The 285,192-nt window shown below is 45.6% G+C and overlaps 4 protein-coding genes across 8 annotated transcripts; 3 read left to right on the forward strand and 1 right to left on the reverse strand.

Moving 5' to 3' along the window:
• The first annotated feature begins 6,420 nt into the window (after window positions 1–6,420).
• Window positions 6,421–18,824, forward strand: LOC122745579 (aflatoxin B1 aldehyde reductase member 4-like). The gene is made up of 7 exons (XM_043990941.1): window positions 6,421–6,763; window positions 12,654–12,841; window positions 13,671–13,775; window positions 14,239–14,335; window positions 14,775–14,874; window positions 16,284–16,413; window positions 18,396–18,824. Exons 1-7 carry the CDS (start codon window positions 6,433–6,435, stop codon window positions 18,555–18,557), a joined length of 1,113 nt encoding a protein of 370 aa, XP_043846876.1. The 5' UTR covers window positions 6,421–6,432; the 3' UTR covers window positions 18,558–18,824.
• A 1,338-nt stretch (window positions 18,825–20,162) lies between these two features.
• On the reverse strand, window positions 20,163–28,234 carry MRTO4 (MRT4 homolog, ribosome maturation factor). 2 transcript variants are annotated; one of them, XM_043990946.1, is made up of 8 exons: window positions 28,061–28,234; window positions 26,753–26,811; window positions 25,694–25,797; window positions 25,373–25,454; window positions 23,964–24,031; window positions 22,642–22,793; window positions 21,797–21,873; window positions 20,163–21,681 (listed from the first exon to the last, which is right to left on the reverse strand). In XM_043990946.1, the coding sequence occupies exons 1-8, from the start codon at window positions 28,086–28,088 to the stop codon at window positions 21,526–21,528; spliced, it is 726 nt and encodes a 241-aa protein (XP_043846881.1). In that variant the 5' UTR covers window positions 28,089–28,234; the 3' UTR covers window positions 20,163–21,525. The 2 variants fall into 2 exon arrangements, with proteins under 2 accessions (XP_043846881.1, XP_043846880.1); XM_043990945.1 differs by having other exon boundaries at window positions 20,163–21,684.
• A 41-nt stretch (window positions 28,235–28,275) lies between these two features.
• On the forward strand, window positions 28,276–62,191 carry EMC1 (ER membrane protein complex subunit 1). Of its 3 annotated transcripts, none has more exons than XM_043990942.1 (24): window positions 28,277–28,440; window positions 34,389–34,513; window positions 35,093–35,158; window positions 35,365–35,458; window positions 36,750–36,878; window positions 37,571–37,697; window positions 38,246–38,395; window positions 38,746–38,913; window positions 39,411–39,482; window positions 40,919–41,026; window positions 41,513–41,635; window positions 42,248–42,344; window positions 42,972–43,094; window positions 43,606–43,614; window positions 44,268–44,467; window positions 45,275–45,424; window positions 46,608–46,769; window positions 47,942–48,061; window positions 52,731–52,868; window positions 54,855–55,028; window positions 55,468–55,678; window positions 58,573–58,657; window positions 60,867–60,996; window positions 61,147–62,191. In XM_043990942.1, the coding sequence occupies exons 1-24, from the start codon at window positions 28,301–28,303 to the stop codon at window positions 61,324–61,326; spliced, it is 3,081 nt and encodes a 1,026-aa protein (XP_043846877.1). In that variant the 5' UTR covers window positions 28,277–28,300; the 3' UTR covers window positions 61,327–62,191. The 3 variants fall into 3 exon arrangements, with proteins under 3 accessions (XP_043846878.1, XP_043846877.1, XP_043846879.1); XM_043990944.1 differs by lacking the exon at window positions 28,277–28,440 and adding an exon at window positions 28,626–28,912; XM_043990943.1 differs by lacking the exon at window positions 43,606–43,614 and having other exon boundaries at window positions 28,276–28,440.
• Window positions 62,192–80,712: 18,521 nt separating this feature from the next.
• On the forward strand, window positions 80,713–226,156 carry UBR4 (ubiquitin protein ligase E3 component n-recognin 4). Of its 2 annotated transcripts, XM_043995493.1 has the most exons (108): window positions 80,713–80,894; window positions 89,016–89,113; window positions 90,071–90,174; window positions 90,398–90,527; window positions 90,791–90,930; window positions 91,289–91,391; window positions 91,550–91,691; window positions 91,832–91,956; window positions 94,158–94,282; window positions 94,807–94,866; window positions 94,961–95,151; window positions 102,427–102,526; window positions 102,646–102,783; window positions 103,495–103,612; window positions 103,974–104,036; window positions 104,537–104,724; window positions 105,747–105,906; window positions 106,019–106,104; window positions 110,098–110,267; window positions 112,330–112,612; window positions 115,623–115,755; window positions 116,719–116,798; window positions 117,209–117,337; window positions 118,387–118,569; window positions 118,681–118,803; window positions 118,898–119,127; window positions 120,953–121,077; window positions 123,118–123,215; window positions 124,376–124,533; window positions 125,450–125,659; window positions 126,360–126,461; window positions 126,749–126,849; window positions 127,109–127,307; window positions 127,882–128,070; window positions 129,294–129,357; window positions 130,643–130,834; window positions 131,402–131,472; window positions 131,559–131,706; window positions 133,034–133,264; window positions 133,744–133,914; window positions 134,565–134,747; window positions 136,473–136,631; window positions 137,501–137,653; window positions 138,187–138,414; window positions 138,985–139,142; window positions 139,832–140,003; window positions 140,229–140,430; window positions 141,527–141,690; window positions 142,587–142,803; window positions 144,087–144,303; window positions 144,990–145,022; window positions 146,310–146,373; window positions 146,785–146,919; window positions 147,292–147,466; window positions 149,751–149,891; window positions 150,664–150,785; window positions 151,515–151,626; window positions 152,038–152,168; window positions 152,273–152,450; window positions 152,906–153,010; window positions 154,629–154,766; window positions 156,108–156,282; window positions 156,817–156,913; window positions 158,329–158,436; window positions 158,792–158,908; window positions 159,904–160,113; window positions 161,571–161,720; window positions 163,093–163,320; window positions 164,709–164,787; window positions 165,078–165,341; window positions 166,417–166,585; window positions 169,208–169,352; window positions 170,178–170,263; window positions 171,033–171,120; window positions 171,488–171,681; window positions 173,225–173,464; window positions 174,161–174,299; window positions 178,425–178,550; window positions 178,684–178,812; window positions 180,219–180,562; window positions 181,954–182,044; window positions 182,596–182,680; window positions 182,830–182,957; window positions 184,538–184,667; window positions 185,305–185,462; window positions 186,483–186,592; window positions 186,901–187,042; window positions 187,985–188,066; window positions 188,290–188,463; window positions 189,090–189,211; window positions 191,095–191,292; window positions 192,024–192,104; window positions 194,436–194,523; window positions 195,756–195,883; window positions 197,953–198,060; window positions 198,986–199,105; window positions 199,965–200,155; window positions 200,408–200,581; window positions 201,130–201,229; window positions 203,929–204,147; window positions 205,595–205,708; window positions 206,433–206,575; window positions 208,463–208,588; window positions 209,607–209,801; window positions 212,479–212,703; window positions 217,919–218,009; window positions 219,077–219,239; window positions 225,757–226,156. In XM_043995493.1, exons 1-108 carry the CDS (start codon window positions 80,854–80,856, stop codon window positions 225,819–225,821), a joined length of 15,528 nt encoding a protein of 5,175 aa, XP_043851428.1. In that variant the 5' UTR covers window positions 80,713–80,853; the 3' UTR covers window positions 225,822–226,156. The 2 variants fall into 2 exon arrangements, with proteins under 2 accessions (XP_043851428.1, XP_043851429.1); XM_043995494.1 differs by lacking the exon at window positions 144,990–145,022.
• The last annotated feature ends 59,036 nt before the right edge of the window (window positions 226,157–285,192 follow it).

Here is a 285,192-nt window from a genome sequence, read left to right on the forward strand (position 1 = left end):
AATAAACGGGTTGAAGAAAAGCAAGAGAAACTTTATCATCATCATCATATTTCAAGAATCTGCTCCTATTGCCATAAACTGGGACATATTTTGCCGAAATGGCAGAAGTAGACAGCAAGATATTAATATGAGATGTGGAGATTTAGATATCGAAATCAAAAATGCTCTAATTCCTCAGAGAAATAATGTCAGTTCAAATGTTACATAAAGGTTTCCTTTTTATGCCATTGTATCTACATTTTGAAATTAATAGTATAAGTTTGTTTTCATAGAGATTTTCATTCTTTTAAGATTGTGGGTTTTTTTCCAACTGATTATTTGATCAAATTATATAAAGTATTTCCTTGGTAAATTGATTACTATGACAAGTGTAAATGAATTCTAGAAATACTATTTTTACAAAAAATAGTTTTTGGAATTATTATACATTATAATTCTAATTTTTTGTGATCATTATTATCCTCAAATTTAAATCCATATGAGACTTGGATTATGGGAATTTACCATTTAAGACATTAATTGCCTTCACTCATGAGAGGAATATATACAAGAGCAGGCACTGAACTCTCACAGAAGGGGAGACATGTATGAAGTCCAGGTACTGAAATGACTGATGGCTGGAAGTTTTCATCCCACCCATCTCATTCTACACCTGGCTTCTATTCCCCCTACAATATGCCTGATGCCATGGATGTCTCAATCCCATGCATTTGATTAAGCCTGATTCAGTTTCCTCCAATATGTTCGGTGGCATGGATGTATATCCCATCCACCTGTTTTAAGCCTGGCATACTGCATGGGTTGTATATATTGCTCAAGTGTGGGAATGCTCATATCCCATCTATTCTCTATTCTTTTATGGTAAACCCCATAATTATTGAGTCTCATAATGGCATGAGGATAATTAGGCAGATGATACAAAAAGTGATGAAATGAAGATTTAAAAAATTCTTGTCTTCTCAATTCATGTTTTAAGAACTTTCATTGTTTGATTTGATTACTGGCAAAGCTCTTTAAAGTTGTGTTAACCTCAATTTTGTAGGAAACTTTTCCTAGCTGATTACCAGCATCTACACATTTGAAACACCTGAAAAGACTTCCATTCCACGACTACACCCAGAGGACATCCCAAGAATCATCTGAGAAAAGGCTTTCAAAGACTTAATTATTTTTTTTACTGTTTCATCAAGGAACACCTATTCCTAGAAGAAACAAAGGGGGGAAATGTGATAAAATAATGGATTTAGCAGATACTCAAAGACCCACCTGGAGATTAATCTAAACTGATTGAATCAAGTGAGAATGATTGACTGCTGATGAGCCTACTTCAAATTTAACTAGATTGCAATCACACCTGGCTAGCCCTTAATGGATTTGGAGGATGCCAACCAATCAGCTTGAAGCAGTGTGTAAGGACCGCCTCTATTCCAGACCTATAAAAAGCTTCCACAATCAGCTTGCTGGAGAGTTCCTGATTAAAGCAGGCTCATGGAGGAGGACTTGAGGAAGAACCCAACCAGGCTGGAACTCTATTGGAGATAGGCCTTTTCTTAACTTTCTGAACTCTATGTTAATACCTGTATGCTTTAATAAATGTTTAATGCCCAAAGACTGGTGCTGAAGCTTCTAATTTAAGGCAATCACAAAATATAGATTTTAAACATCACAGTTCAAATCCTGCCTCAGACACTTAACACTTACTAGCTGTGACCCTAGGCAAGTCACTTAACCCCAATTGCCTCACACACACACACACACACACACACACACACACACACACACACACAAAGGTGCATAGCACCTTTAAAAAATTGATTGTGTATTGCCTATGTATAACCTATATCAAATTGCTTACTGTCTCAGGGAGGGGGTAAGGGCAGGGAGGAGAAAGTTTGGAACTCAAATTTTGAAAAAGGAATGTTAAAAAAAATGTTACATGGGACAGCTAGGTGGCACAGTGGATAGAGCACCGGTCCTAGAGTCAGGAGGACCTGAGTTCAAATCCGGCCTCAGACACTTAACACTTACTTGCTGTGTGACCCTGGGCAAGTCACTTGACCCCAATTGCCTCACCAAAAAAAAGAAAAAGAAAAAGAAAAAATCTTATGTGTAGTTGGGAGAAAATATATATTTTTTAATTGATCATGTGCTAGTGCATAAAAATCCTATAAACAAAAGGGAAACAGTAAATATAACTCTCACTGATAACAACACAATTAAAAGTGTAATCAATAATAGATACATAGAGAAAGAAATCAAACTTGGCCTAAAGAGATGAATAGGCAGTTTTCAGAAGAAGAAATCAAAGCATTCAATAATCATTAAAAAATGCTCTGGGGGCAGCTAGGTGACATAGTGGATAAAGCACTGGCCCTGGATTCAGGAGGACCTGAGTTCAAATCCAGCCTCAGACACTTGAAACTAACTACCTGTGTGACCTTGGGCAAGTCACTTAACCCTCATTACCCTGCCAAAAAAAAAAGACAAAAAATGCTCTGAATAACTAATAATTAAAGAAATGAAAATTAAACAACTTTGAGCGACCACCTCATGCCTTTCAGATTGGCTAACATGACAGAAAAGGAAAATGACAAATGCTGGAGAGGAAGTGGAAAAGTAGAGACACTAATGCACTGTTGGTGGAGCTGTGAACTGCTCCACCTATTCTGGAGAACAATGTGGAACTGTGCTCAAAGGACCATAAAACTGTGCATACTCTTTGACTCAGCAATATCACTACTAGGTCTGTATCCAAAAGAGATTAAAGAAAAAGGAAGAGGATCCATGTATAGAAAAATATTTATAGCAGCTCTTTTTTGTGGTGCCAAAGAACTGGAAATTGAGGGGCTGCTCATCATTTGGGGAATGGCCAAACAAGTTGTGCTATATGATTGTGGTGGAATACTCCTGTGCTATAAGAAATGATGAGCTAGATGCTCTCGGAAAAACCTGCAACTTACATGAATGGATGCAAAGTGAAATGAGCAGAACCAGCAGAAAATTTTACCCAATAACAGCAGTATTGTAAGATGATCAACTGTGAATGACAACTATTCTCAGCAACACAATAATCTAAGACAATTAAAGATGACTAATGATGAAAAATACTATCCAGGGGCAGCTAGGTGGTGCAGTGGATAAAGCACTGGCCCTGGATTCAGGAGGACCCGAGTTCAAATCCAGCCTCAGACACTTGACACTTACTAGCTTTGTGATCCTGGGCAAATCACTAAAGCCTCATTGCTCTGCAAAAAGAGAAGAAAAAGAAAAGAAAAATACTATCCAACTGGAGAGAAAGAAATTGATTCTGATTGCAGATTAAAGCATATTTTTTTCACTTTATTGTTCTTCCTTTCCCCTCCACATGACTAATGCAGAAATAGGTTTTTCATAGCTTCATATGAATAATGGATATTGTATTTCCTGCCTTCTCAATGAGTGGGCAAGGGGGTGGAGGGCGGGACACAATTTGTGACTGAAAATTTAAAAGTCAAAAATGTAATTGGAAAATTTTTAACAAAATAAAAATACAATACGACGTTAAAAAATCAGAAGGGAAAGAGTTAACTGAGGAAAATCTTTGTTGCAAACTTCCATAATTTAGGTGTGATATCCCAGATATATGGAGATTTAAGTCAGGCAGCTAAGCAACATGGGTTGATGCAATGAGGTGCTGTAGTGCTTCCCACATAGTAGGTGCTTAATACATTGATTTGATTTGCAAATATTAAAGTGTTATTTAAATGCTAGCCATTTTTGTTACAACTGAAGTATATAAGAACAAGAGCCATTTCCTGGTGTTCAGTCACTTTTCAGTTGTGTCTGTTTCTCTGTGACCCCATTTGGGGTTTGGGGGTTTTCTTGTCAGAGGTACTGGAGCTCTCCAGCTAATTTTTTAGATGAGGAAACTGAGGCAAACAGAGTTAAGTGACTTGCCCAGGGTCACACAGCTACTAAGTGTTTGAGGACAGATTTAAATTCGGGAAGATGAGTCTACCTGACTCCAGGCCCAACACTCTATCCACTTTGCCACCTAGATTCCCTAGGTGGTCATGGTCAAATGATTTGAATAGGCAGATTGAAAAATAAAGGAAAGCTATTAACTACCACATAAAAAATTACTAATAATCAGAAAAATGAAAACTAAACCCTGAAGTTTTCACCTCATACCCATCATATTGGGAGGACAAGAAGGACAATTGTTAGAGGGGCAGTGGAAAGACAGGCACACCAATATATTTTGAAACTCTGGAAAGCAGTTTGGAATTATGCCCTCAAAGTTACTCAACTGTGACTATCCCATACCAAAAAGAGATCAAAGACTGAAGGAAAGGACCCATATGTAAACAAATGTTTATAATGGAACTTTTTGTTTTAATAAAGGGGGTGGCCCTCAAATGGGGAACAGTTTAAATATATATATATATATATATATATATATATATATATACATACACACACATACATATATGAATGTAATGGAATATGTGCCCTAAGGAAAAAAAGGGGTAGATTTAGAGAAATCTGGGAATACTTGTATGACCTGATGTAAAGTAAAACAAAACTAGAAAAAATAATTTACACAATGCCTACAATGTTTTAAAGGAGAACAGCTTTGAAACACTTAAGAACTCTGCCCATTTCAATGCCCAGCCACTATTCCAGAGGATCAACTATGACAGAGCATGCTTCCCACCTTCTGACAGAGGTGATGGACTTCAGAGACATAGGTGGCATACACTTTCTGACAAGATCAATGTACGGATCTTTTGTTTTTTCCTTGACTATATTTATTTGTTGGGGGGGCGGTGCAGGGAAAATATTTAAATTTTTTTGGGGGGAGAAAGAGTTATGAGTGAAGGAGTAAGAGTGGTTCCCTTAATCATAAAGGGCAGGTAGGTGGTGCAGTGGATAGAGCACTGGCCCTGGAGTCAGGAGGACCTGAGATCAAATTCAGCTTCAGACACATGACACTTACTAGCTGTGTGACCCTGGGCAAGTCACTTAACCCCAATTGCCTCACACACACAAAAAAATGCTATTTTGGGGCAGCTATGTGGCACAGTGGATAAAGCACCTGCCCTGGATTCAGGAGTACCTGAGTTCAAATCTGGCCTCAGACACTTGACACTTACTAGCTGTGTCACCCTCGGCAAGTCACTTAACCCCCATTGCTCCGCAAAAATAAAAAATAATAATAATATAGAGAGAAACAGATAGAAATTGAGATACAGAAGAACAGAACAGTATTCAAATTACCCTAAGTTCATACTAGACTTAAAAAAATAAGTCTTACATAAAAATGAAATTTGTGGTTTCACATGTACTTCTTTTTTTTCTCTTCTTTTTATGCAGATATGATCATGTTTGTTGTTTGTCAAGTTCATAATATTTTAAAAAGATTTTATGGCATGGTTTTCTGGTAATTTTTTTTTTCAGTATATTTCAGTTCAATATTTTCTCTGCAAAAAAAAATCCAAGCCAAGTCAGGTAACCCCCGCCCAGATCTATATTATCTGATGTCTCTGGCATGTGGAAAATATCAGCATGTTCATTTTTTTCAGGGGGGAGAGGCAGGGCAAGGAGGGTTAAGTGACTTGCCCAGGGTCACTTAGCTAGCAAGTGTCAAGTGTCTGAGGCCGAATTTGAACTCAGGTACCCCTGAATCCGGGGCTGGTGCTTTATCCACTGCGCCACATACCTGCCCCCAGTATGTTCATATTTAAGTATTTTAAAATACATTTTTGATTGATACGAGGTATTGCTATATCAACTCTCTGATATATGTCCCACTGATTGTTATAGGCATTAACTCCCTGCTTGTCTGATGGAAGGGAGGGGGCAATGGGGGTGAGGGGACAAGAGGCCCAGGACTCCTGGGTCCCCAGAACTGCTCTCCCACCCCTGCCAGATTACTGGGTCCCTTCCCGAGGGATAAATGGTACCCCAGCTAGGAAGCTTCACTCCTTCCCTGCCCCTCCCTGCCCTGAAGGCTGTGACTCCAGGCGGGGACCGGGATAAACAAGACCTAGGTTGGAATCCTAGCTCAGGGCGACTCCGGGCAGATCCCTTTCTGGCCCTGAGCTTCAGTTTCCCCATCTGAAAAAGGAGATTGTTGGACCAGTGGCTTCCTTAAGGCTGTTTCCAGCTCCAGATGCCGGCCCCCGGAGAAGGTTCCGGGGGCGGGAGCGGGCGGTTGCATGCACCTGCCAGTCCCAGAACTTTCCGCTCTGACCACGCAGGTCCTAGGTGCATCCAAGCCTGGCTCCGGAGGAGGCAGGGCTTCCCCAGTCCCCTGTCGGCGCAGCGCACTTTGCAGACGGTCCCTGAGAGCGGCCAGCTCTGCCCTGGCCCCTCCTGGTCCGACCGCTGAGTGGCGTCAGAAAGGGGGCGGGGCCTCTGCACGCAGGCTGCGGCGTCGCCTCCCCTCAGATGCTGAGCGCCGCGACTCGCGCCGTGGCTCGCGCCGCTGCCCGCTGCGCCCGGTCCTCCCGCGGAGCCGCCCGCTCCCGCAACCCTCGTGCCACCGCCGCCACCGCCATGTCCCGCGCCGCCTCCTCGGCGGCCCGGGCCCTGCCGGCCTCCGTGCTGGGCACGATGGAGATAGGCCGGCGTATGGACGGGTCAGCCGGCGCGGCCGCCGTGCGTGCCTTCCTGGAGCGCGGCCACCGCGAGCTGGACACGGCCTTCATGTACAGCGACGGCCAGTCCGAGAGCATCGTGGGCAGCATGGGCCTGGGGCTGGGGGACGGCGGCAGCAGAGGTAAGCCGGCCCGCGGGGGGCCATGCCGCCTGCGAGCCCCGCCCCCCCAGGGTGCGATCTCGGGCGTGCGCCCTGCAACCCTTGACCTGAGCTGGGGGTCCCCGATCTGTGCAACCCCTTCCATCCGCGTGCAGCCTGAGGCAATGACCCCCGACGTCCCCACGGGGCAATCTAGGGCGAGCCCCCTGGAACCCCCGATGGGGCAGATTCTGAACCCACCACCCAGCGTAGCCCCGTCTTCGAGCTGAACAGCCCCCGGTCCCTCCGTCCCCCTACCCCCTGTCCCGGGACACCTGACCTCCAGTGGCTGTCCAGGCACCTTGTACTCCAAGAAGTTGCCTGCCCCTAACTGAGGAACCTTGGCAGACTGCCCTCGACATTGATCACTGAAGGCATCAGCTAGGTGAATCAGCGCCCCCTGCCCCAGAGCGTGTCCTCATTTCCCGCCTACTCCATGAGTTGAGGTTCCTGGGTATGGACGTGCACATGGGTTGTGTGGGATTGAGGGGGCCAGGGGCAGCGAGACGGAGGCCAAGGCTCTCCTTGTCCCTTTACATGCATGCTTAGTGCTGGAATTTGGACGTCAGGCCACTTGGGACTTTTCACTAAGGGGGGTAATCGTGTTCCTAGTTCTAGGTCACGGGCTTGCGATTGCTTCAGGCCTCCGCTGGGAGAGGGGAGAGGCTCAAGGAGGGTCTTCCCTGCCCTGGATAGGGTTTGGAGTGTCTGTCCTGGAGAGTTGGACTTACTGGGGCATCCTGTTCCTGCTGGTATCTTCCCCTTCACACTGCCCCTTCCACTCTCTTCCCAAACTGTCCCTCCAGTAGGTAGCATCCCTGGGCTGCTGCTTTCTCAGATTGTTAAGACGTCAGAGCTGGAAGAAACCTTAGAACCCGGACTGTTGCAGGGCTGAGAGGGGTCTCACAAAGAAAAGTGTCAGAGAACGTTAACAGCTGTGAGGGACCTTAGAAGTGATTTTACCTCATCCCCATGTAATAAAAAGAAAAAAATAAAGAGAAAAAAAATGCAGGCGCAGAGAATTACATTGACTTGTCTAAGGTCACACAGTAAACGAACGTACTGCAGATGGGACTGGAACCTAGGTCTCTCCTCATGCTGCCCAGTGTTCTTTCTTTCTTTCTTTTTTTTTTTTAGTGAGGCAATTGGGGTTAAGTGACTTGCCCAGGGTCACACAGCTAGTAAGTGTTAAGTGTCTGAGGCCGGATTTGAACTCAGGTCCTCCTGAATCCAGGGCCGGTGCTCTATCCACTGCGCCACCTAGCTGCCCCCCAGTGTTCTTTCTATCCCATTGTTGCTTTGGTCACTGTTTTGAATTGGACTTTTTCATCTCTGATTAATAACTAACATTTATATAGCACTTTAAGCTTTGGAGAGTGTTATCCATTTATTTATTGTCTTATGTGATCCCTTGGGAGGTCCTGCTGTTATCACCCTTGTTGTTTGTTCTTCCTTCTGAAGACGACCATGATATCCTGACATCCCCTTAATGTCATGACTTAGACGGAATTGGATTGAAGGAGGGCTGATTATCACCCTTATTATCAGATGAAGAACCAGGTTGAGTTTAGTGATTTGCCCAGGGTTGCAGGGTAAAGCTTCAGAATTTGAACTCAGGTTTTTCCATCTCAGAGGCCAGCATTCTGTCTCTCCACTTCACCATCTAAGCTTCCTTTAAGTTTAATGGCATGGTTTTGGATTCTGGAAATGTTTGTTTAAATACCATCTCTGGCACGTTCTATCTCAGCTCACCTCTCTGGGCATAGATAGGATCATTGACATAGAGATTGAATGGCTTTTAGTGGTTATCTGGTCCAACCCTCTCATTTTATAGATAAGAAACTGAAGCCCAGGGAGATTAAATGACCCTCTCAGAGTCTCACAGCTAGTGAATGTTGGGGGGGAGGGTTGAAGCTGGGTCTTCCTGACTCCCAGTCCCAGGACTCTAATTTATTCATTTTTAAAGTCTCTTCCAGCTCTAACCTGTGATCAGAGTTTCTTTCTGTCTTCTTTCATTGCCCTTTAAACCCCTCCCGCCTTCCACCCCCACTGCTTAGATTCCCTAGGTTGTGCCCAGAAGCAAAGTTCAGGGCAAGAGGCCATTGAATTCTTGGCTTGTGGTGGAGGAGGGAGGGGGAAGAGGATCATGTTCAGTAAAGGAAATCACTACATTCTTCCATCCTGGGCAGTTGAGTGGCGTCAGGTGTGAAAAGTTCATAATAAAAATGGAACCTCATTCCAATTTGGAATTCTTAGATCGGGGCTGGACTTGACATTTGAACTCTCTTACTGTCTTCCATTCCTCACCCTCTTCCTCCCAACCCCCCATTTAATTGGAATACTTAGGGGCCATCTCATCTTCTAGCTCCTTCCCTTTATGTATTAAAAAAACAGATCGGTAGTTCCTAAGTCTTACAGCTAGTAAGTAATATAGTTAGAATTAGAACTCAGGTTCTCTCAGTCAAAAAAGTAACTGACCTTATTGAATTGAGCAGGTTATATTGGGCCTCAATTTTATAATATTATAATATTATATTTATAATATTATAATATATGCTTTGTGTTGCTCTGACCAGGCTCATGTGAGGCTTGTGTTCTTTCTAAGACCTGGCATCCATCCCACTTCTCTCTAGACTCTCTTTTCTTTAGTTGCGGTTTGCTTGCTTTTCCCCAAACCTACACTCACTTTGTAATTCTAATTTTTGTAGGTTGAATGATATTTTCTCATTGATTTATTGGCATAACATCAGAAACGTTTTGTCATCATTTGTGATTCATATTAAATGATCAATTGTTATTATTACTTTTTGTGGGGGGATGGGGCAATGAGGGTTAAGTGACTTGCCCAAGGTCACACAGCTAGTAAGTGTCAAGTGTCTGAGGCAGGATTTGAACCGAGGTCCTTCTGAATCCAGGGCTGGTGCTCTATCCGCTGTGCCACGTAGCTGTCCCCCTACACTCACTTTGGCAGGTTGGGGTAATGTTCCCAGGGAGGGGGACACCTGACTACCATTCATTCTTTCAGGACGCTAGGGGTCTCTACTAGGAATAGGCTTACTACTTGCCAATCTAGTTCATGACTCACTGATGAAGGGCTTCCCATTTATATAAATATCAGTCAGAATTACACCATTGAATCTTGTTAGCAAATATTTGTTAAATGTCTACTATGTGCCAGGCATTATGCTAAGTGCTGGGGATACAAAAAAAGACAAAAGACAGACCCCCCCCCAGCCTCAAGGAGCTCACAGTATAAGGGGGAGACAATATGTAAACAGCTATGTACAAACAAGACATATGGGATAAATCGAAGATGATCAACGGTAGAAAGCCCTAGTGTTAAACATGAAACATTAACTAAATCACAAGGCAGAAGCAAGAATAGTTAACATTCATTCATTAGAAGGCCAAGACAGGAATAAATATATCGTTTACTCAGTAGAAGGCAGAAGTGGGAATAATTCTAACATTTACTCAATTATAACTGAATTAAGTAATTATAGCATTTACTCGATTCTAACATTTAATTATTGAATAATTGTAACATTTACTCAATAGAATGCGAAAGTACAAATAATTAAAATATAAGTCTATGCATAAACCTCGGTCACACTCCCCCCACCCCATACACTCTCTGTGAGGGAGAGGGGACATACAATAGAACCTAGCAGAAAGACACGTGGGTTTCTCTATTCAAGTTGGAAGTAGCTCAAAGCACTGGACAGCAGGCCTTAGAACAGTCAACTCTGTTCAGAACTGCTGTCTCTGCTGTCTGCTGGTCTGCTGGTCATCAGATTTCCTGCTGGGCCAAGCTACTTCTCTCTTAACTCTCAGGCTGCTGAAGTCGTGTCAGGTTCTTTTACACATTCCACTTTCTCTGACTGTCCCCCATGCTTGGAATGCTCTCCTTTATCTTTGCCTACTGCCTTCCCTGGCTTCCTTCAAGTCCCCCCCAAAACTTATCTTCTACAGGAAGCCTTCTCCAACTCCTTTTACTTCTAGTGCCTTCCTTCTGTTAATTTTTTACTGTTTAGACATTATATAACCTGTGTGTGTGTGTGTGTGTGTGTGTGTGTGTGTTGTTTCCCCAGTTCCCATTAGATTGTGAGCTCTTTGATGGCAGGGACTGTCTTTTGCCTCTTTTTGTATCTGTGGCTCAAGACAGTGCCAGGTCTGTGCTTTGTAAATGTTTATTGATTGACTTTAAGACACAGCCACTCTTGGCAGGGCGCTGAGAGTGCTAAGCTATTAATTTCAGTGATAGTAGCTCCCTTAGTTTAGAGAAATGTCAAGCTCCTTAGATCTTCTCTGAAGCTTTGCGTTTTTCCCTACAGAGCTATAGATAGCAATAAGCCTAACTAACCTCCCCCAAGACCAGTTCTTTAAATATCAGGGGAGGGGCAGCTAGGTTGGCACAGTGGATAAAGCACCGGCCCTGGAGTCAGGAGGACCTGAGTTCAAATCCAGCCTCAGACACTTGACACTTACTAGCTGTGTGACCCTGGGCAAGTCACTTAACCCTCATTGCCCTGCAGAGAGAGAGAAAGAGAGAGAAATAAATATCAGGGTATTCTTTCCCCCCCCCCCCCTCATTAGCCTTCAGGTAAAGCCATTCCTCCTCTATTTGTCACAGAGCAGAAGCAAAGCTTGATCTTTTCCCCTTAGTTTCTCCCTTTCAGACCACAGAGGGCAGTCAAAGGCAACACAGGTAATAGCTCTATATGGTTTGCACTTTAGGTGGTAGACAGCTCTCAAAACCTTTCTCGAGCCATCCAGCTCTCAGTGCAGCAGTGCCTCCTTTCCAATAAGCACAGTTCCCAACAAAATAGATGCAAAGCCCATGTCCCAGCTCAGCTCCTCTGAATCTTTGTATTTAGGGCCTGCTCATGGGTGGTGACCCATCTGTAACTTACGTGAAACTCCAAATACCTCTCTTTCTGTTAGGTATGAATAGAATTGTCCCGTATTCCCTAAACAGTTATTTGCTTAATCGTTTCTGAGTTGAATCCTTCCAAATTCTGAAAACAGTCTCATTTATCTGAGGTCTGTCTCAAACATTTCTTAATCTGGGGGCTAGTGTTTCTTATCAAGTTGGTTTATCAGAATTATTTACACCCATTTCATTTTTCTACTGCATTTGGCTAAGTGACCATTTATGAAAAGAGCAGTGTCTTACACTTGACTACCCCTTTCTCTTTTGTGCGTGTGGAGGGGGGCGGGGTGGAAGGTGTCACCTTGTGGTGATAAGAACCTCAGATTTGGAGCCAGAAGGTGTGGATGAAGCTCCTCAGCACCCTTTGTGATGTGCACATGCCACGTCACCTCTTGGAGGGATCACTTTTTTTGTCTGAAAAGTGGGTATAATGTGAGGATGCCCTGGAGGTGGTATGGGGTCCTGGCAAGAATCCAAGATTTAGGAAGTCACAGGAGCTGAGGATGGACAGTTTACATCTGGAAGGGCAACAACAGATCGTCCAGTTGAACTGCTTCATTTGACAGATGAGGAAACTGAAGCCTGGAGGTGGTAAGTGACTTGCCCAAGGTCACATAGGTAGTGAGTGGTCAAGCCAGGACTGGAAACCAAGGCCTCTGACTCCAAGTCCAACTTTTTTCCCCTGGTGCAAGTCCTGCACAAGGTCCTTCCTTTCTCTGAGCCTCAGTTTTCTCTTTTGTAATAATAGGGTCAGACTAGATGCCCTCTGAGCCCTTGTCCAGCTCCGACATTGTACAGAATGAGAAATGCAAGTGGCCAGCTGGGAAAGGTAGAAATGTGGCCTGTTCGGATCTGGGGCCGAGCAGGGCATGGACTGTGTTTGCTGAATCACATTGAACTGAATCTCAGCCACCTCCAACCACCTTCTTTCTCCCCAAGTGAAAATTGCTACCAAGGCTAATCCCTGGGATGGGAAGTCTCTCCGTGCAGACAGTATCCGCTCCCAGCTGGAGACCTCCCTGACGCGCCTGCAGTGCTCCCGAGTGGATCTCTTCTACCTGCACGCACCTGACCACAACACGCCAGTGGAGGAGACTCTGCGTGCCTGCAATGAGCTGTACCAGGAGGTAAGAGCAGAGGCTGGTAGAACTGGGAGGGCCCTTAGAACACAGTATGTCAAGGCTGGTAAGGGCTTCAGAACACAGGATTTCAGGGTTGGGAGGGCCCTTAGAGCACAGGATGTCAGGGCTGGGAGGGCCCTTAGAACACAGGCTGTCAGGGCTGGGAGGGCCCTTAGAACACAGGATTTCAGGGTTGGGAGGGCCCTTAGAGCACAGGATGTCAGAGCTGGGAGGGCCTTTAGAATACAGGATGTGAGATCTGGAGAGGCCTTAGAGCATCAATCAATCAATAATTCAAGATTATTTATTAACCACTTACTGCTAACCACCAGGCACTGTGCTAGAGCTGGAGATGAATGAAACAGTTGCTAGTCACAAAGACATTCTAATGACTTTCTCACAGGGGAGGCAAGTACAGGTCAAATAGAGGAAGGACTGCTTAGAGCAGCGGCCCAGCCCTGACCTGAGGTTCTCTCTCCCTTTCTCCCTCCCTCCTTCTCTCTCTCTCCCTCTCCCTCTCCCTCTCTCTTCCTCTCTCTTTCCCCTCTCCCTCTCTCTCCCTCTCCCTCTCCCTCTCCCTCTCCCTCTCCCTCTCCCTCTCCCTCTCCCTCTCCCTCTCCCTCTCTCTCCCTCTCCCTCTCCCTCTCTCTCCCTCTCCCTCTCCCTCTCCCTCTCTTTCTCCCTCTCCCTCTCCCTCTCCCTCTCCCTCTCCCTCTCCCTCTCCCTCTCCCTCTCCCTCTCCCTCTCCCTCTCCCTCTCCCTCTCCCTCTCCCTCTCCCTCTCCCTCTCCCTCTCTCTCTCTCTCTCTCTTTCCCCTCTCCCTCTCCCCCTGCAGGGTAAGTTTGTAGAGCTGGGCCTCTCTAACTATGCCTCCTGGGAAGTAGCTGAAATCTGCACCCTCTGCAAGAACAATGGCTGGATCCTGCCCACTGTGTACCAGGTAAGGAGCTGCCTGAGCCCAGGATGATGCAGGGACTCCTGGGGGCCCTTCTTGGCCACTGGGTTCACCCTGACCCCCGGGCAAGGAGCCTTTCTGCCATCCAGGCCTGACAGATTTTACAGGGGAGGAAACTCAGCACCAGAGGAGGGAGGGAGTGGCCCCCGGGTCACATGGCTAGTAAATGACCGAGCTGGACTCAGATCTAGGTCTCTGACCTCCAATGCTTTGTGGTAGAAAGAGCACTGGCTTTGGGGACAGATCAGGGTTCAAATCATGATCTGCCACGTTCTACCTAAGGACTTGTCTGGGCCTCAGTTTCCCCACCTGTAAAATGAAAGAGTTGGACTAGCCCTTCTGAGCCTGAGCCCCCAGCGTGCTTAGCCTGTGACTTCTGACCTGGGCTGGTTTGGGGGATCATCCCTTCCCTGAGCCCCCCCAGCTGAGCTCTCCTCCCTCCTCCCAGGGCATGTACAACGCCACCACCAGGCAAGTGGAGACAGAGCTCTTCCCCTGCCTGCATCACTTTGGACTGAGGTTCTATGCCTACAACCCTTTGGCTGGTATGAGGAAAAGGGGGAGGGGACCCCAGAATCCCTGGGATCAGATAATAGAGTGAGGACATGGAGTCAAGAGATCTGGGTTCAAATCTGGACTTTGATACTTGCTAGCTGTGTATCTAGGGGCAAATTAGAGCTTCTCTGGACAAATGGGGGAAATACTATTTATACTAACCACCTTCAGGGGTTATTTGGCAGAAGCCACTGTTTCAAACCCTGAGGGAGCTCCAGGGGCATGAGTCTGGGTATCTTGTGGGTGCAGCTTGGGAGTGGGATGGAGAGGTCTTCTGTGGTGCTGGTGGGAGTGCACAAGGGGCCTGGCTCGGTCCCCCTCACTCGAGGCCAAGTTGAAGGGGACGTTCCCCTTCACAGCCGTGACTTCTGGCTGCACTCTCAGCCCTTGGGGGGATCCCCAAGATCTGCCTGTCCTGTTTCTGCTCAGGTGGCCTATTGACTGGCAAGTACAAGTATGAAGACAAGGACAAAAAGCAGCCGGAAGGCCGATTCTTTGGTAACAGCTGGGCTGAGACCTACAGGAATCGGTGAGCAGGGGGTCGTGGGTATGCAGGAGGGCCTGGTATCTCTGAAACCCCAGGCTTTCCCCATCTGTGCGAATGGGTGTGAGCCCCTGGCCCAGCTCTCTGGGAAACCATCCCACGTTTTAGAGCTTGGAGGGACCTTCAGTTCAATCCAGTAAACATGGGAGTGCCCACTCCATGCCAAGCACCGTGCTAAGTGCTGGGGATGCAGAGAAAGGTAGACAACAGTGCTTGCCCTCAAGGAGCTCCCAGTCGAACAGGGGCGGGGGGGGGGGCCGGGGAGGGTGTTGGGGGCAACATGCAAAGAGGCTGTCTATAAGATAAATAGGAGATAACTGAATGAAGGAGTGCACCTTGGAGGGCATCGGCTCCAACACAGAGCCGAACAAGAGCTCCCCCTGAAACCATCCCTGACAGGTGTACCCGCAGCCCCCACTTGCAGACCTCAGACCCCTCTCTGAAGCCCAGGCAGCCCCTTCCCCTTTGGGGCCCCTCTCATTGTGAGGAAGGGGTTCCTGACATGGAGACAAAACTGCCCTGTTTGGACAGCTGCCCAGTGCCCCTGGTTCTGCCCCCTGGGGCCAAGCAGAACGAGCCTAAGTCCCCTCCCCATGCAGGACATGTGCTCTCAAGCCCCCCACTGTCCCCAGATTTAGTCCAATCAGCCCCAGGTCCTTGAAAGGCTGCCATGTCCTGGCGGGGCCTCCCCTTCCTCTGGACACTCTCAGTGTCCTTCCCGGAATGTGGTGACCACTCCTACAATGTGCCCTCTCTTGGGGTGTCACAGGGGATGGGATGGGTCATCATGGTCAAGTGACCCCAGAGGAGTGAAGTTCTGGGACAAGGGGTGCCCCAGGCCTGTGTCCTGTGCTCATGGATTGTTTCACTGGGAGGTAGACTGAGCATGCCTGGAGGTCACTGTGGCATCCTCCCTGGGAGATTTGCAGGGAGGTTTGACCTGTGGTCAGTCACACACTGAGTAGTGACTGGTAGAGTCAGGACTGTACTTTGGCCTAGGCTCAGTTAGGGTCCCTGTGATTGGGAGTCAGGCTGAGCCCCCCACACTGAGGCCAGCCTGGGGGCGCTGATCACTGAACCTCCCTGTCTGCCCATCTAACACAGCTTCTGTTCCTGATATAGTTTAGAAATGAGGCCTTTATCAGAAATACTGGCTATAAAAATTGTTTCCCAGATTTCTGCCTCCCTTCCAATTTTGGATGTGTTGCTTCTGTTTGTACAAAAACTTTTTAATTTAATGTAATAAAAATCATCCATTTTGCATTTCATAATATTCTTTATCTCTTGTTTGGTAATAAACTGTTCTCCTTTCCATAAATATGAGAGGTAAACTATTTCTTCCTCTCCTAATTTACCTATGATATCATTTTTTATGTCTAAATCTTCCAACACAGCTTCTGGAAGGAACATCACTTTCAAGCCATTGCTCTTGTGGAGAAAGCGCTGGCGGCATCCTATGGGGCCAACGCTCCCAGCATGACCTCCGCAGCCCTCAGGTGGATGTACCACCACTCCCAGCTGCAGGTAACGCCCCGGGGGCCCTGGATCCCATCTCTTCCACGCTTTGGCTTTTCTCTCACTGATATTTAATACAGCTAATGAACAAATCACAAAGAAACTATGGGAAAAAGATATTTCCTAAAAACTTCTGGGCAAACCAACCCAAGTGTCCCGACTGACTGAGAGTTTCCTTGCACCATGTAGACAGGGGGGTCTCTTTGAATTTTAACTTGGTTAAAAGGACCAAAGGCCAGGTGCCAGCTGGCAGTAGTGGGGGCCAGTCATTTGAGACTTAGCAAGCGCTTACTAAGTGCTTGGGATATAAAGAAAGGCAAAAGCCAGCCCCTGTGAGGAGGAGCTCACAGCCTGGGTGCCCCCACCCTGAGGGAGCTCCTGGCCTGGGCACCGCTGCTGTGCTTGAAGCCACCTGGCTCCTGTGGCTGTGATCAGGGCTGTCTCTCGTTGCCTGGGCTCCGCTGTCTTCACTCTGCATCCCTCCGTGGGCATCTTCCCATCCATCTTCATCTTTACCGCAGTAGCATGTTCCATCCCATTCATCTTGTCAGGTGTCACGGACGACCACCTGGCTTGTGTGTCTGGAGGAATCCAGCCTTGTGCAGTTACTTACTGTGTGACCTCCTCTCATCTGTGGGGGTAATGGTTCCTCCCAGGGCTCTTGTGGGATGTAGAGGGCCTGGCCCACCTGTGGAGATCCAGGTTGGGGAAGCCTTCATTCAGTCTGGTTGGACATATACAGTGCCTCAAGGTGAATAATGGCAAGAGTAACAAAGCTGGGAAGGTGTCTCCAGGCCCCATCTCTGGTCCTATGCCTGGCCCGCTTCTACTTACCTGGTGGTGGCCTGCACTTCAGAGGATCCTTAAACTGTGGCCTCTCTCAGCAGCCCTGGAGCACAAGTGGGAGCCTCTTCATGCTAAAGAGATGATGGTGGGAGGAGATATAAACCACTGGAGGGTGGGCAGCCAGGTGGTACAGCGGATAGAGCGCTGGACCTAGGCCTCAGACCTTTGTGACTCTGGGCAAATCACTTGGCCTCTGTTTGCCTTAATACACTGGAGAAGGAAGTGGCAAACCGCTCCAGTACATTTTTTGGGAGGAGAGAGTCAGGAAGACTCATCTCCCTGAGCGCAGATCTCCCCATAGACTCTCACTGGCTGTGTAACCTTGGGAAAGTCACTTCACCCTGTTTGCCTCAGTCTCCTCATCTGTAAAGTGGGCAGGAAGAGGAAATGGCAAACCACTCCCGCATCTTTGCCAAGAAAAGCATAGGTGGGGTCATGAAGAGTAGGAAACAGCTGAACAACATGACTTTCGGAGCACCTTACACATGTTACCTCACTTGATCTTCATAGCAATTCTGTGTACAGGTGAGGAAACCAAGGCAGATGGGTTAAATGACTTGTCCAGGGTCACATGGCTAGTAAGTGTCTGAAGCAAGATTGGAATTCAGGTCTCCCTGACTCCAAGTCTCATTTTCTTATCTGTTGGGACACCTACAAAAAAAGTAAGAAACCTTTCCTGGCCTCGTGAAATTATAGTGGGAGATCCAGGGGTATCTCACTAGAGCCAGCTCATACCACCACTGTTAAATTTTGAGTGATTGTTAGTGATCATAACTGTGAAGGATATTTCTCCGATAAAGACCTCATTTCTCAAGAATTTAGAGAACTGGGGCGGCTAGGTGGCGCAGTGGATAGAGCACCGGCCCTGGAGTCAGGAGGACCTGAGTTCAAATCCGGCCTCAGACACTTAACACTTACTAGCTGTGTGACCCTGGGCAAGTCACTTAACCCCAATTGCCTCACTTAAAAAAAAAAGTATGCTGTTAAGCACATTCCCCCTCCCCTCCCCAAGCTGGTTGTTAAACATTTACCAGCATAATCCTGAATCACCCCCACCCCCCAAAGCTGGTTGTTAAAATATTTACCAGCACCCACCTGTGCATGACCTACACACATAGCTGGCTCTCTCCCCCCTCTCTCAATAGGGTTCCCGTGGAGATGCTGTTATCCTGGGCATGTCCAGCCTGGAGCAGCTGCAGCAGAATATGGCAGCATCAGAGGAGGGCCCACTGGAGTCTGGGGTGGTGAAGGCCTTTGACCAGGCCTGGCATCTCGTCGCCCATGAATGTCCCAACTACTTCCGCTAGCTCCAGGCCTGGGGGTGGGGAGGCCCCCTTCTTGACACTGGCCGCCCCCGTGCTCTCAACCCCATCAGCCGCCCTTTGCCTTAAGCTGCTGCAGCTTCAGCTCTGTCTTTCAGATTGTCCCCAGTCTCTGAATCAATGGTTTTTCTAGCCTCCCTCCCAGGGGTGAGACCTCTGACCTCCTGCCCTGGTGGCTGTCCCTGTTGAGAAGGGTGAGGGCCGAGCCCAGCTCTGCTCTGTCCTGATGGAATAAAAGCTAGTATTGCAAGAGAGTGGCCTGGAGTGTCTTAGGCACTGGGCTCCTCTGGGGCCTGGGGTTGGTTGGGTCCTTGGTGGCAGAGCAGGGGTGGATCCTGGCTCCCTCCTGAAGAGCTGGCCTCTGGAGGGTGTTGGAATGGAAGCCTCCAAGTAGGGTGGGTGGCTTTGGCCAGATTGCCCAATCCGAGTCTGAACAAGGCTCTTCTACGAAGTACACCATACCCAGTCCACTTTGCTGTGTGATTTTAGTTTTACTGCCCCTGATCCTCAGTCTGCACCTCTGGTGTGTCCTGAGGCCAGAGTATCTAATCCTGCCTCTCCTGTATCCCTCTTCCCATGCTGAGTCAGCCCTCCCAGCTTCCCTAAAGTTTTCTCCCAGTTAAGCAGCCCCAGTGCCAGCCTTCCTGTGTTCCACGCTTCTGTCCCATGGACTGCCACTTGATGCTGCCCAGCATGGATCACCACCACCACCTCCTCTCTGCCAGGGAGAGCGGGTGCTACTTCCCTTTTCAAAATCAGGGGCTTGGGGAGGTTCTCCCTACGTGAGGAGAAAGGGAATTGTCCAGGGACAGTTGCAGGTGACAAAATCATATCGAAACAAACAGGAACCTTTTGAATGGAGTAGAATGTGCCTGAGATCTGGGTTCAAATTCTGACTCTTAAACCCACCATGTAATCACAGAAATGCTACAAAGCTCATCATTCACAAAGACATGAAGACTACTTGTACAACCTGGTGAGCTCGTGAGGTGTGCCTTACTTAAGGTGTGCACCTGAGGGAGGGGTGAGCTCCAGCTGTCCTGAGCCAGTCACTTGGTCCTTATCTGGAAGAGGAAGCTTGCTACCTATTCAGCTGGGACTGAGATAGCTCAAACAGAACACTTACGGGGCCATTTGTGCCAGGAAAAGCTTTTTAATGGTTTTACACACATATTCCTTTAAGTGGCAGAGAGGCCCAAAGGTACGTTTTTGGGGTCTCAAGTCACGCCCCGTGGATGAGTGAAGCAGAAGCAGCCTCCATCCCATGGCGGGTCCCATGGCCTGTTTGTATCCGCAGCACAGTGCCTGGGACACAGTGCTGACTGACATCTGTGCCATCCTCCCAGGATCAGGCCTCTTTCCAGTTACAGCCTTGAGTGCAGATACCAGCTTGGCACAACTTCCCATGTTAGCACCGTCCCAGCGGGAAGATCGCGCACATCTGTCCTACTGCAGAGAAGACTGAGGCTTGGAAAGGTGTCCCTTTGAGAGCCAGGACTGGGAAGCCAATTCTGACTCAGTCTCTGGGTGGATCCCACCCTGGTCACCTGAACGGGGCCTATCAACATGGGGTTAGGGTTCAGTGACTCCCTTCTAGGCTCGGGTGCTCAGGTCCTCCCTGCTGGAGGTTGGGCCTTTTATGAGTCAGGTCCAGTTTGTCCAAGCCAGCTGGCCAACAAACATACATTAAACCTCTCCTGTGGGCTGGGTACTGTGGGGATACAAAGGAGCTCCCAGTCTAATGGGAGATGTGGGAAAACAAAAAACAAGACTCAGCTGGGAGAAATGGAGAGTGGAGATGGAAGGCATCTAGGGACACTGAGAAAGTGTCCACTGACAGAAGGTGGGGTTTTAGCTGGAAAAAAAGGCCAATTTATCCCTACGCTGGGGTCCCTAGCCTCTGAAAGTATCTGGATAATTCTATTTTAATATAGTTAGTTTCCTTGGTGATGCTGAAAATTTAAACATTCAAAGAAGATTCTGACAAAGGGTGCATGGGCTTCATTGGCCACCGCCCAAGGAGGCCACGGCAGAAAAGGGGAACACCCCCCCTCATGATCCTTAGCTGGTGCTGTCAGCACTGGGACTAAGTGGCTGTGTAATGCTATGTAGCATGGAACAGAGAGAGGGAGGGACCTTGGATTTCCAAGTTCAGACACTTGGGTTCAAACCCTCCCTGTCTGAACCCAGGCAGGTCAAACCTTTTAGTCCATGAACTCCTCTATAAAATGGACACAATGCTCAGTGTGCCCACCCTCAGAGGGATGTCCTGAGAACACTCTGCAGGCCTTCAAAAAGCACCACACAAAGGTGTGTCAGTATTGTGGGAGGTGACTGAAAGCTGAGCTGCAGTCCTCACCTCCCTGGGGCTGATGGCCAAGCATGTGCGGCAAGCATGGGTCTTGTTGTCTACCTTATACTCAGTCTAATCCAGGACATGTTACATGGTTGATGTTGGCACGTCCTTGCCTGTGAAGGATCCTGCTAAGAGCACTTGGTTCCTCTGCCAGAGTCCTGGACAACCTGCCCCACTCGGTCCTCCCTAGCTCTGACCGCTTCATCGCAGCTGCAGCAGGATCTGCTTTCTCTAGGGGTTGCGTCCTTCTTCCCAAATCCCAACTTTGGCATTTCCTTATCATGTGTCTGGAGGCAGGCCGAGCAGGGGGGAAGCGAGTGGGGTTGGCAGAGAAGCACCAGGACAGAGACCCCCCCCCCCCACTAGCCCTCACAGCAAGGAGCCACATCCTTTCCTTTGCCCCCAGGTGCACCCACTACGCTGACAACGCTTTATTCTATATAAAAACACAGTCCCATGTGCCCTGCACCTCTCCCTCCTGAGAGTCCTGCAAGCCAGTCTCTCCTCCCTTAGAAAAGGGAGGCAGCCGCTCTGAGAGGCTGCACCGAGGTGACAGCCTGTGTCCTGCAGAGGGGCTCCTGCTCGGGCCGTCCCCGGTTAGTCGTCCTCCTCCGAGTCCTCCGATTCCTTGGAGGAGCTGTCACCAGATTCATCCTTCTCTGCGCTCTCTCCAACATGCTCGAACTTCCCGGACTCAGCCTGCCACAGGTACTTGATGGTAACTTTGAACTCTGCCATCTCGACCCCAAACAGCTTCTGGAGAGACAAAGTAGAGAGGTCAGGGCAGTGGAAGCGGGGAGGGAGAGGGGAGGCAGAGGGGCTAGACTCCAATCTCTCCTCCTGCTTCCTGAGCCTCCCCATTACTCACCAGGACTCGGGCCTGCTCAGGGGTCAGCACGTCACCCTCGCTACACACTTGGTAGTCGGAGGTCAGGGTCACCACACCTGTAGAGAGGGTCCTGGTGAAGCAGGCTCTCTGGGTCGATGGCCCAGCCTGCCCTACGGGTCCTAATGCTCCTCTTGAAGGCCAGAAGAGGCCTCAGAGGGCATGTCATGGAGTCCCCACTACACTGGCCCTAAGAAGCTGTGCTCTCCTAGTCTCAGAAGACCTCTGCTTATGGGCTCACCCTCACCCAGGGAGCCATTCCCAGCCAGGGACAGCGTGCTCGTCCTGACAGGCATGGGGGCTCTACTTCCACCCCCCACTCCTCGTTCTGTCCTTGGGAGCCAAGCTGAACCAGCAGAGGCCCCCCTGGACAGGACAGGCCTCCCAATGGCTGAAGATGGCTCCCAGGGTGGCATGGGCCCCAAGGGCTCTTCCCGTCCAAGAGCCGCCTCCGGGGCTGCCATGCTTTCTAGCCCCTTGTTCTCTGTGGCACACACAGCCAACGGGTCACGCAGGATGCCCGACAGTGGGGGCAAATGTCAGCTTCCTTCAGGAATTAATTTCTTCCTTTTTTCAGTTTTCCCGGATATCAACTGTTTTTACTTGATCGTCATTTCCCAATGTGTCCCTCCCCCTTTCTTCCCTGTCAGGCCACCCTTTGCGCCAAAGAACAGAAAGATGGGGGGAATCATTCAGCCAAACCAACCAACACGTTAACCACATCAGACAGCGGGGATCATCCACACTCATAGCCCACTGCCTTTGCACAGATGAGAGGGAGGGGTAGGCCACGTCTCCACCCCCTCCCCAACCCATGTGTCCTTTACCTTTCTTGAGGGCAGTGGGCAGGCCGAGCTGCCTCAGCTGAGGCTCCATCGAATGGGGGAACTGATCCAGGGGACCCGCATCCAGGCTGACGGTGAAGGTCGCTTTGTTCCCAGCCCGGGCATAATCCATTTCTGTATACTTACTGAACCACCTGGGGTAGGAGGAGTGGGAGGGGAGTCACTGGCCACTGCTCCCCTCATCTGAGCCAGGGCCTGCCCCTGTAGAACCCCCCCACCCCAAGCAGCCTCACAGGACTGAAGGTCCTGGAGAGTAGGGGCCGGCCCATTTGTTTGTCTTTGTAAAACATGTTGCACGAACCTGGAGCTCAAAGGGACTTCAACAGTCACCTGCCCAACCCACTTGTTTTAGATGAGGAAAACGGGCAGAGTCAGAGGTGGGATCTGAGCCCAGGATCTGGTATTGTACAAGGAATATTGGGTCTGAGTTGAAAGCCCACCTCTGAGGCATGGGATACCTTGGGCAAGTCATTCACCTCCTGGGCCTCGGTTTTCTCATCTGTAAAACGAGAGGGTTGGACTAGCAGGGATCCACATCTGTGACCTCATGGCCTTCTTATGTACACCAGCTACTTAATAAGTAGGTGAAGCAGCCTGCTGAATATTCTAGGACCTCTGGCTGGCTCAGTGGATACAGTGAGGGACTTGGAGTCCAGAAGCCCTGAGGTCAAATCTAGTCTCAGACACCTATGAGCCTCTATAAAACGGGAACAACAGCTCCCACCTCCTAGGGTGGTTGGAGGGTTACATGAGATACTAATTATAAAGCGCTTAGCACAGGGCACATAGGGCACATAAGAACTGCTTTATAAATGTTAGCTACTGCCGTGATTATTACTGTTGTTGTTATTCTTGGCAGGCCTGTGGTCAGAGGTGACAGGCACCATGCTGCTCAGGACCAGCCTTCTTGCTTAGTTTGGCCATCTGTGGGTGAAGAAGCCTGGGCTGGGACCACCCCATGACATCCTGATTTTTCAGCTCAGTCTTTCTGACCTCCACTCTATCAGAACCAAACTCTGTCTGCCCCAAAGAGGCTACTTTGGAAGGTGGTGGTCTTCTGCCTCTATATTACTGGCCCTGCACCCAGCAGGCATTTACTAAACACGAAGAACGATGGGGATCCTAGAAATCCTCCCATCACCGCCTGGTCCCTAGGACTCAGCTGTGAGTCCTCTGTGGCCTTCTGGCCAGAGACAGGAGTGGATCCTACCAGACATGATCCTTCAGGTGCCGTGCTGGCCTCTCACAATCACAAATCCTCCCCCCTCTGGCTCAGGCTCCTTCCCCAGACTCAAGCCACTCACTCATTCACTTCCTTCTTCGTTCTGTCGGTGAACAAGAGACCCACCTCACCCCTCAGCTTCTTGCTGACCTTTGGGAAACAGAAAACCTCGTTAGTCACAAAGAAAGGCCCCAGGGGAGTGGCAGAGGGGGATCCACTCCCTCCACAAACCCCCTCCACACCATTTCTGAAGGAGTTTTTCCAGCCATTGCTTGACCTTTTCTGGGGACAAGGAACTTGCTATATAGCAAGGCAATTCACATCACTGCTGGGCAGCTCTGGGATGTCCTGCACACTGAGCCGCCAGAATTGGATCCCAGTTATATCCCTACTGACGAGTTATTCTTGCATTTTCCTGGATTAACCACGGCATTTTTGGTACTTTCAGACACAAATGGATCATTAGCTCTTGGGTAGTCCTGTAAGAAGGTCCCACAGCTAACCGATTTAGTCTAAAGATTGGGTGGAGGGGACAAGATTAACCAGGGGGTGGTCCAGAGGTGAAAGGGGGGAGGGGGAGGGAAGGAAAATGCCAAGTGGAGAGATGAGGGCCACCCCCCCCCCCAGGATGGAGGACATGAAGCTGGGCAGGTGCTCTCCAGGGTCCTGCCCCAGCACAGCCTTCTTTTCCACAGGAGACACATTTCCCTGGTTTGTTCATGTTGGCAGTATCTGATCTACCCACAAAATCTGCAGTGATGTCACTCTCTAAAGAACTGGGGTCCTTCATCTGGCCTCTGTAAACTTGGGTTAAACAAAGACCACATTTTGATTGCTGTATTTCAATAGAATTAGTTTCCTTTGTAATCCCAGGTACTTATTTTATAGATTTAAAAGCCTCATTCTTGGATGGATGGGGTCCACGGGCCTCACCAAAGACACTGCCAAAGAACCCATGATGCATTAAAACAAGACAGGCCAGGGGCGGCTAGGTGGCGTAGTGGATAGAGCACCGGCCCTGGATTCAGGAGTACCTGAGTTCAAATCTGGCCTCAGACACTTGACACTTACTAGCTGTGTGACCCTGGGCAAGTCACTTAACCCCCACTGCCCCGCAAAAAACAAACAAAAAAAAACCACACACAAAAAACAAGACAGGCCTAGGGTGGGCAGGTCCCCTCCCCAACCGGTCCTACTTTTATTGTGTTGGGACATGAAACAGCTTTGGCAGAGGACAAAGGCGAACAATGGGGAAGGAGCGGGAGGAAAGTGCTCCATGGCTATCGAGGCTGGCACTGCAGGATGAGAGCTGGGCCTCCCACATGCTTAGCCCCAGGCCCCAGAAGCCCCAAGGGCTTGGAGAAGCCAGGACTCCCACTGTCCCAGTCACACAGGCTCTCAGCAGAAGTGCACGGACTGGCTAAAGGGGGCCCTACCTGAGCCCAGCAGAATGTGGTTAACCCCCTCCAAGGACCGAGAGCAGGAGCCCACCTGGTGCAGGTTGTCCTTGTACTCCTCAGCGGCACCTCGGCCCAAAGCCACCATCATAACCTTGTTCTTTCCAAAGAAAATCCTGAAGAGAAAGACAATGGGATCATCAGGGAGGCATCTCTTCTGGGCTTTCTTTTAACCTTCCAGGGAAGCAAGGTGGTAGGGGTCCAAGCACCAGGAAGCCTGAGTCCAAATGCTGGCTCTGACGCCTCCTCAGTGCATGTGTGAGCAGGTCCCTGCACCCCCCCCCCAGTTTTAAATGAAGATGAGGACAGTCCTCGATCTGCAACTCACCGCCCCAGCCCCCAGCCCCCTCCTCACCGGCTGTGTTTCCAGGCACTCCTGATATCCTTCAACTTGCTGTTCCTCATGTTTTCCACAGAGAAGATGAAAAGGTACTTGTACATGTCCACGCATTTTCGAAGCTGTGGGGAAATGCAAGGGACCCAAGGGTTAGTTAACAATCCCAACCCATTGCCTTTTTCCTGTAATATCTAATAATATGCATCACAGTTCTCTGTTCCTGTCTTAGCCCCTTTTAGACTACAGTCCCTGAGGGGAGAGGCTGGGTCTTATCGACAGCTTATAACCCAGTGCTGTGTATACCGCAGGTACATGATAAGCATTTGTTAAATTTATTGGTCAATGTTTTAGGAAAAAATAAGGCGGGGGGGGGGGGGGGGGCGGGCGGGGAGCTAGGTGACACAGTGGATAAAGCACCGGCCCTGGATTCAGGAGGACCTGAGTTCAAATCCGGCCTCAGATACTTGACACTTATTAGCTGTGTGACCTTGGGCAAGTCACTTAACCCCCATTTCCCCACCAAAAAACCCAAACAAAAAAGTAAGGCTGGGACTTCTTACTGACCCTGCTACCTAAAACTGAATCCTTACTTCTATGGAGGCTATCACCATCCTTTCAATTGTCTAGCTTTCCAACCTGAGTCACAGTACACCTTTCCCTCTCTCCCACTCCCTCGTTATAAATCACCTGCCAGGTCTTGTTGATTCTAGTTCTAGAAACATGGCATTGTCATCTCCCACCTCCATGCCTCTGCACCTAAAATTCATTCCCTCCTTAGTTCTTTCCTATAGAATCCTTAGTTTCTTTTAAGAGTTAACTCAGGCGCCACCTTCCACAGAAAGTCCTTTCCGGCCTTTTCCCTAGCGGTCAGTCGTCCCTCCCACCTCCCACAGAAATCCCCCCTCCCCTATGGAGCCATCCAGGTAGAATCTTTCCGTTAACAGGGCTTATAAGCACTCTAGCCCTTATGAAATACTTGCTTCCTCAAGCCTCAGCGGCCCTCTCTGCCACTTCTATCTTTTGGCTTAGTACCATTAGCTGGAGGAGTGGGCAATGATAACGACACGGGCCTCTTACCTCTTCTATCAGCTTCTGTTTGAGTTCTAGGCCCTTCTTGGTGGTCTTCGTTAAGGAGACTGGGACAGAGGAGAGAAGGAACGCTTAGTTTTGATGGGCTGGAAGAAGGGGCAGAGATGACAGCAACCAGAGCAGGTCAAGGCTCACTGTGACATCCCACAACACGGTTTGACTCAGCCCAAGACGGAGACTTCAATCTCCAAAGGACCAATGACCACGGACCCCTCACTGGTCTACCTTTCACGTGCCTGAACCCTTGCAGGGACTGGATTTAAAGACTCATGGCCCTGGGATGGGAAGCACAAAGAGAAGCCCACAAAAACTGGCCCTGGAAACCAGGAGCCCCAGGTGCAAGCCTCTGCTGCATCCCTGACCCGCGGCCTGCATGACCCTGGCTATGGGCAGTGACTAGCATCAGTAACTCTAAAATGGACCTGGAAAACCACAGAGGCAATTCCTTCATGTCCCAGGGGATGAGACTGAGCCCAGGAAGGAAAAGGTCCCCGGACTGGCTGGGATGGGATGGGAAGCCAGAGCCTGACTCCAAGGCCAGGGCGTATGCTTGGTACTGCTGGTACACAGTGGGTGATGAATAAATGCCTGCTGGCCTCCCTGTTCTGTAGGCCACTTTCCTAGGGGGGCTCGGGCCGGCACCAAGGGCAAAGATTTCTGGCACCAGGTTTGCATAGCACTTGACAAGCCAGCCACAGGATCTGTGTTAACAGATCTGAGGCATCCGGGGCTGGACGAAGGGCCTGAGTCAAACCCAACTTCAGACACTGCCTAGCCTCGTGGACCTGGGCAAAGCCCTTCGCCGCTGTTTGCCTAATTTTCCCCACCTGTAAAAGCGGGATAACAGTCGCACCCCCTTCCCGAGGGCCCGGCACCCAGTGGGCGCCCAAACTTGGACAAAACCCTAAACGTGGAGTGACAAGAACCAGGTCCGAGCACAGAGGGCGACGCTGATCTGTGATTATGGACAAAGGGCTGACCTGCTGACCCTACCTCCCCACCCCAGGCCCACCCCCCATCTTCATCTGTAAAGGCGGGATGAAAACTGCTGTTGGGAGGGGGGAGTCCTTGCCCCTCTCCGAGCCTCAGATTCCCCATCTGTAAGATGGGGCAATGACTCGCTCCGGGGAGCCTGCAAAGGGCACGAGATGCTCGGGGATGGGACGAGGGTCCCGGGCTTGCCAGCAGACGCCTGGAGGCTGCCTCGGCGGACCACCCCCTCCCATCGGCGGCTCCCCCCTCCCCCCCCCCACCCCCCCGGCTCCTCAGTCCCGGCCAGACGCCCTCAGGACTCACCCTTCTTGTCGCGTTTGGACTTAGGCATGATGCTCCCCACACGTGTAGCCTCCCGGCTGCGCCTTCTAGGACCCCGGCGTCGCGAGGGCTCTTGGGATGCGGACGGCCCACGTCGAGTGCCTGATTCCGGCTCCCGTCGCTTCTGCGCCCTCGCACGGCAGCGTGCTCGCCTGCCCCGCCTCCACGCCCAGTTCCGGCGCCGTCCCCCCCAGTGAGCCGGAAGGGCCGGAAGCGCTGTGCATGCCGGGCCGGCGGCGGTCCAAACCCACGGCCTGTTTCTCCATCATGGCGGCGGCGCTTGCCGCTCGGCTGGGCCTCTGGGCCGCGCTCCTGGCCCCGGCGTTGGCCGTGTACGAGGACCAAGTGGGCAAGTTTGACTGGTGCGTAGGTCGGGCGAGGGCACCTCTCTGGGCCTGGACGGGTCTTGCGGGGGGGGGGGGGGGAGGAACGCGGCTTGGCTTCCAGGCCTCATAGCCTCGGGGTCAAGAGTCACCATCCGGGCACTCAGAGGAGCGTGGGTCAAAGGTTATCACGGGGACCCTCTCCTTGCCGGTACTCTCCGGACCTGAGTCACGTCACCCGGGGATCAGAGGTCACTGACCTATAGCGACCTCTCATTCATCCCCACTGGTCCCGCATCTGGAGGCTCAGCCCCGCTGGGGACTGGGGACTGCTGCGCGTTTCTTGCTGGTGTCACGTTCGGGGCTGGGGAAGGGCAGGCTCCTGTGCCTAGCGAGGCACGAGATGAACCTGGAGCTGGAGCTAAGAGGGAGGCCCCATTTTACAGATGAGGAAACTGAGGCCCAGGGCAGCTAAAAGACTTGCCCCCAGCGTCACGGAGGAATAGCAGAGGTGGAATTTTAACTCGGGTCCCATGACTGTCGTAACAAAGATTTGTTTTGTTTGTTCCTTTGTTTTTGCGGGACAACGAGGGTTGAGTGACTTGCCCAGGGTCACACAGCTAGTAAGTGTCAAGTGTCTGAGGTCGGATTTGAACTCAGGTCCTCCTGAATCCAGGGCTAGTGCTTTATCCACTGCGCCACCTAGCTGCCCCCCCCCAACAAAAATTTACAGAAGTGAAGTTCCTCCCCACCCCTGCCTCTGACACCCCGCGTTCTAAGGCCCTTTTCACTAATGACATTAGAGATTCTTAGATCGCTTTTAGCCCTGATGTTTCTAGGTTCTAGCTTCCCTCATGATTTTGACTGTTCTGGGTTCCATCAGACATTCTGTTCTAAATCCCCCCTAACATTCACATTCGTGTTCTAAGGGCCCTCCCAGCTCTGACATCCTGGGTTCTAAGGAAGCTAGGAGTTTTAATGGACAGGTGAGGGGAAATGCATTCCATAAATGGGACTAGTTTGTGCAGAGGCACAAAGACAGGGAGTAGAGCGTCGGGTGGGAGGATTGGTGGACAGACCAGTTTGGTTGGACCCTGACTTTGTTCAGAGGAGCTCATTGGCCACAGCAGCTCCTGAATACCATCTACGGAGTGTTGCAGATAGTCAGCAAAATCACAGGTCGTTGAAGTATTTTAAAAGTTTTTATATTTTTATGCCATAGTAAGAAGAGATTATTCTCCCCTTGTTATAGGCAGAAAAAGTGAGGCCCATAGCAAAGGAGACAGAAGAGACCTCGGTCCTGCCTTTCACAGTCAAGGGAACTTTCTTAGTCTCGGCTTCCTTATCTGTAAAATGGGGATGATAATACCTATAGTACCAATTTATAGGATAACTGTGGGGATCAGATTAGATCATGAAAATAAATGAGATACAGTGCTTTGTAAACCTTAAGGTTACATGCAAATAGCTATTATTACCATTCATTTCATTGTAGATTCATGGAAAGCATCTTTAGGATATCTTTGGTAACAGATAGGATGACAGGATCACTTGTATCTTAAAGACTTTTCCCACATGATTGGAGTTTTCTTCCATTAGGTCTTGATGTTTCAAAAATTTTTTGTTCAGTGTAATTTGGAAATAAGAGTGTTTAGTATGACAACAGTTATTAATAATATCTTTAGATTTTCATGGATCAGTATTCTGTCTCAGTGTTTGTGGGCAATACTTCTGTCTGTAAGGATGCTTTACTTCCAGTATAGTTTCTTTGTCTAAGTCTTAATGATGTTTTGGGGCTAATATCTGTAGTATGAAGAATTTGTCATTTCTAAGTTTATAAAGGTTAGGGAACTTCTGGTAGATAAGTCTGGCCACCTCATTGTGTCTTTCTAGGTATCTAGTAGCTGCCACATTTTTGCAGTCTGTAATATGTGCAGTTTGTACCACTTCATTACATAATCTACATCAATATAAAAGTCTAGCCTCCGTAAGAGTGATCTTTCTGTGTTGTCTGGTGGCAGTTTCCTCATCATAATCTCTAAAATAAATCCTTCCATCCAACTCTATGAACAGATACGATGATTTTTGCTGCCCTCCCCCCCCCCTTTTTTTTGCATCCCCAGCACTTAGCACAGTGCCTCATCCTTTAATAAGCAAGAATTTCTGCTCTACTATTCTGGATCTTTTTATTTGTTGTTTTCTCTAATGAAATGTTATGGTCTTTAGAGTTTATATTATCTGTACTGATTAGAAATTGATGTAATCTCCCAATATCTTACCTAAGGTCTTCAATAGTTTTCTCGAGCTATATCCACCATAGTGGTTTTTGAGAGCTGACCTTAGGAGGGGTCTCTAGTTAGTTCCATCTTTCTTCCTTTGCTTCTTACTGTGGCAGCAGCTGCAGCAGACTCTATGTGTACAGGTCCTGAATTGTTTTTACATCTTGGACAAATATTGTGGAAGAATGCATTTATTCACAATGGTAATAGCAGACACCAGTATTTACTGAATTACTGGATTTTTTGGGGGGGGCACAGTTGGTCGGCTATTTTAGTGTCACGACAAAAAAGGGCTTAAAAATTCCATTCTGAGTTTGTCTATTTCCTTTTCAAAATCATTTGGGGTATCAACTTTTTTTTTTTGCCATCTTTTCATCATTAGGCAGAAGTTCTGGAGTTTGTGTTAAAGTATACATTTTCAGTGCCTTTATTTTTTCCCCCACTTCAGATTTAAGTACTTCTTCACTATCGACTCTTGTCTAATCTGGGTTTTTTATTGTGCACTCAGTGCAGCCTCTAAGACCGAGATGCAGCAAAGTGTGGATCGTTTCTCCACTGCTTTTGCTAATTTTGGCCTAACAGTTAACACCAAGAAAACACAGGTTCTCTAGCAGCCAGCACCAGACCTTCCACTTTGGAACAACAAATGGAGAAATATTGAATGCTGTGGACAAGTTCACTTACCTTGGCAGTATACTTTCCAGGGATGTATACATAGATGATGAGGTTGACACTCGCATTGCCAGAGCTACCTCAGTGTTGGGGAGACCCTGAAAGAAAGTGTGGGAGAGGAGAGGTATTAGACTGACTACCAAACTGAAGATCTACAGAGCTACTTTACTGACCTCATTGGTATATGCCTGTGAAACCTGGATGGTCTACCAGCTCCATGCCAGGGAACTGAATCATTTTCATCTGAATTGTGTTAGGAAGATTCAGAAGATTATCTGGCAAGATAAGGTACACTGAGGTCCTTTCTCCAGTTGAACTGCCAAGCATTCAGCCTCTACTGCAGAGAGTTCTACTCTAATGGTGGACCACAAATGCCAAACCCATGTTTGCCTAAAAGACTTTTATGGAGAATTCACACAAGGCAGGTGCTCACACGGAAGTCAGAAGAAGCAATACAAGGATACTCTCAAGGTCTCTCTGAAGAACTTTGGAATTGATTGTGAGACATGGGAGACACTGGCATAGGACCACCCAGCGCAGCAGGCAGTCATCAAAGAAGGTGCCGTACTCTATGAGCAAAGCAGAATTGCGGTAGCTCAAAAGAACCATGAGATATACAAATTTAGAGCCATCTCCACTCCAAATGTTCATATGGACTATTTGTGCCCAACCAGTGGTAGAGCCTTCTGAGCTAGTATTGGTCTGATCAACCAGTTGGACACCCTGTACCTTGACTCCAACATAATGACATCGTTTTGTTTTTCTTCAAGATATAGTATTGATACATAATAAGAGTATTCATATCTTGAGTCCATTTCATGCACACTTGTAGTTTGCCTACTTTGGTGGTCAGTATTGTATGCAGTAAAATGTTTCTAGCTACTGAGGTGTTGGATTTGTGCTTTTTTTTTTTTGGTGAGGCAGTTGGGGTTAAGTGACTTGCCCAGGGTCACACAGCTAGTAAGTGTCAAGTGACTAAGGCCAGATTTAAACTTGGGTCCTCCTGAATCCAGGGCCGGTGCTCTATCCACTGTGCCACCTAACTGCCCCTGCTTATTTTTCTTGTGTTTTGTAGAACCAGAACATGAAGGCAGGTAATAATAAAGCTGATTATCATGAGGGTTTCAAGTAGTGTCACCCTTTAGCCCTTTGTTGCCTTTTTATTGCTTAGATTCATAGGGTCATTTACATTTAGCTGACTTGGGGTGCTGACCCAATCAGTATTATCATTAAGGCTCAATTGGCCAACATTTCAGTGTTCGTGCTAGGCATTTACAGCTATATTTGTGGCACATGGTTGACATTCTCATCTTCAAAGGAAATACCAGCTGGCACCTAGTGTGGGATTCTATCTCATGAGAGACTTGGTCTCTCTATATGGTAATGGAATCCATAGGCACTAATGAGGGCATCCTATAGGAAATAGGGATGATCATTTGGATTTTGCTTTTTCAAGCCAGCTGTTCTGTGGGCTAGAAGGGAGGACAGTAATGGCTACAGTTCATTATTGATGACTTTATAAGGAGACTTCCTTTATTTTGCTTGACTGTTCTTATCTGTTACATAAAAGGGCTTCTACTTATAGGAAAGGGTATGGTAATAATAGAGTTAAACTTTTTCTTTTTAAGAAAATAACAACATTAAAACAGTAAAATCCAGAGAGGAAAACAATAAGAGATTTAGAAAGGGACATAAAATATTGCTCCCATGTTAAATTTAATATACTCTTTGGGGGCAGCTAGGTGGCGTTGTGGATAAAGCACCGGCCCTGGATTCAGGAGTACCTGAGTTCAAATCCGGCCTCAGACACTTGACACTTACTAGCTGTGTGACCATGGGCAAGTCACTTAACCCCAGTTGCCCAGCAAAAAAACAAACAAACAAAAAATTTAATATACTCTTTTAAAAAGTACCTAACAAGTTCACAGTTTACTTTTTTCTTTTTCGTATATTGAAATGTTTATGTGGGTAATTGGGTTTTTTGGTTTTTTTTTTAGTGAGGCAATTGGGGTTAAGTGACTTGCCCAGGGTCACACAGCTAGTAAGTGTTAAGTGTCTGAGGCCAGATTTGAACTCAGGTCCTCCTGACTCCAGGGCCGGTGCTCTGGCCACTGTGCCACCTAGCTGCCCCTATGTGGGTAATTGTTAACCTTGTAACAAAAAAGAAAAATATTTTAAAATGATACAATCCCTCTTGAGAGTCTTTGGGCCTTTGGGGAATTTTCCCCCCAGAATCCAGTGTTGAGAAGAGGAGATATATTAGATTGCAGGCTCATCAAGGGCAAAATTCTTAGCCAGCATTCCCAGTTTTGTGCATGGAATAGATGCATACCAGTTATGAGATGGTGGTAGCTTTTTCATAATGCTGTATTGGGCCATCAGTTTCTATGAAGTACTTTGTTGTTTTTTCTTCCTCATGATTTGTCCCTTTTGTTCTGATTTCTTATTTTACAACATGACTAATATGGACATATGTATAACATGATTGTGTGTGTGTATATATATAAAACCTATGTCTGATTGCTTGCCATCTTGGGGTGGGGAGGGAAGGGAGGAAAGGAGAAAAATTTGGAACTCAAAAATCTTATAAAAATGAATGTTGAAAACAATCTTTACGTGTAATTGGAAAATAAAGTAAAACTACCAAGAAAAAATTTTCTTTGTTCTTAAACATCCTAATTCTTTCTGCCTTATGTAGAAACAGGCCTCTTCAGTAACTAATGATTATATCCCTAGATTCAATGATGTTGCTTATAACACCTTGCATTTCTATTGTTCTGTTAACTTTTTGGAAAACAATATATGTAATCTTGGGGTTTTGGGGGTTTTTTGTTGTTTGTTTGTTTTGGTGAGGTAGTTGGGGTTAAGTGACTTGCCCAGGGTCACACAGCTAGTAAGTGTCAAGTGTCTGAGGCTGGATTTGAACTCGGGTCCTCCTGACTGCAGGGCCAGTGCTCTATCCACTGCACCACCTAGCTGCCCCAATATATGTAATCTTAACTGAGCTCTCGCTTTCCCCCATGTTCCTATACATAGGAGGCAACAGTATGTGGGAAAGCTCAAGTTTGCCTCCTTGGAATGTGCCCCTGGATCGAAGAAGATGGTTGTGGCTACAGAAGAGAACGTGATTGCAGCACTGAACTCCCGAACGGGCGCTATCTGTGAGTGACCTCACTTTGGCTTTAACCCCATGGGGTTGAACTGCCAATGCTTTGTGCCCTCTGGCCTCTGGGTACCCAGTGTTGGGGATACAGCTGCTTCGTCTTTTTCCCCCAGTCTTGACATGTTTGAATCAATCTTTAACATGGCCAGATAGCCAGCCTTTGGTGTTTGTTCCTGTGTGTGTGATGCCTTACTCTAAGTCCTGAATGCCTTTAAACTGAGATGCCATCCTTGTGTTGCATGCATCTGCATTAAAGGACTATTTTCTCCCTGAGCTTCCTATGCTACTTTGATTTATTTAGGTATTGGGTTTTCATGTTAATTCTGGAAGATGATCGACCACGGTGACTTTGCCCATGCTCCGGTCAGTTTAAGTCATATTGACATTCTCATTTTGCAAATGTGGAAACAGTGCTTATGACCTTAGCAGGCTCAGCTCTCATCCCAGTCCTATCCCTGGCTTCAGTGGGGACTACTCTCTAGAAAGTTCTCTGCCTCTATGCTTGTCATCCCTAATCTCTGTGTTCCCTATGTTCTGCCCCTGAGATCGAGCTTTGCTTTCCTTTCTTGCATTTTAGTGTGGCGCCATGTAGACAAGGGTACTCAAGAGGGAGCCGTTGATGCCATGCTTCTTCACGGGCAAGGTAAGCAGAAATGCTCTTTGTTTTCTACAGGGTATTGTCCCTTTGGCCCATATGTTTGTTTCCTCTTTGACATCAGTTCCAGTTTCTATAAGAGAAAGGACAGAATACCTCTGTGATGGTGTTTAGATTTTGTCAGTTAGAGAAGGCACCCTCAAGTCTTCAGGAGGCTGCAGGCAAAGGGATGATTTTGGTCTTTTCTTCTCCAGATGCACTGACCGTATCCAATGGGGGCCGGATCCTGCGTTCCTGGGAGACCAACATCGGGGGCTTGAACTGGGAGATGTCCTTGGATTCTGGCAGGTAGGGGAGATACTGTTTCATCTTGGTTGAGACAAAACTAGTTGCAAGTCACCAAATTACAGGTGTGATTGGACATTCCCATCACCCTCTTAGGTATTTATTTCCCCAGGAACTATAGAAATCAGTACACTGTACACTCAACTCTTGTTGCCTAATATTTGGGATTATAGAACTATACATTTCATTTATTGATTAAGAACTTATTGAGTACCTACTGCGTGCAGAGCTCTGTACTCAATCCTGTTTTGTTCTTGTATAATACTCAAATGGATCTTTAATAATAATAATAATAATAATAATAATAACTGAAATTTAAATAGCACTTTAAGCTTTACAAACTCTTATCTTCTACAACCCGATGGGGCAGGTTGTATAATTACTATCCTCCCTGCCTTATAAATGAGCAAGTGGGCTCTGAGAAGGTAAGGGACTTTTCCATGGTCACACAGCTAGGACATGTCAGGGTCGATCCTCACACCTGGCTCATCTCATTAGGGTGAAGTCCGCTACATTTTAGGATGTCAGGCTAAGAGACCATCTGAGTTTTTGTTAGTATTTGCTTATAGTATTACTGAAGATTTGGTTAGATTTTTGAGGCATTTGCATTCACTTTTCCTTCTCTTGGAAGGCAGGTTGATGTTCTTTTATTTTGTTTGCAAGGGGAAAATTGATAACCACAGAAGTTAAATTGTTTTCCAGGATTTTTTTTTAGTTGTTGATCTAGGATTGCTTGTAGCTCTTGGTTCTTGCTTTACTAGTCCAATGAAACATCTTTTTTTTTTTTAAATTTAAAAACATTTTTTTTTAGTGAGGCAATTGGGGTTAAGTGACTTTCCCAGGGTCACACAGCTAGTAAGTGTTAAGTGTCTGAGGCCGGATTTGAACTCAGGTACTCCTGACTCCAGGGCCGGTGCTCTATCCACTGTGCCACCTAGCTGCCCCCCAATGAACCATCTTAACGGATAGAGAGGTTGGGTTGTTAGAAGCTAGAAGCAGAGATGGTTAGAAAGACAGCACCAGTGCTGGTGACTGCAACGCTGGCTTGCCTTGTAGTGACCATCTTCTGTGGGTTTGAAGATGGGCTTGTCTTCCCTCCACTAGAGCCTCTTTCTGTAGTCTGGCTCTGGGAGTTGTGGGAGGAGGTGCCTTGGGGTTTGGACATTTTGGCACTTCTGTGTTCCTTCTTAGAGATTTGCCTAGAGAGAGGCAAGAAGAAATGGTTTGCCCTCAGTTGGCCTCCCTCAGACCTCGAGCCTCCAGATAGAGCCGCCCTATTCTCCCCTGTGTTCAGTTTTCAGATGGCTAGCTTGGTGGGCTTGCAAGATGTGGTGAAGTATGTGGCAGTGCTGAAGAGGACTACGCTCACTCTTCATTACCTTTCCAATGGACACCAGAAGTGGGCGGAACAGCTTCCGAAGAGGTGGGGACTCAAACTCTGACCTCCTGATGACTGTCACACTTGCTTCTTCATAATTCTCAAAGACCTTTTCATTTCCTATTTCCCTACCAAGGTTCCAAGAGCATTGATTCTTGGGCCATCTCTTGTTCAGGGCTTAATGCCTGAGCGTGTCTAAGTCTATGCCCCTGGGAGTTGGCTCAACCTGGAGGTCACCTTGCAAGGAGGGAAGCACATACCACATTTCTTCATGGGCAGTGAGAGTTGAGAGATAACTCATTTATGGTTGGGGTTTTTTTTTGTTTTTGTTTTTGTTTTTTGGTGAGGCAATTGGGGTCAAGTGACTTGCCCAGGGTCACACAGCTAATAAGTGTCAAGTGTCTGAGGTCGGATTTGAACTCATGTCCTCCTCAGTCCAGGGCCGGTGCTCTATCCACTGATCCATCTAGCTGCCCCCATGGTTGTTTTTGATAGATCTGGTTCCCAGCATGCTTAGTTCATCAAACCCAGGGTCTGTTTTATCATAAAATTGGAACAACTCACTTAATGGGTAGTCCAGTGTGGGTGCGGAGGAGGTCTGAGTGGATTCTCACAGATCTTGGCATTGAACAGAACAGCACAGGGGAGGTAGCCAGAGGATGGGTGGGATCCCTGGAGCTCATCTTGGTGGCTCTTCACTGAGCCCAGTGTCTCCTGCCCTTTCTCTCCTCTCTTAGTGAGAGCGTTCAGTATCAGATGATGTATTCATATGGCTCTGGAGTGTTGTGGGTCCTGGGGGTTGTTCCCAACAGTCACCTGAATATCGTGAGCTTTCATGTGGAAGATGGCGAGATGGTTCAACAGGTACGTCTTGGTACTAGGCATCAGGGGTGGTAGGGAAGGACTGGCAAAGCTGCCTACGTCCTGCAGGACCTGGGTAAGGGAGCGTGTTCTTCTTGAGCACTACAGGGTAATGATTTTATATCCAGCCAAGGAGGGACTTAAGAAGACTAGGGATTGTGGTGTGGATAGGCCTTCCTTTGAGAGAGGCCCTGTGCCCCAGGGAAGAAGGGATCTTTTCCTCCAGATGAGTTGGGCACATTAGTGTAGGCTTAATCCAGGTGAACCGTGTAGAGCACTTGCTTGAGGGAAATCTGACCTCAGCATTTAGAGGTCCCTGGGTTCACCTCCCAACTCTGACAGGTGCTGGTTCTGGACCCACAGACAAGACACTTAGCCTCTAAGACTGTAATTTGCAGAGCAGGTGCTCGTTTCCATTGGCAGAGTCTTTTCACCAGGAATTTCCTACACCCGTGAAAGCTAACTCCAAGTAGGATGTCTGTATCTTCATTGAGGATGTGGCCAGGATATTGGACTATGGTTTCATGGACCCGATTCTGTCTCGTCCTCAGGTCAGGGTTTCTGCGCCGTGGCTGAGGAGCTTAAGTGGGGCTTGTGCTGTGGTGGGCAAGGCTGTGCTGGTGTGCCCTGACCCAGGCACACGCTCCCTTTTCACTTTGGCCCTGGAGACAGAAGAGGAAATGAAAAGAACACCACTGCAGGTGAGTGAGGCCAGAATGCTCACCACCTTCTTTTAGTCCTCTGTCGCCTGGCCTTTGGGGTGGGGAGGGACAGAAGTTTTCTCTAGAGCTCATGGAGAGTTGAGTTACCAGTCTCACCAGGGCTGACCTGTCTGCTTCCTAAGCTTGGGGGCATCCAAGGAGTTTCACTGTCCATGAGTTGTGGGTGACGTGCCACCCCACCTCTCCTTGGGCAGCCTGATTTGGATTAGGCTGTCTAGCTCACCTGAGCTGCTCATCTGGCCCCTGTAAGGATGCAGGCAATGTAAGCCTCATAGAAAGAGACTGGGGCCTTGTCTGCTGCTGCTCTACTTCTCCTTCCTGTCTCCCAGGCCCTTGACCTTGAATTTGGCCAAGGTTTCCAGCCCTGGATCCTGCCCACCCAGCCCAGTCCCACGAGTGCCTCCAGGCCACAGTTCTTCTTACAGCTGGCCCCCAGCCATTTTGCTCTGCTGCAGTACCGCCCGGAAGGCCTGAGTCTGCTCCGAAGCTTCCCACAGGTAAGAAGCATCATTAACACTTCCTGGGAGTTCTGGAGGGCCAGCTCAAGGAACTATATGCTTTGGGGGCTCCTTTTTCCTGAGGCTCAAAGTCAACAGCGTGTCCCTGAGGTCAGCGTGAACTGACTTATGAGCTGTTAGCTGGGAGTAGAAGCCGGTTCTCCATTAGCATTCCTCTTGGAAGAGGGAAATACTTTAGAACCTTTTGGGTTCTGAAGAAACTAATTGCATGATTCTTGCTGATCCAGGGGGCCATGGAACTGGGAGAATAATCTTGAGAGCCAACCTCTCCAACACTGAGAGCTTTGCTTTGACCTTTCCCAGGTGCCGGGGCTGGGATTTGGGCTTCTAACTTTGGGTTGAGTTCCCCAAAGGTCCGAAGCCTTCTCTAACCTCAGGCCCATGTGTCTTTTCTTAAAGAGGTGCTATTCTCCTATAGTTAGTGGTTCATGGACAAATGATAGTCATTTAGGAATTGACCCTCTCCTATTTCCCAGACTGCTCTGGTGAGCTTTGGTACCAGTGGGGAGAAGACAGTGGCTGCCGTGATGACCTGCCGTACTGAAACTGTGAGTATGTGCATTGGGGAACAAGGGTGGTTTTCCTTCTGTGGGGGCAGAACACGAATAATCACCAGGATGATACTGATAATGAGATGTGACACGTCCTTAGCTCACAGAGAATAAGAATTCTCACATTGCTTGGGTACTTGAAGGTCTACAAAGAACTGTCCTTAGAACACCCTTGTGAGAGAGCTAACATAAGTATCCTTCCCCTCCCATCATGGAGTGGGGTGTAAGGAATTAATTGTGATTTGGGGTTTCTATGACCCCATCTTTGGCTAAAATTAGAAACTCCGGGACACACACCCATGTGTGATGACCTCGCGCCGGACACCCGCATGCCTATGTGGGCCTGGCCAAATGATACTGTAGGGAAGCCCCGCCATGAGGAGAAGCCTGAGGAGGGGCTGTGTGTGTGGACGGCCCTGTTTCCTTTGGGAGAGGGGTTTTCTGGGAGAGAGAAGGGAGGAGAGGTTTCACTTTTGCCTCAGTGTCCTCTCTCACACAGCCCCAAGCTAATTGGCTGGCAGCCCTGATTGACAGAACTAACAAGCAGCTCTACAGATGCAAGCCGGCCTCTTCCGGATGCTGAAGACCACCTGACTTGCCCTCATCAGGCTTCTCGTCATGGCGAGCTTCCCTACAGTATAAATTGGCCAGGGCCATGTAGGCGTTCGGGTGTCTGGTGTGAGGTCAGCGCGCATGGGTGCGCGCCAGGGTTTCTAATTTTAGCCAAAGATGGGGTCATAGAAACCCCAAATCACGATTAATTCCTTACAGGGGTCAGCCAGCCACAAGTAGGGCTCCAACTCAAACCTCTCCTGAATCCATCTGAGTTGTTTTCTCTACCATGGAGATTGCACCAGAACTTCCGCTGAGTTGTAGAGAACCTCAGGAACTGGGGCTTCTTTTTTTGTTTTGTTTTGTGGGGCAGTGGGGGTTAAGTGACTTGCCCAGGGTCACACAGAGGAACAGGAGCTTCTAAAGGATGAACATTCATCCCATCTTAAGCCATAGAGCTCTTGTTTCTCTGCTGGAATGAGTATTTGTCAGCTAAATGAAAGACAGGCTTAGGTTCATTGAGAATGGAAGGGGGAGCTAGCATTTATTAAGTACTTACTATATGCTGGCATTCTTCTAAGGGCTTTACAAATACTATCTCATTTGATCCTCCCAGCAGCCTTGGGGGCTAGGTGCTGTTATCATCCCCAGTTTTGTTTTTGCTTTTTACAGTTGAAGAAACTGAGGCAGACAGCTTAAGTGACTTGCCTGGTTGGGAGTGTTAGGGTTTGGTTGGGCTTTGTGGGTGGGAAAGATAGAAAAATACCGGGTCAGAGGAGAAATAGGCCTGGCCCTCAGCTTCATAATGAAGAAACTCAGGGGAGGAACATTCGTTTTTGTGACTGATAGGTGATTATTTTTCTTCTTTCCTCCTTTCCTAGCAAAAAGGTGGGAGTGTTGAAGAGGCACCAATGAAGAGCACTTCTGACAAGGCTAGCACACAGGGAAGGCGGGATGGGGCGGCTGGTTCGGAGCCATCAGGAGCTGCAGTAAGTTTGGCTTGTGAGGGAAGGCCCCAGGACTCCGGGGCCGTGTCTGCCTCCACACGAGGCTTTCCGCAGACCACAAATCAAGCCCCGTTGCCACACTTGCTGTAGAAGGAGGCGGTAACTTGGGCAGTGGGAATGTCTACGTGTTTCCCGTGCCCTCCCTTAAACATAAGTCTGTGACGGGGTTTGGCTCGCTGGTGAGGTGGGGGGTTGTTTGTCCCTGGGCTTTCACCCAAGGATACGTGACCCTGGTCAGCGCCCAGTGCCCAGGGCCTTGAGTAGGTGTCCTTTGTGGCCCTTTCACCGGCCCTGCTGCCTCTGGCTCCCTGGCTTAATTTCTCTTATCCTGTACAATACGGATTGATGAATAACCCCTGACTTGGCCTTTCTGCTGGGGGTTGCTCTTCCTTGGGTCCCCTGTGAGGTCCCCATTCCCATAAGCCTCTTTGGATCCCTGTCGTCATCCCGTGTCCTTTGTTTCCTCAGGAGGCCCTTGTCTGTGCCAACCAAACTTACACCATTAACCTGTACTTGGCGGAGACTGGAAGGCGGCTGCTTGACACCTCAATCACCTTCAGCCTGGAGCAGAATGGTACCCAGCCTGAGAGGGTGAGCGGAGTGCAGACCCTTCACTTAAGACCCCTGCTTCAGTGGGTATTTCTCTTCTGAGTGCCAGAGAAGGGAAAGGATATAGCCAACTCTGTGTTGGGTTAGGGATCTGTGGTCCTGGTTTCTAATCGTGGTTTGGCTTTTGACTTGTCACGTGAATTTAAGTGAGTCAGGTACACTGTGCCTTAGTTTCCCCATGTGTGAAATGGAGAAAGTAATCTCTCTTTAATGGACTCTATTGATAAGATAAATGAAATCATGCCTGTAAAAATACATTGAGTTTGGGGCAGCTAGGTGGCACGGTGGATAAAGCACCAGCCCTGGATTCAGGAGGACCTGAGTTCAAATCTGGCCTCAGACACTTGACACTTACTAACTGTGTGACCCTGGGCAAGTCACTTGACCCCAATTGCCTCACCAAAAAAAAAAAATACATTGAGTTTGAAGGAAAGTTCCTGAACCAGTGGAGGGAGACCCCTGTTATTGCTGCTGCTTATGGGAAGTAGCCTCCTCTTTTGGGCCCAAGCAACACTTCCTGTTTTTGGCTATTCTCTCTGAAATTTGAATGGGGCATTGTGCTGACAGCTGTTCTCTGCTTGCCCCTTTGCTCAGTTGTATATCCAGGTCTTCCTGAAGAAGGATGATTCGGTGGGCTACCGGGCTCTGGTGCAAACAGATGACCACTTACTGCTCTTTCTTCAGCAGCTGGGTGAGTAGGGCCCTCTCAGGACCTGATGTAATGATAGGGTGCCACCTAGCAGCCTTTGGGCCCAGCTGCCTTCGTTTTTATCTTGACATTGACAGAACCTTAGATTCTCTGGGCTGGTGGAGATTTCAGAGCCATGGAGTCTGATGCCTCTGTGGGTGGCATTCTCCTTTTGTGTCTGCTCGACGACCTCCTGTGACGGAGCCCAGTGGCCCTGGAGGGAACCCATTCTATTCCAGCATATCTCTAATCATGAGGAGGCTTTTCCTTGCACTGAGCCAAAATCTGCCCAAACCTAGAAACCTCTAATTTTGCCCTTGGGGACTGAGCACAGAACAAAGCTTGGCCCTCTTCCTCCTGATCACCCTTTACCTGTTTTCCTCTCGACTTTCTTTCCTCTGGGCTGACCGTCCCATTTGTTGGCCTGGGCCTTGGACTCCAGGAGAACTTGGGGAAGTCTAGAGGATCCGGTAGTTCCCTCAAGGTTACACAGCCCTGCCCCTTGGAGCTCCTTGCTAGACCATTCTTTCTGGACCACAGGCTACAGTGATTGTGGGCCCTGGAGCAGGGCTTTTCTTGGTGAATGAGAGGAGAGGAGGGTTCTTCTTATTGACTTGGATCTTTCGCCAGCTGGAAAGATGCTGCTCTGGAGCCGAGAGGAGTCACTGGCACAAGTAGTCAGCTTGGAGATGGTGGACCTGCCCCTGACCGGGGCCCAGGCCGAGCTGGAAGGAGAGTTCGGCAAGAAGGCAGGTGAGGAGTATGTTATCCTCCTGGCATGGGAGGACCTGGAAGAGAGGGTCTCGACTTTGCTCTGTTGGACTCTAAGGGAGTTGGTCATTTAGGCCAAGAAAGCCAGTTGCCCATTTGTGCATCGTCATTTTCCTAGATCCAGAGCTAGGTGTCTCATTGTTCTTGGCCAAGGAGGCTTGGCTGTGGCCATGCCTTTATATCTCTGTCTTCTGCCTCATTCACTGGAGGGGGAGGTGGTGGTGAGTGCATTTCAGCTGGACTCCAGTCCCGCTCCCCACAGAAGCCAATGCCAAGAGTCTAAGATGACCAGGGTGTTTAGCTCTTGCCTTCCTCTGAGGGCTCCAGGAGGCTCTGGACCTCTGGAGCCATCCCCCTCCCACCCCTTATAGTGCTTGGGGTCCAGACTGACCTTGACCCTGCTCCCCTTCCTGCCCCCTGCCCCCCCACCCCCCATTGTTGTACCTTAAGGGTTAATTCACCTTCCCTCTTTGTTTCCGCCTCCTGGATCCAGCCATTCAAGGTAAAGTCTGCTCTCAGCTGCTCTCTTGCCTTTTGCCTGCTCACATGGCTAGCTCTCTTTGGCAGCTTGTCCTCATCTGGGATTATTATTGGGGGACCCCAAACCCTGCCATTACAGAGTGGACAGAATAGCCTTACACTGCTTGCTGTGCTTGGGACTCGTCCCTTTGCCAACCACTTCTGTTTTCCCTGAGCTGAGAGGGAAGCACGAGCGCCAGCTGTGTAGATGGGGCTGTTGGGTGGGTCCTCCAGTCGAGTCTGAGGATGTGCTGAAGGCCAGTCTCAGTGATAACCGGGTAGTGAAGCCCTCTGGGAAAAAGTGGGAGCAATGGGTGAAGGGGGATGGAGGCAGGAAGAGGCAAGGCTTCATGGTGAGGAAAAGAATTCTGGCACAGCGAAAGTCTCCCACCGGTAGTGGTGAACTGAGAATGAAATGGGGGAGCTGTTAACCACGTGGCTCAGAGCCTGCCTGGCTGATCCTCTGTCCCTCAGCCTGCCCCTCTCCAAATTCCTGCCAGAGGCTGTTTGCATCAGACACTAGAGCTGCAGGTGGAGCTGGTAGCCTGGTGTGGGAATGACTTAAGCATCCCCAAACGGCCTCGCTGTTCTCCCATGGGCTGGGCCCCAGATTCATTACATTTTCCTTGACTCCAGATGGCCTTCTGGGAATGTTCTTGAAGCGCTTGTCCTCCCAGCTCATCCTGCTGCAGGCCTGGACAGCCCACCTCTGGAAAATGTTTTATGATGCCCGGAAGCCTCGAAGTCAGATCAAGAACGAGATCAATATTGACAACCTGGCTAGGGATGAGTTCAATCTCCAGAAGATGGTGGTGATGGTGACAGCCTCAGGCAAGGTGAGGAGAGCAGGGGCAGAGAGCTTCTCAGCAGTTTTATGTGCCCACTGAGTTTAGGGCACTGTGGTAGGAGTTGGGGAAAAATTTTTTTTTTTAATTAATAAAGTTTTTTATTTTTTTCCCATTACATGTAAAGATAGTTCTCAACTTTTGTTTATACAAGCTTTCCAATTTCAGATTTTTCTCCCTCCCTCCCCTCCCCCCCCTCCCCTAGACAGCAGGTAATCTGATAAAGGTTTTATATATATATATATATATACATACATACATACACACACACATAATAACATTAAACATATTTCTGAATTAGTCATGTTATAAGAGAAAAATCAGAGCAATGATGAAAAACCTCAAAATAGAAAAACGAGCACCAAAAACAAAAGAAATAGTATGGTTCATTCAGCATCTATACTCCACAGTTGTTTTTTTTTTCCTGGATTTGGAGATCCTCTTCTATCATGAGTTCCCTGGAGGAGTTGGGGAAAATTAAAAACAACTTGGGTAAAATAAGGTTCTTACCATCCTGAGGTGTAAAGTCAGGTCTGAGGGCCTATGAGACAAGCACAGATGGTAGCAACACACAATATCACACACTCTAGAGAGTTGTCCAGGGAAGTGCTCTGGGAGGTCCAAAGGGGAAGGCTCTGCCTGCCCTGGGGAAATCTGGGAAGGGTGCCTGGAAGAGGCAACATTTCAGTGAGGCTTTGCAGGAGGGACAGGAATTCAGTGGGGCAAGATGGAGAGGGAGGGAGCCTTCGGCTGGATTGTTGTACTCCTGTTAGCCAGGCGACTATGCTTTTCCTTCAGCTCTTCGGCATCGAGAGCAGCTCAGGCACCATCCTATGGAAGCAGTACTTGCCAAATATCAATCCTGACTCCTCCTTCAAGCTCATGGTGCAGAGAACCACAGCTCACTTTCCCCACCCTCCACAGTGCATTCTGCTTGTGAAGGACAAGGTGAAGCCGCTTCTCTGGGCTCCTGGGGGGGTGCGTCCCTTTCGGCCTTAGGCCTTTGTCATGAAGTGATTCAGGGGCAGAATCTCGGTTTGCTCTAGCTACATATTATAGTATTGGGACTATTTAAGGATATACCTAGGGAAGGGCTTGTGGCTTAATGGGTCTGGTGTCCAGGATCACGGGTGGGACCAGAGCTCCAGGGCTGCTTCATGGAGGTGAGAGGATTTGGCTAAGGCTCCTTAGCTAGTCAGTGACAGAATCAGGATTTGAACCCAAGCTCTCTGGCTTCAGGGCCAGCACTGTTTGTTCTGTCCCTGCTCCTTCCTATCATGTACCAGCTCTTTGACGTTATAAACTTTAACGTGCATTCTGAGCCTCTGGCTGGAATAATGCCATAGACTTTTAATTTTGTCAATATTGGGAACTTCTGGTATGGAAACTCCCTCCACAGATGCAAAGCAGCATCTTTCTGTCATTTGTTTGTCAAGTGGCTTGGGTCACTGAGGTTAAAGGAGGACATGACACACAGCTCTAGGTCAGAAACAAGGACTTCTTGATCCCAAGGCTGGCCCTTTCCTGACCACTCCACATTGCCATATAGTGTTGCTTTTTTAGGAGGAGGACTATAGCCTAGCAGAAAGAACACTGAGTTGGAGGTTAGAAGCCTTGGGGTCAAGTCTGGGCTCCAACATGTGACCTTGGATAAATTAGTTGGCCTCTCTGCATCTCTTTCCTTATTTGTAAAATGCAGATAATAAACCTCATAGAGTTGTGAAGAAAGTGCTTTGTAATTCTTAAAACCCAGTGGAATGATGAGGGTTTATTATGGGGGACAGACTTGCCTCTTTCCCAGGAGTATAAGCATGTGCTTTGTGGGCACAAACATGTATTCCCTCTGGGGGCTGATGGACCATTTTCTTTGCCTATTGGGCAACAGAACCTGAAGCTCTTGAGGGGCTGTCTTTCTGGTGCAAAATAGCTTCCTGTGGATGTGCCTCAGGGCCTCATGGGGAGCAGGAGTGGGCAGTGGAAGCTGCAGCTTCTGGAAAAGCTGTCCTGGGATCAGGGGTGGGGGAGTGGGGGGAAAAGGCTCAGAAATGGCTCCTGAGGAGCAGGCATGGACAGTGGAAGCTGCAGTTTCCCTCTTCAAGTAGATTCTGACAAATTTGGTGTCCTGTTTTAGCCAACAGGAAGCAGTTCTCTGTATGTCTTCAACCCCATTTTTGGGAAGTGGAGCCAGGTGGCTCCTCCCGTGCTGAAGCGGCCCGTCTTGCAAGCCTTGCTTCTGCCTATCATGGACCAAGACTACGCCAAGGCATTACTGCTGATCGATGATGAGTATAAGGTACCTTGTGGCCAGTCAAGGCCCCGGAGGCCTGGTCTCTGTGTTGGCCTGCACGCCCAGCTCATCCCAGGTTACATGATAGCTCGGTTTCTTTATTTATAAAATTAGACTGAGGGCTATTGCACCTTTCCTCAGAAATAGTTTTGTTGGTGTGATATTGTTACCCCTGTAACCTTATGTGTTATTCCTTTTTTTTATTATAAGTTTATTAAATATCAGTAAAATAGCCAAATAAAAATTCAAATACTGGAAACTCAGAATAACTTACAATTTGTTTTTTTAGTAATATTAACTTTATAACAAAATTACTACAAAATCACTTTCTTGCTTCTGCATCCCTTTTTTTTTTCTTTAATGTATTTATCTTTTTCTTTTTTTTTTCTTTTTGTGGGGCAGTGAGGGTTAAGCGACTTACCCAGGTTCCCACAGCTAGTAAGTATCAAGTCTTTGAGGCCAGATTTGAACTCAGGTCCTCCTGAATCCAGGGTAAGGCTTTATCCACTGTGCCACCTAGCTGCCCCCTCTTTAATGTATTTATCAACCCTCTTGCCCTCATTTTGTTGTTTTTTAAAATATTTTTTATCATTGTTTATACTATTTAATTAGCTGTAGTCGCCATCTGTGGCTGTTCGCATTGCATCACTTCATCTAAGTCTTTATACATTTCATTCTTTTTTTTTTTTTTTTTTGCAGGGGCAGTGAGGGTTGAGTGACTTGCCCAGGGTCACACAGCTAGGAAGTGTCAAGTGTCTGAGGCCAGATTTGAATTCAGGTCCTCCTGAAGGGCTGGTACTTGATCCACTGCACCACCTAGCTTCCCCCCTACATTTCATTCCCTTTTTTTTTTTTTTTTTTGGTGAGGCAATTGAGGTTAAGTGACTTGCCCAGGGTCACACAGCTAGTAAGTGTTAAGTGTCTGAGGCCGGATTTGAACTCAGGTACTCCTGACTCCAGGACCGATGCTCTATCCACTGAGCCACCTAGCTGCCCCCCTACATTTCATTCTTTGTTTGTTTTTTTGTTTTTTGTTTTTTTTCCTACATTTCATTCTTAATGAATAAAGGCATCCCTTATGGGAAGAGGAGAATGAACCCTAGGGAAATGAATGTAGAGATTGCTGACCTTTTCCCTTTCCTTATTGCTCTGACTTTCCCCTACTCTGTTCCACACAGGTCACAGCTTTCCCGGCCAGCCGTAATGTCCTGCGTCAGTTACAAGAGATGGCGCCTTCCATCTTCTTCTATCTTGTAGATTCGGAACGGGGCCGACTGTCTGGATTCAGGCTGCGCAAGGTAGGAAGGAGCCTGAGTCTTGTGCGATTTTATGTTTGTTTGTCAACAGTTTTGACAGGCTGAGATGGAAGCCAGGTTAACCCGTGATTTTTAAAGTCAAAGCACCATCAGCCTGGGCCAGAATTTAGAGTCTCTCTCAATAACTCCTTCCCTGTCATTCTTTAGAGTGGCACAATAATTATATATAGCTTTGCCACCTTTATCAAATTGCATTAAATCTTAGAATTGAGTTGTGAGAATATAGCCTGTTCCAGTGGCCATCAATCTTCCTAAAGAAAGCACTGTCTACAGATTTTTAGTGGGCTTGTACAAACATTTTGGGTTGAAAATTGGGAACTAAGAATTTAAAAAATAAAGCTCATCCCATATTTTTAAACTCGTAAAGACTTAAGCTCATCGATTTTTTTTTAATCATACAAGCATTTTATTCTTTTCCAGTTACTTGTAAAAATAATTTTTGACATTTGTTTTCATAAGATTTTTAATTCCAAATTTTTCTTCCACCCTCCTTTCCCTCTCCCCTCCCCAAGACATAAAACAACTTGATATAGGCTATATATGTACAATCACATTAAATACATTTCTGCATTAGTCATGTTGTGAAATAAGAATCAGAGCAAAAGGGAAAAACCTCGAAAAAGAAGAAAAAAATAACAAAAAAGTAGAAAAAGCATGGTTCAGTCTGCATTCAGAATCCACAGTTCTTTTTTTCTAGATGTGGAGAACATTTTCCATCATGAGTTCTTTGGAATTGTCTTGGGTCATTGTACTGCTGAGAAGAAGCTCACTGATTTTTAAAAATCCTTTTTTGAGCTCTTGTAATGAGGCATTTTATCATATTTTGTATTAAAATGGCTAATGTGACTTTAAAGAAGTAACTCCTTCCCTGCTGCCCAGGAAAGTAGTGGTCTATTGTGTTCTGCCTAGAACACTAGGAAGAGAACACTGTCTACCCACCATGAGGAGAGTGTAGGCTTTGAGGTGTCGTTTTATGCCCATTTAAAAAAATGATCATAAGCTTAACAGTTAGCATAATCAAAATAAAGATTATGACTCCAAATAATTACATAATTGTGATTTACTTGTTTTTATAAAAAAAGATCTGAACTTTAAAAAAATTAATGACAATAATAATTTATTTTTGCTGAACTTAAATTTAAAAGATTTGATTTCTAATATTTGCAGTTGTACTAATTGTGTGGGACTGTAGACAAGTCTCTTAACTTCCAAGCCTCAGTTTCCTTTTCTTTAAAACAGCGAATACTTGGACTACTTCTCTCAGTGGTCATTGTTGGAAAGTGCTTAGAAAACCTTAAAAGTATTACATAAGGGGCGTCTAGGTGGCGCAGTGGATAAAGCACCGGCCCTGGATTCAGGAGAGTTCAAATCCGGCCTCAGACACTTGACACTTACTAGCTGTGTGACCCTGGGCAAGTCACTTAATCCCCATTGCCCCGCAAAAAAAAAAAAAAAAGTATTACATAATTGCAATATTTTTATCATCCTTTGTGTTGCTTCCTTTTTTCTTTTCTCTGCGTAGAAAGTTCTTTTTAAACATAGCCAGTGTTGTTCTGTTGTTCTTCTAATGTTGCTTCCTCTGCATTACTTAATATATCTTTCCAAGTTTCTTTATATTCTTTGTCATTTTAAACAAAGTAGTAACATTCTCCTACATGGGTTTTTTCCTACAATGTACTCTACTATTTCCCCATCTGGGTGAATAGGTCATTACGGTGTGCTGCTCTTACAAAGTAACTACAAGAACTTCTGCCCAGCTAGAGAGAGGCTGGAGATCACTGGGTTATTTTATTTATTGGGTTATTTTTAGGAGTGGACTTAGACTTTTCCTGGTGCCCTGTATTCTTTATCCTGTTCTTTTTTTCAATTTTTACAAACGTATCAACCTCTTTAACAAATACAAATAGGGAGTAAATCTCAAAACTTTAAAATCCAAACAGGTTTTATGAGAAACCTAGTGTGATCAAATTCTAACAAAATAATTACAGTACTAAAAGCCCTCTGTCCAGTCTTTTCCTTGTTTTGCTGAACTTCTTTCGTTTCTTTTTTTCTTTTTTATAAGTTTTTGCACATTCACTTGTATTCCAATTTTTCATTTACTGCATTTTAATCAGTTGTTCCCTAATTATTGGCCGCCAGCTGCTTTGTCCTTCCTAGACCCTTTTGTGAATAGCTGTAGCAAACATTTGTGAGACTCCCAAGTAATGCCAGCTGAGGGGGGTAGTTTGTGGCTCTGAAACAACTAAGCTTACAGGTGTATGTGGAAAACAGACCCAAGGCCTTGGCCTCATTAGTGCAGGACTGGACTGAACTGAGCCAACAGCTGCTGCAGTAGAACTGTGAGAGCAGAAGTGTGTCTGATCCTTGTCTTTAAGCCCCACTGAGAATGGCACAGCCCTTCCGGGAGTACTTGACTACCTATTAATAGTGAGCAGGGCAGCTTAGGAACTGGCTTGCTGAAAAAAATGGGTAACTTTCATCCTGATGTGAAAAGCACAGTATTCTTTCTTCAGAGTGGGTAAAGAGAAGCCTGAGACCCTAGCGGATGAAATGTCAGCAGTGGATAAGACACTCGAGTGTTAGTGAAACGTAATGGAGGAATGGTAAATTGGATATAGGTGAGCTCAAATTTGGCACAGTAAGGCAGACATAGCCTGCCGGGAGTTCTGGGATGGACCCCTTCCTCCGATGCTATGTGACCCAGGTGGGTGACCTGACCTCTCTGAACTTCAGGGCCCCAAACCATACATGGGGCTCATAGTCACCCATCTCTGTCACTTCGGGTCACTGTGTGGAGCAGTTGAGCTCATAATGAAGATGAGATACTTTATCAACTTTAGAGTGTCGTATAATGATGTCATTGTTACTAATACTTTGGAATTTTGAGATTATTATACAGGACTGTAAAAGATGGCATGCTCTAGGAGAATGGGCACTCAGGTAAGAGACAGAAGACCTGGGTTCAATCCCAGCTCTGTTCTTTTTGACCTTTGGGCAAGTTGCTGAGCCTCTCTGGGCCTCACTTTCTTCATCTGTAAAGTGAGAGGGTTGGACAGGTGAAATGTCCACTTTCAGCCCTCTGGTCCTGTTTGTCCTGATTCACGTCCACCAGCACTTACTAGACGTCAGGCACTGGGCCAGGGACACAAGGCCAAGGCAAAACGACTACTTCCTGGCCTGGAGAAGTTCATGTTCTCTCTTAGTACCAGCAGCGGCAGCAGCAGCAACAGGTTCAGTGATCCAGGCTACGTGAATATTGGATTGAGGCAAGACAGAGAGTAGAGAACAAGTCAATAATCCATCTCCAATTCCTTCTTAGTGGTACACCATGTCCCACAAAGAGAGTTGGTGACATAGTGGACAGAGCACTGGGCCTGGAGTCAGGAGAAGCTGAGTGCAAATATTGCCTCAGACACTTACTAGCTGTGTGATCCTGGGCAAGTCCTTTGACCTTCATTTGCCTCAATTTCCTCAACTGTAAAATGGGGCTAGTAATAACACCTACCTCCTGGGGTTGTAGAAAGGGCCAAATGAGATCATATTCCTGAAGCACTTAGAACAGTGCCTGGCACATCATCGGTGCTATTATCAATGCTTATTCCATTCCCCTTTGATCATATCCCATGGTCTTGTCCCTCTTTTTGGTAGTGCTGTTCTCTTGGGATGTTTGGATGAGCTCTTTTGCCTTTCTAGGAAGATTCTGGAATAAAACAATCTAGGTTGTCATTATTATATGTTTATAGAACATGGACTTGCCTGACTTGGAGAGTCCTTTGAGCTTTGATTCTAAGACATGGCTTCTGTCTAATGCAAAGCTCCTTAAACTGTGGGTTGTGACCCCTTATGGGAACGCAGAATTGAATGTGGGCGTCAGGTCGCAAAAAATCTGGCAACAGTAGAAGGTGATGTATTCCTATTTTATATACCTCCATGCTCGGGGTCATGTAGAAGTTTCTTGGGCGAAAAGAGGTCATGAGCAGGAAAGGTCTAAATCAAGTTCTGAACTTTGTGTTCTGGCTCCCTTTGGCAGATGGACAGAGCCTATAGACCCCTTCTCAGAAGAATGTTTTGGAATGCATAAAATAAAATATCTAGGATTCAATAGGAAACCAATTATATTGAGATACTTATGTCATTTTTTTTCCCATCCAAGTTCACAAACCCCAGGTTAAGAACCCCTGGTCTAAAGGCACTTAGGGTCTGATAGTAAATGATGGTTTTCATTTGTGTGGGGTAGCAGATAAGAGTGCAAGACTTCAAGTCAGAGACCTGGGTTTGAATCTTGCCTCAAGCTCTTACAAGCTGGGTGATCTTCAATAAGTCAATCTCCCAGAGCCTCAGTTGCCTCATCTACAAAATGGGGATGACTTTACTACTTACCTGAACGGGTTGTTGTGTCAGAAGCAAACTTTAAAGCATTATATAAATGTGCTGTTAGGCTATTAAATGATGATTCAGTGAGAATTTTCTCTTATTTGGGGAATTCTTTGAATTGCTGCCTGCTTTTCCTAGCACAAACATCTACCATCATAAGCCATAGTGACTTCCACAGTGGCCTTTCTTCTGGCAACACTCTGTTTCTCAGAGGTACCGTGTCTATTCATGGGCCTTCTGGTTGCTAAAAACTAACTGTCCCTTGTTCCTGCCTCAGGATTTGACAACAGAGCTAAGCTGGGAGCTGACCATCCCACCAGAGGTACAGAGAATAGTGATGGTGAAGGGCAAGCGGACCAGCGAGCATGTGCACTCCCAGGGCCGAGTGATGGGCGACCGCAGTGTGCTCTACAAGGTATTCTTTTTTTTTTTTTTTTGGGTGATTTAATCATTTTTTTAACAAGGCCAGCAGGTTATTAATAAAAGGATGGTCATTTAGCCTTCTCTCTCAGACCAAGGACACCCATAGTTTTTATATCCTTGAAACAGTAGCTGGTCAATAGGGCCCAAGAATTAACTCTTGCACAGAAAGATTGTCTCCACTCAGATCACCCCTAGCCTTGGGCTATAAATTCAGAGAATATATCTCCTCTTCAGTGGGGGGAGGGGAGTGACCCCCAGACCTCCAGGGAGGAGCCCTCTGCTATCTAAACAAAAGGATTTGTCTCCACTCAAGTTTGAGTAGAACACAATGGGTTTCCCCATTCTAGATTAATTTCACAAGCTTCTCTTCTTGATGTTGCAGATGTTGCTTGGCCAGTACATCTCCATGCTTGTGCTCCAGTACTTTGACTAGTGGGGAGGACAGGAGGTCAGAGGCCCTTGTGCTATGTCCTCTGCACACATCAAAGCCATGCGATCTTGGATGCATGTTTCTGCACTTAAGTCCCCTTCTGATGCCCCCTTAAGGCGTTGGGGATAGCTCTCAGAATTTGGAGGCTATTTGGAGGCTATGCTGGTAGGACAGAAACCATGATAACTAACTACTGTCTGTGCAAGGACCAGCCTGGCTAAGTTCAGAGACACTCATAATCAGAGAGTTGGCCGCCAAGGGACTCTGTTTTTGTCTACACAACTCACAAAGATTCCCTATTAAGTACAGAAGGGTTGTGTTCTGTCTCAGTGTAAGGAAGGGAGTACCTATGAGATCTCTGAAGGCATGCTGTTGAGTTGGATGTGTAAAGAATTAATTGTTATTTGAGGTTTTTATGACTCCCATCTTTTGGCTAGAATTTTTTTTTCAGTGAGGCAATTAGGGTTAAGTGACTTGCCCAGGGTCACACAGCTAGTAAGTGTTAAGTGTCTGAGGCTGGATTTGAACTCAGGTACTCCCAACTCCAGGGCCAGTGTTCTATCCACTGTGCCACTTAGCTGCTACCTTTGGCTAGAATTAAAAAAAAAAAGCTCGGCGCACGCACTGGCCTCTGGGGCTCCGCAAATGGCATGGTGCTCCACCCACTGGTTGTAGCCATTGCCATGGTGCTGGCACCTCACGTCATCACCACTCGCTGATGCCTACATGGGCCTGGCAAAATTATAATGATTGGAAGCCTAGTGAGGGCAGTCATGTGACTGTCAGAGCAGCCAGCCAATTGGCTGGGGGCTGTGTGTGATTAGCCTGGGGTCTGCTGGGAAGGAGGGAGGAGATTCACTATTCTAGCTGGAAGCTGGAAGGTGACAGGACGCTGCTGTGTATTCTCAGCTGATTCCTCAGCGGTTGTGTTGTTGAGGTTGTATAATTTCCCTTTCCCCATTTTATTTCCTTTCCCATGATCCTATTGATTCTGTTTGTGTTTTTTTAAGTTCGTTCTTGTTAAATAAATCCTGCTCTGTTTTGAGGGAGGCTGTTGGTCTCCTTCCTTGCCCCAATATTGCAGCGAGCTGCTTAGCTAACACTCCCCAATTAAAAATTGGTCCCCACAGATGGCAGCTTCTAGATGATCAGAGATTGGAGAGAAGCAAGGATGCCTAGCACCGGGCACTAGGATTAAGACCAAGGGACTACAGCTATTTTCTTTGGTCATCTTTCAAAATGATAACTTGCTTCCATCTGCTGTCTATGATCGTTGAGGTTTATGGAAACCCAAGGGCACTGTGAAGGCCTAGTTGAGTGCTATCTTTGATTATCAAAAGTGATGAACAGCTTCAATAATTGTAGTGTTAGCTTTATCTTAGTGTGGTATTGGTGATCTGTGGAAACTATTTCGGAATCAGGACCCCTCATCCCCATCTGCCTTTTATAACAAAGGAATGGGAAGGGTCTTCAGCTTACTTCAGCATCAAGATTGTTGGTCCCATAATGATGTGACATAAGCCTTTTCTGTTCTCCCCTCTCATATAGAGCTTGAACCCCAATCTGCTGGCTGTGGTGACAGAGAGCACAGACTTGCACCATGAACGCACCTTTATTGGTATCTACCTCATCGATGGTGTCACAGGGCGCATCATCCATTCCTCAGTACAGAAGAAAGCCAAAGGACCTGTCCATCTTGTGCATTCAGAAAACTGGGTGGTGGTAAGGAATGACCTGCATGCTGGGCATTTCCCCATACTGCAGCTGAGCCTGGGGTTGGAGAGGGGACTCTTGGATCCAGGCTGTTGTGGAAGTGGGAGGCAGACCTTCCTGGCTTCAGGGATGAGTCAGTGCCCCTCTTTCCCTCTCAAAGTCCAGTGATTCACTTAGCTGATTGTTTTGTGGTTACCTTTAAATCAAGCTCCTTCCTAGTGAAGAACCTTTTCCTAGCTGTTGTGGAGGGCCTGGGTTAGCTGGGAGCACTTGTATTTCTAGCATTCTTGACAGTGGGGGCACTGTGTTTTTTTCCTGTCCCTCTGATCTCTATTTTTAGCAGGGCACCATATTTTTCAACCTTCTTTGACCAGTTGGATTAATCAGCAGCCTTGGAACAGACTAACATACCCCTCACATCACAAGCCGTTTCTTCCTTTTCCTGTAGTATCAATATTGGAACACCAAGGCACGCCGCAATGAGTTCACAGTGCTGGAGCTGTACGAAGGGACAGAGCAGTATAATGCCACGGCCTTCAGCTCCCTGGACCGCCCACAGCTGCCCCAGGTCCTCCAGCAATCATACATCTTCCCCTCATCCATCAGTGCCATGGAGGCCACAATCACAGAGCGTGGTATCACCAGTCGCCATCTACTCAGTGAGTGTCTTGGGAGGGCCCCTGGTGGAACTTGGTTTCCTTTTATGGGAATAAACAGAGGCCAGAATAAACTATCCATTGCCTGCAGAATTCAGTCTAGGCCAGAGGAGTGGGGAAGGAGTGAAAGGCAGCTGTAGTATAAAGGAAAGATTCCTGCATTTGGAGTCGGGGCCTAGATTGGAATTTTTGTTTTACTTTTTTCTCTCTACTCAGTCTTCACATTTGTAAAGTAGAGATAACACCACCTGCTTGTTTTCCCTCATAGGTAGGGCTTAAGGGAGATGGTAAAGTGTTTTTTTGTTTGTTTGTTTTTTGGTGAGGAAGTTGGGGTTAAGTGACTTGCCCAGGGTCACACAGCTAGTAAGTGTCAAGTGTCTGAGGTCGGATTTGAACTCAGGTACTCCTGAATCCAGGGCCGGTGCTCTATCCATTGCGCTGTCTAACTGCCCCCATAAAGGGTGTTTTTTAAACTTAAAAAATTAAAAAAAATTTACTTTTAACGTTCGTTTTTTTTTTTGGAGGAGGGGGCAGGGCAATGAGGGTTGAGTGACTTGCCCAGGGTCACACAGCTAGTAAGTGTCAAGTGTCTGAGGCTGGATTTGAACTTAGGTTCTCCTGAATCCAGGGCTGGTGCTTTATCCACTGCTCCACCTAGCGGCCCCAACGTTCATTTTTTTTTTTTTTAGTGAGGCAATTGGGGTTAAGTGACTTGCCCAGGGTCACACAGCCAGCAAGTGTTAAGTGTCTGAGGCTGGATTTGAATTCAGGTACTCCCGACTCCACGGCTGGTGCTCCATCCACTGCGCCATCCAGCTGCCCCTCCAACGTTCATTTTTAAAAATTTAGATTTTCAAATTCTTTCCCTCCAGCACCAACCCTCCCCCCACATTGTGAAGGCAAGCAATATATCAGTTATATATGTGAAGTCATGCAAAACATATTTCCCTATTACCTATGTTGCCCCAAACAAAACAAACAAAAATAAAGTAAGTGAAAAAAGTATGCTTCAACCTGCGCTCAAATTCCATCAGTTTTTTCTTTGAAGGTAGAGAGCATTTGTCATCTTGGGTCCTTTGGAATTGTCTTGGATCATTGTCTTGATCAGATTAGCTAAGTCATTGACAAACTGTCATCATACAGGATTGCTATTAGTGTGTACAGTGTTCTGGTTCTGCCCACTTTACTTTGCATCAGCTCATATAAGGTTTTTCTAAGACCATCCCTTTTATCTTTTCTTACAGCACAATAGTATGCTATCAAAATCACATACCTTAACTTGTTCAGCCATTCCCCATTTAATGAGCGTCTTTTCAGTTTCCAATTCTTTGCCACCACAAAAAGAGCTGCTATAAATATTTATGTATATTTCGTGTCCTTTTCCTTTTTCTGTGATCTCTCTGGGATATAGACCTAATAGTGGTATTGCTGAGTCAAAGGGTACTCACAGTTTTTATAGCCCTGTGAACAACATCATTCCCAGTTCTCCAAATTGATTGGAGCAGTTCACAACTGGCATACTACTTTGCAAATTATAAAGCATTATATATATGTTAATTGCAGTTATTAGGGAAGACTTTCTTGCATCAGAGAAAGAACCTAAGGCTAGCTTTGTGGCCCACAGAAGCTGGTCAGCTCTCTTCCTTTTCCCTTTCATTTAAAATGAAGTAGTGGGCAGCTTGGTGGCGCAGTGGATAGAGCACTGGCCCTGGAGTCAGGAGTACCTGAGTTCAAATCTGGCCTCAGACACTTAACACTTAACTGGCTGTGTGACCCTGGGCAAGTCACTTAACCCCAATCGCCTCACTTAATAAATAAATAAATAAAATGAAGTAGTTTGCCTCTGGAATCTTGAGTTTCCCTTCAGTTCACAGGATTGACTCCAGATGAAATCAACATTGGCTTAGCCCATCCTTGTGGGCTACTGAAAATAGGTAGAGCCTTTGACCTCAGCAAATAGGGTGATCACAAACCAAAGTCCAGAGAGTTCATACAAGTTTTTGAAGGGGTGTCACAGGACAAAAGGTTAGATTTATGCTGTCTAGCCACAGGGGGCAGAAGTAGAAGCAGGGGGTTGAAGTTGCAGAAAGGTAGATTTTTGCTTCGTTACAGAAATAGTTTTTTAAGAGAGCTGTCCAAAAGTGAAATGGGTTTCCTGTCAGTTAACCTTCAAGTGGAAGTTGAATGACCTTTTGTTTCCCAGTTTAATTTGCACCATATGTTCTCTGAGGTCCTTTCCAACCCTGAGATTATATAATTCTAGGGTTAGGGCCCAAAATGGTTTAAGCTGGGTCAGCATGCTAAATTTGGGACCTTGGGTTTGGAGAAAGGAATTGCCTGTTGTTTTATTCTGGACATATGAGAAGGAAGTGATGTTAATCACATCTCTTCAGCCGAAATCCTTACTTTTTCTGAGCCTTGTTCATGAGATGGATGCAGATGAAAGGTTTTGGGCTGTGCATGACCATTGGTACTTGTACTTGCTCATACCCTTTCAGGGACATGTGGGGTTCTACCTCTCTGGATTGTTGGTTGGTTGTTGTCCTTTGTTCTTGAATAGGATCAAGATGACATCATTATGTTAGTCAAGTTACAGTGTGTCCAACTGGCTGATCAGACCTGTATGAGCTTGGAATGCTCTACTACCAGTCGGGCACAAAGGAATCAGGCAGGGGAAGGGCAGAAGGTGACAGGAATCCAGGTGCTTTCTGGACTTTTCTCTTCAGCAGGACTTTTTTTCCTGCAGTTCACATTACTCCCTGTTCATTAGGATTTCTTCGTCCTTAAATGAGTTTCTCAGCAAACTGTGATGGATTCCCCTTGGGAAGCTCTGTAATTGGACCTACGCTTGAGCTGTCAACATACTCACTCGTTTCATTTGTGTATTTTCTCTTCAGTTGGGCTACCCTCAGGAGCAATACTGTCTCTCCCAAAAGCCCTGCTAGATCCTCGCCGTCCTGAGATCCCAACAGAACAAAGCAGGTGAGACCTAGAAGCCCAGGGGACCCTTTATTGAGAGCCCTGATTTGCAAGCAGACTTTAGTAGAAATCTCTTATACTTAGGCAGGTCACTGATGGTCACTGAAATTGGTCAGCAGTAAAACTGCACTTCCATGCTATTTCTGCTATATCTTTTCACATTCACCCCAGATTCTGCTCATCCAGGGAGAAGAGAAGCAGGAAATACTAAAACTAGGGTGTTTACAGGATTTTTTTTTTTTAAGGAAGGATGACTATAGGGAGAATGGAGATTCAAGATAGAGAAAAAATGGTATGCTGTGATTTTCAGGTGAAAAGATGGGGCTGGGGAGTATTTCAGAGGGAAAAAAGGTAAGGAGGATAGTAGTTCTATAACTCCCATTTCCATAAACAGATTTTTCAATAAAAGCTCTGAGGTAAGTAGTGATAGTATTATTCCCTGGTGACAGATGAGCAAACCATGGCCCAGAGAGATGAATTAACTTGTCCTGAATCTCACACACAGCTAAGAAGTATCAGTCATGATTTAAACATATGTTTTTCCTTCTGTAAATCTAGCATTCATTCTGTTTTATCATGCTGGCTACCCCAGGGTTACTTGTGTAAGATTTTCTTCACTTTAGATAACATAATATTATTCCTCTAGCCAGCTGCTGTTGATTTTTATTTATTTTTCTGCCCTGGCAGAACTGAATATTATTTCCCAGACTGCTCATTTCCCTCAGATCTGTGTAAACATTTTTTAAAAGCTTGCTTATTATCTGAAGCATCTCATTGCAATAGAAAGGATTTAGCATTAGGAGACATAGGTTCAAATTCTGGCTCACCTGTTTAGCTGTGTACTCTTGGGCAAGTCACACTAACACTCTCAGTGTCTCAGTTTCTTCATCTGTAAAATGGGAATAGAAAAGTGCCCCTTATTTCAAAGGGTTATTTGAAGAAAGTTTGGAATAAATCTCAGACATGTTCCTTAAAAATGAAATTGTATGTGGTTGGTGCTGTGGGTGCAATGATGAGACTTGATAGTCTAACAGCCTTGAGGATGAGGACCAGGTCTAATGGAGAGGGAGAATATGATGGCGGAAGAGAGACTTAGATACAAGTTTTCTGGGGAAAGTTTTTTGAGGAGTAAGAGTCAGCCTGGTACCATGGAAAAACTGCTGGATTTGGAGACAGAGCTCTGGTTTGGGGCCCCACCTCTGCCACTACTACCTGTGGGACCTTGGGCAAGTTCTTTAACTTCCCTGGGTCTGTTTTTCCATGTGTAAAATTAGGGGATTGGCCAACTGGCCTCTCAGGTCCTTTCCAGCTCTGAATCTGTGATTCTCTGTAGTTGGGAGTGGAGTGGGATGAGCATAAAGCTTCAGAGATGGCCCCTGAGTTGTTCCTTGATATAGAGAGGAAGAGGGAGTATGTTCTGTGTTTTGGGATGCTCTGTGCAAAAAAGTATAGAGGTGGAAAAAGGGATAAAAGGGTTGGCTACTTGGGCTTTTAAAAAAAAGGGCAGTTTGAGGGAGTAGTGTGAAATCAGGCTGAACAGCTAAGTTTCAGACCCATTGTTGAAGGCCATAAGTACCAGCATGGGTAAGGAGTTTGTATTTTGTCCTGTCGGCAATGGGGCAGCCAAAGGTTTCTGAGGAGAGGGTGGGGTTTGGTCAGACTCATACATAAAGAAGATTATTTTGGTGTAAGGTTGAATTGGAAAGGGAAAAGACCTGGAAATAGGGAGACCAGGGAGAAAGCTATTCTAGTATTTGAGAGTGGAAATGAGTATCCCCACTAGGGTAATAGCAGTGGGAGTGGAGGGGAAGGGGTTGGATGCAGGATCTTTTAGGAGAAGGAGGTGGAATCGACAGGCATTTGGTCACTGAATGGATGGAGGAGATCAGGGTTGGAAAAAGCAGCCTGAAGCTCTGAACCTGGCTGACGCACTCTCTGGTACAATCTTTGGTGCCATCAACAGAAGTGGCTGGGGTGGGGGTGGGAGGGGTGAGGCTGGGGGTGGATTTTAGACGGGAAGATGATGAGTTAAGCTTGAAGAAGAGGTGGGAAAGCCAGGGAGAGCCATCTGGAACAAGGTCTTCAGGGGAGAAAAAAAGGGTGGTGGTTACTCTTGAATGCTTAATGCAAACTAGCCCTAGACTTCATGGTCTTGGGAGAGTAATTTGGATTAGAAGGTTTTCAATGTTCTCCTGACGTTGATGCTTTGCAGGGAGGAGAATTTGATCCCATATTCTCCAGATGTACAGATCCACGCAGAGAGGTTCATTAATTACAATCAGACTATCTCCAGAATGAGAGGCATCTATACCGCTCCTTCTGGCTTGGAGTCCACCTGTCTGGTGAGTACAGCCTGTGTTTTAGGGCTGCTTTGGCAGCAGTTTATTTGCTCTCCATTTTGATTCTGACCCATGTTCCTGGCCCCACTGGGACTGTGAAGATGGAGTGATGCTTCTGCTCTTAACTCAGTTGGGTTCTCTTTGGTTCCCCAGGTTGTGGCATATGGACTAGACATTTACCAAACCCGTGTCTACCCATCCAAACAGTTCGATGTCTTGAAAGATGACTATGACTACGTGTTGATCAGCAGTGTCCTCTTTGGCTTGGTCTTTGCCACCATGATCACAAAGAGACTGGCCCAAGTGAAGCTTCTGAATCGTGCTTGGCGGTAAAGAAAGACATGTCGTGTCCTTAGAAAGAGCATTGAGGAGGGGTGTCATCGTCCAGGGAAATGTGTAGGAAGCTCAGCTCAGCCCAGCCAGGATTCTATCCAAGGAGGTGGTGGATTTCTGTGTCTTAGGAGACGTGACTTGGCATCTCACAGTGGACTTGAGACTTACTACCTGTGCTACTGAACAGCTGGAAAAATCTATGTGGATTTCCCTTCCAGCCCCACCCCCAACAGGCCCTAAACAGGGGTGTTTCCCTCACCCCCATTGTTTCCAAACCCTTTGGGGTTTTTTCTCTTCTTCATGGGATTGGGGTGAGTAGGTGAAGAGTGGGATTAGGGAAGGAATGCTCTAAGGATTAATTTGTTTTTGAGTCAGGCTGGCCAGCATGGTAGATAGAATACTGAATTTGTCAATTCACACCCACCCTCTGACACTTATTTGCTTTGTGACCATGGGTAAGTCACTTCACATTTCTGAGCCTCAGTTTCCTATCTGTAAAATGGGGATGATTATAATACCTCTAGTACCTACCTCACAGGGTTGTTGTGAGGCTCAAATAAGATAATATATGGAAAGTGCTTTGTAAACTTTAGACTACTATGTAAAATTCATTTTTTAATTATTACCAGCTTGACACTCCACTCCCCTCCCCCTCCAAGCTCTCTTGACTTTTTCCACCTTAAAAGTTGAACTGACATATTTTAACTTCAGTTTTAATACCAAACATTGGCACTGAAGGTGCACAGTGAGGGTAGCTTATAGACATTGTTGAGGAACAATTCTAAGTCTTGTCTTCCCTCCTAGCCGCCCAAATTGGGGAAACATCCACAGTATAAACTTAACAAAGTTCCTGATTTCTTTTTTTCTTTAATTTATTGTGGTTTAACCATACATTCTTTCTTTTGCAAAATCAAACAAAAGTAGATATCAGATATGTAGCAGCTCTTCCAAGCTGTATGCTAAGGGACACTTCTTGAAGCCTCTTGAACTATCTGGTACCTGTGATTTCAGAGAAGAAAGGACTCTTGCCCCTTTACAGCTCTCACAGATTTCTTCATCTCCCCCAGAGGATGTTTTAGTCAGCTGGATTACAATTGCTTGTATTTGACATTCTAGGACTTGGGTTTGAATGTTGGCTCTGCTGCTCATTAGCTCTGTAACCTTTGGCAAGTTATCTGCCCCTCTCTGGGCTGCAGTATTCTTAGCTACTAAGTGAGGGGGTGACCCTAAATGATCTCTAAAGGCCCTTCCAGTCCTCAATCCTGTTATCCTAAGTGAAGAATGATGCATGTGTAGAGATCCCATTATTTATTTTCAGTCCTGGCTATAAGATTAATTAGCACTTGGGATAGTAGGTAACTGATTAAGTTTCTCAGATTTTAACATTGTTTATACTGTTCCCATCTGTCTGGCTTCTGAAAAAAGGGGAAGCTGTCACATTATGGAAGCAGACTGATTTCCTGGACTCCTGTGTCCTCAGGCAGCTCACATTGCTGTCTAGGGAAAGGGTTCCAATAATTGTGCACTAGTACTATTGTGAATTTGGGTAGATTTACCTTTAGGCCAAATTTGCTAATACAGCCGTTTGGTGAAAGTGGTGGTACCCTGGACTGGTCTCTGAAATAAAAGTGATTGCTTGCCTAGCCCAGGTATGTGTCTTTCTTTGGTTGGTGAAGGTGTCTTCAATACAATGATACATCTTCCTCATTAACTTAGGAATGCATGTAACAGAAGAAAAGAGATTTCCCTTGAGGAAGTGAAAATCATTATTTAAAACATTTTTTTTGGTGAGGCAATTGGGGTTAAGTGACTTGCGCAAGGTCACACAGCTAGTAAGTGTCAAATGTCTGAGGCCAGATTTGAACTAAGGTCCTCCTGACTCCAGGGCCAGTGCTCTATCCATTGTGCCACCTAGCTGCCCCAGTGAAGACCATTATTAAGAAAAGATGCCAATTGAAACATTTTGAAGCACTGGGTTGGATTCTGTGCATGGAATGTTTAACTCATGTGATGAGAGAAGCAGATCTAACCATATCATTATGGTTTCTTAATAAAAAAAATTCATGTAAATGATTTTTAATGAATGGATTAACACTTGGAAGGAAAATGAGATTAATATGTATCCTCCTTGATCTAAGGTACATTATGTTCAAAGTGAGCTGGTGAGAAATGTGCAGAATTTACTCCTGTGCTGGCATGTGTTTCTTAGGGGAGGAGAAAGAAGAAACCAGGCTTGGGTGACATCTCAAGGAAGTTAGACTTTAGGTTCTTTTTCTAGTGCATTTCATGTGTGAGAAAATAATGGGATTTTGGCAGATGCCCCACCTGAAGATTGATTTGGAATTGATTGAATTGGGTGAGACTGAGAGACTGAGAACCTAAGTGGATTAAATCGAGACCACACCTGGCTGGCCCCTAGTGGAGTGTTCTTAGAGTCCCTGGATTACGACATCAACAGGAGACCACCCTCAACCAATCAGCTTGAAGGACCTCCCCTTCTGGGGAGGGAGACAGGAAGTAGGAAGGTGAGGCTGGCTCCCTGGATCACCCTCTTTTGTTCAGGCAGAAGAACTCTTAGATAGCTAGGTGAAAGCGGTTTTCCCTCTCTCTTTGCTAACCCCTAATATACTTTAATAAATGCTTAAAAGCCTAAACTGTTGCTGAATTTATCAGTAAATCTTAGCTAGTTTATACACACACACACACACACACTGGGGGGGGGCAGGTAAGGACACACATTAGATTTTTTTTTTTTTTGGTGAGGCAATTGGTTGGGGGTTAAGTGACTTGCCCAGGGTCACACAGCTAGTAAGTGTCAAGTATCTGAGGTCGGATTTGAACCCAGGTCCTTCTGAATCCAGGGCCGGTGCTCTATCCACTGCGCCACCTAGCTGCCCCCCACACATTAGATTTTAAACACCACATGTAATACTTAAATTGCTCCACAAGATCCTCTAATCCCAGTGATAGAGTTAACATTTTGAGGCACTCAGATCCAAAACCAATTATCTTGGAGCTGGACCATGTGATAAAATGAACCTTTATGAAAATCTATGATTTCTCCCAGTCTACCAAAATGGTAGCTCTACGATACTTGACCACAAGTCACTAGTCCTTTGATGTTCCAAGATGATGAACTAGTGGCTGTTTGCGACACACTTTCAGTCTCAATGCTCTCCACTCACTTCATAATGTGTTTATGTGGCTCATTCTCTGTCCCTGCCTGCAGACTTCACTATTAGTTCCTCAAATCATTTGTTGCTACGTTCTGATGTTAAAATGACAAAATTGGAAAAATAACTCATACCACAGAAGCAAATTTGGAAATGTTACCCACAGCACGAAGTTGAATATTCCCCATTTTTCTAGCACTTCTTTCCTATATACATGTGCGTTATTTCAAACGATCTGTTTACATTTATGTGCTTCTTAGGTTCCTTATAAAAAGCATTTACCTTTGGGACATTTTCCTTCATTTGCATTTTGTCAAGCCCTCTTCTAGGTCTTTTAAAGCCTTTTTGGTGTCTGAGTGCTAGTAGACAATCTGTTCTCTTTATATCACATTTAAAGGTCTTCTGACATCTGCCAGCATGACATAAATGGAGTTATTAGACCTATTCAGACACATTGTTCAGCAGTTTGGCCCTCGAAAGGTTATTTATCATCTGTGAGCCTCAGTTACCTCTTCAATAAAGTGGGAGGTGTTTATTGTATTACCCACCTCACAGGGTTGTTGTGAGGAAAAGCTGCGAATTGCAAGGCCCTATATAAATGTGAAAGACTGTGAAGTGTATTCATAACCATGTTTTCAAATGTGATGGTATTTTCCAAGTATTACTTAGTTCCTTTGCTAATATGAAAGTAAATGTCCTGTCCCGGATGACACATGGTAGATGTTAGTAAATCTTCATCTTGGTTCCTTTTGTCAGGATTGATAAGCCACCATTTGCAAGTTAGGACTTGATTTCATTTACTAAAATAATATGGAATAATGCCAATAAATGATCTTTTGGTTTTTTGGTTTTTTGTTTTTAAATTGTGGTAAAGCCACCCTGCCCTTGTGTTTTATCACTAAGATGTCAAATATTGTGCACTATTTTCTGTAATAAAAGTACGATGAAGTTGTGAAGATCTTATGAACCTCCTTTGGCCCTTCATTTACTTGTAAGGCTTTTATGTTTTCACTGATATCAGTCCCTCTTTTTTGAATTTCTGTGGCCAAACAATTTCATCTGGTTGTCAATCTTCTGGCAGTGAGCCCCTCAGAACTGAGCTACCCAAATTCTTAGATAATTCAGTCCCTGCTAGCTGGCTGGTGCACCTTTCTCATTTGATAGAGCCTGACCAAGCTTAAGATCTAGCTTAGACCTTGGTTATAAATGCCCTTTGTTGGATGCTGAAAGCACAAATTGAGCCCATTAATAATTTATTCTTATAATTGCCTTACAAGTACTTTGATAATAAATGGAAATGTTTTTAGAAACTAAAGCTAACACCGAATCTTTTCAAGCCCTTGCCTCAATATACTGATCTCCAAACCATTTCTGATTCAGCAGTGGCTAATGAGATCGTTTTCAATGCTTCCTGTAACAGGATGGCCCAAGCTGGGCTTTTCTTGGTTCTCTTCACTTATTGCCCAGTCCATTTAAGTTTAAAGTGAGTATTTTTACCCACTGGCTATCAGTCTAGTGAAGTCATTGCCCAGTCCTTGGATGTGTTCCTACAGGATGATATTTATGAACTATCAGAAGCTAGTGCTCCAGCTCAACTATAAATAAGATGTGGTAAGAAGACTCTCAGATGTCCTGCAGAATCTTTCCAGAAACATGTAGATGAACTTGGAGAAGTACAGTTACGGTGTACTTGGGGAGCACAGCCTTGGAACCAGAAGAGTTGGGTTTGAGTGCTGACTGCCACTTTTTTTGTTTGTTTTTGGCAGGGCAATGAGGGTTAAGTGACTTTCCCAGGGTCACACAGCTAGTAAGTATCAAGTGTCTGAGGCCGGATTTGAACTCAGGTCCTCCTGCATCCAGGGCCGGTGCTCTATCCACTGCACCACCTAGCTGCCCCCTGACTGTCACTTTTAAGCTCAGTCAATAAACATTTATTAAGCTCCCACTATCTTATCAGGCACTGAGTTGGATATCACGGAAAACAACTGAACAATAACAAAAGAGCTGAAGATATCAAGAGGTGAAAAGGTATAGAGGGAGAAGACAAGAGAGCTCAGGACACACCCACAGTTAGCAGGGACGTCCGTCCAAGAAGAATGATGACTAAGAAAAGCCCCTTAGATTTAGCAATTTGGGGCAGCTAGGTGGCCAAGTGGATAAAGCACTGGCCCTGGATTCAGGAAGACCTGAGTTCAAATCCGACCTCAGACACTTGACACTTACTAGCTGCTCTGTGACCTTGGGAAAGTCACTTAACCCTCACTGCCCCGAAAAACAAAAACAAACAGAAAAAGATTTAGCAATTAAAAGATCATTGATAATTACAGAGAGAGCAGCAGAATAGTATCAAGCCATGTCAACCTCATAGATGTGATGATGTAAAAACTTTACAAGTGGCACACTGTAAAACTTCACAAATGGTAAAAATCATTTGCAAATGATTTTCTGGTTCGTATGTCAGATTAGGTGTGAAGATAATGTCAAATCTCCAGGCATTAGTACAGTTTTCACCAAATTCTTTCCCCACCCCTGCTTCCCTTCTTTTTCTTCTTCCAGACCTAGTAGATGCCTTCCAGGGTACAAACTCTAACTCAGTAAGATATTCAGTAATTGAGATTTCTCCTTTGAGCTGAGACAAAACAAAAGGAAAACTCCATTTCTTTACTTGAGCAGCTTACTATTAGTAGCTCATATTGATAAAGTGGATCTATAAAGTAATTCTGGGGGGTCATGGATACTATATCTTAAAATACTAAGATATACTTACAACACACACACTTATGAAACATGTGCTTGGCTGGCCTAGCTACACTAACGGATGTCATTTTATAGATGTGGGTATCCCTGCCCACAATCTGACTGCAACCCGTCCACACCTACTTTATCTTGGGTGACTGCTTGAGACAGCTTGACTATCTCACCAAACTTTTCAAATTTGTTTATCTTCCACCTTTCCTTTCCTTCATGAGGAAGTACTACTCCTAATCTTTCACCATCCTCTGTATGCTTTTATGAGTTTACATTTTCCACTAGGGTTACTCTTGGTTGGGCAAGAATCATGGAGCTGGGAGGAACCTTTGTGTCACCTAGTGCAGCGCCCTCATTTCACAGATAGGAAAAATGAAGCACATAGAGATTAAAAGACTTCTCCAAGGTCACACAAGTAGGGAGTAACAGAGATAGGATTTAAACTCAGATCCTGTGGCTTAGTGCTCCTTCATTTACATAAGACTAAGATAGCTTTCAGTCTCTTTTCGTCTCATTGTGAAGCTTTGTGCTGGTTCAATTTAGGTATAAAACTACTGAGGAGCAGTATATAGTAGTAGATAATTGTTCTGAGAGCCAGAAAGATCTAGTTTTAAATTTTGCTTCTGACACATATTGGTTGTGGGATTCTAGGCAACCTCTCAGGGCGCTGAGTAACTCTCTAAGACCAAGATGCAGACTTGCACTGGTAGAGGGCACTTCCTGTGTCAATGAAATCACAGTCCCGCTCTTATCCTTTTAAAACTATGTTATCCTTTTTTCTTTTTGCGCTCGTGCATGCGTGTGTGAATCAACTAAACAGACTTGATTGGAGCTGTTTTTAACTGCATACCATATCTCTGTCAGTTTTATAATTCTTGTTTTGTGTTCATTTTGATCTTTGTTTCAACAAAATTCATGTTTTAACTATTCAGATAAGTCAGGAATGATTCTCACATCTGCCCAAGTAACTACAATGCCAATGTAAACACAAGGGAGAGATTCAAACAAAGTGCTAGAAGAGCTCCCAGGAGGGACCTTGGATTCCTGTGTCCAAGGAACCTTGCTATGCCATCTCTTGACAGTGGGTTGATTAGGCTTCAAAGGTAATACCCTAGCCTTATGGGGCACTCTACCAGTGGATCTACTTCTTCCAGCTAGAACTGCAGGATTCATTGGTGCCAATTTAACATGAGAACTAGCCCTATTCCTTCCTCCCACCAACAAAGACCAATTTCTTCTTCATTTATTGTCAAGATCTCACAGCTTTGAAGTTAGATCTCATTTGCTTTTTGTTTTGTTTTGTTTTGTTTTTGCGTGGCAATGGGGGTTAAGTGACTTGCCCAGGGTCACACAGCTAGTAAGTGTCAAGTGTCTGAGGCAGGATTTGAATTCAGGTACTCCTGAATCCAGGGCCGGTGCTTTATCCACTTCGACACCTCATTTGCTTTTTAAGCCAGCCAATTTATACTTTTAAAGAAAGTCTTAAATCAATGGCTTCCTTCCTTGGGGCAGGAAGGGAAGAAAGCTTTGAAATAATCTCTGACAACAGATAAAATTCTAGGATTAGCTTGATTGAATTTCTTTTCTAAACAGTTCTCTTCTTACAAAAGTTCAGAATTGAGAGCGCCATCTTCAGAGTTCTGACACACCTGGAGGGAAAACTGATGGCATTTTGAAATTTCTGGAAGTGGCTGATTCAGGAGGACTCTTTACTGTTCTACAAGCCTAGCACATACTCTGGGGCTACCATCCCCAAACTCCTACTAGCATGGGCAAGCTAAAGTCTCCAAGCAGTAGTTACTACTCCTCACTTGGTAACTTTAGGGGGTCAGGAGGTTTTCTCTAGTCTATATGACTTGAGCCCCCTCTGGTGTGCTGCCACCAATTACTCCCAGCTGATACGAATTAGCCATTCAGATTTCATTAGAAAAGGGTCTTTACTAAGGTGGTGTAGTAACACCAGTTGGTACAAAACATCCCTCTAAAGCAGGGGCACAGTTCCCTGAAAGGCAGATAGAACCGGGGGAAATGGGCTCAAGCTTAGAGCCCATGAGGTAGCAGAGGGGTGACAGTCTCGAAGTCCTTTACTTCTTTCAGGCCTGGTACGGTTTGCTCCTTGTACTGTTCTGAAATCACCTGTCTTAAGTGTGTCTAATTTGTTCTTGGCTCCTGATGCGGAAATTGCCATCTGCTGTTTCAGACAAGGCTAGAACTCTCAAGGGGAGTACAAATCTTCCAGACCGTAGGAAGTTTGCAAGGATTTCCTCTGGTCAAGAGGCATGGAGAGGAGATAAGGGCTCTTCTCCTTCCCATAAACATTTACCTGTCAGGGGTATGGCTTTCCCCAATGAACCCGGCAGGCATTGGAATCCAGAGTTCTGAATCTGTTTACTCTTTTATCCCAACCCACACTAGATGACTGAATCTCTTCAGCCAATCCCCAAACATTTCCTGTGTGGTGTCTTTTCATTCATCCAATGGCTGGAAAAAAGTCTTTTACTTCTTATCACTAACCTGAATTCTTCGATTTCCTTAAATTCATCCCATGACCTAGGCCTCCACTGAACCTCAGCCAGATACAGGGTCAGTTATACCCTGCAACTCACAATTAAGCATGTGTGCTCAATCCCTAATGGAAAACTGACATTCCTCTGACTATAACCTCCTATCATCTCATCTCATCCATCCTAAATCTGTTCTTTGTCTTACTACAAATATCAATCCCTCTACTGCTTAGTACTTTCTCATGTTGCCCCGGGTATGACTTTATTTTCCTACTTTTACAGTCATGATTACCACTCTATAATGTCATCTCCTCATGAATCTCTCACCTCCTTGTCCTAGCATTTGGCCCTTTTCAAATCTAGTCCTGGTATACTCCCACTATCCATCTCTTCCATTCTTACTCATATGCTGCTGAACAGAGATAGAGAAAGTGCTAAACCATAGTGACTAATGTTAACCTGGAAATTAAGGAAACAATCAATAAAGGAGAAATAATGTCTTTAATCAGGGGCAGAGGAACTATAGCTTGTTGTCATATCACAAAGCTCGGAAGCTAGGAAAACCCAAAGATGGGAACAGAGGACAGGGTTTTTATGGGGTAACAGAACAAAAGGGAACCAAAAAATTGCTCGAGTCAGTACAACCACTTAATGTAAATGAACCTTTAACAAGAACTGCTTCTAAGTATAGATGCTACTAACTCTAAATAGAAACTACTTAATATAGTCTTTCACATAATAATCATAAAGTCCAGGGAGTAAGGCGGGGAAACATTGGGAGGGGATAAATTGCTTGGGGGGAAGGTGGAGAAGGTCCATAAGTCTATCAAGAGCCAGGAATTGACAAAGATTGGTCAGCCCCAGGCAATTCATTTGTCTGGGAAAGTGGGTGGGGATCAGTCAGTTCTCAGTAAATTTGTAATTCTCACTAAGCAAATTATTTATTCATGTTATCCACTTTTAACTGGGCTCTCCTTGCTGCAAGGCAATCTCTATTCCTAATTGATCCCCAATCAAAGTATCACAAAAGTTATTCCAGACCTTTTTTTCTCCTCAAGTGTCCTATACCTCCCCTGGCCCTCACTCAACTGAGGACCTTGCTTCTCACTTGAGAAAACAGGAGGCTATTAACCTAGAGTCCCTTCTCAACTCCCTTGATTTCAAAACCCCTTGGCATCCACCCTTACTCTTTCTTAATTTCCCTCAGTCTCTAATAAAGTGGCCTTACTTCTCTAAAAGGCCAACCTCTCCACATAATGCCCTTGATCCCATCCCCTCCCATCTTTTCTAACAACTTTCTGGAGATGGAATGTCTTGTGCTAGGAACAGCAAGACTTCTGTCACTGGATTGTAGTGGCTGTGGAGGCAAGGAAGGGGTAATAAGACTGGAAAGGTTGGAAGGCATTAGGTTATGATGGGCTTTAAAAGCTAAACAGAGGAGTAATTCTGGAGATAATAGGGGGCAAATGGAGATTATTGACTTGTGTGTGTGTGTGTGTGTGAGAAAGAGAGAGAGAGACAGAGAGACAGAGACACAGACCTAGTCAGGCCTGTGCTTTAGGAAGATCACTTTGGTAGCTGAGTAGAGGCTGGATGGCAGGGAGACCAACCAGAATGCTGCTACAATATTCCAAGTGTGAAATGATGAGGTGGTGGCAGTGATACCTCCTCTTCAGAGGAAAGAAAGGGTTGTATGTAACAGATGTTGAGATGGTAGAATGGATGGGACTTAGCAACAGACTGGATATGAGGGGGGACAGCGTATGAATTTGAGGATTACATGCAGGTTGTGAGCCTGGATGACTGGAAGGTTGGTGGTACCCTTAACAGTAACAAAAAAATGATTTGCCTGAGATCACAGCTTTGGTCAGACCTGAAAGCCAAGTCTCATGTCATTAGTAATTCATCCAGAATGAGTCTCATCACTGGTTAACTATCCTACATTTATAAAACATCCATCTACATTAACATTACTTGATGTAAGCACAGAAAAACATCACTTGACAGACTCTTTCCATGATTAGGTGTCTAAAGTACATGAGAAGCAATGTCACATTGTAAGGGAAAATCAGTCCTCTTCTCAATAATTCTCAGGAACTCAGCAGTGAGGGGACAAAGGCTTTTATTTCCTTCCTGTGAGGAGGCACCCTAGTGTGTAACTAATGGGTGCCCAGAAAGGGAACTTGAGGGCCCTGTTTTATACCCTAGTCCCTAATTCGAATGGACCCTCCCCTTTTTCATCATTGGTCCGATTACTCAAGGGTTACAATCTACGAGCAAAAACTAGCTAATTGGACGCAGTATTCCCACCCCTCTTCCTTGCATGGGCATAACTCAGGAGTGGACCTTATACTTCCTTATATGGACACAACTCCAGAGTGGACCTTATTGAGACCAGGGCTCCTTGAACCAAGTGATTTTGTTAGCCTGAGGGTGAGGAGAGGATCTGAGACCTTTGTCCTACAAACGGGTCAGGAGGAGTATGATTGATTGTTATATCCTCATTGAATGGAGACAACTACCCATTTTCTCACAATGTGAACTCAGTGATTATACATGGACACCCACAATAAGCAAATAAGTATGAAACGGTAAAGGAAAAACTCCCACAATACATAGGCAGCAGGCTATAGCAACACAGATAAACATGACAAAAATAATTTAAAATAGAGAACAGTAAACTTGTAATGATTGGCCTCATTCCAAGGAATAGCCGGTAGGGTTATTGCAGTTGTTTTTACTTAAAACATCACCTGAATTAACATCTGGCTCAAATTTCTATAATTGGTAAATTCTTTTTATAGCATAGCTGGCCGTCCATCTCTCCTGATCACAAGGGAATCTGAATTGCTCCCCTCTGGGAAACAGGTGGTTGTGGTGAAATGTCATTGTAGGGCCCCCCAAGTTCTCTGGGGTTATTCTCTTACTAGACAAGTTGCCGGAGCTCTCATCTACTTATTATGAAGGGAGGGGCTTTCCATTGCTTTCCTATCTAGTCTGTTTTGTAAACACTAAGGATTCATAGAAGAGGTCACAATGAGATTCAGAAAGACTTGCTACCTTGTTAAAAGTTCTTGACCACCAACCTGAGCCCCATATTGTTTTTGTCAGAGCTCTTCTAAGGGAAGTCATGGCTTTTTTAAAAAGGCAATCTCAAAAGTTTCTTATTAGTTTTAGCATTCTCTTGACCCCTATGTCCAAACTCATCGAATACCTTCATAGCCATAGAACAATATGCTTCAAGTCACTAGATTTCCTGTTTCCAGAACTGCTTCTAGAGCTTCTGAATTAACTTCATGGAAGTCCAGACACTAGCAGAGACAAAATGGAGGAGGGGAAATGCAGGACAAGAAGGAATCCTTACTTCCTCTAGGGTTCCAAAAGCATTAAAATGTTACTTTGAATATTGCCAAGTCTCTATTTTGTTCCTTACTCCTTGCCCCCTTTCCAAAGCAACAAACTATCTTCAGGTGCTTAAAACTAGTCAAATTTGTGAATACAGTTGTAGCAGATAAGTGACTAATTATAAGGCTGGATTAAAGTTGCACTAGTTTGAGGTTCTGATACTGTAACGAGACTCTAGAATAATATCCTCAGTTTTTGGAACCTGGGCCTTTGCCTATAAGTCATTTCCAATTCTCCCTAATTGTCCTGCTTCTTAAAGCAGAGATGACTTAAATAGGAATAATGGTAAGTGATGTGGGAAGTCCTGAGTAAGTAATATAGATACTTCAATTCCTGTGGGAGTGAAGCTGTTTTTTATCACTCATCTGATTATGTTAAAATGAATCTTTATGTTGGTCAGTAAATATTAAGCACCTGCTATGTGCTAGTCACTTGGCAGTCACTAAGTGAGGCAGCTGGGCCTGGAGTCAGGAAGACCGGAATTTACATCCAGCCCCAGACACTTCCTAGTTGTGTGAACCTGGATAAGTCACTTCACTTGTTTCTCAGTTCCCTCAACTATAAAACAGCACCCACCTTGCAGGATCACGACGGTCGAATGATATTTGTAAAAAGGGGGGGGGGGGCAGCGGCGGCAGCTAGGTGGTGCAGTGGATAGAGCACGGCCCTGGAGTCAGGAGTACCTGAGTTCAAATCTGGCCTCGGACACTTAACACTTACTAGCTCTGTGACCCTGGGCAAGTCACTTAACCCCAATTGCCTCACTTAAAAAAAAAAAGAGCCTGGCACATAGAAATGTTGATTCCTCTCCCAGACACTCTGCTAAGTAAGCCCTGGGGATACAGAGAAAGGCAAGACAGTCCCTGCCCTCGATGAGCTCCCAATGTTAATGAATAGTATGAAACGGTGACCCATGACTGCTGTTGCATGTGCTGGGCAAACACTCCCTCCCATAGCTTGTTCTAGCCAGGAATCGTTGGAGCTAAGGAGGCTAAACTTTCTCTCTCAAGAGGAGTGCAAGTTCCTTGAGAGCTGGGATCCAATCCCTTTGTCCATCTCCAGCACTCAGCACAGTGCATGGAATAGAATAAACACTTCCTAAATGCTTTTGATTTATTCTTTCATTCATGTTAAGGAATCAGTTACAGTGCTCCAAAGTATGTCACTGTCTCAACACTAGGTGCCTTATGGGGAACAAATTTGGGTCCCGGGAGTTTCCTTTCTTGTATCTCAGCTTTTATCACTTCTCCCAGACTTTCATCTGCTATCTCCCCTTGTTGGCAGTCATCAGAGAAGAACTGAAGCAAAGAGGCTTCAACAAAACAAGGTTTACATAAGTTGTTGACATCCTGTCTGGCTGGAGTCTCAAACTTTGCTCTACTTCCATGTGACTGCAGGCGGTATCAAATTTAGCAATGGTCAAAACACAGGCCACTGGGCTGTTGTTGTTCCACACTGGAAATTAAATATAGTCTTGAAAAACATTTGCAAAGAAAGCTTAATTTATTATATTGATATTTAATATGGCTGATGCTAAATCATTAAAAATCAGTACATAAGTCAGAAGAGGCAATTAAACTGATATTTCAAATGGATATTATTTTAACCTAAATGAAAATAATATAGATTCTGTTGTTTTGTTCAGAATCAATTCCCATGTTCTGTTTACTTATAGCCATCGGTGTTGTTTGTAATAAAAACTTATTAAATGACTAAAATATTTTTGAAATATCTGTACTATTTACTTGGAAGTTTTATGTTTCTTTAAGAAGCCATTGGATAGAGCACTGGCCCTGAAGTCAGGAGGACCTGAGTTCAAATCCGGCCTCAGACACTTAACACTTACTAGCTGTGTGACCCTGGGCAAGTCATTTAACCCCAATTGCCTCACCAAAAAAAAAAAAAAGTCATTAGGAAACACATCCTCAGTTTTTAGAACTCTGGAGTCAGAGGACAGGGGTCCAAATTCCAACTCTGTCATTTACTCCCTGGGGGACCTTGGGTAATTACTGAATCCCTTTGGGTTTCATCTATAAAATGAGGGCTTTATGCTAAACATAGAGCCTTTGGCTCTATATTTATCAACCTATGATTCTGGGATACCTAAGGTTGTTCTGTTAGAAGTTTCCCTGAGGTGACAGCTCCCTTCAAAACCAACAATTCCAGTTTGTGCATGGGAGACCAAATATACCTAAATCATTCACAGAAAGGTTGAGTGAAATAAACTGTGAGACAGGTACTCCTCGGGCATATCCCCCATAAGAACATGCCTGCCCTCCAGCTGAACTCCTTCAACTGATTCTTTCATTTTTTGTGCACAAGCTGTATGGATGATCAAGATGTTCAGGTATCAAGTCCCAGTTTGGTGCTTGAAGTTTCCCATGAATACTCTGAATAAAGTGGAATTGAGTCCAATCAACGCTGCCACTCTAGAGTTAGATGCTGGGTTTGAAGACATCAAAGTCAAGGGAACCCTCTTGAAGCCAAAAATTTCCTTAGGAAATGTCAGGCTTACTTTGACATGGCCTAAAATGTGGATAGATGGTCCCTGTCTATCAGTCTGCCAAGACTTGTTCTTTCATAGGCTGGCAAGGTATTTCCCTGAAATGTGGCTTATAACCTGAGGATAATGGTCATTTGTTATATCCTGTCCAATACACCAGGGCATGCTGCATTTTCAGTTTTCACCATTATTCCTGCAAGAAAGGTGGAAGGAGCCCATAAGTAAATGATGATGACTTGAGGCGTACTGTTTTGGGATCTTTGGTGACTGTTGTCCTCGGTCATTTCCTAAAGGTGGCATTGCATATGGTGGCTTCTGTCAGAACAATTCTGTTTGCCTGATCTGGAGCAGACACTTAAGCCGGGTTCTCTGACTTGCCTTGCCTGTCAGTTATACCCAGCAGGACTGCCCATCCAGACAAGGCTTCAGTAGAGGAAAGTTCTGCTTTCTTGGCCATAGCTTGCTAGGAGTAGTTCTGAAGCAGACTGCTGTGATCTCTGGTTCCCTGAGTCTTTACTTTTCCAAATAGTTCTTTTCCAACAGGTTTTATGGAGTTTTTCTAGCTTTGAATATAGGTGAAGGTCTCTTATCGGTTTCTGTGGACCATAATCAAGAGGTCCTGGACCTAGTAGAAACTGGATTCTCTTGTGTTGGCTCCCACCTTTCAAATGAAGAGCAATTGCTGCTGGTCACAATTTACTAATTTCTCTCATCTAATTCACTGGCTTTCAAAACAGCTCAAGGTCTCTAGCATTTATGACTTCTTATGGCTTCAGTTCCATTTTCTGGAACTGCGTTTCCCTCTTCCTAGAGTTCCTATGTTTTGTTTTGTTTAATGCAAATTTCTTTAACTTTCCCCTCTCCTTCCCATACCCATTGAGAAAGGAAGAAAAACAAAACTCCTTAAAAATATGTATAATTAAGCAAAACGAATTCCCACTATTGCCCTCCCTCCCCCCATTGCCACAATTTGCACTCATGAACCCTTTCTCTGGAAGGTTTAGCATGTTTCATCACAAATTCTTTGGGACTGTGATCGGTTCCACTGTGTTGATAAGAATTCAGGGCAGCTAGATGGTGCAGTGGATAGAGCACCAGCCCTGGAGTTAGGAGTACCAGAGTTCAAATCCGGCCTCAGACACTTAACACTTACTAGTTCTGTGACCCTGGGCAAGTCACTTAACCCCTATTGCCTCACACACACACAAAAACAATCTAGTTAGATAAGAATTCTATCTCTCTTTTTTAATAGTCTTTTATTTTTTCCAATTACACGTAAAGATGGTTTTCGACATTCATTTTTGTAAGATTTTGAGTCCCAAATTTTTCTCCTTCCCTCCCCCTTCCCAAGACAGCAGGCAATCTGATATAGGTTATATATAACAATCATGCTGAACATATTTCTACATTAATCATGTTGTTAGAGAAGAATCAGAACAAAAGGGAAAACCCACAAGATAGAAGAAACAAAATACCAACAAAAAAAGGTGAAAATAATCTGCTTCCATCTGTATCCAGACTCCACAGTTCCTTTTCTGGATGTGGAGAGCATTTTTCATCATTAATCTTTTGGAATTGTCTTGAATCACTGTATTGCTGAGAAGAGCTGATAACTGATCACTGATGATAAGACTTCTCAAGCCTTTGAAATTTTTGTAATTACAATATTTACTTTATAATTATTGTATAAATTGTTCCCACTGTTATGATCACTTTGCTTTGCATCACTTCATACAAGACTTTCCAGGTTTTTTTTCTAAAACAATCCCCTTCATCATTTCTTTTTTTGTGGGGCAATGAGGGTTAAGTGACTTGCCCAGGGTCACACAGCTAGTAAGTGTCAAGTGTCTGGGGCTGGATTTGAACTCAGGTCCTCCTGAATCCAGGGCCACTGTGCCACCTAACTGCCCTCCTTCATCATTTCTTAAAGCACAATAGTATTCCATCAAAAAATAATTTATTAAAACTTGTTTAAACATTCTTCAATTCATAGGCACTCCCCCCATCAGTTTCTAATTCTTTGCTACCACAAAGAGAAAAGCTATATTTTTGCACATATGGGTCCTTTTCCTCTTTATTTGATTTCTTGGGGGTAAAGACCTATTAGCAGCATTCCCAAGTCGAAGGGTTTCTGTTGTTATTCAGTCTTGTCTAACTCTTTGTGCCCTCATTTGGGTTTTTCTTGGCAAAGATACTAGAGTGGTTTGTCATTTTCTTCTGCAGCTCATTTTACAGATGAGGAAACTGAAGCAAACAGGGTTGAGTGACTTGCCCAGGGTCACATAGCTAGTGTCTGAGGCCAGATTTGAACTGAGGAAGATGAGTCTTTTTAACTCTACTCTATCCATTGCTCAACCTAGGGTATACACAGTTGAACATAGTCCCCAGACTGTTTTCCAGAATGCTTAGACCATTTCATAGGGCCAACATCAGGGCTGTTTTCCCACAGCCCCTCCATTATTTGTCAGTTTTTTGGGTCAATCTTGCCATTCTGGTGAGTGTAAAGTGGTATCTGAGAGTTGTTTTAATTTGCATTTCTCTAATTATTAGTAATTTCAAGCATTTTTTAAATATGGCTACTGATAACTTGGATTTCTTTCTCTGAAACCTGCCTCTTCTTATATTCTTATGAGACCCTTATCAGAAAAATTGGCTGCAAAGATTTTTCCCAATTTCTCACTTTTCAACTAATTTCAGCTGCACTGGTTTTGTTAGTGGAAAAACTTTTTAATTTTCTGGAATCAAAATTGTCCATCCTGTTTTTGTTGGAGTTCTGGTCACTCAGGTATACAACCTTAAAGTTATCTGCAACTCTCCATTTTCCTTCATATTGCCAATTCTGCCTTCAAAATATATTGTGAATCTGTCCCCTCCTCTCCTCTCCTCCCATACAGACATCAATCACCGTAATTCAGGTTTTCATTATTTCTGGCTTGGACTACTGCAACAGCTTCTGGAATGGTCTTCCTGCCTCCAGCTTCTCTCCCTTCTAAATCACTCATTATATAATGGTCAAATGGATTTTACTAAAACACAGGTCTATGTCATCTTCTCGATGTAAAAGCTCCAGTGGTACCCTGCTGAACCAAGGATTAAAGAAAATTCTTGGGGCAGCTAGTTGGTGCAGTGGATAGAGCACCGGCCCTGGAGTCAGGAGGACCTGAGTTCAAATGTGGCCTCAGACACTTGACACTTACTAGCTGTGTGACCCTGGGCAAGTCACTTAACCCCAATTGCCTCACTTAAAAAAAAAAAAGAAAGAAAATTCTTGCCTGGCCTTTAAAACTCTTTACAATTGAGCTCCAAATCATTTAGCCTCCATACTTAATGTGCTCAAACTCTACCTTCCAGCCAAAGTGGCTTATGTGACATCCCCCCCCCCCATTCCAGTGCATTTTTGGACAAGCTCCTTCCACACATCTTTTAGAATCCCTAGCATCCTGTTGCTTGCCTTTTGTATCTCCAGAGCTTACTTAGCACAGTGCCTGGCACATAGCAGGCTTTGAATAAATGTTTATTGGCAGAATGACTAAAAGTTAGCTCAAGTACTACCCCTTATGCAAGGCTTTTCTTGATCACCTTAGTTGGTTACTAGCATCAGCTCTCAAGAAAACTCTGTATGTGTTTTATCTGTGTTCATGTTGGTTCCTCTAATAAAATATAAATCCCTTGGGGGCAGGGGCTGGTTTTGCTTTTTTGTAACTTTTGTAGCCCAGCACTTAGTATTTAATAAATGTTTGTTTAATTGAGCTGAACTGGTCCAACTTTTCCTTCGGGCTCTTCTTCCCCTAGTCTTCCTCTCCACAGGAAGCCTTTCATATTGGCCACAGCAGTCTGCAACACTTGGCAGTTCAGGATCATAAATTATTACCCTAAACTTGGCAGCAGCTTAAGCTTTGTGTCTTTAAGGCAACGCAAATCTTGCTCCCAAGTTTATCAGGCAGCAGAAGCAGATTTCAAGGAGAGAGGAAAAGGAGAGAGGGAATGCATACCTCTCTTGGCTTCCCACAATTCTGTCCAGGGGAATGCATGTAAACATGAAACTAATTGGAAGCTTTCGCTAAGAGCCCTTCCTGATTTCTCTAATGCTAGTGCATTCCTTCTGTTAATTACCCACAGTTCGCCCGATATACATAGAGTATAAAAATGTATTTATGTGTGTGTGTGCGCATACCTAGTAGGTGCTTAACAAATGCTTACTGACCGAATGATCCACAAACGGAACCTGGGTGGGAACTAGGGCGGACGGCTCCTAGTCAGGCCCTGCCTCTGCCGCCGAGGGCTCTAGTTCGTCCCTTGGCTCGGGTGCGGGGCCAGGACGGGAATGGAAGAAGGGAGGTCGCGGCCTGGCCCCGGCTCTGCCGCATGATCGCTGTGGGATCTCAGGCAAGTCCCTTCCCCTTTCTGGGCCTGTTATCTCCTTGGTTAAAAAAGGAACTCGTCCCCGGGGGCCTGACAGCCTCGGGGTTTTCTCCGTTCCATACTCACCTTGCCCGGACAAACTTCTCATAGCGACGGGGAGGACGAGACGGCCGGGTTACTCACACCAAACAACCTCCTAGTATCTACGGGTCGCCGGAGGCTCCGAGAGCGGCGCAGGCGTGGTAGGCAGAGCGGATTTCCCAAATAAAAAACCTCCGCCCCAGGGCGCCGTTCGGAGCGTTCTGCGCAGGCTCAGCCTCCTCCCGAGCCGTTCGCCAATCGTTGAGGTCCGGGAAGAGGCCTGTCTTTTCGTCCCTTGGGCGTCTTCGGCTCACTGCTCACGTCGGGTCGCGTCGCGCCGGCTGACGCGAAGACGCACGTCACTTCCGCCCCCTCCCGGGAGGCGGCGCTGGGCCGGTGGCAAGCCCCCGGAGGAGGCGCAGTGGTGAGAGGGAAGATGGCGACGAGCGGCGGGGAAGACGCTGTGGTGGCGGCGGCCGTGGTGGCGGCGGCGGGGACGGCGGCCATGGCGGCGGCGGGGGCGGCTCCTGCTGCCCCGGCGCCGGCCCCGGCGCCGACCCCGGCTCCGACCCCGACCCCGACCCCGGCCCCGACTCCTGCCCCTGCCCCTGCTCCGGCCCCAGCCCCGCCGGCCCCAGCCCCGGCTCCGGCTCCGGCCGCGGCTTCAGTCCCGTCCTCGGCCCCGGCCGCGGCTCCGGGTTGGGAGGTGGCAGTCCGGCCGCTGCTATCCGCCTCCTACTCCGCCTTCGAGATGAAGGAGCTGCCGCAGCTGGTGGCCTCAGTCATCGAGAGGTAGTACCGGGCGGGGACCGGGAGCCGGCCCGGCGGGGGGGAGGGGGGAGATTATGCTGCATCATTCTGGCCGCCGCCCCTCCGACCCCCTCCTCCCCCTTCTTCTCCCCTCCTCCCTTCACCCAGACCGGACCCGCCCTCCCCAGCCCGGGGACCTTGACCACCGAGCTCGTGCCTCAGTTTCCTTTCCAGAGTCACGTTTTGGAGTTCGAGGAGTGGTAACAGCGCTGGGTCCGGGGTCCGGAGGCCCGGGTTTGAATCCAGCCTCTGCCACTGACTCACTGTGTGACCTTGGTCAAGTCACTTCCGTGTCTGAGCCTGAGTTTCCTCCTCCACGAAAGGAGGGAGTTGGGTTAAAGGATACTGAGGTTCCTATTAGCTTTGACATTCTGTGAAAGATGCCTCCACTCCCCCCCCCCCAACCTTATACTTATGGTATCTTGAAGGTGTGGCAATGAAATTTGAGGAGGGAGGAGACTACCGGGGACCGAACACCAGCTGTGGAGTCAGGGGATCTGGATTCAAATTCTATCTGTGTCACTTAACTCTTTGTGTGACCTTGGACCAGACATTTGACCTCTCTAGACCTAAGCTCCTTATCCCTAAAATGAGGAGTAGGACTAGCCAGCCCCTAAGATCCCTTCCAACTCTTAAATCTATGGTCCTTAGATCTTAGGCTGCACCTTGGGATGAGGTCATAGGACTTGGTGTGAAGGCAAGTCAGAATTCCCTCCTCTTTGCCTTATTAGCTGTGTGACCTTGGGCAGTCATAACAGCTCACATTTGTACATTACCTTAAGGTTGTATGTCCTTTGAGATCATTAGAGCAGACATTACTACCCTCATTTAACAGATGAGGGAAGCAGATGCCCATGGGCTTCAGTGACTTGCTCAGGATCACCCCAGCTAGTAAGGATTGGAGTCAGAATTAAGTGACTGCATCATTGTGGACCTTGATTGCTGCCTCTGTAAAAGGAGGAGGGATTGAAGGTTTGGAAGATGGAGCAGCATGACAGCATTGAGTTTGACTGCTGTGAGTAGGATGGGTAGTTAGTGCAAAGAAGACTGAATTTGGAGTCCCTGGACTGAAGTCTGTTATTTTATGACCTTTGTGATACTGGGCAAGTTGTTTTGCCTTCAGGCTTTGTTTTCCTCATCTGTAACGGGGCCTTGCTGCTCTAAATCCTGTGCTCTTATGATGAGTTTGCATTCCTGGGACAACCCTTCCCCTCACCCAAGAATTGGGGCCTGAGGAGCTTGGGCTTTAAATCAAGACCTGACCAAATAATTTAATGGAAATGTAATCAGGGACATGTGCCTTTACATGGTCTAAGCCACAGCACAACACCCATTATTCTCTCTTTCCTTCCATAAACTTTGCATATCCCTGTCACAGTATTAGATTAAAGTCATCCAAATCCAGGGATCAGAAAGCTCCTGTACTCTGACCAAGAAGTTTGTCATTTGTTTTCCATGGTGAAGAGTTTTTTGTGTGTGAAAAACCATAATGTCTTCAAATCATTTTACAAGCAGTTTAGTTAGCATGTGCCAGAGGGTCTTGGAGAGGGGAGGGCCGGTGATGGAGGAATATCAGGCATGTGAGTTTCTCTGTAGCAATAGGGTACAGGGAGTTACAAACAGTAAGGCAGTTTAGGAAAACTGTGTTTTAGAACTACTCTGTGAGTACCTTATTTTAAAATCTGGGGCATATAGATTGCTTTCCATAGGGTGATAGTGTCAAAGCCAAAATTTTAAGCCAGGCCTCCCAACTCCAAGCCTACCCCAGTATTCATTACACTGCTGTCATCAGGAAAACCAGAATATTAGACTAGTTGTCCTCTGAAGTTTCTTTTCTAACTCTTTGACTTTCTTTAAATCTTGTTTTAACATGAGTATTTCCTATGGAGATACTACCACTATCAGGTTGTGGGAGCTGTTCATTTACAGAGGCATGCTATGCCAGAGTTCTGGCTTCTCATCTTGCCACCAGACCAGACTTTCATAAGTATAATGAAAGAAATCATCCTTTGAGTTGGTCTTTAATAAGAGATGACCTTAATTGCATTTCTCTAACCAAAACTTTATACCACTCTCTACATTTGCTGCTAACTGGGTCATTTTATCCTAGAACAAAGTAAAAAAAAATCAGAAAGTTTTACAAAAAGTCAGAAATAAGTAGTTGTTACTTCGGCAAATTGTTTTTTATGCCTGATTGGCATTTGTGATAAATTAAATCCTGCTTCACACTATACCCTGCAGATAATTTTTCCTATTTTATCAAGCTAAAAATATTCTAAAGATGAAGAATATCAAAGATCTTATCCTCAAATTAAATATTCAAAGAAACATTTAGATTAGTATTATTTTCCTTGAGTTTTACTCCAGTATGTTGCTTGAATTGCAGTTGCAGTCAATAACATTTGGCATTAGAATCATTGAATTTTACAGCTAGAAGGGGCCTTAGAGTGCCTTCATCCTATTCAACCCCCTTATTTGGTGAGAAAACTGAGGTTCACAGTGCTTCAATGATTTCCCCAAAGGCACAACGCTGTGGATCAGAGTCAGGACTTGAAATCTAGCTTCCACAGTCCCAGTCCAGGACTCTTTCCTACCCCTCTGCAAATTTGCTTTCAGGTTTTTGACTGACTTATGCAAGTCAGTTCATTTTTCTGGGCCTCAGTTTCTTCTGTAAAATGAGGAAGTTGGGCTAGATGTCTCAAGGGTCCCTACATGAGCTTAATTAGACAGTCTATCATCCTGTGAAAGCAGAATAACAGTTATTTGTTTACACACTGCCAAAACCCTGCAGCAGTAGACCTGTTAAATAAAAAAAATTAAACGATCTAACCTAATTCAGGGAATATGGGCAGCTAGGTGGTGCAGTGGATAGAGTACTGGGCCTGGAGTCAGGAAGACTCATGTTCATAACTTCAAATCTGACCTCAGATGTTTACTAGCTGTGTGACCTTGGACAAGTCCCTTAACCCTGTTTGCCTCAGTTTTCTCATCTGTCAAATGAGCTGAAAAAAGGAAATGGCAAACCACTCCAGCATCTTGGCCAAGAAAGCCCTAAATAGGGTCATGAAGTCAGACACAGATGAAACGACTGAACAGCAACAAATCTGGAGACTATAACAGAAGTCAAGTATAGCAGACCAGATAGTAGGCAAAATGATATGGTTTCTTCCTGCTTCATCCTCTGATCACTCGTGTAATTGAGATTTGACTATGCTCATACAACAGTAAGACAGCTCTTCACTGTTTGAAAAGTGGTTCTCAACTGATAGGCATTTACCCACAGGCCCTTATTGTAAAAGCTGACTCCCATTGAATTGTTGGGCAGAGCTAGGCAGCTGAGATTTGAATATGTGTGCACTAGGGTATCTACCTCAGAATATCAGGTAGCCTCTGGTGAGAGGATCACTTTTTCCTGAATTCTTCATTCTAATGCTGTTGTGCCCCAAGAACAGATACTTAGGACATCGTACTTAGACTTCTTAGCTCATTTAGCTAGTGCTTTATGGTTATATAAATTGCTAAGTGGCAGTAGAGTGGAGTGTTTCTGGAGTCAGAGGAGTTGGTTCTAATCCTGGAACTTTCATGTATTAACAGCGTGACCTTGGGGAAGTCTCTTCCCAAGACCTCAGTATCTTCATCTGAAAAATGAGGCTGTTGGACTGGATGGTCCCTAAGGACTGTTCCACTTAGAAATCTGTGATCACTATGGTCTAATAGTCACAGCAGGATTTGAACCCAGGCCCCTGTTCTAATTGGTGTATGTAAAATGGGCTGAATGTTTTACTCAAAGAGTGGATTGTTGTTTCCTATATTTATGTCCAGATTATTTTTGCTTTCCCAGTTTTATTTTGCCATGCTCTCCTTCTCTGGGTCTCTGACCTCTGATCCACTATTACTCTGGCCATGCTTTTCTTCCCTTTCCTCAGTGTCCTCTTTTCCTGTGGCTGTGTACTTTCTACTTTTTTTTTTTTTTTTGGCTGTCCTGGCTCTATCCTACCAGCTTTCAGCTACTGTTCTGGCATTCTGAAGCGCCTATTAAGTCAGTTCCTTATGACTCTCAGGGGTGATGACATATGAAATAAGAGGTTTCCAGGCATTGTGATCCACTCTTTGTTCACTTTTAGATGGTAGTTACTTTTCATTCTGATGAAGAGGTGGATGGACAATTACAAGGTCCAGACCCTGCTTATTGAGAATCCATTGAGAATTGGTAATTAGACACTTGCTGAAATGAAGGAAGAATAAATTAGCATATACATATTAGTGTTACATGCTCAAAAGTGTTAGAATGTAAAAATAATTAGAAATCTGGTTCTCTTTATTCCTTCCAACTTTTTGAAATTTGCATGTGAAATGCATGTCCTGAAGACTGCAAGCCATTTAAATACTATCACCTTTCCAAGCCAAGGAACAAATATATTGTAGCCAGAATTGCTTCAACTCAGCACTGACGATTTATGTGGGATTAATTACCTTAATTGATGAGGACTGTCTTCTTTTTAAAGAAAGTATCACTTAGTGGATTATTTTTTTAGTCTGCTGCAACTCACCCTTTAAGCATAGTTGTCTTTCTTAGAAGAACTCTCATCTTCACATATGGAATTTACCAACTTTTCCCTGAATCAGTGTTTCCTGTGTTGTCACTGAACTTCTTGGTTATAGACTTCCCCTTTATGTAATGTAAAGATACTTGTCAGATTGTCCCCCTGCCAGAGAGTTCTTAGACGTCCATTTCTTAAAAACAGACAAATTAGAGGCTATAGAGAGTCATGGACAGAATGCTGAGTTTGGAATGAGGCAGGCCTGGGTTTGAAATTGCCATTGACACTTGACTAGCTGTGTGACCATTTTCTTTATTCGAAGAATGGAGATAATAATACCTATAATTTTTCCACATTTCTTGTGAGGCTAAAATAGGATCATGTCTGTAGAGTGCTTTGGAAACCTTAAATCTCTTTATATAAATATCTGCTATTACTATACATTCAGCTTTTGTCTCTGGAAAAAGAAAAGCAAGGAGGAAGGCTACCATTCTATTAGGTTAATTGCTTTGCGTCATAACACGGTGGTTAACAAATAGAAACAGATCCCTCCCACTGAGAGATATTATTTAATTGTGTAGATAAATGACCTAAATCCTATTCCAGTCTTTATGACTTTAGGTAAGTCCTTATAGCTTCTCTGAGTATTGACTTTCCCCTTTCATTCCAAAGTAAACAAGATATCTGAAAAAGGCTTTAATTTCCTTAGTTAACATTTTTTTAAAATGCCACTCTGTGCATGGAAAAATATGAGATACCATGTCTTTGATAGCCAAGAAAGAGATGGGAAAGAATTTTTGTCATCCTTTGGCATTTATTGGCTAATGGGAGGAAGGTTGGATAGCTGCACTTTAAAAATTTTAGAGAGACCATGTAGAAAGAGAATATTGGCATTGGCAGAGATCAGAAATAGAAGGCATTAAGTGGCTTGAGAGATGAGAATTGGATTAGATTCCGTCTCTACCTTGTATCTCTGTGCCAAAAAGAGAAAGCCTGTCCCTAATCTTTATGATTGTATTCCATCATTTGGTTCTCATCACTCTGTGTAGCTTATTCAATTATAAGGTTTCATGTCTTTTCATGAAGATGGTTCTTGGCCTTGCAGTTTAGTAGGTTTGTTTGAGTTTTGAACTTGGATGATGCTGTCATGACAGGTTGGCAGAAATGGGTTTTCCACAGGACTGAACAAACACAGGGTTTACTTGGCAAATTAGGGAAGACATTCTTACACCATTGGGAGCCAGTCTTTATCTGCTTCTGTCCACTTTGCATGTCCTGTTTTCTGCCTTTCCCTTCCCTCCTTTTTTTGTTGTTACTTGGTCTGTTCGCCCACTCTGTTTCTCTGCACTGTTAAATACCTGTCATGCCCTTGGAGTGACCTTCTGTGCACTTACCTAACACACTTCCTCCTATAGAACCCTTTTAAACACTAATTTCTCATAGACCTTAGATTCCTCTCAAGATGGTGAGCGACTCAAGGCTGCTGCCAATACCCATCTTTGGTCCAAGTACATTCTAATCTTTTCTCTGTACTTGTGTTTTCTGCTGTCATCTTTCAGCTAACTAAGCTGTAGGGCTAGGTCAGTGTCTGAATTTGTGCCTTAGTCCACACCTGACACATTCTTCACATAAAATAAGCATTAAATAACAATGTAGCAACACTGATCAGGGCTAAATGAGTCCAAACCTTTCTTCAGCTTCTTGGAATAATCTTGTCCTCAGATTAGGTGTGGAAACTTGAACAGGCAACAGAATCTGCCTCTGAGTGTGAGCACTTTGCTCTGTAAAATTTCTGTTTATTTTGTTAGTGTTGCTACTCTGATCCTTCAAATCACAAAGGATAAATGGAAATAATTTTCAAAAGTTATAATAATGCTTTATGTGTTTGTAGTGCTTTTATATATACTATCTTATTTGGGTTTCTTAACTGAGGTAGACAGGGCAGGAATTAATTATTCCCATCTAATGATGAAAGGCTCAGAAATGCATAAAGATTGAAGAATGCATCTTAGGTGCTTGTTCTCTCTCTCACCTCCCCTCTCCTCACTCCTCCCTTCCTATCTTTAATGCGTTGGTACTAGTCTCATAATTGAAATGTAACTAGTAAAGGACAGAGTTGGAAGTAGAATGTCATATTATTCTGGGCTGTGAAGGCCTTAGAATGGTGAATAAGAAAGCTCCAAATTAGAAGAGAAGAAAAAGAGCAGCTGTGTGTTCAGTTTGGAGAAAACAAAGAGAACGAGCACAGTAGGTTGGTGTTTTGTTTTGTTTTTTTGGTCTGGCGGACCCTTTTGGCAGTCTGGTAAAACCTATGGACCCCTTCTCAGAATCAGTTTTAGTTACTTAAAGTCTTGGAATTACAAAGGAAACTATATTTTTGAAAAGCAACTCAAGTTTTCATACCCCAGGTTAAGAACCCTTTGAGATGAAGAGCTCTAAACTTTCCAAGCTCTAAAATCCTATGAGCTAGTAGTTATCTGAAACAGAATATGAGAGCTTCAAAGTTACCTTAGAGATCAATTAATTTAACCCTTTTATTTTAAAGATTAGGAAACCGAGGTTAGTAAAGTGACTTACCCAAGTTGGTGTCTGAGCCAGGATTCAAATCCAAATTTTCTGGCTCTACTGTATTTGGATTATGAAGAGAGGTCAACTGATGATACCTTGAAGCTTTGAATACTCTTCCCAGTTTCTCCTGGCTCAGGATTTTTGATGTTTCTGTTTGTTTGCTTTCTCTGCTTGAAATGAAGCCAGAAGGGAGGAAACACTCTAACATTTTGTAGCCTAGAGGCTAACACATGGTAGCCACTTCAGTCAATAATTGGTGCTTGACTGTCAGAGAAGGAACTAGTCCTTGACCAGTCTCTGGTTTTTTGTTTTGTTTTGTTTTTGTTTTTTTTAGTGAGGCAATTGGGGTTAAGTGACTTGCCCAGGGTCACACAGCTAGTAAGTGTTAAGTGTCTGAGGCCGGATTTGAACTCAGGTCCTCCTGACTCCAGGGCCGGTGCTTTATCCACTGCGCCACCTAGCTGCCCCTAGTCTCTGTTTTAGTATTCCAAAATAACACAGCTCTAAATGTCCTCTTAAGGGATGGCTCCCCTGAATTGGGACTCTGGGCATGATACTTTTGTCACCCTTTACATTGAGGTGCAATGTTAAGACATGGAGCTGACTGTCTGTGGTGAGGGTCCGGTTCTCTATTTACCTTTTTGAGGCTGGGGTGCTTCTGGCTTGAGAGAAGAAAAACTCTCAGGAAAGTTTAGTAGCTCCATTGAGGTACTGACTATTCAGTGCCTTCTGTAGTTCCTTGGATTCTGGTCTGTTTTCGTTTGGTCCTCATAGTTTAGCCAAGGGCCTAGTGCTCCTTTAAAGATTCCCCAGCTAAGGGATTAAGGGGGTGGGTGGGTCAGATTGCCATGAGGGTTTTCTACTTTGAATAGTGGAGAAAGACATGGCACACAGTAGATATTTCAGTTGAAACTGTTGATTAAATGAATGCTCACCATGTGCTATCAATGTAGTCAAGAGTCTGGATTGCCAACTAGCCATGTTGTCTTTGCAGTGAATTAGAAATCCTGCACCACGACAAGCAGTATGAGCCCTTCTACTCCTCCTTTGTCGCACTTTCCACACACTATATCACAACGGTCTGCAGCCTCAGTAAGTATCCAGCTGCTGTCACTCCCAGTTCTTGGCCTGTGAATGGAGGGATTGTTGTTGCTCCCTTTAGGTTTCACTTCATGAATTGGTTAATGAAGTGCCTGTGCTCCGGCACTCCCAAGCCATCTTCCCAGGACTTGAGACAGCAGCAAACTATGATGTGCACCACTTTCTACAAGTTCACTTTACCCTGGGCTGTCCAAGCAGAAGGAGAAAATGAGCGCCAGGTCCTCAGTTCATTCAAAGCCCTTTCTATTAGGTTTCACACACTGTTTATGACGGGAGTGTGTGTCTCAGTAGCCCGTGGCTTTGGGGCTAACAGCCAGTACACCAGAGCAGTAGCCCATCCTGGGACTGTGGTTTGACAGTGAATTTGACTTCTTGATGTGCTCTGAAACAGGAAATGACTTCCAGCCTCCAGTTTCTTACCTTTTTACCCAATTGATTATTAAATTTGTATTTATGTTTGCTGTATTTCAAGAATTTATCACTCCAGTCTCATAATTCTAATGTAGCTCCCTTAAAAAGCACCAGAGTACCTGAATTCTTTATTGACTTGTTTAGTTAGCAAGTTATTTAGCTATACAGTGAATAACTTCATAAACCCCTAGCCTCTTTTCATGTAAGAGGCTGGAATTGTTGATAGCAGACATCATGTCCTTTGTCTTTATGGATAAAACTTTGAAAAAAGCAAGAGCCCCTGAGCAAAATCGATATGGAGGCAAAGGAGTACTATTCTTCATGCTGAGCAAATAAAAGAGAACCTCTGCACCAACCAGTGTAGTTATTGGTGCTAAAGAAACGATGGTGGGTCAAAGTCCACTTTGGCTATAGGTTTGGTTGGTTGGTGTGAGTTAGGCACAAAATAGAGGTTCAACAAAAACTTCTCAGTTGCTTAATTTGTTGGTAAAGGAGGGCTGTGATTGCCTGTACGTAAATAGTTGGTTGTTTTTTCAGTTCCCCGAAATCAGCTCCAGTCAGTGGCAGCTGCCTGCAAAGTCCTGATTGAGTTCTCTCTCCTGCGCCTAGAGAATCCAGATGAGGCCTGTGCTGTGTCTCAGGTGAGAGGTGTGGGATGGTGTGCAGGGCTGAAAGTTTTCTTCTTCTTTGAAATCAGGTTGCTGAGGAGAGTCCAAGAAGTGGGGAAAAGGAAAGGCTGGTGCATTATTGTCCAGTCTGCACGAATTAATACGAGCCCAATTTTGGTCCTGTAAGCCTTTGCCAATGAAAATGCTTTGGGCTATACCTACCTAAAGTTAAATTTGTACTTTGCTTTCTCTCCAGAAACACTTGATTCTCCTTATCAAAGGCCTGTGCACTGGCTGTAGCCGGCTGGACCGAACTGAAATCATTACTTTCACTGCAATGATGAAATCTGCCAAGCTCCCACAGACAGTGAAGACTCTCTCAGATGGTAAGTATTTGCCCTATTGGATTTACCCATTTGGTCCCTGGCATTTCCAGATTTTTTGCTGCTTTGTCTCTATCATTTTTTGGGGGGTGGGGCAATGAGGGTTAAGTGACTTGCCCAGGGTCACACAGCTAGTGTCAAGTGTCTAAGGCTGGATTTGAACTCAGGTCCTCCTGAATCCAAGGCCAGTGCTTTATCCACTGCGCCACCTAGCTGCCCCTGCCTCTATCATTTTTGTCCCATTTCCTCCCTTTGAACTAATGCAGTGGAAGATCAGAAGGAGCTGGCTTCACCAGTCAGCCCAGAGCTGAGGCAAAAGGAGGTACAGATGAACTTTCTGAACCAGTTGACCTCAGTCTTCAATCCTAGAGCGGTAGCAACGCCGTCCCTCACACCCGTGATTCAGGTGAGATTCTTTAGCCTCGTCCCTATCCCATGTTAATCTAGTGAGTAAAAGGCAATAGACAACACATTTCAGTACATTTTATGTTTATTGCTATCTGCACTGGATAAATAACTTCTATATTCCCACAGAGTTGGAGATAGCATTTCTGGTGTTAGCCTAGGAGTAGTGAAGTATTAGAAGTGGGAAAACTTCTGGACTAGATGATTCCTAAGGTCTCTTTCATCTTTAATCTATTGTCCTGTTATTTTTTCCTGGCTTTTGGGTTGTGGTTTGGTTCCTACCTTCTGGTACAGTAAACGATGCAGTTGTGGCAGCTAGCTGCTATAAGAGGTCTCAGTCACTTTGCATTTTCTTTTAGGTGGAAGGAGAAAATGATGACCAGTCCTCAACAGATCAAGCCTCTGCCATCAAGACCAAGAATGTGTTCATAGCTCAGAATGTGTCTAGTCTACAGGAGCTTGGTAAGATCAAACAATGAGTTTCATATCTTATAGCACATAGGGCCACTGCAGGCTGTGGTCTACCAGTTGTCTAGAAGCCAGACGACATCTCTGTGTCTCTACATAAAAAGGGGTAAAATCACAGTCTAGTTTGTAGCTCTGCCTTATCATTGGTGCAGGTGGTTCAGAGAAGCTGCTCCGTGTGTGTCTGAACCTGCCGTATTTCCTACGCTACATCAATCGATTCCAAGATGCCGTGTTGGCTAATTCCTTCTTCATCATGCCCGCAACAGTGGCAGATGCCACTGCTGTTCGTAATGGGTAAGAGCTTGCAAAGGTTATGTCCAAGAAGAGAGCTATCATTAACCCTTTATTGCTAGTTACTGTGACCTGAGGGTTGGAGAAGGGAGGATATTGCAAGGGCTAGCTAGACTCACCCTGTCTTCTCTCACATCTCATAGTTTTCATTCGTTAGTCATTGATGTAACCATGGCATTGGATACCCTTTCTCTCCCTGTTTTGGAACCCCTTAATCCTGCTCGATTACAAGATGTGACAGTGCTCAGCCTCAGCTGTCTATATGCAGGTAAGTAGTTGTTGGGCTTGGCTCAGAGATTCTTTTTAGCCCTGAGAATCTTCTTGATTTTTGGTTGTTGTCTGATTTCCTTCCCCACAAAGAATATCAGATATCTTCTGCCCAGGGACACTGATGGTGCTTGACAAAATGCCCTATGGATAAAGGGTACTTATTATTGTAAATGTTCTGTTATGTCCATGACATTCTTGTTCCCCCATCCCTCATCCTCATGCCTTAAAGTATATGGGGCCTGAGAGTGAGCTTATTTTTTTTAAGAGGTGTTATGGTTACCTTTTTTTGTGTGTGTGTGTGGGGGGGGGGGGCAATGAGGGTTAAGTGACTTGCCCAAGGTCACACAGCTAGTGTCAAGTGTTTGAGGCTGGATTTGAACTCAGGTGCTCCTGAATCCAAGGCTGGTGCTTTATCCACTGAGCCACCTAGCTGCCCCGGTTACCTTTTAATTAGGAAAAATGCTTTCTAGTCTTTCTAACCTTATTTCATTAAATTCCATCATATACTTTACATATTGGGAAAATGGAACTGCTCCCCGTCCTCGTCTCTTCCTGACTTTTTCCCATAGCTGTGTGTGGCTTCTCTTCCCCAAACCCAAAGAAACATACAAATGTGCAAAAAACAAACACAGAATAAAATTCCACCTGTTGAAGTATTTTCCTCTCCAACTAACAACTTGGGTTCTGCCCCCTCCATGAAATCTTTTCACATTCCTTCCCTGAATCTATATTCCCAAAGCAATCTTGCCTTGAGATGTTTCCTCACACTTTGATCTGTTCTCTTAAGTTTGTTACGTTTGGCTGTATATTTTGTCTCCTCCTTGTTTCCCCTGTTAGATTATAAGCTTATCTCATCTTCATAATCTCACTGCCTGTGACACACAGTAGGCATTTTATATGTATATTTGTTTAATAGAATCATTCAGTTCTTGGTTTTAAGGTCATTAAAGTATGTTTGGTATATTTTGAGAATTAGGTTCTGAAAGTAGCTGATTGGAGAGGCATCCTTGGAAACTTGGCTTTGGGGTCCCTAGGAATTGTTAAAATTGGCTCAATACCATTCATTCAGCCATTGGGCCAGGTACCATGATCCTGTTTGCTGAGTGCTAGGTGCTATGAGGAATACACAGATGAGTCAGTAACTCTCCCTACCCTCAAGGGAGCATATACTTTAATAGGGGGATGTTAGGTAAACGTGCAAATAAGAAGGCAGAAGGTGAGAATTTCACAGTGAGGAGTAGAGAATGACCAAGGGGATTCAGGGAGGGGGAAATCAAAGGAAAGGGCTTCAGGGAAAAGGTAGCATTTGATCTTGACTTAGTGTCACAGCAGTGGAAAAATCCTGGTTGTGTTATGGCATCCACATGTCCATTTGGCTTCAGTGTGTGAGAACAGTGGGACATAAGCCTAGAGTAAGCAGAGGCCAGATCACTGAGGATTTGGGACTTGAACTTTATTTTCTAGAATAAAGTCTTCTACAGCATCTAAAGGCTTCTAGGGAAGCCATTGCTGGTTCTGAAGGAACTTGATCCGAATTATATTTTAGGCTTAGAAGTCTATTAGTGTTACGTCTAGGATGTGTTGGAGGTAGAGAGACCATTGCAGTAGTCTACATGAGAGATAATAAGCTTGAACTTGAATATTGCAAGGATGGAATAGACAAGAAGGAAGGAGTCAAAGTGATCTATTTCTTAGGCTTGATTTTTTGTTTTTTTGGTTTTTTTTAAGTGAGGCAATTGGGGTCAAGTGACTTGCCCAGGGTCACACAGCTAGTAAGTGTCAAGTGTCTGAGGCCGGATCCGAACTCAGGTACTCCTGACTCCAGGGCCAGTGCTCCATCCACTGCGCCACCCAGCTGCCCCTAGGCTTGAATTTTTAACTATTGTTGAGTTTTCTTGAGGTATATCAAGTTGACTTTTCTGGTTACCACGTTGGATTTCAAAGGTTCCAGAATTGAGGCTGTGGATTGTCTCTGATTCAGATTTGTTTTTGGTGGGTGGGTTTCAGTATTGTCCTGCTCACAGCCTGAGAGCTTTTTTAAACCTTGAGCATTGGTGCTGGTAGTTGTTACTTCTTATTGGGGTCAGGTCTGGCCTCGTGTTTTCTGTTGTGTTTCTTGAACTCTAATGGTACAGTACAGGTAAGATACCTGAGGGCCCTTAGCAGGGATTCATGGAGTGTCTGCTTCTTTTGTTGCAGGTGTGAGTGTGGCCACCTGTATGGCCATTCTTCATGTGGGTAGCACCCAGCAGGTGCGGACAGGCTCCACAAGCTCTAAAGAAGAAGACTATGAAAATGATGCTGCTACTATTGTCCAGAAATGTGTAAGCCAAGGGTGCTTAGACCCTGGGGGATGGGGGGTGGGGGTGGGGGACAGAGGTTTGATTGGTGAAGTGTGTCTGCCTTGAAAGTTGGGCTTAGGAGTTGTAGATTGAGAAAAGTGGAACTCTTTTTTTTTGCGGGGCAATGGGGGTTAAGTGACTTGCCCAGGGTCACACAGCTAGTAAGTGTCAAGTGTCTGAAGCTGGATTTGAACTCAGGTCCTCCTGACTCCAGGGCCGGTGCTCTATCCACTGCGCCACCTAGCTGCCCCAAAAGTAGAACTCTTTAGTGGACAGTGACTTTAGGTAGCTAGATTGTTTCTCTTCCTTTTCTTTCTTTAATGATGCAGTTACAAACACAGCTTAGCTATGGCAGTAGACCCTGGTGAAATTTGTCCTTCTGTCATTGGGATATCTATTACCTTAGAAGAGACCAGTTGTCTTCTTAGATGCGGTGTGGGCAGGATTAGTCATTTTATTACAGAATGGTTTATGCTGACTCACGTTTCATGTATGTTTTCTGACAGCTTGAAATCTATGAGATGATTGGGCAGGCCATAAGCAGCTCCCGGCGAGCTGGCGGTGAGGTAGGAAGCAGATCTCTTAGCTGAGCTTATCCCGCATCCCTTTTCAGGTTTGGACTTCCTCAGATTCTCATTTGTACTTTGCCTTTCACTCTAGCACTACCAGAACTTTCAGCTACTGGGTGCGTGGTGTTTGCTGAACAGTCTCTTCCTCATCTTGAATCTCAGCCCAACTGCCTTAGCCGATAAGGGGAAAGAGAAGGATCCACTGGCTGCTCTCAGAGTGCGAGACATCATTGCTCGTGCAAAGGAGGGTGTGGGCTCTCCCAAACTGGGACCTGGGAAAGGGTATGTAACTACTGGCTTTTGGTTGTTTTTCTCATTTCCTTTTAAATCAATAAACGACATCACTGAGTACCTCAGTACATTCGCAGAATTTTGTCTAGAGAAGAGCAGCATTGGGAAGGGGGAGCAGGAGCTGATCATTATTTTTTTTTTTTCTTTTTAGGGCAATGAGGGTTAAGTGACTTGCCCAGGGTCACACAGCTAGTAAGTGTTAAGTGTCTGAGGCCGGATTTGAACTCAGGTACTCCTGACTCCACAGGGCCAGTGCTTTATCCACTGCGCCACCTAGCTGCCCCCTGATCATTATTCTTCAAGTGTTTTAAGGGCTGTCATATGAAAGGAGAGATGAGACCTCGTCCCAGGGGAGAGAATCAGGAGCAGGGGGACGGTTGCTAAGAGGGAAATTTTAGCTTAATGTAAGGAAAGATTCCCTAACAACAAGATCTGTCCAGAAGTGAAATACGATATTGTTGGGGAGAACTAACAATTTCTTCATTCTTGGAAGCTTTTAAGCAAATTATGGGTTAATTCTCAGCAATGTTGTAGAGAGAAGAGTTTGAACCATGTGAACTCAGGTACTTCTGAATCCAGGGCCAGTGCTCTATCCACTGCGCCATCTAGCTGCTCTGTATTTATTCTTTTTTTTTTTAAATTTATTTTTGGGGGGCAGGGCAATGAGGGTTGAGTGACTTGCCCAGGGTCACACAGCTATTATGTGTCAAGTGTTTGAGGCCAGATTTGAACTCAGGTCCTCCTGAATCCAGGGTGCGTGTTTGCCCCCGTATTTATTCTTTAGAAAGTTGTTTTTAGGGGGCAGCTAGGTGGTGCAGTGGATAAAGCACTGGCCTTGGATTCAGGAGGACCTGAGTTCAAATCCAGCCTCAGACACTTGATACTTAACTAGCTGTGTGACTCTGGGCAAGTCACTTAACCCTCATTGCCCTGCAAAAAAAAAAAAAAAGCTGTTTTTACCTTGCTTTTTTATCATATGTCTGTAGACAATGGTTCTTATTTCTTTTTCATTTTTTCCCTCCTTCTTTGCATAGAATGAAATTTTTCTTTTTTATAAGCCTAATCCAATAAAATCACACCGGGTCCTACAATAAAATCAATTACAGTGACATATTTAAACATTTTAGTGAACTCTGGACAGAAAACACTACTGATGGCAAGGGAAGAAGTTAAATTTTTGAGATTCAGCTTCCATGTTGTTAAAGGCCTGCTCCTCTTTTCCCCATTTTCTTTTCTTTTTTCCCCCCATTTTCTCTTTCTCCCTCTTCTTCCTCCACTCTTTTTTTCTTTCAAAAATTGTATTAATTGCATTTTTTTTTTGTTTTGTTTTTGTTTTGTTTGTTTGTGAGGCAGTTGGGGTTAAGTGATTTGCCCAGGGTCACACAGCTAGTTAAGTGTGTCTGAGGCCACATTTGAACTCAGGTCCTCCTGACTCCAGGGCCAGTGTTCTATCCACTGTGCCACCTAGCTGCCCCCAGTAGCATTTATTTTTACATTATTTTTCTGAATGAATCTGTGTCCAACAATCTACTTGTAGAGAAGTTTTTAAAAAATTAAATAGTTTTGCAGAACTGACCAACATACCAGCCATATTCAGTATTTTTTATAACCCTAGTCCTCCACCTCTGCATAAAAGGGAAGCTATGTAGATTTCGCATCCCTTTTCCCAAACCAAACTTGGCCATGATAATTATGTAACATTCAGTTTTGTTTTTTGTTCTTTGCACTTACATTATTGTTAGTGTTGTTTTTCTGGTCCTGCTCACTTTGTTCTATATAACTTAATAGAAATCTTCCTGTGCTTTTCTAAATTCTTCATATTTGTCAGATGGTATAATAATATTGAATTATTCATGTACCATAATTTGTTTAGGCTTTCTTTAATCATTGGATACCTGCTTTATTTCAAATTCTTTGCTACCACATAAAATACTAGTATGTGTTTTAGTGAGTATGAGAACTTTCTGTCTTTGACTTCTTGAAGTATATCCTAGGCCTTTTATCCTTGCCTACACCTTTCCATAATGAAGTAGAATACTGAATTCAAGGGCTGATTGTGATCTTATTTCTAGGTATTGAGAAGAGTAAGGTAAGAGTGATTAGGTATTTGTCTTAAAGGGAAGGAACAGTTTCAGGACAAAGTGGCTAGTTTCTCATTTAAACAGCAGAATTTACAAGTTTTATCTCATTTTGAGATTATTAATTTTACAGAAGTGACATATGTGTTTTAAAAAAAAGATTTATTTTGAATTTAATCTCAATAAAAATACAAAAAAGAAATGCTCCCAAGTATTTAAAAATAATTTTTAGTTTGTTAAATAATAAATCAATTTAAGCACTTTTACATTCATTTGATATGTGTAAAACTAGTTAATATTTAATAATATTTAAATAAATAAATAAAGTTTATATATGCTACATTTAAAAAATAAACTCACTGATACCATCCAGTTTCAACACTGGATACTTTCCAACCAACACCAAAACAAACATCCTCACCAAGTGCATTCCCCAACAAAACAGCTTGATTATCAATTATTAATAGAAAGGATTGTGTACTTAGCTTTGGTAGTTTGACATTAAAATTAACTCTTGTGTATAATTAGAATTGTCTTCTCTTCATAGTGACTCTGTTTACGTTGCTCTAGACATTATGTATGTTGTGTTTTGACACTTCTTTCTTCACATAATTTCATAGGACTCTTCGATATTTCCTCCAATTGCTCATATTTTTCATTGCTCACAGTGCAGCAATACTTTATTAAGAAACCAGAATTTTTCCAACTGCTTTCCATTTGTTGGGTTCCTATTGTGTTTTGAGCTTTTTGTTATAGATCGTACTTTGGTAAATGCTTTTATATTTATTATCTATCTATCTATCTATTTTTTTGTGGGGCAATGGGGGTTAAGTGACTTGCACAGGGTCACACAGCTTAGTAAGTGTTAAGTGTCTGAGGCCGGATTTGAACTCAGGTACTCCTGAATCCAGGGCCGGTGCTTTATCCACTGCGCCACCTAGCTGCCCCAGTAAATGCTTTATACACATGGGTTCTTTCTTGTAGACACAGTAACCTCTTTAGGGTTACAGAATTACAAAATTTGAGAGTTCGAACAGACCTCAGGGACTGTGTTGTCCAACTCATGCATAAAACAAATCCTCAGCCAGTTGGTCAACAAGCATTTATTACTCGTCATGTGCTCGGCACTGTGTGAAGTGTTGGGGATACAGAGAAATAAAAAGTTTGCGATGTCCAATAGGAGAGATCTGTAGCCTAGATATATATCTCATCATCTTCATAGAGGTGGTAATTCATTGGTCCCAGTAGAGGGGATCTTTGGATCAAAGGGTAGGAAGAAATTCCAAATTGTTTTCTAGAACAGTGGAACCCATTTTCAGTTTCACCAGTAATGAATTAATTGTCCCCATCTTTTCCTAGTCTAGGCAAAAGTCAATTTTCCCAGCTTTTTTTTTTTTTTTGTGGGACAATTGGGGTTAAGTGACTTGCCCAGGGTCACACAGCTAGTAAGTGTTAAGTGTCTGAGACTGCATTGGAACTCAGGTACTCCTGAATCCAGGGCCAGCGCTCTATCCGCTGCGCCATCTAGCTGCCCCGATTTTCCCAGCTTTTTAATTTTTTTTGTCTTGATGGGTATAAGATGACTTCAGGATTTTAATTTTTGTTTCTCTGATTATTAGTGATTTTAAGCATTTTTTCAGGTAGTTATACTTTGTATTTATTCTTTTTTTTTTTTTTTTTTTTTGGTGGGACAGTTGGGGTTAAGTGACTTGCCCAGGGTCACACAGCTAGTAAGTGTTAAGTGTCTGAAGCTGGATTTGAACTCAGGTACTTCTGAATCCAGGGCTGGTGCTCTATCCACTGCGCCATCTAGCTGCTCTGTATTTATTCTTTTTTTTTTTTTTTAATTTTTTTTTGGGAGGGCAGGGCAGTGAAGGTTAAGTGACTTGCTCAGGGTCACACAGCTATTATGTGTCAAGTGTTTGAGGCCAGCTTTGAACTCAGGTCCTTCTGAATCCAGGGCATGTGTTTGCCCCCATATTTATTCTTTAGAAAAGCTGTTTTTACCTTGCTTTTTTTTTTATCATATGTCTGTAGACAATGGTTTTTGTTTGTTTGTTTGGGGTTTTTTTGGTGAGGCAATTGGAGTTAAGTGACTTGCCCTGGGTCACACAGCTACTAAGTGTTAAGTGTCTGAGTCTGCATTTGAACTCAGGTCCTCCTGAATCCAGGGCCAGTGCTTTATCCACTGCACCACCTAGCTGCCCTGACAATGGTTCTTGTAACTATTTATATTTGAAGAAGAATATACTTCAACAAATCACTAGCAGTAACTTATTACTATATTTTTTCTGATCTCTTTTTTCCATGTGTGTTTAAGGATTAGTTTTTTATGTAGTTGTAAAAGTATGTTCTTTTTCTACTTTTTTTGTGTTGTTCATTTTCTTATATTCCTAATATATGATATTTTTAATGGCATATTAACACTTCCCTCCTCCTGCCAGTCATTATCTGTAATAACATACTATTAATTTGCTATTTCACAGTTTGCTCAGCTATCTTCCAACCTTTAGGCATATAAAAATTGTTTCTAGTTTTTCATTATCATAAATGTTGTTTACAGATTTTTTTTCCCCTTTTTAACTTAACAGACGAGTCCTGGGGAGTGGAGTTGTATTCCTGGGTCAAATCATATCTTTATTTTGCTTTCACTTGTGTTACCAGATTCTCCTCCAGTTTACAGTTTCGTAAACATTGAATATTGTTGCCTTAATTGCTTTTGCCAGTTTTATAGTTGCAGAGTGGTACCTTAAAGTTACTGTCAGTTGTATTTCTGTATTTATGAACTTTTAAAATTCTGTTTTATTTTATCTTCAGTGTCAAATTTTCTCCATGTCTTCTCTCTTTCCTCCACCCATTGAGAAGGCAAGAAAAACAAAACTCATTACAAACATTTTTAGTCTTACAAAACAAATTCCTACATTAGTCATGTCCAAAAAAGTGGAAGAAAATAAAATATGCTTCAGTCTGTACTTTCAGTCCATCAGTTCTCTGGAGCTTGATAACATGTTTCTTCATGAGTCCTTTTGAATTATGGTTGGTCACTATGTTGATCAGAGTTACAAAGTCTTTCAAAGATGATTATCTTTACAATATTGCTGTTACTGTTTATATTGTTTTCTTGTTTCCATTTACTTCACTCTGCATCAGGACATCCAAGTTTTCCCAGGTTTCTCTGAAACCATTCCTTTCATCATTTCTTGTAGCACAATATAGCATCCGTGTCCTTCATATGCCACAATTTGTTCAGTGATTCCACAATTGATGGGCATCCCCTCACTTTCCAATTCTTTGACTCCCCAAGAAGAGTTGCTGTAAATATTTTTGTACATGAATCCTTTTCCTGTTTTTCCTTTTCTTCTTTTCTTTTCTTTTCTTTTCTTTTCTTTTCTTTTCTTTTCTTTTCTTTTCTTTTCTTTTCTTTTCTTTTCTTTTTTTTTTCTTTTCTCTTCTTTTCTTTTTTTTGGCGGGGCAATGAGGGTTAAGAGACTTGCCTAGGGTCACACAGCTAGTAAGTGTCAAGTGTCTGAGGTCGGATTTGAACTTAGGTCCTCCTGAATCCAGGGCTGGTGCTTTATCCACTGGGCCACCTAGCTGCCCCCCTTTTCCTTTTTTAAAAAAATTATGTGAATATTTTTCAAGCGGTCATTCATAGCTTCAGTGTCTTATCAACTGTTTATATCCTATGACCATTTAAGATTGAGCATTATTACTCTTAAAAATTTGTACCAATTCCTTATAGATTCTGTGATGTTAAAACTTTTTCCCACCAATTTGTTACTTTTTTATTTTGGTTACTTTTTTTTTTTTGCTTATGTAATTTTAAACACCTAAAATAATTGAGTCCTCTCTAATAATTTCTCCCATTTGTTTGATAGGTAAATATTTCTTTTCCATAGTTAAGATAAATATTTAATTTTGGTTTCTTCCAAATTTTCTTATGATTTTGAAAAAGATCTATATCCTTGATCCAGTAGAAATTTATTATACTATATGATGTGATATATGGATCTAAATTAAATTTTTTTCCTGCTAGGTAGACTTGAATGATTTTTTGGTAAAGTTTTATCCTTATTTCTTCCAATATTAAATGAATCTCTAAATAGGTTTTAATTGTGTCTAACATTTATGTTCAACATCTCATTAACCTCTAGGATCAGTAATAAAGTCCTCCGACATTTGATAACCGTTCTTGTTATCTTCCTCTTTATTCCCTCCTCTTCTCCTATGCCTACCCTGATCCAGTGACAGTTTCCTCCTTGCAGTTCTTCCCACAAGATATTCCATCTCCTTATTCTGTTCATTTTCATTTGTTGTCCCCCATGCCTGGAATCTCCTTTCCATCTCCTGGCTACCCTGGTTTCCCTCAAGTCTTATTTAAAATCCCTCCTTCTATAAGAAGCCTTTCCTGATCCCCCTTCATTCCAGTGCCTGTTGATTATTTTAAATTCATCTTGTATGTAGCTCATTTCTACGTAATTGTTTGCGTGTTATCTCCCCCATTAGACTGTGAGCTCTTGTTTTTGTATGCCCAGTGTTTAGCATGGTGCCTTTCGCATAGTAGGTATATATATTTCTTCACTATCAACCATTATATAGATACTATATATTGATTAGTAAGTATAATAGTATTCAGCTTAATATGTTACACCAGATGTCAGAAGGTATCATCTCTGAAATGCTCTGATTCCAAAATGTTATAATTTTGCTACTCAGTAATTCTTCTTGCTGGCTTAAAAGCATCGAAGTATTTAAGAAGTGAAAGTTTTAGATCTTGGAGAAATTTCCTTTTTCTGGTGGCTGTTAACTGTTATTCATTCTTTTTTTTTTTTTTTTTTTTTGTGAAGCAATTGGGTTTAAGTGACTTGCCCAGGGTCACACAGCTAGTAAGTGTCAAATGTCTGAGGCCGGATTTGAACTCAGGTACTCCTGACTCCAGGGCTGGTGCTCTATCCACTGCTCCACCTAGCTGCCCCCTGTTATTCATTCTTTTTTTTTTTTAAAGTGAGGCAATTGGGGTTAAGTGACTTGCCCAGGGTCACACAGCTAGTAAGTGTTAAGTGTCTGAGGTCGGATTTGAACTCAGGTACTCCTGACTCCAGGGCTGGTGCTCTATCTACTGTGCCACCCACCTGCCCCCTGTTATTCATTCTTAATATCTTACAATGGGTTTTTTCCACCTCCACAGGCATCAAGGATTTGGGGTCCTCTCTGTAGTGCTGGCCAATCATTCGATCAAATTGTTAACATCTCTTTTTCAAGACCTTCAAGTAGAGGCTCTCTATAAGGTGAGGAGGTGGTGGATCTGAGGGAAAGGCTAATGATTGACCAGGAATACTTTTTTTATGTGTATAATTTCTTGCGTTGATCCATCTTGCTAATTCTCATTTGATATTGCCACCTCTAGGGTTGGGAGGCAGATGGTCCCCCTGCAACCCTGAGCATCATGGCCCAGAGTACGTCAATACAGAGAATTCAGCGACTGATTGACTCTGTCCCACTCACAAATCTGCTGCTGACCTTGCTCTCTACCTCATACAGAAAGGTGGCCAAGCAATCCTCATAGATTCTTATTGGGGACTTTCTGAAAGTGTATTTAAATTTTTTTAACTTTAGTGGCTCTTTGGTTTTCAAAGCTGCTTTTGACCAAGATGATAACTTGTGATAAGTAAGGAGACTTATCAAATATAGTGACTCTTTTTTTTTTTTAAGTGGGGCAGTGAAGGTTACGTGACTTGCCCAGGATCACACAGCTAGTAAGTGTCAAGAGTCTGAGGTCGAATTTGAACTCAGGTCCTCCTGAGTCCAGGGCCAGTGCATTATCCACTGTGCCACCTAGCTGCCCCCCAAATATAGTGACTCTTAAGCAAGACATAGGGCTTTTCTGGTGAGCAAACAGAACCTAGTAGGTTTAGATTGTCAAAATCCATTTTTATCCACCACCGATAAACGTCCCTTCACGGTATCCATGGTTACTAAACTGTGAGAATGGTTGTATATTGAGCAGACCGTGTAGGGATCACCCACTGCAAAGACCTTCTCTTAGCTTGTTTGCTGCAACGTGGGTTGGGAATCCTTCCATAGACACAAGTGATGTCTCTCCCTTTAAGATGGTTGTGAGGAGAATTTAATGTAAGCCTTTGCAAGTAACATACAAGAGGATTAAAAGGGAAACTAGCAAGTCTTTCAGAGAGACTGGCATGGGAAGCAGGGATCCTAGTCTCCTGTGGCCTCATTTTCCTTTCTGTTCCTCTAGGCATGTGTCTTGCAGCGTCAGAGGAAGGGTTCGATGAGCAGTGACGCCAGTGCCTCTACTGACTCCAACACATACTATGAGGATGATTTTAGCAGCACAGAGGAGGACAGTAGCCAAGGTAGAGGCCCTAGCCTTCCTGTCTCTTACAGAGAAGAGGAGCTGACTCCAATAAGACTTTCCCCAGCAGGTTCCATTTGTTTCCTATTTGTGTCATTTTGTTCTCTCCTATCCAGCATAGATATATAGATGTATTCCCCCAACAGAACCTTTAAGTTGAAGAGGAATTTGAAGAATGAACGATTAGAGCCACTTTCAGCCAAACCTAGGGTGAATTCATTCCTCTCTGTCTGCCTCAGAACTAAAAATGAAGTGCCATTTCCCCCCATTTCTTTATGCTGACCCATGTCACGACCTCTAATCTCAGGCTTCTTTAAAGAGCCCAAAGGCAGTGTGTATACTCCCTGGTTTGGCTTTTCTAGCCAGGGTTACCAGAGTGGCAGAACCTACCTCGCAGAGGCCCAAGCTGGAGTCTCTCTCTCATAGTGAGTAAAACTCTTCCTGAGTCTGGAGGGAGGTGAGGAAGAGGTCTATTGGATTCTTCTTCTTTATGATAACTTCTCAGGTGTGCCGGGTACTATTCCCAGTACAGAGAGGGTTCTAATTCCTACCATCTCGGGGTTTTGTGATCAGTCACATGAGGTGTAAGCACAGGTGTTTAACCTGGTGCCTCAATCTGAAAGGCAAGCCTTGTTTCCTTCCTTGTCTTAGAGGTAGGGAGCCCACCCGCCCCATCACTTGAGCTTCCCAAGCAGAAGGCTGAACGCCAGATTTTTGGGATGTTGTATTGTTGTAGAGGGGAGTCGTGCTTCAGCCATGACCCGCTGTCCCTTTGAATTTGAAGAGTCATTGATTCTCTCTGGGGGCCCTCTTGATTTAGCAGTTTGTACAGAACACCTTAACAACTAGCAGGGGGCCTTGGCTAGAGTTGGTGCTTAATGAGTTCCTGTTGAATCAAATCCAATGTCTCCCTGTCCTTGTGCAGATGATGACAGTGAGCCCATCCTCGGGCAGTGGTTTGAGGAAACCATCTCTCCGAGCAAGGAGAAAGTGGCCCCTCCTCCCCCTCCCCCTCCTCCACCGCTGGAGAGCTCACCTCGAGTCAAGAGCCCAAACAAACCAGCCGCTGGCGAGAAAGGCAACATCCTGGCCAGTCGCAAGGACCCTGAGCTGGTAGGGATGGGCTTCCGGAGGGTGGGAAAAGTTCCCAGGACCTCCAGATTTTAGGATAAGATTGTGAACTGATTACTGTGGATTGAGTAGTTTGTGTCCTTTAGGCGTGGCGGCTTCATAATTAAATGCCATCTTTGTTTGGGGGAAGAGAAAATATCCTGTCATGGGAAGGAGGGAATAGTATTTATGAAGCTAAATGCTGGGCAGACAACGAAAGGCAAAAGACCAACCCCTGCCTTTGAGGAGTGCACAGGCTAATGGGAGGGACATGACATGCAGACACACCTGTGTACAAATAATAGGATAAACAGGAAATAATAATCAGAGGCTTCCTAAGGAAGCTAGCACTGTAGCTGGGACTTGGAGGAGGCCAGGAGGCAGAGATGAGGAGGGGGAGCATTAGAGGGTTGGGGGACAGTGCAGAGTGAGGCGGAGAGTCTGAGAAACAGCCAGGAGGCTCTGCCAGTGGGTAAGAGACGGAGGGTATGAGATGTAAGAGGACCGGCACGGGGGAGGGGCCAGGTTATGAAGGGCTTTCAGTGCCAAACAGCAGGACTTGGGTTTCATACTGGAGGGAGGTGACATGTGTGCACTTGTGCCTCAGGGAATATCTCCTTATTAGCCGGATGGAGGAGGGACAGGCTGATGTAGATGGGTGTTTGGTGGCCTTGTATGGACAAAACTGGTGTCATTTACTAATTGTGTCACTTGGGCACCTGGCTCCTCCTTTTTGAATGAAGGGGCTGGGTCAGATGATCTATCTCTAAGGTTCCTTCTAGCTCTGAACCTATGGTCCCAGCACAGTCATCCCTGGCAGAGTTTTTGTGAGAGAACTTCATAGCCGCAACCTAGACCTGAATGTTGGCAAACAGAATCAGACCCTTCCCTGGTGTGTTTAATTCCAGGATGTAATCCCATGGGTTTTTGTCCTTGGTTGCTTGTGTGCTGTTTGCCCTGCGTGAGGCTTCCCATGTGCTTTAGTACCAAAGAACCTGAGAGGAGCTCGTTCTCTGTCCTTTCAGTTTTTAGGTCTGGCTTCTAACATTTTGAACTTCCTCACCTCCTCCATGTTGAACTCTCGAAACAACTTCATCCGAAATTACCTGAGTGTGTCTCTGTCTGAGCAGCACATGGCTACCTTAGCCAGCATCATCAAGGATGTGGACAAGGATGGGCTCAAGGGTGAGTAGAAAAGACTCTTTCTGAAGACTTTTGATGCCCAGTGTTGCTGGTGGCCTGGGAGCTTATCAGGGGCAGTTGGTAGGGAATACTGGCTATTTTTCTTGCCTTCTAGGTTCATCAGATGAAGAATTTGCTGCTGCACTTTATCACTTTAACCACTCCCTAGTAACATCAGACCTCCAGTCTCCTATCTTGCAGGTGAGTGTGCTTTTGGCCTGGCGTAGGCCAGGAGAGGGGCGGGAATAACAGGCAGTGGCCAGCTTCAGAGCTAGCACTAGTTCCTCTAGTTAATAAGGTTATCTGGGATAAGGTTATTATCTAGTCCTGGTGCTAGATTGTCCAGAAAGGGGAAAGGAAAGCTCAGTTATGTCCTCAAGTCACTCAGTGAACATAGAGGCAAATACTAGTAATGATCCCTCCCATCTCTATTCCTATGTGCCAGCACTTTTCCTCGCAACAGCTCTGGGAGGGCACTCACCTATTAGCAGTATTTTCATTTTAGAGTGGAAGAAAATTAGGCTTTGAGAGTTCAAGGGAGCCAACTAGTGGCCCCCAACCAACTGCTGGGAGGCTCAGCCCTTCTGTCAAGGGACAGGGACTTTAGTGGCCTTTCTTCTCTATCCTGAGGGTAGCAGAGAAAACCCAGCCCCTGAGTGGGCTCCAGTGTCTTTGCCAGTTCAGTGAAATCATTTCCTTAGACATGTGATTCATTCTTTTATTGACTTTGACACATGAATATGCAAGTGAGGAGAAACAGAAGAAGTAGATTCTCTTCTATTTTTGCAGGAAGTTTGTATGGTGTATTTCCAACATGGCCTTTCTGGTTGTTGATGTTGTCTTTATTAAGAAACAATTTCTCATTTGTCAGTAACATACATTTGAATCTTTTGGCAAAGGCACTTCTCTGAAATTCTTTTTGCCAGACTATAAAGGTTCTTGAAGTTGGAAAAATAAATCCTCAGAAGCAGAAATAGGAGGCAGTAGGGTAGCGTGCGAGAGAGACTATGTTAAAAACCAGGAAGATCTGGCTTCCAGGTCTGCCTCTGACACATACTAACTCTAGGACCCTGAGCCTGCCCTTTAATTTCTCAGTACTTCTGTAATGCTCTGAAGAGTATAGATGGTGGTAAAGAGGATCAATTGTCCACTGACATTGCTCATGGGGACTTTCTTCATCAGAACGTTCCCCAGACCAATGAAATCACAGACTCAAAGCCAATACTTTTTCAGAATTGGTAAAGACAAGGAGTCTTGCCAAAGTTGTCAGCTTCTTGCCCAAATCTTTGCTCACTCAAAAAAGCTCCTAATTTCACAGGCTAGACATTTTCCAGTTTGCTTGTCCAAACAGTAATAAAACCAGAATGCCCAAGTCTTGTGTCATAAAGTCAAAGTAGGTGCATACTTTGTATGTTCAAAGATCTTGGCCTTTTATGACTGATGACTTTCTGGCAAATGAATAAGGATAGACTTCTCACTGTGGGCATCTGCCCTAGGCTGTATTTTTAAAAATAAAGTCGCTGACAAAGGCCTCTGACTTGTGTTATTAAGGAGGAAAAAAGGTCTTTAAGAGACCTTGCTGAAAGTTAGCACGCTGTGGAAATAAGTTAAGTATACCCCTCTGTGTCTCAAGTCCGAGCCATATCTCATGTGAAGAGTGTTAGACTTGGAGTCAGGCAACTGGAATTCAGTCCTAGTTCTTAACACTTATTAATCAGAGAAGCCTCTATTAAGTGTCTGCTACATGCTGTGCACTGTGAGAGTTGTTGGGAGGGAGGATGCAAAGACAAAATTGAGACACTCACTGTCCTCAAGGTCTTTATTCTATCTCAGGAGATAGCTTGGACACATGGAATTAGACAGAAAGTAAATAAAAGATAAATTGGGTGTAAGAGAATATTGCAGGGGCGAGGTCCCAGCAAAGGTTTTATGGAGAAAGTGTCACTTGGGTTGCACTTGGAAGGAAACTAGGAATTCCTAGAGTCAGAGGTGCAGAGGAAGGGCATTCTAGGCATGGGGGAAGGGGGGGGCAGCCAGTGCAAAGGCAACACAACTTAGATAGAGTTTTGTGTATGAGGACTAGCAAGTGGGCTGGTTTGGGTAGACCAAAGAGTATATAGGAAGGGGAGTAAAGTAGTGAGGCTAGAAAGGTAGGTTGGGGCTGGCTGCAAAGGGTTAAAGTCACTGACACAGGGCTCCTAGAGACAATAGGAGGGCTTCCCTCCCTCCCTCCCTCCATGTTGGAAGGATGCTTTGGGAAAAGTCTTTTGTCTACTGTGTCAAAATGGATTGGAGAGAGGTGAGACTTGAGGCAGGAAAATCAATGAGGAGGCCCTGGCACAGGTCTAGGCAGGAAGCATTAAGGGCCTGACCTTGAGTAATGGTCCTACAGCGACTCGTTGCTGTAGGGCCATGGACAAATCACATGACTTCTCTGGGCCTTAGTTTTATCCCTTGTAAAATGGGACTCCAAGCTCCTACAAACTCCCAGGGTTGCGGTGAGTTCTGGGCTTCATCAGCCTCCCGGTGCTATGTAGACGTGAGGTGATGGCAGCATAAGACATCAAGCCTAGCTCGCTTTGGTCATTCATCCTTGCTCCCTTATAGGATTTCTTTGGAGAGCCTTCACTTGCCTTATGAGTTGACCGTGAGTAGCCTGAGCACAAAGAAGCCAGAAATAGTGTCTTTTTTTGTGACATCTGGCATGGTTCATTTCTTGGCTGCTGCCTCCTTAGACCACTGATTTGTTAGGACATGACTCAGGGCTGAAAGAACCTTTCCCTGAGCCACAGGGAAACTAGTAGCCGAACCAGAACTTAGCCAGGATACCTGTGGGGCTGGGGCTTAGCATCCCACTGAAAAATGGGCCTAGCAGTCATAGGGGTTAATGAGTTTTGGCAGTAAGTGAGGTTCTTAAGATACGAAATGGCAAAATGAGGACAGGGGAATATTCTCTTTTGGATTAAACTTCCCTCTCCTCATCTTTCCCCACACTATAGTTTAAATTCCTTGGGCCAGGGATCTGGTCTCATTCCCCTAGGGTGGAGTATAGCTTTCACACATGGAAGATGCAGAATTAATAATTGAATATTGACTTAAGTGTAATTTCCGTAATGTTAAAGAATCAGGTTCTGGAGGGGCCCTAAAATAATTTTCTGCAGAGGTAAGTAAGGCCCTTCTTTCTTTCTCATAAATAGCTTAGAATAGTTGGTATTTCCAAAACAGTTCTTTGGGACGCCTTTGAAAGTTTCACACAAACACACTTGGTGCACTCCTGACCTAGATCATCATTCTATACCCTGAGCTAGAAACCATAGTTTGTGCCTGCTACTCCATGGGTATCCCAATCACTATGTGGTAGAGGCAATACATTACAGTTTATGTAAATGAGCTGGAGAAAATCATGCTAGAATTAAAGAGGACAACCATTGCCCAGAACGTTTGGCTGAGGTTTCGGTGACATCGATTCCTAATCTTCTCCATCTCATGTTTCTGTGGCAGAATTCTTAGTGTATTTGCTTCTTTCCATTGTTTCTTTTGGTGTTGAGATGCAATTAATAGCTTTCTCCCTAGAAACATTAGCTCTTCATGTACTACCTCTTTAGAAATTCCACTGCTAGAAGTCCTCATATCTTGACTCTGTCATGCTGTTCCCTTTGTGTGTGTGTGTGTGTGTGTGGGTGGGTGGGTGGCAATGAGGGTTAAGTGACTTGCCCAAGGTCACACAGCTAGTAAGTGCCAAGTGTCTGAGGCTGGATAGGTCCTGCTGAATCCAAGACCGGTGCTTTATCCACTGCGCCACCTAGCTGCCCCCACTATTCCCTTTCTTATGATAGTCCTTGAATGGTGGGATGTACTTCCATTGAAATGGAAGCAGCTGGGTGGAGAGGGAAATGCACAGAGGTGGGAGTCAGGAGACTTGGCTTCTGGTCTTCTCTTCGCCATCGTTTGGTCACCTCTTTGACTTTGGACTAATCATTTCCTCTTTTTGGAATTGTTGTCTGCAGAATGGGGGGATTGGTGTAGATGCTCTCTGGGCTCCCTTCTGGCTTTAGTATTGGAAGCATGATTCTGTATTTCCCATGCTTTGATTGGTGTATTATAATCCCAGTTGACCCTTGGCGTCAATGAAGTGTAAATGGGCCCCACTTTTATCTCCTTCCTAACAAGTTTCTCGTCTCTCCTTCATAACAGAATACTCTGTTGCAACAACTGGGAATCGCTCCCTTTTCTGATGGCCCGTGGCCTTTGTACATCCACCCCCAGAGCTTGTCTGTGCTCGCACGCCTCCTGCTCATCTGGCAGCACCGAGCCAGTGCTCAAGGAGACCCTGATGTTCCCGAATGCCTGAAAGTTTGGGAGAGGTAAAAGAAGGTGGAGAGAAGTCTCCAGTTGAGAAATGACCAACTTTTGACTCAATTGACAGTGGCTTTTGTAAAAAATGAAGCAAATGTTTTCTTGACTTTTAAAAAAAAGTTACTGGCATTTCTTATTGAACCCCTCCAACTTCCTAATAGAACCTTTCCTCACCACAAAGAGATACAGCTAAAGAGAGCAAATGTCCCGTTGGCCATTTCTGACATTGGAGGTTTTGTTCCATGTTTTTAGTTTACCACCTGTCCACCAATAGGAGAGAAGTAGGCATCACTAGTAATTAAAAGTTATACTTTAGAAGCCTGATCAGCCCAGTGATTAAGTATAACTTTTAATTACTTTTTTCATTATTGTTTTCCTTTACATCTTTGTGGGCATTGTGTAGAATGTTCTTTTGGTTCTTTTTACTTTACTCTGAGGGGCAGCTAGGTGGGTGATGTGCATAGAGCACTGGCTCTGGAGTTACGAAGACCTGAATTTAAATCTCACCTCAGACACTTATTAGCTGTGTCCTTGGGCAAGTCACTTAACCCCAGTTCCCTTAAACATCCAGGGCCACTTCCAGTTATCCTGATAATATATCTTGCCACTGGACCCAGATGGCTCTGGAGGAGAGAGTAAGGTTGGTGACCTTGAACAGCCCTCCCTCACTTAAATCCAATTCACTGCAAGTCATGACATCATCTCAATGTCACAGTCCTCTTCTAGAACAAAGGATAAACAACTACTTTACTCTGCAGCAATTTGTACAGGACTTCTCAAATTCTTCATATCCTTTTTCCATTACATTCCTAGGCCACCATTTCTTTAACCATTCCCCAGTATAGTTGGGCACCCACTTTGTTTCCAATTCTTTGTGACTATATGTTTTTGTGTACATTTTTTGTGTCATATGACCATGATTTCCACAGCCCTCAAGGCTTGAGCTTTGGTGCTAACTTCAGATAATGGGAGAAGATGCCTTGTATGTGATTTAGGGAGATGGGATGCTTACAAAATAGAGTGCTAAGGTCCCCAAAGGAATAATTTTTTTTAAAGGAACATTAAGCATTTAAAATATAAATTCTAGGCAAAACACAACTGTAGCAGAAGTGATTTTTTATCCCAATCCATTATTAAAAAAAATAAAAAAGGATGGAAGCAGAAAAGCAACCCTGTTTTTCAAGTTATATTCCTAGGCTTTCTGCTGGAAACCACTTAAAGAACTTGCAATCTTTTGGCCACATTTTAAAGATTTTCTTTGCACTCGGGGGAAAACTCAGATTAATTGGTCACCTATTAAATCCTCTTTAGATGGATCTGGTTTTTGCCATTTTTGTTTACATGTTTATGAATCTTCAAAGCTGTTTGTGTTCCTAAAAGGCTTTGCCTTTTTATTCTCCTCTCTAGGATCAAATAGTTATAATGCTGGATTTGTGAAATCATAAACCCATGTGACTGATCCCAGCAGGATCAGGCAAAAATGAGGGGGAAAAGCCCTTATTAAAACACAAATCTCTTTCCTCATAGCCAAAGGGAGCAAACAGAATACTGGCCACATTCATTGCTTCTTGCATTAAAGCTCCTTTCCCAAGTTTGCTCAAGGGTAGAATTTCCTCCTTTCCTTGGAGTTATTCAGAACTTTTTCATATTAGATGATGATTTTTAATGTGTGGCATAATCTCTGCTGCTGAGACAGAGTCTCCACAGGAAGAAGCAGTGGATTCCAGCCTGTTTGCATAGCCCATTATCTTTATGCTTTGGGCCGCTGTTTTTCATAGCGTAGTCCTTCTTTGTCTGTCTGCTCTCCCCTCTCTACTGTAAGGAGTCTGGAGGAGCTGCGTGTCTCATCATAGGACTCTGGGAACTGCCTTTGGTTGCTACCTCTGACATTTGTATTTTGTGGGAAAGAGTTCGTTTCTGTTTCCTCTCCATTCATACCTTTTACCCCCTGGGCTCTCTAACTTGATTACTGGATTAAGGAAATTTAATTGCTTATGGGTTTATTAACACTTTAACCATAGGGACATTTGTTGATCTTTCCCGATTGAGTTCCTTTCTTTTCTCTGGCAGGTTTGTGATCACGCTGAAACAGAATGCCTTGCAAGGCGTGCTTCCCAGTGATACAGAAGACCTGAACGTGGAGCATCTGCAGCTTCTCCTCCTCCTTTTCCACAACTTCTCAGAGAAAGGTCGTCGCGCCGTATTGGCCCTTTGCATTCAGACCATCCTGGAACTGACAGCCAGCTTCGCCTCTCAGCTTCGTTCCGTGCCACTGCTCCTGGCACGCCTTCTCCTGCTCTTTGATTACCTGCTTCATCAGTACTCCAAAGCCCCCACGTACCTCTTTGAGCAGGTACGGCCTCAGTGCTTGTCCCGTCCAGTAGCTTGTGACTGATTTAAATGAAATCTCCCCTGTTTATAATGAAAGGCAGGAGGGTATTGGGGCAACTTGGTTAGGGTCAGGAGAGACCTGGATTCAAATCCCACCTCTGATCCTTATTAGCATAAGGTACCTAACCTTACTGAGCCTCACCTCCTCATCTGTGAAAGAAGAGAGTTGTGGGGATCAGATTGACTTGACTCACTTTACAGTTTTAAAGCCATATTCCCCTTCTCTTAGCAAGCCTGATACTCGGCCTTCTCAGCCAAGGGCCTTGCTTCTACTTTCCTGAAAAGAGCATGGCCATCCGTAGTGAAGATGCTCTCTGCTCTCCCCTCTTCATCACAAAACTCCTCCACCTCATCACTTAGTCTCTCTTTGTTTTAGTCTCTGATGATGCTGTGGCCAGACCCTGGGGGCTCTGGATCCACCCCCTTTCTCCTTTGGGAGCTCATGCTTTCCATCATCCTTTTTCTGTCATCTTTGGCCTCTCCTTCTCTTTCCTGGCTCTTTTCCTGGCATCTACAAATGGATCTGTAGCCCTTCCCTGTCCTTAACCTCCATTTGACATTCTACCCACTCAAAGCCGTGAGCCTGTGTTCCCTTTTTTCCTCTTAACAGACCTAGAAAAAGTTATCTGTGCTCACTGTCTCTAGTTCCTTCCCTTCCACTGCCTTTTGAGCCCTCTGCAGGGTTTTCCACCCTCATCACTGAGGGAGGGCTCTTTCTGCAGTAGCTGGAACCTCTCAGTTGCCAAACTGAGATGGATGGCCTTTACTCACTCGTCATCTTTTTTGATCTCTTTGCAGCCTCTGACACCATGGCTACTCCCTCCTTGGTCACATTTTATGAGCCTACTTCCTCTTGTTTCTTTATTTGTGCCTGACTGCTCCTGTTTAGTTTCCATTGCTGGCTGATCATTTGTGGCACCCCTGCCCCTGTCCACTCCAGTATCTCTTTAATTTCTGTCCTGGACCTTTCCTCTTGCTCTATCCTGATTAGCGATCTCATCTGCTTCCATGAGGCCAGTCTTTACGCTGAAGATTCCCACATATTGTTATCCAGCTCCTGTCTTTTTAGAACTCAAGGCCCATACTACCAGCTGGGCGTGTTAATCTGTATGTCCCATCACCATCTAAAAATCAACATGTTTACAGTGAAACTCATCATTTATTTTCTTAAATCTCCTCCTCCTCTAAACTTTCCAGTTTCTCTTGAGGGGAACATTATTCTCCCAGTCACCTAGGTTGGCAACTTTAGCATTACCTTCAACTTTTCCCTTCACTGCCTATATGCAACATATATGGAAGTGTCCAAGTGTTGTTCATCCTTTCTCCGACATACCTCGCAACTATCCTCTTTTGTCCATTCATGTAGCTTTTGCTGTTGTCTGGCCCCTTAAGACCACTTGCCTGTATTATCGTAATAGCCTTCTAACTGGCTTCCCTGTTTCACTCCTGCTCAGTAATCTTGAGGGACATCTGGCTTCAACAGGTCTTCCCAGACCTATTTCATATTCTTCCTTCTACACATATTGTAGGCCAGCTCGATTGGCCTTGCTGCTGCTTTCTAAACTTGGCATTCCCTTTCCTTTTCACAGGCAGTATGTGCCCTCCACATTTTTTGTCTTTTAGAACTCTTAACTTCTTTCCAGGCTCAGCCCAGGTGCCATCTTATGGAGTCGGAAAACTTGGCTGACGTCCTAATTGTTAGGGCTCTGTCCCTTCTCAAAAATCGTGTTATATTGACTTTTTATTTGTTAGGTAAATAGGGTTTACGATTTCACCCACATGGTGGGCATGAAGAATAACAAGTGGATTATCTGCGAGCTCCACACCAAAGCTTCTACATGTCTTGGTGTGCCCCCTCTTTCCCCCAATTTCCTCCACCTGCCCCTGCTGACCTCATGGGAAGACATGGATGAGAGTGATTTGAATGAGCAGGCATGGATGATTACTGTGCATATCTTTGGAGTGTATCAAGAGATCATAGATCCACTTGAGTAAATGTTGTATCCCCTGTGCAATTGTTGAAGGTTCTTAAGGGCAGGATTTGCTTTTTATTTTTGTCTTTATAGCTCTTGCACCTGTCACAGTGCCTTGAACATAGTAGGTGTTTAATAAATGCTTGCTAGATGGCATAGTTAAAAGCATTATATTAAGACTAATGCCACTACTAATAAAGTAACAATAATAACAGTCTCCAGAAAAAGAAATTCTGTAACCATTGCAGAGTCAAATAATAATAAAAATGAAAACATACATAAGTATTGTGCTTGTTTGTGAAGCCCTCAGTATTGACCTTTAGAGGCAGGTACTGCAGCTGACTTAAGCTGGGCTGTGTGGCTGGGGTCACACAGCTGGGAGCTCCCAGAGGCACCAGATGTTGAGCCTGGTTCTTGCAGACTCTAGGCCCAGCTCTACATTATACTGACTCATGAATTTAAAGAATTCTTTTTTGTTCCTCATGTCTTAACTAATGCTGCAAGCTAAGCCTCTGCCGGATAATTTAGGTTATCATTTCTTATTATAGCTCCTTGTCAGGGCACTGCTGAGGGTTAATGACCTCCTGCAGCTGGACAGTTCCTTGTGGTAGCTTGCTCTTTAGCCCCCAAATGTAGACCTAAAGAGAAGCAGTGGGTCATAGTGGTGAGATTATGGTGTTTGGAGGGGAGGTGCCCTGGCATGTGGCACACATGATTTAGGTGAGTCCTTTAGTGTCTGTGTCCTATCTATTGACAGGTCTGTTTTGCTGCTCATGTGTAGTCATGTATTAAAGTGCTTTGCTAATTTTAAAGCATTACATAAAGCCTGGCTGTAACTGTTGCTCTCTCTCGTTCTTATCTTTTTTCCTTGGGGTTCAGGTGATGCTGATAATTTTATTTATGACTTTTTTGAAGCTGTCAGCTTCTTAAGAAGGATTGGAACAGAATTGGTGCTAATCTCTTTCCCCCTTAAACTGAATCCTCATGTGTCTTGTACAGGTGCAGTATAACCTTCTTAGTCCTCCTTTTGGCTGGGTAACTGGATCTCAGGAAAGTGGCCGAAGGGCTACTGTGCCCTTGTATCATGGCTTCAAAGAAGTGGAAGAAAACTGGACCAAGCATTGTTCATCAGGTCAGAAGAGAAGAACTTTATAAAGCCCTTCTGGCTTCTTCGACACACCTCACTAACAAAAATAGAGGAGGAAGGAAGGAAACAAGCATTTATTAAGCGAGAAGGGTGGAATCAAAATAACTGAAAGAAATGTTGGTGATTTGGATCGTCGTCCTCCCTCTGGGGAGACCAGCATCTCTAAGAGAGCTTAGGTTGATCCCGTTTGACAAGATTTCCAGATTTGCCAGGTCCACAGCTCCCTGCTGGCAAATGGTGTGTGCAGAGCTCCAGCTGCCTCCCTGGAGAGCTTGGGCAGTCTCTCACTTGACCCCAGTGTGTATGTGCAGAGGCACGGGAATGCCTGACTGCTGCAATTGAACTTCTTTCGTTCTGTTTTCGGATATGGTTCAGAATTTCTGAGTCTTAGATCAGAACTGTGAAGTTCTGACTTGTCCACAAGCCCTTTTATGTTCCTGAGTGAGGATTTAGCACATATTTATTAAACACCTTCTGTAGGGGGAGAGAGAGCACTGTGCCAGGCACTGGACAAGATATATACATTTGCGAGAAGACACAATTCCTGTCCTCTCGGAGCTTCCTGCCTTTTATGGGGCATACCTATTAAACACGGCTTGCTGAGTACAAGACAGAGTGCTGTGCCAGGGTGCCAGTGTGTCCTTGCTGTCTGTGGCTGTCGGCCTAGAGCTTTCAGAGGGCTGAGACGTGAGCTCCAAATCCAGGTCCCTAGAGGCTTTCGTCTGTTCACTTGTATCACATCCTCTCACACTGATCTTTTTGAGGGTGGGGAATGGCATTTGATATTGGACCCCCAGGCCTGTGAGGCCATGCTTCTGCTTAATATCAATGTGGGCACATCACCTTGGGTTACTTCCAGATAGCTCTCTGATTTTTACTTTGCTCCTTTGATTCAGAAGAGAATACCCCTCTTCTTTAATCACATGTTAAACACATGCTGTCTTCCAGATGCTGCCCCACAGCCCAGATTTTATTGTGTCCTGTCACCAGAAGCTTCAGAAGATGACTTAAATCGCCTGGATAGTATGGTATAAGGAACCCTAAGCCCTTATTTTACACTGTGTGAGAGGGGGCCCTTGCACTCTCCTCCGACAGAGTTATCACATGGGAATAGAATGGCTGGCAGAGGGCTTTGAACCTGGGATGTGGGCTTTGCCCCAGAGTGACCACTCCGAGTCTTATGAGCTCACTTTCAGCTCTGAGATGGGCTTGGCCTGGCGACTGTAGAGGGAGACTTGGGAGCCTTCGAGGCTGTTCACATTCTTGGGCACAGGGAGCTACAATTGCTTCTGAGTGAGATGCGAGAGTGACTGCCAGTGATTCTGACAGCCTTTAGTGGGAGGACCTTTTTCAGCACCGAGGGGGAATGTGTCAAGAGACGTAGGAAAGGATTTTGGAGGTCTGAGGAGATCACCTTGTTTTTCTATTCTGGTGTTAGATCTGTGAAGTCCTCTTCTCCAGAGCAGCGAAATATGATGAGCTGTATAGTGCACTGACTTCTTTGCTCGCGGCTGGATCTCAGTTTGACACCACTAGGAGGAAGGAGGGCAAGAATGTGACAGCACTGGTAAGGGCTCTGGAGCATTGGGCCGCTCTGTTCTGAGGGAGGCTTGGGAGAGGTCAATGCACCACCCAGAACCCTGCCTGCTAGTGTGTGTATGTGTGTGTGTGTGGGGGGTGTCTCACCACGTGGTTGACAATCAGTTGGTAAGTAAGCCTAAGTCTTAATTCCATGTCATAGGCAAATGGCAGAATTATTTTTGTGTATTTGGATAGATTACATCAATGTGCTTTTATTCCTGTTTTAGTGAAGTAGGCATTTGAGAGTAAGCAGTGGCCTGGGCACTGTGGGCTGATATCTGGTAATGGGGATTCCTCAGGAGCCTTGGGGGTCCTGTACTCCCCTGGAGGATGACCTCCTTGTTCTGCCTGGAGGGCTGCCAGGCCCCTCAGCCCAACTGTCCAGCTTCACTCCTGCTTTTCTAATCTTGTACAGACATAAAATGGGCAGGAGGGAGCATGGGATTTGCATGTGTAAAATGCATTTCCTGATCTTTTATTGGGGTGGTTTTCCCCTTCAGCAGAGATGCCAAACACAGCCCTTGACACTCCTGGTGTTGCCTGAAGCAGATAAACCATAAGTGGGAAATAATTTTACCAGAGAAATGAAAAGACAGTAGAACATATCTGATGTTAATATGTATTTTTTTAAGTCAGTTTGTGGCTGTAGGGGTCCTTAGGTAAGCTTAGTGGCCCCTGTTTCTATTGGAGCTTGACACCACTTGCCTACAGCTCTTAGGTGGGAAATCTCACTGGTGCAGCTGAGGGGAAGTAAGAATCACATGGAACCAGGGACTTGATTCTTGTACTAGCATAGTATTTTGTTTGTTTGTTTGTTTTTTTTGCGGGGCAATGGAGGTTAAGTGACTTGCCCAGGGTCACACAGCTAGTAAGTGTCAAGTGTCTGAGGCCGGATTTGAACTCAGGAACTCCTGAATCCAGGGCCGGTGCTTTTATCCACTGCGCCACCTAGCTGCCCCCGCACAGTATTTTTACATAGAAAGATTTGGGAAGTGACTTAGGCCAAGTGCCACTCATTACCCTCGTCTCCTTCAGGAGGCCTGTGCGCTCCAGTATTACTTCTTGATACTCTGGAGGATCCTGGGGATTCTGCCACCATCAAAGAGATATATAAACCAGTTGGCTATGAACACCCCTGAGATGAGTGAGTGTGACATCCTGCATACTTTGCGCTGGTCTTCCCGCCTTCGCATTGGCTCTTACGTCAGCTGGATAAAGGTACGGTTGTGTCAAACCTATGTGGCTCAGTAGGTGCCTAAGGAGGAAGATGGCTATGGGCGTGTCCTAGGTCATGAACTCAAGAATGTTCTTTCCCTGTGCTCCCAACAGGATCACCTGGTCCAACAGGGCATGAAGCCTGACCATGCTAGTTCTCTCATAGAGCTGGCCTCCACCAAGTGCAGCTCTGTGAAGTATGATGTGGAAATAGCGGAGGAGTACTTTGCTCGGCAGGTAGGCTAGTTTTCGTCTAGACTGGTGCTGATTGATGGAGCCTCTGGGCCCTTTTTCCTAGGGCCCCTGACTAATGTTGTCTGGTATCTTAAAGATCTCATCATTCTGTGGCATCGACTGTACCACCATCTTGCAGTTACATGAGATTCCCAGCCTGCAATCCATCTATACCCTTGATGCAGCCATTTCCAAGGTCCAGGTCTCTCTGGATGAGCATTTTTCCAAGTTGGCGGCTGAGACTGACCCTCATAAGTCATCGGAGATAACTAAGAACCTGCTGCCTGCTACATTACAGCTTGTTGATACCTACGCATCATTCACTAGGTGTAGTATATTGCTTAGAGAAATGGGGGGTAAGGATACTTTTCCTAGGGGATTCCAGACTCTCATAGAAGGTACAGGATCACATACAGTTTTGGTTTTTTGTTGGTTTTTTATTGTGGGGCAGTGAGGGTTAAGTGACTTGCCCAGGGTCACACAGCTAGTAAGTGTCAAGTGTCTGAGGTCACATTTGAACTCAGGTCCTCCTGAATCCAGGACCAGTGCTTTATCCACTGTGCTACCTAGCTGCCCCCTCACATACATTTCTAATGCTGTATACAGTACAACTTTTCACTCTACAGTCCTGATGACTCAAACATCAGTGGGGGAGAGGGAGGCTCCTTTTTCATCACCTTTGGGGAATTTTTTTTCCTATGGTGCAGTATTTCTTTCTTGTTCTTACCTGGAGAACTTTGTTTTTTAGTAATGTGTGAGGAATACTCTGTATATTTGAAGAGAAGTTTCTGTTTCTGACTAGATTCTCGATATTTCTCTGGGCTTAGTGAGTAGGTACAGAGACAATGATAGCAATTTTTCCAAATCGGTAAGTTTGTTTACTAATTGTGAGAGGTTACTACTCCCTTCCCTTCTGGATATTGACCAATTTCAGCATCCATTTATTAAACATTATTATATTCAAGGCAAGTGCTAAGGGCTGGGCATACAAAGGTTAAAAGATTGACTTCAGTCCCAGCCCTCAGGGAGCTTAGAATCAAATGGTGGGGAATGATTACACATTGCAGGTATGATACAAGGCAGAATGGGAGGGAGAAGAGCAATGGAGAGGGAGAGTGCTAGACCAGTCATTCTCAGGTTTTTTTAAACAAGAGGTACCCCCTTTTAAAAAAAAAAGTTTTGTTTTTTTTTAATGGACAAAATCCATCTCTCCCTCCTATCTCTCCCACTGAAAACCAGCAAAATCTTAATAACAAATTTTTGCATTGACATTGCCCCAAAATTTTATTGATCCTTTTTTAACCATCCAAAAATTTCACAGGTGCCCCACTTAATAGTAGTTATAGTATTAGTATGTATTGATTGAAAAACCACATAATGCCCGAATGCCAGTCCTTGGTGCATTGACCATGACTCATGGCCCTCCCTGGGTCTGAGAGGCACAGACAGGGAATCCTGGGCTGGAACAAGGACCATTAGACATCGGAGGAGGGGAGATGTCACTTTCTTCTGATCAGATGACCTGAACCTCAAAGGGAAGACTACCAAACAGCCTGAAAAGAAAGCCTTCAAAGATCTGAGCCATTATTTTGAAAGATTTAGAATTCAGTTCTCTGCAGATTTTTTATGCTAAAAGAACCATTAGCAGTAATAAAAATGACTCACATGGGTGTCATATAATAGAAATGTTTAGTTATTGAAACAAATGAAAATAATATAATTTTTGAAAGGTCTTAGGTTTAAGGCATTTATGTCGCTTTATGCTGCTTCTCTCAGAATTGCTAAAGGAGTAGTGGACAAACAAAGCTCCTGGGTTGTTTCTAGTCCAGCAGACTCTTGACTCTTTCTCCTTTGGAAGAATCAGCAGTGTCTACCCTGTGTTCATAGTGACCACAGAAGGACAGAGCAGTGCAATATTATCTTAACTAGTTTAATTTCATTTCAGTAGCATCAGATTGCCATCGGGATTTTGGAGTGAAAGTCTTGTCAGTTTGCCTTGTGTCTGCCTTATTTTATATCCTTGGGCCTGTGAGACAGGGAAACTGAGATACTTCCAGATTTAGTGGCTTCCCCGGTATCTTGAAGGTTTCTTTGGCTGAATTGAGAATAGATGTTTTTGTCTTGATTCCATTTGTCCACATGTTTTCCACAGGTCTTATTTGCTGCAAAGCCTCTCTGAAGAGGGATCCACGGAGAATAAACCTTCTGAAGCGAAATTGGGAGGTTATTCTGCTGTCTTGGCGATAGGCTCGAGCCGGTGCAAGTCCAACACCTTGGGTAAGGGGCAGCTGCCCGCTGAAGGATTGGGTTTCCAAAGAGAAGACTCAGGGCAGAGGAGCCTTCCCATTCTTGGTGCCCATACCTTTGTAGGTTGTTTGTTATCTTCTATGTAGACAATAGCCTCCATGACTGGTCTCCTTGCTTCTCATTTATCCCCATCTAATCCATCCTTCATACTGCTTCCAGCATCAGTTACATAACATACAACTTATATCATGTGAACCTTCTGCTCAGACACTATCAGTGGTACACCAGTGGCTACCATATAAAATAGAAAGTCCTGAACTGTGATGAACTCATGAATCATTAAGAGCTCACCAGTCTCTTTTTAGCCTATCCTTTCCCATTTATTTATTTCATGCTGCTCCCCTTAATTTACTTTGTGTTCCAACCTAATTACTTCTTGGTCTTGTGTCCTGTGGCCCCTGCCCTCCCCTTTTACTTTTCCCCTGCCCCAGTCTTCACCTATTGGTGCACACTATTTCTCTTTCAAAGCCCATATCAGACACCATCTTCTCTGGTCTTGTTTCTCCATAATACATATGATCTTCATCTCTATTTTTTGATATTTTTCTCCTTCCTTAACACTTAGAAGGACCAGAATTTAAGAATACCTAGAAGGACCAAGCAAGTTTTTGTATCATTTGATGTCCCAGAGTAGATGATTCTGGCTCTGTAATGACTTTTTGATTCCCTCTGAAAGCAATTTTTTTTTAACCATCAGGGTTATGCAGTTATTTATTTTATTTTCTAAATTATAGTTGTTATTGTCAGTCAATAATAAACATAGTAAGTGCCTACTATGTGCTAGACAGTGTGGTATTGGGATACAGAAAAATACAATCCCTACCCTCAAGGAGTTCGCTGTCTAATGGGAAGACAACATGTATACGGACTAATTCCAGTTTATCCTTTATATAATTTTTCAACAGAGTGAAGGCATTAGAAGTAAGATGGGTTGAGAAAGGCTTTCTGTAAAAGGCGGAATTCTTGCTGGCACTTGAAGGAAGCCAGGAGACAGAAATGAGGAGGGAGCATTCTAGGCATGGGGGAGAACCAGGGAAATGCCCAGAGTTTGGGAATGGAGTGTCTTGTTTGTGGAATAACAAGGAATCACTGAATCCAGGGCACAAGAAGTCAGTAAAGGTGTGTGGAGGGGGGGGGTGTTATGAGATACTTTGGACACCAACCAGAAGGTTTTATATTAGAACTTGGAGGTGTCAGGGAGCCCCTAGAGTGTGCTGAGTGGTACACGGCCTCATCACCTCGTGTCTGCTGGGCTTCTGCTGCCTCAGGTCTCTTCCCACTACAGTCATTCATCCATTCAGCTGTTAAAAGTCATCTTCCCAAATTGAAGGTATAACGATGTCACTCATACATCCTACTCAGTAAACTCTTGTGGCAACCTTGTGTTCCTCATCTATAAGACGAGGATAGCAACAGCACCTCTCTGCCAGGTTGTTGTGAGGATCCCAGGAGAGATTATTTGTGAGGCCCTTAGCACAGTGCCTGGCACATAGTAGGTGTTATATAAATGTCAACTATATTGTTGTTATTAGCATCATCAACATGCTTACTCTTTGGTCCATACCTGTGGTTTCACTGATGTGAGGGATTCTTGTTGAAAAAATGTCCTCTGCCAAAGGAAAGCAGCTCTCTCCCCCCCCCCCCCCCCCGCCTTTTTTTTTTTTTTTTTTACAACTTCATTGTGTAGTTTTGACGAGTCTAGAGCACTGAAAGGCGGCTCTGTGACTTTTCAAGGGCCCCGTGGCTAGTAGCTTTCAGAGAGGGAAGTTGAATCCAGATCTGCCTGATTGTGAAGCTCATGCCTCCCATTTATTTGATAGAGGTGGATGTGTTATGGTGTCAGTCAGAAAGAGTTTCACTTTTTTGTCTTGGACTTCTTTTCTTTCAGACGTTATGGTCATGCTATTGACAAGCTTTTCACTCTGCATTTGGGCCGAAATTTTAAAACATGAGGGCCATTGAATATTCTCTTCTTTTATGATGGTTTCTGTTCCTTTCTCTTGCCTGAAGGTTCTACACTCGTTCAGAACTTACCATCATCTGTGCAGGCCCTTTGTGAGTCATGGAACAATATTCACACAAATGAGTTTCCCAATATTGGATCCTGGGTAAGCAAGTTTATGGTGCTTCTTGGAGTGGCTACTCTATGAATGCTCCGTGTGGTGTCTGTGTTCTTTTCCCTTTCTTTGGCCACTAGACAGATTCCAAAAAGATCCTTACACACTGTAGTTATGTGATCCCAGAATGCGGGCACTGTAATACCCAAGTGGTGCTGCCTCCATTCTGAAGGCTCACATGTGCCCTGGAGCACATAGAAGATGAGTCAGGAGCCAGGCTTCCTCTTTATTACACTAAGGGGCAGTTTCTGACGCTCTCTAAGTTTGCTAAATCCTGTTGGAAAAATGAAAGGATGGTCAAGTCTGTTACCTAGTATTCTGGTGGTCAGCGTTTTATAAGCCCTCATGTCCACATCTGTAAGACAATCTGGTCTTGCACTGTACAAGAGTTCTAGGCCTGACGTTCCCACTGGACGGCTGACCATGAGCAAGTCACTTAGGTCTCTGCCTTAGTTTCCTCAGTTGTAAATTGGACTAGGTGATTTCTTAGGTTCATTTTAGCGTTCATATCCTAGGGTTCTGTGATTCTGAGGGTAATTATGTTCATTATAATAATCTTGGCACATTTTGAGATCCTAGTGCTCCTTCAGAATCATCATTTAAGAAGGACTAAATTCTTTGAGAAAGACTGATCTCACACACATTTTATGTGAAAACTATTATTCTGAGGCAATACTCTCCATTCCCTGACCATGGTGGACAATGGGATTGAATCCTGAATAAGAATGTCCTTGATAATATCTCTCCAACAAGTGGTCATCCAGTGTCCCTGAGGACCCCAGACCATCATCCAAGGCAGCCTGCTGCACAGTGAGACAGATCCATCATCTAGTCTTGCTGTGACACAGCTCCCTTGGCTGAATGCTTTTCAGAACACATGAATGTGTTTTGACCTTTGGTTTTGACCACTTTCCATGGAGGTGAACAGGGCAGGGTGTAGTCACCTAGAAATTGGGTGCTTATCATGTTTTCAATGTCTTATTGAAATAAGGGTATTCCTTCATTCTCACATTGCTAAAACAAAATCATTAGTCTGTAAGCCCTGCTGACTTCTTCTATTGTCATCTTTTTTCTGTGAGTAAATTCGATCACATGTAGACTGTGTGGTTCTTATACCTTATATGATATATTTGTGTTCTGCTTCCTCATAGCGTAATGCTTTTGCCAATGACACAATTCCAGCAGAGAGTTACATCAGTGCTGTGCAGGCTGCCCACCTGGGGACCCTCTGCAGCCAGAGTCTGCCTTTGGCTGCTTCCTTGAAGCACACACTCCTTTCTCTGGTCAGGCTGACTGGGGATCTTATTGTGTGAGTAGTTGGTACAATGAAATTCAAAGTCTTCTGTGATTTTTGCCCCAGATCTCTAGCTGAGAAAACTGTGTATATGTAGAGAAAAAATGATAATGAGTGAGGGATTTGAGTGTTTCTATTAATAGACCTTTCTGATATTTTTGTCTAGAAGATACCTGTACATTTAACCCTTGGAATGAACTCTGTTCATTTGGAGTCCTATTTCTAGTTTTAAATTATACAGAAGTGAGAGCTTGTATAAAAGGCTTAAAGTCCCAAGAATAAGATTTTAAGATTCAGGTCTATTACTGAACTGGTTAAGACCCCTTGGATAAATAACTTGACATTTCTGTAGAATTGGGGCAATAATACTTGCACTGCCTAACTCAAAGAGGAATTTTGAGTGAGGTAATTTGTAAACCATGAAGGCTCCATCAGTGTGAGCTCTTAGGATATGAGTGTAGAGGCAGGCTCCCCCAGCCCCCGCCATGACCTCTTAGCAACACTAGATATACATGGGGAAAGCTGACATTGTGGGTGGCTGTCAAGGATCTGAAGTTTGAAGGGTTTGTCCCTAAACTCCAGGAGGAGCTCAAGTTTTCCCCTGTAGTGAGTTGAACAGACCAACAGAGGGACTGTTTGATGCTTTTGTGAACAGTCAGTATAAAATTAGGGCCATATTCCCTGGAGAAGAAATGTCAGCCAAAGTGCTGAGGCTCAGTTTTTGCCCCAGAGCCTGCATTTTTGGAGGCAGCTCGATTACTTGGTTAGTTTTGAGATATTTTTTCCCTTGGTTTACATCTGTCCTACCAAATATTGGCCATTTTGGTAAAGGTTAGTCAATGTTTCCATTTAGAAATGCTCGAGTTGTGCTGTCCTAGCAGTGTCTCAGAAGAACACAGTGACTTACGCGGTTCCTTTTTCTCCCCTGAAGTTGGTCCGATGAGTTAAACCCTCCCCAGGTGATCCGGACACTGCTACCCCTTCTCTTGGAGACAAGCACTGAGAGCGTGGCTGAGATGAGCAGCAACTCCCTAGAAAGGATCCTGGGCCCAGCAGAATCAGATGAGTTCTTGGCTCGAGTTTATGAGAAGCTCATCACTGGCTGTTACAACATTTTGGCCAATCATGCAGACCCTAATAGGTGAGCCTCATTTAGCACTATTAGCTTCTAACAGCTCCTTGGTAATGAACCTTCTGAAGGTAATGGCTTTCTTACAGGTGGACATAGCAACATTTTTACTGATTTTGGGATCCTGGCTCTATCTTCAGCCAAAATGCTGGATGACAGAAAAAGGCAGGATCAATGTTTGAATCCTGCCTGGCTTCATGATAGATTCTTGTGTGCATGCATTTTACATCTTGTCCATTTATGACAAATCTTATAAATGTTTGGTTAGGGAACTGAGTACCTGGGCCTTGTACCCATCATCTTGATGGCGAGGGGACCAGGTTTGCTCACCAAAAGCTTTATTCTTTCTTGGGCATTTTGCCTTTTGACTGTGGAAGAATTCAAAATTATTAGCTAGGCAAATGTAACTTGTCTCCTGTCACATAAGTGTGTCCAGAACAGAGATGGGATTAGAACTCATAGCTACTGTTGTTTGTATCACTGAACCACATCTTTGCAAACAACTGAAATTTAGTGACTCCATTCGTTACCTTGGGGCAGAGAGGACAGGAAGGCCAGATCACTGGTTTTAAACTCATGGGTGTCTGTAGACTCTTGGCCGCAGCTTTCACTTCCTTTGACATTTTCATATTCCATTCCTCCGTGGGCATTATGGAGGTGCAGAAAGCTGTTAGGATGCACCTGACTACTCATAGTCATTTTCGATCCTTAGTGGACTGGATGAATCCATCTTGGAGGAGTGTCTCCAGCACCTGGAGAAGCAGTTGGAAAGCAGCCAGGCTCGCAAGGCAATGGAGGAGTTTTTCTCAGAGAGGTGAGTCCCTTTGGCTTCCTTGGGGGCTGGGGGGGAGGGGGGGGATTGACTTCTGTGAGGTCTGACCAGGGGCCTGTATACCTGCAGAGCAAGGCTGCTTTTATGGCCTACTTTCTGAGGTGACCATTGGAGAGGGAGGGAGGGTGGGCATCACAGCCTGAGCCATGCGTGCTCCAAAGAGAAATGGTTCCACTGGAAAAAGAAGTGATAGTGACGACATGGAGATTGATGCCTTTGGTGGGAGCTTAATGCGATTCTTTCGTTTTTCTCTCCCTTCCGTCTCCCAGTGGAGAACTTGTCCAGATCATGATGGCCACAGCCAATGAGAACCTCTCTGCTAAATTCTGTAACCGAGTTCTGAAATTCTTCACCAAACTCTTCCAGCTGAGTGAGTGACAGCTTTTAATAATCTCCTTATGGGAACTTTGATGTCTGGCTAATACTGGGCCACCTTCTGCCAGAGTGTCACAGCAGCATGAAAATGGGAACAAGTGGGGAGAATCTCTCCAGGAGAGTTTTTGGAGAGAGACAGAACAGTCAATTAAAAGGGCCTGCTCTTTCCTTCACCCACATTTCCTCCTACCCTCCTTTCTCTCAGCCCTTTTCTGGCCCCCTGTTGTGACCACAGCCCTTTGGTCTGTCCTTAGCCGAGAAGAGCCCTAACCCCAGCCTGCTTCATCTCTGTGGCTCCCTTGCTCAGCTGGCTTGTGTGGAGCCTGTGCGGCTCCAGGCCTGGCTTACCCGAATGACCACAGCACCTCCCAAGGAGTCTGACCAGCTGGAGGTGGTACAGGAGAATCGGCAGCTGCTGCAGCTACTGACCACATACATTGTTCGGGAGAACAGGTAGAACATCTTGACCCACTGTGCTTCAGTGCTCCTGCCAAACTCCAGGAGGGTGTGGGCAGCCCCGACCCTATCTGTCCCCCCCTCTGCTGTCAGCCCTGTCCTTTGAGTTATCCTTCCGTTCCCTTCCCCACCTGGAGTCCCAGCACAGCCCCATGGCTTCATCCAGGGTGCAGCTCCTAGAGGAGACTCACCTGACAAGGCCCCACTGGGATTTTGTTTTCTAGCCAGGGTTACAGAGCGTGACCTTTTTAAAACTGAGGGTGAGGGGCAGCTAGGTGGTGCAGTGGATAAAGCACTGGCCCTGGATTCAGAAGGACCTGAGTTCAAATCCGGGCTCAAGACGCTTGACACTTACTAGCTGTGTAATCCTGGGCAAATCACTTAACCCTCATTGCCCCACCCCGCCAAAATACTGAGGGTGAGTGACGGGCAGGCTGTGCTCCTGTTAACTTGCTCAAATCATGCCCATGGTCTGGGCTCTTTTTGCCTCCAGTGTGTCCCACAACTCAGCCAACTCAGGGCCAGATTCCCATTGGTATCTCATTGCTTCACTGCTTTCTCTCTTCAATAGCCAAGTTGGGGAAGGCGTCTGTACCGTACTGCTGAGTACCTTGATCCCTATGGCAACAGAAATGCTGGCCAATGGGGATGGCACTGGCTTTCCTGAGCTCATGGTTGTGATGGCAACACTGGCCAGTGCTGGCCAAGGTGCTGGCCACCTCCAGCTTCATGGCGCTGCTGTGGACTGGTTGAGCAGATGGTAAGTGGAAAGGATAAGGGAGCAAATGAGCAGTGAGGCCTGGAGCTGGACCTTGGAGAAGGCATTGCTTTGCTGTCTGCTTCCCCTCATTTGGAACTCGTTCAGCTTGGGCAAACTCTTGACCAGATGCCTGTTGTGTTGGGGGAGAGAAGAGTCTGGGTGGGCTGGGCTCCTTTTTGCAGTGCTTATAGGCTGGCTGGGGTTAAGAGACACTAAGTCCTGAGAGGAAGCACAAAATGTCATTTGAGAATTTCAAAACAGTGCTCAGGGAGGGGTGGCTGGGGGATTGGGTGCTCATTGCTTATTGGTAGATAAGGGAACACTTAGCTGAGAAAAGATAAGAGGGGCTAAACACGCCAAGGTGAGAAGGGAAGACAAGGGGCGATATTCCTTGTGCAAGGAAGAGGATAAGTAAGTCATGGAAGACAAGAGAGCAAAGGATGTGTTTAGGGGTAGGACCAGGACCAAGGAGAGTTCAGTCTAGCTAGAACAGACACATGCAGAAAGAGAGAGAGAGCGAGAGAGCATGAATATGAATGTATGTTTGTCTGTCTTGGGAGGACTTGTAGGGCAGCATCAGATTGTATAGGGCTTTGCATGTTGAGTTGAGGAGTTTGACTTATGTTGCATAGGCAAAAGTAGGTAAAACACTGAAGAGGTTTGCTCTTTTGAGCGACCCAGTCTGTTCTTCAGGGCGGTTAGTCTGATGGTAGTTGAGGGAAGTATTGAATGGGTTGTGTTGAGTGCTAGGCGGACTCCTGGGAGGAGGCTGTTCTGGTTGTGCTAGGTTTGTGGCAGAGGGGACAAAGAAGAAGGGGGAGTAGATGTGAGAGAACGGCTTTGAGGAAAGAAGAGAACGTGACACGCCGTGGCATTTTCCTCATAATGATCCAGTGTCATGGGTTTGTTACATTGACCTAGTCCTGAGTTTGGTACATAATCCTCCCAGTTTTCTTAGACTATAGATTACCATTATTTCACTGATGAGAAGACTGAGGTATGGGACAAATTAATGGGAGGGGTTAGTGATAAAGGCCCATGTGGTTTAACTCTCAGCCTCTTGTTCACTCTATTAGTCCATTCTGTTTAGTCTTTTTCTGTTAAGAATTAATTTGTATTTCTACATTTACCTACTGGGCTGGGAATCCAGGACCTGGTGGAGTTAGGAAGATGTTTCCTCTTCCTGGGTACCTCAGTGTTTCTGTATTTCCTTCCCTCAACAGCAAAAAATACTTGTCTCAGAAGAATGTCATCGAAAAAATGAATGCTAATGTAATGCATGGGAAGGTAAGAAAATTGGGGAGCAACCATTAGACTGGGAGGATGGCAGTAAAACAACTGGGGAGTAACTTCACTCTGGGAGGGTGTTTCAGTTCGCCAGGAAGTCACTGCTTCTCAGCCCTGTTCTCAGTCCCTGGCTGTCCTAAAGAGAGTAAGGGCTGCATCTCAAAGACCTAGAAGTGTGTAATTGTCAACTGCATGCCTTTAGGCCTTTTCAAGGTGTCAGGAAGTGATAGGAGGCCACAAATACTCTGAAAAACAGGCTTTCCGTAGAGCCCTCCCTAAAACATCATGTGGCTGCTGTCAAAAAATATAGGATCATGGTGCAGAAAAGTGCCCTTCCCACTTCTGTTAGGCAGCACCCTAAGCAGTGCACAGTGACCTTCGGGGGTTCCAGATATCTCCCCCAAGCACCCCAGGGGGCCAGGTTGGCTTGCCTTGTTTAGGCACACGGCTCGCTCTGCTGGCATCTCTAAATCCCTCATTCAGGTGACATTTAACCCCCTGTGGAATGGAAGTAGCCTGGCTTTCTGAGAGCCACGGTGGCCCCTCCTGCTTGCCTTGGGACCCCTCCGACACGCCAGTTCTCTTGCCACTCTTTGTCCTCTTAGCACAGGGGCCAAGTTGTTGTATTTGATAAAAGAGCCATAAGGGAGTTGTCAAAGTTTGCACTAAGCCAATTCATACTCTCTCCAACTGCTCCCTGTTTCTCCCAACATAGTGGTCTGAGCCTTTATTATGCTTAATTAAAGCCACCAGAGGGAGTAAGGAAGACTCAGTTCAGAGCCTCCTGATTGAATCACTTGCTTGTTCTCAGTATGACCCTGGGCAAGTCACAGCGTCTCTCTCAGCCTTAGTTTCATCACCTATAAGATGGAAGCAGTACTAGTGCTTACTTCTCAGGGTGGTTGTCAGGATCACATTCAGATAGCCTGTCAAAAGCTTGGCAAGCCTTAAAGCACCACATCTAGCTGCTATTGTATTATTAATTGTTGGGGGAGTGCTCTTGTCATTGGAGGGTAAAGTCCTAAGAGAAGGGTTGGGGAACAAAAGTGAGAGGGAATAAAGAAAAAAGAGGCAAAGCTAGGCAAGAAAGAAAGGTGTGAAAAAGCTCCCAGATTCATTGTACAGAGGTGTACAACCTGATTTTTAAGTAAAGGGATAGCGTACAAAAAATGATGTCAATAAAATGAAAAGGAGCGTTTTTCATTGGGAAGAATGCCCTTGATTTGACATAATAGGAAATGTTTGAGGAATGTAATTTCTGAGGAGTCATCATCTTCTTTTGTAGCATGTGACTATTCTGGAATGTACGTGCCACATTGTATCTTACCTGGCTGATGTCACCAATGCCTTGAGCCAGAGCAGCGGTCAGGGCCCTAGTCATCTCTCAGTGGATGGAGAGGAGCGGGCCATTGAGGTCGACTCAGACTGGGTAGAGGAACTGGCAGTAGAAGAGGAAGACTCTCAGGCTGAGGACTCAGTAAGTCGTCCCCTCTCAGGCAGCTGACCGGCCTTACACTTGATGGCCAGTTGTTGAAAGTACAGCTCCCCTTTAGATTTTAATCCATGCTGACGTAACCCAGGCTTAGAAAGTACCGTTCTCTCCAAGCTCAGCAGCTGCTGAGGCCTTGGGTAAAATGTTTCCCATAACTGTGTTCGCTCTCAGAGACTCTTGATTTTTAGCAGCTGGAAGAGTGAATTATCAACACCCATCCTTCTGGAAGGAGACGGTATTCAGTTGGGAGATAACTCTTCTATGTACCAAATGAACTTTACTAGAACTTGGGGCAGAGGCGGAAGGAAACCCTTGTATAGGAAATACAAGTTCTGTTGTTATCTCAACCACAAAACAAATGAGGCTTCTACTGCTATTTGCAGAATGCTTTCAACATGTCAGCTCTTGCCGCTTTGGGTTTCTTCTGACTATTTACAAGCTGATCAGAAGATTTCCAGGTGGATGGAGAAGAGGGGAATTGGGGAGGGAGTGTGTGTGTGCATGCATGTGGACACACATGCTTTTGGCTAAATGACTTTCTTTACTTTGCAGGATGAAGATTCTCTTTGCAACAAGCTGTGCACATTTACTATCACACAGAAAGAATTCATGAACCAGCACTGGTAAGTGCCCTTCCCATGAGGTGAGGGGTTTCTCTTTCTTGCCTGCTGGCATTTGTCACCCATTTGGGGATTTTTGGTCTCCATAGGTACCACTGTCACACCTGCAAGATGGTGGATGGGGTCGGCGTGTGCACAGTGTGTGCTAAGGTCTGCCACAAGGATCACGAGATTTCCTACGCCAAGTATGGGTCCTTCTTCTGTGACTGTGGAGCCAAGGAAGATGGTAGTTGCTTGGTAAGGGAGCTGGAATGCTTGTGCTCTTAAGTAATTTGACAATTAGGCCAGATTGGAAGAGAAATGACAAGACGTATAAGGTCTGTTCCACTGTCCCGGTGACATCCAGTGCACTGTTTTAGGCAGAACTAATCGGTATGGGAGCATTCTGGGTTCTTGAGTTAGCTTTTCCCCTTAACTTGTGTGATCCTGTGAAATTCAATTCTCCCTCCCAGATTTTGAGGGCTTTAGGCAGGATGGATCTCTGAGATTACCTTTGATCTTCTTTAGCCCTAATGTATGACAACTCGAGGAGTCGTAGGCATCTCACAGGCCATGGGCAGGGCACATGACCTCTTGTCATTTCTCCCAAGCAGCCTCCACACATCTAGTTTCTTTGGCTCAGTTTGTGACATAAGATGACAGGGAAATCTTGAGGAATGGGGTCCATGAGTTGTTATCCTCAGAATTAGGACATCATGAGGGAATAACTGGGAGAACAGAACTCAGGCCCTCCATCAGGATTAAAATTAGTAGGCGGCATGAAGCTAGGACACACACTGGGTAAGACAATCGGACTTCCAGAAGATCTCTCAATAGGCTAGGTGCAGCATTGGACCAAACAGAGTATGTGGCACTGTCAAGCTCTGAAGTAATGCAGTGGGGGAGGCATGGCAAGTAGCAGTTGATCTGAAAAAGACGTGGGGTTTTTAGTGAACAACAAATGCAGTGTGAATCCATGGTGTATGACAGCCAAGACAGCTAATATAGTTATCATTCACCTGCTGTAAGAGATAACATCATGTCTAGGGTGCAGGAGCTCCCACTGGGCCCTGCTCATATCACGTCTGGAATATTGTGTTCATTTCTGGGCACCACATCTTAGGGAAGCTGCTTATCAGCGGGAGAGCAACTAAAAGGGGAGCCCTCATGGTGAAGGGCCTCAGAATCATTTGAAGGAACTAGGCAGAAGAGAAGACTTGGCAGGGACATGTAGCTGAAGTGCTAGCACATGAAAGAGGGATTAGCTTGTTCTGCTGATCTCAAGAGGGAAATTCAGAGACACTAATTGAGATTTGATTTAAGGAAGAACTCACCATGAGAGGTCTCCAAAAGTGGAATGGGCTGATTTAAGGGGCTGTTTGTTTTTCTCCTCTTCCTCCTCTGCTCCCTGAATCTGGAGGTCTTTGGGTAAAGGCAGCATGATCACTTTGGGGGAATTCCTGTTCAGGGATGAATCCCAGCTGTGAGATCCTGTACGTCATTCACATGATTAGCTGCCCTAGGGTCTCAGGAGTCCTGTGCTGAGAGCCAGGGCTCTCTGAGTTTTCCTTGGGTTTTTTCTCAGGCTTTGGTGAAGAGGACACCCAGCAGTGGCATGAGCTCCACCATGAAGGAGTCAGCGTTTCAGAGTGAGCCCCGGGTTTCTGAGAGTGTGGTGCGTCATGCCAGCAGCACGTCCCCAGCAGACAAGGCCAAGGTCACCATCAATGATGGCAAAGTTGCTGATGAAGAGAAGCCCAAGAAGAGCAGTTTGTGCCGGAGTGTGGAAGGCTGCCGGGAGGAGCTCCAGACCCAGGTGGGCTTCCCGTATGGCCCTTGCCCAGGATCAGGGACCAGCGTCTGAGGGAGGCCAGGGGAAGAGGCTCTCGGGACTGTGGTCCTCCACAGGCGCACTTGGTCGCCTGAGGCACAGAATTTTCACCTCAGCTGCTCCTTATGGGTGATGGTTGTTGCTGTAATTAACCAATGGCAGTTATCAGCCCAGCACGGTTCTGCTGCCTGATTGAATACAGAGGGGAAGGGACACTGGAACACTTAACTGAGGCAGCAGGACATTACATTTGGAGCTCTTTCCATGAAAGGAGAGGTGAGGTTGGGAAGTCTTGAGGTTTTACACAAATCAAATGAAGCCTCCACAGGTTGGTCCAATGACTAGTATGTTGGACTGGTTATGTGGAGAAGCGTATTATAATGGCACCTCCTCTCCAGGATATTGCAGATAGAACTTTTATCTTCATGTACCTTCATTTCTTCTTTTTTTTTTTTTCCCCTCAGGCAAACTTCTCTTTTGCACCCTTGGTGTTAGACATGCTTAGCTTCCTCATGGAGGCCATTCAGATCAACTTCCAGCAGGCTTCAGCCATGGGCAGCAGCAGCCGGGCTCAGCAGGCACTCAATGAGTTACATACCTTGGACAAGATGGTAGAGATGACAGACCAGCTAATGGTGAGTGCCAGCGAGCTCATGGAACCAGACAATGTGGGGAGCCAGTTAACTTATTGCCAACTAGATTGTGCCCAGTCTGCACACAATACGCCTAGAATGTAGTCTCCACCTTCTTAGGTTAAATGTGTAGCTATAAACAGTTTGTCATCTTACTTCATACCTACTCTAGTCCTCAAATACTTTTTACCTCCTGTGGTACATAAATCACGTAAATTGTGCCTTTGTATACTAGTTGGGTGGCTTTTTTTTTTTTTTTTTGGCGGGGCAATGGGGATTAAGTGACTTGCCCAGGGTCACACAGCTAGTAGGTGTCAAGTGTCTGAGGCCGGATTTGAACTCAGGTACTCCTGAATCCAAGGCTGGTGCTTTTATCCACTGTGCCACCTAGCTGCCCCCAGTTGGATGGCTTTTAAAAAATATTTTATTTTCCCCCAATTACATCTAAAGACAATTTTTAACATTAATTTAAAAAAATTTGAGTTCCAAATTTTCTCACTTCCTCCCTCACCTCTCCCCTCCCTGAGGCAGTAAGTAATTCAATATAGGCTATACATTACACATGTTTTTAACGAGGTAAGCCTAGTACCAGGACACTATCTATCACTTGGTTACATTATCACTGGGTATTTGTGTTTCTCCTCTTTGTGTAGGTCCCTACCTTAGGCTCCCAGGAAGGTGCCTTTGAAAACGTCCGGATGAACTACAGTGGAGACCAGGGCCAGACCATTCGCCAGCTCATTAGTGCTCACGTGCTGAGACGTGTGGCAATGTGTGTTCTGTCTTCACCCCATGGGCGACGCCAACATTTAGCTGTCAGCCATGAAAAGGGCAAGGTAGATCCTCCAGTTCCCTATTTCACTCCCTAGTATTTTTTTTTTCCTTGATCTTTTTTTCCAGGTCAATCATTTTTTGATGAAATACCTTACATTTTCTTCTGGTTTTTTTTTTCATTCTTTTGACTTTGTTTTAATATTTCTTGTTGTTGGAGTCATTAGCTTCTCTTTGGTCCATGTGAATTTTCAGAGAGTTTCTTGCTTGGGCAAAGTTTTGTACTTATGTCAAGCTATTAATTCCCTCGCCAATTCTTTCTTCTGTAGTTCTCATATCAATGATAAAGACATTTCTAAACTTCTAAAAATTCTTGTTTCATCTCTTTCAGGAATTCTAGTTGAATTTGTTCCCATTCTGTGTTTTTCTTTGAGACTTTGCTTGTTGATTTTTGGAATCATCCTCTTCTGGTTTTCTTTTTGAGTATTCCTGTCACTGTATTAACTTTTGTTTGTTTTTTTGTGAGGCAGGTGGGGTTAAGTGACTTGCCCAGGGTCACACAGCTAGTAATCGTTGAGTGTTTGAGGCCGGATTTGAACTCAGGTCCTCCTGAATTCAGGGCTGGTGCTTTATACACTGCACCACCTAGCTGTCCCACCATATTAACTTTTTATGGTGGGATTCTTTTTTTGTTTGCCCATTCTTCCAGGTTACTGGGGGGGGGGGGCGGGGTCGGGGCAATGAGGGTTAAGTGACTTGCCCAGGGTCATATAGCTAGTGAGTGTCAAGTGTCAGGCTGGATTTGAACTTGGGTATTCCTGAATCCAGGACCAGTGCTTTATCCACTGTGCCACCTAGCTGCCCCCAGGTTACTTCTTGACTTCAAACTTGATGTTAGGGCTGGGCTTTATGCAGTTTTGGAGGGGAGGCCTGGGCTGGTCCTGTTGCTGCTTTCTTGGGGATATTGAATATTGTATTCCAAGATCTCAAGGTTAGTTCAGACTAGGGATCTACAAACTTTCAGTGGTTCTAGAGTAGTCTAGTCCAGGGTAAAGTCTTATTGCTGTCCACGTGGTCTGAGCTCTGCAAGTTCTTCCCCTGAGCTCACATCACCTTCTCAGTCCAACCTGGGTCTCTGACCCAGAATTAGGGAGTAGTAACACAATTGCTAGTTGGCACCTTTCTCCATTGAGTTGCTCTAGTATGGCTCTGGGGGTGCTCCAGTCTGGATCTAGGGCATCCTCCTCCTCATGTGCCCAGCCTCTTCCTGGGCACTGGAATGCCCTGCATGCAGTGATCCTGACCAGAACTTGTCCCCACTGTGTATAGACCTTTCTGTCTTCCTGTGCCATGCTGTACTGGCAGAACAACTCAGTGTGGTCTCTTCTTGGATTCCCCATCAGGATTTAGGCGGGTGCATTTTCTAGCTCTATTTGAAGGTCTTTTTGTGAGGATGTGGGGGGTTACTCTAGTGTTTCCTGCTACTCTGCCATTTTGACTCCCTTCCTAGTATTTCTTGCCCAGCTGCCAAATGAAACTGCAGCAGAAGGTCCTGGTCACAAGAGACAAGGAAGAAATCATGCCCTTTTCTGAAGGTCCTTGGCTCTGTCTCCTCTGATGCTACCAGAACTGCCAGTATATATGTTGGCCATGTTCTTTTTTTAAAATTATATAAGTATTTTATTATTTTCCAGTTACATGTAGAGATAGTTTTCAACACTTATTTTTATAAGATTTCTAGTTTCAAATTTTTCTCCCTCCCTCCCTTCCCTGGTCATGTTCTTTTGCAGATTACTGTTCTGCAGCTCTCTGCACTCCTCAAACAAGCAGATTCTAGTAAAAGGAAGCTGACCCTCACCCGCCTGGCATCAGCACCAGTGCCCTTCACTGTGTTAAGTCTCACTGGAAATCCTTGTAAGGAAGACTATCTTGCTGTGTGTGGACTGAAGGTAAGAGTATGGAGTCAGTTTTGGAGGCCATTTAGAATGTTGTAGACAGTTTTATGTTTTTCCCAAGTTGTCAGGCTTGTTCCCCCGTAAGATTATGTACTACATGAGGGCGGGGACCCCACTCTTTTGTATTCTTCTTGATGGTGATGATAATGTCCTTGACATAGTAGGTGCTTAATAAATGTGTTGAGTTGAAGAGAATACAATAAAAGCCTCTGTGGCCCCTTCATTTCTTTTTTTTATGGCTATTGATATGTTTTGATTTCAGCTAAAATTAGAAGATTATCTTTCTCTAAAGTCCTTTGCCCGACTACTTCTTCCAGGGAGTTTAAAAACTTCTTCATGATAGTGTAATTAATTGGTTGTCTTATTTAAAGGGTTCCTTTCAACAAATTCAGTGAACTTTTTTTGAGTGCCCAGAGACAGAGATAAATAATAATTTTTGTCTTCATACAACTTAAATCTAGACAGGGGAGACAATTGGTAAACAAATGATTATCCAAAAGAGATCATAAAAGCACATAAGCCTTTAAGTAAATTGGTATGCAAGGTCCAAGGAGAGAATGGCCATTTGTGACCCAGGGGGCAGAGGTCAGTGGGGAGGGTAGACATCATACCTTATCTTGAAAAGGGGCAAGGGAACTGAAGATGTCAGTGTTTTGAGAATGGACCTGGAAGGTCCTGGTGGGAAGTATTGAGGATGGGAGAAGATGACATGACTAGGCAAAGCCATTCCACAACCGAGAGGAAGTCTCTGTTTCTAGGCAGAGAAGTCATCGAGAGGCCAAGAAGAGAGGGTGTTTTCTGAGGTTTGAGCAGGAATAAGTCAGACCATGCTATGTCTTCTTTGTCCCCATGCTGGGTTCCAGGACTGCCACGTGCTGACCTTCAGTAGCTCAGGCTCTGTTTCTGACCACTTGGTGCTGCATCCTCAGTTGGCAACAGGGAACTTTATCATCAAAGCTGTCTGGTTACCTGGCTCACAGACAGAGCTGGCCATCGTTACTGCAGACTTTGTCAAGGTACCGTGTCCTCTTGGGGTTGGCACAATGACCCTGTGATGGTTGGGAGCCTGTACTAGCCCACAGTGTGCTTCAGAAAGCTTCTCAGTGGGGGTGATCTATTGTCGAAGAGGACCAATGACATCACAAAAGTGACATCTTGACTTGTGTGTGAATTGCTTTTAAGTGAGACAGAGCTGCTCAAAGTTGGCAGACCGACTCTGTCCTCTAGTCATTGAAGTCCAGTGGCAAGACATAGGTTAAGACAAAGAACCTCTGTGGCTCATTGTTTAGGTTTTGATGGCTTAGAATGAATGTAAATTGCAATTGTTTACTGTTCTGTTGTCTCAGATCTGTTAGGGAATAACGGCTCCTTTTCCTTTTGCCAAGCATAAGAAATCCCAAGTTATAACTCATTCTAATCCTTTGTCTTCTAGTCTCCATCCCAGCCTGGTAGCCTTGGTTGGTTTAGCCACTAATGAATCAGCCGGAGTTCTACCAGACAGGACCAAGAGTTGGCTTCTTATTGAGTTTTTTCTCTCTCTGCCCCACAGATATACGACCTCTCTGTTGATGCCTTGAGCCCAACCTTCTACTTTCTCTTGCCAAGCTCAAAGATCAGAGATGTTGCTTTTCTCTTCAATGAAGAGGGCAAGAACATTATTGTTATAATGTCCTCAGCTGGCTACATCTACACTCAGCTCATGGAGGAGGCCAGCAGTGCCCAGCATGGGCCTTTCTATGTCACAAATGTGCTGGAAGTCAATCATGAAGACCTGAAGGTTGGAGTGATTTTTCTCTTTAATCTGCCCTCAGTTACTTAGGATCATAGGATTTAGGATTGGAAGAGACCCATAGAGATCCTTTAGTCTAACATCCCCATTTTACAGCTGAGGAAACTGAGGTCAGGGGTGGTAAATTGATGTATCCTGCATTCCCCAGGGAGTAAGGAACAGAGCCAGTATTTGGGCCCAGGGCCTCTGCCTCTTAAAAACACTTTCCCCTCTGCCATGCAGCCTCTCCAGCAGTTTATCCATGAGAGGGAGAGAGAATGTTTTTTCTTTTTCTCACCTGACAGCTTGTTTCTCATGACCTTAAACACAGAGTCATGTCCTGAAGGATGAAACTGATTGACCCTAATGCTCCCCCGTGCTCAGTTCCCAGGGTTTGGGTTATAAGTTTCCCCCAGGAAACATCACCTCTGCAGCAGCCTGTGGAGCGGTCAGGGAGGCTGGCCCTGGCACAGGAGTCTGACAGAGCTGCTGCCGAGCAGCAGCACCAGTGGCTTCCCTGCCTGTTCCAGCTCTGCTGGTGCTTTGCTCAATACAAATGTTGGGTCTGTGTCCCGGCAGGACAGCAATAGCCAGGTGGCAGGAGGAGGCGTGTCTGTGTACTACTCCCACGTGCTGCAGATGCTCTTCTTCAGCTACTGCCAAGGCAAATCCTTTGCAGCCACCATCAGCAGGTCCACGCTGGAGGTGCTTCGGCTCTTCCCCATCAACATTAAGAGGTAGGAGCCAGCTTTCTAGCCCATGGGATTAGCTAGAAGCGGAAGAGGTTTTTTGGTACCAGTTTGTCTGGAAACCAAAGATAATAGGATTATGGGAGAAAGTAGTCATCAGATTTTTAAAAGCAGAAGTAAAGGTTTGGAGCCTTCAGAGCTTTCTAGTTACCTCTCATTTGTGCTTCTGTGGATCACCCACCTTTAGACAAGTCAGGAATACAAACACTCTGTTGTCCGTGCCAAGAAACACACCTTGCTATATATGAACTTGGAACACTAGGCAAGATGGTGGGCAGTCTCACACCCCTATCTGTTCTGAACACGGAGGGCCCTTTGAATTTGGTTACTAAGCAGTGGTAACAATAGGCCTGTGATTCTGATATAAATGTGTACCCTAGCCTCCAGGGGATTATTTTGGGGCCGAAGGAAAATGTGTATTTATTCCAGAATGGAATCAGATCATAAAGATAGTCTAGATACAGTATCATTCCCTCCAGTGATCAATGACTAGAGTTGATTTAGCTGATCCAGTTGGACAGACATGTGTCCTTTTCCTTGTTTCGCATACCATCTTCATTCATCATTAATCCATGTGTAGTCTGTTGAAGAGTGACTTTTTCATTCTTTGGTTGAGTATAGAATTACCATTTGATGATTGCCACCTAAATTATGTGGCCCGTCTTTATTTGTTGCAGTACTAATGGTGGCAGCAAAACTTCCCCTGCCCTTTGCCAGTGGTCTGAGGTGATGAACCACCCAGGTTTGGTGTGTTGTGTCCAGCAAACTACAGGTGTGCCGCTGGTGATCATGGTCAAACCAGATACTTTTCTCATCCAGGAGATCAAGACTTTGCCAGCTAAAGCGAAGGTTGGTGTCCGTTCTTCCTGTCTTTGACCATGGCCCTTTTCTGCTGTATTTGAAGATTGGTTTCCTAGCCTTATCGTAGAAGGCTTGAAGAAGCATTTTGGCTATGTTTCTCCTAGAGCTCTTTCTTTGAGGAAGAAGAGCTACTGCCCTGCCATGATTTCTTCATTTGAAACTCTCTTCAGCTGCTGCGAGGGCTGCTAATGCTCCTCCTTTGTCTCTTCCCAGATCCAGGACATGGTCGCCATACGGCACACGGCCTGCAATGAGCAGCAGCGGACAACCATGATTCTGTTGTGTGAGGATGGCAGCCTTCGCATCTACATGGCCAATGTGGAGAACACATCCTACTGGCTCCAGCCTTCCCTGCAGCCCAGCAGCGTCATCAGCATCATGAAGCCTGTCCGCAAACGCAAGGCCGCAGCCATCAGTAAGGCCTCCCGTGCCCCTTTAAACTGTTTGAGATGCGCTTGGATAGACTAGCCACCTGTTAGTAGCTCTAATGTATAGCGAAACACATGTTCCACTTAGGTCTGGATTGTGGTTGGGAGAGGCTTTTCAGGTTTTTATCCTTGGGAAACACGGGTTTCCTTGTATTCAGAAGAGAACTGGCTTATGTGAACAGAAAGGAGCCATCAAGGCGGGTTAATTTTCCCACAGACAACCAAGAATGTAGCCCGTGTCTCTGAAGTGATGCACTTCCCTTTAGGGACAGTGGCACTCCCAGGCAGGAGTGTTTGATTTGGAGCAGAAGGTTCCTCCAGAGACAGTTTCTGCGCTCGTACTGGAGACTCATATTTACTGGACAGTTTGTTGTAGCACACACTTCTTTTTTTTTTTTTTTTTTTGGTAAAACAAACCAAGCCACAAAATTGCTTTTATTTTGACATTTTTGCTGAGGAAATAGTGTATTTATATTCTTTTATTTTTACAGAATTCTAACTAAAATCAACTTTCAGAGATTATTTAATCCAGATGCTTGATACAAGACAGGGCTTCCACTTTACCCATCTCAGATTGCGCACACTTCTTAGAAGAAGACAGTGTTCATGATAAGGGGGCTGACAGAGAGCCTCTCTTACCAATGAGAGGGCCAGTCCTGGGGTTGATTGTTGGCAGGGAAAAGCCTAGCATTGGCAAGGGGGGAAGGACAATGAAGTGTTTTCTCTGATACATCTTGGGATAGTAGCAAGAACATGGGACTTGGGAATTACTCTTTGCTTTGTGTCCTGGCCCTGACACTCACCTGGGACCTAAAACGAGTCCTATGCAAAAGGAAGATAATAAGCCTTGTACCTCCTCACTCCTGGAGTTGTGGTAAGGAACACGCTACAGAGATAGGCTCTGCTGTTTCTACACTGTCTGAGCTCCTCTGCAGGCTGCTGAGCTCAGCGTTCAAGGGGCAGCTTAGGCACAGAGAAAGCAGAGGTTTCTCAGTGGGATTTCAGACAGCAGTCTTGTAGACGTGAACAGAATGTAGATGACAAGTGTTGGGGCTTTCTGACATCTGTTTGCTCCTCACACAGCTACTCGAACTTCTAGTCAGGTCACCTTCCCCATCGACTTCTTTGAACACAACCAACAGCTCACAGACGTGGAGTTTGGTGGCAATGATCTCCTACAGGTCTACAATGCACAGCAGATAAAACACCGGCTTAACTCCACGGGCATGTATGTGGCCAACACCAAGGTGAGCCCCGGGCTGAACGAGACTCTTTCTGAGGGGTATCATAGCATTTGTTTGTTTGGAAAACAGATTTCTTTTCAGAGAGCCAAAATGTAGTCCCCAGCTGTTATTCTTGGGTTTTTTGGTTTTGGGGGGGGTTTTGTGGAGCAGTGAGGATTAAGTGACTTGCCCAGGCTCACACAGCTAGCAATTGTCAAGTGTCTGAGGTCAGATTTGAACTCAGGTCCTCATGAATCCAGGGCTGGTGCTTTATCCACTTTGCCACCTAGCTGCCCTGCCAGCTGTTATTCTTTAATACAAATAGGTGGCATTAAAAAAGTGGACTTTTTAAACCTTTGGAGAAGCATACAAAGCAGAAATGGGTGTGTTGTCACCTACTCAGCCATAGTCTCCATAACATCACATGTGCAGAAGAATCCCCATTCCCCAGTCCATCTTCCAGCATTGTCAAGAGAGTTGTGTGTAGTATTGGGGGAGCAGCTTGGGGAGATTAGGAAACACTAGGTCATTTTTATTGGGCTTGGAGCTAGCGTTTGGAAGTCTGAAACTGAGGAGCTGGTCATTCATCCTATGTCTTGGTCTTTCCCGCCTCAGGAGCAAGGAGGAAATCCTTATTCCAATTTTACAGACAAGGATGCTAGAGAGGGGCATGGTCACTGACTGAGCTGTGGTTAGACACTGAAACGGCTCCCTGCTTTGGGGCTCTGCCAGTCCTTCTGTGCCTTCTCCTTTGTGTGATACATATCTGTGTCTCCTCAAGCCGCCGGATAGATCATCCTGTTGCCCCTTCCCCTCTCTCTGCGCCATCCCAGCTGGCCACACCATGATGTCTTTCTCTGTGTCATGTGAAAGCTCTGCGTGTTTGCTCGTTTCCTAAGCTGTGCTGTCTTTACTCACAGCCCGGAGGCTTCACCATTGATGTGAGCAACAACAACAGCACTATGGTGATGACGGGCATGCGCCTTCAGATTGGAACCCAGGCCATCGAACGGGCCCCGTCATACATCGAGATCTTTGGCCGCACCATGCAGCTCAACCTGACTCGCTCACGATGGTTTGACTTCCCTTTCACCCGTGAAGAAGCCCTGCAGGCCGACAAGAAGCTGAGCATCTTCAGTGAGTGAGGGAGGCCTCCTGCTGGAGGCTCATTGCCACTGACCTTTGAAGAGTGCTCATAGAGTACCTCGCTCGCCTCTCCTTGAGCACCATCCCTCTGCCTGGGGGCCAGCTCCTGGAAAAGAATGGACTGTTGGTAGACTTTGATAGGCCCTTCTCCCCTTGGCAGATGACATATGCAGAACATGATGTGATCCCTATTGGAAAACACACTAGGGTGCCATGGTTTGAGAGATAACTTAGTGTGTCCTGGCAATGGGTCATTACTCTTGAGAGCTCACAATCTGTGTTGTCAGTTGTATCTGGCAGCACTGTGCTGGTGGTGTAGTGAACAGAGTACTGGGCCTGGAACCAGGTGCTGTCACTTGTTGTGTGGCCCTGGGCAAGTATCTTCACCTCTCTTTGCCTTAGTTTTCCCATCTGTAAAATGGGGGATATGAGAGCATCTTCCTTACAGGATTGTTATGTGGATGAAATGAGGTAATATTTGTTAAAAGAGCTTACTTAGGGGGCAGCTAGGTGGCGCAGTGGATAGAGCACTGGCCCTGGATTCAGGAGGACCTGAGTTCAAATCTGACCTCAGACACTTGAATACTTACTAGCTGTGTGACCCTGGGCAAGTCACTTAACCCCCATTCCCCCCCCCCCAAAAGCTTTACTTAGCACAGTGCCAGGCACAAAGTAGGCACTATATAAATGGGAATGATAACAACCTTTCCCTTCCTCTGCCCTCCTTGGGAACTCCCCATCTTATTTGAGATTGGGAGGCAAATAACAGAAAGGAAAGGACATGCTTGAAAAGTATAGATGCAAGAAGGGAAGGTGGATAGTGCAGTGAGATTTGTTTTGTGAATAGTCACTGGTGTTTCGGGGACATCTTTGCCCATGTCTCTCAGGCAGAGAGCCCAGCAGTCTAAACAGATAGAGTTCCAAGGCTGCAGGCTTAGTGGGGCCCATGTTCCTTTGCTGGCAAGAACTTTGCCTTTCAGTCCCTTGATCATGCAGTAAAGATGGGCTCACCTCTGCCTGCCTTCATCTTTTACTTGTCTGGCTGTGTGGCCATGGCTGATATGGAATGGTTGGTATCTTGATTGCACTAGGAAAGCACTCTAGGATGGTTGGCTGTGCATAGGACTGGCTGCTTGGAGTCCTGTAGCATGGGGTAGTGACCATGTCAGCACCTTGATTTGCTTCCCCCATGGACTGGTCCAGTGTTGGCTTTGAAGGGTAAAGGGTCAATGCTACGGGGAACCTGCCTCCTAAATTCTCTCTTTGGTTTGCAGTTGGGGCCTCTGTGGATCCAGCAGGAGTCACTATGATAGATGCCGTCAAGATTTATGGCAAGACTAAGGAGCAGTTTGGATGGCCTGATGAGCCCCCAGAGGATTTCCCTTCTGCCTCTGTCAGCAATGTCTGTCCTCCCAACGTGAGCCAGGGCAGTGGCCCTGGAGAGAGTGACTCAGCAGCCCCGGCCCCCTCTAGCGGGACTGTCCTGGAGAGGTACCCACCTTGGAGTCATTTAATTCTTTGGCATAACTGGGTCTCCTGCCCTTCCCCTCCCCACGCTCCTGTATATCCTCAGTGTGCTTTCAGACATCTGTCCAGAATGCCATTTCTGCCCTCCATTTTCACCCAGCTCACCAATGTCCAATGTCTCACTGGTAGAGTTGAAGATACCCCTGGGGCCCGGTCTACCCCTAAGGCTCCTTTCCCTTCTCCTGATTACACCTTTGAGCTCAGTTTCCCTGAGATTTCCAGACTCCTTCCTTTCTTCACCCATTTAAATCAGCCACATCAGTCTCAGGCCAGCTTGCCGTTTGGGGAGCCAGTCTTGCAGATGCTGCTGGCAGGTCCTCCCAGCCTCTCGGTCTTACCATCCTCTGGTCTCTTTCTGCAGTAGCCACCTTTGTGGGAGCAGCCTTGCTGGTCCAAGGCTGCCCTCTGCACCCTGGGAATTAGTTCGAGGGGCTCCCACAACATGCCTGATGCTTGGCTTTGTGCAAGAAAGCTTGGCTGGGCATCTTACAGTGCGAGATGTTGACTTCCTCTCTCTCGGAAGAGCCGAGAGGAGCCTGGCTTGACAGCACCTTCTGCCCACCCACTCCTTCCCCATATTGATTTGTGGTTTCCACTTTTCTCTGAGCTTCACATATTTTCTTTCCTTTTTTTCTTTGCTTCCCCCCAAGTTCTGAAACTGAGTCCCTAACCAAGTTGGATCGGTTAGTATGCCCTCCTTTCCTCTGCACGAGTGAATGTGTGTCTGAGAGCACCATGAGCAGTGATGTGGCTTGGCATTGACCCTGCTGCTGTGGACAGGGGCCCTTCTGCTTCTTTGCTTTCTGCTTCTTGCATGGCTGCAGGCTTCTCCCCTTGTAAAGATGGGCTGGCCTGAGGGGTTCAGGTGCCCTCTGCTGTTATTGTTGCCAGCTTTGCAGACTGACCTGTCGCTTGCTCTTTCCTGCCCTTTTCCCTTCTGACCTTTCTGTACCATGTGTTTATGGCCCAGGGAAGGGTGTGTTTTTTGTTAGATCACTGGATGAGCAGTCGGAGAGCAACTTGATCACAGTTGTTTTAGTCCTTACTCATACCTTTCCTTGTTCTTTGCTCCATTTCTCTACCCACTTTTGCCCTTTTCTCCTACCTCTCTCCACACTTCTCTCTCTCTCTCTCTCTCTCTCTCTCTCTCTCTCTCTCTCTCTCTCTCTCTCTCTCTCTCTTTCTCTGTGTCAGGGCTTCCTGTGTCAAGATATGGGTCTTTTCGTTATAAAACACTTGTGAGAGTTGGGGCAGAAGACTCAAGAGTGGTGGCAGGATGTTTTTTTGGGGGAAATCTTAAGCTTTGGTAACAGTACTTATCTACCCTCTCCCTTTTCAGTCTGATGGACAGCTGCACAGCCTCTGATTGGCACCTTAGGTATGCCATCACTGGGGTGTTGGCAGTGCCAGGTCCATGATGAGCCAGTTTCTTCTCTCTCCTTTTCTGTAAAGAGTTTCTGTGCTCAGGGTTCCCAGGAAATGTTTGTGTGGTCTTTGCTGAAGATGTAGGGGAAATCTGAAAGAGCTCTGGCCATGGTGTAACTTCTTTTCACTTCAAGAAGTGTTCAAGAATACTCTTCCCTTGGGGGCACCCCATCATTTCTTGATCTCTGTACCCCTGTGCCTTGGGCTCTGGTGGATCCCGGTTGTTAAGCCAATTCCAGTGATCCTTGCCACGGGCAGCAGAGGGAACAGTTTTATCCTCTTTGAGAGAGAAAAGCCCCATCTTTGAGCTGAGGATTATGAGCACGGCCCCAGGTTGACGTGTGAGGGGGAGCCAGGTTTCACTCTGGCCTGTGACACAAGGAAATGATATGCATGGTGCCTGTGGCCGCTCTTAGCACGCTCTTATTCTGTCTTTGGCATTCACCAGCTGTCCCCAAGCTACCCACAGCTGTAGTCTGCCTAGGCCAAAGCACAAGGGGGAGGCGGGCTGCTTGACTCAAGCCGCTTTTCTCTCTTCCCTCTAGGCTAGTGGGGAGTTCTTTAGAAGCCCTGGAAAGCTGCTTTGCTGTGGGCCCTGTCAGTGAGAAGGCAAGTGACTTCTTCAAAGCCATGGGAGCTGTCTGACAAGGCGCATGGGACCTCAGGGCTTTCTGGTCTTGTGTTTGAAGAGTTCGGCTTCTGTTTGGCATGGGCCCTAGGAGTTGGTCAAGGGAGGAGCAGCCCTGGGGAAACACACCGGCTCTCTATCCCTGTGTGCTAGCCCTACCTGTGCTGTGGCCTCTCCAAGAGCCAGGTTCAGGCCACTAGACCAGCTGCTTGAGACCTCCAGAAGGGCAGGGACCAGTCCGGGGCTCGAGGCCCAGTCGTGGCCAAGTCCTGTGAGGGGTGGGCCTCCTGAAATGGTGGGAGAAGGGAGGGAGGAAGAGCAGGAGCAGGCTCTTTGGGGGTACATTGGTACTAATCCCTCTGCCCTCTCTCCATCCTTTTCTCTGGGACCAGGAAAAGAGCAAGGCTGCAGCTCAGGAGCTGGCTACCATGCTGCTATCCATGCCAGCACCATCCAGCGTCCAGCAGCAGACAAAGAGCCTCCTTGCCAGCCTACACACCAGCCGCTCAGCCTATCACAACCACAAGGTAATTTCCCGAGCATCCCAAAAAGTCATCTTTTGCTACCTCTTTCTCTCAAGACATGGCTGAGCCTTTGATAGAATAGCATTTGGGAAGCCAGAACCTTGGCTAATCTGACGTGGTGGGGAAGATGAGTTTTCTGCTGGAGGTGTAAACCTGGGGAGCCAAGATCAGACTCTGCTGGAGAGGCTGTAGTCCTCAGGGCCTTCTCCCTTGTAACGCCTGTGCACATGTTGCTCCCTGCTGCGGTTTGCCTGCACCCTGCCCCTCTAGGGATGGAGGGTGGCCTTGCTGCTGCGACCTCTCAGATCCCCCCATAAGCTTCAGCTCCGGTCCCCTGCTTTTGGCCAGTCCTGTGCGAGCCTGCTGTTTTAACAGGACCAGGCCTTGTTGAGTAAAGCTGTGCAGTGCCTCAACTCCTCCAGCAGAGACGGGAAGGAGCTGGACCCGGAGGTGTTCCAGCGGCTCGTGATCTCCGCTCGCTCGATCGCCGTCGTGCGTCCCAACAATCTGGTCCATTTCACCGAGTCCAAGGTGCCCCTGGTGGAAGCAGGTGAATGGAACCTTGGGCGGCCACGTCCTCCTGTGAAAACGCTGAAACAAGAAGGACAGGAGAAATGAGGGGGTGCTTCCAAATTAGCTTGGTCTCTCCTTCCTCATGGAAGAAATGATAATGGCTAAGTGTCTTGCAGCGGCTGCCCGCCTGGTCTCCTTGATTCTATTATCAGCCCTCTCTAATCTGTCACACATTCTGCTGAAAGTAATCATCTTCTTGTGCTCTACTGATCACATCACTGTGGCTTCCAAACCTTCAGTGCCCGCTCCCAGTGGATCAGGTTATGTACAGACTCCTTAGTTTGGCATTCAAGTCGATGTGGCTTATCTTCACAGCCTTGTTTGGTACTCTTACCCTTCCTTTGTTCTACGGCCCTAACAAACTACTCTCCTTGTCATTCCCCAGCCTCATTCTAGCCTTTCTTACTTCTGCATTGGCCTGGAGTGTAATCCTCCTTTTTCCACCACCACCTTCTTCCTTCTGTCTCTACTTGTTAGCACCTTAATCATTCAGTAGTGCTTAATTACGACGCCAGTGTAGACAGTCTGGGGCTGACCTGCCCTCTACTTGAAGGCCACTAGTAAGGAGGACCTCATCACATCCCAGGGTCGCCTTTTCTTCTTTCAGACAGTGCTAATGGTTGGAAAATTTTGTCTTCTAGTAAGCCTCAGTTTACCTCTTGAAAATGTTCACATATTGTTCCTAATTCTGTTTTCTTGGACTAAGCAGAACAAATTGAGTTCTTCCATGTGACACTCTTTCAGATACTTGACGCTTGCCATCATCTTTTAAGTCTTTTCCTATCTGGGCTAAACAGCCATACTTCCTTCAGTCAGTCCTCACTTAGCATCATCTGGAATCCCTTCACCATCTCAGTGGTCTTCTCTCTGCTTATGGCAGCTTCCCAGATGACCAGTATCTTTTCTAAAATAGGGTTTACAGCACTGAGCACCATGCTTTAGATGTAGTCTGATTGCATTCCCCGATCTTGGGAAGGATCTCGGGGCATCGAGGCGGCCCAGTGGGTAGGATGCAGGGCCTGTAGTCAAGAAGACCCGAGTTCAGATCAGGCCTCAGATACTCGATAGCTGTGTATGACCCTGGGCAAGTCACTTTACCCTGTTTGCCCTCAGTTTCCTTATCTGTAAAACGAAGATAATAATAGTACCTAGGGTTGGTGTGAGTATCACACACTGCCTAGCCACACAGCATGATTTAAATGCTAGTTGTTGTTGTTGTCTTGCCCAGCTAGAATGGATTTCTTCTTTCATTTTACTCTTAGAGAGCACTTTATACTTGTTTCATTCCTTTGCTATTTTATATTTTGTATACATGCTCTGTATCCTCTATTGTAGACTATTTTAGAGACCTGTTCATCTTTCTTTCTATCTGTGGTGTTGAAATGACTAGAATCTTACTTAGAAAAGCACTCAGAATTCCAGAAAGGGTGGCAGGTCCTCTTGACCCATTCATCCTTTCAGTGTTTCCACTGGTCTTTGGCTGACTCTAGGCCACTGCCAGGCACTTTGAAAAGAATGGACGTCTATTCTGTGGAGCTATCGATATTCTGATATTTTTATTTTGGAGATATCGCTGTAGGGGCTTCTTCTATAGCATGCCTGTACTGGTTATCCTTGTGTTTGGCATCAGTAGTATCAGAAATCATGTGATTTCTGGACAGAACCTATGTTTTGTCCTTCAGAGTTCAAGTCTCTTGACCTTTGGGGTATAACTCAAAGCCACACTTGGGTGCTGATTGTGTTAGATCCCTAAGATAATGTTTGTTTTTGTACTGTTCAGCTGCTCTTTCATAAATTCACTGGCCATTGTGCAATTTTGGTTCTAACTTGCTAACTCTTATCCTTTAGAGCCCCCGGGCCAGCGCTCTTAACTTGCCCTCAAAAGGTTATTTGTTGATTTCTTTAAAATCATCTCTTGTCCAAATTATTCCTTTATCCATCATCTTTTCATCCCCTTTCCTCACAAATTGTAATCCTGGGATTATTCAGAAAAATTTAGACACTGATGGCAGAGTGAAAAGACTCCAGACCCCTCCCATTTCTTTAATAACTGGTGGTAAAATTGTTCTGGAATGTGCCTTCCCTAGTCTTATACCTTATCCTTGTACATTCCTGTTAGTATTGAGATAGCTCTCTTTTTTATCGGGGCCTTCCTTGAAACTACCTGCACAGGCAAACATCCCTGACTTGAGTTAATCTTAATGAAAATTAAATTTCATCCCCAACTTACCATTAATAATAATTTTCTTTCTGCCACTTAGAAGGAACAGATGAGGGGAAAGAGCCCCAGAAACATACAGAAGGGGATGGCTGTACTTTCATCACCCAGCTCATCAATCATTTCTGGAAACTGCATGCATCGAAACCCAAGAATGCCTTTTTGGCACCTGCCTGCTTACCAGGTATTTCAGTAAGCTAGTGGCCTGCTGCTCTGTCTGCTTTTTGTTTTTAAGGAATGGCTGGTCAACAGAAGGCATTTACTAAGCACTCACTACGTAAGAGGCATTGACCTAAGGGCTTGGTACATCAAGAAAGGCAGAAAAGGTGCTCCTGGGGGGTGGGAATGATCAGGAAGGGGTGGAACCTGCTGATATATGCTGTCAAAGCAGCAGCTACCCACTGATTTATTTTGTTTGGGGAGTGTATAGTTGTGAGCTAGAAGGCGGAAAACCTCTCTTCTTCCCAGCAGACCCTAGGCTGACTACACACAGCCCGCAGCCAATTGGCTGGCCGCTTTGACAGTCACATGACTGCCCTCACTAGCTTCCAATCATTATAATTTTGCCAGGCCCATGTAGGTGTCAGTGAGTGGTGATGACGTGAGGTGCCAGCACCATGGCAATGGCTACAACCAGTGGGTGGAGCACCATGCAGTTTGCGGAGCCCTAGGGTTGCACCGAGTTTTTTTTTAAATTCTAGCCAAAAGTTGGGGTCATAAAAACCTCAAATAACAATTGATTCTTTACAATACCTTAAGTCTTTGGGGGGGGGTATTTTTAGTACATGTTGTGATAATGACCCATAATCTCATTGTCTTCAGTGCTTGCCTCATCTGCCTTTTGTCTGAGAATAACCTTCCCATGAAGAAACAGGAATTTAGCCATTCTAAATGGCAAGGGTTTTCTTCCAATCTTGAATGGTCTTGGATTTTCTAATTATTTTCCCTCTTTTTAGGTTTGACTCATGTTGAAGCTACTGTCAATGCATTGGTGGACATCATTCATGGCTACTGTACTTGTGAGCTGGACTGTATCAACACAGCCTCCAAGATCTATATGCAGATGCTCCTTTGCCCCGTATGTATCAACATACTGTCCTGTAACAACCTCAGGGGGGACGATGCTGAGTATCCAAGTAGAGAATCTTGTTTAGAAAGCTCTGTCAGATTGGTAATATTTGGGGGAGCCTCTTGCTGCTGGAACTTGTTTCCTGTCTCCATATTTTTGTACCCACTGAATTCTTGGGAAGGAGTCCAATGAGGCACTATGGTCTGGAGTGAGAAGCACTGGGTTTGGAGTCACAGGACCTTGGTCTTTATTCCAGTTCTTATTAGCTTATTTTTATTAGCTCTTTTATTAACTTTTATATCAATCAAGTCATTTAACTTCTCTGAGCCTCAACTTCTTCATCTACAAAACGAGAGAATTGAACATGATCTCTGTCACCTTTTCTAGCTCTAGTCTGTGATCTTTAGAATGGAGAAAACAGGAGTCAGCATTCTGAATACCATCTAAATGTACTTCTGTAAGGCTTGTGTTCTGTTTCCAGACACCCTCCTCTCCCCCCCTTAAGAGGATACAGGAGTTAGAAGCACAGATTGTTGTAGCATAGAACTGAGGTCACCCCCCTGAGAAGCTAGTCATTTGTTATGTTTGATAAAAAACAAACACAGCCTGGTGTCTCACCCATCTGTTAGCATAGTGGCTGTATGTTATGTAGTAGGTCTGGAGTCAGGGACAAAAAGTTGACGGGTTCTAGCTGGGTCTCAGCATTAGTCAGAAAGATGGCTTCCATTTCTATTTCAGGATCCTGCTGTGAGCTTCTCCTGCAAACAGGCTCTGATCCGAGTGCTAAGGCCTAGGAACAAGCGGAGACATGTGACACTGCCCTCCTCCCCTCGGAGCAACACGCCCATGGGTAATGCAGGCTCCTCTCTTTTGATCTGGCACGTGATGCTCCTGTGTGCTCAAGGGCACAGGTTATCCAAGTGCCTGGATGCTCAGTCTCCTCTCTGGAGTTTAGAATTAACCTTGCTTCTGAAGGCAAACCGTTAGCACTCCCTGCCTGGTCCTGTGTCAGTAGGCACGGGTTCATCTCACTGAGAGATGTACTGGAGCTTAACGGTGTTCTTTTTCCTGTCTCGCCCAAGCTCGCCTGACGTCTGCATCTTCTCAGGCTGAGCTGGTGAGGTGTAGTGCTTAGAATTCCAAGGCAGCCCCTGGGTGCTGGATTGGCTCTCTAACGTGTGTTAATAGTCTGTTATGTAAGCTGTGGCCGGAGGAAGGGAGAACCTGGGAGCCCTGAGGTCACCGGATTTTCTTCACCCAGGAGACAAGGATGATGACGACGATGATGACGCCGACGAGAAGATGCAGTCCTCAGGGATTCCAGAGAGTGGGCACATCCGCCAGGAGAGCCAAGAGCAGAATGAGGTGGACCACGGGGACTTTGAGATGGTGGTGAGTCTTAGCCTGTCGGGAGGGAGCCCGAACCGAGCTGGGAAGCAGCCCTTGTGCTTTGCTGAGGTGTTCAGCAGGGCACTTAGCAGGCTCTCTCCCTGCAGTCTGAGTCCATGGTGCTGGAGACGGCTGAGAACGTGAACAATGGCAACCCTTCTCCCCTGGAGGCTCTCCTGGCCGGAGCAGAGGGTTTCCCTCCCATGCTCGACATCCCGCCTGATGCAGATGATGAGACTATGGTGGAGCTGGCCATTGCCTTGAGCCTGCAACAGGACCAGCAAGGTAGAAGGCTTTTCTGGCAATTGCTGTGGCCCCGCAGGAGTGGCCTTTGATAGTGAATGATTTTCATTTGACTTACTAGCTTATGCCCAGATTTGGGAGATGAGGTTGATCTGGGTAACCGCTGCGCAGAGACACAGGTGGAGAGTGACGGAGGGGTCGCCTTCAGTGGATTTGATCTTCGGTTTTTCTCAGGCCTATCTCTTTGGTTATTTCTTCCTGAATCAGTTTGGCTTCTCTGGCCTGTGTCCTTGTTTGAACAGATGGCTGCTTTCCACCATCATCTCTCACCCAAGCCTGGTGGGTAGACGGCAGTGGCTGTTTAAAGACCTCCTGCTGGCCAGGAAGGAGCCACGCGCTGGTGTTAGAGGCTCTCAGGAACAGCAGGTGGCCTGTGAGCAGTGTTGTGGTTAAGGGGTTGGAGGGGGTGTGATGCTCACTCTCCACTTGTTTCCCAGGCAGCAGCAGCAGTGCCCTGGGCCTGCAGAGCCTGGGACTGTCCGGCCAGGCACCCAGCTCTTCCTCCCTGGACGCAGGAACCCTTTCTGACACCACAGCATCAGGTAACTGTCCGCAGCAAGGAGCGAGGCTCAGGGCCCCAGGACCCTGAGGCCTCCCTGCCTGCGCTGCGCAAGTGTGATGGGCAGCTGCTTTGACAGGCCGTCTCAGGCTCTCGGCTTCGGCTTTGGCTGGAGGCCGTGTGTGTCAGAGGCGTCTCTATAGATACTGCTTGGCAGCAGCGCATGTCTGTCTTCTCTGTCCCTTCCCTGCTGCAGTCTGACTCCACCCAGTGCCATGAGGGAAGGCCCAGAGAAGGCCTGGTGGCTGGTGAAGTCTGGGCTCCACTGGAGGGCTTTGTAGCATTGGGGGCAGGAAATACAGACCCCATCTTTCATCTTTTCCTCACCACTTTTAGGTGGCAAGAAATGAGAGTGTGCATCAGGTGAAATTCGTGTGACTTTTGGATCAGTTTGACCAACTCTCAGTTACCTTTGTGCTCAAAGACTGAGGGATAGCATGGACTTGGAAATTCACAGATAATCCCTAAACCTCATTGTAGTCTTAAGTTCAACCTCCTTGCAACAAAACTTTGGCCAAGCCTGGTAAAAAGAAATGTTTGACCAGCGTGAATTTCATCAGTTTCTCACTTCCCTCCCTTGTGTCCTAGTGAAGGTATTAATGGGTGAAGAGTTAGACCTGTACTGAGGCCAACGAGAGGAAGAAGGGTTTGCAGGGGAGAGCCTGCATAGTGGACTTACTGGAAGCCTAGTCCCTTCATAGGCCAAGGGTTGGCTCCAGTATGTTTTTAGATCGAGGCTCTCTGTTTTCTGTCTCTTTTCTTTTGGAAATCTTACTTTAAGAAGATGAGCAAAGAAGAAATCAACCCAACCCAATGTTTCCCTTCTACCCTCCAGTCACCACCATGGCCTGTAGCTTGTCCTGAGGCTTTTTGGATGACTGCCCCTGGGGTTGTAGAGCTTGAGATGATGGATGTTGTCTTTTGTGCACTGTGGCTTACTTAACTGTGCTCTATGTGGCTTTCCTGGCTGGTCCTTTTTGGTGTGTTGCATCCAGAATTTTCCTCCTGTCTCAGTTCAGCCCTGAACCTGGATGCTGTGGCTGTCTCTGGGGAATTTCCTTGCTTCATTATTGCATCTGATGAGGCTAATTAGAAAGTCTGAAACTTCCCACTGAACTCTCCCTATGCCATGTGATTTTTAAAAGAAGTGGGCTGGTTTGTGAAAGTATGTGGTTAACGAGTAAACATTATGGGCTTTTCATAAAGGAGGCGTCCTTGAGAGATCAAACTAGAGATAAATGCCCATCATGATTTAAGAGTCCCTTGCTTTGGGTGATAATGACCAGTCCCTGGGTGTCAGGAACACCTAGACGTTAATGAACATGATGTATTTTATTTGGGAAATAAGTTTGTCGAATGTCAGTCATATTCAACTTGTAGTGTAATTCCGTGGCTAAGGAAATACCCAGTGAGTTGGGTTTTTACTTCTGTCTGAGTAGCAGTGAGCTATGTACGATGTTCGTTCCTCTTGGAGATTAACCAGCAAAGCTATCTCTTGGACAACAGGATGTAAACTGCATTGTGTCCCTTGCACCGTGTGGTTTGATGCTGTCACACCAAAGCAATGTTTTTACCTGTAACAGCTCTTGTTACTCTCTTAGCTCCAGCATCAGACGATGAAGGCAGCACGGCCGCAACTGATGGCTCCACCCTTCGGACTTCTCCTGCCGATCATGGCGGTAGTGTGGGCTCCGAGAGTGGAGGGAGCGCCGTGGACTCGGTGGCTGGAGAGCACAGTGGTAATGTCTCATGAGAGCCTGACCTCCCTGTGGAGAGGGTAGAGACAAAGGGAGAAATCACTGCCTGGATGCTAGGCCTAGATTGCAGCAAATGGACATGGCTTGAACTCAAGTGTTTTATGCTCCTTGTAGAGATGCATTTGAAGCTATAGGGCTTTCACCTTAAAATTTTTTTATTTATATCTTTTTATATCACTAATATTTCCTGCTGTATCCCTTTCCTGACCCCTAACCCTTATGATAAAGAATTTTAAAAGAGGAAGAAAAAAAGAAGTCCAACTATAACTGATGTATTGAAAGAATGATGTTCTGTGCAGTGTCCCCACCTCTGTGCAGAAGCCAGGGCAGGTAGCTTCTCCGATGTCTTCTTTGGGACCAACCTTGAACCTAGAGGCTTATGTTTGGACTGCTGTCTTGAACCCAAAGGGACAAATATTGAGAAAGATACATAACTCTTCTTTGATTATCAGGACTAGTGGAGGGGAACCACTGGGCTTCAGATAATCCCAAGTGGTGGTCAATCTAAAAATCTTTTTTTATTTGGCCTTGGAGCCTGTTTTTCTGTGTGATTTCCTTCCCTAGCTTTTAAAAATCAGCTTGCATTCCTAAAATTGAAGGACGGGGGGGTCGGGATGGGGGTGTCTGACCTCAATGCAGCTGAAAGTGAAGCTTCCTTAGAAAAATTCTCTTAAAGCATTTTCTCTGGAGCTTTCCTTTTAATCTCAGGTTACCTTGTAGCACACTTATTTTTGTGTAGGTTTTATTCTCTGCCCACCATTTAGATTTAGAACCCTCTATTAGATTGTAAACTCCTTAAGGGCAGGGGCTGGGCCATTTTGTGTCTAGCACTAAGCTTGGTAGGTGCTTAAATATTGATTGAATTAGGTTGAATTCTGTTTGAATTCTATTTGAAAAACTTGGGGTTAGCTCTAGTTTACTTCCAGGATCTTATACCACTTTAAATTTCCTCTGGGGCATGCTGGAAGGTTTTAGGTCAGAGACTTTGACAGTCTTGTGGTTAGGGTTCTCCAGTACTCCATGGAAGTCCCTCCAGGGATGCACACTGTACCTCCTCCGTGCCTCTCCCCCCAGCAGGATGCCTTGCCAGAGAGGATCGGTGCCCCATTCACCTCAGCTCAGTAGAGCACTGATGAAGGGGGGGGGGGGGGGCGTCATGCATTCCAGCCTTCTGGAGGTTATTTAGTTTTAATGTAGAAACATTATTGGGAGGCCAAGACTCAACCCATAATCCTAGCTGGCCACTGAGGGGACAAAGTAGAGAAGGAGAAAGTGTTGCTTATCTTTGGGGCTGATGGTGTTTTCTGACTCCCTTTTCTTCAGTGTCAGGACGGAGCAGCGCCTATGGTGACACCACGGCCGAGGGACACCCGGCTGGGCCAGGCAGCGTCAGCTCCAGTACTGGAGCCATCAGCACCACCACGGGCCAGCAGGAAGGAGATGGCTCAGAGGGAGAGGGAGAAGGGGAAGCTGAAGGAGACGTCAACACCAGTAACAGGTCAGGACCTAGAAGGTACAATCTGGAAAATGCTTACCTGGGCAGGTGAGGATTGGGGGCTAAAAGAGATGGATTTGATTTTCCTTTGGCACTCTAAACATAGCAGGCTTAGATCTACATTTCCCAAGATACTTTAATTTGTTTCCCTGCCTCCAGCTAAGTTTTCACCTAACCTGTCCCAGATAGAGCACAAGTGTGCCTTTAGTCTCACATTTATCTCACTAATCCCATGGTAGTTGTCAAAGAGTCTGTCTTCTTAGTTCACTCAAATTTTTCCTGACTTATTACTATCTATAAATTGGTATTAAGTCCTGAATACTTCATCTGAGTCCTGGTGGCGGGCCTGCTTTGCCAAAGCCTGTGGGCTTTTGGGCCTTCATTTGGCCACACTGAATGGAATCCTCATCTCTTGATAGTAACAGAAGGACCTTTCCTGATTGATGACCATTTCTTCACCCCTGTTTCAGAACGAGAGACTGGTTTTCTGGGTTATGATGAGTATCCTATGTCTGATTTTTTTTTTCCCCCAATAAGACTGCACATGGTCCGCCTAATGCTGTTGGAGAGACTGCTGCAGACCTTGCCCCAGCTGCGTAACGTAGGTGGTGTCCGAGCCATCCCCTATATGCAGGTACCTATCAGGTCATCGTGGAGCTGATTACCCTGTGTGTGGGTAGGCCATAGTCATGCACCTTTCCTTGCTCCATGACCCCTGGATCTGGAGAATACAATAGAGGTCTTGGCTTGGTGTCAGGGTTGTAGCATGTTAGAACTGTCTAGATGAACTCCCTCATTTATAATGCACTCAGAAAAGTGAAGTGAAGCAAATCACCTGGGGTCAAAGGAGGAGTTAGCAGAAGAGTCATGAATAAGACCGGGTCCTTGTGGCCAGCCCCCTGTCTATCCCCTGTCCCCTCTCCTCAGCAGGAATCGTGGTCTCCTGCCTCAGGGGCAGGTCTGTGTGCATCATCCCTACACTTCATGGACTTTAGGGGCCCTCTAGGATTCTTCCGTGCTGTCCCAGTCCTGCTGACCACAGTTCCTCACACATGAGCCTCTTATTTCCCTTCACATGCGCTCCTCTATGCACTGGCAGTCGCTCACCCCTGGAGTGCCCTCTCTCCTCCTGGCTCAGCTCAAGCATCACCTTCTATTCTACATTGGGTATCCCACTCGATGTGCAGCCTCGGGGATCCGTTTCTGTTTGAGTTGGATACCACTGTTTCACATGTGCCTGATCACTCACTTCTACCCTGCCCCTACTCTGGGTGCCTTACTTCCCCAAATTAGCTGGTATCTGTATTTATATATCGTACAGTCTTATGCACAGTTCTTCCCCAATGGATTGTAAGCTGCTGGAGGACAGGGACTGTTTGTTTTTTGTCTTTGTGTGCCTGGCACCTGGCATAGTCCTTAGCACATTAGGCACTTAATAAATATTTCTTGATTGATTGATTGACTCCTGTATGGCGGTCCTCCCTCCGTACCATAATAGTAATGATGATGGTAATAAGAGCTAACATTTATAGTGCTTTAAGGTTTACAAAGTGCTTTATAGAAATGATCTCATTTGATCCTCATGACAACACTGTGAAGTAGGTACTATGGGTATTATTATCCCCATTTTACAGATGAGGAAACTGAGGCTCAGAAGTGTTAAGTGACTTGCCCATGGTCACACAGCTAGTAAGTGTCAGGGGTGGGATTCAAACCCAGGTCTCTCCTGATTCCAAGTCCAGCATTCTTTCCATTATGCCACACAGCCTGATAGTTCTAATTGTGCTCTATTCCTGTTGGGAGATTGTTCCCAGTGCTGAAGTCTCAGCCCCTCAACTTACCCATCGATATTGAATGGGGGTAATAATCGCCACTCCCCTGTCCCAGCCCATCTTGTAGGGGTGCTGTGTGGATAAATGACAGGGAGTTCTTATCAATAGAGGAAACTAGGAAATTAGGACTTACCTTCCCCTTTGGCATACCCTGTGTTCAGAGCCTTCATTCTCTAGGAGCCCGGGTTTTATCCTTTGCCCCTCTGCTGCCTTCTAGGTCATTCTGATGCTTACAACCGACCTGGATGGAGAAGACGAAAAGGATAAGGGTGCTCTGGACAACTTGCTGTCTCAGCTTATCGCAGAACTGGGCATGGACAAGAAGGTGAATCCTGAGTCAGCTGTACAGCCTGGGGGGCTGAGTGAAGCTCGCTCTTCTGCTCCTCAGGCCTCTGCCTGGGGACTGAAGGATCGACCGGGATCCTCTTCCTCCCCTTCTTCTGTCAGAGCACTTGCTGTAGGGCCTGCGTAGCGAACCCTTCATCGCACCGCTCATGTCATGTGGCATCTCGGCTCTCGAGCTCTGGTTCTGTACCAGGTGGCTCTGCGTCTTGTGTTTCCCTGTCCCTGAGGCAGCAACCCAGCAGCCTTTAGTTCTGATTCTCTTAGCAGTCTCACCCCTACAGCTTAAGGGTAGGTTTTAGGGCTTCCCCGGGCAACTGGCGGTGGTCTCTCTGCAGGACGTCTCTCGGAAGAATGAGCGCTGTGCCCTGAACGAGGTCCACCTGGTGGTGATGAGGCTGCTGAGTGTCTTCATGTCCAGGACCAAGTCAGGGTCTAAGTCTTCCATCTGTGAGGTGAGCATGGGCCAGGCGGGGCGCGCCAAGGGGAAGGGGGGCGCCTGTCACTGCCCGGGCTGGCTGCCGGGAAGGGCTTCAGAAGCACTGGCTTTGTGACATCGGCCCCTTCAGCCCTTCCCGCTGTCACAAAGACAAGTGAGGCCTTCATCCTTCAGGAGCTCTTCCAGACCCCTAAACGTTAGGTCCATTATTGGGAAGTAAAGGATGATTTTGCCTGGCCTGGAATGGCTAAGCAGATTTGCTTGCTATTTGTTGTTGTAAGTTCAGCAGGAGAGCCGAGACAAAGTCAAGTGCACAGGCATGTGTGCATGCATGCGTGCGTGCACACGTGTGTGTGTGTGTGTGTGTGTGTGTGTGTGTGTGTGTGTGTGTGTTGGTAGTGGTGAAAAGGAGATTAACACAAAGCTGAGAGGTTAGAAATTGAGGCTGAACTGCGTCCAATTTTAATGAGCTTATGAGCTGTGGGGTTTGTTGGGATTTGCAAGACTCTCCTAATGGTTTTATTTACAGTAGCTTTTTCTTTCCCTCTTGTCATTCATTGGAGCTTCTCATCTTGGCCTTCTCCAGAAGCTGGGCCAGTTGCAAGTCTCCCCCCACCCCCGGGAAAGGTGGGGCTATTGAGCAGTGCCCAGACTGGGGTGCGTTCACTCCTCTCTTGAAAGGTGTACCTTCCCCTAGTTCCCTGGGAAGAAGAGGAGCCCACCTTACCTCAGTGGGAAAAGAGTACTGAACTATGTAGTCCATAGCCCCTGGCTTGTGACTCATTTGTGGAAGAAAGATCAGACTTGAAAAGGTGTTTCTGTGTTTCTTTTCACCACGTGGTTAGCAAGAAGAGTTCTGAAAACCGTCTGTGCTACTTTGGAAAGTGCTGCCCTTATGCCATGGGATTTGCCCCCTTTCAACTGTAACACTGCAGAAGCTGGCCCTGGATTCTGTAGCTGTCCGCTCCTTGCCTCCCAGGGTATGTGTAACCTTCTCTGTTTTCCCTTCAGTCGTCCTCCCTCATCTCCAGCGCCACTGCCGCAGCGCTACTGAGCTCTGGGGCTGTAGACTACTGCCTGCATGTGCTCAAGTCTCTCTTGGACTACTGGAAGAGCCAGCAGAGTGATGAGGAGCCCGTGGCCACCAGCCAACTGCTGAAGCCCCATACAACCTCCTCCCCGCCGGACATGAGCCCCTTCTTCCTCCGTCAGTATGTGAAGGTAAAGGTTCCCCAGCAGTTTCATCTCTCTTCTGTGGTCAGGGGCATCAGGAGGGAGCTGGCCTGGGCACACCCAGAGCAGGTCCTTCCTCCACATTAGGCCCGTCTGTCATTTTATCTTACTCGTAGCTGGGTTGGTGGCAGAGAAAGAAAGGCCTTTGGGTTGTAGAGGGGAGAGTGCCTCCACAAGGGGATTTCATGCACTTCTTTCATGTTAAGGACGAGGTAAGAGGCCCATAGAAGGGAAGGTCCCACGGGGAGTCGTAGCGGAGCTGGGACTTAAACACAAGGCTCCTGATTCCACATCCAGCGCCATTTATAAGGTCGCTTAAAACTCTTCTGGGAGAAGCCCTTTGTAGCCGCCAAGTCAGTGTTTCAGGTGGGATTCCTGTGCTTCCAGCTGCACATACAACGTAGACCCATTGAGCCCTGATGATAGGAGCTGGATGACTTAGACTAGCTAGCATTGACCTGGCCTGCTGGTTCTGGTGATGACATATACTATTTCCCAGAATCCTTTTAGATAGCCCTCAACAGCCTGTGCAGCCCAAACTCCCTGTTCAGTGTGACCTAACTGAACACTGAACAGAAAACAACAAAAATTAGCCAGCATTTCTGGAGCACTTCGAGGCCTACAAAGCTTTACAAATATGTGTTACGTACTGGTTTTGTAGATGAGGAACCTGAGGCAAACAAAGGTGAAGCGTCTGAGGCTGGACTTGAACTTGGGTCTTTTGACTCCAAGTCCAGCACCATGTCTGCTCTGCTGCCCAGCTTCCATGTTGCTCTCCTGTTCATTGCCTCATGTGACATGTGCTCAGGAGTCTTGCAGTAAGAGGAGGGATAGTGGGTCCTTAGTTGGATTGTGCTTTTCCTGTCATGGGAAGGGCAGCATGTAGGGCAGGGTGCTGGAGGAGAATCAGCTTCGTGGAGATGTTCTCTAGTTTAAGTCATTGGCAACCACTTTCTCTTCAGTGTCTTTGAATTTGGTGTTTAGCCAGTACCTCGTGTCCTAAGCTGCAGTATGAAATGTGAGAGCTCTTCCAGCCAGAGGGACCTGCTTCCTTCCCCTGGGTGGGGAAGCTGAGCTAGTAAGCTCATTCCCTTGAGACCGACTTTATTTATTTCTCTCTCTCTTTTTTTTTTTTTTTTTTTTTTTTAGTGAGGCAATTGGGGTTAAGTGACTTGCCTAGGGTCACACAGCTAGTAAGTGTTAAGTGTCTGAGGCCGGATTTGAACTCAGGTACTCCTGACTCCAGGGCCGGTGCTCTATCCACTGTGCCATCTAGCTGCCCCTGAGACCGACTTTAGAAAGTGCCCCCATGGGATAGATTCGTGCTCTGATGAGGCAGAGCTCTTCTCTTTATATCCCCAGCACTTAGGACATAGCTCCATGCATGCACGGAGCACTTAATAAATGTGTTTTCATTCATTCTCACACAAATGCTATCTGTCCAGGGCCATGCAGCAGATGTGTTTGAGGCCTACACACAGCTTCTAACAGAGATGGTGCTACGGCTGCCGTACCAAATCAAAAAGATTGCTGACACCAATTCTCGTATTCCACCTCCCATATTTGACCATTCGTGGTTTTACTTCCTGTCAGAGGTAAGTGGTGATTTGGAAGGATTGGCCCCGTACAATGCATATGTGTTAATTCAACAAGCACTAAGCTCCTCCACATCAGCTCTCCCCATATTTAGCTGTGATAGCCTTCAATTAGCAGGAGGAAAGGAGGGTTGCTACCTCGGCTCCGATTACCCTGTCCTGTGTAACAGCAGCCATGCCTTTACAACCTCATTGGCTTTTTTTTTTTTTTTTTGCTAGGGAAGAGGTCCTGGTATTTCCTTTCTGACTGACTTCCCTTTGAGTGTGTAGAGGCTGACCCTAGCTTCTACGTCCCTGAGCTTATCATGGAGCAGGAATGCTACTGTGATTGTTGTTTCATTTATCAGATGTCCTTTTTCCATGCCGTGTCTCAGTCCTCTACCCGTGAGGTGGACTTAATCAAGAATAGATCGGGGATCTTACACATTTCTAAAACCTACTCACTTTTAGTGAGCTGGTAAAAATCAGCCAACATTTAGCTATTGTAGTCTCAGCCCTGAGGGAGGTATGGTTTAGTGAAGTCATAATCCCCACCATCTGGAAGTTCATTTCTTGATCCAAAGGAATGATCCAAACACTGTAATACACAGTGTCGGGTGATAGTTGCATTAACAGGTCATTAAGCCATGTACTGAAGGAGATTTGAGTGAGAAAATGACTGCTGTTGGGGAGGGGGAGATGGATGGAGAAGGCTTCCTGGGAGAGGTGGCACTTGAATTTGGCTTTAAAGGTTATGCATGAGTTGAATAGAATAGGGAGAGAATCTTGGATTTTATTTATACAGAGAACTTCCATGTGAGAAAACTCCCTTCTTTCTTGAGAAGAGTTGCCTAGCATAATGAAAAGTTAAGTGGTTTGCCTCAGGTCCCATAACTAGAAGTGTCAGGTAGTACTGAACTCAGTCTTATGAACTAGCTCTATGGTCACTCTGCCAGCCTGTCTTTAGGAGTTCAATAGGAAAAAATATTTGGCAATATTTTGGTCAGTCCAGTCCAGACATGGGGAATGATGTCCCTCAAATCATGGAACTATGTGGACAATGCATGATTTTGGGCAGAGGGTTATACGGTTTGGCTGAAGTCAAAGAGTACATAAAGAGGAATAGTGTGAGAAAAGACCAGAAAGATAGGGCAAGGTTTGCCGGGTAAAGAAGTTGGAACAGCGCTAAAGTAGTATCAGGCAGCAGGTGAAGATTTTTTTAGCAGAAGAGGGTAGTGGTCACAACAGATTGGAGAGGAAGTGAGTGGAGGATAGGCCAGGCCTGTGTGAATGAGAGCCTAGTGGACAAAAGAACACAGTTTCTGGTAGTGAGTGTCCCGGCTACTGTGGATTCAGCCCCAGACTGTTGATGGTTATTTCTTGCTTTCCCAAGTACCTGATGATCCAGCAGACACCATTTGTACGTCGACAAGTCCGCAAACTTCTGCTGTTCATCTGTGGCTCCAAGGAGAAGTACCGCCAGCTTCGGGACTTGCATACCCTGGATTCCCATGTGCGCGGGATCAAAAAATTGCTTGAGGAGCAGGGAATCTTTCTTCGGGCCAGTGTGGTCACAGCCAGCTCAGGCTCAGCCCTGCAGTATGACACGCTCATCAGCCTGGTACAAAGGGCAGCTCCCATGAGGCGGGGAGGGGAGGGGAGGGGGTGTTGTGGGACACAACCTTATGGGGATCAGGTCTAGACTGGAGACCAGTGTTTAAGCATTGGGAGTGTCACGTGACTAGGGCTGGCTAAGGTAGGAGTTAATCTTCAGGTTTCACAACATGAATGACACCTACCCAGACAGCAGCCCAGGGCACATCTGCATAGCACTTAAGGCTTGCAGAGCCTCAAGGGAGGGAACATCAATTATTTCTTCATCTGAGAGATTAGAAAACCTGTGGGATAAAGGGACCTGCCCATGGCCACATACTCAAGAGGGAGCAGAGCTACCAGATTACAAGGCCAACACCTTACCAGACTGTAGTCTGAGCTAGTGGCTTCATCATCTGGAAGAGTTTTTGCCATATATTGTACAATTATATTTGGAGTTTGGGGAACTTGAGCATTTCTATTACATAATCTGTAACACAGACCTTAGACCCCTATATGTGAGAACTGGGTTGCCCAATTATTTATTTAAGAAGCATTGGAGGGGGGGGGGGGAGCAGCAGCTGGGTGGTGCAGTAGAAAAAGCACCAGCCCTGGATCCAGGAGGACCTGAGTTCAAATCCAGCCTCAGACACTTGACATTTACTAGCTGTGTGACCCTGGGCAAGTCAACTTAACTCTCATTGGCCCCTGAGCCGCCGCTGCCCGCCCCCCCCCCTCCCGCCGACCCCCCAGTCCCCCCCCCCCCCAGCCCCAAACAACAACAACAACAAAACACCATGGAGTACATGTGAGTTGATGACCAGAGAGAACCATTTGGACTTAGTTTGTGAACAGCTGGATAGAAAGCTTCTGTCACTGATTCTAGAGGTTCTCTGAGCTCCTTGGCTGCTCTCCTTGGCCCTAAGACAAGCATAAACTGAGTTTTTCTCCTTCTCCCTTCTCTACCTCAAGAGGTGACCTGGCCTGGTTGCTTCATTTTTTTTTTTTTTTTTTTTTAGTGAGGCAACTGGGGTTAAGTGACTTGCTCAAGGTCACACAGCTAGTGAGTGTTGTGTCTGAGGCCGGATTTGAACTCAGGTCCTCCTGACTCCAGGGCCCGTGCTCTATCCACTGCGCCAACTAGCTTCCCCTAGGTTGCTTCATTTTTGAGAAAAGGGCCAGTTCCTTGAAAACCGAGGTCCCTTGTGTAGCATGGAGGATGAAAGGAATCCTATCCCACGGAGGTCGGCTCCAGCAGTCAGGCACTTGAGGCGTCATTTCTTGTACAAGGCACAATGCCGATGGGTGCTAGAGCATAGGATTGGGATCTTGGCACTGAGGCCCGTGACCCTGCCCGCTTGTGTTCTAAGCTGCTCACCTGGGTCACTCAGCTCTAGGGACTGGTTCTTTTTTCAGATGGAGCACCTCAAAGCCTGTGCAGAGATTGCCACCCAGCGCACCATCAACTGGCAGAAATTCTGTATTAAAGATGACTGTGAGTAGCCCCGCTTCTCCTGGCCAGCCCTCATCCCCTCCAAAAACGAGAGAGTTTTGGGCTATATCACATTATATCATATTTCTCAACAATTTTTTTCAATGAAAATGAATTTCTTGTAGCAGTATATAATAAAGGAAACTTGGAAATGAACATTGGTAAATTAGGCATCAGGACCAATCTTGGCTAATGAAGAAATGGTCATAGTTCCCGCTACTCTGCAGTCTTGGGCTGGGTAGATCTGATGTGGGTTTAATTTTGTTGACCTCTTGTTTCATCTCTGTTTGCAGCGGTCCTGTATTTCCTCCTCCAAGTTAGTTTCCTAGTGGACGAGGGAGTATCCCCAGTGCTGTTGCAGCTGCTCTCTTGTGCTTTGTGTGGCAGCAAAGTGCTCACTGTGGCATCTTCATCTGGGTCCTCAAGCGCTGCCTCTGGCTCTTCCTCTTCCTCCTCCTCCTCTGCAGCTGTGGCCTCTGGTTCTGGGCAAGCAACTACCCAGGGCAAGTCATCCACCAAAAAGAGCAAGAAGGAAGAAAAGGAGAAAGAGAAGGAGGGTAAGAGCCACCCTCTGTGGGTCAGAAGCTTCTTTTGTTTGTCTTAGCATTTTGGCTGCCACCTCCTCTTTGGAATTTGAATTCTGGTTTGTAGCACCACAAATACTTCAGTGTTTTTTGGCGTAGGGTTGAGGTCCTTAGGGTCTCATCTCTCACACTGTAAGGCCACACATTGAAATGTATCCCTTCCTATGCTCTAGTTCTCCCTATCAGCAAGACTCAAAGCATGATTTTGAGCTGCCTTCCAGTGACTCATGAGACTTTAGACCAGTGGGTGAGTGTAGTTTGGTATCATTGGGAAAGAGCCCTCGGCTCAGAGACCAGGAGACTTAGCCATCTCTAACTCACAGTGTGACCTCAAGTAGCTTATGTGGCTTGTCTGCCTGGTGTCAGGTGAGGGCTTTGTACTCTCGGGTCTCTGCAGCCCTTCCCACTTTCACAGTTATATTGCCTTATGCCTCAATGGGGCTGCTGCTAACCGGAGCCTGAGTCGTGGCTCCAGTCCTGGCAGACATATGCCCTGAGGATTCCTACCTCATTCAGACCTTGCACTTCGCCACTACATTCTTACAATGTCAGCATGTTTAATGTGCTGTAGTAGGAAGAGTTTTAATTTGCTGGCAGGAGAGCTCTGAGTTCAAATCTAGGCTACTTACTGCTGCGTTAACCTTGAGCAAATCCCTTTGTATCCCTGGACCTCCATTTCCTAATTCATAAGATGACATGGTTGAATTAAATGTTCTCTGAGGCCCCTTTGGGCCCTAAATTCTACACTCCTGTTTATGTACTTGTTCAGATGTCTGTCTTTTCACATCTGTCTGTCCTCTGAAAGGAGGAGGAACTGTTCTATTTGATCTGCACAGTGTCCTCACAAAACAGGGAGGTGACGCCCGCTTTGGGGCATATTCTTATGTCACTTCATGCTAGCACCATTCTGGAGCAAACAGCTTCAGCTCTTTTGTCAGGCAACTCTTTGAACTGTAGGCACTTGGTTAGACTTAGCAGGGCAGGAACAAAATTGAAATCTCATCTCAAGAAGGTTCCTAACTCTTGGTGTTTTTGCCTCACTTCACAGGTGAGTGCTCGGGCAGTCAAGAAGACCAGCTGTGCACGGCCTTGGTGAACCAACTGAACAAATTTGCTGACAAGGAGACCTTGATCCAATTTCTTCGCTGCTTCCTGCTAGAATCTAACTCCTCCTCTGTGCGCTGGCAAGCCCACTGCCTGGCACTGCACATATACAGGTGGGGACCAGGACAGGGCTCTGCTCTTTTTAGTCTGGGCCTGTTTAGCTAGACTGTCTGAAGAGGACCATAATATCTCACAGCTTGATAGATCATCTATCAGTTTATGTGATCAGGAGTCTTCCCTACAGTATATCCAACTCGTGGTCATCGGGCCACTAATGACCTAGTACAGTCTTGGGCAGCGCTGATGGTTAGGAAAGTTATTCTTTGTGGGGCCCAGATCTGCCCCCCACCCCCCTTACTTGTGTATCTTGGTTGTAGTTCTCGGCTGCCAAGCAAAACATTTCTAATTGGGTATAGTAGAATGAGTCGGAAGACTTCTTCAGGTGCCAAGCCTGTTAGAACTTGGGCAGACCATTTCTCCTGTCTAGCCTTAGTTTTCTTATCAGTAAAATGAAGGGATTGGACAAGAATGTACTAATCTCTTTTCTAGCTCTAAACCCAGCCTTCAGATATTTATGAATGGCTGTCAGGCACCATCTTGGTGGGCCTCTTCTGGATGTCAGCTTGTTAATGGCCTTCCTAAAATGTATTCAGAATAAAACATGGTATTCCAAATGCATTCTGACCAGGGCAGACTGTTAGAACATTTCCATCTCCCCTCATTCCCGGGTTCGGAAGCTCTGATCTTCAGCTTGAGATCACACTTGCTTTTTTGGCTGCCCTGTCATTGCTGAATGTGACTACACCATCCCCCCAGGTGCTTTTCCGTGTCTGGCTGCATCTCTCCCATCTATTACTTGTGTTGTTGGTCTTCTGAACTTGAACGTGGGCCTTTGTATTTGGTGCTACGCCATTGTATATTATTAAATGGGGCTTCTTCAACCAGCCTTTGAGATGACAACATACTGGCAAATCTCTCTCATGTTTGCATAGGCAAACATCTGTCACCATAGGTAAAAAAATGCTGAACAAAACAGGGACACAGACGACACCCCGCCCCCCCCCCTGGAGGCCTCCTTGCAAAGACTGAATTTGTTCCATTAATCATTTGTTGTTAATAGAGGAACATACGGTTGCTATCATAAAGTTCATCTCTCTCTCTGTTTTTCTCCTAGGCTATCATGAGATACTTCATAAAATTCTTTAGTCTTCAGTATCCCCCTGATTTATTGGTCTAGTAAACCCATGCAATAAAGAAGTAAGCTTAGTCTGCTATGATCTCTTTTTAATGGCACCACTCTGTCTCAGTGATCACTCTCTTAAGTGCTGATAAACTATCCCTTATATATAGTATGTTTAAAGATCTTGCCAGGAATCCAAGTCATAATCCTTATTCATTTCAAGTGTCTCTTCCCACCCCACCCCCCTTTTTGGGGGGGTGGGCAATGAGGGTTAAGTGACTTGCCCAGGGTCACACAGCTAGTATGTGTCAAGTGTCTGAGGCTGGATTTGAACTCAGGTCCTCCTGAATCCAGGGCCAGTGCTTTATCCACTGTGCCACCTAGCTGCCCAAATTTGTTATTGTTGTTGAGGCAGTTGGGGTTAAGTGACTTGCCCAGGGTCACACAGCTAGTAAATACTGAGTATTTGAGACCAGATTTGAACTCAGGTCCTCCTAATTCTATGGCCGCTGCTCTATCCACTTTGCCACCTAGCTACGCCCCCCCCCCCTCTTTATTTTTTTTTGAAAATCAGGACATTTGTCTTCTCTTAGCCATGTAGTTCCTCTGCACAATTTTTCAAAAATCAACAGGATTCAACAATCACATCTGGAAGTTCTTTAAATTCTGAGATGTGGTGCATGATGGGCAGGGCCCATTGGGGACAGCTATATATTTTCTTGCCTTTGGTTTCAATTTCTTGTTGTCTATTTTCATTCTGTCTTTTCCTGTCTAAAGATCTTTCTTCTTGGTAAAGAAAACAGAAGCGGAGCAGGAACTGAGTAGCTCTGCCTTTTCTGTAGCCAGGCTGGATTACTTCCTGCATGCTTCCATCTTCTCTTCCCTCTGTACAGGCTGGTTCTCCACACTTGGAAGCTCCTCTCTCCTTAGCTCCACTTGTTGAAATCCTTTTACAGTTTACTAGTTTCCCTAATAGCTGACATGTAGATAGCAATGGGAGGCTTGCAGAGGGTGTTCAATGTGTTATCTCATTTGAGTATCTTGATACACTCTGAGGTAGGTGCTATTTATTTTCCTGATTTTATAGCTAAGGAAACTGAGGCTATGAGGTTAAGTGACTTACCTAGGGACACACCGTCTAGTCGGTGTACAAGGCATGATTTGAACCCAGTTCTTTCTGACTCTAGGTCTAGTATATTCCATTATGTCTAGCTCATATGTCCTGTCTTCCATGAAGCCTTCTATAATTAGCTCAGCTTAAAGTAGTCTCTCCTCCTCACATTCTGCTAGGCTTATTGTCCATTCCTCTTTCCCCCCCACACTATAATAATGTCTGGTTCTTGTGTGTGTTGTATCCCTGCTTGAAAAATATACATTCCTTGAGTGTAGGGACCATATAGAAGCTTCTATGTATATCCCTTCTACTTAGCATTATGTCTTATACATAGTGAGCACTTAGTAAAAGTTAGTGGAATTTGTTGTTTTTGAACTACTTGGGCAGGTAAAGCCTAGAGCTTCCTTTAATTCAGTAATCTAAGTTGTCATTTGTTCACAGAAACTCCAACAAATCACAACAAGAGCTCCTGTTGGACCTGATGTGGTCCATCTGGCCAGAACTCCCAGCCTATGGCCGGAAGGCTGCCCAATTTGTAGACCTGCTTGGATATTTCTCATTGAAAACCCCACAGACTGAGAAAAAGGTAACATTATGACTTTAGACCCCAAAAGACAAAACCGCTTCATTTTTCTTCTGCCAAGGGTGGGGCATTATTTTGCTTTTCTGCTCAGGGCCTTATGTCCAGGTCCTGGAGAGGAGGCCCATATTGAAGACCTCTTTAACACATTTAATCGTTTTTATATGTAGTATTAAACTCTCCCAGCATTTTTTTTTTTACATAAAGGCTATACATGACAAGTAGACCCAGTCTTAGACTTTTTTGGGGGGGGGGTGGTGAGGCAAATGGGGTTAAGTGACCTGCCCAGGGTCACACAGCTAGTAAGAGTCAAGGGTCTGAGGCCAGATTTGAACTCAGGTACTCCTGAATTCTGGGCCGGTGCTCTATCCACTGCACCACCCAGCTGCCCCAAGTCTTAAACTTTTAAGCATAGGTGTATGAAATAGGAGCAGCAGATAAGTTACATTAAAGTTATTTGGCATAGAGCAAGTGGAACCAGTTCCTAACTTGTTTTCAAAAACATCCTTAGACAATTAGAAATATTTTCCCACTGGTTAGATGGTTAACCCATTGTTGCCCAGCTTTTCTACAGGAACCAGAGATATTTCCCAGAGCAGAGACTAGAATACTTAGGAAGCTATCAAGCTAAACTTGTCATTAAGACCATTAGGAATTGAAACAAGTGAAGTAACTAGGGATTAGCCATACTTCCCTTAGTCCTCCTAGCACTAGGTCTGAAGTATCTTAGAACTACTAGCAGGCCAGCTCTGAGTGGAAAAACAAAAGAGAGTTTTCTTCCATTTAGACTTTGGTTTGTCTACTAGGATCATTTCTTAACTTGTGTTTCAGTTGAAAGAATATTCGCAAAAGGCTGTAGAAATTCTCCGAACCCAAAACCATATTCTTACCAATCATCCCAACTCCAACATCTACAAGTAAGTTTGTCCTCCTTCCTACCTCTTCAGAGAGCTAAGGCACCAATTTATTTGAAAATGTACTTGAGTTTCCACCAGATATTAGGGGGTGAAATTATTGGTAGGAAGAGCTCAAAGGATTAGAGGCCCTTAATCTTAGGGAGATTTCAGATGATACAGAAATGAGGTCAACATATATTTATGTTAATAGCAATGAGGAAAGATGTACCATAAGCATCATTTGGGCTTTAAATAGGCCTCCATCATTCCCTTCATTAAAACAGGAAAATTCCCAAGGAAAGTGAGATCTGGAGTTATCTTTTGAAATTTTGGACTAGCCATGTTCTTCAAGGAAGGGTGGGTTTGATCCACTACCAAATCTCTTATGAAGTCTGATATAACTAGAACCTCAGAACTTAGAAATGATCTTGGATCATGATGAAGAAAGGAGTTGATGACAGTGATTGCATCATCAGCATAGTGTCAGGTTCTGTGTACAATAACGTGAGTTCATTTTGTCTAGAAAAGGAGGTAAGTAAAGCACTTGGGTTTGCATCCTGTCATAGTGCTTGTTCTCTATGGAAAGGCACTATCTTCTGAATTCGTTTGGAAGTTCCTTCCTATGACACCCAGAGCCTAGGAGAAGGAGCTTCTCATTTTTCTGTATGCCTTCAGTAACACAGGGCTGTGAGCATTGCTATTGACTCAAGACATTGTAATGATTCCCGTGAGAAGCGCGGTGATTCTAGAAATGAAGATTTCCTCACCTCTGGCCTGGTTTCCTTCCTAGCACTCTGTCTGGTTTGGTGGAGTTTGATGGTTATTACCTAGAGAGTGATCCCTGCTTGGTGTGTAACAACCCAGAAGTGCCATTCTGTGTAAGTGACGGGCTCTACCCTGTGTTTGTTGTGTCCTAACGTTTATTTCTGCAGCACTCTGAGCTTTGTAAAGCATTTCCTTACAATAGCTTTATGGGGAAGGGGATGTGAGTACGATCCCTATTTGCAAATAAAGAAACTGAGGTACAGATGTGAAATGATTGCCCAAGTTTACACAGCCAGTAAGAGCCTAGATTAGAAGCCACGTCTCTTATCGCCAGGTTTAGTGTTTGTTTCACTACCACATAATACCTTTATTGAATTTGTAATCTCCAGTAGAATATAATCATGGACTGTTTGCCACTGTCCTTTGAAGGAGACTGGGTGACCCGTTATCTCCTAATAGACTCACGTTTTCCATTTTTAGTATATCAAGCTGTCCTCCATCAAAGTGGATACTCGTTATACCACCACTCAGCAGGTAGTGAAGCTCATTGGCAGCCATACCATCAGCAAAGTGACAGTGAAGATTGGTGACCTGAAGCGGACCAAGATGGTGCGAACCATCAATCTATATTACAACAACCGAACAGTGCAGGCCATCGTGGAGCTAAAAAATAAGTATGAATTTTCAGGTTTGGGAAAGCTCTGGGGTATGTGGTTGGCCTTGGAAGCCCAATGAAAGGTCCTGGCTTTGTTGGAGCTTTTCTGATTCTTTTGGTCAGGAAACGAGAGCTAGAGGTGTATGGATTAACATGCTTAGGTCTTGAAAGAGACAGGCCTCTTACTGTGTTTTGTCAAGGGCCAGCCTTCTACAGATTCCTCATTTCCCCTTGACGTTTTGTCTTTTAATGGTAAATATGAAAACCTGATTTAGAAGGTGGATGATTTGTAGAAAGGGCTGGCAAGAGGAGCAAATACTTTGCTGACTTCATGGGGCATTCTGCTCACATTTCAGCATTGTAGTACACCAACAGGAAGTCAGACTTTGTCTATTAGAGATCTCTTCAGTTTCTGCCTAAACTTCTTATTTGATTTCGTGTCATGTAACATGTCCTTGGGCACTGCTGCATCCATTTGAGTTTAGACTCAGGGCGATACGGGGTGAGGCAGGAAGAGCAAAAACAAAGGAATTATGAGGAGAGGCAGTAGTTCTGTATTTCATAGAATTGGATCTTATTCTGATGAGGTGTCAGGCTCTGGGCTTAGGTCCAGAGCTTGGAAGGTCCCACATTGTTAACACTGAGCGTTGACAAACCTCAGAAAGAACTGAGGTTGGTTTGGGGAGTTTTGGTATCTAGTGACGAAGTTCCTCGTTCCAACCAAAGCCCACTCATGGAAAGCATTGATTTTACAAAGGAATGTTTGGAGCTACCGAGAGTGGTGTGCAGGAGGAGAGCGTGGGCCACATTGCCTCAGAAGGATCTTCTAGGGGACTAGACTGAAAGGTTTTTCCTTGAACTGTGATACCAAAGGCAACACAGGTGGCCTGAGGGCAGAAATTCACAGCTTTTTGAAGCTCTGCTCAAGATAGCTGGTGTCATTTTCTATTCTACTGGGGAATGGGGTGGGCATGTGGGGATGGTGGAGTTATTTCTTTTTCATTGTGTTTATTTCTGCTATTCTTCTTGGCACTCGGCCTAGATTCCAGGGCATGTTTCTTAGCTTCCTTAAAGCAGCTTAGCGATGGCCCTCCAAAGTGAGTGTCCTAATGGGGGCTGAGAGAAATAGAGTCAGGTGGGGGAGCAGTTACCATCTTAGTATCATGGAACCTCAGAGGTTGTCTGGGCCCTTCCATTGTATTAGATATCCCCCTTGAGGTTTTCATTTTCAACATCACTTACTTGTGAGGTGTTGTATTTCTTTAGTATCTGTGACTGGTCAAATGTCTCATTCCTATTGGTTTTCTTGGAAATCAGTCTTGTAAATAAGTGCAAAGTCTTTTATGCACACATACCCCTTGACTATCTCACCTTTTTTTCTAGAGGAAAGCTGCTAGTAAAATGAATGAATCAACTGTCTCTTAATCCTCCCCCTTTAATTACTTATCCTGGAATAATTACCTAAGTGTGAGGTTTTTCCCCTTGTCTCTTGCTAGCACTGAAAGTGAGAGGTCTCAGTATCCTCTGCTGCATACCTTTAACCAGTAATTTCTGTTCTCTAGGCCAGCTCGTTGGCACAAAGCCAAGAAGGTACAGTTGACCCCAGGGCAGACAGAAGTGAAGATTGACCTGCCACTGCCCATTGTGGCCTCTAATCTGATGATCGAGTTTGCAGACTTCTATGAAAACTACCAGGCTTCCACAGAGACCCTGCAGTGCCCACGATGCAGTGCCTCTGTTCCTGCTAACCCTGGTGTCTGTGGCAACTGTGGGGAGAATGTTTACCAGTGTCATAAGTGCAGGTGAGGTAGGGAGGGAGGGAATGAGAGAATGAGAATGAGAGAGAGAGAGAGAGAGAGAGAGAGAGAGAGAGAGAGAGAGAGAGAGAGAGAGAGAGAGAGGAGAGAGAGAGAGAGTGTGTGCACGGGTAGAATGGGTCCATGGGACAGTGCAGAGTTTGGGAATATCCAGTGATTTGAACTTTTTTCTTAACACTTGCTCTTAGATTTCAAGTTTTTGTCAGTTAGTGGGATTATAGGGATGTAGAGTGGGCTCAGTAGAAAGAAGACTGAAGTGATATACCTCAGTGGTGTCAAACTCAGATAGAGATGAGAGCTACCAAATCACTCATAAGTATCCTTGTGGGCTGCATATTGACTTGGAAGACCACATATTATCTAATTGTATTGTCATCATTATCTAAGGTTTATTGTACATTTGTTGTGTTAAATATTTCCCAGTTACATTTTAATCTGATTTGAGCAGGAAATGCACGCTGTGTCATTGACACTTCTGGTGTACTCCACTTCAGTCCAATGCAAGGATATGTCAAGGATCTTTTTTGTTGCTGGAGTCATCTTCATCTTCTCATACCTGATGATAGCTCATTATAGTAGTTGATATGGGAGTTTCAGAAAGTAAATGTGATTCAATCCCTGACCTTAAGAGTAGCCTTCAACTTCTGCTGCTCCTTTGATCTGACTATCTTGACTTTCCAGGTCCATCAACTATGATGAGAAGGATCCATTCCTATGCAATGCCTGTGGCTTCTGTAAATATGCTCGCTTTGACTTCATGCTTTATGCCAAGCCCTGCTGTGCTGTGGATCCAATTGAGAATGAAGAAGACCGAAAGAAGGTGAGGATAGGCCCAGGCTGAGAACAGTAGTGCTATGTCACCTTACTTTAGGGTAGGATCATTAGCTTTGTGAAACAGGTCAGAATAATGACCCATCTAGTCTGATTATGGTCTTGTAAGGGTAACATTCAGAAATACAAGGGTACATGTCATCTAGAAGATAGCCCGAGATCTGAGAGTCGAAAAACTATATTTGGCCATGCATTTTCAGCAGTGATACATGAAACTCTTGCCCTTACCAACTTTGGTTGTAATTATAAAAAATGTGTGATTGGATGGTGTAAGCCATCAGAACCCAAGGCTAGAAGGAAATCAAAATGAGGCCGCAGAAAATAGAGAAATGAGAAGATTTGGAGATGCCATCTCAAGGAAGTGAAAATATAGCTAAGAATATGGTATCGGAGAATGGGGTTTACTGACCTATCACGGATTATAATATAGGAATGACAGGCTCTTGGCCAAATATGAAGTGTACCTAATTAGGATTGGTAAGACTATATTTGCCTGAAGTCTTGTAAATCTAATCAAAAGGACTCTTAACTGAAAAGGAAGGGGCAGGAGAAGACTGTCTTGGTATGTCCACCAATTTAGGTACCACGGAGAATAGTTGTGATGTGGGAAGGATGACAGTAGAAATAGATAGTTCATATGGGGGGAAAAATCCATGAAGGGAACCAGTAATTAAACCCATCACCTCATGTCTCTATATAAATGCAGAAAATATAGATAGCAGCAAAGATGAACTAGACACATTAATGCAAAGAGGCAAATTTGACCTCAGGATATTCCAGACCCCAGCACTTAATGCAGAGAGGCCCTGGAAAGAGAAAGCACGAAGCTACAGTTATCTGCCAGAACTCTCTTTCAAAAACAGTGGCTGATAATTTCTTGACCTGCTTTAATGAGTAAAATAGAAAGACACTCATTTTTTTTTTTTTTAAGAAAGACACTTATTAAGCATTTGCCGTGTGCCAACACTTTGCTAAGTGTTAGGGATACAGCCTTTTGCTCTCAGTGAGGGAGAAAACACACAAAGAGTTCACTTCATGGTAGTTGGAAAGGCCAGGCTATGCTTGAGAAGGCAGGGCCCGCCCCCCAGGCCGTTAAAAATGGAAGGACCGGGGCAGCTAGATGGCACAGTGGATAAAGCACTGGCCTTGGATTCAGGAGTACCTGAGTTCAAATCCAACCTCAGACACTTGACACTTATTAGCTGTGTGACCCTGGGCAAGTCACTTAACCCTCATTGCCCTGTTTAAAAAAAAAAAAAAGGAAGGACCAACAAAGGCAAATCCCATCCTGAGGCTAATTCTCACCAAAGCCCTTAATGGTAGTGTGGGAATGGTGGGAACTGTGAGAGAAGAGTACTGCCCTATCTCAGCATTTGGGTTAGAGGCACAGTCTGATGCCCCTCAGACTGTGGAAGAGTGAATATCGGAGGGCAGACCTCTCCTTGTGGCCTAAAACTTACAGGGATCAACAGCCCACCATGGATGAGAAGCACTTAAGAATGCAATTCCACAGAACTGCCTGTTACACTGAGGAGGAAAAGAGGGACTCCATGCCAAGGACAGGCCATTCCAGAGGAATCTCATCTCCTTTTTTGACTGCCTGACTCTGGGCATTTCCTCTGGCCGCCCCTCATGCTCTTCCTCCTCTTCTCTGTCTCCTGGCTTCCTTCCAAATGCCTTCTGTTAATTATATCCTATTTATCCTGGACTTATTTGTACATCTTAATTGGCTGGTTGTATTCCCCATTAGACTGTGAGCTCCTTGAGGACGGGGACTTTGTTTTGCCTCTTTCTGTAGCCTCAGCACATAGCACAGTGTCTGGCACATTGTAGGTGCTTAATGTTTTCTTGGTTGGTTGACAGGATCGATTGACTGATAAACCTGGAAAATGCCATCCATATAGCTTAGCTGGACTTGAGTGAAACATCTGAGCAAGTTTTTCATGTTATTTTATATTTCTTTCTTTTTTTTTGGTGAGGCAGTTGGGATTAAGTGACTTGCTTAGGGTCACATAGCTAGTAAGTGTCAAGTTTCTGAGACTGGATTTAAACTCAGGTCCTCCTGACTCCAGGTCACGTCTGGTGCTCTATTCACTGTGCCACCTAGCTGCTCCTCTCGTATTATTATTATTATTATTATTATTACTACTACTACTACTACTACTACTACTACTACTACTACTACTACTACTTTTGGGGGTGGGGTGGGGCAATGAGGGTTAAGTGACTTGCCCAGAGTCACACAGCTAGTAAGAGTCAAGGGTCTGAGGCTGGATTTGAACTCAGGCCCTCCTGAATCTAGGGCCAGTGCTTTATCCACTGTGCCACCTAGCTGCCCTTCATATTATTTTAATGGAAAAGATGGAGGGATAGTGCCACTTGGTGGATTCAGAATTGCTTGTATGACTGACCTTTCATTCATTTATGGCTTGAGGCAGTTTTATGTGGAGGATTCCCCTGGAGGCCCCCAGTCTGTGCTTGGTCCCGGACTGTGGAGCATTTTTATCAGTGGCTCTGGAGGAAGACTTTGATGGTGTGCTATTATTATATTTGCAGATAATACAGAGCTTGGAGAGAGAGCTAATACTCTAGGCCAGGGTTTCTTAAACTTTTTCCACTCATGACCCCATCTCGCCCAAGAAATATCTCTGTGACCCTTGGTATATAGGTATAGAAAACAGATTTACGTAACCTTTTACTATTTCCAAATTTTATACAACCCCATATGGGTTCATAACCTACAATTTAAGAAGCTAGGCTCTAGGACAAAGTAAGAATTCAGGATTCTAGGTCCTCACAGACCCAGAACATTGAGCCAACTTAAATAAGTTGGAATTTAATAGAGATAAATGAAATGTTTTTTTTTAAAATAAAAGTATTTTATTATTTTCCAGTTACATGTAGCGATAATTTTCAACATTCGTTTATATAAGATTTCCAATTTCAAATTTTTCTCCCTCCCTCTCTTCCCTCCCCCCCCTCCCCTAGACAGCAAGTATTCTGGTATAGGTTATATTATAATAACATTAAACACATTTCTGCATTAGTCATGTTACAAGAGAAGAATCAGTGCAATAAGGAAAAACCTCAAAAAAGAAAAACAGCACCAAAAACAAAAGAAATAGTATGGTTCAATCAACATCCATATTCTACAGTTCTTTTTTTTTTTTTCCTGGATTTGGAGATCCTTTTTCATCATGAATCCTTTGGAACTTTCTTGTACCGTTGTATTGATGAGAAGAATCCAGTCTATCACAGTTGATCAACACATAATGTTGATGATACACTCTATAATCTTCTTTTGGTTCTGCTCGTCTCACTCATCATCAGTTAATGCTAGTCCTTCCAGGTTTCTCTGATCTCTTCCTGCTCATCATTTCTTACAGCACAATAGTATTCCATTACATTCATATACCACAACTTATTCGGCCATTCCCCAGTTGATGGGCATCCCCTCAATTTCCAATTCCTTGCCACCACAAACAGAGCAGCTATAAATATTTTTGTACATGTGGGTCCCTCTCCCCTTTCCATGATCTCTTTGGGAAAAAGACCCAAAAGTGGTATTGTTGGGTTAAAGGATATGCACAGCTTTATCGCCCTTTGGGCATAATTCCAAATTGCTCTCCAGAATGGTTGGATCAGTTCACAGCTCCATCAACAATTCATTAGTGTTCCAGTGTTTCCACAGCTTCTCCAACATTTATTATTTTCCTTTTTTGTCATACTAGCCAATCTGATAGGTGTCAGGTGGTACCTCAGAGTTGTTTTAATTTGCATCTCTCTAATCAGTAGTGATTTAGAGCATTTTTTCATATGGGAACAGATAGCTTTGATTTCATCAGACAACTGCCTGTAAATGAAATGTTTTAAACGGGGTGGTTGAGTGGGTTGAAGGCTTAGAAACCTTTTCTGGCTGCTGTGGCTGTGGAAGCCAAGAAAGCAAATACAATTGCAGGTTTCATTTAGAGAGGTAGTGCCTGGGCTAGGGGAGAGGGTGGTTCCATTTCACTGGTCCCTGGGTGACCATTCGTGGGTTTGGTGACATCCTGTGATTTTGTGTGGGAAAGTTAGACGAGCTCTACCTTAGCCTCTCATCTCTTCTCCTCCCTAGGCCGTGACTAACATCAACACCCTCCTGGATAAAGCTGACCGAGTATACCACCAGCTCATGGGACACAGGCCACAGTTGGAAAATCTGCTTTGCAAAGTGAATGAGGCAGCTCCTGAAAAGCCCCAGGTATTACCCAGCTAAGTTCAGGGAGGGGGTGTGATAGGGAGGGAAGGAAGCAGGGAGGCTTCACTCATGCTGAGAGTTGAGCCTCCCAAGTGTGGACCTTCTGCTGCTGGCTGACTTCCTCTCCGGGTTCTAGGACGATTCAGGTAGTGCCGGGGGGATCAACTCCGCGTCAGCCAGTGTAAACCGCTACATCCTGCAGTTGGCTCAAGAGTACTGTGGAGAATGCAAGAACTCTTTTGATGAACTCTCCAAGATCATACAGGTATGAAACCGTGGGACTTCCTGGTAATACCGATGATGTTAAGCATCCCAGCAGCCCTTAGTCATGATCTCAAAACCTGTTGTTGCCCAAGACAAACCCTGGACCTCAGATCCTTCATACTTAAAAAGGAGAGAGTCCACCCAGATTCAGCCGCTGTCACTTCCAGCTCTAACTGATGATCCTCAGAATCCAGTGTAATGAGGGGCCCAGAGATCAGATGTTTGAGCACAGGGATGGGCATCCTTCCAGAGGGCTTGGCCTGCCAATGCCCACTCCCTAAGCTGGATGGAGCAGGTCACCATTCATACATCAGAACAGTACTTGCCTGGGGGCTTGTAAATCCCCCTTATTGTGCAGACATTTGTGATGGCGGTGTGGGGGTGGGCTCTTCTCTTCGTGAAATGAGTCTTTGCCAACAGAATTGATAGTTTAAAATTCATCCGTGTCTTCTCAATGATCTCAATTAACAGAGATGTAGCATGGACTAGCGACGAGTGGACAGAGAGGGGGCTGGAGATCCAGGACTGATTTAAGTCCTGCCTTTGACCCTTATTGTTGGTGCCTTGCATCTTGCAGGCCCCCCTCCTTTCCCTTGGTTTGGTATGAGCATCCCTGGGCTCCATCTTGTAGAGCCTGGCCACTCTGCAGTGTGGACAAGGACCAGATGTTTCATGAGGAAGGCAGGGCCTCCCGCCAAGCACATGTGATTGGTTTTCCATCTCTGATGCCACAGGCAGCAGGGCACCGGTCAGTGAGGCTGACTAGGAAGCATCTAGCACGAAAGGCCCGGGAATAAGATGCCCCAGAAAAGGCTAACAGCACCACACAGGAGGGGCGTGCCCAAGGCAGACAGCTTGTTGCTTGGAATGCTGGGCTCCGGCACCCCCCACCCCAGGCAGGGTTTTTAGTCAGACGGTTGCTCTTTATTCAGTCCATCCTGACTGTGCCTTGAGACAGCTTAGGACAGTCCTACCCAGCTGCATGGGAAGGCTCTTTTCACCAGGGAGGCGTCAGTCCCAGCACCAGTGGGGACTTGGAATAAATAGCACAAGAACATTGGGGAGGTCCTGGAAAGGGATGGAAACAGTTTTGAAAAGTTAGCTAACCCTTTCAAGGAAAAAGTTGGTTTGCTACACTGAGGATGATCCCCCTTGTCTCTTCCCCAACCCCCCAAACTAGAGGGTTTTCTGGGCTGTCACAGACACCAACAGCCAAGTGTTTCTAGCGCCTTAAAAGTGCTCTGAGTTACTAGAGACAAGGACAGAAGCCCCTGAAATATGAGGCCTGGCTAGAAAAAGGTTTCTCGGTTTGGATTTTGAGGTGATTGTTCAGCTCAGAGCTTTTTTCCTTCTCTTTGGCATCACAGTAATTGACTCCTCCTCTCTTCCCTCTCCTCTTGGCTCCAGAAAGTGTTTGCTTCACGGAAGGAGCTCCTAGAGTATGATTTGCAGCAGAGGGAGGCAGCTACCAAGTCATCACGGACGACAGTGCAGCCGACATTCACTGCCAGCCAGTACCGAGCCTTATCAGTCCTGGGCTGTGGCCACACGTCCTCCACCAAGTGTTACGGATGTGCCTCTGCAGTCACCGAACACTGCATCACACTGCTCCGGGCCCTGGCCACGAACCCAGCCTTGCGCCACATCCTCGTCTCCCAGGGCCTCATCCGGGAGCTCTTTGATTACAATCTGCGCCGAGGGGCAGCCTCCATGCGGGAAGAAGTCCGCCAGCTCATGTGTCTCCTCACCAGGTACGACACAGCTCATCCCTGTCGTGTGAGCTGTGCGGGGAATACGAAGTGGTTGTTAAGTGCAGAACACCCCATGGGGCTATGGTCTGGAGTTAAGGTTTGGGTTGCATATGTATAGTCCCTACTGCTATGGAGCTCACAGTTTAGTAGGAGAAAACAGAACTATTATGTATACTATCATGGTATGAAGGCTTTAGAAAGGTATAAAACAAAGCCCTTGATGAGGTCAGGGCAGGAGTAGGGGGAACACTGGGATCAGGAAAGGCTCTGTGGAGAAAATGGCATTTGAGTGTAACTTGAGTGGAAAATAGATTTATGATAGAGAATGACGAGTGGATGAAGTGCTTAGGAAAGCATGGTTAAATGACCTGTGGGAGCTTCTCGGGGTTCTCAATTTGCTGCCTTTGAGCAGTAATTCCCCTGTGTCTAGTCTAGCGCCTTGTACCTAGTAGGTGGGGTGTGTGGGTGTTCAGGAGAACTAGCATCTCTAATGGGAGGCTCAGCCCTTGCCCTCATCTACCTTGGGTGTCCACCTGCCAGCCAACTCTCACTTTTGGCTCCAGGAACTTGTAACCTGTACAGGAGCCATACCCTGGTAAAACCATCTCAGCAGATGGGCTCAATGAGTTTGAGGGGAACCGACAGGCCTCAAACCTGTTAGTGAGTTACGGGGATGTCTGCCCCAAGCACGTGAAGACTTCCCCCAGTGTCATGGGTCATGAAGGTACCTGAAGCATGCTCTGTAGAGCACTTAGAGCTTGGTCATGCATCAGAGGTGCCAGGGTCATTCCCTGCATCCTGAGCCATGGCCAGTCATCTTGACGTTCGTCCTGCTGCTGGACTTCCCTGACTCGGGAAGAGTGAGCCAGGCCGACAACTTTGTGCAACTCTGCTTCGCTTAAATCTGGCTCACCCATAAGTCAAGACATCACCTATGATGTCCCTGGTCCTCTTGGAAATGAAGGAGGAACGCCACCTAGTAGGTAGTTAGTCGTGTTTGTCAGAAGGAGTTGCTATCAAGGTGAGTCCTGAGGAGAGATTTGAAGGTGGTTGAACTGAGAGAGCTCTTTGCAGATGTGCTTCCAAAAGGCCCAGAGAGGCAAGAGGATGTGGTGTGCCTGGGCAGCTGAGGGGTAAAGGACGGGTGTGCTCTGAAAACTCACAACCCTCTTGGTCTCTTGATGGAGGAGGAGGAGTGTCTAGGAGAGCTGCCCATGATAGTGTCTTGTTGCTTCAGTCACCAAAGTTCTAGGGGGCCTCAAGATCCTTTTCCTAGGCAGGAGGCAGTAACCTCTCTAGTTAGGGAGCCCTGGAAGGTGAGCCCAATGTACCTGGATAGCCCCTGATCAGGAGTGAGTGAGTCTAATAACTGTGCTTTTTGCTCCTCTTAGGGATAATCCAGAAGCAACTCAGCAGATGAATGACCTGATCATTGGCAAGGTCTCAGCAGCTCTGAAAGGCCATTGGGCCAACCCTGATCTGGTGAGGGAAGCAGCTTGTCCTCATTGCTCCTCTCTATCCCTCAGGGATCCCCACTCATGCCCTGAAGCCCTACTCTCTCCTGTCCTCTGCCCAGTTTCATTGTGGTGTTTGAGGATGAAAGGAGCCCTCTTGCTCTAGCCATTTCCCAGCTAATGCCAGCCTCAGGCTGCTGGTCAGTGGCACCTCAGCATCTTGGCCAGTGGGTGGGAAGGTGTTTGCTCCACTCTCTTAAGTTGCTCTTGGGGCCTCTGCTGTGAGAGGAAGCACAGGACAAAGAAAGAACGTTGGTCTTAGATGACCCAGACATTTCACCAGCCGCGTGGCCATAGACCAGCCACTTAACTCACCCTTCTCTGCCAGGGCTGTGATGAGGAAGGTGTTTTGTAAGTGTGAGTGGTTATCCCTGTTATAACTCAGAGATATTGCTCCAGGCTAGTCCAGCCCAGCCAGCTTTGAGATTCCCATGGCTGCATCTCTGCCTTGTCATAGGTGAAAGGTCACAGGTACACTCCTGGCTCATCTGGACCTCTCTCTTCCCCTTGACTTTGCAGGCAAGCAGCCTCCAGTATGAAATGCTCTTACTCACTGATTCCATCTCAAAGGAGGACAGCTGCTGGGAACTTCGCTTGCGTTGTGGTGAGTTCAGGAAGGTGGGGATCAGGAGTGAGCATGTTGGGGGTAGGGGGGGTGCAGGGCAGAGGCCCTGAAGAAGCCAAGTCTGCTAGGACTTGGGACACTCCCTGGGCAGGGGAAGTGACTCAGGGCCTCTGCCTTCTCCATGTCAGCTCTCAGTCTTTTCCTCATGGCTGTAAACATCAAAACGCCTGTCGTTGTGGAGAACATCACTCTCATGTGCCTCCGCATCCTGCAGAAGCTCATCAAGCCACCTGCTCCAACCAGCAAGAAAAACAAGGTATTTTATGGGCTCTCAATGGATGCACAGCCAGCAAGGCTAAGCCAAGGTGCTAGGCTCCGGTAACTTCTGCTCGTTGGGGACTTCCATGGCCAAAACAGGCCTGCCGCCTCTTGTTGTCTTGCTGTGCCTTCCAGGGAGAAAGGGAATGTTTAAAATCAATGTTGCCCTACAAGAGATTGAGCTCAGAGGGTTTCATGGGCCTTCTGCCCAAGACTTCACCTCTGGTTGTTTTTTCCCCCTTTGCCCTCTGGGGCTTTGTAAGGCACAACTTTGGACAAACTAGAGCTCGTCTGGTGGGTGGCAGAAGCTACCTGCTTTCTGAAATTTGTTGAAACATCCTCAGATTGGGCAGGATGCAGGTCAGTGAAGTGTCTGTAGGGAGTACCTCACTAATCCAACTTGACCTTTCATTCCTTCTTGGTTGGATGTGTCATTAAAGCTGGAGTGACAGGAACCTCTAGGGGTTGAGGCCGTCTAGGTAGGTAGCGGGGTGATTCTGGGGATTTTAAGGCCATTGTAGACTGGGAGCTCCTTGAGGGCAGGGACTGTTTTTGCCTATTTTTTATATCCTTAGCACAGTGCCCAGCACATAGAAAATGTTTAACAAATGTTTGTTGACAACTCACTGAGCGACTTTGCTTGAAGACCTCCCAGGAGGTTTCTAATTCTCTGGAATAGTTTGCTTAAATTACAGGAAGCCTTGGACACTCTCTTCCAGATGAAGTCAGGGTCTGGAAATAAAAAGAAGGGGTACGTGAGTCAGAACCAAGGGCAGCTGTTGTAGGCCTTTGGGTGTGATGACTCACTCAGTGAGTTGTCGACAAACATTTATTAACCCTGAGAGGTGGATGCTATTATGACCCCCAGATGAGATTTTGGAAGAGGCAGAGATGAGTAGGAAAGACATTGAAACCATCTCAAGTGGCAAAGAGGCTGGTGTCAGGTGTCACAGTGGATTGAGTGCTGGGCCTGGCCTCAACCACTTACTAACTGTGTAACTGTGGCAAGTTATTTAACCAGCCTGCCTCAGTTTCCTCAACTGTTAAATAGGGATGATAATAGCACCCACCTCCCAGGGTTGTTGTAAGGATCAAATGAGAGAGTATTTCTAAAGCACTTAGCACAGTGCCTGGCATGTAATAGATGCTATGTAAATGCTTATTCCTTCCCTATTCATCCAATTGAAGAGTATATGGAGAAAACTTGTGTAGTGAGGAAATTCAGTTAGCAAAGTAGAGGAGGGTGAGCTCCAAGATGAAAAGTCAAAGCTCCTAAGACATAAAATCAAAGGGAGAGTTTATGATCAGGACTAAGAAGGTACCGCATCTATGCTCACCTATTTCCATAGTTTCCTTTCAAGAACCAGTTATAGCTGTTCTACAGTAGTGAGGAAACGGCATCTTACACTACACAGTGGTAAGTCAGGAATCCTAAATTAATTCAGGAACTGTTGCTGTTGAGTAGAATTATCAGGAGAACTCACCAACACAAGTGTGGCTGCTCTGGCTGGTCCTTCTTGGTTTGGCATCTCAGGTTTGTTGGAAAGCTCTCACCCTCCTTGTCTCCCTCCCCCCTAGGACGTTCCCGTTGAAGCTCTTACCACAGTTAAGCCATACTGCAATGAGATCCATGCCCAGGCTCAGCTGTGGCTCAAGCGAGACCCGAAAGCATCCTATGAGGCCTGGAAGAAATGCCTGCCCACTAGAGGTGGTATGCCTTTCTCTTTATAAAGCTTGGGGTTGGGAGGGAGAGAAAGAAAAAAAAAATTCTTGGAAATTGAAAAAGAAAAATCAAATTAGAAAAACATAGACAAGACTATTTATAAACATAAAGACACAGGAGGAAGGGGATGCAGATAGGGCAATTTTATTCCTCCCATGTTAAATTTAACAAATGATTTTTCAAAACAAACTCTATGTAAAGAAGGTCACAATTTCTTATCCGGTCTCTTTTTTGTTCTCTCTTGCATATCGGAATATTGGTATTTACTGAGAAATTCATAATACAAATACATTTTATTTTAATTTTAAAAGAAAATAGACTGGCAACCATAGCAAAGCCTAAATCCAGTGACAGTGTAGATGGCAGTTCATACCTGCATAGTGCTTTAAGATCTAGAATGCATGTAACCATTCAATCAGCAAGCATTTATTAAGTTTTTACTGTGTGCCTAGTGCTATGCTAAGTGCTGGGAGACAAAGAAAGGTAACAATGGTCACTGCCTTTGAGGAGCTTACAATTTAATGAAGACTTAACCCCCAAAACTGATAGACCCGTGGTTGCTTACCCCTACCTCTTTTATTCAGACTGCCTTGTTTTCCTCATTCTTCCTTCCACATTCCAGGTATGGATTCCAATGGGAAATCCTCCACTAGGTCAGAGCTTCGGCAGCTCTACTTGACGGAGAAGTATGTGTGGAGATGGAAACAGTACATGAGCCGTCGGGGGAAGAGGACCTCCCCCTTGGATCTCAAGTTGGGTCACAACAACTGGCTTCGGCAGGTGAGGGGGCATCTTTGCTGAGATGCTAGCACTTAGCTGAGGAGCTGAACCACTCTCAGGCTTTTTAGAGATGTCTTCTGTCCCTCCCCCTCCTGCCGCCATTATTCTTTGCTGTGTCGGTGCCGGCCTGTACCTTTCAGATCAGGATCCAGTAGGGCTTCATGTTGTTGCTGTTAACTAGATGGTGGCCAGCCTGGGCAGAGTAGGATCTCCCTCTCTGTCCTTCCAACGTTTTTGTTCTCTGCCGTCTTCACCTCTCCTGCTTATGAAGCTAAACTTCAGAACCGTTAACACATTTCCTCCTGCTGTTCTCCTTTGCCCCTTCCTCTATCCTTTTATCCTTCTGCACCCAGCCTGCCTCACTCCCACCTCTCAACCTCTATCTGCTCCCTGCCTCCCTTCTTTATTCCTTTGTCCTCCCTTTACTCTTTTATTCCTTCTCTCCCCCTTGCTCCTTTCTCTAATCCGGCCTTCCCTTCTGCAGCCCTCTCTTCTTTCTCCTCTTCCCTCTCCACTTCCTTCCCTCCACAGTATTTCAAAGAAATACACAATTATATATTAGAACCAAACAGCCCATAGTGAGTGGAGAGGTCCAGTAAAAAGACTTCAGCAGAAAGCTCATTGTTTCTTCTAAAACAAAGGTGCTCATAACAACTTTCTAAGGAAAATACCTGTAAAGGAATCTGTGCTAAAATTCAGACATCTCCCATATTGTCTTCCAAACTAATTAACAAAGATCTTAGGGGAAAGGCCGTTCGCCTCTACTAGACAAGAAGCACATGTAGCTGGCTGCTTGTAGCTCATTTGTTCCCTTCTGCCTCCTTTCCTCTTCATTTACAGTACTGGGGCTCCTCTGAGAATCTCAGGTTCACCCGTCCCCAAGAAGTCTTCCCAGAGGACTTCTCCTTGGGATGAGTAGCTTAGGATAGGCCAGTGGACAGTGGAACAGCCTGGAGCCCAGGATGGAGAGAAGTATAACTGAATGCAATTAATGATGTCCTCCCTCCCTTCTGCTCTCAGGTGCTATTCACTCCAGCGACTCAGGCTGCCCGTCAGGCAGCCTGTACCATTGTGGAGGCTCTGGCAACCATTCCTAGCCGTAAACAGCAGGTCCTTGACCTCCTCACCAGGTACCGTGGAGGGCTGGGCAGAGGCACTGAGAGCCCATGCTTCTCTTGCCTTCCATCTCCTTTGTCTTGGAGGGCATCAGTGCTCCCAAGGAATTTCTGAGAGGCCTGTGTAGGCTGAGGTGGGGTGAGGTGTACATATCTTGTGTTTCTGCTACCCAAATTCTGGCACCACTAGGTTGTTATGTCCTTTAGAACATCAATGCAAATGGTTTGTTCCACTTGGGTTTGGGCTGCTTGTTCTAACTCTGCCTGTATGTTTGGGTCGATTTCAGTTGCCCAGTTATAATTTTTGTGTGTCCTTGAACCAGTTACCTGGACGAGCTGAGTATTGCTGGAGAGTGTGCAGCGGAGTATTTGGCACTCTACCAGAAGCTAATCAAACCAGCCCACTGGAAGGTCTACCTGGCAGCTCGAGGAGTCCTGCCCTATGTTGGCAATCTCATCACCAAGGTATTTTACCTCTCCTTCCATTATTCTCTTGCAGATGAATTATTTTGTCCCTTTAGGACTCTGTTTCTTCATCTGTAAAATCCAAGGGGCTAGGGGGGCAGCTAGGTGGCACAGTGGATAGAGCACCGGCCCTGGAGTCAGGAGTACCTGAGTTCAAATCCGGCCTCAGACACTTAATACTTACTAGCTGTGTGACCCTGGACAAATCACTTAACCCCAATTGCCTCACTAAAACAAACAAACAAACAAAATCCAAGGGGCTAGAAAAAATGATTTTCAGATCCCTCCCAGATTTATTGAGCTATGACATTGACATTCCCTAGGTATCGCACAAGGCTCAGGAGATGACATTTCTCCTAGAGAAGAAAGGTCGTACAGAGCCTTCTGCATTGAGACACCTGAGATGACTTCTGACTATTTAGATGCTCTCCTGTTCCTGGCTTTGTTGGTCTCCTGGGGAAGGGGGTGGAGAGGTTCTGGTCTTAATATCCCTGAGGCAGCTCTTCTGAGGCCCACACATGGCTCTGATATGAGTGTGACAGAAGCTGCAAGCTCTGGGCAAAGGAGGGCCCATCCTCACTAAAGTGCTGAGAGTTTCATTGCCTGTCAGCACCAGGCCTCTGTTATAGATGTGCTTCTGCTGCCTCGGGCTGGAATCTGTGATTTGTCCTCGGTTTTTCCTTTTCTCTCAGAAAGCTGGGAATCTCAGGGCCCTATGACACTATTGAACACTAGCCTCTTGATAGAGCATTGGCTTCAGAGGTTCTGGATGGGACCTTGCAGGGGTAATGAGATGAAGAGGTTAAGCATCTTAGATCAGCAAAAGCTCAGTCATAGGTGTCAATGTAAGTGTCCTGAGTCGGCACTGTAGGTCTCAGGGAAGGGGGATAGTGGTGACATTTGTTAGAGTGTTACACTGACCATTCCTATCATCCTTTCTAGGAAATAGCCCGTTTGCTGGCCCTAGAGGAAGCTACATTGAGCACTGACTTACAGCAGGGATATGCTCTCAAGAGCCTCACAGGTATAACTAATCATCCCCATCATTTAATGGGTCATCCATTGCTATTGAAATAGAAATGTATTTGGAGCCAAAGCGCCTCAATCTCTGTGAGTTCTGGTGTTGGCTTCCCATTCTTTACCTTATCCTCTGCAACAAGAAAAGGTTTAAGGTTTATCTGGTACTGGCTTTGAAACGTTGAGTTTATCTGCTAGGGTTCCTATAGTTCTCTCCTGTGTCCCAACAGGCCTCCTTTCCTCCTTTGTGGAAGTAGAGTCCATTAAGCGGCACTTCAAAAGCCGCCTGGTGGGCACTGTGTTAAATGGCTACCTGTGTCTGCGTAAGCTGGTAGTGCAGAGGACCAAGCTGATTGATGAGACCCAGGACATGCTGCTGGAGATGCTGGAGGACATGACCACAGGTAGAGCTGACCGGAGGCCTGGAGCTTCCATCCTCTTTCCCCTCTGTTGGCTCATTGTGTCGGCATGGGCAGAGATGGAGGTAACAACAAATAGTCAGGGCCTATGTATCTAGATCACTGTTCTAACACTGAAAGGGAGGCCCAGTTTATATCAGACCTGAAGGAGTTTGCAGCCTAGTTGGAGGATAGGACATCAACACAGGTAGCCATCGTTGTCATTGTCAGCCTGGCCAAATCAAGGAGAACATGTCTGCAGTTCCCCAGAGTTTCAAAGAGAGAAATTTCTTTTTGGAGACAGGACCAACACTTCAAGTTGCAAACTTTCAAGCCCAGAATTAGATTTTCTTGCATTCCATCTGTCAGGTTGGGGCTCTTGTGTTGAGCTGGTCTGAGAGCTCATCAGCTGAATCCTTCCATGTGAAGCTCATAATTTTGCTGACACAAAATCTTATCCTTGTGTGACCTTGAAACTTTAAAGTGTGGTCTAGTAACTTTTCAGCCCGTGCTGTGAGTAATAAGTTCTGCCACTTCTCAGATCAGTTCCTTTTGATTTGGTGGCTTGGGATGTTGCGGGGAGACTGAGGGAAGCTCCTTCCCAAACTGACTGGTCCTTTTGATTCTGGCAGGCACAGAATCAGAAACGAAGGCCTTCATGGCAGTGTGCATTGAAACGGCCAAGCGTTACAATCTGGATGACTATCGAACTCCTGTCTTTATCTTTGAGAGGCTCTGCAGCATCATCTATCCTGTAAGTGAGCAGCTGCTCCTTGGAGGCCTCAGGCAGGGCTCTTTGGAGAGGGAGGAGGGGCTGCCCCCTCATAATGTGAAACTCCATGCATTCCCGGCACCCCCCCCCCCCCGACAATTCCTGTTAGTGGTTACAGATACTAGGTGGTCCTTAAAGGCTCTGATCTGCCAGTATCCCTTCCTGTAACAGGTTCTGAAAGCAATGATGACCTGGCGGGGTCGGTCTGAAGGCATGTCCACATTTCCCCTTTCTCTTCACTTGTGTGTTTGCATTTTCCCCAACCTGAGCTATACAGTTCAGCATGTATTTCCTGGGTGTCGGGCCCTAGGGGTACAAAAGCAGAAATAAAACAGTGCCCGTTCTTCTCAAAAAGCATTCTATTGGGAGGAAGGGTATTGACCCAGGAAAGTAAGTGCAAAATAATCTAGGTGTTAGTAACAACAGAGGGCCCCTTGGAGCAGGTGGCATGGGAATGGAGCCTGCAGGAGACAAGGAAATACTCCTGGCATGGGGAAAGCCTGTGCAAAGGCAGAAAGGCAGGGGGTGAAGCTGCACATGCAGGGAATGGCAGAGGTGATGAATACCTGAATTAGGGTACTTGTGGTGTGAGTAGGAAGGAGGGCACAGATATGTGAGATGTTAGGGAAGTAGGGATTGACAGAACTTGGCAACTGATTAGTTACTGGGGCTTAGTGAAAGTAAGGGGAGAATGACATCAAGGATGTTGATTTAACTTGCTGGTAACCACAACTGAAACAGGGCAATCAAGCTAAAACGATTTAGGTTTAGGGCAAGGCTAATGGGTTCTCTTTAGGATATAAGCATATGGGGCATTCAGGGGAAAATGTTTAGTGGACATTTGGAGATGTCAGACTTTCGAGTGAGGTGGGGTTGGCTTTGTCAATTTGGGAGTCATCTGCAGAGAGATGGTGGTTGGATCAATGGGATCTAATGAGATCCTGAAGAAAGAGAGAGTGGAGAGAGCTTAAGAGAGCCCAGCCCACAACAGAACCCTGCAGTATGCCTACTCCAAGGGGATGAGACAAGGGGAACTATGGCAGAGCAGCGGAGAGAATACCCAAAGAGTAGTGTCAATGGTGTCAAATGCTGCAGAGACTCAAGAAGGATGAGCACTAAGAAAAGGCCATTGAATTGAGCAGCAAAGACACAATTGGTGGCCTTGGAGAGAGTTGTTTTTGTTAAGTGGTGGGCTTGGAAGCCAAACTGCCAGAGACAGAAATGATTGGGAAGTGAAGAAGTAGAGGCAGCTCATCTAGACAGCTTATTATAAGAATTCGGCTTGGGGGGGGGGGGTTAGCTTGAGGAGGTGGGGTGGTAGCACAAAAGATGGAGGCATGGGGATGGGGAAGGGAGGAATGTTCCTAAGCATCTGGGAAGAAGCAAAGGAGCTATGGCTTCAATGTGATTCAAAGGTCTTCTTTTGGTCCAGAATAATGAAGAACTTTACTCAGCAGCAGTTCTCTGAATGAAGGGCCATTGGGTGTCTAGGCGTAGGAGGGATTTTAATATTTAACATATTTAATATAGAGAAGTCCTGGGTGCTCTGCTCTAGTTTTCTGTCATAGCCCCATTTGCAATGTGTAGGTGGGGTTATTGTTACCTTCTTGTATCTCCTCTGCTCCTCATCCTAGTAGGTTCTTTTCACCTGAGGCATAGATGTGCCCCTGCTAAAACCTTGTTAGTCATTTCCTTTCAAATACACATGGCAGGGATCTTTATCCTACCTCCAGGTTCTTTGTTGCAGCCCTTGATCACCTTCAGGAAGCAGGCTCCTTGTGTCTGACCCCAAGGCAGCTTGCTAGAATGCTTAGAGGAGATGACCTCTGGTTTCTCTTGCTCCAATTGTGGTCTTTGTTCCTTAGGAAGAGAATGAAGTAACGGAGTTCTTCGTGACTCTGGAGAAGGATCCCCAGCAAGAAGATTTCTTACAGGGTCGCATGCCTGGCAACCCTTACAGCAGCAATGAGCCAGGCATTGGGCCTCTCATGAGGGACATTAAGAACAAGATCTGCCAGGACTGTGATCTGGTGGCCCTCCTGGAAGATGATAGTGGAATGGAGGTAAATGCACGGAAGTCCTGGCAGCACTACCCATTTAGTCATTTAAGTGCTTCGTGTTGGTGTTTTCCAACTAAAACACCGCTGTCAGCTGGTAAAACATCTCAAACCTCACCCGGGGACCATTTTGTGCAGCAGATTGGGCCAGGAAAGAGAGGAGGCAGTTTTTAAGTAAACTTAAAAGCTTTTAAAAAGTAAGGAAAAGGGGGCAACTAGATGGCGCAGTGGATAGAGCACTGGCCCTAGAGTCAGGAGGCCCTGAGTTCAAGTCTGGCCTCAGACACTTAACACTCACTAGCTGTGTGACCCTGGGCAAGTCACTCGACCCCAATTGCCTCACCAAAAAAAAAGTAAGGAAAAGAGTAGGAATTTGTTGCAGACTAGTGATGGAGAAACACTACTTTGAGTGTTCTCCTTAATCTCCATGGAGGTGTACCTAGTTATGGATTGGATGCTTTCCGATGGGAAGAAGACCTCTTTGGCCTGACTGCAGTCACATTGCTTAAAGGAGAAAGATGGTGGAAGGACTGGTGAGGAAAGAGACCCGCTTATCCCACTTGGCATATCTCTAAGTTAATTTAGGCTCAGAAGTGTGAAAACATTGTGCCCTTAGCAGAGACAACCTGTTTGCTTTTCTGTTCAGGGTCTCATCTCAATGGTGTGATGAGTCTCTATCTGTTTCTGACTCACATGGAAGTCATTAGGAGTACCAGACCATTTACTTTTCCTTTCAGCTCCTGGTGAACAACAAAATTATCAGCTTGGATCTTCCTGTGGTAGAGGTTTACAAGAAGGTCTGGTGCCCCACAAATGAGGTACGTTCCTGCTTGCTTACTCAGCGCTGTGATGCTGGGGACCTGTTATGATAAAAGGACCTTGTATCAGCACTTACAGAGCTACAGCTCTCCAGCTTGGGGTTGGTGGGATGGAAACCAGTCATCTTGTCCTACTTTTGAGGAAATTAGCTGCAGACTAGTAGAGGTATAAGAGCTTCAGGAGATTAGAGGACTTTACCAGAGACGTGAGGCACAAGCTTCCTCTAGCGTGGCAGCCGTGAAGATTTGGAAGGCCAGCCTGTGCTATCTGCGAGAGTGAGCCCTGTGACCGTGCACACTTTTCTGCCTCCCTCCTCTTCCAATTGAAACCTTTTTGCAGAAGTTAATCCTTAGCATTTTCTGGGACAGTGATTGATCTGTAATCCCTGGAACACTAAGCTGCGTCAGGCAGTGGCACCCCTATTTTACAAAACCCTGGACAGGCACTTCTTGCTCTGGTGTCAGGGAAGGGGAGCAATACCCTGGGTCTTCTTTGGGGCCCTTTAATTCTGCTCCTTTACTCTCAACAACATGAGAATATTTCCATGCTGTCCTTTCCTTCCTCTCTCCTCTTTAGTCTGTCCCCTTCCCTCCATTCCTGTTCTTCTCCCATCCCGCTTTTTGATCTGGTGTTTCTCTTTCCCCAATATGTTCCTTATTTTGTAGTATCTCTACCACCCTTGGTCCACCTTCCCTTGAGCGCCATCATGGGCTTTGCACTCAGTTTTGCCTGCCTGGCTGAGCTGTGGAACACCAGAATTGTGGAGCGTCAGCAGCAGGGAGCCCTTTCCTTTGCATTTCTTTTATTAGCCAGGCTTCTGGACTTTGGTTTCAAGTCCTTTTGCCATTCTGCAGGCTCATAAGCACGGCTTCAGACTGGCTCTGGTTGCCTTTGTCTCGTGGGGCTTTGGGTGTTGATGGGCTGTTCGTCTAGGTTTCTTGTACTGCTCATTGCTGAGGCTTTCCTGTTAAGCATGGCTCGGCCCACCTGGGGCCTTCTGACAGCTCCTCCCTTCCTCAACTCCTCATTCCCAGAGTTGGAGTCGAACACTTCATTGTGAGATGCTGACAGGAGAGGGGCTTGGGCTTGAGCAGGCTAAAGAGTTAAACCCCTGCCTCTTATGAGGCTGTGGTTAGAGCCCCCACTCCCTCCGTAGGCAACGGGCGGGCTTGTCTTTAATTAAAGAGCCCTTTCCTCTAATTAGCTTCTCCTCTCGTGCTTTCTTGGGCAGCTCCTACTCTTGCTTCAGGGGTCTGCCTTCTCTCTGGAAGAAATGAATGGGTGGGGGAGCTGGATTTTAAGGGAAGTTCTAGATCACTTCTGACATGAAACAGCTGCTCTCTAAGGCTGATCATTGATGTGGTATTTCATGTGAGAGGAGAAATGGAAAAACTCCCTTTTGCCACACACACACACACACACACACACACACACACACACGCCCTATGCATACACATATGTCTGTGTGTATATATACATGAGGATAGTAATAATAGCTGCCATTTACATACAACTTTTAGAGTTTGCCAAGAGCTATATATCCACACACAGATATAATACACACATATTTCATTTATGTAGAGGGACACATACACACACCTGCGTGGAATGAGAATAGTCTGAGCCTCCCAACAACTCTGTTAGGTCGGTACTGCAGGTGTTATTTCCCCTATTTTACAGATGAGGAAACTGAGGCTCAGAGAGGTGAAGTGACTTGCCTAATAAGCGTCAGAGATGGAGTTTGATCCTAGGTCTTTTTGGCTTCAAATCCAACATTTTATCCACTGTGCCCAAAGTTCTCATCTAACATCCCTTGGTTCAATGAAGAAACTATAGAAAAGGTTTTCAGTTATTGTTTAAATGGATTGTTCTATAAATTAGTGTTTATGCACAAAGGAGTTCATTTCATTCAGGCTTAGGCAGGAGCTTGGTTCATCACCAGCTATCCAACAGACAAACATTCATTGGGGAATCTGGTTTCTCAGTAGTGTTGGGTTTTCGTCCTCATTAGTGCTGTAACTCAATGCAGCATTATGTGGGGCATGCCTGTGACTCTAGAGGAGAGCCCTGTGTCAGAGGCGCTTATGTTTTATGGCAATTCAGACTCTGGCAAAGTCTTGGTAGTGAGGACTGTGGCATTCTGGACTTGACTCTTCATTCTTTGTCACAACAAAATGGAGGTGCTTTCCTCAAGACAGAAATGATCCTCAGTCCTGCCCCTCAAGTTGAGATCTTAAGGCCCGACAGGATTTACCATGGAGAACAAGAGCCAGGGGTCCAGGTGAGTCTGCCACAGAAGTGAATGAAGTTTTCCCACTTTCTCTACTCAGGGAGAACCCATGAGGATCATCTACCGCATGCGGGGCTTGTTGGGTGATGCCACCGAGGAATTCATTGAGTCCCTGGACTCCACCACAGGTATAGTTTTCTTGGAAATGCTGTTCCAAGTGACCTCTGAGGTTTGCAGTCAAAGAAGAGGGTCTCCACTTGTTGGCAGAAGCCTTGTTGAATTATTCTGAGAATGTGGAGGGGTCGCTTTCTTTATAACTCGGGAGAAACTTGGCACTGCCGTAGTAACCCGTCTCATTCTGTCCCAGTGTTATTAGACAGGTGGTGAGACACAGCTTTCCACGGAGAGCTTTTATAAGCATAGCCATGCACGGAGTTCTCATCCATTTTTGTTTGTCAAAGGAGAGAAGCCTTTCTCCTTTCCCCTTAATGCTTGTGCCTTCTCTCTCTTGATTCTCTCCGGTTTATTCTCTATCTCTTGTTTGTACTGTTGTCTGCTTGTAGTCTCCCCGACTAGACCGGGAGGGAGTTCCTTGAGGGCAGTGACTTTGTCTTTCCTTGTATCGCCAGCATTTATCACAGTGCCAGGAACCTAGTAGGTGATTAATCATGCTTATTGACTAATGAATGATACCCATCTCCTCATCAGTGCGGAGTGCATTTACTTTGCACGAGGCCCTGTGCTAGGTAATACAAAGATGAAAAATGACATAGGCCTGCCCTCAAGAAGCTTTTTTAGTCTAATTGAGGAGAGGGGAGTAGAAAACAGCCACGAACAGAAATTTGTATGATTCATTGTAGAACGTGATAAAGGCAGATAAAGGATAGCCAGTTAAAATGTATAAGGAAGGGGGCAGCTAGGTGGCGCAGTGGATAGAGCACCGGCCCTGGAGTCAGGAGGACCTGAGTTCAAATCCGGCCTCAGACACTTAACACTAGCTGTGTGACCCTAGGCAAGTCACTTAACCCCCATTGCCTGCAAAACAAAACAAAACAAAACAAAACAAAAAAAAAAGAAATAGAACCCTTGGAAATCTGGTTCCACCCAGATTGTAGGGAGGCTTCCATGCCAGGCTGTGTTTTCCTTTTATTGGCAGTGGGGAGCCCGGGCTAGCATAGATACATCAGAGTCAGAAGGCTTCACTCTGATTAACACTGGCCTTAATTGCTCCCATTGTGGGTATTGGGGTTTGGAGTATGGAACAGAACAGTTGAATAGAGTATCCCTTTTTGGGCCCTTTTGAGTAATTCTCTGTTTATTGTGAGGAAAGGTTGTAGGTAATGAAGATAGCTGTAAGCCCAGCTAAGATCTTTCTCCTTTCCCACACATCCTCACCACTACCTGGTTCCCTTCTCCTTAGATGAAGAAGAAGATGAGGAAGAGGTGTATAAGATGGCAGGTGTGATGGCCCAGTGTGGGGGCTTGGATTGCATGCTCAACAGACTGGCTGGGATCAAGGATTTCAAACAGGGCCGACATCTTTTGACGGTGAGTGGTGCTCTTGTGACAGTGATTCAGATTGGCTCCAGAGGGCAACATTTTGTCATGAATCCTTCTCTGATACACAGAACTCAGGAGGCAGACTTTGGAGCCATACAAGTTCCCAAAATATTTTCTGCCTTGTTTCATCCATACCTTTAGGCAAAAGAAAATGATGTATTACTAAGGAAGCAACACAATGACTCTTCTCTTGGGCTTCCCTATGGTCACTGCTGTGTAGGAACTATTTACTTGTCTTTTCTCCAACCAATAATTATACTTAAGCTGGCTTGTAGGACTGTTGTAATATAACCTTTTCATTTTCCTCCCCTAGGATTATAGTTAAAGCATTTATCCAACCATTCCATTAGCATTTGTTTTATTGGATTTTGAGGATTTACCAAGGCCTCACAAACATTTTCTCCATCATTTGAACCCTCCAGAGATATGAGAACAAGTAACATATTATAACAAGGCTGAGCAAAATACAGAGAGCTTGCCCCAGGTCACATAATGATTGCCAAGGACTCTTTGGATCCCTTTGCTTCTCCCTCTGTAATTTAGGGAATACCACAGATCATGAATTTTATCATCATTTCCACATGGCTGTTGAAATTGATAAAGGCATTTTTCAAAGCAGTCACACCTTAGGGTTCTGTTCATTGATGTTTGTTTTCCCTTGCGGTTGGCTGCTGGAATAGAGGGGATGCCCCTGACCCATGGAGAAGCCAGTCCTGTAGCAAAGCTACATACAACCTGGCTTAGTTTCCCAGCCATCCTACTGTATCTTCTCCTCCTCCTACCTCCTTCCTCCCTACCCCCACCCCCAGCCCCACCCCTTAGAGAATATCGTGGTAAGAGGGAGAGAAGTGATGGTGTGTGGCCACTTTGATTCAGCTGTGATTAAGAGTCTACTTTTTTCTATGTTTTTTTAAAAATCTAAATAAAATTTAATTGTTTATTAAAATAATTTTTTTCTTATCCACATTTCTCAGTTTGCTTAGGTGTGAAGTGAAATCTCAGAGTTGTTTGATTTTGCATTTCTCTTATTAGTGATTTGACACATTCTTTCATATAATTATTAATAATTTGCAATTCTTTTGAGAATTGTTTTTCTTATACTTAGAATATATCTATTAGGGAATGTTTTTAGGTTCTATGTTTTATTTAATTCCCTATGTATCTTGGATATCAGACCTGTATTGGACATTTTCCCCAAGTTCACTACTTTCCTTCATATCTTAGTTGCATTAATTTTGTTCATGCATTTCATGTCATATAAATTTTGTTTTTTGTAATCACCTCTGTCCTTTATTTGGTTAAGAATTCATATCTTAGCCAAAGCTATGAAAGATACATGGTCTGTTTTTCTCCTCTCTCTTTTTTTTAAATGTTATGGTCTTCAATATTCAGTTTGTGTGTTTTAATTTATTATGGTATCTGGTGTAAGTTGTTGGTGTAAGCCTAATTTTGATTGGACTGCTTTCTAGTTTTCCCATTATTTTCAAATGGGAAGTTTTTTCCTGGCTAATTTATTGAACCCCAGATTGTTGAGTTCTATTATTTCTATGTTTCTTTGTCTAATCTTTAGCATTGACCTATTTTTCTATTTTTTAGCAAAAATATAGCTGATGATTACTACTTTATAATATAATTTGAGATTTCCCCTTTTTATTCCTACCTTTTTTGGCATTTCCTTGTTATTCTAGATCTTTTGTTTCTCCAAATGAATTTTGTTATTATTCCTTCTAGTTTTATAAAATATCTCCTTGGTAATGGGATTAATACATCACTAAATCTATACATTAATTTTGTTGGAAGTGTCATTTTTATTATGTTGGCAAGGCCTAGCCATGAGCACTGATTAACTCCTTTTATTGTTTTATATTTCTTTAAGAAGCATTTTGTAATCATATCTTTACAGGCATTGAGTGTGCTTTGGTGAATTGACTCCACATATTTGATGGCTTTTATGGTTATTTTTAGCATGACTTGCCACTACTTTCTAAGATCAGTTCAGCCTCACAGACCTTAGCTACACACTACTTCCTCTCCATTTACCTGTTTTTTCTTGGCAGGTACTGCTTAAGCTATTCAGTTACTGTGTGAAGGTGAAGGTGAATCGGCAGCAGCTGGTCAAGCTTGAGATGAACACTTTGAATGTCATGCTGGGGACTCTTAACTTGGTAAAGAGACTGGACTGGAAATTATGTACATAAAGCCTTTGAAGCCTGGGGTGGGGGAGAGAGACCTTAGAATTCCCTCTGTGCTTCGGCTCTCTGGGGCGATTGGCAAAAAGAACAACAAAAACAACAAAACTTAAATTGATTTGCTAGGTTGACTTTGTGACTCAGGTCATTCCCTCCATCTCTGAAGCAGCCTTGGAGAATGAATGCAGTCCCTCTTCTGGCTCTTGCTGCTTCCTGTGGCACCAAGGGCCACATTATCCTCTTCCTGAATTTACACAAAGACAAGATGAGAGGACAGCCCTCTGGGTTGCCTAAACTAAAGCAGGCTTTAACTTCTAGAAACATAATCACCAGGAAGTGGTTTTGCTTCTTTTCAGAATCTAGCTCACCTCCCCCAGTCCTACTCTATTACTTCCCCCTCCTCACCTCATCCTGTGCTTTAGAGCCCTGTGAGTGGACCTGAGGAAGAGCCCATTTGGCAGGGGAGAGAGATGGTGGCTGTTTTCAAATATTTGAAGGAGTGTTGTGTGGAAGAGGGATTAAATTTGTTCCACTTGGCCCCAAAGGGCAGAACTAGATTGAAAGTTGCAGAAAGGCATATTTAGGATCAGTGTAAGATTAGAGCTGTCCAAACCTGGAATGGGCTGCCTCCAGGGAGCTAGTGTTTTCCCTCTCATTAGAGGGCTTTAGGTGGAGACTAGCTATTTGTCAAGGGTGTTACGAAGGAATTTTTATTTTGGTATTGTTTGTTTTCGATGACCTTTGTCATCCCTTCCAAACTTGGGAGTGTGTGAATGGGGAGCTTGGTTCTGTTGGCATGGCAGGTTCTGAGCCATGGACAGCCAGACAGTGGTAGCAGCAAAGGGATTGGGTAAGGGGCTTCTGGTTTTATCCATCAAACAATGGCATCTTCCTTCCCTAGGCCCTGGTGGCTGAGCAGGAAAGCAAGGACAGTGGAGGGGCAGCTGTGGCTGAGCAGGTGCTCAGTATCATGGAGATCATTCTGGATGAATCGAATGCCGAGCCCCTGAGTGAGGACAAGGTGAGGTCTGAGGAGAGCCCAGTCTGTGATGGTTCACGTTGTAGTGACTTATTAGGGTCATGCAAAGTCTGCTCCAAACTCAGCCTTACAGGAAGTGCCACCTAAACCAGATTAAAATGGCACCGAGAAATGTTTAACAAAGTAAATAAAAGTACATTACAACATAGACAATGGCAATCTATGATTTTCTAAGTATTGTGTTGCCCACAGGGATCTACTTGAGCTTGATACCTCTGCCTTATGGCATGGAGTGAACTGATTCAGGCCAGCTCTGAATCTCTTGGCTTAAGAGGAACCCAAATTGCTAATATTGTTACTTTGCTCAACAGCCACTTGGTTTCTCCTTTATCTTCCTGAAGTTTTGTCATCCCTGTCTGGGGCTCTGTCCCCAGACTTAATCCTCAGGGATTCCACATTTCCCTTGGCTCAGGTTAGAGTGCTACATCCAGACCCTTGAAAATATTGGAGAATTGAGAAGTGCTGCATCAGGCTGATGTCACTGTTCTTTTATAAACATTGCCATCCAGGTGTGGGACATGCTGGAGTTCTGAGCTCCTTGTCACAAGATGTCTTTCAGTACAGTCTGGGGGAGTTCCAGGGGGATTTCTGCACAGATATAGAGGAGACTTGAGGACTTCTGAAGATCCTTCCAGTTCTGAGAGTTTAGAATTCTTTTATTCCATGGGCCTCCTGCAGGATATTTTTACTGAACTGGCACATTAAGGGTTATTGCCTGTTGGGGCCAGTCAAGCTCTTGTGGGACTAGGCAAAGTCTAGTTGCCTAGAATAATGGGTTAAAATATATTTCCTGTACCATTGACAGGGCATCTCTTTTGCCCCCTCTTGGTTATTGTTTCAGGGCAACCTTCTCCTGACAGGTGACAAGGACCAGCTGGTGATGTTGCTGGACCAGATCAATAGCACTTTTGTGCGCTCTAATCCCAGTGTCCTTCAGGGCTTGTTGCGAATTATCCCCTATTTGTCCTTTGGAGAGATGGAGAAAATGCAGATCCTGGTGGACCGATTCAAGCCATACTGCAACTTTGACAAGTATGCTGCTCTGCATTTATGTAATGGAAGAGGATTCTTCCCAGAATCCTTCAGCTCACTGTCCAGGGAGGGAGGTGCACACTGTCTAACAGGGGTGTGTGTGTGTGCATGTGTGCGTGCATGCGCGCGCTTACAATGAAGGAGTTGGGTTAGGGGATTCCCCAAGGGCTCTTCCAGCTCTGGCGTTATGATTCTGAGGCTTCAGGCCCTTGGCGAGTCTTTAATGCTTGCTACTTTTCTCTTCCCTCCTAGGTATGATGAGGATCACACTGGTGATGATAAAGTCTTCCTGGACTGTTTCTGCAAAATAGCGGCTGGCATCAAAAACAACAGCAATGGGCACCAGCTGAAAGACCTGATCCTCCAGAAGGGAATCACGCAGAATGCCCTGGACTATATGAAGAAACACATCCCTAGTGCCAAGAAGTAAGGGTCAGCCCACATAGGGGCCTTCTGGGCCACAGCCTCCTTGCCTTCATCTGTTGGTGTCTTTTGTTTGTCCATCACTTTCCTTTCTGACATACCATCCCCGTCCTTCACCCAGTGAGCCATTCCTTGTAACAGAGAATAAGAAATTAAAAAGCAGCTCCGCACTGCCAGCCTGTAGCCTCCACCTCCACAAAGAATTCCTTGTTCATCTTAAAGTAAAGGTCTGGGAGCTCAGGCTTAGGACCCAGTTGTGGTCTGGAAATGATCCCGGTTGAGGTAAAGCTGCCAGAGTTCTTTTGGGGCGAGGGAATAATAAGAGCAGCCGTACTGCTAGGTGACACCAGTGGAGAGCTTTACGGTTTGCAGAGCTCTTTATATCTATTAGCTCATTGGAGTTTCTGGGTAGCCTGACAGGACAAGGATTGTGCGGCTCCTCAGGGCATTGATGGGCAGAGCCCAGTTCAGGGAGCGCACATTCCTTCTGAATCTGGGGAAATTCATTAATTTTTCTGAACTGCTGCTGAGGACCTCCTTTTGTCTTGCAGTTTGGATGCTGACATTTGGAAGAAGTTTTTATCTCGCCCAGCCCTCCCCTTCATCTTAAGACTTCTTCGTGGGCTAGCCATTCAGCACCCTTCCACCCAGGTGAGGAGCCAATGCTCTCTGCCCCTTGTACCAGAAAGAAAAGGAGCCCAGGAGCCAGCCTTCTCAGCTCTGCAGCTGAATCCCTGAGGGAAGCGGAGCAAGTCTTTTACTTTCCTCAGGTTTCAAGATATGTCTTACTGTGATTCGGTTGTTAACCTTGTGAGGAGGAATGTAAGATTTCCTGGTCAGAAAGGGACTGAAGAGGTCAGCCAGATCTTTCCTCTGTGTTCAAGGAACTCCTGAGATATCTTTTGCAAAGTGCTTTGAGTTCCTCGGGCAGCCCATGTCCCTGGAGACCTTGATAATCTTAAAAGTGAGATATGTAGCTGCCGATTGGTTTCTCTGGGTGGAACTGACAAAACCATCACTTCCTTCCACCGAACCTGTGACACTGGTGGCCAATGTTCTTCAGCCTGGTCACCTTTCTGTACTCTTGCTCAGCCTGGAGGCTTTGTTCAGAATGAGCCCCTTACCTTGCAGTTTGCTGCCTGACACCCTGATCCCTTTGCTGCTACTGCTATCCAGCTGGCCATAGCTCAGCACAAATTATGACTGGCCTCAGGCAGATTGCTGATTTCAGAACTAAGTGGTCCATCCCTCGGCCTCCAGATAGGTTTGTACCTAAACCAGTTCAGGTCTGGATCTGTAGAACAGGGTTCCTTGGTGAAGACAGTTCCACCCCATCTTGGTAACCCATCCTGGTAAGCAGCTTAGTGAATTGCTTACAGGGGGAGAATTCTTCATTATGTGTAACCCAGCTTGCTGTTGCTCTACTTTAAGCCCATTTCCTTTTGTTCACCGTCAGTGAAGAGAATTATAGTATTCACTTTGGTTAATCTAGCATCTCCCCTCCGAAGAGTTGCAGGTGTTTTCACAAGACCATATTATTCATCCTTATGCATTTTCATGCTGTTTAAAATCCCTGTTTTATAAACAGGGAAAAACAGGGAAATTGAGATACACAGACTTAAGCGTCTTATTCAAGGAAAACAGAGGTTAGAAGTGATGTCTCCTGATTCCCAGTATAAAGCACAAGCTACTAGAGTGTGCTGCTTTATCTGAGCCTTTATATCCATGTTCACCAGTATGATCTCAGCACCTCATGTAATGCCTGGCACCTCAGAAGCACTTAGTAAATGCTTTTTGATGAATTAAAGCTCTGAATAGGACTTTGATGATAAAATGTCATTGCTAATGGTGGCTTTCCTAGGAAAGTATTAAACATCCCTAATATGGGCACACATTTTGATATGAAAGTAGACATATTCTGGTCTTACTTTGTTCCAGAAATGGCTTCCTGCCCCCTTTTCACATATATTCTTTTATTGTAAGGGCATTACATCTTCCTAGGCTCCCAGGACCAGCACTGATAGGTTCCATCAACATATTTAAAGCCAAAAAGCACTTTCTTGCCAATGGAGAATGCTGTTTTATAGATTTGATTTTTTAATCTAATTGTTCAGCTTTCTTCTTTTTAAAAACATTTGATTTCTCCCATCTTCTCCCCACATAAATTGAGAAAGAAGGGGAAATAAAGAAGAACCCCCTTCAAATAAAAATGTACAATCATGAAAAACAAATTCCCACATTGACAAAGTTCAGAAGCATGAGTTTCATTCTGCATATTTAGTCCATCACCTCTCTGTCAAGAAATAGGCAGCATTCTTCATCATCATGCCTTTGGAATCATGGTTGGCCATTGTGCTGATCCAAGTTCCTAAGTCACTCAGAATTTTTTTTCTTCATAATGTTGTTATTGTATAAATTGTTGTGCTGGTTTTGTTTTCTTCACTCCTTCTCGGTCATTTCTTATGACGTAGCAGGATTCCATTCCATCCATATGCCGTGGTTACAGACGTGCTATACCATGCATCCACACCCCACTTGATGGGCACCCACTTAGTTTCCAGTTTTCTGCCACAACAAAAAGGCCTGTTATAAATATCTTTGTACACATAGGTCCTTTCCCTTTCTTTGATCTCTATGGGGTATAAACCAAGTAGTGGGATCACTGAGTCAAAGCGGTGCACAGTAGAGTAACTTTGGGGGCATCACTCCGAATTATTTTCTAAAATGGTTCTGCCAGTTCCTATCTCTGCCAAGAGTACAGTCATCAGCCAGTTTTTCCACACCCTTTCTACCATTTGTCATTTTCCTTCTTTGTCAATTTCACCAATCTGATTGGGTATGTGGTGGAATCTCAGAATTGTTTTCATTTGTATTTCTCTAATTATTAGTGATTGAGAATTTTTTTTCACACAATTAGTGAGATCAGCCTTTTCTTCTTCAGCTTATGACATCCTGATGCCTTTTCTTTTTCCTTGGTTGGTCCTGTTTTCTGGCTTGCCAATCTTTTGTAGATACTCTCCTCTCCTGATACTTTTCTGTCCTTCTAAGGAAAGAACCACAGGGTCTGATACTGAACATAGGATTTAGGGCCACACTGAGACCTTACAGATGATCTAATCCAGTTCTCTCGATTTTCAAAGGAGGCAACTGAGACCATTAAGGACAATGCCCTTTGCAAGGTTCCAAAGGTAGCAGGGGGCAGAGCCAGGATAGGAATTCAGAGTAGCAGTACTGGGTGTGTTAAGTATAAACTCAGAACCTTTCCTTTGGTGCTCAAAGCTTTGGGAGGTTGTGTAAAAAGTGTCTTCTCATTGTAACCAGAGCTATGTCTCATTCTGACCTTGTGGCAGGTGCTAATTGGTACAGACTCCATTACAAACCTGCACAAATTGGAGCAGGTATCGAGCGATGAGGGAATCGGGACCTTGGCAGAGAACTTGTTGGAGGCCCTTCGAGAGCATCCCGAGGTGAACAAGAAGATAGATGCGGCCCGAAAGGAGACTCGGGCAGAAAAGAAGCGAATGGCCATGGCCATGAGACAGAAGGCCTTGGGGACCCTGGGCATGACGGTAATAGCGCCACGCCGTCCCTTGCCCTTCCCCCTCAACACAACCCAGTCTGTGGTTGTGCAGTGTGTAGGGAGCTCTGGCCTCAAGGCCTGCTTTGGATGCTTCCTGCTTGTGTGGTCACAAGCTGGACCGGCCTCGGTGTCCACATCTGAAAATACCTCGGGGCTACTGGGAAGAGAATGTAGAGTGTTTTGAAAACTATAAAACAAATCCGAGTGTCTGTTCTCACCGTCGTGCTTACACAACAACTCTGAGATCGGTAGGACGAGCGTCATTCCTGCTTTACAGATGAGGACTCTGAGGCTCAGAAGTGCCACGGCCAAACCTGTGGGAGCTGGAATGCAAACTCGGGCTCTGGGTCTAAAACCAGCGTTCTGTCTCTTATGCCTGGCACTGCTGCCTCGCTAGCTACCCCCTCCCTTTAGCTCAGTGAGGAACGGGCCTCAGGGCATCAAAGCAAGCCTGGAAGGTGGATGGCGTATTGCTATCTCCTCGTAGATGAGGAAACCAGCAGCTTGCACAAAAGCATAGAGCTACTAACTGTCAGTTTCAGGACTTGAGACTGCTGCTCTTTGCCCTAGACTCTGCTGCCTCTCAGAGTCTTGCTAGGGGCCCTTAGGTCTACGGACTCCAAATCCAGGTCTCTTTCTACGGGTCCCTGCTCTCCTGGTTCATCATGTTGCTGCTGGGCCAAGCAAGCTGTCTCCCTGACTTAGCTGGGCCCTGAGCTCCTTCCAGGTGGAGTACAGAGGCGGACCTGGGGCCAGGGACCTCAGATGAGGGGCATCTCCTGGCATGAGAAAGGGAGAGTTTTCTTGGCTAGGTTAGTGTTCTGCTTGCCTGTGGGACTTCTGTCTGAAGGGGCAGAACCACAGGGGAGGCCTGTGTTTTTAACTGTGGCCTGGCTGGTATGTACTGGCTATATGACCCTGGGCAAGTCACTTACCTGCTCTCTCAGGGAGTGACCTGAGCAACTCCACAGCAAAGGAGGATAAGTTGCAGAGAAGGTACCAGTCTGGACTGGGGGAACATTTTCTCACTGTGTATTTCCCCAATCCAGTGAAATCACTGGTCAAAATTCCATTCCCTCTTCTTTTCTCTGCCTCTTTAAGACTGGCAAAGCACTTTACAAACAGCTCATTTGAGCTCCCACAACAAACCCACATGGGAGGTAGTACAAATATTATATCTGTGTAACAGAGGAGGAAACAGGCCTAGAGTAGTGTGAAGTCACTTGCTTCTGGTCATACAAATTGTAAGTGGCTGAGCCAGGCTTCACCCTCAGGGGCTTCTCGCACTGTGTCCATTTTGCCCTCATTGCAAATTGTGGGTAATTCCACCAGCAAATTGTGGGGGCAGCCAGAGGTCATCTCCATTGCCCTGCTTTCTCAGGCTGGGTGGAAACTCCCTTTGACTTTCTCAATCCTGACTGAAATTCCTCCTGCAGACAAATGAGAAGGGTCAAGTTGTGACCAAGACGGCCCTGCTGAAGCAGATGGAGGAGCTAATTGAAGAGCCGGGCCTCACCTGCTGCATCTGCAGGGAGGGCTACAAGTTCCAGGTATGACCAGGAAGGCCCTGGAGACTGGGAATGGGGAGGACTGGCTGGACAGTGACTGCACAAGGCAGTCTGAATGCATTCAATAGGACAGTGTCACCTCATCTGGGAAGATGGCCTTGGTGTCAGCTTGGCACTCTCCGAGGTGATGGTCCTCCTTTGGAGTGTTGTTCTGTCTCATACTTGTCCCAGGCTCAAGACATAACATGACTATAAATTTGGTCCCTTTAATTAATGACATGAAGGAAACTGATGTTGCCACCTAGGGGTGACCTAGGAAGACAATTAGAAATCTCTGATAACACTAGTCTTTACCTTTCTTTGTTTCGAGGAGAGCAGGGACTCACCTGACTGAGTGGCTTCAAGGTTTTTACTTGGAGCATAGCCCACATGAGGGGCAAGTGCCCTGGGATGAAGGCCGTTGTCCCTCCTGGCCTCTCCATGTTGCAGGCTCTTTCAGAGTTATCCATATGGCTTTGGGGGCAGATCATTCCAAGAGGGCATTTTCATTTCATTTTCAAACAGATGGAGTGAAAACCCCCTGGACAGCTCAGTCTTGTTTCTGGCTTTGCTGTGTCAGGGTCCCCTCTCTGAGGATAGACGCCCTGGGCTGCCTCACCTCCACTGTGTGCTTTGTGCTCAGAAGGGCCCAGCAGCCAGTTCTCTTCTGTCCTCTCAGCAGTGCAGCCCTGCTTCTCTCCCTGTTATGTTGTTTTTGCCTTTACAGCCTGCCAAGGTGTTGGGCATCTATACCTTCACCAAGCGGGTGGCGCTGGAGGAGCTAGAGAACAAACCTCGGAAGCAGCAGGGCTATAGCACTGTGTCCCACTTTAACATCGTCCACTACGATTGTCACCTGGCCGCTGTCAGGTAGGTCACAGCAGGCTCCTTTAGCCTCCTACATTGCCTGGGCCTTCTAGGAAGGGCGGGGGCGGGGGGCAAGAAGTTGAACCAATGAAATACTGGGCAAGGTTGGGAAGGCTTTGTAGACACAATAACAGCTCACATTTCTGCAGCACTGTAAGGTTTATGTAGGGCTTTCATCACATTAAGCCTGTGAGGGAAAGGAAGCCTAGGGAGGTAAACTTGGATGTGATGTACTTGTGACTTCCCACTTCTGTATTGTACTGCACTTCACTGCCTCTCATCTTCATCATTGACATTTCTTTAGCTCTTTGAAGGTCTACAAAGCATTTCCTTCACAACAAACCTGTGAGAATGCTAGTATAACTAGTATTATCTTAATTTTATAGGCGAGAAAATGGAGAGCCAAAGACAGCTGGTAAATTTAGCTGGGGATTTGAACCCAGCTTTCCTGGCTGAGTTAAAATCTTTCCACACTAATCTAACCCATCCCTGAGTAGGAATCCCCTCTACAATGACCCTAACAAGTAGCCACCCACTCTCTGCTTAAACACCTTTTAGTGAAGGAAATCAGCTACTTCCCAAGGCACTGAGTTTTAGACAACTGTAGTTATTAGGAAATTTTTCCTTTTACTAACCAAAATATGTCAGTCACTCAATAAAAGGGCACTCACCGGCCTTGGGATTCAAAAAGTCCCAACTTCCATAAGTCCATCACATACAAATTTACTTCCAAGGCTTCCTTTTCCTGATCTATGAGCCAGGCACTGTGCTAAGCAACACCTTTTTCCATGTTACCCAAGGTCACCAAGATCAGGAACTCAGGCACTGAGGTGGGGGTGTCAAACTCTACTCCTTCCTCAAAGGAGCTGACTTTTAAATACATATCCAGTAAGGCAGTTCTCTTCATATTTTGTTATATTTACAAATGATCTTCAGCTTTATAGCATAATCCCGGTCAAAGAAGCCACTTTTGGCCAGCTCTGAGCATTACCACAGATACTTGAAGAAAGTAGATGCCCTGATCTAGCTGAGAATGAAGAGGAGGTAGTACCAATCAGGCGCTTAGGATATGATAGATCCTAGGACTGGGAGCTGAAGGAGCCCACCAGCCTCATCTGGTCCAGGCCCTTCGTTTAGAGGGAGGAATCAAAAGCCAAGAGTAGTCAAATGACTTGCTCAGGGTTGCAGTAACACCACTTGGTTGGGGGCAGCTAGGTGGTGCAGTGGATAAAGCACTGGCCCTGGATTCAGGAGGACCTGAGTTCAAATCCAGCCTCAGACACTTGACACTTACTAGCTGTGTGACCCTGGGCAAGTCAACCTAACCCTCATTGCACTGCAAAAAAACCCCCAAACAAACAACTCAGGGTTTCTTTCAATCAATAAAATGGAGACAATGAGATCATAGGGACTTTAGAGGTTATCTAGTTAAAGTGTTTCGGGATCATACATCTAGAGCTAGAAGGGATTGTTGCCACCCCAAGAAGTAGATGGTACAAGAATCATTACATTCATTTTACAGAGAAGTGAACCATCTGGTGCAGCAGCCAGGCTTGCTCATGCACTGTGACTTAGGATCACTTGGTCTAAGGGGGCACTTCTTCTGCTCCATTGCTCATTCTTTTGCTGTCTGTCTGGAGCAGTGACACTGACCCTCAAAATGTTGCAGGGGAGCCATACCGTGGCACTTCGTGCACTTGTACGAGGGCAGCTGAGAAGGGGACCTGTACGGAGCTCCATCAGCAGCCGCCACCAAGGATATTACCCACCTCCCTGGTGGGCTGCCCATGTTGAGACCTGACAAGGAGCAGGCCACAGCTGGAGCCCTCCCCTTCACGGGACCTGGTGGGGTGGGTCCTAATATTCTCTTGTCCTCCCTTCTCTCCCTAGATTGGCCCGAGGACGGGAAGAATGGGAAAGTGCGGCCCTTCAGAACGCCAACACCAAGTGCAACGGCCTCCTCCCGGTCTGGGGACCTCACGTCCCAGAGTCAGCTTTTGCCACTTGCTTGGCAAGGTGAGTCTTGAGCTCTTGGCCATCTTATGTGGGATTCCTGGTAGTGAAGATGCTATCAGCAAGGAGCAGTCTCTTTGTTAAGCCCAAACCTGGATGATGAAGCTCTCTAGTTTAGTCATGCCAAGACCCAGGCACCATTTCCTACCACTTATGTCAGGAACAGACTAGGTCCCTTTGCCCACTTTTGCCCCATGCCCTTGAGGGACAGATACTGGACAGATGTCAGTCCCCAGAGGCACTGCCAGAGTCCAGTTGTGCAGCGTTATCAGCGTCACCGTAGTAGAGTGGAGATGGATGACTTGAATGATATAGGATTGTGGAGGAAGGTTTTTACAAACCTTAGAATTATGTAAACATCAGCTATTACTCTTAATTTTATTATTGGGCCTCTTAGCCCCAAGGATCTGGGTGAGAGTCTCTGGAGCGGATCAAAAGACAAAGGGATGAAGTGGGAATTCCTCTTATGAAGACACTAGTCAGAAATGTTGGTATAGAAATGTGGGAGATGACAAAAGGGTTCTGGAGCCCTCCTAGGGGAGAAGGACAGAAAGAGGAGTGTGGCCCATTTCCTTTTATGGGATAATAGGGTTTGGAGCTGGGAGAGACCTTGTTTGTTGTCTCATCCAGCACTCTCATTTTCCAGGCTGTACTGCTAGATGAGAGAATGGAAGAGTCCAGTAGAAATTTAGCCCATTTCCTCTGGCATAGCTCTGTATCTGTCTCTAGTCAGTTTGGTTACGTTAAGATCTACAGCCACAAGATGAAAATTCCATATCCATGTGTATTGGTGCGCTCTCTAGCCCCTGCTTTCACCTGCAAATCTGTTGCTGGTCTGATCCACTTGAATCATTTCTGTGGCCTGGTAGGCTAAGGAGACCTGGCCTGGGCCCAGTAGGAGGTGGTCAGGAAGGAATCCTCTCTTGAAACTGGATTTGCAAAAGGGAGATGGTAATTTTTTAAATAAGGAGTTCATGTTTCCATTTCCTCTCCTCCTGATCTTTCCTTCTGCTTTCTCCAGACATAACACGTACCTCCAGGAGTGCACGGGACAGCGAGAGCCCACTTATCAACTTAATGTTCATGACATCAAGTTACTCTTCCTCCGTTTTGCCATGGAACAGTCGTTCAGCGTAGACACAGGGGGTGGCGGCAGAGAGAGCAACATACACCTCATTCCGTACATCATTCACACCGTGCTTTATGTCCTGAACACGTACGTCAGTATCCCTTCCAGTCCGCCCAGCCACTCTCCTCTTGCCCAGTTTTTTTGTTCCCCATGCGTGCTTCCAGAGTTGATGCTACAGGGAGACCATCCACCTCTGAGATGTGACTGTCAGTAATAAGGAGAAAAGGAGATGGCATCCCAAGTACTGTCCTTGCTTTCTCTGTGGGCTGCCAGGCACAGCATTCTTGAGCTGCGTCATCAGCCCAGGGCATGACAGAAAATGGCTGCCAGTGGCCAGACTAAGGGCCCATTTGTTCAAGAGAACCTGAGGCTGTTGCCTTCATCTCCTTCCCAGACCCATTTGGGGTGTGTGTGTGTGTGTGTGTGTGTGTGTGTGTGTGTGTGTGTGTGTGTGTGTGTGTGTGTCTCTCTCTCTGTCTGTAAGTCCATGTGTGTCTGAGGAAACTGATGCTGGCAAGTGGGGGATAGGACCCATGATCACCTGGAAGTGTCATCTGAATGGGAAGGCAGCCAGGAGAAAAGGCAGTTTGGTTCATCCAGACCTGGATTATAGAGCAGATAGCTTGACATCTAAAAGTGCTGTAAGGAGCACTTAGGAGGACAGAGTAGGCAAGTCACAGAGAGAATGAACACCTCCCTGCCTGTCCCACCCACATCTGCCCAGAACAACAGTGTGTCCCAGGACTTGGCCAGTTCCCCTGAGTTCAGTTGAGGCAAGAGGACAGCTTTCCAGTCCTTTGCTCAGTCCTGCCTCACACTATAGTTCTCCCTCCCATTTCCTAGTAAGAGAAAAGTCTGGTCTCATTTAGAAATAGAAAACACCCAGGGAGGTCTATATTGGAATGCATGATGTCACTCACTAAAATATTTGGTCTGCCACAAAGCAGTACCGATATGGGTGTCACAGTGTCAGTGAACTTGCCATTTCTGCATGCTGCACTTGGAAATTCAGCCAGGGCCCCCGAATTCATGTTTGTTCTGCCTTTGCTTTGGCAGAAGTCTCTCCCTTTGTTTCTCTCCTCGCTGTGGTGTGGCTTCCATTTTGTAAGGAGACGCAGCAGAGCTCAGAATGGGGATGTAATTGGCCTGAGGTTACCCAATGAGGGATTCCATTCTGGAGCTCCAGAGAACTCTGTTCATGCCACTCACCTAGCCAGGGCCAGAAGTAAGGCCCTTCCCTGCCCTGAGGCTCAGAGGGTGGCCCAGAGCGCTGGGTCAGACTCAAGTAGAAATGCACCCTGTTGGTTGCATTTTGAGGTGGACAGCCACAAACTAACATTGGCTGTGTGTGCTCAGTTGTATTTTTATTTATTTTGTTCAGTGTTTTCTAATTGCATTTTGATTTGGTCCTGGCTTCTGCTGAACTTGTGTTTGCCACCTCTGGCCTAGACCACCAAGGGGGGAAGTACTGGGCCCAGGGTCCCATGATCAGTCAGGATCAGCAGTGGCCCCTTCTCTGCCACATATACACCCTTTTGCCAGTTAGATTTACACTGACAAAAAACCCTTCCATTGTAACTGATTGCAACTCCATGCAGTTATTTCATAAATGTGTACAGCAAGACACATCCAAAGGTTTGGATAACTCAGTGTAAAAGCATCCCTTGATGGTGGATTGTCAGTGGGGCCCTTATGCACGAGACTTCAGGAGTATCCTGCAGTGCAGGGAAACAAGGCTCTTACTCCTCCATACTGAGCTGTACACTCAAACCAGCCTGCAGAGGCACGTCCTGGCGCCCCACAGGCATTTCTCCTTGTGGAAAATGAAGTTTAGACAACAGGGTCTCCAAATTCCCCTATTCCCTTCTAGCATTCTTTTTTTTTTTTTTTAGTGAGGCAATTGGGGTTAAGTGACTTGCCCAGGGTCACACAGCTAGTAAGTGTTAAGTGTCTGAGGCCGGATTTGAACTCAGGTCCTCCTGACTCCAGGCCCGGTGCTCTATCCACTGCGCCACCTAGCTGCCCCCTTCTAGCATTCTTGGTTGCAAGGTCCTCCAGGGCCAACAAACACATCTGTGTGCCTTTTGTTCAGCTCTGACATTCTAACACACTGTTCTCAGGACCCTTCCAGCTCCCATATTCTCTAATTATATCCTTAGCCATTGTCTGAAGCGTGGGGGAAGGAAACAGTGTTTCTCTTGCATTCCCTCCCCCAGTTTCCCCCAGACCACTTTCTCAGGCTCAGTTTGACGTGCCTGCTATCCGCACACCTGATTCCAAGATGCCATATGGGGGGCAGCTGGGTGGCGCAGTAGATAAAGCACCAGTCCTGGATGCAGGAGGACCTGAGTTTAAATCTGGCCTCAGACACTTGACACTTCCTAGCTGTGTGACCCTGGGCAAGTCACTCAACCCTCATTGTCCGTCCCCCGCCCCCCCCCCCCCCCCCCCCAAAAAAAAAAAAAAGACATCCAAGATGCCTGATGTAGAAGGGCAGAGTAGGGAGGTAGGAGCAGTGTTGGATGCAGAGGAGAGAGAAGGCCTTGTCTTGATGTAAAGAGAAAAGGAAACGCTTCACTGCAAAGATACAAATGTGCCCTAAGCTTTGGGTGTAAGTTGTGTAAAGGCATGGACGACTGGCGGGCAGGGTTGGGGCCCAGTGGCGGCTAATCTGGGAGAGCCTCAAAGAGGAGCTCAGTGGTGAAAAGAAGCCCGGGCTTCACAGAGTTTGGTGGTGGTGGTGGGGGTGTTCTCTGTATTACAGAACCAGGGCAACTTCCCGAGAAGAGAAGAACCTACAAAGCTTTTTGGAGCAGCCCAAGGAGAAGTGGGTGGAGAGTGCCTTTGAGGTGGATGGGCCCCACTACTACACCGTTCTGGCCCTCCACATCTTGCCCCCAGAGAGATGGAGAGCCATTCGAGTGGAGATCCTGCGGAGGCTCTTGGTGATCTCCCAGGCCCGAGCGGTGTCGCCAGGGGGAGCCAGCAGGTCAGTAGTCACAGCCTAGCCTTTCTCTTTGTTCCTTTATGAAGTGGCTGCCTTGTGGTCTTGACTAGTGTATTCTCCCAGTATTTAAGAGTTGCTTAGCAACATGTATGTACTAAGTGAAGGAATGTTGATTTGACTCAGTAGCTGATGTTAACCCTTTCTTGTCCTGTCAGCCGAATTCATTCATGTTGAAGCCGATGCCCATGCCTGACAGTTGGCTTTTACCCCTGACAGTCCCAGTTCATTTCCCTCCGTGTTGTTGTTTTCAAGTGACTGGAAAGTCACTTGCTATGTGAAGGTTCTGAAATTCAAGCCAATCGAGTAGGTAGGTATTATAAGAGAGACACAAGTGGGGAAGGGCAAAGAGCCCTGAGCAGATTCTAGTAGAACTCATTCATCTTGAAGCATAAGACAGGACTAGGTCAGAATGGAAGGCACTTGGGTCTTCCTTGTCTGATTTTAAAAAGAGCAGGACATTCAGCATCCTGGGATAGAATGGCTCTGCTAAGTTCTTGCTACATATGAGGCACTGTGCTAAGTTCTGGGAATTTAAAACACACACACACACACACACACACACACACACACACAAAATAGCCCCTCAGTTATCCGATATGGGGGAGAAGAGGCAACATGTAAATCAGAGTAGACGGCAAAGCCCTAGGAGCTAGGGGGGAATCAGGCCTCCTGGAGGAGGTGGCACTTTACCTGAGTCTTAAAGAAACTAAGATTCAGAGGTTGGGAGGGAGAGCATTCCAGCCATGAGGCACAGAGACAGGAACACGAGATGGATTGCTATATGAAAGGGACAACATAGAGCCCAAGATGGTGGGATCTAGAGGACTGGAGCACAGTCCACGGTCAGAAGGGGCCAGGTTGTAAAGAGCTTTAAATGCCAAACAGAGGACTTGATCTGTGATCTCAGAGGCAATATGAGGGAGCCACTGGAGTTAATTGGGGGAGGGTGATGTGGTCACTTTGGCATTTGAGAACAGGAAGGATTGCAGTGGGGAGAGACTCAAGGCAGGGAGACCAATTAGGAGGCTTCTGAGAGGTGATGAGGGCCTGGACTAATAGGACAGCTATAGGGTGGGGACAAAGGGATGTATTGTGAAAGTAAAAACAAGAAGATTCGGCAACATAACTGGAGGAGACAATGCTGACCCCAAGGCTGCAGACCTGGGTGACTGGGAAGATGGTGTTCCTGGCAGGAGCTCTGTCCTGGTGATGTGTATTGTAGCCCGGGAGAGATGAGGGATGGATCGCTAAGTCTGGGAATGATCTGATGGAAGGTGGGAGCTGATGAGATTCTCAAGTTCTGTCACCCTCTTTCTTCCCCTGACCTGCTCCTGTCAAAAAGCCAGAGTTCACTCCACATTTTCTGCCATGCCCTCAACCTCAAAATAGCTCGATCTTAGAGACCTTCTGGACAGAGGGGTGAAGCACCCCAGCCTAGGTCACTCAGGGAGGGAGTGGCAGAGCCAGGGCCCAGACTCTGGGCTCTGGGCTCTGGGCTCCCATTCCAGGCCTCTTTCTGGTAACCATTCTACCTCCTCAAGAAAAATTTCAGGCAGAAACAGGCTGGTTACTGTCAAGCTTCCATGATTTGGACCTAATGCAAAGTTCCCCAGAAACACTCTTTCTGAAGAATAAACTCCCAGTAAATAGGCCGTAACCCCCTGTGCTCTCCTCCAGATCTAACATTCTGGGACCTAAGGACGCTGGGCCTCTCCCACTTTTCCAGGGTTCCCCACAAGGCTAAGACCCAAATTATTAATAGCTAATTTGCTGCCTGAGACCTGGAATAAGGCGAAGTTAAGGATATTGGGCTACTGATAAAACTCCTCTTGTATTATTGGAAAATGTGGTGATTGTTTATTTGGTTCTGGCTCTGGAGAGCAAGCATGTGATCTTAAACAGGCCCCACAAGGGCCTGTTTGAATTCAATTAAGGAGCTGGAGTCCATTACCATCCAAACCAGTTAGAGAAAAGATGATTTGGTTGCAGCCCAATTAGGAAATCCTGCATTAGCCACACTCTGAGTTGCCATCTCTCTGTAGCAATTTAGTCACCTTTACTAATTGGCTTTAAATAATTAAGTCGGGTAGAGCCACCCAAGATTTCTGCTTACTAAAGCAAGGCAGCCAAGGGGAACAACACAAGACTGTAAGTGGTCTGGGAGAAATGGGCAGGATTATTACTGGCAGAGACTGGGTCTGTATGGTGACAAAGACCCCTGCAAGGAAGGAACTGTGCTAGAGGTGGGTCGAGGAGACTCCTCCTTTTCATTGGTGCCTTTGTCATAGGTCCCCACACGATAAATGGGGAGAGAGGGCTCTCAATGCATAGAAGTCTGTTATTGACTACTAACATTTGTGTAAGGGAGATTCAGAAATGAACTCCTTCCCCAAAACTTCTTTTTTTTTTCTTTTAGTGAGGCAATTGGGGTTAAGTGACTTGCCCAGGGTCACACAGCTAGTAAGTGTCAAGTGTCTGAGGCCGGATTTGAACTCAGGTACTCTTAAATCCAGGGCCGGTGCTTTATCCACTGCGCCACCTAGCCACCCCCTCCCCAAAACTTCTTAGTGTTTGACCTAGCACATTCTTATACCTCTGCCTTTCCCCTTCCTCTTCACTGCTTAGTACAGTGCTTGGCCCATAGTAGCTGCTATAGGAATACTGATTCCTTTTCTTCCCTTTACTGTCCAAATACATAAATTCTCAACTATTAAGATTTCAAAGACTTTGCAGCTGTCTGTGGCTAGCCACACATTGCAGTGAGTGAAACGTACAAAGAGTTGCCAAAGTAGATTAGCATTATCATACAAGACACCTGCTTCTCAATGAGTTTAGCCTTAGAAAGCAGCAGGGAAAGGCTTCCCACTGTGAGAAAGGAAGGGGAATGAGTGCTCAGTGGGTAGTTGGTGGCATTAGAAGAAGCAGGGAGTTTACCATCCCATTGCAGCTAATTGTGCTTCAGCTGTTCTGTTGACTCATTCCTACCTTATTTAGAAATTAATTGAGGAAAACTTTAAAAAATCCAAAAAACAAAAACATTTTAAAACCATAAACTTGGATATATTTTGAAACAAGAATGTCATCTTTAGTAATCTTGGACTGTCAGAATTCTAGGATACCTAAAAGATCGAAGAAGACTCTTATGGTTGGAAGAACATTAGATGGCATTCAGTGCCCCATCCCATACCATGAAGGCATCCTTTATGCCGTCCTGAGAAGGTGCTCACCCAGTCTCTGCTTTGTGCTGTTCAGACTTCAAACCAGGAACCCAACATGTTCCACCAGAATCCTACACAGATACTTTTGCACCTCTAGAGCAGGGACTTTGGGTTCTTGCCTGCTGATATTTCCTTTCGTAGCAGTCCCACTGTGATCTTTTCCTAGAACAAAGATCTTTTCAGAGGATGTCACAGGGGTTCTCAGAAGCTGAGTCCTTGTTTTCTAAGGAAGAGACTGAACTGAATCACTGGATTAGTTGAGGATGAAGCTAGTTGGAGACCAAGGGGTGTGGTAAAGAGCATCAGGATTATCCGAGGATTTAAAAGGTGTTAGGATGGTGCCAGTGCACCCTATCTTGCGATTCGTCAATTTGGAGTTTCTGTTCTTTATTTGGAATGGTATGTATTTGGTGAATTGTATTTGTTTGGTTCTCCTGGCTCACTCACTGTTAAAGCTCCCTTCTCCCCAATCTCACCATCCCCACCCTCTTTGCCCCTCAAAAAAGTAGGGAAAAAGGAGCATGGGCCAAAGCTGGGAAGGGCTAAAGTAATGTGAATCATCTTGACCTCTTGGTGTCACACTTCATCTTTTAAATGAGAAACCCCTGAGCTCCCTGCTAGCTCTAAATTGATCATACTCTAATCCAACCACCTCATTTTGCAGACAAATGTGTATGGGTTGCATTCATTTTTAATTGATAACAGCAGGGACATAATCACTCAAATATAGATTTTGACTTAAACTGGTAGTAAGTACATCTTTAGGAAGGGAAATTGTTGTAAAGTTACTGGTGTGTCAGAGTATATCAGAAAAAATATAAAGCTAAAAAAAAAAACCCACATTTTTAGCACAAGACAGGGCTACTAAGGAGAGCCATGGTGGCATAATATGGAGAGAGGGCTGGCCCTAGAATCAGGGAAGACCCGACTTGAAGCTCTGTGACTTTGGGCAAGTTGGTTAACATAGCATCGCCTTCAGGCAAACCTCTTAGACTGTAAATTACAGAAATCCAGGTGTTGGTGTTCATCAGTGGAGGCAATTTTCACAAAAGCAGTTTGAAGATGCCAATGAAATCACAGGTGATCCCCCTAAAAATAATGATACAGATGCCGTCCTTTTCCCAAACCCAGTTTAATTAGCTTCTTTTCATATAAAAGTGCTGGTTTTTGCTGAAGTCATTGAGAATGTTACTATTTAACAGGCTAAACTCCAGGTTTACCTAACAAGTGGTGACTCCCTCTTTCATTTTAAGCTGTTTCATGTGAGAAACACGTGTACTCTTGGAGGCATGTGAACCAAAATATTGCCTGATATTTGGCCACAATCAGAAATTTCAGTTTCCTAAGACAGACATGCTGGCCTTGGAATTCATGTTTGGCAGCTCTCTGCTTCAGCACAGTGGACATGTTGTTACGTCAATGTGGCAATTCCTTCTGTTGGTGGAAGTCAGCCCCTCCCCTGTTTCCTTTTTTAGGAGATTGTTGACCATGGTCTCCTGTAGATAGTCCACAAAGGGTCTACCTCTTGTGCTTAAGATCTTCTTGTAGGGGGCAACTAGGTGGTGCAGTAGATAGAGCACCAGCCCTGGAGTCAGGAGGACCTGAGTTCAAATCCAGCCTCAGACACTTAACACTTACTAGCTGTGTGACCCTGGGCAAGTCACTTAACCCCAATTGCGTCACTAAAAAAATAAAAATAATAACCAAATATCTTCTTGGAGAATCTGTTCCATTTTGTGGGTACCAGTGCAGCACCTGTCTAGGACTGGCCTTCCTTCTTTTCTGATCCTGTGCTTCCTCAGCGACCTCTGGCAGGCCGTTTCTTACTCACAGGCCACACAACAGCCCACTCACCCCCACTTTGAGACGGTTGGCTAATTCACTTAAGCGTTTTCCCTCTGAGAGTCTGAGGTGAGGCAAATCAGGCCTGTTCTGAAGCATTTCTAATGTTGCTGACAACTCATTTCTGTCTCCCCCAGACTGACAGATAAGTCGGTGAAGGACTACTCAGCCTATCGTTCTGCACTTCTCTTTTGGGCCCTAGTCGATCTCATTTACAACATGTTTAAGGTAAGGAAGCTGCCTATGGCTCTGCTTGGGTCCAAGCAGGTGGCAGCCTTCGGTGAGCCAGGCGATGTCCCCAAGGATGGCTTCCCTCCCTCCTTCTCCTCACATACTCTTGCCGAGAACCCAAGGTGACATAGGCAGGGGAAGAATCCCTTCTTACTGTTTCTTTTTGAAGAATGTCCCCTTTCCTGGCTCCCAGCTCAGTTTCCCTTCTTCAACACTGCTCATACTTTCATGCTGTGTGTTAGTATATTGTATTTTGTGGTGCCGGCAAGAATTCTTAGGCCTTTCTAGTCAGTGCTTAAGCCCCCACAAAGCACATAGGGCAAAGACAGCAGGTTGTAGCCATGTAACTCTAGGCAACTGATGTCCTCTGTCTCGTCCTTAGTTTACTATCTATAAAATGACCTCTAAACTCTCGTTTAGTGTTAAAATTATATGATGAGTAATAACTCACACTTAGTGCTTTCTCACAATAAATAGCCCAGGGAGGTAGACAGTCAGTTCAAGCAGGGCTGTCATAACTTTACATGGGCCCAGAGAGGCCAAGCAACTTTTCTACAGTCACACAACTCAAGAGAGGTACAAGTGGAACTCACATCTTCTGGCTCCTAGTGTCCTTCCACCCTGTGAGGGCTGAGATCAGGATAGCTAAGACTGCGGCCCACCTCTCTACTCTTCAAGCACTTTGTTTTCCCAGGCTGAATGAAACAATTCATTTGGAGCCTTCCTTTGCAAGTGCGGGAATGAGATATTCTAGAGAAGGAGGGGTTTGGGCACTTGTAATGACTTGCCTGCCAATCCCACCTCCTCTCTTTCCCCTCACCTTAGCTAAGTGAATAATACTGGTTCAGGTGAGACAGTGCCTAATAACGGGTTATTAGACACAGAATGAATTGGGGTTTTGTTGTTCTTGGAAGCAAAAAAATGTCCTCCAGGTATAACTTTGATGTTTATAGCAGGTGGCGTGTTTTTCCAAGAGACTGAAATAACTGGATTGTCTTAAGGAAAAACCAAATTGACCTTGAGTCATGTTTGTCTCTGACCCTGTCTCCTGTCGGTTCTTGCAGAAGGTGCCTACCAGTAACACAGAGGGAGGCTGGTCCTGCTCTCTAGCTGAGTTTATCCGCCACAATGACATGCCCATCTATGAAGCTGCAGACAAGGCCCTGAAAACCTTCCAGGAGGAGTTCATGCCTGTGGAAACATTCTCAGAGTTCGTGGATGTGGCTGGTCAGTGTCCTGCTTTGCCCTCTTATTTCCTCATTTAGAAATCCCTCAGCAAACTGTGGCATTGCTACCACTAGTGTCCCTACTGTAGACTCTTTTTGGCCCCTTCTATATACTTGAGGATCAGGGCAGATGGACAGTGGGGGTAAAGCCCTGTGGAACGTGGATAAGATCCAAATGCTCATACACATCATTACAGCATAAGTGCATTCAAGGCTCCAGAACAAAATGCTTATGAGATCCAAGGGGAAAGGTCTTATGAGGGTTTGGGGGAGCTTCCTGCAGCAGGTGGCATACAAGTTGAGCCTTCAAGGATGGGTAGAACTTCCATAGGTGGAGAGGGAGAAGGAAGGCTGTTCCAGGGGGAGAACAGAGGTGTAGGGGCACAGGCATGTTAAAGGATGAAGAATAATCCTGTTAGGCTCCAGCTGAAGTGTAACATGTGTTAGGGCTGGAGAGATAAAGGCACTCCAGAGTGTAGAGGTCCTTTAGTGTCAGGCCAAGAAGTTTGGAATGTACTCAGCAGCTAATAAGGGACCATTATTTTTGTTTTGGTTTGGGTTTGGTGAGGCAATTGGGGTTAAGTGACTTGCCCAGGGTCACACAGCTAGCAAGTATTAAGTGTCTGAGGTCAGATTTGAACTCAGATCCTCCTGAATCCAGGGCCCGTGCTCTATCCACTGTACCACCTAGCTGACCCAATAAGGGACCATTATTGAGGAATACGCCCACCAGTTCTGGGCTGAGGATTCTGGACATAATCTGGGTCTGTGATTTGTTCAGACACATGGTAGATGTGTCCTAGGAAGTTACCTTAAGTACAAGTTAATTGAACTGCCCAGGATCACATGGGAAGTAATTGTTAGATTTGAACCCAGGTCTTCCTACATAAGGGATATGAATCTGACAGGCAGTGAAGGATAGAACTGGAGGAGGTGGGAAGATCCTTTAGGAAGCTACTACATTAATTCAGGTGGATAGTAATGAGACCCCGTACTGGGGTGCTGAATGGTGGTAGAAAGAAGAGGGATGGACATCAGTGATGTTATCTCCGTAGAATTAATGGGTAGGGGTGCGCGCGCGCGCGCGCGTGTGTGTGTGTGTGTGTGTGTGTGTGTGTGTGTGTGTTGCCCTTTCTTTTTAGATGAATGAAAGAGGAGGGAAGAGTCAAAGATGCAAGGTGTCTTGGACAGAGATAGAAGGAGGATCAGGTTTAGGGGGAACAATTAGAACCTCTGTTTCAGAATGCTTAATTTGAATTCCACTTTAAAAGTCATCACCTGAGTCTTCAAATCACTAAGCCAGAACTGGGAGGCATTCCATTCAAAAACACTTGTTTAAGGAAACATGGGAAGGAGTCTCTGCTGTCACAGGCTCTCCCTGGCAGACTCTAGAAGATTTGTGGAGATGCTATCTATCCCCCTTCTGGGCCCACTCCTGTTTTTGTGGTGGCTTGAGAAATTAGCATGTGAATGGAGGCTGCTCTCTGGGGCTAAACTCTCCCATCGTCCTGCTTGGTTGACTCTCCCTGGATGGAGCTAGGAGCTCCTCTGTCCCTTCTGTCTTGTGGCAGAATCTCCACTTGGTGGGAGAAGTTACAGGTGATGAACTTGATCCCTTTGCTAAGCATCTGAGCCCTAGAACAGTCTCTCCTGTGTGTACAGTCCTTTCAAGGGTACAAAGCACTCTCTTCCAGAAAATCTCCTTCCATCCATTGCGACAACTCCCTTGTGATGCAAGTAGAGAAAGATCAGATTTTTATTCCCATTATAAAGCTGAGGAAACTGGGGCTTAGAAAGATGTAGGACTTGTCCAGAGTCTCTGGGAAGTGGCAGATGCTCCTGTGTACCCTCCAGGCTTCTTACTTGGCTGGGTGGAAAAGCTTTCAGCATTCTGCTAGGCAAGAGAATGCAGAATGAAGAACAAACTGTACCATATGTCCGTGTCGTGGTGCCCCTGTTTCTGTTCTCCGTGCTTCATGGCTGATAGTGGGGGCCTAGCTAATACCAGGCAGGGAAGGGATCACCTGAGTCAGGGCTCTTTGATCTGGGATGGATACCATATACAGGCAATACTAAAGCCAAGAGAGACCCTAGTTATCATTGGATTCAATCTCTTTCATTTGTTATAGATGGAGAAATCAAGTCCCAGAGAGGACACTTGCCTGAAGTCACTATTAATTCAGGTCCAGATGTCATTGGTTTTGTGCAGAGGCTTTTGAAAGGTTGATAGAGCATAAAAAAGTGTTGCTAAGGAAGTGAGTAATACTGTTGAGTGGACAGAGCCAGGGGCCTGGAGTCCAGAGATTTGGGTCTTTGACCAGCCTTGACTGTGGCCCTGGGAACACTTTTTCAGTTGTAAAGCACTCTAGAAATGTGAAATGCTGTTATAATTGGGATCATCGCGTTAGAACTGGAAAGAACTGGATGGAGGTTGTCTGGTCTGACCCCCTCCTTTGATAGACCAAGAGGTCCAGAATCTCTCAGCGACTCACCAGAAGTCACCAGGCAGCATTTAGCAGAAGAAGGATTCAAACGCACGGCTTCTAACTAGAAATCCCGACGTGCAGCCCGACCCATTAGATTGGAGCTGAAAGAGATGCTAGAGATCAGCTGTCTGACTCCCTCAGACAAGTGAAGAAGCTGAGGTCCAGAGGGGTTGAGTGCTTGGCTCCGCATCACACAGGCTCTGCCTCTCTGTAAAGAAGGGTTTATGAAAAGTAGATTCCTTCATTTGATTCTTACTATTTTGCCAGGCAAGTATCCTAAGGATTATTCCCATTAGAGATGAGGGAGCATAAGCCCCCGAGGTTAAGTGACTTCCTCAGTTAGCACGGCTAGTGTTTGACAGAACCAAGGCTCGAGCCCAAACCTTCCGACTGCCACTCCAGCGCTGCCAACAAGGTGTTGCTCTTTAAAATACGCTATAAAGATCAGCACATTTCTGCATGGAAGAGAAGGTCTGGGCAGCAAAAAGAGCTCTGGCCTCAGTGTAGAAGCCTGTGCTTGGACCCAACTTCTGCATGTTAGAGCTGAATCGTCCTGTCCAGTCCATTGCCTTAAATATAAAATAGGGATTTCAGTCCTCATGTAGACTTGCAGGCCACCTGACTGACTAGATGGCAGTCTAGACATGGCCTCTGGTCTTCACAACCTCCCAAACCTCTCAGACAGAAATCATATGCCAGAGATAAAGTAGTTTCAGCTGTCTCTCCAATCCAGGAAGCCAGGATTCCAAACAATGTTAAAACTCCATGAACTAAGTCCTAACAAGTATTCGCTCCATTCCTGCTCTCCCATCATTCACCATGCTCCCAGCAGCAAAACTGCCCAAGCCACCCCACAGGCTTGTAATAGAGCTCACCTCTAAAAATGCTTCCGAGATCCAGACTCCATGAAATTCAGAAATGTGCCTGCTGCACCAGAGGACTGAGGAACAGGGGAAACAGTGATAGAGGGGCAGGAGAGACTGTGCAGCACTCCACTAAACCTGAGGGACAGAGTCCAGCATCCAGATGGCACCAGTTCTGCCCCCTCCCCCAGAAGTCACTTGAGACAGAGACCTTGGCTGCCAAACTGAATTGTCCAGTCAGGGTGGAAGCTGAGAGCTTTGAGATCTAGCCCCCAAGGAAACAGTCATCAGAGAGGAGGGAGTCAGAAAGTGAGCAGTGGGGGAAATAAGGAAGAAATGGAAATGACTAAAGATCAGGAGGAAGAAAATTCAAAAACCTCGAGGTAAGCAGATAAACCAGCAGGGAAGACATTAACAGCAGAAAGAAATAATGGTCTCCACATTTAGCACAAGCGTTCAGGCATATGTCGGTGAATACTGCGAAACAAGGGAAAGTGATCCAATACCTGGTAAGGCAGAGGACCCTGTGGATTTTGAGGAGAGCTTGGTACCACAGCATGTTGTTTCTGAATGGTTTAAAGGAGAATAAGAATTGGGAGAGAAGAATTTTAGATCTGCACAGCAGAAATAATCAGCCAAATTGGAAAAACTTGAATCCTTCCACGGCAAGTCTTCCCAAGAAAACAAGAGAAGATAATTGATTGGGAATGCAAACGCATAAAAGTTTTTTGTTGTTCATCCTTCATTGTCGAAGAAGACCAATGACATCAGAAGGGTGATGTCTTGACTTGCAAGTGAATTGGATATAAGTGAAGCAGGGCTGTGCAAAGTCACCAGCCTCACTCTCATCCAGAGTCATGGAAGTCAAAGACAACCTGGGAGAAGCATAAAGCAATAACGTTAAAGAAAGTATGCTCTCCAAATAAGACAGGATTCATAGGGGCAACTTAAGGATTATAGGTCTCCCAACAGAGCACAACAGATCAAAAAGCCTGAACAAGAGAAATAATACGAGAAAACTGCCTGGAACTTGTGAACGCTGTCTCCAGAAAAAAAACAACAACAAACAACCCAAGGTGCAAACTCCTAGATACAGAGTGGTTAAATTGAATGATTCCATTGAAAAACAACAAATGTCACAGGTGACCAGGAGAAAGACCTTCAAATATAAGGGAAAGGAGATTCTAATGACAATACTATTCTGCACCCACCAGAAAAGGGTTGGGGGAGAATGGAATAACGTGTTCCAAAGAGCAGTGGGCCTTAAAGATGCAGTCCAAGGTGACCTCCCCTGTAAACCTCTGAATCATAAGTGAAGATGGATGTTTGACTATGCTTGTACTCCCTCCCTCATAAGGAGGGCTGTTGTGAAGAACACATTGTAAAGATTAGCTTGTATTGTAGAAATAGTAGTAATGTTTTAAATCATCATCATCATTATTTCCGCAGTACTTCATTCCAGAAACTTGGTTACTGAAGTGATGGTGATATTATTATCATCGACCTCAATCGTGTGCCTCCTCTCTCTCCCAAGGGACCATAGCCGATGTCCTTTAGCCAACCCTATTTGACTATTCTTTGGGTTTGATCTGACTGGGAGCTCTGTACTGATTTACCCCTTTTGTTTCTGCTTGAGCTCAGTCATCCCACCTCCATCTACATGAGCATCTATTCATTGCTATTTGGAGGACTTCTTATTTCTTTGTCCCTTCCTTAGGGACGCGGCCTCTCTTCTGTTAACAATGTCACCAACTGGCATAAGGAAGTTTGCAAGCCGACATGAGCTCCTAGCAGAGAAGGGAGGGGAGGGCCTTTATAGCTGTGGACTCTTTGCTTTCTGTCCTGCCCTTCCCAGAAAGTGAAACTGAGGAAGAGCTGGCTTCAGGTTAGGGCTGAGGGGGTGGATTACAGAGGGAAAGGAGGAGAGGAGAGGCAGTGCTGTTTATCTCAGCATGGTACAGGGAGGGGGCAGGAGCCGATGGAACCCAGGGGCAAGTTGGGGCGGCTGACTGCTTTTGTCAGGGCTTTATGCTATAACTTCATTATTTTTCCTGAGCTGTTATGAATTCCCAGAACACACAGACACACCTATTTTCAAATGTAAAGTTGAGGTATTTCTCCCCCCAAATTCCAGTAGAGCTGATTTCTACCACTTCTCCCTGATATCCTTATGCATAAATGAGAGTTGGTTATAGTTCCCATGCTGACCCATCCTCTCCTAACTATTTATGGGCTCCCTACTATGTGTAAGGGTCCTGTGTTTAACCCAGATGGTGCGCACAGATGAGACCAGCGTGGTCGCTGCCCTTATGGAGCCTGTCACAGCCCAGGGGCTGGCATGCTAGCAGGGCAGAGAATTAGAAAACAACTCAAGAAATTGCCAGGGTTACAAGGGAAGTACAGTCCAAATGACTTTGGGGATGTAGAGGAGGGCAGAGGTCACTTCTCCCAAGAGGCCTTGGGGAAGGCTTCTTTAGTTGGGCTCTGAAGAATGCCTGGGATTGTGTCAGGGGGGGAAGGAGTGATGAGGGAGTGAGCAAACATTGGTGCTGGGAAGGAGGGGGCAGCCCACCGGTTTATTCCAGGAAGTGTGCTGAGGTTAAGGGGCAAGAGCAGAGGGCTTTGGCGGGCAGTGGGGAGGCCAGGCCCCAGAATTCACCGTTTGGCAAATCATGTCCTCCTGCCTCTAGCTCCCTGATTAAAGGAGAGCCAGATGATAAGGCCAGCCTTTGGCAGGCTTAGGATCATCCTCACAGAAGTGCTTTGGGGGGCTTGGAAGGGGTGGGGATAGCTGACCATTCATTAGCTCTGATGTCCCTGTTGTCCCAGAGTGCCAGAGGCAGGCAGCCCGAGTTTGAATCCTGGTTCTGCAGTTGCTTAGATGTGGGACTTGGGGCAAGCCATTTCCTCTGCCTGGGCTTAGCTTCCTCCTGTGTAAAATGAGATTGTGCTGGTGCTCCCTCAGTCCCATCCTGCCTGAACAGCGTTTCCAGGCTGATTTTGCTGTGCCCCAGGGTGGGTGGGTGGGACTTCTTGTCCTGAAGAACAAGTCCCTTTCTTTCTCCCCCCCTGCCCCCCTCCCCCCTTGCTCTGGGCTGTGACTTGGCCAGGCCCCCCCAGGCTTCTGGGCTCATCTGATGCTAACAAATGGTCCTCTGCTGTTTTCCAGGACTCCTCTCAGAAATCAATTTTGCTGACAACTTCCTGAAGGATCTTTTGAACTCAATCCCCTGACCACCTAGTCCAGGAGAGTGACCGGCCAAGATGGACCCCAGCCTGCCTTCCGCCCCTGTGTTTCTCCTCTCCTCGTGCTTTGGTTTCTTTCCGAGGGGCGCTGCCGTTAGCGTCCCCGTCCCCCGCGGTTTGTGTGGGAACTGCTTGGGGGGGGTTTAGACTTTGCTGTTTTATCTTGTGTGTGGTGCATTAGCTATGACGTTATACATACGTACCCCAAGCAATTGGAGGACCCTGTACATACCAAGGGGCCACGGGTTGTCCTGGCCAAACTTAATACTTGAGTGTGCACATCTTGAGAAATAAGTGAATGAATAAATACCCATTGAAAAGGACATTTTGGTTGGTGCTTATGCCTGTCGGTTTTGCTGGTGGCAAACTGCTTTTCCTTGAGCAAACCCAGTGATTTCCAAAGTTCGGCAGAGACCAGTGGAGGCATCCGGATCCCTTGTCTTGGAGCCCCTTGGTGGAGCAGGATGGGAGGATGTCAACATGTCTTGGCTGGTACGGAGCCCACTAGTTGGAGCAGCACTTCTCTCCTCCCGAAGCCAGAGCCTACACCTTTTCTCTTAGTTACTCAGCCTTTACAGCTTGGATCACAAGAACACATGATGCTTAATTCTCTCTGATAGAAAACAAAAGAGGGCTATAAAAATAGCATGTCTGGCTTCTGAGTTCTTATCTAGGCGGTTTGGTGGCTGAGAAACCACTGACAAAGTCAGTGGGAAGTGGCTGAGGTTTTGGTTTGATCCCACAGTCCAAGGTTTTGTGCTGACCTCAGGGAACCGCATGCATTTGAACCCTCTGGCCACAACCTCAATGCTGTTTAGCCAGTTTGCTCTTTGCAGAACCATGCAGGTTTACTGGCATCCTGAATTTTTTCTGTAGCTGTTCTCAGATGGGAGATAGTCAGCTTATTAGCATTTATTAAGAAAGGCTGTGTGCTAGGTACTGGAGATATGACAGAAGCCTTGCTTCTCTAAGGGAGAGGGGAGAATGTAGCTGTGCTTCCATAGAGAGGTCCAGTGGTCCATTCTGACCTGCCCCAGGCTCACTAGAGCCTACACAGGCTTCCATTGGCTTCTGGGACAACAGGGATGGGTGTTGTTCTCCCTCTCACCCTAGCATCTCCCAAGTGATCTCTGTGTTCTCTGAGTTAATAATATTTCTTCCATGGATAAGTCTCTTCTCTCCCCCCTTCCCCCTTCCACAAAGTAATTTCTTTTATTGATTTGCCTTCTGTTTTTGTCTACCATAGCTGATTTTTCATTTACCAAGACTATATCTAGGAAAAAAAGATGGCCTTTGCAAGGAGTCATAGAAAATGCTAAGCTTGAATTTCTCAAGACCCAGATATGTGACTTAGCATGGACACCTCCTTGACTAGGGTGACCAGTTCAGCATTTCTACTCCCAAACTAGGGGTGGGAGTATCGGTAGGGGGTTTGCACCCCTACTTCTGCCATGGCAAATGGAGTATTTCTCTCTTTATTTAATGGCGACTCACTTTACTTTTTTCAATCCAGTTCTGCAAACAGCAAACACTTATTAAACACACATTAGGTGCAAGGATATTGTGCTAGACATTGAAGATACAAAGACAAACAGTCCTTGCCTCAGGGAGCTTTCATTCTTTTGAGGGATATAATATAGGTTATGGGAAGAGGCCAATAACAGTAATGATTTTTGAGGGAAGGATTCATACAATTATTGAGGGCAAAGTTACCCAGTCCCAAAGGGAAAGAAGCCCCATGGGAGAAACAGTAAATACTTGTGTGTTCTCTGACACATTCTTTTGGGGAATCACTAAGCCCTCCCTACCTTATTTCCCCAACTTTTGGAAATCTTAAAACCACTTACCCAAGGCCCTCCTGTTCCCATAATAATGATACCATGGGAAAACCCAAACTCCAGGAGGGTGGTGATTAAAATGCTGACAGAAGCATCCATCTCCCTCTTTTCCCCTCTCCTAAGCCTCTGAATGTGGGGGAGAAATGGAGGGACAGAGGACCTAGGAGCTGGGAGTCTCACCACCTGTTTTTGGGGGGAGATGCAAAGTTTATATGATGTGTTACACTACCCCCCTCATAAAGCTTTCAGTCTAATCAGGAAATATAAAACCTATCCAGATGACTGATCTCGAAGATCTCATTCACTTCTAAATCTCTTATCTTAAAAGTTCTTAAAAAGATGATTATAACATACAGTCTTATGTGATAAGCACGTTAGGGTAGTGCAGAGTTGATTTTAAAGAGAAGGTGGCTCTGCAGTTGGGCATTAGAGGGTATATAGATGAATGGAGAGAGGGATGATATCCTAGTCATAGGGAACAGTAAAAGAAGGCAGAGTTCAGAATGTCAGGCATGTTTAAAACAAAGTAAGCTAATTTGGATAGAAAATCAAGTTCAAGGAGGGGAGTAAAAACAGAAAGCTAGAAAGGAAGGGGGAGAAAGGGAAGGAAGCACCTTACTCTGGTGGAGGAGAGAATTCTTTCAGGGACAGAAGTGATCATGGCAGATAACATGGACAATTTTGATTGCATAAAATCGCAAAGCTTTTGCATGTACAAAATCAGAGCAGCTCTTATTAGAAGAGAAGACAGTACTTGGGGAAAATGTTGTTAGAGGTCTGATATCCAAGATAGGTAGGCAATTAATATAAGACCAAGAGCCATTCATCAACAGGTAAGTGGTCAGAGGCAATTTTATCAGTAATTTTTAAAATCGCTCATAAGAGAAATGTAAATGAAATTAACTCATGCTCATCAGATTGGCAGAGATAAGCAAAAGATGAAAGTAGCAAATGTTGGAGAGGCTGTGAAAAGATAGACATGCTAATATTCTCTTGGTGGAGCTGTGAGTTGATGCAACGGTTCCGGAAAACAATTTTGAATTAAGCAGAGTCATTCAAATTGTACCTTTGGGGGCAGCTAGATGGCGCAGTGGTTAAAGCACTGGCCCTGGATTCAGGAGTACCTGAGTTCAAATCTGACCTCAGACACTTGACACTTACTAGCTGTATGACCCTGGGCAAGTCACTTAACCCCAATTGCCTCACTAAAAAACAAAACAAAACAAATTGTACCTTTGTCCCAAAGTACTAAACTCTCTGACCTAGCAATTCCACTATGAGGCACATACCCCAAGGGGGTTGAAGGTGGAGAAAGGTCTCACAAATACAAAAATATTTTCGAACAGCACTTTTTGTAGGTCCCTTTGTTGAGGAACAGTTAAGCACTGTGGCACATAAATGTAGTGGCATATTTATTATACCATGAATGGATAGGAAAAATTCAGAGAAACTTAGGAAGACGTGTATGAACTGATGCACAGAGTCAAGTGTGCGGAACCAGGAGAGCAATTTGTGTGGCGACTATAATGATGTAAAGATGGTGGCGAGCATACCTTCTCATACCTGGTCATTGTGTCCTCATTGATTTGTTTTGCTTGACTCTCCTTATTTGTTTTCTGAGGGAGGGTACTGTTGTGGCAAATAAGGAGGGCATTGATGGGAAGTGACAGTGATTTTCAAGGGAAACAGGAAAAAAAAAGAATAAAACTTTAAAAAAAGGTATAGCATAGGACCTCAGAAACTTATGTGTCAGGAAGAGTTTTGAAATAGACTGAATAGATAAAAGTATCGCTGGAAGTTATGGATGTGGCAGACTCAGCTTCAGAACTGGAAGAAACTTCAGAGGCCATCTAGTTCAGCTCCCTCCTTTTATAGAAAAGGAAACTGAGGCAGGGAGGGGGGGTGTCACTTAACCTGCTTGAGGTCACACAGGTCATAAGTGGCAGACATGACTAGAACCACATATAAGAGAACAGCCATATAAAGGATGGGTTGGAAGAGAGAGAGAAGGTAGAGGCAGGAAGATACCTCAAGGATATTGAGGTAGTCCAGGGTGGCACTAGTGAGATCCCATATTTAGAGGGTTGCAGTGGAATAAAAGGCAGATTCAGAAATGAGAGCCACCACTTGGGTTCAATCAAGATTTTGGCAAATATGCTAAAGAGAGGTTCGGCAAAGATGATAAGACATTGAAGAGCTTTCTTTCGCAGGGCAATGATGGTTAAATGTCTGAGGCTGGATTTGAACTCCGGTCCTCCTGAATCCAGGGCCAGTTCTTTATCCAATGTGCCACCTAGCTTCCCCCCGAAGCGTTTTCTAACATGTCTCCTTGTTCACCATTGAGGACCCATCTTCAGGCCTTCCCTGCCTGAAGGCTTAACTCAGACCCAAGAGCTAATAGAATCCTGCCTTCCCCACTCTAACTTTTCCTGCCCAGAAAAAAACTCCCTGCCCCTGTCAGAATTCCCTTTGAATTCAGAAAGAGGTAAATCCGCAAAGTAGACTGATAAAAGGAAATGGATAAGAGCTGAGGGGAAGCCAGGACAGCCTTGCCCTCTTCAGTCCTTCATTGGCAGTCTGTGTTGTTTTCTTTGGACAGACGGAAGCTCTGCTGTCCAGGTGACGCAGAGTACATTGATTGATGTTCCAGGGTCAAATATCAACTCCTCCATCTGGTATTTAAAGCCCCTCACAACTTGCCTTGTGTAATGTAATGTTCTTCACATGTGATAATGCATCTCATGACTGGGCATTTTCCCTGGCATCCTGTGCTTGGAATGCTGTCCCTCTTCACCTTTCTGGCTTCCTCAGAATCCCAACCAGTGCCTGCCTTCTGAGATTACCTTCCTTGCTCCTATGTATGTCTTGTTTTTTTATTTTTTATTTTATTTTATTATTATTTTTTTGGGTGAGGCAATTGGGGTTAAGTGACTTGCCCAGGGTCACACAGCTAGTGTTAAGTGTCTGAGGGCGGATTTGAACTCAGGTCCTCCTGACTCCAGGGCCGGTGCTCTATCCACTGCGCATCATTTTGTCCCATGTTTCCCCCCCTCCTCATTACAATGTCAGCTCCTTGTGGATAGGGATTGTGGGTTTTTTGTTTTTCTCTATCACTAGAACTTAGCACAGTGCCCTGCACATAGTAGTCTCTTAATAAATAAATACTTGTTGACTGATTAACTGGTCGTAGAATGTTAGATCTTCAAAGGCTCTTGAATTTAGAATGTCAGAGATGAAGAACCCTTAGAACACAGAACACAGAACCAGATGGGCTTTGCTGGAAAGGGGAGGGGAGGGGGGATTATAAGTGAGAGGAAGTTTAGAGTAAAAAGTTAAACCTGGAAAGAACTGTAGAATATAGACTGTCAGAAATAGAAAGGATTGATTCTCTAATCCAGTCCTTTCATCCAAAACACTCCTACTGTGTGCCAAGCTATATGCGCCAAACAATCCTGGGAGAGGTAGATGCTGTTATCCCCATTTTGTAGGAGTTGGAGGAATTGTCCCTGGACAGGGCCAAATGCTTTAGACCTGTCTCCCCAAAACTTCAGCATCCCTCTGGGGACCTCCCTGAGCCAGCTCTTCATGTTACTTCATGGGAGAAAACATTGCCGCCCTGAGGGAGCAGCCACCGACCCACATGGGTGCACACAGTTCTCATGAGAACAGAGGAGGAGAAAACAAAGGTAGCTTGTTTGGAGATCCCAGGTGTGGGCATGACCACATGGTAGGGGTGTGTGTGTGGTTAGGGGAGGGTGGGGGTGGAAAGAGGAGAAGGCCCACTGAAATCCTGGTCCAAGCATTTCTCAGAACTGACTTGGATTGCTTTCTCCCATTGCCATTCTACTTGGGATCCATCCTTTTCAGCCTTTGCCCTTTGCGACATGGCACAGCCGGCCACTCTTTGGGCCTTGGCAATTGGGTCAGACTCAGAATCCATCTGGTTTATCCAAGGTCATCCCTTCCAACTCTAAATTCTAGGATGCCGTAAGTCCCACAACCACATGGAAGGAGGGTCTTCCCCTCTCCATAAAATCCTAATTTTGGAGTAATTCTAGTCCAGTCCTGTCCTTTTAAAGATGGGAAACAGGCCCAGAAAGGGGAAGGGAGCTCAGGGGGAAACAGGTCATCCACATGAGAGGCAGGGTTGGAACCCAGATCCCCTGGCTTTAGTATCATCTATAAAAGGGGATTGGCCTAGATCACCAGTCAGGCCCCTTTGATCCTACAGCTAGTGAAGTGGCACTTGGCCGGGGCCCTCAGTGTTCACCCCTGTGCACAGCCATTCTTATCCCTTGTCTCTTAGACCCTGACAACAGTATCTGTTCCAAGGTCACACCATCATTGGATTTTGAGCTAGAAGTCCCAGCTAAAACCCCACTTGGGTCTCCATGAGATGATTCTTTATTCCTCTTCATGCGAGTCCTTCTTTGTGTTCATTATTCCCAGTTTATCTTGTCTGTATCTAATTGTTTGCATGTTGTTTCTCCCGTTAGACCGTGAGCTCCCTGAGAGCCAGGACTGGTTTTTTTTGCCCTTTTTTGTTTCTCCAGAGCTTAGCCCAGTGGCTGACATGCATGTAGCAGGTGCTTAATAAATGCTAGTTGACTGGCAGATCAGAAGAGCCCTTAGAAGCCATCGGCCCAACACCCTCATTGTATAGAGAAGTCCACTGGGGCCCAAAGAAATTCACCGTTTTACCAGAAATCACATAGCCTGTTAGTGGTAGGGCCTAGGATTCCAGCTCAGGCCTTTGGATGCCAGATCCAGGGCTCTTGGGGTCTGTAGTGGTTATAGCTGTTACACAGGACCTTGGGAGACTAAGGCATGTTCTGCAAGTGTTTCATGTGGTTGGCTCCCATGAAATTGGACCCATCTGCCAGAGTTAACACCCCACAGTGGCCCTATTGTGGGCTTGCTCCTCGGCCTTCTGCCAATGCAGGCACCTTCTGCAGTTGAACAGAGAGGCTCTTTTGGCCAGCAGACCTGCAGTCCCTGAAGCTCATCACATGCTCGAGGTGGGGTCGAAGAGAAGCCTTGGAGACATTCTGGCCCAGGCCCAAGCCATGGAGCCTGATGTTCTCACTGTCAGTCCTGCTCCTGGCCAAATAGCAGCCAAACTGCTGACATGGTGGCCCAGCCAGTTTGAGACAGCCTATAAGTGGGATGGGTGTTGTAGGTCTTCCCCACAGGCTGAAGCAGGAGCAGGAGGCAGCTGTGTGAGCAACAACATCTTTGTATTGTGGCCTTGGGGGTGGGGGGAGAGCGCAATTTGGAATCAGAGGACAGGTTCAAATCCTATTTCTGCTCTTTACTACCTGTATGCCCTTGAGCAAGTCCCCTAACCTCTTTGTGCCTCAATTTCCTCATCTGGAAAATGAAGGGGTTAGAGTAGAGGACCTGTGAGGTTCCTTCTACCTCTAAATCTGAGTCTGTGCTCCTACTAGATTCTCAGGTACCTCCCAGGTCTGACTGCCAGGCTCCTAGAAGCCCCTTTGCTTGGGACAAGTCATATCCTTTTTTTTTTTTTTTTTCGGCGGGGCAATGGGGGTTAAGTGACTTGCCCAGGGTCATACAGCTAGTAAGCGTCAAGTGTCTGAGGCAGGATTTGAACTCAGGTCCTCCCGAATCCAGGGCCGGTGCTTTATCCACTGCGCCATCTAGCTGCCCCGACAAGTCATATCCTACAGGACGAGCTGAGAGGTATTAATAACTCTGGATGGGGAGTCAGAGGGCTTGGGTTCAAATCCCAGCTTTGTCAAGTTAGGATGTGTGTGACTTTGACCAAGTCATTTCTCTCAGGCCTCAGTTTCCCCATCTGTAAAAACATTGGAAAACAATTGAGACTGAGTCCTGTGAAATTATAAGGACCCCAAAGAAGAAGTATATTTGACCCCAAAGGAGAAATTTGAGAAGGCATTTTCCAGCCTTCTTTTCACAGGCGAGGGACACCTCTAAGGTGTGGAAAACTGGCATGGTGGATAGTGTTGGACATGGAGTTGGGAAGGCCAGAATTCAGATTCTTCCTCAAACACTTCCTAGCTGGGTGACCTGGGCAACTGCCGTAACCTTTCTCAGCCTCAGTTTCTCCTCTGTAAAATGGGGGTAATGATAGCAACTACCTTCCAGGATTAAATGAGATGATAATGGTAAAGTCTGGCACACAGTAAGAAATCTTAGCTATTGTTAGTAGTAGTTCTTTTTCTGGGTTTTGGTTAATTTTGCTGAACTGTGTTTTTGTTTTGTTACAAAGGGTTAGCTCCTGGGAGGGGGCAGGGAAAGGAAATAATTAGACGTAAAAACAAAAGTTAGCGATACAAATTCACTTATTTATTTATTTGTTTGTTTGTTTTTAAGTGAGGCGATTGGGGTTAAGTGACTTGCCCAGGGTCACACAGCTAGTAAGTGTTAAGTGTCTGAGGCTGGATTTGAACTCAGGTCCTCCTGAATCCAGGGCTGGTGCTCTATCCACTGCGCCACCTAGCTGCCCCAAATTTATTTTTAAGGGATATGTTCTAGGGGGAGAAAAAGGAAAAGATTTTCTCTCTCTCTCTCTTTTTTTTTGCAAGGCAGTGGGGGTTAAGTGACTTGCCCAGGGTCACACAGCTAGTAAGTGTCAGGTGTCTGAGGCCAGATTTGAATTCAGATACTCCTGAATCCAGGGCTGGTGCTTTTATCCACTGCACCACCTAGCTGCCCCAGAAAAGATTTTTTAAATGAGAAGGGTTAAGGTCCCTCCTGGTTCTAAGTCCTAGGAACTCATTTTAAAAAATTATACTTTATGAAACATTTTCCTCACTACAAAACTACGAAGTAGGCCTTTTTCTTTCCACTTTACAGATGGGAAACCTGAGGCTTGGAGAGGTGAGACAAACTCTCTAAGGTCACAAAGGTGGTAAGTGGTAGAGCCCAAATTCTCCAACTCCAGGGTTGGTTGTTATTAAAATGGTGCTGGGTGGGGAATGTAAAAACAACTGGAGAAGAGCCTAGCTCTGGGGTTCTTTCCATTGCCCTGCTGCTGCTGCTCTTAGCTGAGGCACCTGAGAATTTACCAGATTACTTGCTCCCAACAACCCTCTGAGAAGAGTGGGCATTGTCTTCTTTGTACAGGTGAACAAACTGAGACTCACACCGGGCCCAGGGAGGTGACCTTGGTCCTGTAGCTAATGTTGGAGCTTGGACACCATAGAAGGTTAGACCTGGGGTAGACCTCACATGATGCTGCTATGAGGGCCCCCCCCCCCCCGTGTCAGGACAGAGATTCTAAGTGACTCCATGGCTTCGATACGACGATGGCTTGATGGGTATTGTTTTCTGGTTGCTTAGGGAGGTGCTTTGGAAGTGAGATGTGGAGGATTGTTGGGCAGCTTCTGGGCTTTCTCAGGCTCACTGGGGCCCTGTGGAAGCTATCAGGTTTTATCTTCATATCTTCTTGTGTCCAGGAATGCTGCTGCCTAACTGTCCGGTGGCCCCCATGTGCCCCATGTATTCAGCAGCTTAGGTCTGGCCATGAGGAGGGGCAGGCCAGGTGCAGTGAGTTATCATGGTGGAATCGGGGGAAGAGACCAAGGAGGTGATCTATGCCCTGGCAGGTCACAACATCCCCGGATCCTGATAAATGGGGGGTTGGGTAGTGATGTGAACAAAATATTCCGGAAAAGCCCGGTGATGAGCAGTAAAGAAGAGTTTTAAAACTAGAAGGGCTTTTAACACAAAGACTGTCACAGCTAGAAGGTACCTTAGCACATAGAAGGTCAGAGCTGTGAGGACCCTTAGAATATGGAATGTCTAAACTGAAAGGATCTTAGAACATACAGTGTTAGAGCTGGGAGGATACTTAGAACACAGGATGTCAGCTGGGAGGACCCTTAGGACCCAAGATGTCAGAGCTGGGAGGACACTTAGAACCCAGAATGTCAGAGCTGGGAGAGGCCTTGGAATACAGGATGTCAAGGCTGGGAGGGCCTTAGAACTCAGAATGTTAGAACTGGGAGGGCCCTTAAGACAGAGAATGTCAGAGCTAGGAAGGATCTTAGAAGCTCAGAGCTGGGAGAGACCTTTGAAAATGAAATTTTAGAACTCAAAGGGACCATAGGGATCACTGAGTTCAGCCCACCACATTTCACAAAGGAAAGACCGGACCTGGAGCTTAAGGAGATGAATGACTTTCCCAGGGTCCCAGAGTGAGCTAGTGACATCACTGAAAGTGAAAACTAAAGTTGGCTGATGCCTGGACCAGGACTTCATGTAATCTGCTGCAAATTGGTAGCTTCTCTTCAATCTCCTGGAGCTCAGGCTGTTGCTTAACAAGAAGAGGATAATGAAGTTCCATTGTAGATGGGAACAGAAATGTTTGGCAGGCCTGGGAGAGAGGTGACAGGCACCAAGCAGTGAAGCGGAAGAGGGAAGGCTGGGAGTGCCTGACAGCCACTCAGGGCAGACAGGTGGAAAAGTGGATTGGAAGAGACCTGGCCCAGTCTGGCACCTCAGGGCCCCGAGGGGAGGAAGAAAGCCGGGCTAGATGTTGAGAGAGGCAGTGGGCAGATCCAGGCTTGGCCGTGTGAAGGGAGATGGGACAACCGATAAGACCGGGAAAGGGGGTGCAGGGAGCCTCCTGGGATAGGAAATACGGAGTAGGCAGATAGCTAAGCAATGGGTTTGAGGTGAAAGGAGAAAAATAACGAAACTTTTCTTCCAGAGACCTTGTGTCTGATGGAGAAAGGTAAGGGACAAAAGGTATGCTATCATTGCATTCATCTGTGGACAGATTGGACCATAGGATATTGAAAGTCTCCCACTCCTCAGCTCTGAAGTTCTGTGTTCAGAAGTTTCCTCCCACCCAACTCTAACATTTCCCATTGGAAAGCCCCTCTGATCTTCTATGTTCTAAGACCCCTCCCAGCCCTGACATCCTGTGTTCTAAGGGCCCTCCTAGCCCTGACATTCTGTGTTCTAAGGGTCTTCCCAGCTCTAACACCCTGTGTTTCAGATCTCGGTCCCCTCCTATTGCCCAGGTACAGTCTCTTTCCTGGGAGGATGTTTATGCTTTTGGATCCCTCTGCTCCCTTAGGCTTCTGGGCTTGCTGAACTCTCATCTCAGAGGAGCCTCAGCTACCAATGCCCATTCTGCCAGATCTCGTTGTAGTACATGCGACTGCCCAGGGCAGAGATGAGCTCACAGGAGCAGGTGTTGCAGAAATGGAGGGCAAAGCACCAACACGTCTTTTGGCTTGGTCTCATTTGGGTGCCTGCCCCTTGGAGAGCTTAGAGCAAACTTGGCAGTGGAAGATGTGCTTGCATCCTCTCGGAAGCAGCCCTCGAGGTAGGGATTGTTGATCTTCCCATGAGCCCCCAACTTTGTGGATGCAGAACGTGTGCTCAAGCCTCGGCCCAGCTTTAAATTCCTAGACCAATACCTACTTCATATCCCCTCCCTTCTTTCAACTTCAGCTCTTAGATGTTGATAATAGCACAGTGCTGGTAAGAGTGACCTCACGGGGCTTTGGGGAGAAAAGTGCTTTATAAATCTTTTTTTTTTTTTTTTAGTGAGGCAGTTGGGGTTAAGTGACTTGCCCAGGGTCACACAGCTAGTAAGTGTTAAGTGTCTAAGGCCGGATTTGAACTCAGGTACTCCTGACTCCAGGGCCGGTGCTCTATCCACTGCGCCATCTAGCTGCCCCCTATAAATCTTTTAAGAGATGTTATGGAACCTAGAATCTCAGAGGTGGAGGGGATTTGAGAAGCCAGTTAGTCCAAACCTCTACCTGAACAGAAAAGAAAGGCCCTCTGAAAGAAACCTGACATGTAGGTGTTTAGTCTTTGCTTAAATCACTCAACAATCGATCAATAAGTTGAGTCAGCTCGTGGCACAGTGCATAGAACCCTAGCCCTGGAGTCAAAAACACCTGAGTTAAAAACCAGTCCCAACATCTACTAGCTGTGTGACCCTGGGCAAGTCACTTAACCTCTTTTTGCTTAATTTTCCTCATTTATAAAATGGGGGTGATAATAATAACACCTACCTCCCAGGGTTGTTGTGAGGACTAAATGAGATGACATTTGTAAAGTACTTAACACAGTGCTTGATACTCAGTAGGTGATACATAAATGTTTATTCCCTTCCCCCAGTGAGCATTTGTTAAATGTCTACTATGTACCAGCCTAGCTGACAGATTATCATTAAAGCAATTCATGAAATGATCTGCTAAAAAGCATGAAAGGTTTGCAATATATACATGGGCAGGCAGAAACCGGGTCTATAGATGAATTCCGACCCTTGAAAGTGTTGTTGTTGTTGTCAGGACTACTCCCATCCCATCTGCAATCATTCAGATTGTCCCCATTCTAAGTGTCTTAGCTGAACTATAAACCTAGCATCTCAAAGGAGTCAACTCAGTGACTAGCTCTTTCCTCACTTAGAACCCAGACCTTTTTTTAGGGACCTTAAAAATGTCAGAGCCAGGAAGGGCCTTAAAACACAGGATATCAGAGCTGGGGGAGAGGGTGCTTAGAACACAGGATGTCAGAGCTGGGAGAGCCCTTAGAACACAAGATGTCAGAGCTGGGAGGGCCCTTAGAATATAGGATGTCAGAGCTGGGAGGGCCCTTAGAACACAGCATGTCAGAGTTGGGAGGGCCCTTAGAACACAGCATGTCACAGAAAGCAAGCTGTAGTTCTCTCCACATGAGTTCTTTGTGTCAGTGACAGCTCTTTGACTCATGTACTATGAAGTTCTGTGTCATCAGATGAAGATCTTCTCCATGAAAATCTCTGTCCTGAGGAAATGAGGGATGATAGCCTAATTCCTACAGCCTTTTGGGGTACTGCCAGATCATGGGATTTGGGGGACAACCTGAGCTCCCCAAGAATGCTCATCTGCTCCATGAATTCCTGGGACTTCTGGAATTTTAAGTCTAATGCTCAGCACAGTGCCTGGCACACAGGGGTGCCTTCCTTCCTTCCTCTCTTTAACAACCTTTCTGCTTTTCTGAGTCCTATACACTCTAAGACCTATGCCCTGGGAAGAGAAGAAACATCTCCAGCCCCCTCTAACCCTCTGACGTCACTCCTACCTGTCCCATCTCTGGGTTGCTTTAGAGGCAGCTGGGTGACATAGAGGGCAGGGTGCTAGACCTCAAGTCAGTAAGACTTGAGTTCAAATCCTTCCCCATACACTTGCAAGCTGTTTGACCTTGGACAAGACATTTAACCTCAGTCTCTCCATCTGTAACTTGGGATAATGATAGCATCTACCTTCCAAGGTTGTTGTGATGATAAAATGAGAGAATATATGTAAAATACTTTGTAAACTAAAATGTTAGCTATTTTTCTCTTTGAGATCCTGAAGAAATAATTTAACTTTTCGGAGCCTCAGTTTCCTTCTCTGTGAAAGAGGATATCAGATTAGATGGTATCTAAGGTTCCCTTTAGTTCTGACATCTTGTGTTCTAAGGCCCCCCCCCAGCTCTGACATTCTGGGTTCTAAGGCCCCCTCCCCTCAGCTTTGACACTTTCTGTTCCCAGGTCTGTCCCCTCCTCACTCTCACCTCTAGCTCCGTTGGTCTATGCACCTTGGCTCTTAGTAAAAGGAGCATCTCTTCCCGGGCTGAGGTTTGGCCAGACCCCGTGAAGGCGTGACAGCCCCAGCCTAGCGTCACCCCTGGGTGTGCCGTCCCAGAGGACACTCTGCTCAGGGTTCTTTGCAAGCAGTTACAGCCCCAAAATAAAACCTGATGAGATGAAAGGACCTGGGAAAAGGCTCCAGGCCCTAATGAAAAATTACAAAAACAAGAGGGCGAGTGCCAACACAAACAGCACAATTAGGAGATGGCTTTTGTTCTGTGGGGAACACGTGCTGGGGCCCAGGCCCCGGCCACGGGGCTGTGGAAGGGGCCCTTTCCCAGCTCCCAGTCCCAAGGGCTGGGGCGCCATCACTCTGGCAAGAAGCCATGCGTATTCATGAGGAGAGGTCACATCCTCGGCAGGGAGAAACAGTCTACAGAGAGACAATGGCACTCTATGTTTGTGGCCCTCAGCTCAGGAAGTGATCATTGGATGGGGGCTCCTCCCTTTCATCCCAGGCTTCAGAACAGAAGCCCCTTCTCACCCTCTGCCCAGTAGCAGCGGCAGAGGGTGTCAGCCTGTCAGAAGTTAACCCATGGAAGCATTACTCAGTCGCAGCTCTTAAGTGAATTATCAGAGTGATTCCCATGTCGATCACACTGTAAGGTTTTTTGGAGTAGCTTTCTCCTAATCACTCTGTGAGGTAAACTGGGGGAGTGGAAAAAGAACTGGGACTTGGAGTCAAAGGACCTGGGTTCAAATCCAGCTAACACTCACCAAGCAGAAGTGAATTGTCCACAACTAGTTATTAACAAAAAAGTATTTGAGCCAAGATTCAAATCCAGTTCTTTTGACTTCAAGTTCGGTGCTTCTTCTCCTATCCCATAATGCCTTGGCGTCTGCTAATTGTGTCTTTCTCATTAATTGGCTATGATGGTCCTAGCACACTGAAGAAATCAAAAGCAGTAATTCTCCTTGCTTCTACACACACCCTTGAAACATTCCCCTCCTGATTTCTCCAGTGGATGGTTCCCACTCTTTTTCCGGTCTTTAATCTCTCCATCTATTAGCTCTTTCCAATACTGCCTACAAACAAGCCCATGCCTATTCCATCCTTAAAACAAAACAGAACCAAAAAAACCTGGCTTGATTTTACCAACCCTACTAAGCTATTGTCTGATAATTCTTCTCTCTCTCTCTTTTTTTTTTTTGGTGAGGCAATTGGGATTAAGTGACTTGCCCAGGGTCACACAGCTAGTAAGTATTAAGTGTCTGAGGCTGGATTTGAACTCAGGTCCTCCTGACTCCAGGGCGCCGGTGCTCTATCCACTGCGCCACCTAGCTGCCCCCTCTTCTTCTCTTCTTGATTGGGCTTCTTGAGGAAACTGTCTACACCAGATGCCTCCCCCTCATCTCCTCACACTCATTTCCAAACCCAATAGCAACCCGGCTATTGAACTCACCATTCAATGGAAACCAAGGTCACCAAAGATCTCTTAGTTGCTAAATCCAATGGCCTTTTCTCAGTCCTCATCCTTCTCAACCTCTGTACAGCCCTTAACCCTACATCTCTTTGGGTAACCTCTTTTCTACGTTTTCATCATCCTGCTCTTTTTTGGGTCTCCTCCTTCCTATCTGACTGCTCCTTCTTGGAATCCTTTGCTGGGTGTCGTGTCGTGCCTGCTAACAATGGGTACCCCCCACCAAGGCTCTATTCTGGGTCCTCTTCTCTTTCCTCTCTATGCTCTTGTACTTGGCGATCTCGTTAGCAGTCATAGGTTCAATTCTCATCTCTAGGCAGATGCTCTTCAGGTCTGAATGACTAACCCTATAATCCCATATCACCACCTTCCTTTTCAGTATCTCCAACTGAATGTTCTGCAGGCATTCAGACTCATCATGTCCAAATCTGAACTCATTCGCTTTCACCCGAAATATTCTCTTCTTCTAAACTCCCCTATTGCTCCTGAGGGTATCGCTGTCCTCCATCTTGGTGTCATCCTTTGACTTGTCTTATTTGTGGCCAAATCTTTTGATTGGTATCTTCACAATATCTTGTGTCTACATCTGATTCTCTCTCTCTCTCTCTCTCTCTCTCTCTCTCTCTCTCTCTCTCTCACACACACACACACACACACACAGCTACCACCTTATTTCAGGCTCTTATCCCTCTTTACCTGAATTATGGCAATAGCCTTCTGGCTGGCCTCCCTGCCTCAAGTCTCTTCCCACTCCAATCTAGTGGGATTCTCCATGAAGCTGCCAAAGTGTTTTTTTTTTTTTCCTTAAAGGATAGATCTGACTTTACCCTCCCCATGCTGCCTCCCCTTCGGTAAGCTCCAATGTCTGCCTCTCACCTCCAGATCAAATAAAAAGCCCTTCAGCTTTTAAATTTCTTTTTCACAGCCCAGCCTCTTCCTGCCTTACTGTTCTTCTTACACAATCTATGAACCAGTCATACTGGCCTACTTGTGGTTCCTTACACATGATACTCTTTCTCTTGTTTCTCTGCTTTCCCTCCATCTGTCTCCCAGCCCAGAAGGTTTTCTCTCCTCACCTCCATCTCCTAATCTCACTGGCTATCTCCAAGACTCAACTCAAACCCCACCTTCTGCAGACCTTTTCCAACCCCTCCCCCCATGCTCTTAATTAATCCTTCCCCCCTCCCTTTCCTTCTATTCTGTATAGATCATTTCTGAACCTAATTATGTTTGTTTGTGTCTCCCATGTGAATAAAACTTCCTTGAGAACAGAGATGAGTTTTGCTTTTTTTTTTTCTTTTTGCATTCTTCAATGCTTGGCACATAGTAAGCCCCTAATTCATATTTTGATTGTTGTATTTTTTAATGTAATTTTCTTCAAATAACAAAATCTATTTTCTCTTCCTCTCATCTCTCCCCACCCCATTAAAAAAAAGAAGAAAGAAAACGGAAACCCCTTGTAGCAAATAGGCACAATTAATCCAAACAAATTCTTGAATTGGCCATGTCCAAAAATGTATGACTTGCTTTGCCCATTGAATCCATCATCTATCTCTCTGTCAGGAGGTGGGGAACAGACTTCAGTATAGGTTCTCTGGAGCTAGTTAGGCTGATCGAAGGTTGAGCAAAGTTCTCAAGTCTTTCAAATGCTTGTTGAATGACAGCCTGGAAGTCTTTTAGGAGTAAGGCACCAGGGGCAGCTAGGTGGCGCAGTGGATAGAGCACCGGCCCTGGAGTCACGAGGACCTGAGTTCAAATCCGGCCTCAGACACTTAACACTTACTAGCTGTGTGACCCTGGGCAAGTCACTTAACCTCAATTGCCTCACCAAAAAAAAAAAAAAAAAGAGAAGGAGTAAGGCACCAGAAAGTGGCAGCGACAGGAGGTAATAGGTACGTTAGGTAACGAGCACATTGCCCTTAGGTGACCACGGAGTGTCCAAAGCAGGCATCAGTGAATGGCTTTGTCCTGGTACTTCATGAGGCATTTGGGACAGCCTAGCTCCAAGTCATGCTGCCCCTCTCCCCAATTACTCAGAGCGGTTTTTGTAAACAGGTTAGGTGAGTCTCACTGTTAGGAAAACCAGGTCTGCTTCCCCTGGGACACAACACAGGCTCTCCTCTCTCTCCAGCAGACAGGAAATCTGGGGAGAGTGGCCCTCCTATCCCCCACTGGCCACAGGCTTTCTCTTGCCCTGAGAGACTGTGGTACAAGAAGAACCAACAAGGAAGCATATGTGGATTATATTTGTGGAACCTGAGATCCTGAGCTGCCCAGAGCATCTGCTGTCTGAGGTTAGAGCCACCACCCACAGCCTCTCTGATGGGGAAGGTGAGGTAGCTGGTGGGCGAGCTGCTAGACACTGGGAAATCCCCTACCCAGGCTGTATTCAGCGGCTTCCCTGGCTGCCCTGGGCACACAGGCTACATAGGTATAAACCCTGACCCCAGAAGCCTCCAGGGTAACTCAATGGACAAGAAGAGGAGGGTTGGGGCAAGGGCTGGCTCTGACCTTGGAAGCCCATTTCCAGTGTAAATGAGTGGGCTCTTGGCAAGTCATCGATTCTCTCTGGGCTCCCCATTCTTCACCTGTAAAGTGAATAGTTGGAACCACAATATCATCATTGGGTCAAGGATTCAGAGCAAGGGGTGGTCAGGGGTCATCTGGTCCAACCCTTTGGTTTTACATATGAGGCTCAGAGAGGTGAAGGAATCTGCTGAGTCACAAACCCGGTAAATGATAGAGTTGGGACTTGGATTTGCCTCAAAATCCATCAAGCTCTAACATTCTTTGTTCTGAGGGCCCCTTTGCCTCTTGACATTTTGTGTTCTAGGTTACCTTCCAGATCTAGCCATTCTGTGTTCCAATATTCTGCATTCTAAGGTCCCTCCCACCTCTGACATTCTCTGTTCTAAGGTTCTTTCCAGTTCTAACATTCTATATCCTAATGTTTCCTTCCAGCTCTGACATTCTCTGCTCTAAGATTCTTTCCAGATCTAGCCATTCTATGTTCCAACATTCTGTGTTCTAAGGCCCCTTTTGCCTCTGACACTGTATTCTAAGATCCTTTGCAGCTCTGACATTTTCTGTTCTAAGGTTCCTTCCAGTTCTGACATTCTCGGTTCTAACACTTCCTTCCAGCTCTGCTGATATATAATCCTAAGATTCCGTGAATAGCTAAAATTTCATGACATAAAGACTTGTAACGATTGGAATTATGCCACCTGCTGGAGGCTTACTGTAGGAAAGCTCCGCCATGAGGAGAAGGTGTCTGAGGGCAAGCCATGCAGCTTTTCTTTGGCATCAGGAAGTGACGTTTGCTCGTGGGAGGAAGAGGGGGCGAAGCTGGCTCTTTCGTGCTTTCTTTCATCAGTACTCTGGTGGAGAGTGGAGCTAGAAATGCTCTCTCCCTTTAATAGATAGATGAATCTAGGCCTTTCTCTCTCTCTTCACCAAATTCTTATTCTCCTTAATAAATGCTTAAAAGTCTAACTCTCGCTAAAGCTTGTAATTTATTGGTGACCACTCATTAGAGATTTTAGACTAGCTAGAATTTTAGCCCCTTACAGACTAGAAGCTTCTTCCAACCAGCTGGGTGTCTGTAGCTCCAGGGGCTTAGGTCCCTCACAGAAGAGAGCCACCCCCCCCCCCTCCACAACCTCCAAAGGAAAGGCAACCCCCTGATGGAGGGAGTTCTTGGAGCTGGAGAAGGAAGCGTGGCAAAGGAAGACAAAGTGCAGCCGGGGTACAGCTGGACTAGCCAGGAGGAAGCTTCCTGCTGCCTGGCTGGAAGGGCTTGGGCAGGGTTGGTGGGTGAGAGGTCATTCAGTGAAGGCAACCACAGGGCGAGGTGTGGGAAGACTGAGAGACGGGTGGAGGCCACAGGGACCTGCTGGAGAAAGGTGGCTTAGGAAGGGTGGAGGAGCCAGGAGTGGGCGTCCAGGGAAATGAGGAAGGCCAGGCAGAGACAGAGCCCTGGGACAAGGCGAGGGATAGCACTCTGGTGTCCAGGTGGGACCAACAGACATGATGGACACATCTGACCCAGAGGAGCAGTCTCCCCATTTTTCTGAGGGAGAAGACATTCATTAAAGTCGTTTAACCCGAAAGTGTCGACTCTGGAGCTGACTAAAACCCCAGAGCCCTGGCTTAGAGGCTGGGACTCCACCCTTTAGAAAGTGACCAAAGGCCACAGGCCACTGGGGCATTTGCAGATCAGTGCTGAGTCACTGCTTCTCTGTAAGCCTTCAACTGTCAGGAAGGAGGAGGTTCGAGGCCAGCTGTGCCTCCATCCACCCTCATGGCAGACTGGTAGCCAGTCCAGTTGAGGAAGCACCTGTGACAGCCATTGTGCACTCTTCACACCCACGCCAGCCCATGATGCTGCAAACCACCATTTCCACTTGCCCCCAGCAGATACCTTACCAGGCTCCCTGCCCCTCCCCCACCTTTAGCTTCCTTTTATGTGTTGTCTTCCCCCACTAGAACATAAGCTCCTTGAGGGTAGGCAAGTCTTTCTTTTTGTCCTCTGTGTGTATCTCTCTCTGTCTCTCTCTCCCTCTCCTCTCTCTTCTCTGTCTCTTTTTCTCTCCCTCTCCTCCCTCTGTCTCTCTTTTTCCCTTCCCTTTCCTTCTCTCTCTTCTCTCTTCTCTCTTTTCTCTCCTCTCTCTCTCTCTCTCTCTCTCTCTCTCTCTCTCTCTCTCTCTCTCTCTCTCTCTCTCTCTCTCTCTCTGATTCTCTGGCTCTCTCTATACTATAGGGGAGACAGATGAATAAAAGATAATACCTACTTTTTGGGAACACACAGTCTGATGGGGAGACAAGATATGGTCATAAATAAAAAGTTGAGTGAGAAGATGGACTCAAAGGACTTTGGAGAAGAAGTCAAGAGTGGGAGTTCACAAAGGCTCCTTCCTACCTAGGAATGTCTGGGCTGGGAGAGACCTTCCAGGCAATTGTTTTACAAATGAGGAAACTGAGTCCCAGAGATGAAAAGGGAATGACCCCAAGCCATACAAGTGATTTCTCAGCAGGGCTGGGGTTCGTTTTCTCTCCTCTGACTCCAAATCTAGGATTTTTCTCACGCCACTCTCCAGTTTCCCCAGTTAACAAGTGCCATAGAAAGGCTACCCTCCCTACCCACAAAGCAACTGCCCCCGGCACCATGCAGGCCACCAGCATTTTGGCAGCTAAAACGGGAGGGCTGCTGGAACAGCAGCATCAGCCTTGGTTCTTCCCTCAAGCCACAACAAGGAGGGTAATAAATTCCTGGAAGGGCCCAAGAGGTACAAAGAGTGCTGTGAGCTCTGCCGGAGGGCGGGGTAGTGAGAACCATTGGAGGTGGGGGCCTCAGTGGGCACCATCTTTGTGGGTCCCACCTAGATCAGGAATGGAGTCCAGCCTCATTCCTAGCTTGGTCCCTGTGGGATGCTTCTGTTGTCCTCCTTTTGTCCCTTAATTAACATCAGAGGCCTCCCCAAATAGTTCCGGTCGGCAATGTTGTCAGATCTACAGATAAACCATAGAATCCAACCTTCTCATTTTACAGTTGAGGAAACTGAGGTCATGGGGAGGGCAAATGACTTGCCCAAGGTCATACTATAAGTTGTGGGGCTGAGATTCGAACCCAAGTGCTCTGCTTGTGAGTCAAATGCTTTCCCCACTATCCTCTGCTGCCTCTCTGTGCTCCCCTGGAAGTGTTATCATTTCTGGGTAAGGCAAGGTCCAGAGATGCTGCTTCCCATTCACACAGTCACAAAGAGGAACCTAAGGGTAGAAAATGAATTGCTTCTTGGGCAGGCCACCTGCTTCCTCACAGTGGTTTCTGAGGTGACTCCATGTCACGTCAAGGTCCTGAAGACCCGACGGGTGAGCAGGCCTCCTGTGCAGTGCATTATATCACTTCTGCTGGCTCCCATCATGCTCTGATCTACTCAGGACACCTCACCAGCGGTTCTGCCACAGCCTCCATTATGCCTCATCCCTCCCCCACCATCCCTTCCAGTTTGGGAACTGTAATCCAAACAATATTGTCATGGCGACTAGAAAAGGCTACGCCATCCTACTGTCTGATGATCCCCTCCCCATTCCTTTAAATGACCTTCCTGTGCCAAGATTCTCCTTCATGTGTTGTCTTCCCATTAGAATGTAAGCTCCTTGAGGTCAGGCACTATCCCAGTGCTTAGGACGGCACCTGGCACACAACAAGCACTAAATAAATGCTTAGTCCCTCCCTCCCTTCCTTTCTTCCTTCCTTCTTTCCTCCCTCCCTTTCTCCCTCCTCCCTTCCCCCTTCCCTTCCTCCCTTCTTCCTTCCTCCCTTCCTCTCTCCCTCCCTTCCTTCCCTCCTTCCTTTTTTCCTCCCTCCCTCTCTCTCTCCCTCCTCCCTTCCCCCTGCCTTCCTTTCCCCCTTCCCTCCCTCCCTCCCTCCCTCCCTCCCTCCCTTCCTCCCTCCCTCCCTCCCTCCCTCCCTCCCTCCCTCCCTCCCTTCCTTCCTTCCTTCCTTCCTTCCTTCCTTCCTTCCTTCCTTCCTTCCTTCCTTCCTTCCTTCCTTCCTTCCTTCCTTCCTTCCTTCCTTCCTTCCTTCCTTCCTTCCTTCCTTCCTTCCTTCTTGTTACAGTATCTCTTGTCTCTACCCAAGGAAGCTTGCTCTCTTAGGCTTAGGCATGTGACTTGTTGCATTCCCCCTCCCCCACACTTAAGTCATTATTTCCTCTGACCCTCTCTTCCTTTAAGAAGTGCCAGAGTCGGGGCAGCTAGGTGGCGCAGTGGATAGAGCACTGGCCCTGGAGTCAGGGGGACCTGAGTTCGGGTCCAGCCTCAGACACTTAACACTTACTAGCTGTGTGACCCTGGGCAAGTCACTTAACCCCAATTGCCTCACAAAAAAAAAAAAAGTCATCTAAAAGAAGTGCCAGAGTCACTCCTTGTGGATGGCTTAACCCCAGGGCACCTGACTTCCAGCACAGGACTTTGGATCCCTCCACAACTGTTTTCAGTCTTTGTCCAGTGCTGTCTCCTGAGAGTCCTCCTTAAATAATGGAGAGAGAACGGCATTTCGAGTTAGAAGTACTGGCCCAACACCTGGGAAAGCCCTGGGGAAAGCACTACGTGTCTTTTGGCCTCGGTTTCCTGGTACGAGGGAAAGAACACTGGATTCCAAGTCAGAGGATCTGGGTTCAAATTCCGCCGCTGTCACCTACTACCCTTGTGACATTGAGGAAAGTCCCTTCACCCCTCTGAACTCCAGCCCCTCTCCCCATCCCTTGGACTCAACAACAGCCTCTAATGATCGTTATACCCCCTCGTCCCCTTGAGACTTTGTGAAGCCTGAAGAACAAAACAAACAAGAAGAGGTAGGGAGCTGGAAGTGGAAAGAGCCCCAGGACACTCGCTGACTGTGTGAGCACGAGTCCCGCATCTATAAAATGGGGATGACTCTACCCATGCTACCTACCTAGTCTTACTGATAGAAACAGGAGTTCTTACGATCAGATGATACAAGAGATATTAAATCAGGCACCTCCTGGGTGTAGACCACCAAGTTTAGATAAGACACCCCCCTGCTCTCCAGGAGCTTACAATAAACTCCTCCATGGATTCCATTTCTCTCTCAGTCTGCATGTCACCGGCAGTAATGAGCATCTCCAAGAATGACCCCCCACCCCCATCCTGGCTGACTGCCCCCTTCCACCTGGTCATCCTGCAATGAAGGTAGAGGAGAAGGTGGAAGGAGAAAGGCAGAAAGCCAAGGGAGGCGGGTGTGCCACCTGCCTGGCCCACAGAAGTCTGGCAGTCCTTCTGCCCAGACTGCCATGGTGGTTATTTCCCTTGGAACCTTTCACTTGTTCTACCATTTGGACTAATGTTGAGATCACTTTACATGGGCTGCTGCTTCTGATAGTCTTGGTGACCAGGGCAGGACCTTTGCTTTAAAAAAAAAAAAATGTAGGGTCAGCTAGGTGGCGCAGTGGATAAAGCACTGACCCTGGATTCAGGAGGACCTGAGTTCAAATACGACCTCAGACACTTGACACTTACTAGCTGTGTGACCTCAAGCAAGTCACTTAACCCTCATTGCCCTGTGCAAAAAAAAAAAAAAAAAAAGGAGAAAAAAATGTAGTTAATAGCTAACATCGTAACAGCTAATTTTTCTATAGTTTTCCTATGTGGCAGGCACTGTGCTAAGTGCTTTACAAATATGCTTTTTATTTGATTGATTTAATTGATGCATTTTGTTTTTATATCACCTACAGCTAGGTGGTAGTGGATAGAGTGCTGGACCTGGAGTCAGGAAGACCTGAGTTCAAATCTGACCTCATAAACTCACTAGTTGTATGACCCTGGGCAAGGCATTTCATCCTGTTGGCCTCAGTTTCCTCATCTGTAATATGAACCAGAGAAGGAAATGCAAACTACTCCAGGATCTTTGCCAAGAAAATTCCAAAGGGGGCCACCAAGAGCTGGATACAACTGGAAAACAACTGAACAACCCATTTATTTCCCAGTCTTCTCCTAGAGAGCCATCCCCTGCAACAAAGCACCAAAAAGAATTTTGCTGTTTGGCAAAATTAACCAAACATATAAAAAAAGCCTGCTATAACATGCCCCGCTCCACACCCATAGTCCCCCACCTCTTCCAAGAACCAAGGGTGGAGGGAAATGCCTTCTCTTATCTCTTCTTTGGGGCCAGGCTTGGTCATTCTAATTTTGCAAGTTTCCATTTCAAATTGATTTTTGTTGCTGTTGTTACTCGTTCTATTTATATCATGGTAGTCATTGGGTATAGATTGTTTTCCTGGTTCTGCTTATTTGGTATCAAGTCCTCTATCTTCCCATGAAAGACAGGATAGTAGATAGGAAAACCTGTGTTCAAATCTCACCTCAGGCACTTATTGGTTGTGTAGCAAGTCACCATACCTCTCTGTGCCTCAGTTTCCTCATTTGTCAAAATGAAGGCATCGAACTTGATGACTCATCCTAGGCCCTTGTGTGAACCAGGCTCCTTCTCATAGCCAGTATTTTTGTTTTTTTGGTGAGTCAATTGGGGTTAAGTGACTTGCCCAGGGTCACACAGCTAGTAAGTGTTAAGTGTCTGAGGCCGGATTTGAACTCAGGTCCTCCTGAATCCAGGGCTCTATCCACTGCGCCACCTGGCTGCCCCCATAGCCAGTATTTTTTATGGCGCAATGATATTCCATTCATATATGAACCATAGCTTGGCTAGCCATTCCCTTATCATGGACATCTGGTTTATTTCAAGTTGGGCAAGACCTTTTTGTTGCCCATCTGTGAGCTCTTTGTGAGCAGGAAGGGACCCCTCATAGCTCCTTGGAGGGATGCTCCATCCAAGCAAGAGTTTTCTGGAATGGAACAGATTCTCAACAGTTTGAAACTGGGGAGGCTGAACTGGGAATCTGGGAGTCCTTAATCCCACTCAGGGTCCTGAGGGTTTTCAGAAATAGAGGTGTGGCCTATCAGATTGGCTAATATGACAAAAAATTAAAATAATAAATGTTGGAGAAGCTGTGGAAAAATTGGAACACTAATGCATTGTTGGTGGAACTGTGAACTGACCCAACCATTCTGGAGAGCAATTTGGAACTATGCCCAAAAGACAATACTGTGCATACCCTTTGACCCACCAATAGCTCTTCCAGGTCTGTATCCCAAAGAGATCATAAAAAGGGAAAAGGACTCACATATACATAAATATTTATAGCTGCTCTTTTTGTGATGACCAAAGAATTAGAAATTGAGGGGATGTCCATCAACTAGGGAGTGGCTGAACAAGTTGTGGTATATGAAGGTAATGGAATACTATTGTGCTGTAAGAAATGATGAGCAGGCAGATTTCAGAGAAACCTGGAAGGACTTACATAAACTGATGCTGAGTGAGATGAGCAGAAGGAGAACATTGTACACAGTGTCAACAACATTGTGTGTTAATCAACTGTGATAGACTTGACTCTTCTCAGCAATACAATGGTCCAAGATAGTTTCAAAGGACTCATGATGGAAAAATCCAGAGAAAAAGAACTGTGGCATCTAGATGCAGATTGAACCATACTATTTCTTTTTTTGTTTGTTTGTTTTTCTTTTTTGAGGTTTTCCCTTTTGCTTTAATTCTTCTTTCACAGCATGACTAATGCAGAAATATGTTTAATGTGACTGTACATATATAACCTATATCAGATTACTTGTTGGCTTGGGGAGGGGGAAGGGAGGGGAGAGGGAAAAAAATTTGAAACTAGAAATCTTATAAAAATAAATGTTGAAAACTATCTCTACATGTAACTAGAAAATAATAAAAATACTTTTATGAATTAAAAAAAAAGAAATAGAGATGTGGAATGGTCCTTACTTAGTGGCAATGTCATCTTGGGTATTTAAAGAAAACACCCAACTCTGGCTTTGCAGTTAAAACACTTGGGTTTGACGGCTATTTCTGTCACTTATTAGCTGTGTGACCTTGGAGAAGTCATTTCCCATAATCTGGATCTCAATTTCCTGCTCTGCAATATGGGCAGGTCAGACTAGACTATCTCCGGAATCATTTCCAGCTCTCCCTCCTCCATACTGTGGCTGCTCCTGCCTGAGTGTCTACACTGGGTCCTCTTTGCTCTGGATCTCAGAGGAAACTTCTTGATGCCCCTTCCCAGTTCCACACAGGCCGAGGGACAGAATGAGCAGGGACCAGGCCACTACTGCTTCCTCCCTATGGTGACCATCATCATTTCACCTTGTCTTGAAATTGCTTCACTTACCTGCACAACTGCCCCCAGCTGCTGTCACCTCCAGCATCCTAGCACTGAGGCAGCACCTTCCCCAACAGATCCCATGCGGATCACTCAGGGATAGATCTCTTTCTGTCCCTCTGTCTCTCTCTGGCTTCACTCTACCCACTTCTCTCTTTATGTGCCTCCCTCTCCTTCTCCCTCTCCCTCTCCCTCTCCCTCTCCTCCCCTCCCCTCCTCTCTTCTCTCCTCTCCTCTCATCTCTCCTTTCTCTCTCCTCTATCTCTCTCTCCTCTTTCTTTTTCTCTCTTCTATTACTGTCTCTTCTCTCTCCCCTCTCTCTTCTCTCTCTCCCCTCTCTTCATCCCCTTCCTCTTTCTGTCTGTCTTCTCTCCCCTCTCTTGTTCGCTCTCCCCTCTCTGTCTCTCTGTCTCTTTCTTTTTTCTCTCTCTCCTCTATACCACCCCCGCCCCAGCCCTTGGACTGTCCTCTGTGCCAATACTACCACCTCTCCCCCTTCTCACCGCACTCACAAAGATTTTGCCTCATGTGCAGATTTTGAATCCCTCATAGAAACTTCAGTTTTGAACTAGAAAAAACCTATCTGTTCTCCCTGCTACACTATATTTTTCCATACCCATAGCCCCGCCCCCCTCAGCAAAGAAGGCTGGGGATGAGTTTGGTCATCATAATGTCACAGCATCACAACACCTCCCCCCCTGTTTTTTTCACAGATTAGGAAGCCAAGGGGAAGTGATTTACCCAAGGTCACAAAGCTATTAAGTGGCCGAGCTGGGATCTGGCTTCTTATTCCCTATCCAGAGTTATTATTACTGTTATTAACAAAAGGGTTCTTTAAATGGAAGTCAGAGTGAATGACACCGAGCCACTGGCCTCTAAGGTCATTCCAGTGGGCCTGGTTTGTCTGGTCAAAGGGATTCCTAGAACCCAAGAAGGTGCTCAAGAGAAGACACAGTATCACAGGCTCATAGATCCTGAAATGCAGCAGCTTAACGTCAACAATTTAAAAAATAATAATAATAGGGGCAACTAGGTGGCGCGGTGGATAGAGCACTGGCCCTGGAGTCAGGAGTACCTGAGTTCAAATCTGGCCTCAGACACTTAACACTTACTAGCTGTGTGACCTTGGGCAAGTCACTTAACCCCAACTGCCTCACTAAAAATAATAATAAAAATAATAATAAACATTTTTATTTACAGTTTTGAGTTCCAAATTCTATCTCTCCTTCTCTCCCTCCCCTCCCCCCTCCTTGAGGCCATAAGCAATCAGATATAGGTTATATATGTGCAATTATGAAAAAATTACCATATTAGTTTTCGTGTAAGAAAACTTGAATAAAAGAAAAAAATGAAAGAAAGAATGGGAGCAATAGCCTGCTTTAGTGTGTGTTCCATCAATATCAGTTCTTTCTCTGGAGGGGGAGAGTGTGCTTCCTCTAGTCCCCTGGGATTGTTTTGGATCATTGTATTGCTGAGAGTAAAGTCATTCACGGTTCTTCATCAAACAGTATTGCTGTCTCAACGTTCTTCTGGTTCTGCTCAATTCACGATACATCAGTTCATGCAAGTCTTTCCAGGCCTTTCTGAAAAATCATCCTGCTTGTCATTTCTTATAGCACAATAATATTCCACTACCATCATATACCACAGCTTGTTTAGCCATCCCCCAACGGATGGGCATTCCTTTGATTTCCAATTCTTAACCACCACAAAAAGAGCTACTAGAAATATTTTTGTACAAATAGGCCTTTTTCTCCTTTGGGGATGTCTTTGGGATATAATCCTAGCAGTGGTATTGCTGGATCAAAGGGTATGCACAGTTCTATAGCCCTTTGGGCACAGTTCCAAATTGCTCTCCAGAATACACTGTCATTTTTATAGATGAGGAAGATAAAGACTAGAAAAGTTAAGTGGCTTGCCCGAAGTCACACAAGTGGTCAGTAGCAGGGTCAGGATTGGAACTCATATCTCTGACTCCAAATTCAGCCTTTCTTTTACCATATGGCTCCTTCTAGCTTCGATGGTAGAAGCTGTCAGAGGATAAGGACCCACCCATCCCCCCCAGGTGAATCTGTTAGCTGAGCATCATCCCTCACCTTGAGCCCCTCCTCCTCCTCCAGCCTCCAGCTGTGCTTTCCCAGGGTTGGGAACAGACTTTCCCAGTGACAGCTACAGCTGTCTCTTCTGTGTGACATCTCAATATGCTCTGTTTCTCTATTACTCAGTCTTGTAAAACTTGTACAAAGGGCCCCTGTTTTTGCTTCTCCTCCTTCTCCTCTTCCTCCTCCTCCCCCTCTCCCTCCTCCTCCTCCTCCTCCTCCTCCCCCCCTCCCCCTCCTCCTCCTCCTCCTCCTCCTCCTCCTCCCCCTCCTCCTCCTCCTCCCCCTCCCCCTCCCTGGCAGGCTCACTAGGATGATCTCTTGTCTCATACCACATCCTCAAGCCCCAACTCGCTGCCTCCTCCTCCTCCTTCTCCTCTTTCCCCTCCTTCCTCCCCCCTTCTCCCTTGGTGTGGTCCAGAGAGCTCCCAGCAAAGACAGGGTGCTAGGTGGCAGTTGAGAATGGGAACAACACATTGCCCAGTGTTCCCCCCCCCCCCCCGGTCCCTCTCCAAGGGGCAGACCCAGCCTGCTTAGCCTGTTTGGCCTTCTACCTGGGAGGTCTGGAGAAGTGGGGGATGTGTGTGGGGGGGGACTGACTCCAAACTAATTTGTCGTGGGCTTGTCAGGGGCCTTCAGCCAGAAGGGGCCTCATCTAGTGCATCGAGACCCAGAGAGGGGATAATGACTTGCTCAGTATCTCCCAGGTAGTCAGTTACCAGGCTAGGAATTTGGATTCCAGTTACATGACTTGTCTCATCCCAAAGCGCTGACTTAGAGCGGAGCAAAGTCCTCGCTTCCTCCAGAGACCACAAAGGTGGAGGCCCAGGTAAGGAGGTTACATAAGCCTCTGACACATCTTTTCCCTAAGCTTTTTTCCAGGGTCAAAAAGGACATCCCTGAGCCCCAAACTCCCTACCCCACTGACTTCATCATTTCCCAGGCTGAACTTTCCAGAAGGCATGTGCAGCTGAAGGACCCTGTGTCAGAATAGGACCTACCCAGTTTGGAACTATCCCCAAAGGGCTGTAGAACTGTGCATATCCTTTGATCCAGCAATACCACTGCTGGTTTACATTCCAAAGACATCCCCCCAAATAGAAAAAGACCCATTTATACAAAAATGTTTATAGCAGCTCTTTTTGCAGCAGCTCAGAATTGGAAATCAAAGGAATGCCCATCCATTGGGGAATGGCTAAACAAGCTGTGGTCCGTGGTGTGTGGTATGTGGTGATGGAATATTATTGTGCTATAAGAAATGACAAGCAGGGGGAAACTAGGTGGCGCAGTGGATAAAGCACAGGCCCTGGATTCAGGAAGACCTGAGTTCAAATCCGGCCTCAGATACTTGACACTTTACTAGCTGTGTGACCCTGGGCAAGTCACTTAACCCTCATTGCCCCGGAAAGAAAAAAAAAGAAAAAAAAAATGACAAGCAGGATGACTTCAGAAATGCCTCAAAAGACTTGTATGAACTGATGTGTAGTGAAAAGAGCAGAACCAAGAGAACATTGTGCACAGAGACAGAAATGCTGTTTGATGAAGAATTGTGAAAGACTTAACTATTCTCAACAATACAATGATCCAAGGCAATCCTAAGACTACTGATAAAACATACCATCCACCTCCAAAGAAAGAACTGATACTGATTGAACACAGACTGAAGCATGCTATTTTTTTCACTTTCTTTCATTTTTTCTTTTAATCAAGTTTTCTTATACAAAATGATTTTATGGTAATTCTTCACATAATTCTACATGTATAACCCATATCTGATTTCTTGCCCCCTCAGGAAGGGGGAGGGGAAGAAGGGAAGGACGGATAACATTTGTACCTTAAAACTATAAATAAAAATGTTTATCATTAAAAAAACCAAAAGGATAGAAGGTATAACAGTGGCCTGAGACCCAGGACACTCTGGGCTCTAGATGGAATGCCCCATGCTGAGTGTTTCCCAGATGCCTCTCCAAGGCAAGACCTAAAGTTGTAGATCTTTGGAGTTGGGAGGAGGGACTTTGAACAGAAGTGAAAGTCTCCCACTGCTGGGTGCCTCCATCTCTTTCCTCTGGAGTGCAGTGGTAAGGGTCCCAGTCCGATCCCCAGTTTTGGAGAGGCTCTAGCATAGAGCAGCCCATGGTGTGGCTGTTTCCAGAGTCTTTGGCAAGGTAGGGAGAAGGGTATGATTCTTGATCCAGTCTTGTAGAGTGACCCTGCATTTTGGGGTGAAGGAAGAAACAATGGTGACTAGAACAGCACCAGATCTGGATGGAGTCATAGCCAGGAAGACCCTTAGAACCTATAAGATCAGAACTGGAAGGGCTCTTAGAACACAGAATGTCAGAACTGGAAGAGAGCTTAGAATGTAGAATGATAGAGCTAGAAAGGAACTTAGAGCATGGATTGCTGAAATGTTAGAACTAGGAGGGGTCCTAGAACATAAAATATCAGAGCTGGAAGAGGGCTTAGAATACAATGTCAGAGCTGAGAGGGACCTTAGAACATAGAATGTTAGAACTGGGAGGGCCTTTAGAACACAGGGTGTCAGATGTATGGGGGTCCTTAGGAAACAGAATGTCAGAGCTAGAAGAGCCTTAGAACATAGAATGTCAGAGCTAGGAGGGCCTTAGAACACAGAATGTCAGAGCTGGAAGGGTCCTTAAAACACAGAATGCTAGGTGGAAGGGAGCTAGAACATAAAATGTCAGAGCTGGGAGGGTTCTTAAAACACAGAATAAGAATACTGAAGGGTAACTCATCTGATCCAAGCCTTTTGTATTTATGAATGAGAAAACTGAGTCCCACCGAGGGAACCTAGCCCATTACTACCCAGGTAGGAAATAGTAGTGGCAGGGTTATTCAGTTCAGCCGCCATGCTGTCCAGTGTTCTTTCCATGGGAAGCCCCTTCCATTTGAGCCCCTCCATCAATCCACACGAGGCCTTTTGTGCACGGTGAGCCCCCTACAAGGATTGGCAGTGGCCTCCTCAGGGGTTCTGTTTGATGGGCTCTCTAGGGAAGCTCTCACAGAGCTGAGAGGGATCTGGGGGGTTTTTAGCTCCTGAGCTGGTTCTCTTAATTCTCAGAGGTCTTCTATTCAATCCATCAAGCTTTTGTTAAGTACTTACTATGTGCCAGGTGTGTAGGGGAAATAGGAAGATTAAAAAAAAAAAGGATTCTACTAGAGGGAATCAACACATACACAGATAAAGAATTAGATATACAACAAATTAATTTGAATTATCTTTCTGCACCAGGCAGGGACTCCCTGAAAGTACAGAGAAGGAACCGTCTCTTTCTTTTGGGGGCGGGGCAGAGTAACAGATATCCCAGGAAATGACAAATTTCAGTGGCCTGTGAAAGTTTACGAAACACTAATTACAACAACCCTTTGAGTCAGGTAGTTCAAGGATATCGCTTCTCTCCCTGGGCCTCAATTTCCTCATCTGTAAAAAAGGCTAAATGACCTTAGAGGTCCCTTCTAGCTCTAGATGTATGATCCTATAATACTTTAACCAGATAACCTCTAAAGTCCCTATGATCTCGTTGTCTCCATTTTATTGATTTAAAAAACCCCTGAGGGGGGCAGCGTGGAGCAGTGGATAGAGCACAGCCCTGGAGTCAGGAGGACCTGAGTTCAAATCTGACCTCAGACACTTAACACTTACTAGCTGTGTGACCCTGGGCAAGTCACTTAACCCCAATTGCCTCACTTAAAAAAAAAAAAAACCCTGAGGTTTTAAGGAGCTAAATTCTTTCTCCCAGGGTCTACCATGCCACTAGCAGAATCTTAACCCAGGTTCCCAGACTCCAAGCTCCTTCCACTCTATTTTGAATCTTTTCAGTTTTGCTTAGAGGGAATCATTACCCTGTGCTAGTGTCTGAGTTTATGATTTTTCCAGAAGGGGACCCCTGCAGTCTCCCTCACCCCCAGGCAGAGCAGAGGCCATCAGAAGAGGAAGATAAAACCCATCTGATCCAGCCTCTGCCCCAATTCAGCTCCTCTTCATCCCAGCCTCGGCATCGCCAAGACTTGGGTGATTGTCCTCTCCGTTGCCCTAAAGTAACCCCAGCTTCCTGAGAGCTCCCACAGAGGAGTTGGTGGCTGTGGCCTCCCACGTGGTGATGCTAATGAGGGTGCCCGACTGGCCTGGGGCTGTTGGCTACGGAGCCAGGGCGGGTGGTGCTTCTCCACCTTAGAGGTGCCTCTGCCCTGAAACGAGGAGAAGGTTGAGAAAGAGCTGCCCTAGCAGGCAGGGCTTGGGTGCCGAAGGCTTCTGCTGACTTGGGGGATTTGACTGGGGACCCACTGGAGAATTAGAGATGACCTACTCTACTTGAAGGCAACCTGGAAAGGGCTTTGGGTTGGAGACCTGGCTCCCGTGTGACCTTGGGCAAATCATTTCCCCTTTAAGGACCTGAATGGAGGACAAAAACATTGGTCCCCTATTTTCGATGACCGTAGGTTAGACAGAGAAGGAATGGCCCAGACTTTTAGGAAGAGTAGGATAGGAGAGATGTTTGCTGCTGTGACCTCTGGCTTCTGATCTGGATGATTTACCACCTTGGGGTCTCTTTCTTTCCAACACCTCCTCCCCAAGGGCAATGAGGGTTAAGTGACTTGCCCAAGGTCACACAGCTAGTAAGTGTCAAGTGTTTGAATCTGGATTTGAACTCAGGTCCTCCTGAATCCAGGGCCAGTGCTTTATCCCTTGTGCCACTTAGCTGCCCTGGGGATTCTCTTCCAACTGAAATTCAGTGGTTGGCTGAAATTCTCCTTTCCTTCTCCTCTGCATATTCACAGATGGAAGCAAAATCTACCAGCATCCCCCAATTCTTCCCTTCCTCAGCTCCACTTCATCCTGCTGTTATCAAATCCCCTCTCTCTGAATCTAATTTTCCATAGCATGCCTATCACCATGAAGGCTTCCACAACGCTGATCACAGCAAACCACTGAAGCAGGTATTTCAGGGACAGTTCGTTTTCCTGTCTAGGCCTCAGTCTTCTCATCTGTAAAATGAACTAGATGATCAGATTGGTCCATAAGGAGGTCTTTGGGTAGATTTCCAGGGATCAACTTGAATGGGGAAAAAAATGACATCTTTATTTCAATGAAGTGCATTTCTTTGGTAACCCTGTTTATTTTATGCATTTAAAAACATTATTCTGAGACCAGGTTCCTAGGTCTCACCAGACAGCGCCTATAGGGGTCCATGCCACACAAAAATGCTAAGAACCCCTGGCTTGGATGGAGGCCTTAAGGAGGGTGGTTAATGTCAGGAGCAGATAGCTAATGTCAGAAATAGATGATGTCAGTTATGGGAAGGTCCCTGCCTGCCCGGCCCTTTTTTCCACAACAGTTGCTCCAGCCCAGAGCACTGTGCCCGCAGTGGGCCGGCCTTGTTCTGCCTCCTATCAATCGATCAATCAACAAGCATTTATTAAACTCCTGCCAAATGTCAGACACTCTGCTAGGGGCCACAAAGACAAAGCATGAGCCAATCCCCACTCCCTAGGAAGTACGGGGCTGGGACTTCATCTTCTAGGTGGGAAGAGCCAGGGGCCGGTTGAGCTGCGGAGGCAGGAATGTTTTGGGAGCAGGGCTGGGCTCATTCCGTAGGTATGTGGCCCGGGGTTCTACAAGGACAATTAGCAGCTTCTCTGAGAACAATGTCTGAGTTAATCATTACAGCATCCTGGCTCTCTGCGTAATGAAGGCTTCTTCCATCCTCGTAACTCCCTCCGACCCGGCCTCGTGGTTTCCTTAGGGGAAAAGTAATGCGCTCAGCCGCCAACTTGTGGGGTTTAGACGGGGCTTAGGTTTGGGCAGAGGTCATAGTTTCCTAATAATGGCTTTTCTGAGCTGAGATGGTGTCACATAATAACAGCCCTTCACACGTCTAAAGCTTTACGATGTAACATACAAAGCGCTTCCCAGACGTCGTACCACACAACCCTCTTTGTTAAGCCGGAGGGCTGGTGGCTGTCTGCAAGGGGAGCAAGAATAATTCAGAAGCCTGTCACTGAAAAGATTTCGTCTGTTCCATTCGATTCCATTTGTTCTGCGTTCCTTAAGTACCTACTGCGTGCAAAACTCTGTGCTGGGGTTAGAGGATAGACAGACTTTGGATAAGACAGCCTCTCTTCTCATAGAGCTTATGCAAGGAAAGAGTCAAATACTCAGGCTCAAATCCCTACCTGTGCCACCCACCTTCCCTGGAATGGCCCCTGAGGTACCTGTGTCTAAGATCTCTGGGACATGGTAATGATATGCTCTGCTTCCTGTGTGCTAACGTCCCTCATAAGAGGTTTTGGGTTGTTTTGATAGTAGTGGGGAGGGTTTCACTGCACTAAATACAGTCCTGGTTGTGTCTCGCCCTTGTTATGCAGTCGGAAATTCATTCACCTGAGGAATACTGGGAAAAAGAACCATGAAATCTCAGAGTCCTTGGGACCCGGAGAACACAGAATGTCAGAGCTGGGAGGGGCTTTTAGAACAGAGAATGTTAGAGCTGGAAAGACCTTAGAACAGAGAATGTCAGAACTGGAAAGATCTTAGAACACAGGATGTCAGAGCTGGGAGGGCTCTTAGAACACAGGATGTCAGAATTGGAAGGGCCGTAGAACAGAGAGTGTCAGAGTTGGAAAGGACCTTAGAACAGAATGTTCCATCTTTAAGGGACCCTAAAAATCATCTATTCCATCCCATTAATTTTACAGAGTAGGACTCTGAGGTCCAAAGAAGGAAAATTACTTTGCTAAGGTTATACAACAAGTCAATGGTAGAGCTGGGGCTTAAATCCAGATCTGAAGATGCAAAGAAAAAAAACAATTCTTTTTCTTCCTATTTTTATAGATAAACATATTTGATTTCACACAATGGCATCTACAAACATTGGGAAAATCATGTCTATAAGGTATTTAATAGATTCAGTCTGCAGAAGGTATGTTTGATTATTATACTAATTCACACTACATTTTTGTTGGCATTAAAGAAAGATAAAAATAATAAAACCTGATGAACACATGGTTTTGAAGACACACAAACACATTCACACAGATACATATGATGGGGAACTGCTTCTGTAAACCATTTCCAAACCCTCTTCTCTTGCCCATGTACTGGGCCTGCCGACCTGGTGAAGGAGAAAAAATTCTAATGAGAAGGAAAAAATAGTAGTTGTCTGAAGAGGACTAGTGGGATGCACAGAGAATCCATCAGGCAATTTTGTTTATAAAAACTATATGGGGGGGGGAACTATATGGGGGGGGGCAGCTAGGTGGCAGTGGATAGAGCACTGGCCCTGGAGTCAGGAGTGTCTGAGTTCAAATCCAGCCTCAGACACTTAACATCTTACTAGCTGTATGACCCTGGGCAAGTCACTTAACCCCAATTGCCTCACTAAAAAAAAAAAAAAAAAAGAATAAGATTATTGGGGCAGCTAGGTGGTGCAGTGGATAGAGCACTGGCCCTGGAGTCAGGAGGACCTGAGTTCAAATCCAGATTTAGACACTTAACACTTACTGGCTGTGTGACCTTGGGCAAGTCACTTAACCCTAATTGCCCCCCCCCAACTATATGGGGGTAGCTAAGTGGCATAGTAGATAAAGCACCAGCCCTGGATTCAGGAGAACCTGAGTTCAAATCCAGATTTAGACACTTAACACTTACTAGCTGTGTGACCCTGGACAAGTCACTTAGCCCCCATCCCCCCCCCCCAAAAAAACTATATGGGGGACAGCTAGGTGGCACAGTGGATAAAGCACCAGCCCTGGATTCAGGAGGACCTGAGTTCAAATCCGAACTCAGACACTTACACTTACTAGCTGTGTGACCCTGGGCAAGTCACTTAACCCTCACTACCCCGCAAAAAAACAAACAAATAAAAAACCCCAAAAAACAAAGCCCAACACTATATGGACAGAAGATGGAAGCAAGGGCATGGTGCAGAGGATAACCACAAAAGTATGGCGTAGTCCTGTAAGAATAGTGGCCACACAGTCATCAAAACTATCTGGTACTGGCTAAAAAATAGGGTGGTAGATCAATGGAATAGGCTAGGCTCAAGGAAATGCAGTAGTAAATGACACTAGTAATATAGTGTTTGATAAAACCAAAGACTCCAGCTTCTGGGATAGGAACTCAGTATTTGACAAAAACTGCTGGGAAAACTGGAAGATAATATGGCAGAAATTAGGCATAGACCAACATCTTACACCTTATACTAAAATAAGGTCAAAATGGATACATGATTTAGACATAAGAGGTGATACCATAGGTAAATTAGGAGAGAAAGGAATAGTCTACCTATCAGACCTTAGGAAAGGAAAACAGTTTATGACCAAACAAGAGATAGAGTATATTATAAAATGCAAAATGGATGATTTTGATTACATTAAATTAAAAAAAATTTATACAAACAGAAGCAATGCATCCAAAATTAGAAGGGAAGCAGAAAGCTGGGAAACAATTTTTGAGGCCAGTACTTCTGATAAAGGCCTCATCTCTAAAATATATAGGGAACTAAATCAAATTTATAAGAACCCAAGTCATTCCCCAATTGAGAAATGGTCAAAGGATATGAACAGGCAGTTTTCTGATGAAGAAACCAAAGCTATCTATTCCCATATGAAAAAATGATCTAAATCTCTAATGATTAGAGAGATGCAAATTAAAACAACTCTGAGGTACCACCTGACACCTATCAGATTGGCTAAAATGACAAAAAAGGAAAATAATAAATGTTGGAGAAGCTGTGGGAAAATTGGAACACTAATCCATTGTTGGTGGAGCTGTGAACTGATCCAACCATTCTGGAGAGCCATTTGGAATTATGCCCAAAGGGCGATAAAGCTGTGCATACCCTTTGACCTAGCAATACTACTTTTGGGTCTTTTGCCCAAATAAATCGTGGAAAGGGGAGATGGACCCACATGTACAAAAATATTTATAGCTGCTCTTTACGTGGTGGCAAGGAATTGGAAGTTGAGGGGGTGCCCATCAACTGGGGAATGGCTGGACAAGTTGTGGTATATGAATACAATGGAATACTATTGTGCTGTAAGAAATGATGAGCAGGAGGAGTTCAGAGAAACCTGGAGGGTCTTGCGTGAGCTGATGATGAGTGAGATGAGCAGAACTAGAAGAACATTGTACAAGGTAACATCAACATTGAGTGTTGATCTACTGTGATGGACTATATTCTTCTCACCAATGCAATGGCACAGAAGAGTTCCAGGGAACTCGTGATGGAAGAGGATCTCCAAATTCAGGAAAAAAAAAAAAGAACTGTGGAGTATAGATGCTGAATGAACCATACTATTTCTTTTGTTTTTGATGCTGTTGTTTTTTTCTATTTTGAGGTTTTTCATCATTGCTCTGATTTTTTCTCTTGTAACATGACTAATGCAGAAATATGTTTAATGTTATTATGTGTGTGTATATATATATATATAACCTATATCAGATTGCCTGCTGTCTAGGGGAGGGAGGAGGGAGGGGAGGGAGGGAGAAAAATATGAAATTGTAAATCTTGTATAAACAAAAGTTGAGAACTATCTTTACATGTAACGGAAAAAAATAAAATACTTTATTAATTAAAAAAAAAAGAATAGTGGCCACAGTGCTTAGAATGAGCTGAGGCTGGTGAGGAAAGCAAAAACCACCAAAAGGGCTTTTCAAGTTGTACTGGGAGCAGGGGTGGGGTGAGGAGAGGACATGCAGGAGCAAAGAAAGGATAGCACCATGGCATTGGAGTGGATGGATAATGATTTCCCATCATCTTTTTTTTTTTTTTTGTCAAGGGGAAGGACCTAGTAAGAGACCACCCAGTTACCCTAGATGAATCTGTGTACCCTGGCCCAGATGAACCTCATGTATGGAAAGAAGCAGAAGATATTATTGATAATGGGCTCTCAGTGATATTTGAAATTGTGGTGAGCAGGAGAGGTACTACATGATAGGGGAAAGGCAAATATCCCAATATTTCACCCCTCATTCAGCAGTTCAAGGGTTAATTTGAGAACTTTTGAGAATCCGTTTATATGGATCCAGAGAGCAGAGACACACCCTGTCCTACCACAATGAGGCAATCTCTTGAAGAGAGATAGCAGCTTCAAGGAGTGTGACTTCTGGCAGCAGAGAAGTGAGTCAGTTGTGAATTCAAGAGAGAACTAGTCCTGGCAACTGAGAATTGAGCCAGGAGAAGAACTCTATGAGGAAAGAATCTTGAAACCTTATAAAACTGGAGCCATGAGTTGTCTTGGTCACATGTATTTCTTACATGTGCGCCTTATTATCATTGTACTTTATTTATGCCTGATCCAACCTGTGGGAGAGTGTGCCACAGATTCACAAGGGGAATGTTTTGTAATTACTATTGCTATTATACCGTCTTAGTAAATGCCTTTGCAGGTGATACCATAGGCAAATTAGGAGAGGAAGGAATAGTTTACTCATTGGATCTATGGAGAGGGGAAAAATTTATGACCAAACAAGAGATAGAGAATATTATGAAATGCAAAATGGATAATTCTGATAACATTAAATTAAAAGGCTTTTGCACAAACAAAACCAATATAACCAAGATTAGAAGGAAAGCAGAAAACTGGGATACAATTTTTATAGTCAGTGTTTCTGATAAAGGCCTCATTTCTCAAATATATAGACAACTGAATCAAATTTATAAGAATACAAGTCGTTCCCCAATTGAGAAATGGTCAAAGGATATGAACAAGCTATTTTCAGATGAAGAAATTAAAGATCTATAGTCATATTAAGAAAATATTCTAAATCACCATTGATTAGAAAAATAAAAATTAAAACAACTTCAAGAACCACCTCATACCTATCAGATTGGCTAATATGACAAAAAAGGAAAATGATAAATGTTAGAGATATGGGAAAATTGGAACACTGTTGGTAGAGTTGTAAGTTGATCCAACCATTCTGGAGAGCAATTTGGAACTATGCCCAAAAGACAATACTGTGCATACCCTTTAGCCCACCAATAGCTCTGCCAGGTCTGTATCCCAAAGAGATCATAAAAAGGGAAAATGGCCCACATGTACAAAAATATTTATAGCTGCTCTTTTTGTAGTGACCAAAGAATTGGAAATTGAGGGGATGCCCATCTATTGCGGAATGGCTGAACAAGTTGTGGTGTATGAAAGTCATTGAATACTATTGTGCTATAAGAAATGAGGAGCAGCAGATTTCAAAAACACCTGGAAAGACTTACATGAACTGATGCTGAGTGAAGTGAGCAGAACCATGAAAACATTGTACACAGTAACAGCAACATTGTGTGATGATCAGCTATGTTTGACTTTGCTCTTCTCAGCAATACAATGACCCAAGACAATTTCAAAAGACTCATGATGGAAAATGTTCTCCACATCCAGAGAAAGAACTATGGAATCTGAATGCAGATTGAGGTATATTATTTTCACTTGTTTTTTGTTTTTTCTTTCTTGTGGTTTTCCCCTTTTGTTCTGATTCTTCTCTCATGACATGACTCATGGGTAAATATGTTCGATATGATTGTACTGTATAACCTATATCAGATTACTTGCTGTTTTGGGGAGGGGGAAGGGAAGGGAAGGGAGGGAGGGAGAAAATTTTGGAACTCAAAATCTTACAAAAATGAATGTTGAAAACTATCTTTACATGTAATTAGAAAAAAATAAAATACTATTAAATGGGAAAAATATATATAGGCTAATTGTGTCTACTGGATGACTATTAAACAGAAGCAAACTTGAGGAGTTTCATTAGCTCTGGTTCTAAGACTGTAGATCCACAGGGTATCCTAGAATATGAGAGTGGGAACTGCCATTTGGGGACCAAACTTGTGAGCTCAAATATAAGCTGGGGGAAGTAACCTGGAGAGAAAGATAATAAGAACCCTCAAATTTGTGACTTTGATTCCTGGAAAGGTTCTAGATACACTATTAAAGGGAAGGCTAGTGGACATTTAGAAAAGGAAACAGAGATCACCAAGAGCCAACATGGGTTCATCAAGAAGGGGTGATGCCAGGATAACCTTGTTTCCAGGTTTATGGAGCTGGTAGGTAAGGACAATGCTATAGATATAGCTTACCTAGACTTAAAATTTTTTTTTTGTAATATTTAAGTTTCTCGAGGGGTAATGAGGGTTAAGTGACTTGCCCAGGGTCACACAGCTAGTAAGTGTCAAGTGTCTGAGGTCGGATTTGAACTCAGGTCCTCCTGAATCCGGGGCCAGTGATTTATCTACTGCACCACCTAGCTGCCCTTGCTTACCTAGACTTTAGCAAAGTATTTGATAGCACATTTCCTGTTATTCTTAGAGAAAAAATGGAGAGATGTGGACTAGATCATAGTATGATTAGATGGATTTGGAACTGACTGAATGGCTAGACATAAGGAATATTTATTTATGGTTTGATGTCAGCTTGGCATGAGGTGCCCATTTGAGTGCCTCCGAGCTCTGAGCTTGGCTCTGTGATGTTTGATGCTTTGATCAATGCCTTGGGTAAAGGCATAAATGGCATGCTTTATCAAATCTGCTGTTGATACAACACTAGGAGGTACAGCTAGCAGACTGGTTGTCAGAGCCAGCACCCCCCAAAAATATCTTGATAGGGTAGATTGTTGTTGTTATTGTTCAAGTTGTTTCAGGCATGTCTGGCTTCATGACCCATTTGAGGTTTTCTTGGCGAAGATCCTGGAATGGTTTGCCATTTCCTCCTCCAGTTCATTTTACAGATGAGGAAACTGAGGCAAACAGGATGAAGTGACTTTCACAGAATCACATAGTGTGTAGGTGTGTGAAGGTAGATTTGAAGACTCCAGACCTGGTGATCTATCCACAACTCCACCTAGCTGCCCTCGATAGGATAAAATACTGAGCCAGATCGTTCAGGATTAAATTTAATAAGTATAAATATAAAGTCTCACATTTGAGTTTGAAAAAAATCAACTTCTCAAGTATAAGAAGATATAAGAGGCATGCTTAGACTACGGTATGACTGAAAAAGACACAAACTCAAGGTAACTTTGAATGTGATGTGGCATTCAAAAAAGGAAATGTGATCTTGGCAACATTAAAGTAACATAACTTCCAGTAAAGATTGCTAAACACTATATGTGCTATCTCATTTGATGATCTTCACAACACTGGGAGGTAGGTGCTAATATTATCTCCATTTTACAGATGAGGAAACTGAGGCTGAGAGAAGTGAAATGACTTGTCCAGAATCACATAGTTAATAAGTGGCTAAGGTAGGATTTGAATTCGGGCCTTCCTGACTCAAAGTCCAGCACTCTCTCCACTGTGCCACCTGGCAGCACTCTTGGTTCTATCTACCCTGGCTGGGACACAGCTGGACTTTATTCAGAGATGGGCAGCCAGAAGGTCAAGGGTCATGCCATGTGAGGATTGGTTGGAAAAGAGAGAATGTAGGAACGACATGAAAACTGTCTGCAACTATTTGAAAGGCTGACAAATGGAAGAGTAATTAGATTTTTTTTTTCTATCTGACCCCAGAGGGCGGACCCAGGAGCAGTGGGGGAAGTTTTATAGGGGTTAATTTAGGCTTGACATCAAGAGAAACTTCTCAGAGTAGAACAGAGACTGGATGGTTCCTTCTTGGGTATATTATAGTGGAGATTCTCTTTGGGTTATGGGTTGGACTAGGTGGAAGGTGAGATCTCTTCCAACTTAAATTCTGTGATTTCACTGGAACTGATTTTCATAGAATTTAAAGCTGGAAAGAGCCTGACACATCATCTGGAGAATCTCCTAATTTTACAGCTGAAGAAACTAAGCCCCAGATTTGGGGGTTGGGGGTGGGAAATGACTTACCCAAGGTCATGCAGTTAGTAAATAATTTAGTTGGACTTTGAACCAACCCAATGATCTTTCTACTACACTTCACTGCGTATAACAGCTGAGAAAGGGGGGAGAGGAGCATCACAGAGGGTAGGCATGTTGCCTCTAGAACTCTGTGAACTCAGATGACCTGAGTTCAAATCCTGACTCTTTTCTCCTCTCTACTGTGCTTCTGACACTAGAGATTTCAACATGCCACCATGACAGATGCCTTCTCTCACTGGTGAGTTCCTTCTGGGGCCTCCATTTGGGGGTACTGGCCCAGGATGGCCTTGCTTTATTTCCTTCCTGGCTGTGATTCTGACTCTATGGCTTTTGCCGCCATGCCCCTAGACAGGTATCATCCCTAAGAATTGTCTTCCTCCATTAGATGGTAAGTTCCTTAGGGTCAGGGACTGACTCTCTTTGTCTTTGTGTTTGTGCTCAGCACAATGCCTGGCACACAGTACTCAATAAATGTTTGCTGTCTGCCTGCATTCCTATTCCTTCTTGACTGTATGACTATGAACAAGTTATTTCATTTTCCTGGGCCTCAATTTACCCCTCTGTAAAATGAAATGGCTGGAATAAGTGACCTCTAAGGTCTCTTCCAGCTCTAAGTATGTGATCCCATGACCAAGTTTCCCAGGGTCTGGAGTATCCATGCCGAGACACCAGCTCAGCCACTCCCAGGGGCTTCCACAGCTGACTGCTCTTGTCCCAGGCCACAAGTAAAACTTTCTGCACCATCATCATCCATCAAACTATAGGTGAGAAGCCACTTTGAGACCTGGGAGTCATGGATAGAGCTGGGAAGACACTGTCTCCTGAGCTGGGACCAAGCCAGGTGTTGCTGGGCTGAGTTTTAAGGGTCAGGCTGAACTGATCAAATTTCACTGCTTCTCCCAAGTCCTCTCTCAACTGCAAGGAAGCTGTTCCAGGCTTAGAATCACAATCTCACAGGAGTTAGCACTGGAAGGACCTTAGAGACCACATAGCCCAAGCATTTCATTTCACACATGGTGAAACTAAGCCCAGAGAAAGGAAGTGACTTGACTAAGGTCTTGTAGGTAGTAAGTTAGCAAGTGGTTAGAGCGTAAAACCTGGAATCAGGAAGACATAAAATTCAAATCCAGACTCAGATACTTCCTAGCTATGTGACCCTGGGCAAGTCATTTATCTTTATGGAGTCTGGAGTTTCCTCATTTGCAAAATGGAGATAATAATAGCACCTACTTCATAGGGTCATTGTGAGGATGAAATGAGATAATATTTCTATAGTGTTTTACAAACATTAAAGCACTCTATATATGCTAGGAAAAGACAAAGAAAAAAATTCATATTCTTCTATTCCAAATCTTTTGTTCTTTCTATTAACTTTCTCCTTGACTTTGTGCTCAGGGCTGACCTTGTGGTCAGTGAAACGTGGCCATCCTGGGCCAGTGTCCAAAATGGAGGCCCCAGAAGGAACTCATCAGTGGGAGAAGGGAACTGGAATGAGAGAGGTTAGAAGATATCTGTCACGGTGCCATATTGAAATCTCTAGTGTCAGAAGCACAGTAGAGAGGAGAGAAGAGTCAGGATTTGAACTTGGGTCATCTGAGTTCACAGAGATCTAGGGGCAATATGGCTAACCTCTGTGATGCTCTTCCCCCCCCCCCCATCAGCTGTTATAGGCAGTGGAATGTAGTAGAGAGACCATTGGGTTGATTCAAAGTCCAACTAAACTAAAACCTTGTGGGTTGGAGGATGGGTCGTTAATCTCTATGGTGGGGTTCTGAAGTCTGTCTGAATAACCCTCTCCTCTGAAATGTCTCCCCCAACTCAGCTTCCACCTATTTTTCCAATTCCTCTATTGGGTCTTTTACAGAATTAGATATATAAACACACAGAGAGACAGAGACAGAGTGACAGAGAGAGAAAAAGACAGAGACAGAAAGAGAAAGAGACAGAAAGAGGAGAGACAGAGACAGACAGAGACAGAAAGAGGAGAGAGACAGAGAGAGATAGAGACAGAGTGACAGAGACAGAAAGAGGAGAGAGAGAGAGAGAGAGAGAGAGAGAGAGAGAGAGAGAGAGAGAGAGAGAGAAAACAAACATTAGAGGTTATCTAGTTTAATCCCCTCTTCAATGTCCATGACAAATCCAACCTTGGATCATTCAACCTCCAATTAAAAGCCTTCTAAAGGAAGCCCATTTCGCTTTGGGATGACTGAATTAGGAGATTTTCTCTACCCAGAGGCTGTGGCAATGCCGCTTGCCTTTTTCCCCACTGTTGGTCCTTCTGCTCTCTGGGGCAGATCTGAACCAGTCTGCTTCCTGTCTCATACAAGAGCCCTTTCACTGCCATGTCCTCAATGAGGGCAGGTCCTATTTCTCTTAGCTATTTGTTTCCTCAGTGGTCAAGCACAGTGCCGAGCACATATCGATTGAATGATAGTGGGCTGGCCTTTTGGAACATTATTTGTCAGTATGGGAAAATCTCAGTTCTAAAGAGCTAACTTACAAAGTTAGCTCCACACTCCTGGAGGGCAGGGACTGTTGTATTTTTGTCTTTGTATCTTTTAATCTAGCATAGGGCTTGGCATATAATTGATAAATGAAGGATTGAAAAAGAATTTATTAGGTGCTTACTATGTGATCAGTACTGTTAAGTGTTGGTATATAAATACTAAAAGCAAACTCACTCTCTGCCAAAAAGGAGTTTACCTTCTAATGGGGAAAGAATCAAAGGGAAATGGTGGCCAGAGAAGGACACTTTGATCTAGAAAATTACAGGGATAATAATGGGGCCACAAGGGAGTAGATTGATGCATCCCATCCAGGTACAATGTCAGAACTGATTTGATCATGGTTCATAGTTCCAGAACTGGATGGGAGGTGAAGGAAAGAGGACCCATATTGGGTGTATGGAGGCTAGTGGGAGGCTATGGAAGATGATAAATGGAATGAAGTGAGGCGTGACTTAGTAATAGATGCTTCATAAATGCTTAGGTGACTGGTTGGCTGATCCCTCCCAAGCCTTCTGTACTCCAGGTTAAACATTCAGAGTTCTTTCAACTGATCCTTATATGATCGTCTCCAGTCCCCCCTTCCTCCAGGTTATCCTCCTCCGTATGAGTTCCTGCTTTGAAATCTTGCTATTTCAATTTTTGAAAATGGAAGTACCTTGAGATGGAGAATTCATTGAACCACCAACACCTTCAATTTAATTGAAATCAACTGAATTGAATTGAAATTATGAATTGAGATCAGGGCACTGTGCTAGGCACTGTGGGATACAAACATTGAAGAAATTCCTGACCTTCTCTGGAAGGGGTGTACCCAAATAAGTATAAATTTTAAAAATGGAGAGAGAGAGCACTCAAAGGGAGGGATGGAGATCAGGGAATACTTCCTAAGGGAGGTGGCACCTTTGCTGAACCTTTGAGGAAGACGAGGGTTCTGAGAGGTGAAGATGAGAAATGACTGCATTCCAGGAGGATGTATAAATGTCAAGATCAGTCAGAGAAGAGCCAAACCATATAAGGTAGTACTCAGCTGGGGGTTGAAGAAGACACAAAATTTCAATTAGACAATCTTTTTCTACCCTTAGCTCCAGGAGTAAATCCTGCTTCAGGCACTGCATCTTGACCCTAGCCAAATCACTTATCTACTGTCTGCCTCAGTTGCCTCCTCTATAACATAATACCACTTAATTCCTAGGGTTGTCGTGAGCATAAAGTGAGAAAATATTTGTAAAGTGCTTTAAAGCACTATGTAAATGCTGGCTGGCTAGAATTTTCTTCCCTCAAAGTTTATAATATATAATAAAAACACAATATAGAGAATGATAACTCAGATTATTTTTCCTTCAGATCAGTTTTCTGCTTTTTTTTCTTCCTTAATTTTTTTTCAAAACCCTTTTTCTTCTCACATTCTTTGTTACAGAGGATTGCTATTTGGGAGCAATCTGGGAAGGGATATTAGGGTGAATCTAAATGATATAAAAACAAAATCTATCAAGAAAAAGCTATTTTTAAGTTGCATTGGATTAAGTGCTACCAAAATCTTGGGAGCCTCTGAAGATGTTCCGTAGCTAAATACCTTTTTGCAGAGCCAAGCCCACCCCCGCCCCATGCATGACTGAGCCTGGCAAATTAGCCCCAAGCACTCCTTTTTCCTCTTTCCCCCTCTTCTTACAAATTTTCTATCAACTCTCTCAATCCCTCGGGTGCTGAATGATGAGTAGAGAGGAAAGAGTCTGGCTCTGGTGCTCTGACTCACATCCATGCTAAACAAAAACGTAAAAACCTGGCAGACAGAAAGGAAAGTGGGTGAACTTGGAAGAGAGGTCTGTGTGGGGGTCAGATAAGCCCTCCCTTCCCCAGCTGCTCTGAAACCGCCTTAGGGCACTGATGCCCACACAGAGGCTTTGCTCTTAGGAAGCTAGGCTTAGCCACCGGCATAAGACAGGTGAACTTTGTCTTCTCTTTCTGGGTGCCCTTTTCTGGGCAGGCACCCAGTGGGCTCTTGCTCTCTGTCTCTCTCCTCCCTGAAATACCTGCTCTCAAGAAGGGCTCTGCTATCAGCCATCTCTACCTGGGGGCTGAACAGATGGCCAACTCAACTGTGAGTCAACAACATGATATGGCAGCCAAGAAAGCGGGTCCAATCTGCATTAATAGAGGCCAAGTATCCTAGACCAAGGAAGTAATCATTTTGCTCTCCTTTGCTCCAGTGGGGACACAGCTATGGGCGCCATAGTTTAGGAGGGGCACTGACAACCTGGAGAACAGCCAGAGGAAGATGGACGGGAAAGCGACAAGGCTGTGCCATATGAGAATGGTGGAAGCCAAGTATTAGCTGCGTGACCCTGGGCAAGTCTCTTAACCTCTGCTTGCCTCCATTTTTCATCTGTAAAATGGGGATAATAATAGCACCTGCCTACCAAAGCTGTTGTGAGAATCAAACTTGATAACATTTGTAAAGTGTTAAGCACAGTTCCTGGCACATAGTAAGTGCAGTATAAATGTGAACTATCATTATTAATTATTATTATAATGATCACATATTGTATAATAATATTATATTTGTATTACACCATTAGTTCTGGTAATTATACAATATTAACAATATTACATATAATAATAATTATTATAATGGATTAAAATGAATAATAATGGAGAGAAGACTCAGTGGGGACAGAATAGACGTGTTCAAATGCTGGAGGTTTTGTCAGGTCGAAGAATAATCAAATGTTCAGGTTGACCCAAGAGGGCAGAACTAGAGGCAATGATGAGGTAGGGTATGAGGACAAGTTGCAGAGAAGACCACTGAGGCTTGGTGTAAGGAAAGATTTCCCAAACATCAGAGCTGTCTGAAACTGGATTGGGTATCTTGTGATGTGATAGGTTCCCTGTGGGACAGCTTGGAGTACCACCCCTGGGGTCAGGAGGACCTGAATTTAAGTCTGGCCTCAGACACTTATTAGCTGTGTGACCCTGGGCAAGTCAATCCTGATTGCCTCCACAAATAGGTGATGGGTTCCCTGCTCTCTGACTGTCTTCTAGCAGAGGCTAAAGGATCCTTATTCAAACTGAAAGCTTCTCAGGTCCCTGCTAGCTCTGAGGGGCTGAGAGTCTGAATTTCTGTCACTGTGTTCCTTCTTGCAGTGAGCTTCATATCTAAGCTTGATCTTCAAGGAATGACTAGCAAGGGGCCATCCAGATATTGCTTAAAGACCTCTTGTGAAAGGGAACATTGGGGGGCAGTCCATTCCCTTTAGGGACATCCCTTGTTAGAGGGATTTCAGGCATCAAGTAAACAGGCAAGAAGGTATTGTAGGAGGTCAAGAGGCCTAGTGCCCCCTTCCTGCCCCCCACCACAGCTGTCTATGTCAGTGACACGAGCTATAAGTATGGCTGCCCCTATTGGGAGGCGCTACACCTGGATCGCCTTGAGTCCATCTGGCAAGAACACAGAGGAAGTGTCTACAGTGCTGTCGGAAGGAGTCCTGGACACAGCCAGGTGGGAAGTTGTTGTTCATCCTTCCAAAGAGGATCGATGACATCACAAGCATGTCAACTTGCTTGTGAATTGAATATGAGTGAGGCAGAGCTACACAAAGTCATTGGCCTTACTCTCTCCTTCAGAGTCACTGGAGTTCAGTGGCAAGACAAAGGTCAAACTGGTGGTGGCCCAGGATGCAGCAGGTGGTCTTGGCCTTTCTAATTAAGGTCTTTCCCAGGTCTCAGTTTGTCTGAGATCACATGCATTCAATGACTAAGGGCTAGGTGAGAAGTGAGACAAAAGATGGCCCAATTTACCAGCCCAAAGATATCAGTCTTAGAGGGGAAGACCCTCAGAGTTTCTGGCTAAAGCAGAAAACAATTGCTAGTCACACTCATTCTAAGCTAACAAAGTCTAAACAATGAGCCAAAGAGCCTTGTGCTGAACTTATTGGCCATTCAGTGAAAACCAGAATGATTTGGGTTTAAAGGCATAGTCAATTAGCTCTACTTAAAATACAGTGAGCTTGGGGGCAGCTAGGTGGCACAGTGGATAAAGCACTGGCCCTGGATTCAGGAAGACCTGAGTTCAAATCCAGCCTCAGACACTTGACACTTACTAGCTGTGTGACTCTGGGCAAGTCACTTAACCCTCATTGCCCTTCAAAAAAATTCAATGGGCTTTTTAAAAGCTTGTTTTTTCAGAGCTATATTAAAAAAAATTAAAAATGGAAACTGCATAGGACAAAAGTAAATTGCCCTAACTTTTTGAAAAAAAATGAAAGAAAAGGAGAAGGGGAAAGGGAAGGAGAAGAGGAAGGAAAATGGATAGAAAAGGAAGGAGGAGGAGGAGGAGGAGAAAGAAGAAGAGGAAGAGGAGGAAGAGGAAGAAGGAAAGGAGAAGAAGAAGCATTACTGTTCAAATTAGTAGGTTGGGCCCCCAGTGAACCTGGTTCTTTCCTTCTCACAAATACAACAGCATCCGTGGAGGAGTAAGCTTAAATTTAGACCTTAATAGGATTGAGGCACATGTGTAAGAATTATGTGTGATGGGGGCAGCTAGGTGGCACAGTGGATAAAGCACTCACCCTGGATTCAGGAGGACCTGAGTTCAAATCTGACCTCAAACATTTGACACTAGCTATGTGACCCTGGACAAGTCACTTAACCCCCATTGCCCCACCAAAAAAAAGAAAAGAAAGAAAGAAAGAAAGGGGGCAGCTAGGTGGCACAGTGGATAAAGCACCGGCCCTGGATTCAGAAGTACCTGAGTTCAAATTCAGCCTCAGACACTTGACACTTACTAGCTGTGTGACCCTGGGCAAGTCACTTAACCCCCATTGCCCCACAAAAACAAAAACAAAAACGAAAGAAAGAAAGAAGGAAAGAAAGAAAGAAAAAGAAAAAAGAATTATGTATGACAAAGTTTAACTTACCTCACCTGCTCTGGAAGTCCTCTCTGTGTAGAGACCTCATGCAGAACCCTTATTGTTGTTGTTCATCCTTCGTTCTCAGAGAGGACCAATGACATCATGAATGTGATGTCTTGACTTGCTTGTGAATTGCATATGAATGAGGCAGAGCTGCACAAAGTCATCAGCCTCACTGTTTCCCCCAGAGCCATTGGAGTCCAGTGGCAAGACAGGTGGGAAGAGAGGCTATGCAGACCCTGTCCTCAGGAGTTCCTAATCTGATGGGGGAGTCAGCACATATCAAAACATAGATTCTACCAGACTTATCCCTCCCTGCCCATTTCCTCCTGGCAGATGTTCTTTCTCCAAAGCTATCCCCACACACCCCCAGAGAGTCCCCTAACGATGCTAGGAGGATACCACACACCTCTGCTGATCTTGGCTCTCCTGCCTATCTTGTATAAATGTGGCCAGATACCAGATGCCTCATCATAGCCCATGGGTCAGGGAGCACAGGGTTGGGAGCACTATGGTGGTGGCACAGGTTGTTGAGCCCAGCAGGATCATGGGGGAAAGTCTTAGGGAGCACTGGGGGAGCCATCTCAATTGGAGCCTTTGAATAGATTCAACCTGGATCTGATGGTGCCTTCACATAGTGAGAGGTGCAGGGACCTTAGAAGGTAAAGTACTGGATCTAGAACATAGAATATAGACTTCAGAGTAGGGAAACACCTTGGAACATAGAATACCAGAGATGTAAGGGACATTGGAGGTCATCTCATGCTACCGTCTGCTTTTACTGATGGGGAAACTGAGGCTTTTCCAGAGTCACTCAGCAAGTTGGTTACAAAAATACAATTGGGGCTCTAGAACAAACCTGGGGTGCTTTCCACTACACCCTGGCTGCCTGTTTTTAATCCACATCCGCTCAGGACTGACACATTTATTTTGATGTGTTTTCACATTTTAATTTTTTGAAATTTGAAACTTAACAATAACCAAATAAAATGAATATTTCCACATATATATAGTAGAACAAAAAAATCGCACATTAAACTTCCATATTCAATTTTGTATTGTATAAATTTGCAATTAAATTTCCTAATTCCCTAGTGTGTCTTTCCATGTCTTTTCCTTCTTCAAGAAACAGGTAGCTCTCTCCCTTCCTCTAACTTCACATGTTGCAAAGCCCAGAGTTCTGTTTATCAGTCAGTCAGTCGATCAACTAGCATTGACTGAGCACCTAGTTGTCTCTGAGACTCAATTTCACTCATCTGTAAAATGGGGATAATCATCTTTGTCCAACCAACCTCACAGGGGTGTTTTTTAAAAAACATTTTTATTTAAAGTTTTGAGATCCAAATTCTATCCTTCCCTCCCTGAGGCAGTAAGCAATAAGACAGAGGTTATATACGTGTGCAATTATGTAAAACATCTCCATATTAGTTATTTTGTATAAGAAGATGCTAATAAAAGAGGGAAAAATGAAAGAAAGAGAGTAAACATAGCCTGCTTCAGTCTGTGTTCAATCAATATCAGTTCTTTCTTTGGAGGTGGAGAGTATGCTTCATCAATAGTCCTTTAAGGTTACTGTGATGCTATGAGAAATTTAGATGTTATAAAAACAAAAGAGCAATAAAATTTTATTTACATCCCCCCCAGCCCCAAAGCACCTTAAGGACATACATTATCTCACTGGATCCTCTCAAAAACTGTGGGGCTGATTTTATTTTTTATTCTATGAATTAGCCCCTTTATTATTGGACTGTGGATTATAGCTATTGGATAAGGAGACAGTCCTCTGAGCCTTCTACTTCAGGCTTCTGGTGCCAATTAGAAGAGATGGTAAAGGTCCATGGATCACCAGCAGCTGCTTTCATACATGATCTACAATGCTGGAACTCCTCAGTTGGTCTGTTCATTTGGGGCTGGCCCCAGAAAGATAAAGCATACTGGGAGTGCTGGCTAATTTCAATTTTCTTCACTGTTTTTCTGAAGGATGCTTGGTCACAGGTTCCATGTTTATCCACAACTTTAGCCTTGTTGATATGAATGGTATGTGTGGCCATGTTGCCAGCAGTCAAAAGGTAGGTGCAAACTGAGGCTTGGAGAGGTTAAGTGACTTGCCCAGGGTCATGAAGCTTGTGAGTACCTGAGGTAGGATTGGAACTCAGGTCTTTCTGACTCCTAGTCCAGTAATCTCTCCACTAGATTGGCTAGCTGCATTAATAACGTCACAGGCAGTTCCTGTTGGTAGATTGTCCAGGCTCTCTCCTCTCTCCAGGTTTCTTCCTCAAGATGCCTGCCTCCTGGTCTCTTCTTTTTGTCAATTTCATCAGACCTTGGCCACAGCTGGAGCTGAAGGAGCAGCAGGGATCTAGGTCCAGGTACCAACATCTGGGGGAGGGACTGCAGCTTGCTCCCTGCGACCGTTGTCCCCAGACATTACCTTGTGGTCTTTTACCTATGAGACACCCCCATCCCTAGGCCAACCCCCATCCTCCCAAAGTTCCAGTTTCTATAGCATATCTGCCACCCACCCACAGGGGGGTGCAGGGGTGAGTCAGAACACACCCTTGCCCAGGGTGACAGCCCCATGATCACTGTCCCTCTGCAGCCACTGCTGCCCTCCTCTGCCAGCCCCACCCTACCCTACCCCTACTCCTAGATGTTTTTGTCCAGAGTGAAAATATTTCTAGGGAGGCTTTGGCCGTTGGGAAGTTTAGAGAGAAGAAGGAAGATTCAAATAGGCCAATATAACTGCTTCGTAACATCTCTGATTTGAATGTCTGGGTGGTGTGAAATGATAACATCTCACTATCAGGTATGAAAAATGCCCGGTTCTGGCACCTGGTGGGTGCTTAACACATGCTGTTGCTTGGTGGTTAGCAAACAAACCAAGAAGACAAAAGAAAGTATCTTTATTCCCATTTTACAGATAGAGAAACTGAGACTCTTGAGAATTAAATGACCAAGATTATAGATCTGAAGATGAAAGGGAGCTTGGAGGTTATCCAGTCCAACCCTCTCCCTCATTTTACAGATGAAGAAAGTGAGGCTGGGACAGTTGAAGTGAATTGCCCAGGATCAAAAAGTGAATGTCAGATCTGTGGTTCACTCTTAGCTCCTCTGACTCCAAATCTGATCTACTTCCTCCTGAAGGGTGACTTGTCCATTGTATTTGAGGCCAGATTTGAACTCTGTTTGACCCTAGAACTTTATCTAGGACACTTGACTGCCTCATAGCTAACACAAAACTTAGGGGTTTTCTGTAGGTCTCAATTTTCCTTGGTACCGATTCTGAGTCCTACAGAACACAGACTACTGGCTTGGGATTAAGAAGCCCTGGGTTTAAATCCTGCCTCTGAAATGCCTTGCTATGTGACCATGGGCAAATCTGTGCCTCAGTTTCCTCAACAATAAAATGAGCTAATAATACCTATAATATCTATCTCACAGGGTTGTTCAAATGAGATAATATACGTGAAAGAATTTGCTTTACAATCCTATTAAATGTCAGCTATTCTTAACATTTTATTATTTTGCCAAGGCTGTCCCTGAACAAAATTGTGAAGAAAGATGAATTGGTCAGCAGGGCCTCTTAGCTCTCCCCTTTGGGAATCCCCCCACTTAAGTACAGGCTCCCCTCTTCTCTTCTCTTTATGTCATGGGCTCTGCTACAGCCAAAGAATTTACCAAAGAGTGGCTTAGCCTTCTGTGATGGGCATCTCGGATCCCAGCTGGGCCCCTTTGCAGGCTGGGTAGGTCCTGCTGGGGACGGTACCATCCCCCCAGGCATTACCTTCAAGAGCCCAGGGTCCCTTGTACACACCTGGGAGGACTCCTTCACACTGTGCTTGATACTGACGGAATCTTATTCGCCTCTTTTGCGACGGTGTGTTCTTAAAATTACCTCCCACTTATGCTAGCTTTATAATTTACAAAGCCTGTATAAATGTACATTATCTCATTGCAGCCTCATAACCCTACTGTGAGGTAGATAGCATATTATTATCCCTGTTCCACACAGGAGCAAGCTTGAACTCAGAGGTGAAGTGATTTTCCCGGGGTCACCCAGGGACTTTGGAAACTAAGTCAACAGTAGAAAACACACACTAAGATTCTCCTGGAGAGCACCACATTGCTGGCTGATGGGGAAAGCAAATAAGAAGGGACTGTCTCTTGCCTTTCTTCATACCGCAGGCTCTTAGCATCATACTCAGAACATTGTTGTTCAGTCATTTTCAGTCATAACTCTTCATGACATCATTTGGGGTTTTCTTGGCAGAGATCCTGGAGTAATTTGCCATTTCCTTCTTCATTTGACATATGAGGAAACTGAGGCAAACAGGGTTAAGTGACTTGCCCAGGGGCACACAGCTAATAAGTGTCTAAGGCCAGATTTGAATTCAGAAAGATGAGTCTTCCTGACTTCAGACTGGGCACTCTATCTACTGTGCCATCTAGCTGCCCCAAACGTTTATTAGGTACCTAATACACCTTACAAATTTTATCTCATTTGATCCTCACAACAACCCTGGGAGGTAAGTGGTATTATTATTTCCCTTTTTACATCTGGGGAAACTGAAGCAGAGGTGAAGTGACTTGCCCAGGATTACACAGCTAATGTGTGTCTGAGACCAGATTGGAACACTGGTCTTCCTGACCTCAGATCCAATGTTTTCTTGACCGCTAGCTGCCTCTAGGCAATACATAGTTTCACTAAGACTGTCCCTACCCTCATGAAGCTTATAATGTAGCCAAGCATTGGGTAAGAATACAGACAGAGACTTTGATCAAATTACAGGGTCAGGATATGAGAAAGATGCAGAATAGAATCAGAAGTTGGAGGGGAACTGGACGAGATATCAGGGAAGCCCAAGTTCTTTTCTTATGTTCTTCTACTTTTTTAGATGCGCTATATGTCCTGGATTATTTGTCTTTAAGAACACTTACTGATGGGCAGCTAGATGGTGCAGTGGATAAAGCACCAGCCCTGGATTCAGGAGGACCTGAGTTCAAATCCAACCTCAGACACTTGACACTTACTAGCTGTGTGACCCTGGGCAAGTCACTTAACCCTCATTCCCCCATGCCAAAACAACAACAAAAACAAAAATAAACACTTACTGATGCCTTTTGCATTTTTAAAATATAACTCTGACTTCCCATGTCCATCTCCATAGAACCTGTGATTGTAACAAAGACAGTTGAGCAAAACAAATGGTTGAATCCACCAGAGATGGCAATACACTGAGTATTCTGCCCGTGTAGCCTTGCACCTCTCTACTGAGACGAGGGAAATATGATTTCTCATCAGTCCTCTGGGATCAAGATTGCCTGTTGATGAAATCAGAAGCAGGAGTCCCTAACCTGGCAAACATGAACTCATTATTTTAATAAAATATTTTAATATTTTTATTTCAATAAAGAGGATGTCATAAATGTCTTGTGCTACTTTAAGTTCTGGTAGCTAAATGCATAAGATAAAACACATGGGATTGCTAACAGAGCCAATGACAGTCTTAGTGCACTTTTAAGCTCAAGTAGCTTTTAAACTAGTTGGTTAAAACTGCACTAAGGGGGCAGCTAGATGGCGCAGTGGATAGAGCACCAGCCCTGGATTCAGGAGTACTTGAGTTCAAATCCGGCCTCAGACACTTAACACTTACTAGCTGTGTGACCCTGGGCAAGTCACTTAACCCCAATTGCCCCTCAAAAACAAAAACAAAAACAAAACTGCACTAAGACTTTTAGGACAGCCTGTCATTGACTTCCTGGGCAATCCTATGTGTTTTTATCATGCATTTTAAAACATTTTTTTTTTCTGAGAAAGGGTCCATAGGTTTTACTAAACTTCTGCTAAAGGGATCCAAGTCACCAAAAAAGTTAAGAAATCCTGACTCAGAATTCTGTGGGTTCTTAAAAAATGTTGTTTTTCTTTACATTTTCACGGTCAGTGGGTTCGCTTTTTTCTACTTTCTTTGTTCTGTATCCATTTATATAAATGATAGGATCATAGCTCTAGAATGAGAAGATCATCTAGTCCATTTTACAGATGAGGAAACTGAGGCCAAGGGAAGTGAATCGATTCGCACGAGTCCTCTGACTCTAGAACCATTGCTCCTTCCCACTGTGCCCGTGTTTCTCTGAGCTCCTGAGTGGTTTCTCCATTGGACTCATGTCAACTTGTTCCAACTTGGGAAGGCTTTTGGAGTTTGGATCCCAATCACAGCCAGGACCTTAAATCATCTCACTGGGTTACTAACCAATCCATGCCCAGGCCTAGTGCCCAGTGCCAGCTGTTTGAATACCCTGGGTCTTCATTATCATAGACCAGCCCCTGTTCTCCCCCTCTCCTGGCTCATTCAGATTCTTGGGGCCCACTGAGTCCCAGAAGCACTCTTTGAGCTCAAGGTCGAGCCATCTCTGACCTCCCCTCTTTGTGGGGGTAGGGGTGAGGTGGGGGACACGGGGGGGGGGGAGCAGCTCTGAGGGTGGGGTAGGGATCTAGCCACTGATGGGAGGATCATAGATATCAGAGCAGGAAAGGCCCTTCCTGCCCATCAAATGCCATGCCACAAGCTCAGTAGGTTAGAGAGACCTAGAACCAAAGGGGTCCAGGAGGTGGGAGAGAGAAGGGGAAGCCCAAGCCTACTTCCAGCACAACTTTTATTTGACAAAGAAGGAGAGGCATGGGGGTAGGGTAGAAAGAATCTGTCTAAGCCTAATCGAGCCATGATCCCAACTCAGGTCTTCTGACTCCAAATCCCGTGCTCTCTGCAACCAGCACAGGAACTCTTTGTTCTGGCTCCTAGGATGAGCTAAGGGCTTTGGGAACAGGCTGAGGGGAAGAGTAGCAACACTGCACTGAGGGCAAATTGGCTTTTAAGGGGAAGAACTGGCCTCCACTCAATTCAGTCTAACCAACAACAAGTTATTGTGTCTACAATGTCTCAGGCCCTGTGGTAGGTGCTGGAAACACTATAGCCATTCAACTAGTATTCATTAAGTACCTACTATGTGCCAGAGTGCAATGGAACAACAAGAAAAAAAATGAATGAAGACCTTCAGCTCTGACGGTCTATGTTCTAAGTGTCCTCCCAATTCTGAGATTCCAACTCTAACAGCTTTCTAAGATCCTCTCCTGGTCTGACATTCTGTGTTCAAAGGGCCCTCCCAACTCTGACATCCTGTGTTCTAAGGGCCCTCCCAGCTCTGACATTCTATGTTCTAGGGGCCCTCCCAGCTCTAACATCCTGTGTTCTAAGGGACGTCCTAGCTCTGACATCCTGTGTTCTAAGGCCCCTCCCAGCTCTGACAGTCTAGGTTCCAAGTCCCTCTCTAGACAGGTGCCAACAACTGACAGGGCTCCTTTCTTCAAGAAAGTCTTTTCTACTATCATCCTGCTGAGGAGGGTTGGGATCCCCTGGAGACACACGAGGCCCCCAAGTCCCTCTTCAAGGGCAGATTGTTTAGGGGGAGAGGGCAGAGAATGCATGGAATATGAAAGCCACTCTGGCATGGCCCTCCACCTCCAAGGCCTTGCCTCGGTTCCCTGGGCCCCATTTCTATCCCGCCCTCACGTACCTGGACCTCCTGTTCTTTTGGATTCTGTTCGTGGTTGCTATCATCCTTTATTTCTAAAAGATCATAGAGAATGACCTCAGTCAAAAAATAGTGCCAACCCTTAGATTTGCTTTTTTTTCTTTACTAAGGATGATGTGATGGGCAGGGGACCATGGAAAGAGCTAAGCTGTTCTCCCTTTAAGGGAAAGGCGTCACCCCTCTACCTGACTCACACACCTGGCCTTTGGGCCTGCAGCACGCACCTTGCCTGTTCAAACTGTCTTAGGCACCACCTCTCCCTGGGCAGAGACCCCACCCCCTGTGCTCCACCCAGCGTGCTTGGGAGGCTGAATCAGGGCTGAGCTCACCCTCTTGGCTCTGTTCTCAGGCAAGCGAGTTCTTGCCCAGCCTGCCATGTTCTCACCAGCATGCTGGCTCCTCTCTGGTGGCGGGGCTGGGCCCCCAGGGACAGGTGGTCCCCGGCAGAGTGCCAGGGCTGGGTCCCATTCGATTTCCTTTTGGGGCACTCTCAGGGCTGGGCCAGTGGGGTTGGGTGTTATGGAGACCGTATAGTGGAGTGCTCTGAGAGGTGCAGATCAGCCACTGACTTTGGGAGGGTTACATCAGTTTCCTTATCTGTAAAATTTGTTTATTCAATTAGACCTGTGCTAGGCATTGGGGGAAAGACAACATTAAATGAAGGCAAGATCCCTACCTTACCCTTGCAGAGCTCCCAGTCTGCAGAGGGCATCGAACACAGAGAGATTGAGGATTCCTATGATATGATCTAGTCATTACAGAGACTCAAAAGAAAGCAGAGGGATGTCTGAGGGCAAAGGTCAAGATCTAGCCAGGGCATCTGGGGAGGAAGTAGCTTCCTGGAACAGCCAGTATTAGAGTTAGGCTTTAAAGAACCAGTGAGAAGTCAATGGGGGAAAAGGAGGAGGGATTCTTCCTGACAAAGATGCCGAGATGGGCCTAAGACCGTGGCACATCCTGGTAGCAAAGCCCTCCATTTTGGATGAAACCTTAAGTATGTTGAAGGGATTAACACAAGATAAGGCTGTTGAATATTAGTAGGATGGCTCCGGGTTGTGAAGGGCCTTGGATGCCAGGCAAGGGAATGTCTACTTTACTTGGTAGGCGAAAGGGAATCAGAGGAGATCTTGGAGCAAGGGAATAACATGGCCAGAAGCACACTTAAAGAAAACTAATCTGGCGCCAGAGAGGGAGCTAGGCTGGAAGTGATTCTAGGAAGGAATCACCTGGAGCATGAGGACACTGTTGCAATGCTGGGCTCAGCCAGCTTTCTGGAAACACCTTCTGTTCATCCACACCTGTGTTCCTCCAGCTTTACCAAACATCTGTCGGGACAATTGAGAAACAGCAGTCAGCATGCCGGGCTGGGGAGGGACAGAGGGACACCTCCTTCCTTCCTCTTAGTCACCAGATCTAACTTTCAATGCAATTTTTCAGTTCTTAGTCATATTTCTGATCATCCCTCCTCACGTTAGAGCTGAGGAGACCTTGGCCAAGATATTGGCTAAGTCCTGGGCCCTGTCATTTAGCCAAGGCACAGGGGCAAGAGGGGATGACTCTTCCAGTATAGACCAGATACCAGATCACAGAAACATCAAATAGAAGAGATGGATGAGACCTTGGAACACAGAATGTCACATCTGAAAGGGACCTTGGAACACGGAGAATGTCAGAGCTGGAAGGCACCTTAGGACACAGAATATCAGATGTGGGAGGGCCCTTAAAGCAAAGAATGTTGGAGCTGGGAGGGCCTTTAGAACATAGAATGTCAGAGATGAGAGAACCTTAGAACACAGGATTACAGAACTGGGAGCACCCTTAGATCCAGGATGTCAGAACTGGGAGAACCTAAGAAAACAGAATGTCAGAGGTGGGAGAACCTTAGAATATAGGATGTCAGAGCTGGGAGGGAACTTAGAACATAGAATGCCAAATATGGGAGGGATCCCAGAACAGAGAATGTCAGACCTAGAACCTGAGCTGTCTTCATATGCAAACCCAGAACTGTCTCCATTTTCTCATCCTGACATGCCAATGACATATAGCCTACATATTTCTGGCCTCCATTTTTCCACATGCATGACAAAGGTTCCTTCCTTTTCTCCTTCCTTCTGCCCACTGACCCATATCACATTCAGCTTTGAAACCACAGATCCAAGCCCACTTTCTTTGATGCTATGACATCTATAGATCAACCAACATTATTACCTTGATACATCTGGCCTACTTGGCTAAACCCAATAAAGTAAGGCCTCTTATTTAACTCCCTCAGAATTTTGCTTGTTAGTTCCATAATGATCACCCAGGAGTCATTTTTTTACCACAGTTTGGTACAATGAGGCAGTGTAGAATAATCATTGGTGAGCTGCCCCTGGGTCAACCCTATAAGACTATATAAATGACAAAGAAGGTGCCAACCTGCAATGGTAGATAATTTTCTAGCCCAGAAATTATCTATGCTAACAAATCACAGGTCCAGGTCCTATCGTTTGGCATACAAATGCTAAAAATCTCTGTTTCGTCTATCTATCTATCTATCTATCTATCTATCTATCTATCTATCTATCTATCTATCTATCTATCTATCTATCTATCTATCTATCTGTCCTACTCTTCCCCAGTAGTTTCAGATGTAAAGGGGATACCACAAAAGAATGAGAGAGGGTTCTGACAATAAACAATGCATCTTTATTGGGTTATGTTTTAACTCACTCAGGAGAAGGAAGGCCGAAAGCCTAGACTGGGATGGGGGAGGGAGGGC

Source organism: Dromiciops gliroides, chromosome 3 (genome assembly GCF_019393635.1).
Source record: "Dromiciops gliroides isolate mDroGli1 chromosome 3, mDroGli1.pri, whole genome shotgun sequence".
Lineage (NCBI taxonomy): Eukaryota > Metazoa > Chordata > Mammalia > Microbiotheria > Microbiotheriidae > Dromiciops > Dromiciops gliroides.

Coding starts and splice junctions, on each gene's coding strand:
- UBR4 (XM_043995493.1), top strand. CDS start 80,854: ATGAAGGAGCTGCCGCAGCTGGTGGCCTCAGTCATCGAGAG. Junction 90,175..90,397: donor AGGCCTGTGCTGTGTCTCAG/GTGAGAGGTGTG, acceptor CTTTCTCTCCAG/AAACACTTGATTCTCCTTAT. Junction 140,431..141,526: donor ACGCAAGGCCGCAGCCATCA/GTAAGGCCTCCC, acceptor CTCCTCACACAG/CTACTCGAACTTCTAGTCAG.
- LOC122745579 (XM_043990941.1), top strand. CDS start 6,433: ATGCTGAGCGCCGCGACTCGCGCCGTGGCTCGCGCCGCTGCCCGCTGC. Junction 14,336..14,774: donor TGCCTACAACCCTTTGGCTG/GTATGAGGAAAA, acceptor GTTTCTGCTCAG/GTGGCCTATTGACTGGCAAG. Junction 14,875..16,283: donor GCTGAGACCTACAGGAATCG/GTGAGCAGGGGG, acceptor CTTCCAACACAG/CTTCTGGAAGGAACATCACT.
- EMC1 (XM_043990942.1), top strand. CDS start 28,301: ATGCCGGGCCGGCGGCGGTCCAAACCCACGGCCTGTTTCTCCATCATG. Junction 38,914..39,410: donor TGCTCCGAAGCTTCCCACAG/GTAAGAAGCATC, acceptor CCTATTTCCCAG/ACTGCTCTGGTGAGCTTTGG. Junction 60,997..61,146: donor GCTTGGAGTCCACCTGTCTG/GTGAGTACAGCC, acceptor TTGGTTCCCCAG/GTTGTGGCATATGGACTAGA.
- MRTO4 (XM_043990945.1), bottom strand. CDS start 28,088: ATGCCTAAGTCCAAACGCGACAAGAAGG. Junction 25,798..26,752: donor AACAGAAGCTGATAGAAGAG/GTAAGAGGCCCG, acceptor ATTTCCCCACAG/CTTCGAAAATGCGTGGACAT. Junction 24,032..25,372: donor ACAAGGACAACCTGCACCAG/GTGGGCTCCTGC, acceptor TGTTTCCCAAAG/GTCAGCAAGAAGCTGAGGGG.